Source organism: Ornithorhynchus anatinus, chromosome X1 (genome assembly GCF_004115215.2).
Source record: "Ornithorhynchus anatinus isolate Pmale09 chromosome X1, mOrnAna1.pri.v4, whole genome shotgun sequence".
Classification (NCBI taxonomy): Eukaryota; Metazoa; Chordata; class Mammalia; order Monotremata; family Ornithorhynchidae; genus Ornithorhynchus; species Ornithorhynchus anatinus.
Genome location: NC_041749.1, coordinates 76,177,878 through 76,466,235, shown reverse-complemented (window position 1 = coordinate 76,466,235; position 288,358 = coordinate 76,177,878). Strand labels below are relative to the sequence as shown.

Below are 288,358 nucleotides of genomic sequence, written 5' to 3'. Positions count from 1 at the left end.
TGCTGTGGGCTGAGGGAGGGGTGAAAAAAGGGAGCAAATCCAAGTGCAAGGACGATGCAGAAGGGAGTGGGAGTAGAGGAAATGAAGGCTTAGTCCGGGGAAACCTCTTCAAGGAAAAGAGCCTTCAATGAGGCTTTGAAGGCGGGGAGAGTAATTGTCTGTCGGCTATGAAGAGGGAGAGCATTTCAGGCTAGCGGCAGGACGTGGGTGAGAGGTCGGTGGCAAGATAGATGAGCTCGAGTTACTTGAATAGGTTAGCGTGAGAAGAGTGAAGTGTCCAATCTGGGCTGTAGTGAGAGAGTAGCGAGGCGAGGAGGAGGAGGCAAGATGCTTGAGTGCTTTAAAGCCGATGTTAAGGAGTTTCTGTTTGATGAGGAGGAGGATGGGCAACCACTGGAGTTTCTTGAGGAGTGGGGAAAAATGGACTGAATGTTTTTGTAGAAAAAAAGATGTGGCCAACAGTGTGAAGTTTGAACCATGTGAGCAGACAGTATGAGCAGCCAGTTATCCCATGCCAACCTCTCTTGCTGAATGGGAATCAGAAATAGAGGCAAGTTGATGGCTCCAGTTTGCCTCTGCTGGCAGGCTGTGACTTTCAGATCCAACCCCAAAGCTGGCCATGCCAGTGACCTGGCATGCGCTCCTGGGGCAAGGCAGGGGTTGGGCCTCAAGAGCAGCAACTCTGTCAGCCCCACTGGGTAAGTTTGCATAGCCATTGCATGGCTCCCAAAGCCAATGCCTTGTTTGTAAAGCTGGGGTCAACATTCTCTCCTGCTGTTGCTGTTGCCTGAGTAGTGGTGGCCCTGGCTGTGCTAGGATAGTTGCCATAGCATTGTACTTTCTAAGTGCTTAGTACAGTGCTCTGCACACAGTAAGTGCTCAATAAATACAATTGAATGAATGAATGAATCACCACTACTGCCCAGCTGTTCTTGGTGGCAGCAGAAGAAAGCAGAGGCAACAGAACAGCAGAGAGGAAGTACTCTCTCTTCTTCCCCTTGACCCTCAGTTCCCCACTGGTTCCACCTACTTTAGGCCCTATCCTCATCCCTTATCCCAGCCCCGCCCAGCAGCCTGATGGGATGGCCAGGTACAAGATTTCATTCAGTCCTATTTATTGAGCACTTACTGTGTGTGGAGTGCCCATCTTGAGCCTGGTCAGGACTCCAGTGGTATTCTAGAGGAACCTCTTAACCTCCCCGCTTAGCCCTACCTTAGAGCCCAGTGAGGATGCAGGGGATGAATTGGGGGTGGGGGGAGACTATTCCTCTTTCCTCTGGGGGACTTCAGAACCCAGATAGGGACTCTTTACACATCAATGGGTTCTGGCACTGTCTGGGATCTTTGTGAGTCCCCATTACATTCTGGGGTTGGATCAGAAGCTTTTCTCTCCCCGATCAGACTGTGCGATCAGCTGGGATTTTTTGAGTCCCCCATAAGAGACTAGGGGCATGGCTTCCACTCCTGGAATCCAAGTCCCTTCAATTCTTCTTTCCATCAGCTCTCCCTATGTGCCCCCCTGAGCTCAAAATGAAAAGGTGACTCCCTTGGTGGATAGGAAGAAAGGGTAAGCAGAGGGATGACAGTTCAAATAGCCCAAGATTTAATTGAAAAGAAGCAAGGATGTGCGGGTTCAAATGCCCTTACGTTTGAACTGCCTGACACAGCATTTTTGACATTTCTAAATTCTTTTTCTTCCCATCCCATTTACTTTTAGCTATTTTAGGGTCCTAAAATTTAGGCTGCCATCTTCTTTTAAACAGTGGGGCCATGCAATGGGATAGAGTTCTAGGTATAATGCTCAGTTAATGGGTGTCCATCTTGCGGTCTGGCAAAGATGTCTAAATTGGAAAGATGGAAAAGCCTGCCAAGAAAAGCAAGTCTTTTAACACAAACACACATCCTTTAAGTACATTCAAAGAGGAATCATACTTGGTCCAAGGCAAAAGAACTTATCCACAGTTGCATTAAAGAAGGTTTGGTTTGCCCATTTTGAAGAGTACGTGAGTGGTACTGCGCAAACCAATATCACTGTAATCAATTTCTTTGTGCAGGATCTTGGGAAATGGCAGAGTATAAGGATATGTACATAAGTGTTGTAGGGACAATGTCAAAGTGATTAAACAGTACAGACCCAAATGCATAGGAAGTTGTAGAAGGGAGGGCAAATAAGGTGGGGAAATGAGGGCTTAGTTAGGGAGCACCTCTTGGAGTAGATATGATTTTAGTATGGCTATGAAGTTGGAGAGAGTGGTGGTCTGTTCTATATGAAGGGGGAAGGAGTTCCAGGCAAGGCGGAGGATGTGGGCAAAGGGGTAGGTGTTGAGATGGATGAAATCCCCGTACAGTGAGTAATTTGGTGTTAGAGGAGTGAAACTTGCAGGCTGGGCTGGAATAGGAGATTAGCCAGATAAATTTGGAGCAAGAGATCTGATTGAGTGCTTTAGTAATTTAGGCAGACACACCAGCATCAGGACCTCTGCTGTAATTAAGATTCTGACAGGAAAATAATAATGGTGGTATTTATTAGGTACTTTCAATTGTGCCAAGCACTGTGACATGTGATGTGCTATTTGCAAAATAATCACATTGGACACAGTCCTTGTCCCATTTGGGGCTCACAGTATAAGAAGGAGGGAGTAGAATTTAATCCCCAATTTACAGCTGAAGAAACTGAGGCGCAGAGAAGTTAAATGACTTGCCCACAGTCACATGGCAGGCAAGTAGATAAGAGTCCAGGTGTCCTGACTTCCAGTACCATATTTTACTAAGCATGTCACCTTGTCAAGACTTACAAGTTCACCTGAATCTGCTTTTTTCTGTCCCTTCGTTAAAGATGCCTACTGCTACAAAAAAAAAAAAAAGGCCATCACAAGTGTAGGACTATGTGGTTAAAAACCAGAGCAAGGAAAGCAGGATTCTGGGCAATTGTATCTCTACTAAACTCTAAAGAACATCTTAGCTTGTTTTTTGCTCAAGAACCCCACCAAAATTACACCTCTAGGGAAGAATGATGCAAACATGACTTGCAATTTTGTGCTGACAGCTCCGAATGCTCCTCAATTTACTCTCAACACACTTACATCAAGAAGAATAGCAACCCATATTGTTAGTACAGAATCCCATGGTGAATGTCAGGATTATGTGACTAACCAAATACTCTTCTACATTATTAGGCATTTGTTCCTGGACACTTTTCCTCTATTTTTTCACACCTTTTTTACCCAGTCATGCCTCACCACTCAGAATGATTTTAGAAAAGACAGACTTTGACTGGGAGATCACCCAGGGAATACTTTGTAAATATCAGAAACACACCCGGCATCTAAATGAGACATTGAATTAATGGCAGCCTCCTCTTCGTTAGTGCCTAATTCACATGCCAACCTGGGGTTTAGGGAGCACCGAGCTCTCTTACGTGCATATCTGTGAAGATCCTTTTGCAGCATGCTGGTGTTCTGGCCTGATGCCATACAGTGCCACATCAGACTGGAAGAAGGAGCTTTCATAAGTCCTGGAAGAAACCATACACAGTCAGGGAAGACCTCTTGGAGGAGATATAATTTTAGTAGGTAAATGAAGGCCTTTTATCTCATTACTAGAGGTAAAAGTGTAAGGAAGAGGACAAAATAGCTTGGGAGAATCTCCTAGTGTACTCCACTGATGTGAAAATTTTGGTGACGAGAAACTGTGACCCGAGCACATGTGAGCATGAGCTTTTTTTTAACATTTTAATTTATTTTTAGTTCCTCATTTTTTTCTCTTTTTGTCCCCACACTTCACCCATCCTCTAAACTATCTAGAAAACAGGTAAATTGGGGTCTTAAACTTTAAAGAATCTTTGAATCCTTTGGTATGGGCAAGGGATTAGCCTGGTCTCTCTACACAGATACAGTGTTGAAGAAACTTTTTGTCCAAAACCCAGATAGGGGCTGGACCATCAGGAATGACATCTTTGAACATGAAGGGAATTGTTCTCTTGGGCTTGCTCTCTCACGCCTCACTCTTTCTCTATATGCTAACCAAAAGTTAGCCTGAATACTCTGTGGAAATGTTCTACACAGAAAGAGGGATTTGGGGATAACTTCCTTAAGGTATATATTGATGAGCGGCAGCACTGAACCAAAGTGATGTTCTAGTATTAAAACTTTTAATGAGATGGCCTCACTGGGTGGCATGGAAGGGAAGGAGAGTGAGGAATCATATATTTTTTGTAAAAAAAAACAAAAATCCTTGATTATTAGAAAAACAGTAGGGGGATTCATAAAAGCACAATTTGGAGATGCCCCCTCCATTTCTACTAGTATGCAAATCATTTAGCAATGTAGAAATAAACAGGGTTCTGAGCGCTAATAATTTCCATTTCTGCCCCTTTCTGTACATACATATTTCAAAGGAACTTTGATGAGAGCATATGAATTTCAGTGGGAGCAAGTATAAAGTACAGTTAGTGACAACTCAGGAATGAGATTTTAGATTCCTCGCTGACTGAACATTGGTTCAGTGTGGGAGATGGCCAAAAGGCCAATTAAATTGTTGTGCATAGTGAGGAAGGGTAGCATAAACAGATTCAAAAGAATAGCTTTGCCAATATATAATGCTTTGATACATCTGCACCTGGAATACCATGTGCAAATCTGGTCATCACATGGAAAACTAACATAAAAGTTGAAAAAGTAGAGCTAGGTATTAAAAATGATAAGGGAAATGGAAAGCTCTTTTATTAAGGTGTAGACTAAAATGATTGGATTCTTCAGTATGAAAAGATGCAGGTTGAAAGGGAAATGATTTAAGTTTACAAAATCATAAAGAGTGTGGACAAGGTGAAAAAGAAATTGTTCACCAAATCCTTTTGCAGCTTAAAATGGTAGGTTCAAAACAAGTCAAAATAAATATTTCTTCACACGGCTGGTGGGAAAGACTATGGAATTCAGGAAGATATGGAGATAGAAAATGTTAAGATGTTCAGTAGGGTTTGGATAAATTCATGGATCAACGGTCCATAATGAGTTATTAGAAGGAATATACATAATCAGGAGGATGGACTTAAGGCAGGCAACAAGCATATTGTCCACTAGACTCTAAACTAATGAATTTCCATTAAGTTGTAAGCTCTTTGAGGGAAGGAAATATGTGTTTTCCTTCTGGTGTACACTCCCAAGCATTTAGTGCAATGATCTACTCTTAGTAATTATAGTAATAATAATAATTTTGGTATTTGTTAAGCACTTACTATGTGCCAAGTACTGTTCTAAGCACTGGGGAAGATACAAAGTAAGCAGGTTGTCTCACATGGGGCTCACAGTCTTAATTCCCATTTTACAGATGAGGTAACTGAGGCACAGAGAAGTTAAGTGACTTGCCCAAGGTCACACAGCAGACAAGTGGCAGAGCTGGGATTAGAACCCACGTCCTCTGACTCCAAGCCCGTGCTCTTGCCACTAAGCCACGCAGCTTCTCTATGACATTCAATAAATAATAAATAGTAAATAGTAGACAATAAATACCGCTGATACTTTGATTATTCTTCAAGCAATCTTTGTTGACATGATCAGAGACAGAATACTGCACTAGACAGGCATCAGTCTGACCTGTTCCACAACATTTTGGCACATTTTACTTTAGGTTGATGCCTGCTGGGTGTTTTTAAATATTTTGTCCCAGCCAGTCGACTCCCAACTTGCACAGCTCTCTCTGCGGCTCTTTAAAACTTCTGTCCTGTGGCTTCCCTGCTCCCCGGTCCTCATGTTCCATAACCCGAAAGCCACTCTTCCTCCTTCCCCATGACATCCTCCCTGCACTGGGTTGGCCTCATGCCTGTATCCAATCTGCCCCACTTGACTTTAATAAAACACAAACTTTCTCCACCATTGCTATTCTGCTCCTTCTGTGCAACAGAGTTCCTTTAGCCTGCATTACTCATGATAATCACAGCTGCAGAGATGAGACCAGGTGGACAAGGAGGCTGCTGTCCTCCCTCCACCTATTTTCCCTCTCCCCGCCGCCCCCCACGCTCTTTCTCCCTTCTGCTTCATCTGTGCACTTGGATCTGTGACCTTTGGTCTCTTGATATTTGCCCCACCCTTAACCCCACAGCACTTATGTACATATCTTTAAATTATATATTATAAATTATTTATTTCTATTAATGTCTGTCTGCCCCTCTAGACTGTAAGCTAGCTGTGGGCAGGAAATATGTCTGCTAACTCTGTTGTATTGCATGCTCTCAAGCGCTTAGTACAGTGCTCTACACACAGTAAGCACTCAAAGCACTCAATAAGTACCACTGATGATGATGATCTTTGCAGCTTGTCAGGTGCAAGAGAAAGGTAAAGAAAGAGAATTACATTAAGACCATTATACGGTGTTCCTAGAGCTCACAAAAGTGGACAAGGGCTTTGATAACTACTACTCAAGATGGACTCTCTGAGAAGCTTATCAAAATCCTGAAAGGATTCCACAGTCAGATGGCTTTGTAAGAACTGAAGGGGCCTTATCAGATCCTTTCCCCATTGCCAATGGAGGAAAGAAGAGCAGTGTACTAGATCTAGTCATAATCTATGCAACCATAATAATAATAATTGTGGTGTAAATGCTTACTATGTGCCAGGCACTCTACAAAGCACTGGGGTGGATACAAGTAAATCGGGTTGGACACAGTCCCTCATCACCTGTGGGGCTCACAGTCTTAACCCTCATTTTACAGAAGAGATAACTGAGGCACAGAGAGGTAAAGTGATTTGCCCAAGGTCACACAGCAGACAAGTGGCGGAGCCAGAATTAGAACCCATGACCTTCTGACTCCCTGTCCCGTACTCTATCCACCATGCCATGCTGCTACTCGAGGATGTAACAAGGGACCTGGAAGCTGGTGTCAGAATATAATTCCAGTCTCCTAGGAAATTTTCAACGCATCAGGCTGAGAATATTATTAATTCACTCACATAGAAGCTCCTATATGCTGATGACTGGTTTGGAAGCACTCACACACAAGAAGCTATACAGAGGATAATGAACTTATCAGAATCAGTAAAGCACTATTTTTTTTTTTTGGTATTTGTTAAGCGCTTACTATGTGCAGAGCACTGTTCTAAGCGCTGGGGGGATACAAGGTGATCAGGCTGTCCCTCATGGGGCTCACAGTCTTCATCCCCATTTTACAGATGGGGTAACTGAGGCCCAGAGAAGTGAAGTGACTTGCCCACGGTCACACAGCTGACCAGTGGCAGAGCTGGGATTCGAACTCATGACCTCTGACTCCAAAGCCCGTGCTCTTTCCACTGAGCCATGCTGCTTGTCTAACTGTCACTACCAACTGACAGTTACTCAGAAGATGACCAAGTTCATCCCAGATCTAGCAATCCCTCCACACAACTAAGGACAAACTTTAGCAACAAAGAATTGAATGCTGTTACTGAATTTTGTTACGTTATACAAAAACGTTGAGAAGGAGGTAGAAAAGCCGATTAAGAAGGCTAGCGCATCCTCTGGGAGGCTCAAAGGCAGAGTGTGGCACAGACATGATATCAAGATTCAGACCAAACCTTCAGGTTGGTCTGAATTAGTTCAGTTCAGATCACCATCACTGAAGCAGTGCTTGCCACATCACACCTTCAATGGGAGGGACATGTACAGAGAATGGGTGACAATAAGCTACCCAAACAACTGCTCTATGGTGAACTGAAATAGTTATAGAAAAGGAAGCAGTATGGCTTAGTGGAAAGAGCTTTGGAGTTAGAGGACATGGGTTCTAATCCCCACTCCACTACTTGTCTGCTGTGTGACCTTGGGCAAGCCACTTAACTTCTCTGTGTCTCAATCATTTCATCTGTAAAATGGGGATTAAGACAGTGAGCCCACTGTGGGACAACCTAATTCCCTTGTATCTACCCCAGCACTTAGAACAGTGCTTGGCACACAGTAAGCGCTTAGCCAATACCAATACCATAACTATTAGTGGATAGAGTATGGGCCTGGGAGACAGAAGGATCTGGGTTTTAATCCCAGCTCCACCTTGTCTGCTGTGTGACCTTGGGCAAGTCACTTAACTTCTTCTGTGCCTCAGTTACCTCATCTGCAAAATGAGGATTAAGACAGTGAGCCCCCTGTGGGACAGGGACTGTGTCCAACCTGATTAGCTTGCATCTACTCTAGCACTTAGTACAGTCCCTGGCACATAGTAAATGCCTAACAAATATCATAAAAAAGGGCCTCAAAAATACAGTCATGCAAAATTTCAAAAGCTTTGGTCTAGCAGTATTCAGTAGGAAGACAGCCACAGAAGACAGGCCAGCCTGGCATGCAGCAATTAGAAATGGGGTGACTGTCTTGAAGCAGAGGTTTCAGGAAGAGCAACAAATGACAATCTTTATATGCAGAAAGGTTTGTTGGTTACACATTGGTCTGATCAGCCACCCGCGAAGCTCAAACCTTACTGTCAGTAGCATGTATATATTTCTACATCATTTGATCAAGAATCATTATGTGGTGCAGAGCATTAACCCAAGCATATTTCTTGTGGTAGAACAGAGTAACATATTTGACCCATGAGAACGAATTGAGACAGGAAATTGCACATAAATCTGCAAACAGTCCTGGATTTTACTTTTCAAATTATCTTTATGGCATCTCGTAGTGAGATGGGAACATTGCTTTGTGAAATCAATATTATTTTTCCTGTCTCTGAGCTGCCTGCCTCAGAGGTATTAAAGCCAAATAGAAGAAATGGTAGATACAATAGCACATTTAAAATTTTATAACCATAAACATTTGATCTTTAGTTAAATGGGTTCATTTATAACTCCTGTAGCATTAAACTAAAATATCCTTTTTTTTTTGGCACAGAATGGATTTCACAGACAGATCCTAAGATCTTTAGCAGTTCATTTCTATTGAGAGACAATCAGGAAAGAGGCTTCTCTGAGAAGATCATAATATTAAGAGAAGAAACAGAAAACAGCGCAATACCCGGCAAATAGATTAATCATTATAGCAGGAGACGATTGGTGTGTGTTCCTGGTGTGGGAGGGACTGTCTGCCACACCAGCACGTATGGATAAAATTCATTTTTCAGTGGTGTCATCTTCTTACGTGGACAACCAATTACATGCATATGTACATATGTGTGTGTACATAAACACTACTTTTCACAGGTGTCACACATGCACAGATGCCTGTGGTGACACTGATTTACCACAGAAAGACAGGCCCAAAACGTATCTTCGTAGATGCCACCTCGGGGCATGGAGGAGCACGAAGTGAATTCGGCTCCAAAGCACTGCCAGACAGTGAGGAAGCCTGGAGTAGAGGACTTGAATAAGGAAGAGGGAAAGGGACTTGAGGAGCAAAGGTGTGTGGGAATACAGAAATGGACATGGAGGAAGAGGAAAGGGGGAATAATAACTCCATGGATCAGGAGCAGATGCAAGGAGGAGTTTGGGAAAAGGGCCTCTGAGAAGCCCCCTCTAGTCTGTGAGCTCACTGTCAGCAGGGTACGAGTCTGCCAACTCTGTTGTATTGTACACTCCCAAGCACTTAATACAGTGCTCTGCACACAGTAAGTACTCCATAAATATTACTGACTGATTGGGAAATGGGAGAGGGAGTTTGGATGGGGAATTCCGAGAAACGAAAGAAAGGGGCCTTGCAGGGAGTAGGGAAGGAGGCTATGAAATGCCTCCAAGGGGGGAGAAGGGGAGAAAGGGAGCAGGTGTATCTGCCAGTATTATAACTCTGCATATGAGGATACTGGAGCCCTTTCCCCAGTTTAACTCACTGGAGCCCGGTCGGTCGTGGAGCCTTCCCCACCCCCAGGAGGGCTTGCCCCCCACCACTCTCCCAGCCCAACAGTGATGGATCAATCGATCGCTCACAAGTTGGTCTCCACACTGCCGTCATTAACAGTTGCTTAAGGGACTTTTTGCATGTTTGGCCTCTGGGGGTCAGGGCTTTCTGGGGTTGCAGCTGCCGCAGAATCCACCTGCGGGACCAATAGCGTCTGCCACACCACGCACACTCAAAACCTGCCACCTGTTGTGCTGATGTGCCTGCTATTTGCAGTGCCTAGTTCTATTTTTGATTATGCCACAGTCTTATGACCATCCTGAAGTTCCTGTTTGAAAAGAGCTTCTCCTTTCTCGACTGCAGTGTCCCGGGTTAAACTGCCTGCCTCAGCTTCTCCAGAATGGAAGCAGCTTGGCTTAGTGGAATGAGGACGGTGAGTCAGGAAACCTAGGTTCTAATGTTGGACTTGGCACTTGCCCGCTGGGTGACCCTGGACAAATGACTTTACTTTCTTTGAGCCTCACTTTCATCTAGAAAGATACTTCACTTCTCTGGGCCTCAGTTACCTCATCTGTAAAATGGGGATTGAGACTGTGAGTCCCATGTGGGACAGGGACTGCCTCCAACCCGATTTGCCTATATCCACCCCAGCACTTCATACAATGCCTGACACAGAGTAAGCGCTTAACAAATACCACAATTATTATTGTTATCATAATACCATTTTTATAAAAGATATTTGTTAAGCGCTCACTATGTGCCAGGCACTGTTCTAAGTGCTGCGGTAGATATAAGCTGATCAGGTTGGACACAGTCCATGTCTCAAGTGAGGCTGACGGTCTTATTCTCCATTTTACAGATGAGGTACCTGAGGCACAGAGAAGTTAAGTGATATGCCCAAGGTCACACAGCAGACAAGTGGCAGAGTCGGGATTAAAACCCAGGGCCTCTGACTCCCAGGTCCACACGGGTGCTCTTTCTGACTCCAAGCCTGTGCTCTTTCCAATAGGCCATACTGCTTCTCACCTGTTTTCCTTTCCCCTTAGAATTTGAGCCCTGTGTGGAACAAGGACAGTGTTCCTGGTATAACACTGTTATACAGGTATAACAGGATCTGGTTATACCGCATCTAGTACAGTGCTTGGTCCAGAGTGAACACTTAACAAATACCCTTATTATTAAAGTCAGCTGTCATGCCATATTGTCTGAAGCTGTGCCTCACTGGATCCTTCAAGTGATTCTTCTACTGTCTCAGCTTTGTCATCCCGTTTCAGTTTACAACTCATTCAATAGTATTTATAGCATTTAATTTAGAACTGGAGAAGCAGCACGGCCCAGTGGAAAGAGAACACAAGACGGAGAGTTAGGAGGCCTGATTTATAATTTCAGCTCTGCCTTCTGCCTGCTGTGTGACCTCGGACAAATCAATTAACTTTTCTGTGCTTCCATTTCCTCATCTGTAATGTGGGGATTCGATACCCTTTTCCCTTTCCTCTTAGACTATGAGCTCAGGCAGGACAGGGACTATGTCTAACCTGATTGTATTGGCTCTAGCTCAATGCTTGGCACGTAGAAAGCACAGAAAGCACTCAATTATTATTGAGCTCCTACTGCGTGCAGAGCACCGTATTAAGTACTTGGGGCAAGAGAAGTAAAAAAAAACCATGATCCCAGCTTACAAGGAGCTAACAATCTAGTGAGGAAGACAGGCAGACAGAAATCATATATTCATTCCAGCACAGGAGGAGAATTATATATAGAATTGATTGGAGCAGAAGTCTGGAAAGATGAATAAATGAATATGTAGAGTACATATGGAGTATGGACTATCTCCTCCTCTAGACTGTAAGTTTGCTGTGGACAGGGAACACATCTACCAACTCCGTTGTATTGCACTCTCCCAAGTGCTTAGTACAGTGCTCTGCAGTGCTCAATTAATATCACTCATGATGATAAGAGGTAAGGATGGCTGAATATACATACAACTCTTCAGCAGTTGTTGTGGTATCATACTGTCATTCAATCAAAACACATGCCCTGCCCAGCAAGGTGTATTTAGGTAAGCTTAGATTTGATGATGGTTAATCTATCTTTTTTCTAGGTTCGCAATATTTACGATTCTGTCTTGCCACTTGATGTTGAGTTTGGCTTGTAGCTGACACTGAAGGAATGGATGTGATATATGTTAGGATATGAGAACCATCACCTTCCCTGCCTCACCTCTCTGGATGTTTTCACCTGGACAATCTCTATTGGCTAGTTACTCTAAGTATTGGAAATAATTAGGCAAAATTTGCACTAGGTTATGGTTGGCAATATTGCATGAAGAAATGTCACAGGCCAAAAAGTGACCTAAATACCCAAGATGCAGTACTTAAAGCAGAGAACCTATGACCAAATTGGCAAATGAATCAGGGAAGGGAGACTGGGTCATTATAATCTGCTGAAAGAGAAGAAAACATAGGAGAAAGCACGTAAACAGCCAGTACAGCCACAGGGTGAGACCTTGAAAGAAAGGATGACCTTTGAAATTTCCCCAAAACAATTAGGTTGTGAAATGATTGAGAACCTCCTGGCATTCTGAAATTTTAATTGAAATTCTGCAGAGGAAAGAGGGGCTTTATGAAATCTAGAGAAAATTGAGGAGTTTCCATCACAGAGGTGACTCCCAGCACATTCACTTCATATCAAATAGCATGACAGGACCACTTACAATGAATTCCTGGAACATAGGTATTTTACTTTCTAGACTGTAAACTCATTATGGGCAGGGAATGTGTCTCTTAATTCTATTGCACTGTACTCTCCCAAGTGCTTAGTACAGTGTTCTGCACATAGTAAGCACTCAATAAATACCATTGATTGATTGAGTGACTCTCCAGCATTGAGGGGTGTTCACTGCAACATAACTGGAGGAGAAGTGTGAGGGGAATGGATGATATAGTAGGCTAACTGATCATGTGCTATGAGAAGTTCAACGGTACCATTCGACAGCACCCTTGGGTCCGCGTAGTGCTAACCCCAAATGGCAAAAGACCAGATAAGAAAAGTTGCCCTATAAGAAAAGTTGCCCTACTATATTTTCCATTGGTAGTGTCTGCAAATGATTCCCTCTCAATATCAACTAACTCTCATGGTTACAATCACACTGTCAATACCATTACTGCTGAAGTGAAAGACAACTCTACCCAAGCAACAGCTGTATGGTGAACTGAAGTATATCATACGCAAGCCAAGTGGGCAGGACAGGCATTTTAAAGACACAGGAAAACAGTCTCAAATACTGCATTTGTCCTTGATCCTAAATTATACATATGGGTTACCACCATCTCCCACTGCTAATCCCTGTTCAATGGTAAGAGCACCTGGCTTCTAGTCCTGGTTCTGTCTGCATCTGTCTACTGTGGGTGAAGACTATGCATGGACTTTACAACGTGTTACACCTCTGCCAACCTACTCACCTACCCACTCACATACTACTCACATACCCCAGCGGGAATATAACTGGCAGGGATGTGGGAGTGTAAGTGGCACTATGCAAGCCGAGAAGCAGAGTGGCCTAGTGGATAGAGCATGGGCCTGGGAGTCAGAAGGTCCTGGGTTCTAATCCTGACTCCACCACTCATCTGCTGTGTGACCCTGGGCAAGTCACTTCACTTCTCTGTGCCTCTGTTACCTCATATGTAAAATGGGGATTAAGACTGTGAGCCCCATGTGGGACAGGGACTGTGTCCAACCCAATATCCTTGTATTCACGCCAGAATTTAGTATAGTACCTTGCACATAGTAAGTGCTTAACAAATGCATTATTATTATTGTAATCAGTTCCTCTGCACAGGTTTTCAAACCAGAAGCATCAGGACCAAGGCTCATCTATTGTTCCGGTTTTGAGACTCCATTACTGCCCACCCTCCCCAATTTCCTTAGCAGATCTTTCTTTTTTTAATGATATTTGTTAAGCACTTACCATGTGCCAGGCACTGTACTAAGTACTGGGGTAGAACCCTATGTGGGACAGGGACTGTATCCAAACTGATTAGCTTGTATCTAGCCCAACACTTAGTACAGTGCTTGACACATAGTAAGCACTTAACAAATACTCATTTTATTATTAGATACAAGCTAATCAGGTTGGACACAGTCCGTGTCCGACATAGAGCTCACTATCTAATTCCCCATTTTACAGATGAGGTAACCGAGGCATTGAGAAATTATGTGATTTACCCAAGGTCATCCAGCCAAGTGGCGGACCCAAGATTTGAACCCAGGACCTTCTGACTCCCAGGCTATGCTCTATCCACTAGACCATTCTGCTGATCCTATGTGAGCATGCTGCCCATCGCTCCTTTCCTGGTGATGGTGATGATGATGGTAATTTTTAAGTGCTTACTATGTGTCAAGCTCTGTTCTAAGCACTGGGGTAGATACAAGATAATCAGGTTGGACACTCCCTGTCCCACATAGAGCTGCCAACATTAATCCCCATTTTACAGATGAGGTGACTGAGGCACAGAGAAGTGAAGTGACCTGCCCAAGGTCACACAGCAGACAAGTGGCAGAGCTAGGATTAGAATCCAGGTCCTTCTGACTTCCAGGCCCGGGTTCTATCCACTAAGCCATGGGTAGTTCACCCTGATGACCCTCCACTATTCCCAAACTCCCTTCCCTGTTAGCAGCCTGACTCTGACTGCCTCTCCCCAGAGTTCCAGGATTTCTCCCCACTTCCTTACCCTTCTCCACCTTGCCCAATTCCTCCCCTGTTATTGACTGCTCCACCTGATGGCATCTATGTAAAATGGGTTTCCCGCTGTAAAGGGTCCTAAGGAGTCAGCATGTTTCTTGCTTGAGAAATTTCTAGGCTTTTCCCTCTTTTCTGTGTGAGGGGCCAGCCTGCTGGACTGTCACAGTTATATGTAATCAATTAAATCAACCCATGGTATTTACTGAACACTTACTGTGTGCACAGAGCACTGAACTAAAGGCCTGAAAGCGTATGGGAGAGTTAGTAGACATGATCCCTGGCTTTTAACATCATATAATCCAGCAAGAGAGACAGACAAAATCAATTACAGGTGAGAAAAGCAAATTAGTATAAGGGGGCAGGTTCATAAATACTCTGGGGGTGGGGGGAGTACTTAAGTGCTTAGGAGGCATGGTCACAAAATCATGAGTGATGCAGTAGGAAGGGACAATAGGGTGGGAAAATGAGAGTTTAGTCAAGGAAACCTTTCTGGAGTAGATGTGATTTTAGTAGGGTTTTGAAGATGGGGAGAGTAGTGGTCTGAAGGATGTGAAGCGAGAGGAAGTTCCAGGCGAGAAGGAGAGTGTGAGCAAGGGTTCGATGGTGAGAGCGAGGAGCAGTGAGTAGTTGGGTATTAGAAGCGCAAAGTGTGTGGCTTGGGTCATAGGGGATGAGGGGTGAGGTTAAGTTGGGTGGAGAGGGCTGATTGAGTGTCTTAAAGCCTAGGGTCAGAAGTTCCTGCTGATGCAGAGATGGATGGGCAATCATTGAAGGCACTGGGGAGTCGGGAGATGTGCTCAGAACAGTTTTGAAGAAAAATGATCCAGGCAGCAGTGTGAAATAAGGACTGGAGCAGGGCAAGACTGGGAGCAAGGAGATTAGCAGAAGCCTGATGCAGTAGCCGAGATGAGATATGACAGTTGTGTGGACCGGTGTAGTAGCAGTTTGGATGGAGAAGAAGGGGGAGATTGTGGCGATATTATGAAGATGGAACCAATAGGATTTGGAGACTGACTGAATATATGGGTTGAAGGAGAGAAAAGAGAGTTTGTACTACATCCACAAATCAAAATCAGGAAGACAAGAAAAAATAAAATCTATTAAAGGACATATTTCAATCATCCATTACTAAGTTGATAAGATTAGATTCTGCTCATTTCATCTTCATAAGAAACTAAATAAGGAAAGCAAAATACAGCTGAAAAATTAGCCTTTTAGTATTCTGAAGGATTCTGAAAGCAGGATGGAAGAGCTAAAAATAAACTGGATTGCAGTCCATTCCTCCAAGAAAAAGTTTAAACATCTTTATAATTAACCAGTGGCATGCCAATTAGCAATGGCTTTTTAGAATTTGTTTTTTGTTTTGTTTTTTAATTTAGTGCTTAGTTTTAAGGAGGGAACCTCAAACCCATATTTGCCTGGATGCAGATTGGCTTTGCATCAGTAGTCTTTAAATCTGAAATGATTTCCCATTTGAATGTTGGAAATGTTGTTTGACACAAATGTTAGGGAGCATTTGGGAAATGTGTTGTTTAAGTAGGAAGAGTACTAAATACTCCTTATTTTAGGGTATAAGTTTTAAGATTTCAAAATGAAGGCCAGTATGTTGAGTTAACTATGAAAGCTAGACTTATTTTATATAACTAAAAGTTTCTCTTCCTGTTGGAATTCAGCCTTTTCAAAGAAGATACTCATAATGGCTCTTGCTGGGTGGATGCAACTAAGCTTTAAGAAACTAAATACTTTAGGATCAGTGACAGACTCATTTGTGGAAACAACACATGAAAAACATTAGCATTGGCTTAGAGGAATGAGGACAGAAGGCAATTTTCAAAGTTAAATGAAGGGAAAAAATGTGGGCATCCCAGCTAAATTATTCTAATTAATACAGAGGTTCATACTTTGCCAGGAAAAAAATTGAAATTTAAGTGAAGAGTGTAAAAATTTCAGAAAGATAAGCAAATAAAGGCATCATCAGGGCGTGAACTGTACTGTATCCACCCCAACTTGGAGAACTGGTGGTGTGCTACCAAAACACTAAGAGTAAATTAATAAAACATCTCTGAATCCAGAATGCCATATTGTAATTAAAATGCTTTTAATAATATTTTCGATGCATGTTACCCACACATTTTACATCTGGTGAACTCATTTCAGCTCACAGTCTCCACTCTTGGGATTCTTATGACCCAATCATATCACCCAGTTTCACCCACTGACTTTGTTAATCACAGAGACTTGAATCGGGTGCTGGCAATGGTCCCATAGCACTGCTGCTCTTGGAATTCTGACTGTCAATTAAGTGATGAGCTCTGAGTTCTGGCCCACAAATTAGACTACGTTAGTCATGGTTTGCAGTGAGCATCCGTCAAATCCACAAACACTCAGTTTGCTCTGTCTATTTTTAAAAGTGTTGTGTACTGAAAAATTTCGTGGCAGTTGCACATAGGTAATCAAGAGTGCTGGAGGCTCTGCAGTTCTTATCCGACAGACGTTACATTGAGAAAATCAACCCACAGAAGGGAACTAATGGTTAGGCATTAAAGGCTCATAACATTCAGACTTTGGGCTGTACGATGTTGAGTCGTGTGAAAATATCAGCATGAAGAGAAATGTTGGGAAGGAGACGATACAAAAGGTAAAAGGTCATTGGTGATTATACTGTGGGTGGTGGGAGGAGAAGGAAGGAAAAGGAGAAGTGGGGGGTCAATTGCAGAAAGCTTCAGCTTAAGTTATAGAAATTCCAGCGATGTAAATTGGTTCCTGTTTATACTTGTACTTAGCTGTAGAGAACTAGGCCTTTAGTTAGGGATAACTCTTGAATAAATTCACCACTGAGAAGTTTTTCTTGACATTAAGCATAGATTTGTGTGTGTGTTATTTAAGTTCATCTTTGGAAACATCTGCAACTTTCTTTTGAGTTCCCCCTAGCAGTAAGCAAACCTTTGCTTATTTCTCCTACCAGGTTAGTCATCATCTCCATGGATATTACCCTTTACAGAGCGGAGTTCCAAGTTGAGTAAATACAGCAGGCTCTCCTTGGCTTATCCCCCAAGAGTGGCCAAGGACACCAAGAGAGACTAGGAAGTGGCCAAAGCCAAAGAGATGCTGAGGGCAGACTCTGCCCCCGCCCCACCTTGGTTGATTGTTGGTTTCTGTACATGTCATGGAAAGGGTGGCTACTTCAGCCCAAACAATAAAAACACAATCTCAGAACCCTACTAGGGGCTTAGAAAATACCAGAAAGGCACTCTCCCCAACAACCCAGGGAAAGTTCCAGAATGAATCAATCATATTTATTGAGCTCTTACTATGTGGAGAGCACTGTACTAAGCACTTGGGAGAGTACAATATAACAGTTGGTAGAAACGTTCCCTGCTCACAGTGAGCAAATACAAACTGAACTTGGGGGCCTTAGGTTTCCAGATTTTGACAAGAGCACAGGGGTATTAAGATTGAGAAATTATACATTAAGTAGGTAGGAAATGATTGCTGGAGGTTCGGAAAATGGTCTTGAAGTTGCAGAGATGAAATAGGTCCCTATTCTGCAATATGATTCTTCTGATTTATCTCAGTTACCACTGGTATCTTACCTTGTCTCAGTTTCTGGAAAGTCACATCTCTTGTGAATCTCTGAATTTGCAGTTTATTGGGTTAAATGGAAGTGGTGATTATTAATAGAGTCAAGATGTGAGTTACCTAAATATGGTTCCCTCTAAGTTTGCTCTCAGGGTAATTATTTGGATATTAAGAATATCAGTTTAGAGGCAGCCATGATGCAGTTGGAATACCAGCATGGCCTAGTGGCAAAAGCACGGGCTTGGGAGTCCAAGGACATGGGTTCTAATCCTGGCTCTGCCAATGGCCTGCTGTGTGACCTTAAGCAAATCACTTAATCACTGTGCCTCATTGACCATCTGTAAAATGGAGATTAAGACTGTGAGCCCCATGCGGGCAGAGACTGTGTCTAACCTGATTACCTTGGATCTACCCCAGTGCTCAGAATAGTGCTTGGCACATAGCGCTTAACGAATACTATAATTATTATTATTGATACCTTCATGACACATAAATTCATGCTGTACCCCACTGCTAATGGCAGATGCATTGCCAATCCAATGAGCTTCTCATGGAAGGAGATGGAGCTGGGCTGGGCTCAATTTGTGCCTGAGGTCAGCCTGGAACCTGTGTTGGAGCTGTTGCACCTTTGGTCAGAGTCCCAGGGCCACAGAGATTGAGTTGCTGACTGAAGCCTTGGCCACCAGTGGCATGTTGGGAGACGGAGTTGTCAGCAGATACCCAAGCAGAAACAGGGTGAGAGACTGAGCTGAAAGACAGAGCTAACCTTCCAGGTCCCTCACAGCACTCCTCAGCTCCCCCCCTGCAGCTGAGAGAGATGACAAAGTTCCTCGACTGAGTGCTGTGCTACTTCCAGCACTACCTTACCCACTTCTCACACCCCCTCCTCGGGCGCGGGGGGGGGGGGGGTGGTCCCTCCCTCCATTCTGGCAGAAGTGTTGGCATTCAGCATCCCGGCTCCATTCCCAGTACAAATTAAGTCCTGGAGCCGGAGCGAGACCCCAGTGAATGGTTACTATGCTACCCGAAAAAAAAAAAATCAAATACTTTAAAAATCACCCTTAATTCTGATTGGTTCAAAGCGTGACTTATGAAACATTAATCAATTCACTAGGTGATTTGGTGTGGAAAAGGACTGGAGTTAGGGTAAGCCATTTCTTCCAAGGAATGAACAGGAAATCTTTGTGTTCTTGTGAAGCTTTTTCTGCACTGCTTCAGCATTCGGCTGATCTCCATAACTCCAGTAAATATGGGGTTTGGGAGATCACAGAGACAGAGGAACTTGAGCTCTTCAATATTTTACTGCTATTAGAAGAGATTTAGCAAAAGGCTCTAATGCTAATTACAGAACCTAACTATTTAAAATGAAAGATATGCATTCGTATAATGCAGCTTGCCATGAATCTATTATCCTCCCATGCCTTGACATTGAAGCAAATGAGTTCATTATGACTAATGTTACAACAGAGAATACAAATGAATTAATCATTACCATATTATTATTGCCAAGGATGATATTCTCCCCACCGTGCCCCTCTCTTCCCCTCCCCCTGCCCCTCACCCAATGAATGCTAAAAGGTATATGAGAATCATAATTCTTAGTGCAAATAGTTTAGGACATAATTGCCTGATAAGACAAGGTATTTGAGAGCTTGGGGAAAAAAAACAAATGCTAGTCAAATGAAAAGGCACCTTAAGTCAAGGTAGTTACTGGATCAGAATGGAAATGAGCATTAGAAGTGGGCAGTGCCAATGAAAAACCTGCCTTGCACCAGGCCCCTGAAAACTTACACTGTATTTCACTTCCTTATTTCTGGTCTCAAGCCAAGCCACTGTAATGGAAAAGGCAGAAGAACACGTGACAAAAAACTGTCCACCAATCCTCAAAAAGATGAACAGAAGCACTGAGGAACAGCTCATTTTGTACAAGCAACAGAATACTTTGCAACAATGACCTTTGATAGGGGCAGCAACAGGAAAAGAAAATCAGGATGGGGAAAGATTGGGGATCATAGTTGACCAGAAACTGAATTTGAATCAGTAATGTAGTGCCTTTATTAATGATAACTGTGGTATTTGTTAAGCACTTCCTATGTGCTAAGCACTGGGGTTGATAGACGATAACCAAGTCAGACACCATCCCTAATCCTCATTGGACTCAGAGTCTAAGAGGAAGGGAAAACATGTATTTAATCCCCATCTTTCAGATGGGGACACTGAAGCACGGAGAAGTGAGTTACTGAAGGTCACACAGCAGGAAATTTATAAAGGCCAAAAGTACGGGGAGTTATAGATGGGCCGATGATATAATAATAGGGAACCTAAATTCTCATATACCATGGAGGTTCTATTCTTGACAAGCCTTATGCTTAGGAAAGCTCTCATTAAAGCATGCATGCCCGGGTGAGGGCTTGAACCATATATTTTAAGCCTATTGTACTCTCCCATGAGCTTAGTACTGCGCAAAGAAAGCCCTAAGTAAATACTATTGATTTTGATGCTGGGTACAGAAACTGGGTTGGTTTTTCCCCTTTCAAAGCCCTACTGAGAGCTCACCTTCTCCAAGAGGCCTTCCCAGACTGAGCTTCCCCTTTTCCCTCTGCTCCTTCTGCTGCCTCCCTACCCCTCCTTCATTCATTCATTCATTCATTCATTCATTCATTCAATAGTATTTATTGAGTGCTTACTATGCGCAGAGCACTGTACTAAGCGCTTGGAATGTACAAATCGGTAACAGATAGAGACAGTCCCTGCTCTTTGACAGGCTTACAGTCTAATTGGGGGAGACGGACAGACAAGAACAATAGCAATAAATAGAATCAAGGGTATGAATATCTCATTAAAACAATAGCAAATAAATAGAATCAAGGTGATGTACATCTCATTAACAAAATAAATAGGGTAATGAAAATATATACCGTTGAGCAGACGAGTACAGTGCTGAGGGGAGGGGAAGGGAAAGGGGAAGAAGCAGAGGGAAAGGGGGGAAAAAAGGGCTTAGCTGAGGAGAGGTGAAGGGGGTGGTAGAGGGGGAGCAGAGGGAGCAGAGGGAAAAGGGGAGTTCAGTCTGGGAAGGCCTCTTGGAGGAGGTGAGCTTTAAGTAGGGTTTTGAAGAGGGGAAGAGATCCTCCCCTCAGTTCACCTCCTTCACCTCCCCTCAGTTAAGCCCCCTTTTCTCCCCCTTTCCCTCTCCTCCTCCCCCCTCCCTTCCCCTCCCCTCAGCACTGTGCTCGTCTGCTCATTTGTATATATTTTTATTACCCTATTTATTTTGTTAATGAGATGTACATCCCCTTGATTCTATTTATTGCTATTGCTTTAATGAGAAGTACATCCCCTTGATTCTATTTATTGCTATTGTTTTTGTCTGTCTGTCTCCCCCGATTAGACTGTAAGCCCGTCAATGGGCAGGGACTGTCTCTATCTGTTGCTGATTTGTACATTCCAAGCGCTTAGTACAGTGCTCTGCACATAGTAAGCGCTCGATACTATTGAATGAATGAACAAATGAAATAGAATGCTGTGAGTTAATCTTTGCTTTCCAGTATACCAAAGACTCATATGGGGAAGGGATTGACTAGTTGTTTGTGCTCAGTACATGAAATTGATTGCTATTTTAACTGACTGTACTCTCCCAAGTGCTTAGAACAGTGCTCTACACACAGTAAGTGCTCAATAAATACCCTTGCTGCTGATGATGATCAAAGAAACTGGCTTAAACTGTGGAATCTTCATCCCTGGAGATTTTTAAGGCATTAATTGACAATCATCTTTCATGAATGACAACCGTAGCAGGGGCTGTGAGGGGAGGGGGCATGATGTGATTCAAATGACCTCTGTAAGCCCCTTGTTGCAGTATGATTCTGATGGTATGACTCAGTTTAGGGTTTCATAAGTGGGGATGATCAAATCTCAGCACCCTCCAAAGAGTTAAAATGAATTCTCTTCCTCCTCTACAGATTGCTTACTGAATTAAGTGTAGGTCATGAATTTGCCAGAGGCCAGTCTGGCTAGTTTGAGAGAGTGGCAAATCTCCTAAAACGTACTGCCTAAAGTTCAATCTGTAACAAATTCTTACCCTCAATGTCAAAATCAATCCATCGACAAATTCAATCATCAAAAAAATTTCATTAGCCCTTGGCTTAGAGCAAGCATTAGGATTGAGCCTAAGGTAAGAATTAAGAGTAGGAGTCAATGATTGGATTTTCCATTGACTAGACTGTCAACGACTGAATGCCAGATGATTGGGCTATTGATGTTTGATCATTAGACATTTGATTTTCAATTATTTGTTTCATGGCCACCAGCACAGACAGGTTTAGCTGAAGGAGTTGCCCAGTTAAGGACTGGATAGCCTAGTCCATTTATGCATTGTCTTTTGAAGCCTATTCTTCATAAAACCTCCAGAAAGTATAGTATTAGTTGCTGTGGGGAATTACAGTGGAAGAACAAAAAAGGCCATCCCCCACTGAGCCATTTCCCCTACTCCCTTTCCCTTCTGCATATCCTATGCACCTGGATCTGTACCCTTTAAGCACTTGATATTTACCCACCCTCAGCGGCACAGCACATATGTATATATCCATAATTTATTTATATTGATGTCTGTCGCCCCTTTTAGACTGTACGCTCCCGATGAGCAGGGAATGTGACTACCAACTCTGTTGTGCTGTATACTCCCAAGTGCTTAGTACAGTGCTCTGCACACAGTAAGCACTCAATAAATGCCACTGACTGAGTTTGCAGTCTAATGGAGAAAGGCAGGATATACACAGATGCACGAGAATACAAATACATATAACATATAAGAGGTAGAAGCATAATACACAAAAGGCATACATAAGATACCAGAACAAATTTCTAATTTACTGGAATGATGAATTCACCTAATCTTGGGAAGCTTTTTGAAGGTGACAGGGAAACACCATATTATGGAGTAATGGGTTTCACTTTACCTGTGTAGAAACAACCCTAATGTCTTCTTTTCCACCTTTGTGATAGCTTGTTCTCAGGACATACTTTTTGGATCATGGCCGCATTTGCGCTGCTATTATCTTCCATGTTGGTTTATGATGTTGCTGATGCGGGGGTTATAGTCATGGGTTGTGGGAGCTGCTGAAAAGACTGATGTATGACCATATAAATATTATAATAATGATAATAATAATAGTATTTGTTAAATGCTTAATATTTGCCACGCACTGTTCTAAGCGCTGAGGTAGATACAAGATAATCAGGTAGGACACAGTCCCTGTCCCACATGGGGCTCACAGCCTTAATCCCCCTTTTGCAGATGAAGTAACTGAGACAGAGAGAAGTGAAGCAACTTGCCCAGGATCATATAGCAGACATGTGGTGGAGCCTGGATTAGAATCCACATCCTCTGACTCCCAGGCCTCTGCTCTTTCCACTAGGCAATGTTATGGTTTGGGGCTGCATTTGTGCCTCTATTTGCAAGGAAGGCCTGCCATTATTTTATGACTTCACTTGACCATGTAAAAATGGATTAAGCTAGCCAGTTTTGACTCCGGCCTCAGATTTCCCAATGGCCCTTGTCAAATGAGAGCTTCCTTATTTTTGACTGGGGCTTACCAGGTTAGCTTGTCTGACACTACAGTTTCCCAGCAGTTCACAGCTATTCTTTATTGTTTTAAATAATGCTTCAGGGTATCTTTACAGCATTCTTTCTGCCCGTTGGGTTTGCACATCAATTCTCCATTGAGCAGCTGCTTACCAATCCTGTCTAGGCCATCTTTAGGCATTGCAGGCCCAGGATAAATTGGCTGGTGCAGGGTATTTGGGGAAAGTTTCAGGAGCAGAACTACTTGCCAGTGCAGCTGTTCTGCTCCTTAAACTATGCTTTCTGCCATGGACTGAGTGCTTGAACCATTCATTGGGGGGCTGATTTGATCCCACACAGATTTGGTTCTGCAGTTCCACTTCAAAGTAATCATTCTCACAAGGAGGGTAGGACTCCCTAGAATATAGGGCCCAGAGCAATTGCCCTGCTTTCATTCATTCATTCAATCATATTTATTGAGTGTTTTCTGTGTGCAGAGCACTGTACTAAGAGCTTGGGAGAGCACAATAAGTTGACACATTCCCTCGAACTTGCAGTGCTTTGCTTTACCCTAAGGATGGCCATCAATCACCTTCATGTGTCCACATTTCTGGGATGCCTATACCAGGTCTAGGTCACCTCCTGTAGCAGAAGTTAGATAACACCTAGCCACCTAGCATTGGCACAGATCTCTCCACTTCTCAAAGACCTCAAAAAACTTCCTCTGCATTATACAGAACTACCTTATCACCGGCTTCTAGACTTTCCACCAACTCTCCCTACATTACATACTGGCTCTCTTCATATGCTACTTCCCAACTCATCCTCTTCACTCTTTGCAAGCTTACCATCCAGCTATACCTTGCTTTTGATTATCCCATCTCTCACCCCCCTTTCATGCTGTTCCTTCAGCTTGGAACTCTTCCTCCCCTCCCCCCGCCCCCTGACCTCTCTGCATCATTCATTCATTCATTCATTCATCCAATTGTATTTATTGAGCACTTACTGTGTGCAGGGCACTGTACTAAGCACTTGGAATGTACAATTCGGCAACAGAGACAATCCCTGCCCAACAACGGTCTCACAGTCTAACCCCCAGCTCTCCCCATTCATAAATCAATCATATTTATTGAGTGGTTAGTGTGTGCAGAACACCGTACTAAGTGCTTGGGAGGGTATAATATAGCAGATTTAGTAGACATGTTCCCTGCTCACAACATCTTTAAACCTCTCCTAAAATCTCATCTCCTCCAGGAAGCTTTTCATGTTTCATTCAGGGCAACTCAAGTGCATCAGACCACCAACCCTCCCTTGGCACTAGCGTACTTTGATCTCATCCTCTGGACTCCCAAGTATATATTTATACATATACATTATTTAAATGTGAATCTGAACATTTTATGGTTCAGCTGCTTTGTCCTGTTGTATTTATACCTTTTCCAACTTTACACTCGTTCTTCCTCTGGTTTTCACTATTTGTAAATCATTTTTCTCTGTCTCTCCCATTAAATTGTAAGCTCCCTCAATGTAGGGAATATGTGTCTTGTCTCTGTGTACTCTCCCAAACCCCTGGTACAGCATGCCTACCACTCAGTCGTTGCTCAATAAATGCCACTGATTGTCTGATGACCACAACACCAGTTAATCTTAAGTGAAGCTTCGTGTCATGATGCCCTCACCTTCTAAAGGACATGCTGACCTTCTTGATCTAATTCTCTTCTTTTATGTCCCTTCTTAAATACTTCATTTGGGTAATTAATGCCCCAGATCATTCAAAGGGACACCAGACAATGCAGGCTCAGCTTTTGAAGAGGGAAGGCTGCCGGACTTCATAGAGGCCTAAGTATCAAGTCAAAAGCAGTATTATCATGCTCCCGACTTCACAAGCCTGTAACCTTGGCATTACCCTCAACTCATCTCTCTCATTCAACCCACATGTACAATCTATCACCAGATCCTGTCGGTTCCACCTTCATAACATTTTTCTACAAAAACATTCAGGCTATGTTTCCCCACTTCTCAAGAACCTCCAGTCGTTACCCATCCACCTCCGCATCAAGTAGAAACTCCTCACTGTTGGCTTTTAAGCCCTCCAACCACCTTACCCCCTCCTACCTCACCTCACCACTCTAGACCTACTACTAGCCAGCCCGCACACTTTGGTTCTCTAATACTAACCTTCTCACTGTACCTCGATTTTGTTTATCTCGCTGCCGACCTTTCACCCATGTCTTGCCTCTGGCCTGGAATGCTCTCCCTTCTCATATCCAACAGACAGTTGGGCAGGGAATGTGTCCACTATGCTGTACTCTCAAGCAAAGCAGCATGCCGTCGTGGATAGAGTACGGGCCTGGGAGTTAGGAGGTCATAGGTTCTAATCCTGGCTCTGCCACTTCTCTGCTGTGTGACCTCAGGCAAGTCACTTAACTTTTCTGTGCCTCAGTTACCTCATCTGTAAAATGGAGATTGAGACTGTGAGCCCCATGTGGGACAGGGACTGTGTCCAACCTGATTAGCTTGTATCTATCCCAGTGCTTAGAACAATGCTTGACACATAATAAGTGCTTAACAAATACTATTATAGAGAAGCAGCGTGGCTTAGTGGAAAAAGCATGGGGTTGGGAGTCAGAGGTCACAGGTTCTAATCCTAGCTCCGCCACCTGTCAGCTGTGTGACTTTGGGCAAGTCACTTAACTTCTCTGTGCCTCAGTTACCTCATCTGTAAAATGGGGACTAAGACTGTGAGCCCCACGTGGGACAACCTGATTGTATCTACCCTAGCGCTTAGAACAGTACTTGGTACATCAGTGCTTGGAAGCCGCGTGGCTCAGTGGAAAAGAGCCTGGGCTTTGGAGTCAGAGGTCATGAGTTCGACTCCCGGCTCTGCCACTTGTCAGCTGTGTGACTGTGGGCAAATCACTGAACTTCTCTGTGCCTCAGTTACCTCATCTGTAAAATGGGGATTAACTGTGAGCCTCCCGTGGGACAACCTGATTACCCTGTATTTACCCCAGCGCTGAGAACAGTGCTCTGCACATAGTAAGCGCTTAACAAATGCCAACATTAATTAATTAATTAGAACAGTGCTTGGCACATAGTAAGCACTTAAATACCATAATTATTATTATTATTACAGTGCTCTACGAACAGTAAGTGCTCAAAAAATACGATTGACTAACATTGCTAAAATCCAGCCTTTCTCCTCCATCCAAGCACATAGCCTATCCTTCCTTGACTACTACATTAGCCTCCTTGTGGACTTCCCTGCCTTATGTCTCATCCCCACTCTAATCCATACTTCACTTAGCTCCCTGGATCATTTTTCTGAAAATAAATTCAGTCCATGTTTCCCTACTCCTCAGGAACCTCCAGTGGTTGCCCATCCACCTCTGGATCTCCCAGAAACTCCTTACCATTGGCTTTAAAGCACTTAATCAACTTGCTCCCTCCTACCTTACTTCATTGATTTCCTACTACAACCCAGGACATTCACTTCGCTAATAATAATAATAATGATGGCATTTGTTAAGCGCTTACTATGTGCCAAGCACTGTTCTAAGCACTGGGAGGATACAGGGTAATCAGGTTGTCCCATGTGGGGCTCACAGTCTTAATCCCCATTTTACAGATGAGGTGACTGCGGCACAGAGATGTTAAGTAACTTGCCCAAAGTCACACAGCTGATAAGTGGCAGAATGGGGATTAGAACCCATGAACTCTGACTCCCAAGCCCTTGCTCTTTCCACTGAGCCACGCTGCCAACAATTACCTCTTGGCAATTGTCCCTGTACCTCAACCTCTTCTACTCACTGGTGATCCCTTGGCTTATGTCCTCCCCTTGACCTGGCACTCCCTCCCCCTTCACAGACTACAGACCACCATTCTCCTCATCTTCAAAGCCTTATGAAAATCACATCTCCTCCAAGGGCTCTTCTCCAACTAAGCACTCATTTCCCCTACTCCCTCCTGCATCGCCCTTGCACTTGGTTTTGTACTTTTTATTTAGTCCACGCCTCAGGCCCACAGCATGTATGCACATATCCATTATTTATTTTAATGTCTGTCTCCCCCTCTAGACGGTAAATTCCTTGTGGGCGGGGAACGTGTCTATCAACTCTGTTGTATTGTACCCTCCCAATCACTTAGTACAGTGCTCTGCACACAGCAAATGCTCGATAAGTACGATCGATTGATTGAAATACTCACCCTCAAAATAAATCAAGCTTCCCTTCTAGTGTTCAAGATTAACCATACTATTGTAGGCAGGTAGAAATGCCTGCCGAGCTCTGCTGTTTCCGGCAGGATTTCTGTATTGCTACTTTCTGTTCATGTCTTATAATTTTTTAAAGCCAATATCGTACTTGCTAATTCCTGCCATAATGTTCATCAGTTATCACATTAAGTAGCTTTTTCCTGGGGCTGTGATATTGAGTAGCCAGTTGGTCTGACCTTTTGTCTTTAGCAAGCAAAATTTTGTGAGGTGCCAAACGTAGGGCAAAATTAGATGGGATAAAGAATATTGGGAAATGAAATAAAACAAAGCTTTTTCTAGGATATAGTTGCCTCTAACGAGGGGAATCCCACCCCCTGGCAGTCAGTCATCTTGGCTGGTCATAGATTTAGCATAACATCCCTTTCTCTCTAGTATTTCTTTCCCCAGATCTTGCATCCCGCCCCCTGTTGCTTGATGTTCCTAATGGCTAAGCCATTCAATCAAGAGGCTGGCAAGAAGCCAGGGACAGCTTGTCTGTTGCTGGTGCTTCCCTCTCTTCCCTGTCTCAGCCTTCATATGATAATCTGATTATCTTGCTGAGAGACTAAGTGAACTGTCAAACACTTCCTCACCCTAGCCAGCCCGAAAGGAAAAACACTCAAACTGAATTTTAAAACCTCCAGAGGTTTGTTGCTTTGGGGAAGTTCCAAACCTACCACATCATAAGAACGTAAGAAATGGTATTATTAGGTCACATCAATGGTTCATCCACTTCAGTATTCTGGCTTTGAAAGCAGCAATGGAGGTGCTTGGAGGAATACTGGTACTGTTTAGAGCAAGCCTAGTGTTTAAGGATGTACTCATTTACCTAACTTCCACCCTTCCACATTTATAACTTTCCCTTTAGTAACCTGTTATCAACCCCTTGTCCATGAATTCATCCATGAGCCCTTGTAATTCACCAATTTTGCCATTAGCATAGCTTCTTGTGGTAACACATTCCATTTGTTTCCCCCTGGTTCTTCGGAGCAGCATGGCCTATTGGAACGAGCATGGGCCTGGGAGTCAGAGGACCTGAGTTCTAATCCTGGCTCTTCCAATTGCGGTGTGACCTTGGGCAAGTCACTTCACTTCTCTGTGCCTGTTTTCTCAACTGTAAAATGGGGATTAAATCCTATTCCCTCCTACTAAGACTGTGAGCCCAGTGTGGTATCTATCCCAGTGCTTAAAGCAGGGCTTGACACATAGTAAGAGCTTTACAAATACCATAAGACAGACAAACAAAAACAACAAAAAAACTGTTTAATTTGGATTTCTTTGAACCTATGACCTTCAAGCATCAGTGGGTGTCCTCTGATACTCAGAAATGGGATTTGGGAAGAAAAAGGATTCTCCATCCTTCACAATTTTTAAACTCCAACCCTGTCCCCTCTCAGGTTGTCTTTTCATCCTCAAGAGTCCTAACCTTTCAGTATATCTTCATATGGGAATTTCTCCATGTTGCTGATCCACTTGTTGCTCTTCTCTATATCTTCCTCAGCTCACTTATGTCCTTCCTAAGGTGAAGCAACCAGAAATGCATGCAGTATTTCTGGTGAGGGCATACCACTGATTTATGGTGTCAAAGCTATGCCCTTTGGGCATTTGGTATTAACCCTACGTTAAGCCCCACAGCACTTATGTCCACAGCCATAAATCATCTATAAGCGCATTGTGGGCAGAGAATGTACCTACCAACCCTATTGTACTCTCCCAAATGTTCTGCACACAGTAAGCACTCAATAAATACCAATGATTGATTTTGATTTCCTTCCTGTGCCTTACTTGGTGATGCCCAGCATTTTCTTGGCCTTTTAGGATGCCGATGTTAATGAACTAATAATTTGAGGAACCAGTTAACAGTGACTCCAAGATCTCTTTTCTGAGTCATGACTGATAACTCAGAATCCATCAACATGCAGGTATAGTTTGGCTTTTCCCCCTAAATGAGGAAGCAGCAGCAGCATGGCCTAGGGGAAAGAGCACAAACCTAGGAGTCTGAGAACCTGGGTTCTGTTTCTGGCTCAGCCACTTGCCTGTTGTGTGACCTTGGGCAAGTCACTCAGCTTCTCTGAATCTCAGTTTCCTTGCCTGTAAAAGGGGAATCAACACTTTCCCCATAGACTGTGGGACAGGGACTTTGGCTGACCGGATTATCTCATATCTGCCCCAGCACATAATAAAGAGCTTGGCACATTGTAAGTGCTTAACAAATATTACAATTATTACCTTGCATTTGCCCCATATTGAAGTTCATCTGCCAATTTTGTGCCCACTCATCTTAATGAGGTCTTCCTAAAATTTATCCCCATCTGCATGGCATTTTACCACCTGGAAGAGCATAGTGACATTGACAAAATTGGAGATTTTACTACATACTCCCTCTTTCTGTTTCTTTGTAAAAATGTTAAACAAACTGGTCCTAGCACCAATCCCTTGGGACCTCCTCAATTAGCATGTCTCCATGATGTAAAGTGACCATTTATCCCTACTCTTACTTTCCTATCTGTTAGCCAGTTTCCTAGTCAGGACAAAACAACTCCTCCAATTCCAGAATTACTCAGTTTTTTTTAAGCCTTTGATCTAGATTCTTGTCAAAGATCTTATGAAAACCTAACTAATTTGTGCCTCATTATTACCCTTTAGCCACATATTTATGGACCCCCTTCAAAGAACTCCAATAGTTCAATTTCCCATACAAAACCATATTGCTCCCCCAAGAGGCTAGCACTTTAAAATCTGATGCCAAAAACGATAACTTCTATCTATTTTTATGGTATAGAAATGAGACTTACCAGTCAGCCCATCACCTCTCTGAAAAACTGTCCTGTTCCCCCTTTTAGACTGTGTGCCCGTCTTTTAGACCGTGAGCCCATTGTTGGGCAGAGATTGTCTCTATCTGTTGCCGAATTGTGCATTCCAAGCATTTAGTACAGTGCTCTGCAAACAGTAAGTGCTCAATAAATACGATTGAATGAATATATCTCTGATGTCTCAATCCCCTCTAATTATCCCAAGTCATCATGTCCCACCTGATCTACATACCCAACCTACCTTTCTCTTGATGCACAAATCCAACTTCACCCTCTCCACTAAACTCAATCCCCTTACTCTCCTATCCCTTTGTTGATCTCATAGCCCCAACCCATAGCTTTGGATCACTTCCCCACCCTACTTCCTCCACTCTTATGCTTGAGCTGCAGTGCACTGCTGGCGATAATTCAGACATTGGGCTGACCTCGTTCAACTTTATCCTCACCGGCCTTAACTTTACCCTCTCCTCCTCCCAGCAACAATACTTTTTCATCCTTATTGACTCCTAAGCCCATTGCCCACACTAGCTGTTTCAGACTTTCAATTAAATCCTTGTCCTCCTGCCTCCCCATCTGTTGCCCCTTCTGAACTTACCATTTATTTCATTGGCATCAAGTGTGATCTCCCTGAACTCTCCCCAGCACTTCTCCAGTCCCACCCTCCTCCTGCCCACTCATTGACTCTTCCATACCTCTGAGCAGAATAGTAATAATAATAATCTCATTTATCTCACCATTGACCCCCTTCCCATGTCTTCCTTCTGGCCTGGAACTCCCACCTCTCTATAAATGCCATACCACCACTCTCCCCACATTCACAAACTTATTAAAATCACATCTTCTCCAAGTGCCCTTCCCTAGTTATGTCCTCTTTTTCCTGACTCCCTCTCTTTTTTCACCTTTGCATTTGGATCTGTACCTTTAGGCATTTGATATTCAACCCACCTTCAGCCCCACAGGACTTTCATACATATCCATAATTTCTTTATTTATATTGATGTCTGTCTCCTCCTCCGCCTCCCCCTCCCCCAGACTGTAAATTCCCTGTGAATGGAGAACATGTCTGCTGGCTTTGTTTTACTGTACTCTCCCATTCGCTTAGTACAGTACTGCACACAGTAAATGCTCAATAAATGCCATTGATAATAATTGTTGCATTTGTTAAGCATTTACTATGTGCCAAACACTATATTAGGCACTGCAGTAGAATAAAAGATAAGGAGATAACACGGTCTGAGCGGGAGGGAGAACAGTTATTTAATCCAGATTTTATAGGTGAGGAAACCGAGACCCAGAGAAGTTAAGTGACTTACTCAAGGTCACACACAGAGGGCAAATGGCAGAGCTAGGATTATAACCCAGGTCTCCCAACTGCCAGGCTCATGCTCTTCCCACTAGGCCATGCTACTTCTTAGTATCTCAAGAGATCGCTCACTTCCTTTCAAAATCTTCCCCTCCACCTCCAACCCCATCTCTTTACAGTTTATCAAAACACTTGCCCTCTCTCTTCTTCTGTCTCTGACTACCAGCTTCAACCATTCACTTTCCAATGGCTCCTTCCCCTCTGCCTTCAAATGTGCCCATGTATCCCCTATCCAAAAAACCCTCCCAGGATGCTATTATACCCTCCACTTATTGTCCCAAATTCCTCCTATATTTCCTTTTCAAACACCTGAAATGATAGTGGTAATTGTGGTTTTTAATAAAACCTGGGGTAGATAGAAGATAATCAGATCAGATACAGTCCTGAGCCCATAGTGGGCTCACAGTCTAAGTAGGAGGGAGAATGAGTACTGAATCCTCATTTTACAGATGAGGAAACTGAGGCCCAGAGAAGTTAAGTGCCTTGCCCAATGTCACACAGCAGGCAAGTGGCAAAACTAAGATTACAACCCAGGTCTTCTGACTCCCAGGCTGTGCTCTTTCCACTAGCCCACATTGCTTCTCAATTGCCTACACCTACTGCCTCCTCTTCCTCTCCTTGACCTCCTGAAGTCTGGTTTCCTCCTCTGCCACACCATGAAAACTGCCCTCCCCAAGGTCACCAATGACCCTTTTCCTACTAAATCCAATGGCTTCTATTCATTCTAAACCTCCTCAAGCTCTCAGCTGCCTTCGACACTATGGACCACGCAGTTCTACTGGAAATACTATCTAACCTTGGCTCGACTAACAATGTCCTCTCCCAGTTCTTCTCCTATGTCTCTGGCTGCTTCTTCTCAGTCTCTTTTGCAGGCTCCTTCTCTGACTCCCACCACCTCCTAACTGTGAGGGTTCCTCAAGGTTCAGTCCTAGGTCCTCTTCTCTATCTAAACCCACTTCCACATAGAACTCATCCACTCCCACAGCTTCCACTACCATCTCTACACAGTTGACTCCATAATTTTCCTCTCCAGCCATTACTTCTCTCCTTCTCTGCAGGTTTTCATTTCCTCCTGCCTTCAGGACATCACTATTTGTATGTCCTGCTGACACTTAAAACCGAACATATTGAAAATAGAACTCATCTTCCATCCAAACCCTCTCCTTCCCACCATCATCTCTGTCTCACAAATGCATAACCATGGCAATTTCCTCAACTCATCTCTCTCATTCAACCCACACATTCAGTCTGTCACCAAATCCTGTTGATTTTACCTTCACAACATCTCTAGAGTCTACTTTTTCCTCTCAATCTAAATTGCTATCATGCTGGTCCAAGCACTTGTCATATCCCACCTTGACTTCGGCATCAGCATCCTCACTGACCTGATGGAGGTCACTGACCATGATGGCAGTGTCTCCAGCCTCTCTCCCCTTCCTGTCCATATTTCACTCTGCTGTCCTTATTTTTCTGAAAAAAGTTCTGCATGTCTCCCCAATCCTCAAAAACATCCAATGCAGCAAAAAGAAACTCCTCTCTTTCACTCAATCAGCTCTTCCCACCCTACCTAATGTGCATATCTGTAATTTATTTATAATGTCTGTCTCCCCCTCTAAACTGCAATCTAACAGTGGGCAGGGAATGAATCTGTTATATTGTACTCTCCCAAATGCTTAGTACAGTGGTCTACACACAGTAAGCACTCAATAAATACAATTGACTGACTGACTAATCTCATTCCTCCTCTCACTCCTTTCCCACTATGACCCAGCCGGCATACTTTGATCCTCTAAAACCAACCTACTTTCTATGCCTTGATCTTGTCTTGCCGTTGATCCCTTGTGCACAGTCTCCCTCCTTCCTGAAGCACCTTCCACTTCAAATCTGACAAACCACCCCTCTCTCCATGGTTCTCAATAAAGACTCAACTAAAGTACTCATTGAGCCTTTATACTATCTCCTTTTCACCCCTAAATGTAGCTTTTGAACTAACAATCACAAGTGGCCCCACCTATTCCCAAATTGGCTTTCTGCTTTTGATATGTTTAAATTTGTTGTCTTTGACATTTCTTGCAAGGTGCTCCTCAAATTCTGTTCTGACTTACTTTATTTCTTGTTGCCCCTGACTTGCTTCTCTTTTTGGGCCATCTTTTAATGACTGACTTTCTTCTTCCTATGACCTCCCTTGTTCTGCCAGTCAGCCATGCAAAGTTTCTATTTCATCATCTCTTGTAATTGTTATATGGCATGTATTTTACCTGGATCTATAACGTGGTATTTTATGTTTGGAGTTTCCAGGCTTCTACTAGATTACCTCTTTTTGAGCTAGTTCTTTCAGCTTTTTCCTAAGGTCCACGTTTTATTATAGTTCTCTTGCCTAAAATTTATTATCCCTGTGTTGATATTTTTGGCTTTCCCTCCTCAGCAAGAATGTTAAATTTAATCATGTTATGATCAGTATTCTGGATTGCTTCTCCCACATATACCTCCTGCACCTGGTCCTATTCTCTATTCAAAATTAAATTCAGTATATTATCTTTCCTTGTGGGTTCTAGGACTAGTTGTTCCAGGAAACAGTCATTTATCCTATCCAAAAATCTTTCCTCCACTTCTCATCCTGATGAATTATTCAGCCAATCTAATTTTACGGTTTGCCTAATCTCATATAACATTTCCTGCTCACTTTTCTCATCCTGGTCAGGTCATCTACAGAACACTCCAACTATCATATTTTGCATCTTTAAATTTAGAATAAGTATCCAGAGGGATTCCATGGTTCTCCTCTTATCTAGTAAGGTGTTATGTTCTTACTGCTTATTTTGCCCCTCTCATACAATGTACCGTGATGTGCTTCCTAAAGAGTCTCGAGTCCGGCAACACTGTATCCCATTGGTTTCCTTCCCTCCACCAAGTCTTAGGGTAGCCAGTTGCAGCAAGGTCCTCACTACCTGCCAAGTACAGTCAGTTCTGCCATAACATTTCTTCTCACTGTGCAATTTGGATAGAATGTGATGGCAGAATTAGGGAAAGTTCTTCTGATGACGTGCATCTGTGTAAGATAGAATGCAGCACGGCATCAGAATGAATAGCCTTGTGCATGCATGCATGGAGAGTCAAACACAAGGTGAGTACTAAAATGAGAGCTGAACTTAATATGTGATTCTCCAAGAATATAACCTTCCTGGTCTAGGAGAACTGATTGTATTGCAATTCACCCATTTTGTTTTTTAGGATGTAGGAAGTGTAAGTAAGTAGAGTGGCTTTTCTTTTTTGCCAATTTCCCCATCTGTCAGTCTCCCTGCTTGATGAGCAGTCTAATCTGCCCTCATCGTTTCTGTCCACGGCTCCGTTAGATTCCTCTGGGCTCTGACAGTTCTCCAATGCCCTTGACTCTCCTCCCTAGTCCAGATCTCATGCTTTCCCACCCAGAATGGCTTCTCCCTGGCTTTTTGTGAAAATTTACTCTAACATCTTTTTCAGTGTTAATACAAGGCCCGCTGTTGGTCCAGCTGACAGAGCATGGCTCTGGGAATCAGAAGGCCTGGATGCTAGTGCTGGCTTGGCAAGTAGAGGGATACCTGCTGGGGCTCTGCCATCAGTGGTGAAGACCTTTTTTTTTTTTAAATGGCATTCATTAAGTGCTTATTATGTGCCAGGCACTATACTAAGTGCTGGGGTAGATACAGGCTAATAATAATAATAATGATAATGGCATTTTTAAGTGCTTACTATGTGCCAAGCACTGTTCTAAGCACTGTGGTAAATACAAGGTAATCAGGTTGTCCCACGTGTGGCTCACAGTCTCATTCCCCATTTTACAGATGAGGTAACTGAGGCACAGAGAAGTGAAGTGACTTGCCCAAGGTCGCACAGAAGGCAAGTAGCAGAGCCGGGATAATAACACAGGTCCTTCTGACTTCCAGGCCTGGGCTCTAACTGCTCTTGAGCGCTTACTGTGTGCAGGCCACTGTACTAAGCACTTGGGAGAGTGTGGCACAACAATATAACAGATGTATTCCCTGCCCACAGTGAGTTTACAGTCTAGGGGGAAGATCTAGGGGGAAGAGGATCAAATACTTCAGCAGATATAGGCAGGGTGGACACAGTCCCTGTCCCATAAGGAACTCACAATCTGAGGAGGAGGGAGAACAAGTAACATATCCCCATTTTACAGGTGAGAAAACTGAGGCACAGAGAAGCTCAAGTGACTTGTACAAAGTCACATAGCAAACAAAAATTGGGAACAAACAATGGGGAAGGGAGCAGACTCAAGAAAGCTTTTGGAAAACCCACATTCAGCACTTTCACTATCCACAAAGTTTGTTCATCTCCAACCTACTTTCCTTTCCTCTCCAGAACCCCAAATGCACATGAAACTGCATGGAATCATACAAAAATTTGAGTTTGAAGAAGTTGAGAAGCAGTGTGGCCTAGTGGATAGAGCACGCACCTGGAGTCAGAAGGACCTGGGTTCTAATCCCACCTCTGCCACTTGTCTTCTGTGTGACCTTGGACAAGTCACTTAACTTCTCTGTGCTCAGTTACCTTACCTGTAAAATGGGGATTAAGACTGTGAGCCCCATGGGAGACAGGGACTGTATCCAACCAATTACCTTTTATCTACTCTAGCACTTAGTACAGTGCCTGGCACATAGTAAGCACTTAAATACCATTTTTAAAAAAGGGTGGAGGGTTTGGCTGGGTCCTCTTGCCAGTCCTCCAATGCCACTCCCCCAGTCCCCTTACAGTCCTCCAATGTCAGGGAGTAACTAAGTCATCCAGGAATTGGTTATCTGGGGTTTGGTTGCCTGTTCCTTTTCTTTACGATCTCCAGGGTTTGATAATAATAATAATGATGGCATTGGTTAAGTGCTTACTATGTGCAAGGCACTGTACTAATTGCTGGGGTAGATACAAGGTAATTAGGTTGGGCACAGTCCCTGTCCCACATGGGGCTCCCAGTCTTAATCCCCACTTTACAGATGAGGTAACTGAGGCACAGAGAAGTGAAGTGACTTGCCCAAGGTCACACAGCAGACAAGTGGAAGAGCCAGGATTAGAACCTATGACCTCCTGACTCCCAGGCCCGTGATCTATCCACTAAGCCATGCTGCTTCTCATTTATCTCCCCAATGTAGACAGTTTTCTTGCTTTAAGTCCATTTCTTCAATTGTGATCATGTCACTAGATTTTAAGCTTCTTGCTTGATTGTAAACTTTTTACAGGTAGGGATTAGGTCTACTTACTCTCCCACATGCTTAGTTTACTGCTCCATACAAGTAGGCACTCCATAAATAATATTGATTGATCGACTGATCTATTGATTTCCTCTTGTTCAATTCTCTGGGGAGTTGGTCAGCACATCCATCATTAAAACTCTCCATGCACTTGAAGACAGTTATTAATTTATCCCTTAGCCATCTCTTTCTTCTACAGACCTAACCCTAATTCCTTTAAGGTTTACTCACAGGATCATTTTCCATCCCGTTCATCATTTTTGTCACTTCTCTGGACCTCTTCAGTTTCTCTACAGCCTTTTCAAATGGTGGGGACCAAACTGGACACAACACACTAACAAGAGCAGCTCAGTGCAGAATAAATGTCCTACTATCAATATTTCCAAGAAGTATGTTGACTTTTTAAATAAGGGCATTACACTGCTGACTGACTCTCCGCTCTTTCTCTGCTGTTTTTGTGCTTAGCCAGTCTTTCCATGCCCTGTATTTGTTTCGGGCCTCATCTTCCAGTTCTGTTTGCCTGAAAACAACAGCAACCAGCAAAAGCCAGAGACCAGCTTGGTTCTGATTAACGTGAGCTAGCAACATGGAAAACTGAAAGATAGAGTTTAGTGAGCAGGAGTGGCAGTTGCCCTGAACTAAATCAATAGAAAAAAGGGGCGAAGACCTTGAAAGTTTTACTTTAATATGCGGGTCGTGTTCTGGTAAAACTCACACCACAGAATTCGCTGTGTCTGATGCTGTGCACGAAGGCACAGACTATCTTTCCGACACATCTAGTGCAGTGTCCAAACAGGCGGTATTATCGGAAGAACTTTCTGTGTAACTCCTTAGCAGTGTTCAAGGCAAAACATCTGGTGACAAAATACTTTCTTGTGGAACTGCAGAATTGAGTGTACATTGAAATAATAGTTCTCTGAAAATCTTTTGATTTGAGCTAAGTGAAAATTACTACAATGTTTCCCTGCAGTTCTTACAAAAGACTGTATGCATGAGTCCAAGTTTTATAAATTGATACAAGCTCAGCCACTTTGTTCTGGTCACTTGGGACAATGTTATCTCCTTGGCATTGTGTAGTAGTAACCTACCGTTGAACAAAGGGGGATACTTGACCTTCTCCTGATGTCACCGTGGCTTAGTGGAAAGAGCATGGGCTTGGGAGTCAGATGTTGTGGGTTCTAATCCCAGCTCTGCCACTTGTCAGCTGTGTGACTTTGGGCAAGTCACTTAACTTCTCTGTGCCTCAGTTACCTCATCTGTAAAATGGGGATTAAGACTATGAGCCCCACATGGGACAATCTGATAACCTTGGATCTATCCCAGTGCTTAGAACAGTACTTGGCACATAGTAAGCGCTTAACAAATACCATCATTATTATTATTATGTCCCACATTAAGTGGGATTTAAAAAGCCTCTAGCCGGACTCAATAAGTTCTCCCTTTTGGCCAGGGCAGTGGAAAGGGGACCCAGCAGCTGTGATGGTGGTGATACAAAAGTAGGAGAGTGGATTCTAAACTCCAAGCTCCTGTGGGCAGGGAACCTGTCTACCAACTCTGGTATATTGTACTCTCCCAAGCGCTTAGAATGCTGCTCTGCACCCAGAAAGCACTCAGTAAATACCATAAATCAACTGACTGAAGGGAGTCTGCTCAACCTCATCCGCTGCCTCTCTTCCACAGCACCAGAAGTCACTTCAGCTACACTGGCCACCTCCCTGTGTGTTTTCCACAGCACTTACATACGTATCCTACAGTTTGCTACATCCCCTATCTGCAGTGGCTGTCTCCCCCCACTAGATTGTAAGCTCCTTGAGTGAAAGGATCATGTTTCCTTCCACTGTGGTTATCTTAAGCACATACTACAGTGCTCCCTGCACATAGTATAACCTCAATAAATATGACTGATTACTTGATTGCCTTCCTACTGACATTTCATTCATTCATTCATTCAATTTATTTATTGAATGCTTACTGTGTACAGAACACTGTATTGTACTAAGTGCTTGGGAAAGTTCAACACAACAATGAACAGTGACATTCTCTGCCCACAAAGAGTTTACAGTCAAGAGACGAGCTTACCGTCTATTCAGCTCCACTCCCTGGATTCCCTACTCTATCCCTGCTCTCCTTTAAAATCCCCCAAATATGACCATCGGAAATATATCCCACTCCTTTAGGGCAAGGGCATTGTGTGCCACCATTTTTAATGCACCCAAATTATGTTTTAGGATTCAACAATTAAATCAATCTGTTGCTGAAAACGTCATTTTTTTACCTACCAAATAAGGAGAGATCTGACCAAAAGAAGGAACCTAAGTGTCTGGGATGGGAGTCTCAATATATCACTTATTAAACAGGGTAAGTCTGTGTTAACCTTTCATGCCATACTGGGCATCTGAATGTTGCAGGATGTAGCATCAGGGGACCAATTTGAGGCTCATTCCACTTTGAATGTCTATCAAAAACATCTGGAAATCTCTTCATCCTGGCTATGAATTTCAAAGTAATGGGTTTTCTCTTTAACATTAACATTCCAAAGGGGAATCATACTTACAAGTCAAGAATAGGTAGCTATTCAGCTCAGTGAATAACATCAACCTATAAGGAGTCATACATAATAGTAATAATAATAATGATGGTGTTTGTTAAGTGCTTACTATTTGCCAAGCACTGTTCTAAGCACTGGGGGAGACACAAGGTAATCAGGTTTTCCCATGTGGGGCTCACAGTCTTAATCCCCATTTTACAGATGAGGTAACTGAGGCACAGAGAAGTTAAGTGACTTGCCCTAAGTCACACAGCAGACAAGTGGCAGAGCCGGCACATTTGTTTGTGTCCTCCAATTGCTTATCAGTGTTTCCTTCATCATCATTTTTGTTGTCTGAAGAGCATGAAAGAGGCTTACTGATTTGTCCTTGCTTTTTAACCACTCATACTTTTTCTTGTATTTAACAATGCTTATCTACTTCATAGGACTGAAGAAAAGCTTAATTTAAGTTTATAAATTTTTTTTACATCCTTGGATGAATGGAGCTATGGAAGGGCAAAACATTTTTGGATTAGCATAATAATGTTCATACTGTAGTCCTGAAAAGAAAATAAATTTTTTTGGGGGGATAAAATTGGTCAGACAGAAAAATTCCCTCTTGCTTTTCCCTCCCCCTTTCTCCCTCAGCCTCCAGAGCTCATTTGTAAATATGTCAATTGGCAGTAACTATGATATACCAAAAAAACCCACAAACTGCCAGAATCAAAGTCACAGCAGCCCTGAATGTAATCTGAGCCCCAGTTTTCACTCTACAGATGGAAATACTCTCCTTTCCCACAGTCCTCTTACTCTAGTTCAAGAGGAACAACTAGGTTCTCTCTCATTTTTTCCACCTTGGAGTTGGCAGTGGTTATTCAACAAAAGGAACCCTCAGCTAAGGAGGTCCTCCACTTCGACAAACAGTTGAGTTACTGTAAACCTCCCAGGAACAGCAGTCTATAAATATTCCTTCAAATTAAATGTGATGGGATTAGCTGAATTCACATTTCCCTTCAAGTACCTGAGTTCAATCAATAACTCAGTAGTACTTAAGGAGCACTTCCTCTGTGTAGAGTATTGCACTAAGTGCTTAGGAGAGTACAATAGAGTAAGCGGCCACAATCCCTGCCTTCAAGGAGTTTACAGTTTGGCTGGGGAGACATTAAAATAAATTGCAAAAAGGGGAAGAAATCCCCTCCCCTCATTAAGCGCTTAGTACAGTGCTCTGCACACAGTAAGTACTCAATAAATACGATTGAATGAATCTTAAATCACCAAAATCAACCATTATTACTATTTTTTGACAAATTCCCTAGCCAGCTCTACAATCATCTTTACACACACACATGATGATGATGATGACATTTGTTAAGTGCTTACTATGTGCCAAGTACTGTTCTAAGTGCTGGGGTAGATACCAAATAATCAGGTTGTCCAATGTGGGGCTCACAGTCTTAATCCCCATTTTACAGATGAAGTAACTGAGGCATAGAAAAGTTAAGTGATTTGCCCAAGGTCACACAGCTGATAAGTGGCAGAGCCAGGATTAGAACCCACGACCTCTGATTCCCAAGTCCAGACTCTTTCCACTAAGCCGCGCTGCTTCTAACACACACACCCGCACTAACACATGAGCAAGTATGCAGATTATATGTACATGTAGTTTTCCTTTATTTTTGAAGACCCCACAGCTGCTAATGAGATTGTCTATGTGTGTTGTTTAGAGACAATATGGGGCACTCTGGCCCATGAAAATATAGCACCATTTCTGCCCACTGCATCCTTTAATAGGCCCGCCTGGCTTCCGAAAGGCTATCAATCAGTACTGCTATCTCTTCTTTAGCAAAAGACCAGAATAGGGCTGCTTATATTTCATAGGGTTTTTGTCAGGATTGGATGGAAGAGGATATATAATCCTCAGGGCAGATACTTAAGCCATTATTCAGTAGTGGTGATGACTTGTGCTGAGCCATAATAATAATAATAATAATGGCTTATGTTAAGCACTTACTATGCATCAAGCACTGTGATAGGTATAGAAGAACCAGATCATACACAGTCCCCCTTCCACATGGGGCTCTCGCACTATGTAGGAGGGAGAACAAGTATTGAATCCCCATTTTACAGATGAGGAAACTGAGACACAGAAAAATTAAGCATCTTGCCCAAAGTCCCAAAGCAGAAAAGTGGCAGAGGTGGAATTAGAACCCAAGTCTTCTGTCTCCCAGGCCCCCGACTCTTTCCTCCAGACCACGTTGTTCACATAGTTCCCCTATGCCCAGCAGGATGTATTGCAAGGCTGCTGGCAATCAATCAGTGGTATTTATTTAGGACTTACTGTGTACAGATCACTGTACTAAGCACTTGGGAGAATACAGTACAACTGAGTTGGTAGACATGTTTCCTGCCCACAGGAGTTTACAATATAGAGGGGGAAACAGACAATTAAAGTAAATTATGGGTATGTACATAAGTTCTGTGGGGCCGAGGGGGGGGTGACCATCAAGTGTTTAAAGGATACAATTCCAAGGGCAAGGGTAATGCAGAAGGGAGAGCAAGTCAGGATAAGGGGGTATAATCGGGGAAGGCCTATTGGAGGAGATGTGATTTTAATAATGCTTTGAAGGTGAAGAGAGTAGTAGTCTATTGCATATGAAGGGGGAGGGAGTTTGAAGCCAGCAGGAGGACATGGGCAGTGGGTCGGCAGGGAGATAGGTGAGATCAAGATACAGTGATTAAGTTGGTGTTAGAGAAGCGGAGTGTGCAGGCTGGGTTGTAGTAGGAAATCAGTGAGGTAAGGGAGGAGGGGATGAGCCGATCGAATGCCTGTTTGATGGTGAGTTGAATGGGCAACTTTTTGAGGAGTAGGGAGATAGTGGGTGCTATCTGCCGTTTTAGAACAGAATATTTCTGTGCAGTCTCATCAGCAAGAACATTTCTGTGCCTCATTCCATTTCAAAATCATTGTTTAGGATGACACTAAGGATGGGTTTAGTAAAAGATAGGAGGTGGAGGTCTTTAATTCTTGATAGCCTGCGAACACCTATGTTTGAAGACCAAGACAGGGAAATGTCAGCGTTAGCTAATTTTGTCTCCATGCTGTTACTCTCCTTTTGCAAAATATTGACTCTCCTGGAGTTCTTTGAGCTGGAAGAGACCCCTTCCTGTTTTTGTTTTTTTAAGGAAAACAATCCTTTTGGTGACATTACAGTTAGTTCTGTGTGATCAACCCACTTATGCATGTATTCATACCCATCCCCAACATTTGTGTATATATTCAATTTGACACTCATTTATTCTGCTATCTCTATTTGTACATATTTTTATATCCGTCTCCCCTTGTAGAGTGTAAGCTCCTTGTATTCAGGGATATACATGTCCCTTGCTTCTGTTGTTGAGACAATACATATCTCTCCAAATCCTATAACACTAGGATGAGGGGTTTATAATAATAGTAATAAATAATAGTAATAATAATAATAATAAAAGGTATTTAAGTACTGACTATATGCCAAGCACTGTATTATGCGCTGCAGTGCATACAAGATAATCAGGTTGGACATAGTCCTTGTCCCACATTGGACTCACATCTAAGTAGGAGGAGGAACAGGAATTTAATCTCCATTTTATAGATGAGAAAAAAGAGGCACACAGTAGTGAAGTGACTTACCCAAGGCCACAAACCAGGCAATTGGCAGAGGCATATTAGAACCCAGTTTGAGAGTGGTAGGTCCTAAGCAAATTAAGGAAACTACGTCTTTACCCAGTAGATGGTAAGTGCATGGAATCTGTTACCACAAAAAGATGTTCAGTTAGAAAATATCAATAGAATCAAGAGGGGTTTGGATGAATTCACAATAATAATAATAAATATAATTGTGGCGTATATTAAGTGCTTACCACATGCCAAGTACCATTCTAAATGCTGGGGAAGACACAAGATAATCAGGTCAGACACAGTCCCTGTCCCACAGTGGGTCAGAGTCTAAGTAGGAAGAAGAGGTACTGAATCCCCATTTTGCAGATGAGGTAACTGAGGCACAGAGAAGTTAAGTGACTTGCCCAAGGTCACCCGATAGGCACGTGGTAGAGCTGGGATTAGAACACAGGTCCTCTGACTCCAAGGCCCGTGCTCTTTCCAATAGGCGATGCTGAAGTGATGCATAGTGGGTTACTGAAGGAAAGTTATGGATGTAAAGGATGGATGTAAAGTTATGGATGTAACAACTTTACAGTTGTTACTGTCAGATGGTGCATCCTCAAACACTAAGATCAATGTCAAGGAAGGCAACTAACCCACACTTCCTCCAAACATCCCGTTGTCCCTATCAAAGACAGAACGTTGGTCTGGTTAGGCCAACGGTCTGGCCTACTAATGACCTTGCTTATGTTCTTAATCTTTTGCAGCATAACAATGACATGATTTGGATTTTGTAGACCAAATCTAATATTTTCTTAAACGTATCCAAGTATAACCTTCCGTACAACTACAGTTTCCCCAGGATCAGGTGTCTCTGCACATAGTAAGCCTTTGGTAAATATCACTGATTAATTGATTGATCACCCAGAACCCATCAGGTTCTGCAGACAAACTACAGCACTTTGGGGAATATCAATAGCTTGATGTCTTCTGTCAGGAATTTTTGTTGCACCTGTGAAACTCGTAAAATTGCTAACTTTATAGATGTACCTGATCTTGCACTGCTCTTTCTCCTAGCCTAATACCCCTTCAGACAGTTGCATCACTGCTAATGTGAGAACCATTTCTACCACCCTTGCTTTTTTCCAGGGGAAGCCATGGGGAAGTGGAAAAATCTTGGCCTGCAGATCTGCTTGATTTTTTCCTTAGTTGAGATTTCAGCAACAACACTTTCATTTTCTTTCATCAGGTAGATTGACAGCTTCCATTCTTATTTAAATAGGAACAATACTGAAGGAAGGGATTTGTACCAACAACAAGAAAAAGTTGTTTGACATTGCTCTTGACAGACTGTACCCCAACACAGAATCCCAAAACACTCCATTTTTAAGAGCAATACAATAGACATCATTATTTAGTATTGTTAAGTTCTCCAGTTAAGACAAATAAGGCACAAAAGAGAGACACGCTAAGGTGTCCATGAGTCAGATTCTTGGCAGATTTTTACCTTCTGTGTCTTTAAAGAGGTAATTAGCATCAGTAGGCTTGCAAGGTACGATGCAGAAGTTTTCCCTTGTGGATTCTTTCTGGGAGGCTATTCAAATATTTTTAAATGCTGTTAGAAAGCTGGCTCACTGCTTCAGCCTTATCTGGTATATCCTGAGAGTTTCTTTATTTGTCTCCCAGGTGCTCATTCTCCTAGGTGTGAGGAGAGACCAGTCAGAGGAGTTCTGAATTAAAATAATGGGGCAAAATGTCATCTTCTCTTGCAGTGACACTCACCAGACCTTTCTTTGTTGCTTTCTGAGCTCATGTAATGAACAACCCCAGAAAAGAAACCTCAGGAAAAGGGAAATTTTCCTGGCCTTTTCTGGATTTCTACCTCAGCTAAGCCTAGGATGGACTATTCCACCTGGATAGGGAAGAGATTTTGGACATTACTTTGGGCAATTTTAGAAAAATATCCAAATCCAAGAATTGGGATAATGATAATAAAAAAATAGCAATGGTGATATTTGTGCCCAGAGCATCTCATCTAAACTGGTCAGTTTACCTTGCACCACCCTCCAGCTGCTCTTGCTCTCTTTAAATGCCTAAATATCCACATCTGGACAGAGCTTGCTCAGTCTAGGCCCCGTAGCCTCCAGGGATGGTAGTTCGGACATGTTCAAATGCAGAAGGATTGTCATATTTCCCTCCCCTCCCCATCTCCCATATCTCCTCAGAGAAACAGTGTGGCTTAGTGGAAAGAGCACAGGCTTGGGAGTCAGAGGATGTGGGTTTTAATCCCGCCTCTGCCACTTGTCTGCTGTGTGACTTGGGCAAGTCACTTCTTTGCCTCAGTTCCCTCATCTGTACAATGGAGGTTAAGACTGCAAGCCCTACATGGGCAACCTAATTGCCTTCTATCTACCCCAGCGCTTAGAACAGTGCTTGGCACATAGTAAGCGCCTAACAAATGCCATAATAATTATTATTATTATATCACAGATACCAGGAGGAAAGGTATGGTGCTTCGTTAGAGTTGCTACTGACTGCCCTCCTGAATCCTGAAAGGAAACACACGTGGTATCACATGCACTAGATCAGGCAACGACTGTAACCTGGTGACATAGTCACTATATTGCCAAAATGTGCGAATTTTGCTGGATCTCAGAGATTTCCTCTGGGGGAGGGGATCCCCTGAGTTTCCTACTTGCCCGAGAGTCTTCGCATTCCCCTCCCAGGTCAGCTTGAAGTCTAGTGCATTGTCTGAATTGTGGAACTTAGGGTCAGGAGCTTCGGTGGAGGAAGGTTGGTATCAGAAATAAAACCAACTCATCAATTACTTGAGTTTATTGAGCACCTACTGTGTGCAGAGCCCTATACTAAAAGCATCCAATGAGAGGCAGTGTGGACTAGTGGAAAGAGCACAGTCTTGGTAGTCAGAGGACCAGAGTTCTAATGCTGGCTCCGCCCCTTGTCTGCTGTTTGACTTTGGTCAAGTCACTTAACTTCTCTAGGCCTCTTTTACGTCATCTATTAAGATTAAGTCTTGTGAGCCCCTATGTGGGACAGGGGATGTGCGCAACCCAATTATCTTGTGACTACCTCAGAGCTTTATACAGTAACTGGCACTTAGTAAGCACTTAAGTACCATAAAAAAAATTTGATTCCATTTTGGTACTGGACAGGGGACAGACCAGCATAAAACTGGATGACTGGCCAACCTATGTGTGGTTTCCGTGGATTTCAACAAGTAAATTATTGAAGACCAAACTGGATCCAAAATCAGAGCAAACCTTCAGCCTGGGTCAATTGTCATGTTGTACTCTACCAAGCACTTTGTATTTTTGAACCTATCTGCAAAGCTGGGGTATTTTTACAAGGAGTTCACACCATATGTACATCCCCTTAAACAATTTTTTTTAATCTACTTCATGTGCCATCACATTCCTTAAGGTAATCTAGAGTCTCAAACCACAAGATTTTTTTTAGTTTCTCAACTGATTACATTATCTTGATTTTACTTTCCAAAAACATACTTATCAACTGCTCCAGAGAAGAAAAGTTAGGCTCTGTTATGAATTTTACATACAGCTCTGCACATCTAAATTGATGAAGTAAAGAAAAGAGCACATCTTGGAGACATTAAAGTCTTGTTTAGAAAGAGGAACCTCCAGATTATAGGGTAGGAGGAGGCAGCTGCTCAAATAATATAATTTGATATAATTCTACCTGGAGCTCTGTGCTTGTCTAGCTTTGCCCAATAGAGAGTTTGGATTTAGCTGGAAGAGCCAAGATAAACCAGAAACCCAGGATGCTACCTGCAGGGGATGATTCTAATTCAACAGCTGACATTCTTCCTGTGGAGCTGGCATTAAACCAGGATGCCAGCCTGAGGAGCAGACACCAGACTTTGGAAATGCTAGGAAAAGGAAAATTCTGTACTAGTGGTGGGAATTGTGGCCTTCCTCCCTGGAATTCCAAATTCTGCATTCTAGCCAATTTCCAGGATGGAAAGGGGGCAAAGGGCAGTCCTCCCTAAAAATCTCCTCCAGGAATTCATGTTGGTTCTGTTGTCCTTCACCCAGCATTTAGGAGGATCCCGCTATCTTCATTTTCAGGGTTGAACAAGGCTTGCTATTCTGTACTTCCTGTCAGACATGGCATTGTGCCTGTCCCTGTCCCTCCCACCACTGGTCTTTGGGCTGCCAGGCTTCTCTCTTTAATCTGAAACACTTTGGGGGATCCTTTAGGGCAGAGGCAAGTAATTATTTTGGTGGTAGGGTCAGTTTCAGCAATTCTGAAGCCTATGAAATGTTGTACACACAAGGTTGTGGTGAGAGTGGCAGGGGGTGGGGGAGGAATAACGGGAAGTAGGAGAAGACAGAGGGAAGGCTTACAAGGCCAAAGAAGCTGTAGGTCCTCTCCGCAGTGTTTCCTACCTGGCTCCAAGATAGCTCTGGCTTGATTCAGTAATCTTTTTCATCCATCACCGTTCTCAGGGTCATTGCTTCCGTAGGCTGCCCGTGAGTCTGTTGAGAGCATCCAAAGTTGGCTCATCCGTGGCTGACTCAGGAGCTGTCACGGGCTGAGGTTCCTTCCATGAATAGATTGGCCACCCGGGTCCAGTCCAGTGGCCAGAATTAATTTGATCGGGATGCTGAATCTGGCCTTAGGACTGTATTTTGCCCAAGCTGGTTTTAGGTGGGAGAAAAATGATTCTAGAAAAGCAAGCACTTGAGCAGATTTAGTATTTGTGAATCCACATGGACTGAGAAGCAGCGTGGCTCAGTGGAAAGAGCACGGGCTTTGGAGACAGGGCTCATGAGTTCGAATCCCAGCTCTGCCACTTGTCGGCTGTGTGACTGTGGGCAAGTCACTTCACTTCTCTGCGCCTCAGTTCCCTCATCTGTAAAATGGGGATTAAGACTGTGAGCCCCACGTGGGACAACCTGATTCCCCTATGTCTACCCCAGCACTTAGAACAGTGCTCGGCACATAGTAAGCGCTTAACAAATACCAACATTATTATTATTATTATTATTATTACCTCAAAACGCCTGGTGGCTTGGTCTATTCAACTTGTCGGGTGGCTTAAGGCAGGACTGGAACTTTAGATCCTGTATGATCCTTTGGGAAAGAAGGTACTACACAAAGCCGGTCAACGCTGCTCCAGGGCAGCGTTGGGAGTTGCTGTAGGAGCAGAAAGCCACAGCTTTGGAAGAAGGACTTCAGTCTTGGCCAGAGCGAGGTGCCGCTTTCTACTCCCACATCCTCCTCTCTCCGGTAACGATGTTTGGTGCAGGGCTGATGGGAGGGGAGGGGTTGCTCAGGTTGCCCATCTCCCTTAGTCCTAGTTCTACTACTGGTTTAGAATGGGGAAGGGAAGCAGCAATCTGAATTCCAACTAGGATCAGCTAAGACTGAAACCAAATTGAGGGCAGAGGCTACATGTTAAACACGACACCCGTAATTTATTTATATTAATGTCTGCTTCCCCCTCTAGGCTGTAAATTCACCTTGGGCAGGGAACAAGTCTACCAATCGTGTTACATTATACTGTACTCTCCCAAGCATTTTATACAGTGTTCTGCAAACAGTAAGCACTCAATAAATATGATTGATTGATTTCTTCAGTGAGCCTCCCACTTGTCTTGTCTTATACTGTCAAATCTTCTCCGATCCATAGCGATGCCATGGATGTATTCATTCAATTGTATTTATTGAGCACTTACTGTGTGCAGAGCACTGTACTAAGGGCTTGGAATGTACAATTTGGCAACCGATAGAGACAATTCCTACCCAACAACAGGCTCACATCTCTCCCAGAATGCCTCACCTCTACCTGCAATCGTTCCGTTAATGTATCCATAGAGTTTTCTTGGTAAAAATACGGAAATTGTTTACCATTATCTCCTTCCATTCAGTAAACTTGAGTCTCCACCCTCGACTCTCTCCCATGCAGCTGCTGTCCAGCACAGGTGAGTTTTTACTTGTAGGAGATTGCCTTCCACTAGCTAGCCGCTGGCCAAGCTAGGAATGGAATGGGTATGCCTCTGCTTGACTCTCTCCCCCCCACCCCCCCAGTAGTTGAGACCGGTAGAGTACTGGAAACTCTCCAGGTATGACCCTGAGAGGGGAGAGTCTCCCACTGCAGGTGCTCAATCGTTATTATTGATGATAATGATGTGGTGATGAGGTGGTGGCCAGCAGAGGTCTGGTTCTGGTTTGGGGTCTGCACTCCCCCTGCGTTCCCCACCTTGTCAAGTAATGAGAATACATCAGAATTAGGTGGTAGCACGAGGAGTCTTCACCATTACTTAATAATAATAATAATAATAATGTTGGTATTTGTTAAGCACTTACTATGTGCAGAGCACTGTTCTAAGCACTGGGGTAGATACAGGGTAATCAGGTTGTCCCACATGAGGTTCACAGTTAATCCCCATTTTACAGATGAGGGAACTGAGGCACAGAGAAGTGAAGTGACTTGCCCACAGTCACACGGCTGACAAGTGGCAGAGCCAGGATTCGAACCCATGACCCCTGGCTCCCAAGCCCGGGCTCTTTCCACTTAGGCCCTGGACCCAGGAGGTCAATAGATTGATCATACTTATTGAGTGCTTACTGTGTGCTGAACACTGTAGTAAATGCTCACTGTTACTGTGCAGGGAGACTCTGGGCTGGGGGTCTGTAAACCGCCCACCATTTGTGTCTTGAACCTGAGGCCAATCTGACGTTAGAAACAATCACCATCATCACTGCATTATAGTCGTAACAGTAGTAGTAACAGTGTTAAGTGCTTACCATGTGCAAAGCACTGTACTAAGTGCTGAGAAACAACACACAGGTGAGAAATGGACAGGCTCCCTGGCCCTCAATTGTAATAACAACTTTGGTATTTGTTAAGTGCTTATAATGTGCCAGGCACTTCATTAAGTGCTGGGCTGGATACAAGCCAATCGGGTTGGACATAGTCCCTGTCCCGCATAGGGCGCACAGTCTCAATCTCCATTTTACAGATAACTGTGGCACAGAGAAGTGAGGTGACTTGCTCCAGGCCACACAGCAGACAGGTGGAGGAACTGGGATTAGAACCCATGACCTTCTGACTCCCATGTCCGTGTTCTATCCACTACGCCATGCTACTCCTCAAAGGGCTCACAATTAAGAAAAGACATAAGTCCTGAAACTGGTCATTTAGCTAAATAGAATGGACTGATTGGAGTTGAAAGCAACCCAGCCCTGGGATAGGGGAGTTTGGGCCCCTCACTACTTGGGGCATAGGACTATTTGGTCAAAGGCAAAATTTACCTGAGGCAGGGGAGTTGGAAGCCAACATTACTGACGTCTGCTCCTGTCTGAACCACTAATCCCACAAGTTCTCCAGACCCTTCCCAAACTGTCAAAAACACAGCATCTTCCCCTGCCAGGTTTTTTGTTCCTCCACACTGCTGAAAGGTGGGGGAAAAATGCTGTCCCAGTTACTCCCCAAACTTGTTGCCAGACTTCTTGCCCTTTAAAAAAAGGGGAAACTCTGGGCTGGTTAGAGCAGAACACACAAATTCCCACCGCACTCATACATAGACTTACATGAATACCTATAATGCATTGCACCTTGTTGGAATTCAAAAACTGACCCCCTCTAATCGTTAGCTCCTTGTGGGCAGGGAACATGTCCACCAACTCTGTTGTATTGTACTGTCCCAAGTGCTTAGTACAGTGCTCTGCACCCAGTAAACACTCAATAAATAATAATAATAATAATAAGGTTGGTATTTGTTAAGTGCTTATAATGTGCAGAGCAGTGTTCTAAGTGCTGGGGTAGATACAGGGTAATGAAGTTGCCATATGTGAAGCTCACAGTTAATCCCTATTTTACAGATGAGGTAAGTGAGGCACAGAGAAGTTAAGTGACTTGCCCACAGTCACACAGCTGACAAGGGGCAGAGCCAGGAGTCCAACCCATGGCCTCTGACTCCAAAGCCCAGGCTTTTTCCAGTGAGCCACGCTGCTTCCCGTTGATACCACTGATTGATTGCCATACATGTACATATAGGGGCATGCATACACCTGCCCTTTAACTGTGAGCCCATTGTGGGCAGGGATTGTCTCTATGTGTTGCCAAATTGTACTTTCCAAGCACTTAGTACAGTGCTCTGCACACAGTAAGTGCTCAATAAATAAATGAATGAATGGATTTGAAGAAGACAGTACTGAAGGTGAGATTTTATTGGTATATGCAGGTGTGGCTATAAGACCAGTGTAGGACAGCGGTTTTTCCACATTATGCATACATAAAAGTTGTCTTTTGCTGCACTTGTTACCCACAGTGCCTGGTGCTGTTTTTATTTCTCCCTTTTAATGTCATGATCTTCCTGAACCTCTGCTCCAAGAGAGTCACCCCATTACTGATCGTCAGATCAACCTGTCTTGGTGACTGTACTATGCACCTGGTTCAAGATTTTGCTGTGTCTGTAAAGTATTTCTTCTGTCCACCTTTTCTAGGTTTGTCCATTTCAGCTCAACATAGAGCAGTTGCTCAGGTTTTCTATGTAATCCAGTCTCCTCGTGTGTCACAGCTAGCAAAGGTATGACATGATAAGCAATGTTTCAATGTTGGCGGTCTGAATTGTGCTTGGGAAGCAGTGTGGCCTAGTAGAAAGGGCACAGACCTGGAAGTCAAAGGACCTGGACTAATCCCAGCTCTACCACTTGCCTCCTGTGGAACCTAAGGTTAGGTCACAATTTCTGTGCCTCCATTTCTTCATCTGCAAAATGGAGATTACAAACCTGTCCTCCCTCCCCTTAGGCTGTGAGTCCCATGTGGGGCAGGGACTGTGTCTGAATTGATTAGCTTGTATCTACCCCAGCGCTTAGTACAGTGCCTGGCACATAGTAAGTGCTTAACAAATACCATAAAAAACCCAACAAAACCTGATAACAATGGACTTGTCAGGAAGGATAAATGAGCTTCAGCCCTAACACTTAAGGACTGAGAACCTGCAGAGAAGAATTGAGTATAGTGATCATGGCTTGTGCAGTACTACTCATTCTCTCTTGCCCCCGCTGAGGCAGTGGTTGCAATGAGAGAATTGGCCGAGAAGGGTGTAGCCCTTTGAGATTGTGTGTGCCATTGTGTGTTGGGCAGGAGAGGAGGTGTACCGCTGGAGGCGGGTGTTTTTGGTGGTGGGGTGGGGAATACCCACAACTCTTCTGTCGGGGTCCTCTCACCTGTCCGGGTCCTCTCACCTGTCCAGGTGCACAGTCAAGCAGAAGTGGCTCCACTAGCTAATTAGACCATCGTCCTTCAGGTTACCGGGCAAACCCCAAAGCCTCCCAGTTGTGAGGATTCAGATCTAAATTGGAGGGTAAACTCTCCAGTCTTGTGGGAGGAAGTGGGTTTATTCCAACAAAAGGGGGATGGAACCAGAACCACAGGCCAGTTCTTTGCATCATCTAGTGTTCTACTGGTGAGAGGCCCAATAGCACTGACAGCTGCTTGGTGGGTCAGAACCTGAAGAGTCCACAAGGTCATCAATGTAAGATCTAGACTAAGCTTATTGTGGGCAGAGAATGTGTGTTATATTGTTACAGTGTATTCTCCCAAGCACTTAGTACAGTGCTCTGCACACAGTAAGCGCTCAATAAATACAATTGATTGGTTGAGGAATACCCGTGAAGGTTTTTTACGAGAGGAACCTATTTATGCCCGAAATGACCACAGCATAGTGCAAGTGTTGTGCTGTAGCACTATGACCCTACAGGCAGTTACCTTAGTAGCCACTGGTCATTACTGTTCACATTGGCCAGCTCATTTTCAGGATTCTTTCTGGGCCTGTCCACCTCACAATGACCTACTCAGTTCTTCAATCAGAAACTTCACCACTAATGACGCAGCCCTAGCAGGAAGTAACGGGATGAGAACCTGGGCCTCCTGATTCCCAGAGCCATGCTCTTCCCATTGCTGAATTGTACTTTCCAAATGCTTAGTACAGTGCTCAGCACCCAGTAAGTGCTCAATAAATATGATTGAATGAATGAATAATAGCAGGGCTGTAAAAGATTGAAAGCACAGATGCAAACAATAAAAAGAAAAGTAAGGAGTTGAATCACTAATAAGCAAATGGCTTTACATGTAAATTTCAAGGTATTTGCAGATGACATGATCTAGGAGGTGGAGGATTATCCAAGCAATATTTCCTGGGAGTGTGGATTTTTAGGAGACCTCTGAAGGCAGAGAAGGTCATTGTTCGGCAGATTGAGGGGGAAAAGAGAGTTATTTGCAGAGGGAAAGGCATAAACAATGGCAGGACCAAATTAGTGCTCTCCCAAATGGTTCAGTACAGTGCTCTGCACAGAGTAAACACTCAGTAAATATCACTGATTTAGGGAGTTTCTTGCCATCTGTCATAGCCAAGGTGGTGTTGCAGATTGTGGAAGAGGTGCATATTTGCAGGACTTATTTTAGCCAGAGGAAGCAGTGTGGTCTAGAGACAAGAACCTGGGCCTGAGAGTCAGAGGATCTGGGTTCTAATCTGCTTCTGCTACTTGTCTGCTGTGTGACTGAGTAAGCATTTAACAAATAAACCAATTATTATTATTGAAAATGCCCAATGACATACAAGTGGGAGAGTATGCTGAGCAGAGAATGAACCCCAATACGTATCCATTTTGCCCTTTTTCTGGGCTATTTTGTTTTCCATCTTGCCATCCCCAAATGGCATTTTCATTGAAAGTTGAAGCCCGGGTCTCATGTCGCTTGATGAGACAGCTACCTTGCCTCCTCTGTGTTGGCTTGAGAAGATTGTGAGTCATAGGGAAACTCAGTAACTAGAAACATTGGCCTCGGCAAAGATAAAACTACAAAATCTGCCCATGCAGAAACACAATGCTCACACTGAATCGTTATGCTGACAATCCAGAAATAGAAAACATTCCGTTTTTCACAGTGTTCATAAAGAATACTAGAAAACCCTTTCGGCTCATGTGCTTGTTTTAATGATCACTTTGTAGTACCAGACATTTTCTCCTAACAAATGAGTTATGTTAGTAGGAGACAGGCTCTCACTGTCATTATCACAGTACACGGAACTTTGCGGTAGTTTATCTGAGAGGCATTGAGAGCACGATCCCTTCAAACTGTGTCGGGAAACCTAGACCAACAAAGCCAGTTCTATCTATGCTGTCTCCAAATAGGATTTTTTTTTTCTGCACAATTGTGCCCATAATGATGTTCCCAATGGAAAATCCCATTTGTACTGAGGGAACTCCAGGCTTGGAGCTGCACACTTTTATTCTAGGCAACTTTCCCAGTGGAGTCGTTCCCCCCCCCAGCCCAGGGACAATTCCAGAAAGGAGCACAGGAAACACAATTCTTTTGCAAATGCTAAACGTGATGAAATCAAACTCTCCCAGTGCATACCTGGGGGCATGTTGGCTGTAGAGCCTGCCAGGATTAATCTCTTGTCTCCCCACCTGATTTTCTCCCAAATAATAATGGCATTTGTTAAGTGCTTACTATGTGCCGAGCACTCTTCTAAGCGCTGGGGGGGATACAAGGTAATCAGGTTGTCCCACGTGGGGCTTACAGTCTTAATCCCCATTTTACAGATGAGGTAACTGAGGCACAGAGAAGTTAGTGACTTGCCCAGAGTCACACAGCTGACAAGTGGCAGAGCCAGGATTAGAACTCATGAACTCTGAATCCCAAGCCTGGGCTTTTTCCACTGAGCCACACTGCTTCTCATGCTAATGCTACTTCAGCACTTTTGTGTCACCAAAGCACCCAGAAGACCTGGGTTCTAGTTCCAGTTCTGCCACTTCTCTGCTGTGTGACTTTGGGCAATTCACTTAACTTCTCTGTACCTCAGTTCCCTCACCTGCAAAATGGGGATTCAATACTTGTTTTCCCTCCTACTGAAACTGTGAGCCCCATGTGGGACCTGGATTGTTCTGTATCTACTGCAGGGCTTAGTACACTGCTTGACACTTAGTTGAGTGCTTAATAAATACCATTATCATTATTACTATATTCTCTCACCCTCCATTGTTAGCATTTATGTTCATTGCTTTATGTTCTTTTGCTTCCCTCTACTTGAAATATACCCTCTCAGGGTGACACCCGGCGAGTTTCTAATACTCTACCAGTCTCGACTACTGAAGGGAGAGTCAAGCAGAGGCATATCCATTCCATTCCTAGCTTGGGCAGTGGCTAGCTAGTGGAAGGCAATCTACTACAAGTCAAAACTCACTTGGGAGAGCATCGAGGGCAGAGACTCAAGTTTACTGTGTGGAAGGAAGCAATGGTAAACCACTTCCATACTTTTACCAAGGACACTCTGTGGGTACACTACCAGAATGACTGCAGGTAGAAGTGGGGCATTCTGGGAGAGATGTGTCCATGGCGTTACTGAGGGTCAGATATGACTCAACAGCATAAAACAGGACTTGAGATTTATTATAGTTTCTGTCTCCCTCACTAGGTAGGAAACTCAGGAGGACGAGGCTTGTCCCTACTAACTCTATTGTACTCTCCCAGCACTTAGTACAGTGCTCTGCACGGAGTAAGCACTCAAATATTATTTCTTGATTGGTGTTTCCAAAGTGCTTTCATTCTCAAGGAACTTTCACATAGAATCCAGCTGCTTCCTGCATCACAGAATTTCAAAATTCTATCACCTTTCTCTTTTTACCTCAGCATGCCTTTCATATATTTTCCCCCCAAGAACTTGATGCAGAAGCTGCAAAAGGTGACTTTAGATATTAGTCAGTCAGGTGCAGGAAGGCACTTTTATGATTGTGTGAACACACTAAGCCCCCTCTCCCCAAGAATAGAGGCTCCAGCCCCAAAGGTGTGACTCGCTGTACAGATCAACCAAATCACTCCTCTGAAAATTATGTCAGCTCCGTTTGTAAAGCATTTGCAGAAAAAAGTGTAATAACACTAAATGTGTGTGAAGCAGATGCATTCAGGTTTAAAGAAAGATATGCAGTGTATCAAGAGTCAGATTCAAAAGGACGGCTGCATTATATGCTCAACATTAGCTAGGCTAGAATTATTCATTCAATAGTATTTATTGAGCACTTACTATGTGCAGAGCACTGTACTAAGCGCTTGGAATGTACAAATCGGTAACAGATACAGTCCCTGCTTTGGGAGATGTAGGGTCCTGATACATCCCCCCTATCTCTCTCTCTCTCTCACACATATACACACCCATGTGGATGGCTTCTCTGAATAGCCCTAAAGAGGCTTTCTTAATGGAATGGCTTTACTGACTTTCCCATTGCAGGCAAATAATGGAGGGAACAGAATATCCTCCTCCTCCCCTACCCCCCTACACACACACAGACAAAAAGTGGTACAAGTTGTGCATCATCTTTTATCCTCCTGTAACTTGTTCCTACCCACACTAACCTCTACATACACCCTTTGTCCCCTTGCTTGGGTGCCTGGCCTAGCAGTCTTAATAACCACACTTGCCTCCAGGAAACTCATTGAAGATTTCAAATTTGGAACTAGAAATCCAGGAAAGGTAAATGTTAAAGACCATTTTCTTTCATGGGGGAAGTAGGATGAGTGGGCAATCATTTCTTATTATGGTTTGTTTCTTCCCACACATAAACCTTAGGGCAATAGTAGTTCAACTTCTTCATCCCATAACCCCCTCCCACCATGACTCATCAGCCATCCTCCACCAGAAATAAGCCAGTTACTGTTCATTTCCCTCTTGGCATCACAGCACAATGTAAAGGCGGCATGGAAGGAAGCTCTCACTCTTAACTACTGTGCATTCATCAACTTGCATCTGCTGTCTTCCCCATTAGACGTTGAGTTCATTGAAACAGGGATCACATTTAGTTCCACTGTATGTCATCCACAAGCCTGATGCAGTGCCCTGCATATGGTAAATCCTCAATAATCAATCAACCCTCATCTTTTTAAAGCACCTACTGAAAACAGAGCACTATACGAAGGGCTTGGGAGAATAAATGTTGTCGCTCCGGCTGCTTCTGCTGCTGTTGCTCCTGTTACTGTGAGAATCTAGCAGGTGGAGGAGATCAATTGCATCCATTTATATAACCTACAATCAGCTGCCACCACCAACCAGCTACTTAGAGGTTCTGAGATGCAATCTCCATGACCCTTTGGAAGTCCTATAGGGATCCCAACACCCAGTTGGAGAAATAATGCTTTATAAGCTCTGTATTTGGTAGGATCATTTGGAAGGAAATCCAGAAGGGAAGGCTGGTTTTGGCTTGCAGTCTTCACTAGAGTAGGCATTTGATAAGAAGGCTCTTTGATCTTAATTATCACAGGATGACTCACAGTGTTATTCAGCTGCATGGCAACATTGTCCATTCTAAAGGGATTCAGAACTCAATTTTTTTTTTATCCAGGAGGACTGAGCCACTGTGATACAACTGCTATGGTGGTGTCAGTGCCAAGTCTCAGGGACTTACCAAAACAGCTTTTAAAATAGCCTGCAGATCCTCATTAGGAGCCCTGCTGCTGGCTAGTGAAAAGCCTGGTCTAATAGGTAATAAAGGTAGAAGAGAACCAGTGATCATCAGTAGGAGACAAGGCAATACGTAGGTAACAGTATTTATTGAGCACCCACGGTGTGCAATGTGCTGTACTTGGAAAAGTCCAAGGGAAGTCCAAGATAAGTTCCCTGTCCACAAGGAGTTTACCCCCGTAATGGGAGAGCTGGACATAAAAATATTTACAAATAGAGTCAACAGGATAATTACTACAGTGCTCTGCATACAAGCACTCCATAAATACAATTGATTGTGAAATCATATATATATATATATATATATACATATCACATTGGAATTCCTGGACAGTCAGAGGAACTGCAACATGCTAACTTAATATGCTTTTTTTGTGGTATTTGTTAAGTGCTTACTACGTGGCAGGCACTGTACAAAGCACTGGAGTAGATACAAGCTAATCAGGTTGGATACGGTCCCTGTCCCTTGTGGGACTCAAAGTCTTTATCCCCTTTTTACAGATGAGGTACCTGAGGCACAGGGAAGTTGAGTGAACCATCCAAGGTCACACAGCAGACAAGTGGTGGAGCTGGGATGATAATAGTGAATAATTACAGTACTTGCTAAACACTTACCTATGTTCCAAGCACTGTTGTAAGTGCTGGGATTAGAACCCAGGTCCTCTGACTCCCAAGCCTCTGCTCTTTCCTCTAGGCTGCATTGCTTCGTTAAGATGCTTAGTAACCACTGACTCCCCCTGGAATCTTGTAGAAGCCCAAACTTTAAAGAGGGAGCTTTGGCAGCATGACTGACAAGCATCATCTCTTGCAAAATGAGAGAAAAGTGATGTAAACATCCTCTGGAAAAAATTTAAAAAAAGTGTTATATAATTCAAAGTCTTATGATCACCATCATCCTCAGGCAGCCCACAGAACAAACATCTGATGCCAGAATCGTTAAGTCTCCAGCATCACATTCAGTTTTGGCTTCAACAGCTATGAAATCCCCAGTAACCAAGAGAGATTTGAGGCCTCAGTCCAAGCATGTTACAGGGAGAGGGATGGGAGAGGTGATCTCAGATTTGCACTCACAAGTATCATGCCCTGCCCTCCCAGGAACAGAGGAAAGTCACTCTTTTGAGTTGAAGGTGGACTGGTGGCAGCCACCTCAGGGATTTGGGTTGAACTCCAGGAATTCAGAAGAACCTGCCAGACGTGTTTTTCACTATACCCTTCCCTAAGAGGAGGCAGCAGTTTTAATTCATAACATGAAATGCACATAACTGGCAAGATTCTTCAAAGTGCAGAGATATCAAAAAAAGTGTCTATGCCTAGAATCCTGGAAAATGATGTGGTTGGAGGAGAGGGAGAAAGGCACCTAAATATTCTGAAGTCACAACTGTCCTTTGATGGGCAGCTACTCAATTCTCTCCCATCTGTCAACCTCTCCATTACCTTACCAGAGGAATTCCCAAGTCCTGTCAGGTGGTCAAGGCCCCCACGTTCCAGCAACTGAGGGCAGAGGGTAACGGAAGGTTGTTTAGACCTTTCTTTAGCAAGATCTACCAGATGATGAGGGGACAGTTGGTGGTCACCATAGCAAGCTGGTGCTTCAGCTGCCTCCAGGTCTCCTCTGCCCCTCAGGGCAAGGAAGCAATACTGGAGATCACTCAGTTCAGGAGAAACTGGTTGAGGCCTTATTAACAGTACCCTGGGGATGAAGGAGTCTTCTAGTCTGTTCCCCCCTCTGAGCAATTGATCGGGTTGCAAACTGCTAACATTTGGTGGAAAAATAGCGGAATGTATCCCTACTCCCCCAAACAACAGCCCAGCAACTGATCACTTCCCCTCAGTTCAAAGCAGGCTCAGCAAACACATTCCTGTGGATGAGCCACATATGCAGTCATACATTTGTACACGGGCTGCACTTCAAAGGAGCTGCATTATACTAATAAGCGTTTTGTAAAATTATTAGGCAACCAGGACAAAAGGAAATTATATTGGTGACTAAAACAAGCTATGATTTTCTTTCAGTTTCAGTACTAGTGGGTAGGGTTTCCATGGGAGTGGGGGACAGTAGTCCAAGATTAGAGGGGAGATGGAGGCAGGGAAAAGACAGAGGGAGAGAGAAACAGCCACACCTACCCTTGCTTGAAGAGGGGGATGTTCAGAGGAACAAAGAGAGAAATACACACATCCATTCTTGCTCACACTCATACCCACACTCATCCAGATGATTTTGCCCTCAGGCAGTGACAACAGCAGCAACAGGAAAAAGTGGAGGAGCATAAAGCATAGAGATCCCACTCCCATTACGGCTAAGCAATCTTTCTCCCTGCTCTGAGCTGAAAGAGGATTCTCCTGCCCCTCCTGCTAGTTCACTCATGGGTGTTTGACAGGGGAGTTGCCTGCAGCAGTTCCTCCCCAGAGATTAGCACTTAGTACAGTGTTCCGCACACCGTAAGTGCTCAATAAATACAATTCACTGATTGAGTGATCGGCATCAACAGAGCAGCAGCAGCAATTTCTTTAGCACTGAGCTGGAGCTGAGTGGCTGGAAGTGGAGGATGGGCACTTTAACTGGGTTCCTCCTCCTCCTGTATCCCTGCTGTGGCCAGCTGTCCTGCAGGCTGCACAGAAGGTCACCCGTGGGCCTCAAGTTTGATGTGCTGGGCTTAAAGCCTGGCAAAACAAATGAACCCTGCACTGGGTCCTGGCTGGGGAAAACCTGGTAGTGGGGCAGGTGAAGCAAATCCCAGGAAATAGGGTATTTCCCACTAGTTGGCAGGAATACCAGAGGGCCCCACAATGTTTCTGTTTCCCATTAGGTACTGGGAGGTTTCTCCCACACCTCACCATTCTTCTATCTGGATCACCTGCTTTTCCAAAACCATATAAAGAAGACAGACCAAAGTAAGAGGACAATTTCACCAACTATTCACCCTAGAGACTATTCAATGCCTATTACAGTCACTTCTAAGCCAAATCATGGAAGCACAATGGAGGTAGTAGCTACCACCCTTCCAAATCAGCAGCATCGGGTGGCCCCGTTGCTGCACATGTCTCTCTGCTTCTGAGGGTAGGATCTCCTTTGCCTGAGAAACAGGAAGGCTATTTCTCACTCCTCCCAATCAGCAGGTCTTTTTTCTGATTGTCTTTACAACCACTGACTTCTCTCAGTGGTGACCAACATCTGCTTTCTTCTCAATCCTGCTTTGGCGGTGGGGGGATTATTGTTCCTTTTGTACAAATTCCCTAATTGACAGTGACTCAAACCGTAGTCATTCGTTTGCTTTAAAATGTTTATCACTAGAACTGTAGTTTCATAAAGCACAAAGGAAAGTGTTGGGTCTGAGCCCTAATGAGAACAACCTGGAGGTAGCAGGCCGAGTTGAATGAATTGGTTCATCCTGTCCTACTTTAGCTCTGCCCCAGAAGTTGTCACCCACTCAGTGCAATTCCACATGTTAATTTTCACACCACAAAGATCATTCATGAAAGTGGACCAAGTTGATTCCACTTGGTCCAGAGAGGTAAGAAGAGGCCAGCTACTGACCTAGCACATCAGAAATGTTGGAGAATTATGTGTTGCTAAAATAATGGGCACTCAGGATTCCTTCTCCTTTCCCCTTCTTTCCCTCTCTCCCTTCCTGTTGGTCTGTACAATGATATGCCCTTACCTGGCTAGTTACCTGGCTAGATATGAGAAGCAGCATGGCTCAGTGGAAAAAGCCCGGGCTTGGGAGTCAGAGGTCATGGGTTTGAATCCTGGCTCTGCCACTTGTCAGCTGTGTGACTGTGGGAAAGTCACTTCACTTCTCTTGGCCTCAGTTACCTCATATGTAAAATGGGGATGAAGACTGTGAGCCCCACGTGGGACAACCTGATTACCCTGTATCTACCTCAGCGCTTAGAACAGTGCTCTGCACATAGTAAGCGCTTAACAAATACCAACATTATTAGATACAGACCCGGTCAGCAATTTGTGCCTTTCGACCTGCTAGATTGTAAGGTCCTTGAAGGCCGCGATCAGGCCTACTAACTCAATTCCCCTGCCCCCCTCCCCCAAATAAAGCTTAATTCAGTGTTCTGCAGTGCTCAATAAATACTGTATACTGAATGATTCAACCAGGATGTCACAATCAATCAATCAAACAGTAGTATTTAATGAGTGCTTACTATGTGCAGAGCACTGTACTAAGAGCTTGGGAGAGTACAATACAACAGAGTTAGCAGACATGTTCCTTGCCCATAAAGAGCTTACAGTCTAGAGGGCTCAATAGCCACAATAGCACAGGATTCATAATTTAGTTGCTAGTTACCCTTCGGACAAAGTTTTGGCAATCAGCCCTCTTTTCACTTTTTTGAAGGAGCAAAATAGTAGCCTCAGGTATCAGCAGCAGCATTATCTAGTTTATCATGGGCAGAACTCTGTGCTAGGCCCTTGGGCACAAAGAACTCCTTGGAGAAGCAGCGTGGCTCAGTGGAAAGAGCATGGGCTTTGGAGTCAGGGCTCATGAGTTTGAATCCCAGCTCTGCCACTTGTCGGCTGTGTGACTGTGGGCAAGTCACTTAACTTCTCTGTGCCTCAGTTCCCTCATCTGTAAAATGGGGATGAAGACTGTGAGCCCCACGTGGGACAACCTGATTCCCCTATGTCTACCCCAGCGCTTAGAACAGTGCTCGGCACATAGTAAGCGCTTAACAAATACCAACATTATTATTATTATTATTAAGAACAGAAGTAAAACACAAGGCCCTAACCCTAAAGGAATTTATAGTCTAAAGGGGGAAACCTCAGTCTACATAAAATGAGAATGAAAGGGAAAAGATTGCTGCTACCCCTGGTAGCAACAGTAAAACAACTCAATCAAAATCAGAAGGGACAGACAGGAAGAGAAGTTGGGAGAATGAGTTGGGGTGAGGAGACAGTCTGTAGAGGAACTACAAAGAAAAAATGAAGATGGCAAGATAATCAAGAATTGACATTAAATGCAACAAAGTTACTTGAAGACTATAGCCTACAAAGAGTAGGAATTGAGGAGCAGCATAGCCTAGTAGAAAGAGCCTGGACGTGGGAATCAGACAACCTGTGTCTTAATCCCAGTTTGCCATGTGCCTGCTGTGAGACCCTGAGCAAGTCACTTAACTTCTCTGTGCCTCAGTTCCCTCTCCGGTAAAATGGGAATTCAATGCTTGTTCTCCCCTCAGACTGTGAGTCCCATGTGGGACAGGAACTGTGTCGTACCTGATTAACCTGTATCTACCCTGGTGCTTAGAACACATAGTAAGTGCTTAACAAATGCCATACTACTACTATTATTGATAATAATGATAATAATAATAATAATAGATCTATACAATATACAAATTATCTGGGACCCACTCCCAAATCAAAGTCCTCTCAGTGGTCACTTAGGTCAACCTAGTAGTCACTTCTGTAAAGAGGTTGAGATTCTTTGGGCCTAGGAGAGTAACAGTAGGAAAAGAATCAATTAATCAATTGTATTTACTGAGAACTTTCTGTGTGCAGAGCACCATACTAAACGCTTGGGTGACTACAATATAATGGAATTGATAGACGCAGTTTCTCCTCATAAGGAGCTCTCAGCCAAGAGGGATGCTTACACGGAAGATACAGGTCTGTGGAAGAGAGGTTTGGTCAGTCTTTTACTTGTACTTAGCTTCCACTCAGGGCCTAGACATCCCCAGGGAAGCCTCCAGAAGAGGAGGTCTTTGAGGCTTGAGGCTTCTGGCTACACATACAAATCACCTTCCTGGTGGGAACCCACGATGTGAAGGCTAGTTCATTCATTTCCTTGAAAGGGTTCAGCCAGCCTGCTGGGTTTAAAGCCTAACGTTCCAAAGAGTCACAAAAGGTTAAGAAAACACATGCCCAGTCACTCAGTTAATCCTCTAGGGGAAAACTAAATCAAACCAAAATGCTAGTGATTGGAGACACTGAGTATGAATCAGGTCTTGAAATAACTGGTGGCACCTTTTTAAACAAATCTGTTTGGGCAGCCAAACAAGGCAAAAGAGCACACTGCAATATCTTCCTCTGGAGATGCAATCCTGCAGCCATGACAACAGCATGTAGAAGGGAAGAAGGGAACTAGCAGTAGCTAGATAAATGCCAGCTTTGACCTGTCGAATTAAAAAAAAAAATTCTGCTTCCATGAAAAAGAATTCCAATTATTGTTTTACTTTACTTTTGCACACTAAAAATTGTTGTGGGGAGGGGGTGGGGTGCTATATTTTTGTATCACTCAGTGTGTGAGGCACATGAACCTTATAATTTCCCAGTGATAACTATTGACCAGATAATTGCATGCCACAAATAATAACTTGTAATGACAGGTTAATTGCATGGTTATTTCCGCCTTCCAAGCCAAACTACCATGAGATCCAGAATTAAGTAACCCTAGGTAAAAATAGCATGTAATCTGTAAGACTTTTAGTTACCATGTTATTACAGATGCAGTGCTGGGCCCTATCAAACAGCAAGAGTTATCTCTCTGGGTTTAAGCTCTTTTCGTCCAAACAATCATTATTTTCTGTGCAAAGAGACTCGGTGTTTTGGATCTCTACCCTACTTGCTTCTATCTGTCTAAACTGGCCAAATCTCTCAGTCGTCAGGCTGTGACCTGCAAAGAGACAAAGCAGAACTAACCTCACTTCTAAAGTAGAAGCTGAGGAAAAACTAATTAAGGACAGTACCATACATTCATTCATTCATTCACTCATATTTATTGAGCACTTACTGTATGTAGAGTACTGTACTAAGTGCTTGGGAGAGTACAATACAATAATAATAATGTCTGTGTATGAGACTCCATTGTCATGAAGCATTCATTTTCCAAAGTAAATATGTTATGCACCATTAATGGCATTTATTTTTTTTTTATGTAATGTGCACTGTAGTAAGCACTTGGGAGAGTACAAAAAAGGAATAAGATCATATTTCTGGTGTCAAGGAGCTTAGAGTTTTGTGGAGAAGACAGACATTTAAATAAATTACTGATGGGGGAATAATAGAGTACTGTATATACGATAGGTGGTGCAGAAGTGCCAAGATAGAGTTTGAGGGGATAAAAATTGGGGAGAATAGGAATTAATTGGGAAAGGCCTCTTGGGAAAGATGTGATTTCAGAAGGGCTTTGAAGATAGGGAGAGCTGTGTGATCTGTTGGATATGAGGAGTCAAGGATTCCCAGACAAGTGGGAAGGGCATGAGAGAGAGATCAGTGGCAGGAGAAATGAGAATGAGACACAATGAGTAGGTAAGCTCGAAAGAAATGATGCATCTGGGATAAGTAGGTGGGAGAGCACTGATTGAGTGCTTTAAAGTCAATGGTCAGGGATTTCAGCTTGACGTGGAGCGGAATGGACAATCATTGGAGGTTTTTGGAGGAGTAGGGAGATGTTTGTAGAATGTCATTTTAGGAAAATGATCCAGGCAGCAGTGAAGCGTAGACTCAAGAGGGAAACTGGAGGTGGGGAGGTTGGGGAGGAGGCTGATACACTAGTCAAGGGAGGATAGGATAAGTGGTTGGATCAGTGTGGTGGCTACTTGGACAGAGAGGAAGGGAATTGTTATGGAGGAAAAATCAACAGGATTTAGTGACAAATGGGATGTGGGAGGGTTGAAAGACAGGGAGTAGTCAAGGATAAATGCTAAAGTTTACAGGCTTGAGAGACAGGGAGGATTGGTGATATTGTCAACTAAATTGGGAAACTAAATTGGGAATCTCTTTGTTCAGGTGAATGAAAGGATTTCAGTTTTACATGTAGTGAGCTGAGGTGTAGGTGATTTAATCATGCAGAGATGTCCTGGAGGCAAAAGGAAATGTGAGACTGTGGAGAAGGAGAGAAATCAGGGCTAGGGATTCACATACAGAAGGTAGTGAAAGTTAGGGGAGTGAAATGTTTCTCTAAAGGAGTGAGAAGAAAGGATAGAGAAGAAAAATGGACCCAGAACAGAGCTTTGGGGGAGTCCCACAGATACTGGGTGTGAGGGAGAGAAACAGTCAGCCAAAGAAATGACGATGGATCAGCCAGGGAGCTAAGAAGAAAACCAAGAGATATCTATCAGATAAAGAAAGGTTGGATATTGCTTCCATCAGAAGGGAGTGGTCCAACATGTTGAGGGAAGCCAAGAGGTCAAGGAAGAAAAGGACAGAATAGGATCCGTTTGATGTGGTAAGAAGGACGTCATTTGTGACCTTGGAGACTGTCGTCTCAGTGGAATGAAGGGGGAGGAAACCAGCTGCTAAAGGTTCAAGAAGGGAGTTGGTAGAGATGAAGTGGAGGCAGCAAGTGTACTTACCCATTCAAGGAGTTGAGCGAGGAATGGGAGGAGGGAAGTGGAGCTGGATGGTGTAATGGAGTCCAGAGAGGATTTTTTTTAGAATAGGGGAGATATGAGAAGAAGGAGCCGACTGAGTGGGACTGCTTGAAGATGATGGTCAGAGAGGGAAGAAGAGTGGGTGCATGTATTTTTATAACATATGATGGGACGGGGTCAGAAGCATAGATGGAGGGTGTCAATTTTGAAAGCAGAAGGGAGATCTCTTGAAGAACAGCCAATAAAGATGAGAGAATGAATATGAGGATAGGAGGAATAGCTGGGTGGTGGGGAGATACTGGGGAGCTCACATCTGTTGGTTTCAATATTGTGAACTCTTTTTTAATGTTATTTGTTAAGTGCTTACTATGTGCCAAGGACTGTCCTAAGCGCTAGGATAGATATAAATTAATCAGTCAGGTCGATCACAGTTACAGTACGGTGTGGGGCTCACAGTCTAAGTATTGATTCCCCATTTTACAGTTGAGGAAACTGAGGCAAAGAGAAGTTAAGTGACTTGGCCAAAATCACACAGCAGGAAAGTGGCAAAGCCAGCATTAGAACCCAGGTTTTTTTTTTTTTAGGGTATTTGTTAAGCTCTTATTATGTGTCAAGCACTGATTCAAATGCTGGGGTCAATACAAGTTATTCAGGTCAGACACAGTCCCTGTCCCACATGGGGCTCCTAAAGTAAGAGGGAAAACAGGTATTGAACCCCCATTTTACAATTGAGGAAACTGAGGCACAGAGAAGTTAAGTGACTTGCCTGAGGTCACATAGTAGACAAGTGGTAGAGCTGGGATTAGAACCCAGGTCCTCTGACTCTGAGGTCTGCTCTCTTTTCACTAGGCCATGCTGCTTCCTCTGACTTCCAGGCTCATGTTTTTCCACTAGATCATGCTACTTCAAATTAGTTGGGAAGGTCATTAGGGGCAAGTGAGCAGGGAGGTGGGGGCACTGGAGGGTTCAGTAGAGTTAAAGGTCTGAAATAGGTTGGGGGCAGCGGGCATGGGAATCAGTATGGGAGAATGAGTGTTGCTGACTAGATCAGAATTCAGAGTTACAGCAGGTAGGGATGAAAAACCATTCATCCTTATGTCCTCATTCCTCAAAAACCTTCTTCAGTGGTTGCCTATCCACCTTAGTGGCAAACAGAAACTCCTTACTAGCACCTTTAAGGCATTCGATCATCTCTCTTCCTCGTATCACTCAATCAGTGGTATTTATTGAGCACTTACTGTGTGCAGAGCACTGTACTAAGCATCTGGAAGAGTAAAATCCAATGGAGTTGGTAGACATATTCCCTGCCTGCAAGGAGCTCACAGTCTAGAAGGGAAGTCAGACATTATATCAAGGTGAATATCAAGTGCTTAAAGGGTACAGATCCAAGTGCATAATTGATACAGAAGTGAGAGGGAGTAGAAGCGATGGCATAATTGGGGAAAGCATTTTGGAGGAGATGTGATTTTAGTAAGGCTTTGAAGATGGGGAGAGTCTGTCATAGCCTGTTGGATATGAAGGGGAAGGGAGTTCCAGGTCAGAGGGAGAATGTGGACAAGGGAGTGGGAGCAAGCTAGATGAAGTCAAGGTGCAGTGAGTAGATTGGCGTTAGAGGAGCAAAGTGTGTGGACTGGGTTGTGGTAGAAAATCAGCAAGGTGATTTGTGACCTTGGGCAAGTCACTTAACCTGTCTGTGCCTCAGTTTCCTCAACTGCAAATGGGGATTCAATACCCGCTCTCCCTCCTACTTAGACTGTGACCCCCATGTGAGACAGGGACTGCATCAGGCCTACTTAAGTTGTATCTACCCCATTGCTTAGAACAGGGCTTGGCACATAATAGCACTTAACAAATACCATAAAAAGGGTGAGATAATCAATCAATGGTATTTATTGAGTGCTTACTATGTGCAGACCACTATACTAAGTGCTTGGGAGAGTATGATACAACAGAATTAGTGGACATGTTACCTGCCCATAACAAGCTTACAGTGTCCAGTGCTTAGAACAGTGCTTGGCACATAGTAAGTGCTTAAATACCATCATTATTATTATTATTATTGTTATTAGAGGACTCGAGCTGTTTGAATGCTCTAAAGCCGATGATCTACTACAACCCAACCTGTGCACTCCACTCCTCTATTTCTAACCTACTCTCTGCACCTCAATTTCATCTATCTCGAAGCTCACCCTTTGCCCACCTCTTCTTTTCGTCCTGGAACTCCCTCCCCTTCCATATCTGACAGACCACTGCTATTCCCATCTTCAAAACCCTCCTAAAATCTTATCTCCATCAAGAGGCCTTCCCTAAGCCTTCATTTCCCCTATCCACTCTCCCCTCTATCTTGACTATACACTTTTATGTGTACTCCTTAAGCACTTTGATAATCACCCCAGCCTCATGGCACTTGTGTCCGTATCCTTATCCTCTACTATTTCCCCTCTCCACAATTTGTTTTAATGTTTTTCTTATCCACCCCCATAGAATGTAAACTCTTTGTGGCCAGGGATCATATCTACCTACCAACTCTATTGTACTTTCCCAAGCACTTAGCACAGAGCTTTGCACCCAGTATTCATTCAATTAATACCACTGATTTATTGATTAGTTGGTTGTTTGATTGATGTGGTCAGAGTTGGCCTGATACCTGGATTTTCACTAACGGTGCTCTGCAGCATGAATGAAGGAGCAAAGGCATATTGTGGTGGTGATTCAGGGTTGGGGATTGGCAGAGTGAGATTGATGGAGGGGTAAAGGGGCAAAAAAGTTGAGTTCAGCAGAGAGGGCAGAATTGAGGGTGTAGTTTTGTGCATTATTATTTTTATTCTCAATAATAATTATGGTATTTGTTAAACACTTACTATGTGCCAAGCACTGTGCTAGTCCCTGGGGTTACAAGATATTCAGGTTGGACCCAATCCCTGTCCCACATGGGGCTCACGGTATTAATCCCCATTTTACAGATGAGGAAACTGAGGCACAGAGAAGTGAAGTGACTTGCCCAGACTCACACAACAGACGAGTGGTAGAGCTGGGATTAGAACCCAGGTCCTCTGACTTCCAAGCCTATGTTCTTTCCATTAGGCCATGCTGCTTCCCAAGAGAAAGGAGTTTGGGAAGGGAATCAAAATGGACCATGATGGCCTGTAATAACTGGAGGAGGTCAAGGGATGAGAAGTAGGTTTGTGGATGGGGGAGGATATGAGAATGAAGGCAGATTAGGCTGTGGTCAGAAAGTGGGGTTACAATTACTGGTGATAGTGAGATTCAGGATATGTCCAAATTGGTGAGTCGCTAGTGAGATCCTCCACTGGATAGTAAACTCTTCCACTAGACTCTGTGCTCCTCAAGGGCAGGGATCATGTCTACCAACTCTATTGTATTGTACTCTCCCATGCATTAGTAGAGAGCTCATTAAATGCCACTGATTGATTGTTAGAAGAGGAATGGAGTTTGTTCTTTCCTATGTTGTTGCAGTTGGTTTGGGGTAAAATGAGGGAGAATGATTCTCTCTGAGTCACATCCTTGAGGATTATCCCTTGTCCTGTTTGAACCCCTGGTGTAAAAGTTTTATTAAGTCATGAGCTGGCTATCTTTGCCTTAGGCCACAGGAAATAACAGGGTTTAATCCTGGCTCTGCAATGACTACCTCTGTTCAACCTCTTAGTGTTAGATTACTCATTTGCAAAATGAGGTGAAGTTTGACCTCACAGCTGTGTGGTGGAAATTTGTTCACATTTACAGAGTATCCATAAAACAGCAGCAGCTGTTTAATTATGGCAGCAAACTGCACAGTATTTGCCATCTTACAATTTGCATGTGGTTTATAGCAAGAATGGAAAAAAAACACAAAAAAGCTTTCCAAAATCAGAATATGATCTTTCCCTAATGGATGCTGATTTTCTTCTGATGGCTTTTAGGGCTAATACTCTAGGAAAGGAAACAATAATAGGAATCTTTCTCCCACGTTATAGCCCAAACTATCTGTGTAAGGGTTGAATCCATGCCAACTACATTGAGCAGTACAAACTTAGTAACTAGGAATTAAGTAACTAGGTAATTATCCTCCTTTTAGAAGTTGTCATTTTTACCAGGCAATGGTTAACATAAGACAACGATCTGGCTAGGGTACCTAGTACAGTGAAGAGATCCAAAGTTACGAGCACTACCCCTACCTTCCCAAATCATTCAAAAGTAAACCAAGATAATTGAATCTCTCCCTCCCCTTCCTCCTGTTTGCAGTTTTTAATTTGATTGCCCAGGCTCCCTAAGACTTCTCTTACCTCTCCCAAACTACTCTTTTCTCTTCAATACATCCAGTTGTCCTGTGACGCTGGAGTGATGTTCCAGAGAAACCCAGTGTTCAGGAAAACTCATATTAAGCATTCCATGACCAATGCTACCCATGTACACACAACTGTTTCTTCTGATCCCGCATCACAGTGTAAGTAGAAGCAGCATTGTTGTAGTGGATAGAGCACGGACCTGGGAGTTAGAAAGACCTGGGTTCTAAGCCCGGCTCTGCCATTTGTATGCTATATGACCTTGGCAAGTCACTTCACTTCTCTGGGCCTCAGTTCTCTCATCTGTAAAATGGGGATTACAAGTGTGATTTCAAGTGTGATCCCCATATGGAACAAAGACTGTGTCCAACCTGATAAGCTTGTATCTACCCCAGTGTTTAGAACAGTGCTTGGTACATAGTAAGCAATTAACAAGTACCATATAGTATGCCTGAACCTGGAATACTGGGTACAGTTCTGGTGGCCCAACTTAGAGCTGAAGAAGGTACAGAGAAGGGCAACTAATAATTGAGGGAAGGGAGAAGCTCCCATAAACTCTAATCCATCAAACAATTAATAAAACATATTTATTGAGCACTTACTGTGTGCAGAGCACTGTACTAAATGCTTGGGAGAGTACAATACAGCAGTTGGTAGACACATTCCCTGCCCACAACGAGTTTAGGATTCTTCAGCCCGGAAAGATGACAGTTCATAGGGGACCTGATTGAAATGTACAGAATCATGAAGGGTATGGGCAGCGTGAACATGGAATTGTTCTTCCCCAATTACCAGGACTAAGACACCCACTGAAACTCAGAGATAGGTTTGAAACAAACAAAAGAAAACCAGTTTTGCACAGCAGGTGGTAAGCATATGGGATTGGTTAGCATGGGCAGTCGTGCAAGCCAAAAATATCAGTAGGTTCAGGAAGAGGCTGGATAAATTCTGGGATGAAAGGTCCATGATGGATTGTTAGAGGGCAAGTTGGGGCCATTAGATGGAATATGCATCCATAACCATGAGGATGGAAGTCCAGGAGGGGAGCCATCACCCTGCTCCTCCAGGTGTGCTTTGATGTGCTGCTGTCAGAGACAATATAAGACTGAATGGATCGTTGATCTGACCCAGTCATTGCTCTGACCCAGTATCCCATTTCATATGTTCTTCATGCCACTTGGGCATCAATGAGTGCTTTGGAAGAAGAAATTTGCATACAATAGCACGCAAGTGGTCTGAAAGAGTCAGTGTTTCTCTCTCCCTCCCCAAGAATAACACACCACTCCCTTCTTTCCAGAAGAAGCTCATTCATTAGTTGCAAGTTCACATTAGAGCTAAAATGGGCATTAAGTTGCTCTATAGATTTGCTCTCCTTTATCACGATTAGCCAGCCAAATGGTGTGTATTCAGAAAAGAAAGAAGAGGAAATAGTCCTATTAAGGGGAGCAGAAAAAAAGCAGAACATGTAAAAGGCCTAGGAATAATTCAGTTTTTTTCCCTAAATGGTATTTGTTAAGTGCTTACAATGTGCCAGGCTGTGAACTAAATGCTAGGGTAGATATAAGACAAGTTGAACACAGTCCATGTCTCACATGGGACTCACAGTCTTAATCTCCATTTTACAGGTAAGGTTACTGAGGCACAGAGAAGCTAAGTGACTTGCCCAAGGTCACACTGCAGGCAAGTAGCAGTGCCAGGATTAGAACCTGCATCCTCTGACTCCTGGTCCCATCCTCTTTCCACTTAGGCCACGCTACCTAGTCCCTGACTCACTGAGTACCACTAGCAACTCCGTTGAGGTAAGAGGAGAGCATAATGAAAAATAAATCAGTGCCCCCATTATTTTTTCCTGGGCAGATTTATACCCCAAATGAGTATTATGGTACCTTTATGGTAGCTTTGGTGCTTTCGTATCAGTTGGGTCAACTGGGGTGAAAATGGAGTCTGTCAGGAACGGTGGACGAGCCTTGATCTTGAGACTTCAGAACTCACACATTGGAATTGATGATAGTGCTGGTGGCTTGCTCAGTGGAGTCTCTTGTCCCTGCCAGTCATGTTTCCAATGGGACACAAGGGGCAACCATTGAGCAGAGAGGCAGATGTGCAGCGTATTGTGAAGTGCATGTGCGGTCTTCGCCTGTGTTAGCTACAGACAGAATCTGGACTAGAACCCAGGAAGCCCATTTCCCCTTGAAGCCAAGGCTGAGCGAGTAGGCCCGGTTGGGTCTGTCCCCTGATGGAAGTGAGCCATGGCTATGAACTGTATCATGGAGCCCACTTCCCACTGGCTCCCTTCTAACTCAAAAGGGGTGGGGGGAGTCCAAAAAGTTCTGGGCATGAAGTCATTAGGGACCACAGTCCTACCCCAGTGCTTAATATAGTGCTTGGCACATAGTAAGCACTTAACGAATACAACAATTATTATTATTGAGCACATACTATGAGCAAAGCAGCATACTGAGCTTTTGGAAGTAGTAGAGGTAGTAGTGACATTTATTATTATTAATAATAATAATAATAATGGCATTTGTTAAGTGCTTACTGTGTGCAAAGCACTGTTCTAAGCGCTGGGGGGGATACAAGGTGATCAGGTTGTCCCACATGGGGCTCACAGTCTTAATCCCCATTTTACAGATGAGGTAACTGAGGAGAAGTTAAGTGACTTGCCCAAAGTACCCACTGGGTATAAGGCACTGTAGTAAGTGCTCAGGAAGTCCAAAACAAGCAATACATTCCCTGTCCTCACACTCTAATGGGGGACACAGACATAAAAATATTTGCAAACAGGAACCAAAATAAATAATTGAATGTGTAACTGAATAAATGTATATACTTAAGTGCTAAGCATGGGGAAAGGTGGACTTTCAGAAGGACTTCAAAAGCGGAGAGAGCTGTGGTTGTTGGATTTGGGGCAGGAGGTTGTTGGAAGAAGAGCATGAAGAAGGAGTTGAAGGCAGGAGAGTCAGGAGCCAGTTCAGCTCTAAGGTTGGTTTGGGAGGAAGGGAGCGGGTTGGGGAATAGTGGATGAAGAGAGCAGATGTGTAAGGCAGGGTGAACTGTAGACATCATTCATTTATTCATTCAATCATATTCATTGAGAACTTACTGTGTGCAAAGCACTGTACTAAGTACTTGGTATCTGCCCTTAAGGAGTTAACTATCCAGCAGGATGGACACTACAGTAAGTTACAGATAAGAAGTAAGACAGCATATACTGTATGTATAGAAGTGCTCTGGTTGTGAATACTTACGTGACCTGGAGGTGCTAATGTGGGACTCCAACTTCCTCCAGGAAGTTTGCACTGATTCATTTTTCTTCTTCCAGCCTACATCCTCCCAACTCATAACTCAGAATTTTGCACTCGCAACCTCCTGTTGTACTGTCGTACATATCAACTTACGTACTCTTCTATTTAAGCACATCTTCTTCCTCTTCGTAATTTTTGATGCAACTGTTGGCCCCATTAGATTGTAAGCTCCTTGTGGGCAGGGATAATGACTCCTATATGAATTGTGCTCTTCCAAGTGCTTAGTACAGTGCTCTGTACACAGTAGCCGCTCAATAAACACTACTGATTAACTGATTGAAGGTGAACGATTCCCAGGTCCCAGACATGTGAGGACCATTAGTTTTTCTTCACCTACCAACTCAGTCATATTGTTTTCTCCCAAGTGCTTAGTACAGTAAAGCAGTACGACTTAGAGGAAAGAGCACGGGCCTGACTGTGTCTGCTGTGCAACCTTGGGAAAATGACAACTTCTCTGTGCTTCAGTTGCCTCATCTGTAAAATGAGGATTAAGACTGTGAGCCCCATGTGGGCTGATTACCAACCTAATTACCTTGTATCTACCCAAGCGCTTACAACAATGTTTGACATAGTAAGTGCTGAACAAATACCATAATTATTATTACAGTGTTTTGCACACTAAGTGCTCGATAATCAATTGATCAATCAATGGTATTTGATTGTTAACCATAGAAGCACTTGATTGTCAGGGACTGCTCCCTCCTAGAAATCATTCTGTTGCCGATTTGTACATTCCAAGTGCTTAGTACAGTGCTCTGCACATAGTAAGCGCTCAATAAATAATATTGAATGAATGAATCATACTGCCTGCCAATCTGGAGACCAGTTATTCCCTGACCCATACTACTGAATCAGACAGAACCAGAATCATCTTGCCAAGGGACTAACAGCCCAGAAAGGGGCATTGGTAAAAGCATGAGTGTTGGTGCATCCGTTCAGGTGTTACTTATTTCATAACACAGACACACACTTTTTTTTTCCCTTTCAGTGCCAAATCAATTCACCTGGAATCGTTCTCCAGGATGGTCTGGAGACTGGGCTGCCCATCAGTAGCATGTGTGCCAGGGAGCGGACTTGGCCACAGTGTAGCACCAGCCCCCACCTAAGGCTGTGTCATAGGGTATGAACATCAGATGTGCCAAGCAGCCATTTGGCTACCAGCAGCACTTTGGGCTCCTGCAGCTTGCTGGCCTGGCTCTCAGGGGGTGGGGGAAAGCAGATGAGAGGGTGGGAACAGCTCTAGGGTGGAAATGGAGAGAAAATCAGCCCGTGTTCCTGCTGCTTCAGCTTTCGATAGGCAGGATGCAGCCCATGGCCCAGCCCAGAGGCCTGTGGGGTTCCCATCATCCTCATCCAGCTGCTGGGTGAGCCAGATTATTGCCACTGTAGCTTTAAATATTCTGCTTACTCCCCTTTTGGCCTCACAGGGTCTGACCTTATTGTAATAATAATGTTGGTATTTGTTAAGCACTTACTATGTGCAGAGCACTGTTTTAAGTGCTGGGGTAGACACAAGGGAATCAGGTTGTCCCACGTGGGGCTCACAGTCTTAATCCCCATTTTACAGATGAGGTAACTGAGGCCCAGAGAAGTTAAGTGACTTTCCCACAGTCACACGGCTGACAAGTGGCCGAGCTGGGATTTGAACCCATGACCTCTAACTCCAAAGCCCGTGCTCTTTCCACTGAGCCACGCTGCTTCTCCAATAATGTTGGTATTTGTTAAGCGCTTACTATGTGCAGAGCACTGTTCTAAGCACTGGAGCAGATACAGGGTAATCAGGTTGTCCCACGTAAGGCTCACAGTTAATCCCCATTTTACAGATGAGGTAACTGAGGCACAGAGAAGTTAAGTGACTTGCCCACAGTCACACAGCTGACAAGTGGCAGAGCTGGGAGTCGAACCCATGACCTCTGACTCCGAAGCCCAGGCTCTTTCCACAGGTACAGCAACAGCTTCAAATGTCTTTACCCCCAGTCATCCCTCTTTCCCATAGGAATTGATCATTATTTTCACCCCGATCCCACTTCACTAGAGGATTGAGGGTCACCCCCCAGCGACCCAACACAAGTAAAGCCAATTTTTGCCACAGTCTCTTCATGTTGGTAAAGCGGGAAACCCATCCCGGGATTCTAAAGAAAATTGGTTATTTTAATCCTTCCTCTACCAGGACCAAAGTCGTTAAATACAAATCTTTGGAAGGATTATAGAGCCTGGAAGATTCTCCAAGTATTGGCTCTCTGGAGCTCATTCTTTCCCAGAGAGTTTTTAAAACAGGGATTTGAAAACTGATCTAACATGGGAATTACAGCTAGGGCTGCAAAATTAATTCAAGGACAAGGGACCATATTAGGCCAAGAACTTACTTTTCTTGGGTCTGTGCTTTATGCAACCATTCGACTTTAGGATCCTGTGTGAAACCTGCCTTACCTCCACAACAGGTTTATATGAAACCATCTGGATCTGGGGTTGGGGGTGGGAGCAGAAAGGATATTCATTAAAGTCATTTTTATTGAGTGCTTACTGTGTGCAGAGCACTGTACTAAGAGCTTGGGAAAGTATAATACAAAAATAAACAGTGACATTCCCTGCCCACACCTCACACCTCCCAATCACATAGATGAACAATGAGGTGTTAGAATCATTTCTCAACTTTTTCTTCCTTTATAGATGAAATGGGACCCAGCCCCAGGGCCAGATTAACCCTTCTGTTAATCAAGGGCTACTTACTTTTTTGAAGGCACCCACTAGAGGCCATTATCACCTAGAAAGAGGTGTTTCAGAGTCCATTATGTCACCCAGAGAGAGGTGTTTGAAAGGAGGGTGAAGAGAAAGAGTCCCTGGAAAATAAATCTGACCGTTCTGATTCTCCTTCCCTTCTGTCTTTACCTGATTACTTCTACCTAACTGAGACCAAACAACAGCTTCTTTTCCCCAAATGCTCTACCCAGTTGTATGGCTGCAGAGAGCACAATGACCTGAAGGCTGCTTTGATTCTGCAGTATCTACATGTGTGGAGAAAATCCAAACCAAGAAAAACACCCCTTTCCCTTCCAGTCCCCACTTCTACCCTTAGAAAAAAAAGAATAGCAGCAGGATCCAGAAGCTTCGTCCTTTAGGTCCCAGAGATTTTCCTCTGGTAGACCTAGGAGAAGCCTCTCTTCTCCTGGGCCGCGTGGGTGAGATGGGTGGGGTGCCCCAGAATTTTCCTTCCTGGCAGAGAGTTCTGGGGGTCTGAATGCCCTCAACTCGTTTCTGTGTCCCTCTGCTGTCACAAAGAACCCTCAGAGTGGAGCTGCTAAATTTCTCTGGAGAAAAACTCCAAGGACAGCACTCTCCCTCCCTCCTCTTCTCCGTCCCTCCCTCTCTCCTTCTTGGAGGGTGAAGACTGTGCGCCTCCATTTCTGTGGGATTTGCAGACTACACGATGCCAACATATCCAGACCTAGGCCTTCAGGGCCCAGAAGGGGCAACCAGCAGGCCAGCCCCTGGGAGCTGAGGATGATGGTCCTTCCCTGAGGATCAGTGGTGATGATGCTGCCCTCCATCCCATGAAACACCACCTACTCCACAGCACAGAGTCCATAGTCTCCAGTCCCAGATGTGTCCCAGAGGTGCTCCCGGAGCCCCCTTTACTAGGATAGGAAACGTCTGGCCTTCCCACTATGGATGAAGCAGTAGAGGCAGGGGGCAGCACTAGGGCACCTAGAATCCTCAGTCTGCACCACAGAACTATACTCCCTCCCTGTGGAGCCTGCCTTTACTCCCCCCACTTTCTTCTTGTGGGGTGTTCAGCAGGGCCCCTCCCTTAGCCTGAGACCCTGGTCTGCAGTCCTTAAAGTTTATGCATGAATCTGACTCTCCCCAGCTTTGGCCTAAAGCGCCTTTGGTTGGGGGATAACTTGGCAGACCGCCAGCTTGTCTGGGAAATTTCTCATCCCATGAACCATGAGTAAGGACAAAGATCTTTAGACACAAAGTCCTTTTCCCCCAAAATATTTTTAATTTTGCATGTTTGTCTCCAATAGTGAATAAAAAATGCTTAGAAAGTCATTACAAACAGTGTAGAATGGACAAGCAGCAGCAGAGTGCCTCAAACGCAGAAAGTTAAAAACATTTGCCATCTTCCCCATCTGCCTTGGATCAAAAGAGACTCGGTACTTGGATCAGAACTTCAGCTGGCCTGGGTCAGTCGGGCTTCTCATTTTCAGAATCTAGAAAACAAAACCACCACAAAGATTACAGTCCTGATCATAGGGTTGCCATTGACTTCTTTTTTGAGTGTGCCAATCTGCCATGAGATCTTGAGGCTCCTGGCAGAAACATGAAAAACCAACAACTCACTTGCATGAAGCCCAGTTATGGTGCTAATGACTGACACCAAATTGCATTCATACCAAGGCTCTCATAGATAAGTCCCAGGTTTTATGGACCACAAGAGAATGTGGTCTGTTCATGTTCATGGCCTGGGGACGGTCAGAAAAAAGGTCATTCCTAGGTCCCAAGACCACAAAACCATAATAATAGGAATTTCTTGACTCGCAACATTCTCAAGGGCTCCAGACTTCTCAGTCTAATGGCCAGAAGAGGTGTCTGCCACACAGCCAGAGACCCTTACCACCTTCTCTACTTCTCTTCTACAAGGCTTTATCTTCCTCATCCTTGGTTCCTCCAATTTGAGATATCAGAAACCAGAGCAGGAAGAGAAATACTTTGTTCAATTCTCTGATCCCCAGCCACCTTGCTGCCACATTCTGAGGTGAGCCATAAGCCAGTGTCCTGACAGTGCCACTGTCTCATTTACTGGAGCCGTAGACACTTCCTCTCTGAGGGGATCTTGTTCATTCTACGTCTACCTGGGCAACACCAGACCATCCCAGGAAACTAGTCATTCTACCCTACGCCAACAACAACAAAAATAACCTCAAATGCCTTTCGTAGCCCACTCATCTTTCACACTCCAACAACAGAAATCCAGTGTCTTGAGAATAGTGCCTCTCACATTTAGCAGGTTAAGAAGCACATGGTGACACAGTGGCAGGGGGAAAAGAAAGGTTGACCTGAACCACAGCTTGCACTTTGTCTCCCATCAACCTCTACTCGTGGTTAAAACCTACTAATGTACATCCAACCAAAACTGAGGAAAAAATCCTAGTGAAGGCACTTCTGAGTACAAGCAACATCTCTTGGGTCTGGGCCTTAGAGTATTACATCTCAGGTGGGCTTGCCAGCTTCCCATCAGCGACTGGGGATGTTGCCATAAAAGAATGGGGGTGGGGGTCATAAGCCTCATTTAATCAGTGAAGACTGGTCTCATCCCAGGGCAATACCATAAACCTGTCTCAGGGCAGTTCCCTTGGAAGACTAGAGAGCAAAATTGCACCAGGGGAATGAATGAAATAAGACCTAATCACAATCAGTCCAAGTCATTCCAAGAAGTCACAAGAGACAAGTCCACAGCAATCAGCCAACCATAAGATAAAGGCTCTAATCAAGAACGTTTACACTCTTCGTGACCCATATAAAAGGAGGCTCTCAGTCTGGGGTCGCAGAGGGTCCTAGTCCTCTGTGCTCTCATTAGAGCAATTGGGAACTCTCTACCATTACCACTCCAGCCAAGCAACCTTAAACAGGCATTTAACCAGCTGCCAAAGCCTGGTTCTCACCTACCATTAACTCCTCTCATGATTGCTAACCCAGAAGTCATCTTAGACAACTGACTTCAACGCCCCTCTTCCAGGACAATACCTTCTTTAACGGGACATACAGGACTCGCCAGGTACCAGCAGGCAAACACCAACCACTGCCCTGCACACCCAGTGATGGAGCAGGCCTACAAGACTCCCAATACCAAATTGATGTAGATTTTTGTTTTTTGAAAGAGAGGAGGGCAGATCCATCTCAAAGTGGTCTTCTTGGAGGTCAGAGGGGGTTGGGGATGAGGACAAATGCAAGCCTACCGATTGATTCTTCCCTGCGGCTTCCTGCTGCACTCGTGTTTCATGGACTGACTGGGTCTGTGCCGGATAAAGGATGGCCAAGGCTCTATTTTATTTGGAAAAAAATGCACAAAAGCTCCACAACTTCTAAATAAATTCAGCACCTGAAAAAGGAAACTGGAGGGCTCTGTACAGAAGAGACAAATTGGTGATTCAAAATTTTAAATAACTCTACTCATAGTGCATTTGGTAGGATGTAGGCAGACACACAAACCCTCCCTCCCACCTTCATGTGGCTGAGCTCCATGTCCAGCCTCGGGAGCTGACTGCTGACTGGCCAGAGCTGGAGAGAAAGGGGGATCCTTCAGGAAGGGAGGATTGTCCCAATATCCACCTCAATTCTGACAACTGTTATTCCTTTGCTTCCCTGTCTGAGCTGATGGAAGTATTCAGAATTACCAGCTGGGAGTGAGGGTACTCTTGAAACTTCATGACAATAAGAATGATAATAACAATACTTGTGGCATTTTTTAAGCACTTACTATGTGCTAAGGCATTGTTCTAAGCGCTACGGTGGATGGAAGTAAATCGGGTTGGACATAGTCCCTGTCTCACATGGGGCTCATAGTCTTAATCCCATTTTACAGTTAAGGTAACAGGTACAGAGAAGTGAAGTCACTTGCCCAAGGTCACATAGCAGACATGGATTAGAATCCAGGTCCTTCTGAATCCTAGGCCTGTGCTCTTATCCACCATGTCATGCTATTCTAGACTGTAAGCTTGTCTTTAGACTGTAAGCTCGTTGACAGGTATTGTGTCTGTTTATTGTTGTAATGTATTTTCCCAAGTACAGTGTTCTGCACACAGTAAGCACTCAATAAATACTATTGATTGACTGATTCTGGACTGGAATGCCAGCACTCTTCATAACTGATAGACAATTACTCCCCCCTACCATCCTTCAAAGCCTTATTGAAGGCACATCTCCTCCAAGATTCCTTCCCTTACTAAGCCCTCCTTTCCTTTTCTCCCACTCCTTTCTGCATCACTTTGACTTGCTCCCCTTATTCATCCCCCCTTCCCAGCTCCACAGCACTTATGTACAAATCTGTAATTTTATTTATTTAAATTAATGCCCATCTTCCCCTGTAGACTGTAAGCTTGTTGTGGGCAGGGAATGTGCCTGTTATATTTTATATTGTACTCTTCCAAGCACTTTAGTACAGTACTCTGCATGCAGTAAGCGCTCAAAAAATATGACTCACTGACTGACTAGTTGCTTCTCTAATCCTCACCAGCAACTTCACCAATAGCAATAAGAACACTATAAAGAGGAAAATTTTTTTTTTCAGGGATGATTTATGTCCTTCTTACTGGAATCTATAATTTCTTGGTGTTCTAAAATGAACACAACACCAATAACTTCAACTCTCTCAGACAGAGAGCGTGGCTCAGTGGAAAGAGCCTGGGCTTCGGAGTCAGAAGTCATGGGTTTGACTCCCGGCTCTGCCACTTGTCCGCTGTGTGACTGTGGGAAAGTCACTTAACTTCTCTGGGCCTCAGTTCCCTCATCTGTAAAATGGGGATTAACTGTGAGCCCCACGTGGGACAACCTGATTACGCTGTATCTACCCCAGCGCTTAGAACAGTGCTCTGCACATAGTAAGCACTTAACAAATACCAACATTATTATTATTATTATTATATATGTGTGTGTGTGTATTCACACACACACACACATAAATATAGCTGCAGTTGTTGTGGGTGCTAATATATATGTGTAATATACATTATAATTATATATATATATATATATACACACATACATATCTGTATACATATATTTGAAAGAAAAAGAACTGGGAGTTGAGAATATTTAAAGAAAAATAACCTCTTGTCCTTCCTCCCCTCTAAATAGTTAAGCTGGCCTAAGATTTAGATGGGGTAGGAGAAAGAAAAAGATTTTTTTCACGCTGTTTTCAAGCACAAAATGTTTATTTTTCTCCTTAATAAATACAATCTCTTGGGATCTTGAGCCACTGCTTCATTGTATAAGGATAGAACAGGCAATAGTGACTCAACCGTAGGATCATGAAAGCTAAAGGAGAAATGGTGTGAAAACATTTTTTTTCCCATGTTGGCTCATGAAGCATACAGACATGAATCTAAAAACAAATAAATTAAAGTTACAGGTCACAGAGAACAGAAATCTCTTGCTACAGTACTTTGCACAGGCAGAAGACTCTGCATAATTATCGCTATAAAAGTCAATTCTCTCTGAATTGATGGAATATTATATTCAAAGGGTACAAACGAAATAATTTAGACAGTTGTAATAATGATCTAAAGTACAATAGAACTATACAATTCACATGTTGGCAGCCCAAGACATTCTGCCTTCCAGAGGGAGTATAAAACATTGTCGCAATAAGAGATTAAGAACAATGTGCCTTCGTGACTGACCTTGTAATATTTCTTTATCCTGTGCCCGCAAAGTTTCCCAGGTAGTGCTGCTCTTAGTTAAAATGAAACTTACCAAAAGCAAACAAATCAAGCTTTAATGTTTACCTGGTGGTTTTTAGACTGGAAGGTGAGACGGTGTCTACGTGCCCTAAGATGGATCAAAAGCAACTTCCAAATGAGGGAGAAGAAGAGAGACAATGAAGGGTGTCCACACTCTTTACGGCGCCCATGGATTTAAAAGGAAGAAAAGCCCAGCCATATCACCTAGTCATATTGTTTTGAACTGAGAGGTTGATTGGTCAGGAAGGAAAGCAGAAGTGCCATTTGAAATTCCCTTTCTACATCAATACTGTTGGCCCTGTAGAAACAGAGAAGTATGCACATGTGCCATGCAAGTGTTCAGAGCAATCCAGAGGGACCGCCTTCTCTCAGGGGGCCTCTGGTTGGACTCTTGCCAATGAAACACATGTAGACTCAAAATCAAACTGGGATTATGGACATCCTTTGGTTAAAGCATAATGAGTTTTGTCCCACAGGGAAATCAAAGGTAACTGTTCTTGTTCAGCCCAGGTTTTGTTACTGCCAAAACGTTGTCACCTGCGTTACCAAGAGACCACATCCCAGAAAAGACTCACACGGTGCACTGCGGCTCTCTGTCCTTTTATACACACAATCTCTTTCATACCTCCTGTATATGCTCCTAGGAAGAAGCATTTTATTCACTTAGATCTTATTTATTATGTAAACTCAAGCATTTTTTTTTAGTGTTAAGCATTTTTTTTGCATTTGCCACTCTTAAAATGTTCAAGTTAACCACTGATGGAGATAAAAAGGCATTTACAGCAAAAAAAGGAACGCAAAGGAGATTCTAAATAATTTCAGCTTCAAATGTGTAAACCATCAATCCCTTTGCAACTTAAAAATTAAGACGAGACATTTTAAACTTGCAAGCTGACTATAAATCAAACACACCTTTCAAATATATATTTTTTTACATCTCTTTCCAGTGGTGAACTGAAAAGCTTGAATTCAAGGCACTGAACTTCTGCAAGGTGAATACAATGTTCTAATCATCAATTCACGTACATTAAATTTTTTTTGTTTAAAGACTGCAAGTGTCAAACACTAGAACATAAGTTGAAGAACAAAGTGTCTTTAGCAATGAATTAAGCAAATATTGCCATAAACAAACTACCTTGTGAATCGTCTCACAGTGATTGCTTGATGTAGTGTATGGCTATTAGGTCTGAACGAGAGGTGAGTAGAAGAACCGAACCTATTCAAAAAGATGACATCTTCAGGCTCAAATACTTTTTGCAATTTTTTTTAAAATTTTGATTTATTATCAGAGGACGGACCAAAGTTATATGATTCTCAAGTTGTGGCTAGATGTAGGTGAGTTGCCAGCAGGCTTCTGCAGAGACGCTGGAAACATCTGCAAGCCTGTTTGGCCCATGTTCTGGTCTCCTCCAATCCTAGGCTGGCCCACATAGCCCTGCCACTGGGGGCCAAACCCAGGTGCTGGGAACACACTTCCATATTGACAAAGAGGCATCACATAAGGTGTTACTGGGCCAGAGAAGGTAGTACCTGGCATAGGCACTGGCTGGGCTGGTGACACTCCGGGAGTTAACACCGTTGACCTAGTCGCTGGAACAAAATGCTTTTCCCCCACAGTTATTCTGCCTGATTTAACCTACAAAACACAAATCCACATAAAGAGATTATGCTCAGGTTTGCCTGTCAGGGTGGGAGCAACTGATTTATGGCTCCTAGGGACATTCATGGGATAGGCCATGGGCCTGGGAGACAGAGGACCTGGGTTCTGACCACAGCTCCACCACTTGCCTGCTGTATGACCTTGGTTAAGTTACTTAACTTCTCTTGGCCTTGGTATTCTCCTCTTTAGAATGGGGATTCAATGCCTGTTCTCCCTGCCACACAGACCATGAGCCTCATGTGGAACAGGGACAGGGTCTGATCCGATTATCTTGTATCTGCCCTGGTGCTTAGTACATAGTAAACACTTAACAAATCCCATTATTACCACTTACAGAAGTGTGTGATATCAAGAACACCATTATTCTATTGTACTTGGAGCCCACTGCTCTCTACTGGTTTACCTCCTGGATGGCAGGATCTGATGATAAGTATCACATGATATCCTTCCACCATGACCTCATGTAGCTCTTTTTGCCTCCGTAAAAGTCATTCCAGGCTGATGACCCATTGGAAAACTCACCCCGACAAGCTTTTGGAAGTTTTACCTGGCCTCCCTCTCCCTTGAATTGCCCAGAGAGGAGAGAACAGGGTTCTCATTATCTGGCCTGGGCAAACAAGGCAGTTACAAAGGTGTCATGTTAAAGCCCAATTGTTTGCTGCCAACTGCACTGCAGGACAACTTGTAACTTAAACCTGCCCAACCCTGGCACAAAAATTCTGAGAGTTGAAAACTAAATTGAACACCAGAACCTAATGGCCCAAATGCCCACAGAAGGAATTATATATAAGCAGTTTGGCTTAGTGGAAAGAGCACATGCTGGGCTTGGGAGTCAGAGGTCCTGGGTTCTAATTCCGGCTCCGCCACCGATCAGCTGTGTGACTTTGGGCAAGTCCCTTGACTTCTCTGTGCCTCAGTTACCTCATCTGTAAAATGGGGATTAAGACTGTGAGCCCCACGTGGGACAACCTGATTGCCTTATATCTACCCCAGCACTTAGAACAGTGCTCGGCACATAGTAAGCACTTAAATACCATAATTATTATCAATTATTATTATTATATATATAGTATATGATATGTATATCATATTGAGATTGTCATTTCTAGAGTGTCTCAACTTTCCCTCAATTGTCCTAGCACTTATCCTTGGTTTTAAAATGAATACTGGTGAGCAAGGCAAGGGGAAGAAAGCAGTCAGTCCTGCTCTGTAGGGGCCAGGTGAAGTGCTTCACTTCACAAGGCTTGCCCTAAACTGGAGACTCACTGGCTTAGTGGGAACTGAGAGCTTGACTGGCCGATGAAAAGAGCCTAGCACCGGCTGGGGTTAAGAGGCCACAACTGGATACAGTGTTTCACTCAATTTGGGCTCAGATGCAGGGACTCCACCAGGCTCAAAATCAGTAAAATCCACTGTGGCTATCAGGCCACACAACCAACCAGAGATCCTGTTCAAAAGTGGATAGCAAGTGTCCTCTAGGCATGGAGGGAGAAACCAATGACGTGCACCTGAGCAAATACATGGGCTGTTTTTCTGGATTCACACACACATACACACACACACACAAACCCCACCCCACCCAGGAGGGGGAACCAAGGCCATTTAGGTTTTGAGCAAGAAATAGCCCAGAATGCGGCCAGCAGCCTGCTTCAGGGCAATGCAACTCTGCAAGGCACTTGAGCTAGAGTACACAACACAATGCAAGCTTCTAGGCGACAAGAGACTTAATGCTACCTTCCTGTTCCAGCTATTGAGGCAGTTGAGGTCTGTACAGTGCCAGCTGTGCCATTAGCCAGACATTTAAACTATTCCACTCATTCAAAAGGAGCCGAAGCAGTACGGTCCCTCTGTAATAATAATAATGTTGGTATTTGTTAAGCGCTTACTACATGCAGAGCACTGTTCTAAGCGCTGGGGTAGATACAGGGTCGTCAGGTTGTCCCACGTGAGGCTCACAGTCTTCACCCCATTTTACAGATGAGGGAACTGAGGCACAGAGAAGTGAAGTGACTCGCCCACAGTCACACAGCTGACAAGTGGCAGAGGCGGCATTCAAACCCATGATCTCTGACTCCGAAGCCCAGGCTCTTTCCACTGAGCCACACTGCTTCCCCAGCCACACTGCTTCCCCTGTATAGGCTCCTTCTATTCTTTCTTAACCACAATGACAAGGAACACGCCAAGATGTACTAGAATACTAACAAGAGCTTAGAACGGAAAGCCCACTCAAGGTCACAGTTACTCCTAATCCTTCCATTCTTCTCTCATAAGGCAGTTTCTCCCTTCTGATCACGTTGGTTGCCCTTCTCTAGATCTATTACATCCGTCCTGAAATAGTGGCAGAAAGTTCCATATGTTCCATGGTTTTATATAATGGCATTTTACCCTTTGTTTTCCCTTTGACTTTTTTGGGTGCTGCTGCATGGCACAGATCTTTTTCCTGAGTTGTGATAATCATGCATTATTGATTAGGATTTTTTTCGAGGTATTGTCTTGCATTTGCTCACAGTGATGCTCACCTACCAGTATTTTGGCCAACTCACTCGGATTTATGAGGTCTTCCTGCCATCTGAATGGCACATCACTCTCGCCATTGGATCCTTAGCTCACACCTTCCCTCTTGCTTATAACTCCCTCCCCCTTCATATCTGATTGACCACCACTCTCTTCACCTTCAAAGACCTGTGGGCAGGGAATGTGTCTGTTTATTGCTACATTGTTCTCTCCCATGCATTTAGTATGGTGCTTTGTACATAATAAGCGCTCAATAAATATGATTGAATGAATGAACCTATTAAAATCACATCTCTTCCAGGAAGCCTTACCTGACAATTCCTCAGCTCTCCCTATCTTCCCTCCCTTCTTCATCTATGTACCTCATCCCATACACTCCCAAGCACTTAGGTATTCACATGCCTCTCCCTCCCCATGCAGCACTTATGTACAGAGCCTTATACTTATACTCGCTTTCCCTATATGCAATTCATTTCATATATGCAATGTTTGTTTTCCCCACTAGATTGTAAACTCCTTGAGGGCAGGGATCATGTCTACTTACTCTATTGTATTCTCCCAAGTGCTTGGTACAGTGCTCCACACACAGTAAGTGTTCAATAAATTCCTTTGATTGATTGTTTTAGTACGGAGCCTGGGGGGGTGGGGGGGTGTGCCGCACTATTCACATACTAATACTACTACTATTAATAATAATAATAATAATGATGTTTGTTAAGTGCTTACTATATGCCAAGCACTTTACTAAGCACTGAGATAGATCTAAGATAAGCAGGTCCCACATGAGGCTCACAGTCTCCATAGGAGGGAAAACAGGTACTGAATCCCCATTTTGTAGATGAGGGAACTGAGGCACAGAGAGGTTAAGTGGTTTCCCCAAGGTCACACAGCAGGCAAATGGTAGACCTGTTATTAGAACCCAGGTCCTCTGATTCCCAGGCCCATGCTCTTTCCACATAACCATTTTGCTTCTACTACACTTTTCCTACCTCATTCATCCATACTCTGTTTCCCACCTTCAAGGCCAGCTTTTTATCCTTAAGAGAGCATTCCTTCCAATCTTGTTTTTGTTTTTGTTTTTAGCTTTTCAATTGAATCTGGTCAAAGACCTTTGGAAATCTAATTTGATGATGTGTATTGGCTCTGACTTCTACCCACATGCTTGTTGACCCTTTAGAGATCTGTAGCAGATTAGAAATGGGACATCTTACTCCTTCTACAAACTATGTTATCTTTCCAAGTGTTCAAAGATGCTAAAGTTAATTATCAATTCTACTTATTTCATCTGTGTTATATTGGCAAAGCACCAGACCCTTCTAGGTTCTGTGGCTGTTTGTAATAACAGGTTACACACTCTTGTCAGGAGTTCTGCAACTTCCCCCTTGAGTTTCTTCATTACTCTCTGGTGGATGCCAACTGGTCCCACAGATTTGTTTTCACCTATTTTATGTTGGGTCACCACATTTTGATCCAGTTCCTCTGACTTGTCTGCTTCAAAAGAGAGTTTGCTAATAAGACTATCTTTGCCACCTTCCTCAGTAAATTCATTAATCAATTATATTTATTGAGTGCTTACTGTGTGCAGAGCACTGTAGTAAGTGCTTGGGAGAGTACAGCATAATAGAGTTGGTAGACACATTCCCTGCCCACAACGAGCTTACAGTCTAAGACTGACCTGAAATCACTGAGCTTTTTGTCCTTTTAATCTTTGTGCATCTTTTACCCCACAATGGTCAAGTGCCTTCAATGATCTCCTAGTGGGCTTCCCGCTTTCAATATATTTGAAGAATATATTGCTATTATGTTCAATTGAAAGCAGCAGACACTTGCAGCTGGTCACCCACTTGGCTAAAATCAAGAAAGCCTCCTTCATGTTCTTACAGGGCAGCATATGGCAAGCCAAACAGCTGCTCTTTGTCCCAGGAGGTCACTCAGGAAGCTGTGATGAGTTGCAGTGATAACCTTGTAACAGCTCATGCTGCCTCACACAACTAATCAAACTCCAAATAAATTTGAGGCAAGGCAGGATATTACAAAAATAACTGCTTAAGTAGAGCTGGGAGGAGGGCAACATAAGAAGTGATTGATTTAAACCTCAAATCTACTAGTTCTGAAGAAAACTTCACCAATACAATTTGAAGCTAACCCTGAGAACCTTAATGAAATGAATGTTCATCCACTTTGTTGAATGCATTCTTTATGTTTGTTGAAGCAGAAATCAATACTGTTGAAGCAGAAATCAACACTTGAAGAACTCTCATGCTGACATAAAATCCGTTGGTCACAGATTTTACATCAGCATGAAAATTCTTTAAGTTTTGATTTCTACTGCCTATCTCTTTTGGGTCTCACTGAACTGCTAAGAAACTCCACCTGGAGTTACTCTCAGCCCAGCATTCACTTGTTTTTTGACCTGCATCCAAGAGGGTTGAGGGAAAATGTGGACCATCGGTTCTTAAGGTCTACCTTGGAAAAGGAATGTGGTTGAAGGACTTTCTCTCTCTTTCATGCTACCCACCATTGGAGAACTGGTCTGGGCAATAAAACCCCTGCCAGCTTGCACATCTGTTTCCCCAAGAGCAGGTATCTGACATGTTATGGGGGACTTCCAGTTTGACTGGCTGATATTCAGGATCACAGAAGTGCAAACATTTCACCTGGTAGACTGTTCTTAATATCTTTCTGCCAAAATAATCTGGTTAAATGCCATGGGCACCCTCTCAATGCTTTTCTTTCCAAGTGACCCTCCTTTTATAGGCCCATCTAGTGCTTCTTGACCTTCCCACCATCCCCAGGCTATTACTTGCTACAGGGTCCTCCATTGCTCATCCTACAACTGCTGGTTTAGAGGAAAACCATATGAGCCCGTAAAGATTCCACCTCAGGTAATGATGCACTAGGTGAGCAGGAACTGTGAGAACCACGATTAGATGGCTAGTCACCAAAGTAACAGCTCAGCATTGAAACATTAATCATCTGGCTACTTATGATTCAGATTTCAAAGGTCTCAAATCACCTTCACTTTATGAATGCTAGTCAAAGAAGGCAAAATTACACTTTTTAATTTATATAGTTTTTTTATGTGAGTAGGCAATGTTGTTCCGATTCTCGATAAAACCTGAAATATTTCCATGTACAGTCAGGGGTCCTGGGTTCCAATCCCAGCTCTGCCACATGCCAACTGTATGATCTGGGGCAAGTCAATTCACTTCCTTCTGCCTCAGTTACCTCATCTGTAAAAATGGGTATTCAATACCTGCTCTCCCTCTTACTTAGTCTGTGAGCCCTGTGTGGGACAGGGACTGGATCTGACCTGATTATGTTGCATCTTCCCCAGTGCTTAGAACAGTGCTTGACACAAAGTAAGGGCTTAAAAATACCACAATTATTACCAATGGCATTACATGCCTTATTTATCATCCTAGATTTCTGAGAGCTACTCTGAAGAGTTGATTTGCTGCAAAACTGCCTCTAGAATGACTCAATTCCATGTCTAAAAGCTTCCTGAGGCAACCAGATATCTTGACATACATTATTCCCCAGTTGAGCTTCTAAGATTGAAATGGATTTAAAGGGAGAATTTATGGGGGTAGAAAGACTGCAATGGCAAAGTCACCAGGGAACAGATCTTTTGATGAAAATTTAGCCAGGTTGCCAGGGATTTAGGCCCATAATACAGGGCAGATATTCATTTTCACATCTCATTACAAAAGAACATCCTCAGGTCTTCTCATCAATTCTCTGTACTAGCTTTTAATGTGAACACTAAGTAAATAATTTACTGAGTTTTAAAAATTGAGCCATAGGGTATTATAGGGGTAACCAACTTTCTCCTTTCCTCATTCACATTTAGGTTATCAATCTGCGATTCACATTTATTGAGCTTTTGTGCCAGAGTATGTTCTAAGTGCTAATGGGAGTGGAGTAGATGTGAGGGACATGACCACAAGGAGCTACAAACCTAATGGAAGAGACCAACACACAGTGATTTACAGAAGTGCTTAAATCATACAGAATGCATATTGATATGTATCCAAGTGCAACATAAGTGGTTGTGAATGCAGAGGTTGCTGAGGTGGAGAAAAACTGTTGAGGTGAGAGGATAGTTGGGGAGAAGAAAACTAAATGGGGAGAGCTTCCTGGAGGATGTAGGATTATCAAAAGGAATAGTTTGAAGGTAATCCATTGGAGCAAATTGCACTGCGTGAAGTACTTCAATACTCTACTTGAGTGGGGTCCAGATATGATCTTTTAATGAGGCCAAATGGAAACTATTATATGCTGGGGAAACTCAGTGGTTTATGTTGCATGTAGGCAGTGAACTGAAGCACCTTTATTTTCCCTAAGACACACTGGAATCCCTTATCATAAATGTACCCTCTATTGAGAAAACTTGTCCCAAACATATCAGTCTCTATTTGTCCTTGGGACAGGTTTTAAGAGGATAAAGGAAAATACCTCTTGAATATATGCACTCACACACACACACACACATACAAACACACACACACTTACTCATCCTTACAACATCTACAGAGGTAATGAAGGGGGCATGTATTCTTTTTTTTATGGTATTTGCTGAGCACTTACTATGTGCCAGGCACTGTTCTAAGCACTGGGTATATATAAGACTAACAGATTGGACACATTCCTTGTCTCACATGGGGCTCACAGTTTTAATCCCCATTTTACAGATGAAGTAACAGGCACAGAGAAGTAAAGTGACTTGCCCAAGCTCACACATCAGGCAAGTGGTGGAGCCAGGATTAGAAACCCAGGTCCTTCTGATTTCTAAGGCTGTGCTGTTTCCACTAGGGCACACTGCTTCTTTCTATTCTTGTTTCTATATTTAGTGGGTAAACTGAATTCCAGAGAGGTGCTACGTAGCAATCCCAAGGTTAGTTAAACTATAAAGCAAGGGTTAGATCCCAGGTTCCTGAACATTCAGGCCATGGTGTTTCCCAGGAAAAGGAATTTAGTAGGGCAAGGATGTGATACATGTGTTCCCCCAAATTCCAGAATTTTCCATTGCTAAATTTATCTTGGACTTCTCCCCTCTTAGGTTAGTCATTTCCTTTAAGGTCAAGAAGGTGGCTGCTTTCCTCTATCTATAATTTATACCCACTAGATTGTAAACTCCTTGAAGGCAAGGATCATATCAACTAACTCTTGTTTTCTCCCACATGCTTAGTATGGTTCTCTGTGCATAGTAATCACACAATAAATACTATTGATTGGTTGTGGATGAGCATTCTTTTAAAGTCAAGGGGGATGGTGATGTGAAACAGAAGAGACAGCGGAGTAAGTTGAGTCTGTCAGAAAAGGAGGTGTTGAGCATGGGAATTTGTGCATTAAGTTGGTATTTGTTAAGCGCTTACTATGTGCTCAGCACTGTTCTAAGCGCTGGGGTAGATACAGGGTAATCAGGTTGTCCCATGTAAGGCTCATAGTCTTAATCCCCATTTTACAGATGAGGTAACTGAGGCACTGAGAAGTTAAGTGACTTACCCAAAGTCACACAGCTGACAGGTGGCGGAGCTGGGATTAGAACCCATGACCTCTGACTCCTAAGCCCAGGCTCTTTCCACTATGACACGTTGCTTCTCAGCATGACAGGAGGTTGGACAGGGAGGCCAAATTGGACACCATGGCCTGGGATAAGTGGAAGGGGGTCAAGAGATAGGCTGACTCTGTAGGGGGAAAGGAAGGTTTTGAGGGGATGGGGTATGTTGGAGAGAAGACTAGTTAGCAGGTTGTGTTTGTAGACTGTGTTTCAGAGTTGATGAGGTTAGAGATGGTACAATGACTAGAGATGATGAGATCCAGTGTGTGACCAAGCTGGTGAATAGGTGAGTTGAGGTGGAGCAGGAAGCTGGCAGAATTGAGGAATGAGAGGAGCGAAAGAAATTGTCCTACTTCCAACTTTTGGAGTCAAGAACTGGCATATAACAGCGATCACCAAATCTTTCCTCACTGACTGAGGGAGAAAGAAATCCAATACATTTTTTTAAGTTCAGGCAATACACTGATCAAGATAGCCTAACTGTCCCAATCAATCAATGGAATTTATTGAGCTCTCACTGTGCATAGAGCACTGTACTAAGTACTTGGGAGAGTACAATGCAACGGAGTTGGTAGACACATTCCCTGCCCACAGTGAGCTGACTCCAACATGGGCTGTCTTGTCTTTTCATGAACTTACAGTAAATCTTCTTTCATTGCTTTCAAAGTGACAAGCTATTGGGGTAGGCTGAGCAACACAAGTCTTAACCAGTATACGTTATTTGGGATTAAAGCCAACCTCTGCAGCCAAGATTACTTCCAAGAGACAAACAAAACCACATTCTTGCTCACTGAAAGGCAATGTGGGGCATGCAGTGGGATGGTGCCATTCCCTCAGCTCCATAAACTTTAGCATAGTCTCCCATGGCCTTCAGATCCTTAGTTTCACTAATTCTCCAAAGCAGCAGCACTTACTTGACATGGTTCATTCTGGGTTTGGGTGAGGGTTGCTTTGGCCTCCATGTCTTGCTTCTTTTGGTTTTGTTTCAGTTGGTTTAGAGAAGGCTTCAGTTGTGTAGATCCCACTGTTTTGATTGTCCACTCGTCAACTAGCTTGTGTAGATCATCTGTGAACGTCCCTTTCTTGTTGTTACTGTTATTCAGCTGCCCCTGGACTTTTATGGGTGTTGGAAGTGGCTCTGGGGCTGTGACAAGACTGTTGGTAGATGATCCTAGAAAATTACACACAAAAGTAGGGGAGGGAGGAAGGAAAGGAGGGAGGGGGAGGGTAAGTCACATAGTTAATTCAAAGGCCATTTTGCTGCTTGATACACACTTATTCTCTGATGACTGAAACAGTCTCATTCTGCTCTGGAGAACATTTTTGTTTCAAGAGTTGGTCTTAAGAAATAGGTCTACATTTTCAAGTTTTGAGCTATGTCTTAATTTGGCTCTCTCAGCTAGGGGGAAAAGGAATAAATTTGAACAATTCCTCACCAAACTTTAACCACTTCCCCCTGGTAACAAGTTGAATCTGCTTTGTCTACAATAGGTGTTGAGGGATCCTTAGCAAAATTGATTATGTTCAGAATGTACTGTGAGTTACTGGAATTCTGGTCTCAATGCAATGGACTGTCAGAATCCAATAACACTGGCAGGAACATTCTTTCAGTGTTTTGGTTTTTTTATCGTATTTGTCAAGCACTGTTTCTAAGCGTTGGGGTAGGTACAAGTTTATCAGGTTGGAGACATCCCCTGTCCCACATGGGGTTCACAGTGTTTTTTTTGAAAAGATGAAATACAACTGACCAGATGCTTTGTATCCCAATAGGTCCACATTCCCTAGTGATGTTGCACAACTCTGAACTTAATAAAGACCGTGAGGCAGTAGTTTGCCTTTTCTTGAGTATTAGCTACCACTTGGGAATTTTTGAAGCATATTGGTCCAAGGTATTCATTTGCCAGTATTAATGAACCTGGCATTCTTCCACAAACTATTCAAAGTTTAATACATAAGAAGGTGGAAGAGCACTAACATTTTGTGGGGAAAATCAACACCTGCATATCTAGTGCAACAGGGCTAAAAGAGAAACTGGACAAAGCCTAGGTGATTCCTTCCACATATTTGCTTGAAAGATAAATCAATGCAAGGATAGATACCTAAAGACCATCTCCTCAAGCAAACAGTTCAGAAATGTAATGTGCAATGAGTCTATTTTAGTGACTAGCAATTTACAAGCACAGACACAGATGTCTAGTTCTGTTAATATGAATATTTTAGCCCAGAACAATGTACTGGGCCCAGTCAGCCATTATCCATTAAATCCTGGATAGCTCACATCTTGGGTAGGCATTCCTCTTTATTGCTTCTAGGCAACACTTTTTTCCTGCAATTGGGGGAAAGGAATCAATGAATTATCTGTAATTTGTAGATTTGGGAAAAAAGTCCCTCTTATCAATGATATGACACATTCTGCAGCAGGAATGAGGGGGAAATGATCTAACTTTAGGGCCAGCAGCAAAATGGGAGCTGTACTGAAGCTTGAGATATGGTTCAGGAACAAGCCCAGCAGCTTGTTCTGATAAACACAGCAGAGAAGTCAGTTGGAATTGGAGCATGCAGGCAACCCAAATCATCCCAGGACATGCATTTGTTAAAAATTAAAATATGCCAACTCCTCATTAACATATAGCCTAGCCAGGAGAGGGTATCATGGGTGATCTCACAGGAATTAATACATTCTAGGCAAAAGAGAAAAACAGTCCATGCTACGAAGAAAATACAGAGAAACAAAACCAGATAGTTACTACTACTGTGCTCTTTGCCTAGGCATAGCCGTTTCAAGGTGGACCCTACAAGGTAAAATGATACAAGATAAGCACAGTTAGGCAGGACAGTACATATCTGCCAGACAAGCTACTGTACTTTTAAGCAAGAGTTATCAATATGCAAGGAAGAGCAGACAAAAAGTCAGCAGTTCAGAGAAAAGAGAAAAAAAAAAGCCTCAATTAACTGGGCAGCCAACACCTATGTTAAGAGCACAGGTTAACCAAAACTTTATTGACCGTGTCTGTGTGCCAAGAGTAAGATTCAAAAGCTTCAAGTCTGATTAGAGACATACATTTCAAAAATCTCCTTGGCTTTCACACACAGGATTTTTATTCCTACTCCAGTTAGGCAGGAAAACTGTATTCAATTAGTGACAATGGATTACAAGACCTAATTAAGCCAGCAGGATACGATTTAAAAGTTTGGTTTCACAAGTTCAAAAAGATACATTGTTCTGCAGGTTTCAGGCCAATTTTAAATGTTGCCTAATATGTGAGGATTTTTAAAAGCCTTCAGTATTTTGAATTTGTAAAGTGTAAGGCACAGAAGCATTTGGGAGGAGCTCATCCATGTTGAAAGCAGCAGAAGTTGAGGGGTGAGTGTGGGGGGGTGGGGATTAACAGTGAGAGGAAAAAGTTCTGTTACACAAGAGGAATCATTCAAATGAATGGAGAAGTTAAAGACGACAGGCTGATTTGAGCAGATAGGAATTTTCTGATCCTTCTGGACATGCTATCCTCCATCTGTACCCTACAAACAGAGGTTTCTGGATTAGTTTCCAAGTTTAGGAAAATTATGTGAAATTCTCAGGGTAGAACTGCTATTTTTTATGTGCGTGGACTCCTCAGACCATGGAGAAATGCACATATAAATTCCTATCATGACCAGGGTGGAAGAGAGGGAAAAGGACGAATTCATTCAAAGTGACTTTCTCCAAGGTCACTCAGCAAGGTAGAACAAATCCCAGAATTGAACCCAAGCTTTCTGACTTCCAGCCCATATGACTCTTGGAAAATAAACATTTTAGGTTTAAAGTCATCTCCTAAACAAAGGTCTGCCTGGGAATAAGGGAGATTGATTGTCGCTGCTTAATTTGTCCTGGGAGAGATGTCAGGAGTCTATAAGCCTTTGCTAGCCTAAGAAATGGCTGAGGTCACGAGTAGGGTGTTGGAAGGAAGAGGGGAGGGATATCGTAGAAGACCAGAAGGAGATGGAAGACTGAACTCACCTGGCATTAAGCACCCCATCCTTCCTGCCCTAGGGCTACAGCTGATCGGGCTCTGGCCAAGGTACCAAGGTTGAGCCCTGGCAAGCCCACACGAATTAGACCCTATCCCACAGGACTGCACATGCCCTCTCTCAACTGTCAAGCCAATCCTGCTACTTTCCTCTTCTATACTGCTCTGACTTCAGGGTGGGCTTTGTTTGTAATGGATACATAAGGAAAGAAAGCACCCACCATGCCCATGTAGAGGACTGGGGATCAAATATGTATGGGAGGATGGGGAAGAAGATGGGTTTCCCTTTCTCTCATGTCTGAAGATCCTTCTGAGGGCTGCCCAGGCTTCTAACGCAAGACGGATGTGGGATTTCAATCAGAATGCCTAGACCATAGAGCTCTAAGTGCATAGTACAATGCTCTGCACATAGTCAGGGTCAATAAACACCACTGACTGATTTATTTACTTGGGGATTCTCCCTGAGTTCAAGAATCGCAGGGCTGAAAGGATCTTAAGAATTCATCTGAGTCAGCCTTTTAGGCCGAGGAATGCCTAAACCATTTATGGCATTTGAGAGTCTATTCTTTTGTGTAATAATAACAATAGTAATTATGGTATCTGTTAAGCACTTACTATGTGCCAGGCACTGGGGTGAATAGAAGCAAATCAGAATGGACACTGTCCCTGTCCCACATGGGGCTCACAGTCTCAATCCCCATTTTACAGATGAGGTAACTGAGGCAGAGAGAAGTAAAGTGACTTGCCCAAGATCACATGGCAGACAAGTGGCAGAGACAGTATTAGAACCCATGACCTTCTGAACCCAGGCCCATGTTCTCTCCACTATGGCACGCTGCTTCCCTAGGGATCTCCAGGGATGGATCAGTCAATTAATCAATCAATGGTATTTATTGAGCTCTAATTGTGGGCAGAGCACTGTACTAAGTGTATGAGAGAGTACAATATATCAGAGTTGATAGACAGGTTCCCTGCCCACAGTGAGCTTACAGCCTAGAAGACTGTAAGGATGGATAGAGGATGGATATTCCAAGGCTGTTTTTGGTCCTGTTCCAGTGTTTAATCAACCTGACATGAAGCCTGGGATACTCATCCTTTTGCTCTCTGAGGTAAGGCTGACCTTGATATAGGGAGAAATGCCTTTCCAGCGATTTGTTTTAACAGAATCACTTAAACTAAGTTCCAATCCCCACTTCAGAATTAAGAAATCTATTTTTAACCACGTACTCGGTTTAAATGAACAGGGTAGGAAGGGACACATTTCTTGATGTGATTTCAGAAAGCCACAGCAGGAACTAGGAACAGAGCATACCCTACCTACTAATTTCAAATCTTTTGGTCATCTCTCTGTTTTTTAGCCTAATTAATTGTACACAAAACACATATACGTACACAGAAGAATTTGAAAAGTTGCTGATTTTGGTAGCCTAAATTTGACTGTGAAGAGTCTGATAAGAAATATAAATGCCATTTTTCAGTGTGTAGTAGATGCACACAAATAACAAACATGTTCTCACGAAAATGCAATTATTTTTGGAATCAATTTCTCACTCCAAGAATTAAAGCTAAATTTTTTTAAAATACCCTATTGGAATGGTGCCAAATTTGTCTCATTTGCAGTGCTTATTAATGGTGGAATTCTACAGGCCCTAATCATAGTTTTTGTTGGCAAATAGAGAAAAGCTTGGCATAGAGACATGTAATCCACTCTTTTTCATCTCATTATTAAACAAAGGTGCTATGCACTTCTCTTGAGGGATAGAGACACCTGAAAACAGTGACAGAGTCTGTGAGAAGGCTGAGGTTGCAAACCAGAACACAGATGATGCATATATTCTATATGGAAAGGACCTCATCTAATCAGCTACAAAAATACTTGTACTTACAAAAACACTTTCTTTTCAAATAGAAAGGATAAGACACATCCACATTACCATAAGTAAACATGAAGAGGTAGACTAGGTAGTAAAAACCAACACACTAGAAAGAAAAAAATACAAGACCTTGTGGTTTAGAGACAAACAGAAATACAGTTTAACTTTGAACTTAGACTCCCAACATGTTCTCACAGCAACTCTGCATTTAAGCTGTGATTCCATCCCTACTCTTCCAATATCATTAACTTTAGACTTTTAATATATGTCAAAACACCTGCACGGAGTACCAGCCTGTCCCATGTGAACTGTAAAATCAGAGATGCCTCAGAAAAGGTTGCTATGCTGTGTTTTCTTTCACTTCACTTAATATTTTCATCAGTGAAGAACAAAATATGCAATCCATAACACCACACTTATATATCCCCTCAATTTAAGGCTTCCATAAAGTTCCCGTATTTGACAGCTGGAAAACAAAAGTGCTTAGGCCATGTAAGCAAGAGAAGTTGTGTCTGTTCCTCCCTCATTAATAATGCTGGAAAATGAACTCTCCTACAGAGGATGAAGTAATTATTGTGAGACCTTCTCTATTATTTTGGCTATAATTTTAGAGTTAGGTCCCAGATAATCTCTCCCTCTGTTCAATTTAAAATGCGTCAGTAAATCAAAACACAAAACAGAAACATACCCATCCCACCCACTAAACAAACTGGCATTTTTCTCCCTAACCCTCAAAAGACACTTCCAAATTCTGAACCAGAGTTTTAAAAAGAGCAGAAATATTTAAAAGTGTCAAATGTAGCTGGGAATTTTCTATTAGACATCATGCTTTCACTTCCTTCTCTGCCAGAAAAATAAAGAGGGAAAGTTTTCCATGGGAGACTCAGTGCATTTTCTATTCTACCACCAGCAGAGGGAGCGCCAGTTGATATTTTCAGAGCTGAGCTCATAGCAGTGATGCTGCCTGTGTACGATCACTTTAACCTCCCTAATAAGGGCTTATTTCCATTCCCTCAGGGAGATAGCCAGTATCCTCCAAACGGTGCAGAACACTTAATGAAATCTCTTTTCTATAAGCTTTAGCCAATAGAGCCAATTAGTTCAGATGCAGTAGGCCCTCACCAGGAAGCAGTATTTCAGTCGCCAGGAAAGTAAGTGAGCGATTTAGTCTTAACAAAATGGAGAATAGATATTTCTCACTAATTTCCCCTCCCTGCCAGTAAAGAACGCACAAAACAGCGAGGGGCTGAGTAGTGACAGACTACTTTGGAACATCCGACTACCCCCAAAATCCTAGTAGTCCTGGATTTCCGCTCTTCAGTTTTAAATAACTCAATTTTGGATACTCTGTTCCCACTCAAGCTATCTGAATGACTTTTTACCCCCAAATCCATAAAGTCGTGCATACTTATTTTTAGAAGTAGGGGAGATAGAGAAGAATAAGGAGCTGAGACTGGCAGTTAGCCGAGGAAAGATTGGAAAGATGGAGGGAAAGAAAAAAATCGAAAGGAAAGAGAATGAGAACTGGAAAAGGAAGTTGTATGGCTATTTTAAAAAAAACAACTTTATACAATAACAAAATATATTATGAGAAAGTCAATTTGCAATAGGTAGAAAAGCTAGAAACTAAATTAATTCAGAAAAGCAAGAGATAGAAATAATAAAAGTTGACAGCACAGAATATCAAAGTAGTCACCTTGAAAATGTAATTAATGAACTTGGAATGAGCTTTGGCTACCAGAAGCTGATATTATTCCTGATGCAGATAAAGTCCCATTAAAACCAAGGAATTGCTATAATGACTATTTTCCCTTCACACTCCAAGTGACCACGCTTTTCTATAATATCACTAAACAACAAAATATTTTTGTCAAGTTTCAAAGTTCATTTTACAGTAATGGACTCTATAATACATTTGACTTAGAGGAAATCAGAAGGGACTTTGAAAAGTGCTGGTCTTTTTCATCACTTCCCCTGCCATACCATTTTGCACGTCCCTGGGTGAACTGGGGAAGAGCAAAAACCATCTCCTCCAGGAGACATCGCTAATTAGCTTTTCTAGTCAGACCATCCCCTCAGTATTATTTGGCCCTTCTCTGCTTATTTGTAATGAAATTATTTATCCTCTTGAGTTTATTATTTATATATACTCACAAATTTTTAACTACTGTTTTGCCCATTTATATGGGCTTTCCTTTCCAGATCAACTGTAAACCCCAAGGCAAGGACCGGTTTCACTCCCTGTGTGCAGGCACTTAAGGAATCTGGATCCAACAGATCACTTGTTTTACTTAGAAGCTAGTAGAGTGTTCTGCATATAGTCAACCCTCAAAGAGTACTGTGGTGGACAAGAACGACATACAATTCCAAAGAGAGATAATGTGGCCTAGTGCACAGAGCATATAGGTCTGGGAGTCAGGGCACTAGGTTCTAGTCCTAGCTCTGCCAGTAGCATGCTCTGTGACCTTGGACATGCCACGTAACTATCTCTGCTTTGGCTCCCTCATCGGGAAAATGGCGATGAAATGCCTGTTCTTCCTCCATTTTAGAATGGGAGCCCTGTGATGACAGAAATCATGTCTTATCTTACTATCTTAAACCTACCCCAGAGCTTAGGACTTAGTAAGCATGGAATAAATGCTATTCTTCTTTGTACTGTTATGATAATATAGGGAAACTACCTAACCTGGACCCAGAGATTTTCCCAATCAATCATATTTGAGCACTTACCGTGTGCAAGACACTGTTTTAAGCGCTTGGGAGAGTATAATACAGCAGAGTTGATAGACACATTCCCTGCCTACAACACACTTACAGTCCAGGGGATGTGTGCCTACCCCGCTTCTCCCTCTGACATCCTGCCTGGCTGGAGACAGCTTTCAGGGTCCAGAGGCTTCCCATGCAATCCTGTTTGACCTGAGCCAGAGGTATTTGGTGATAGAAATGGGGAAGCGATATCTGCAGTGCTTAATGAGTGTTGCGGGTGACTGGGGCTCAGTACTGGGACCTGTGCAACCTGTGCAAGTTGCCTTAGCAACTTCAGAACAAGGCACTCACAAAACCCCTGCTATTATTTTCCTCTGTACTTATAAGCTATCTTCAGCAAAAATCTTTCTTGATAGCCTTCAAGTGTTGGTTATCTATAAGCCCAAGGCACTGATTTTGGAGGAGGAAGGGTAAGAGTGGAGGGAGGGCATTTTGCTATTACAAAAGAAACTATTAAAGCACATTCTCATTGGACTCTTCTGAGGGTGACATCCAGAGATATAAATTAGGAAATTCCCAAGCACCTTTACATATGATTCGTATATAATCTGCATATCTTCACACTGACTTGCCTATTCTCTAGTGATTTTCATATTAAAAGCTGATTTGAAGCTCTTTGAAGGTGGTGAGATTTTTTAAAATTCCTATTGAAATATTTTAAAAACTCCTTAAAAGGATATTCTATGCTGATGTCACATATATATGCACACCCATCAAGAACACATAAAAATTAGTTTTTAAGAACACCTCTTTGTTCCCTGGAGATTGTAAAAAAAAAAAATACTGTGTTAGGAAGCAGGTCCTGGTGGGTCTTTTATAGCTATTGATACAATTATTGCATTCTACTTGGGAAGAGTATTTGTAAAGTAGGTCAGGACCTACAGCAATTTATCCGATTGCCACAGAGCATGTCCAAATATTTACTAAATGAAATTTTTGCTGAGTCATACTGCATATAACAGGAAAAATAACCATTATCTTCAGACTCAGCTGACTCCAAGCTCCTCTTGAGTCATGTCCATTTGGGCCTCGATATTATAATTTACCTTCAGCTTGAAAAGAAAATCAAACAGTATCTCTTATGTACACATGATAAAGTATTAAACTGGCAAAAGAATGACAGTATGAAATATTTCCAACCTAACCACTGAAAGCATCTCTATATTAGATATTAGAGAAAAGGAAAACATTTTTACCTTTGTTTTGCACATGGAGAGAAAGCAATGGAGTTAAATAAGAAAGCACTACCTGCACAATTCACTCTTGCTTATCTATGTGTATCTAAAGGGCCCAGGTCTGGGAATCAAGAGACCTGGGTTCTAGTTCCTATTCTGCCTGCTGGGTCTACATCACAATTTAGGGCGTTCCATTGAGTGGACAGGCCAATCAGAATTACTGTAAAATTGCTGGCTAACATGGCAACAAGGGTCTTAACAATTACCAAGGCAAAACAGCCTGCCGGGTCATGGTGCTATAGCTCAGCCTCAGCATTATGCTGCACTTATTTTGGCCATAAGTGGGTTCTGCATGTAAAGAAAACACTTGAGTGCACCTCTGCCATGTCCCGAACCCCTGCCTGCCTATTCACTCAATGCACTCTAAGCCCCAGCAAAAACATGAATGATGGGGAAGAAAGAGTACAAGTAGCAATGTGCAAAACCATGAGCATTATAGTTGATTCCTTCACACAGGTTCTTGATCCTGAAATTTCAGGATGCGGCACCAGCATCTCTATCTATGAGCTATGTATATGTATATAAACATACATATGAATATTCATATACTGAAGTGTTGAAACTGAATTCCCTAGTCTCTAAATAGTTCTACTCGTCAATTCTCCCATCTCAGAATATTTGGGAAAGGACCACTTCTCTATTTAGACTCTACACATTTTAACTCCAGATTCTCTCGCTGGTGATCTTGACTCAAAAGTGTCAGTACATCACACTTAGAACTGCAACAGACCACATAGTCTACAGCCTAAAATTTTAATTAACATTCAACATTGATTCACTTTACCCCTAAATGACAACTTTTTATATTTGCAAATATAGAGTGGGAGTGGTGGTGACAGGCAGAGTTGGGGGCAGTGGTGGTTGGACACTGAAAGAGCAGTTCTCCTCTCCACCTCCAAACCCATCTGTCCTGTGCATTGGCCAGATTTGGGGGGGGGGGTGTCATCATATTTGATTTCACTGCACTTCTCCATCAAATGACAACAGTGTATGTGTTAGAAATAATTAAAATGGAGCATGAAAACTCCATCCATATGTTGGGACAACCTGGTCAGAGAGGAGTGGCACAAGCCGTCTCCCCCTGAATTATTTCAAAGAAGGTTTAGTAATTTAGAGGGAAGAGAACTAGACTAGGAGTTAGTAGACCTGAGTTCACATCCTGATTCACTGAGGTACCTGCTCTGTGCCTCAGTTTCCTCATCTGTAAAATATGACCCACTGGGAGATTTTGAGGTCAAATTGAATATCTGTCAAGAGATTTTAACTTCTTGTTAAAAATTGTTAAATCAATGAAAGGATTAAACAAAACATCACGCAGAGAAAGCCAAGTGCTTGGTACAGTGCTCTGAACACAGTAAGCACTCATCAATACTCCTGATTGAAAACCCTGAGACAGAGCAACAGACACTTCATTCTAGTTGTATCACGTTGCTCTACCCTTTGTACCTTGGAGGAAGTCACAAACTTCTCCTGCCTCAGGTCCACCCCCATTCTGTGACACACACTCTAGAGCTAGCTCAGACTTGATGGGATGCCTGAATTCTAAGTACTGTGGAGTGCATTAATGAAATAAATGCCATTAATCCTATTATTTTAAAGCCATCAGCCCCACTTCTGAGGTATAGCCACAAGCAATAAAAAAATCTTGCATATGCACTACTTTTAAAGAATGGGTTTTAGGAGACAACAAATATTCATACATATTTTTACATTCTATTATTAGGAAGTCTGCTCCATGGACTGCTACACAACTGAACTGAAACTAGTTTCCTGTCTCAGGCAAATTATTTTCCAAAATAGGTAATGGTATTAAGCGGGAGGAAGCAGAAGTCATTTTTCCAAAGTTTTTTTGGGGGAAACTTGTAAGAAAGGGTGTTAAAATATGGCATTTAGAAAACAATTTTACTTTGAAAATATCTGAGTGGTTCTTGTGCCTTTGATCGGTTCCACCTTGGATAACAAGGAACAATACAGAACCCGAAGGGTAGTCGGGGAGGTGTGGAAAGGGAAGAGCATCTGATTCCAATGCAACACTTTACATTAACTGAATGGCTATTTGAGAGGAAAATAGCCTTGGCACATTAAGGGGAAGTGGCCTATAGTACCTGATCAGTACAACATATCTTTATTGCACAAGCAAAAATTCACATGCCCCAAATCAGCATATCTGTCCAATAAAAAAAGCTTACGGAATTTAAAGTAAAATCCCACTTTGATTCAACTGCCAATTGTTTTCAAAGGTTAAAATAAAATTTAAAATAAAATGCACATTTTGATACACTAATGTGGGTGCACAGTTATTTGAAATTAAAAAAATACTGGATATTGAGAATACATTTTAAAGTATCAGAAGAACATCTGAATACAGCTTTTTTTGTTTAGTTGTACTTTGATGAACTGCTAATTGACTTCATCTCTGAGGTCACATAAGGTCATAAGAAAATACACTGAGGTAAGTGCTCCAGCTAGATTTGCTTGAGGGTTAAAAAGGTATTCTCCCTTTAGAGGAATAACCGTTATCTTTCTGTTTTTAATCATCTGCAAAAAGAGCTCAAGGAGCTAATGAAAAGCTCTCTTCTAGGTGAAAAACGCCACCTCGGAATTACTTTGACAGTACTAGCTGGAGCACTGCTTATCGGCATTTCCACATGCAGGGAGCAGGGTAGGGGTTGGGGGTGGAGAAAGTGGATATAAACAATACTGTATATCATTTTAATACAGCCCTTGTACAGAAGTTATACCCTTCAGTGACCTTCTAGAATTGTATCAGCTTGCTACATGCATGTCTTCATAGTCCAAACATGTGTGAAAGAGACCATGCGTCTACAGAAGGTTGGGTTTTTCTTTTTGTTGTCGCTGGAACTGGGGACAGCAGACATGTATATTTGCCACATTGCAACTGAAAAAATTACTTCCAACATAAAAAAAATCACGAAGTACGAAGAGCCTTGGTATGTCCAAGAGAAAACAATTTACCACAAGGCTAGAAGTAAGTGATGAGATCTTCCACACATGCTTTTGGTACCCGAGGCATGAGCCAAAAGCAGTGCACAAAAGCTTTAGATGAACAATGGGAAAAGAAAGATTGTGGATGGCAATCACTCAGAAAGGAAAGGTTTGGGGCTTTTGGAGGGGCTGGCTGTTGAGTGTTGGTGTTTAAAAGAAATAGCATGATTTCAATGGGAAAAAGGCATTCTGCCAAACATATTAAAGATAGAGATGAGCTTGGAAAGGGGTAAAGAAAAAGATACAGATGGTAGTGATAAAATACAAAAGAACAAATACAAACAGATGGACAAAGACACAGGTCCACTGAGGAATCTGGTACGAGGTTTGCTACTAGATTTATAGGTCACTCTCTCAGACGTTTGGTGGAAAACCGTCCAGCCTGCAAATGAATATAAAGGGAAGAAAACAAAGAGACACTTATAAAGTACAAATAGCTGTGATAGATGTCCTATACCATCAGACAAATAAGCTTTGTTAATCCTACCCAGCTCCTATCTTAGCCTAGTCAAAGAGGAGTTGAGTCAACTGACCATATGCAAAGAGGCCACGGCAGTAGAAGAGAAACAGATCTAACTTCCAAGTTGTGCGACAATGGATGGGCACTTTAACAATAACCACCATAGTTATTATAAGTATGTATGGTGAAGTTAAACGAGCCAGGAATCTATGGAGTTGTGTGCTTCTCTACAACTAGTACACCTCTGAACTCAATCAAAGCAGCTAGAGCATCATCAACAGAGCATTTTAAAAATACCTGTGTTCAATATTAGGCAGAAAGGTAACTCTCTCTCAGTACCAGAACCTGTGTTCCCACTGTGCCCCCACCACCCCATTTATTATACTGCAGAGGCACTAAGAGTTACTGCTTATCATTGAGACTTCTAGGCTGGGTTATTTTGAGGTAAGTGGGGAATGAGCGAGAACCACCGACGGAAAACAGAACAGAGATAGAACAGTTGTGATTTGTCTCTGTTCCCTGGAGCTAAGTTTCTCAGTGGTTTCAACAAAGCCAATTCCACAGTGGGTGAAATGGCAAGTCAGAGCTTCTTTCCTGGCCATTCATTTTAATAGATCCTGCTCTAATTTATCTCCTCTGTTAGCTTGACGCAAAGCCTAAATTAAAAAAGAAAGGTGATCAGTTGATTGAAATGCAGCTCATGTTCTTCTAATTGTTACCATTGGAGTCATCTGCAACAACACTGAAGCCTGCAGTTTATTTTTCTAGGTTATGTCGACAAAGTGCTAAGGCACAAATCACCTTGGCCATGAGCTCCAACTCCTTCATTAGCTAACCCCGAGCAGATGTCAGAAGACAGGGAGGCTTTGACAGAGCAGGGCTGTTGAGTCTGCACTGCCTTTCCAAATGTGACCGAAGCAGAAGAAGTTACAGTGGTTTCTGCAGTGGAACCAGTACGAGCTTTAGCCACGTCCTTAGCGGGAGAATTTTTGCAGTCTGTCAGGTTACCTAGGAAAGAAAAAGGGGCAGATGGTGCAGTGAAGAAACTATATCAGGGTAGTTCAACATCTGGACACAATGGCAAAAACCAGGCCTAAACAGAGTCAAGAGATGGAAAGTCTAATTCCACTTCTGCTTTGGGCTACCTGGATGATCCTGGGCAAGCCCCTCAGCCCCTCTGTGCTTCAAGTTCCTTTATTCCATAGATTTATACACCCACCTACCACAAAGACCTATTGTGCAGATGAACAAAAGTGACTACACAGTGCTCAGCAAATATCAAGAGCTCTTTGTATTAATGAGAGGCTCAATCATAGTGTGCTTAAATATTACTACATTAAAGCCCATAATTATCGGTAGCATTTGGAGAGCTAGGCACAAAAAATTAGTCTATGATGCTTCGGCATTTTAGTTTTGCCATTAATACCAAAAATCAGTGTTAAATTGTGGGGAAGATTATGGAGGAAGCAAAGGGAGACATTAAAATGTTACTTTTTCCACAAAGTAATTCAGCTCACTGGTCACAGATCTGCCAGCAGAGAAAACCTCTCACATTGCACTGTAGTTGAGGAGACCAATCACAGATCCCAAGTGTTTTTGGCCAACCCAAATGTGTCTTACTTATGAAGAATCATTAGTAAAGATCCCCCCTCCAAAAAAAATCATAAAATGAGATACATGTGTTTCTGCTAACTGCTTCAGCTAGTCAGTAGAAATTGGGTTGAAAAATTGATCAACAGATCAAAAGCCAGCTTTAGGCACAGACCTACCCACTGAGCATCAGAAGGTTGGTATGTTTGCATCCTGAAAGACAATACTCTTTACAGAAGAACAGCAATGGGCTGGGGCAAAGCATTGAGTGATCCCCTGGGCATTTCCTGTGAATTTTCATCTATTTATTGGATCCAGAATGCCAACTGATCGTTTATCCTCCTACCAACCATAACTTGAGCCTGGGATTCCTGATTACAGGTTTTGGGAATAGAAAGCTATACTCTGATGCTTCCCCTCTCTGTAATTTCAATGTCCTGTCTCCCCCACTAGACTGTACCTCTCCCCCACTAGACTGTACCCTCCTTGTAGGCAGGGATCATGTCTACCAACTCTTTTGTCTTGTAGTCTCCCAAGTGCTTAGCACAGTGCTCTGCACAGAGTGACCACTCAATACCAGTGATTAATTGACTGACTGCAAGGAAGCACAACTCTTGGAAGAAAGGGTATCTGTTTGCCAGCAATTTCCTGGGGTCAATTTCTTGTGTAAGGATGAAATTTCTTTGCATTCCCAGCCTGATTAAAAGCAGTTTTTTTTAAAATTACATGTTTAAAAAACAATGACCTAGAACAAAATTTCCAAACATTCTCCTATCAGACAATCCTATACACACTGTACCAACAATTACCTTTAACCTTTCACTAAATTCTAACCAGTGCATCCCAAGGGAGAGGAAGGCTAAAGAACATACCCCTTGCCCATCCCCTATGTAAAAAATTAGCATCATCCAGCTTGCAAGATGACACAAGCTGTGTGAATGGATTCTGCCTACTTGTGTTAGATGCCACACTTTTTAGCTGCTGCACCAGGGGATTTAACAGCTTCCCAGCTTTTAACTTATTTTTGCTTGTTCTTCTATTCCGGCCACTGGGTGGAGATGAGCGAAGGGTTCCCACATTGGGTGGAAGTGGTTTCCCCAGGCGCTGGTACAATGCTTCTATCTCATTCTTCTGCTGGGTTTGTAGATCGGAGATCTCTTTCAAGTGTCTAATGGAAAAGGGAGGAAAAATGTAAAATTCCCTCTGATCTGCCCCTGGACACCATGGACACAGTGAGGAAGATGCTACCCTCATCTGTTTTCCTGTCTACTCGCCCACCCAAAGAGTCTCAGTTGCAATTATATAGGCTCATATTCTTTAGACTCATTAACAAAAAATTCACAAGAAACATTTGAAAACAGGCTTCCTCTCAGTTTAAAATGCAGGATCAACCAAGGTCAATCAAATGAACTCTACAGCTCTGCCTTTTCTATTTATAACTGCTCTTCATTTTCTGTTTCAGCTATCAAAACCCATTGCACTACATCATAGCAACTCAGAGTGACAGTTTGAAAACATATTTGACATGTTGGAAACTGACTTTTTAGATTATGCTTTTATAAAAAGTGCTGCTTATTCAATTTACTTTTCCCACTTTACTCAATTTGGATGGTTAAAATAAATGAGCCTGTTTCAGACTTAGGGGCTTACACATCAACCGAATGAATGCTATTCTGAATTTCACACAGTGCAGCAGATTACTTCTTATACTTCTCATGGAAAAATAGTAATAATAATAATAATATAAACAAATCCCATTTCTATTGCATTTGGTTCACAAGAAGATTTGGACCAAGTGGGAATAGAATGAACCTAGGAAAATAGATTCATTCTTGAAGCAGTGATGAATACCCTGGAAGAAATAGAATCAGGGTGTTGATAAAAAAATTATAAAAATGGCAAACAAACCCAAAGCAACTGTATTTTATGTCTTTAGGCTGCTGATGCTCATAGCCATCAGATGCCTATCTAAATTACTAAGATGAAATATCATGTAGGAAGGGCTAGTGCAATTTTTTGGGATGCCAGAATTTCACAGCCTATTTGCAAGGCTATGTCTTTGGAGGTCATTATTGAGAAATCAAGGGCAAAACTACTTTTAAAGATTGAATGAAAAAGTCTGCCATAAAAATTGCTTCTAGGGTGAATGAAAATCTGCCTTAAGTTAGAGGAAAGCAAGCTAAGTGATTGGTTGAATGTTACAGTCTGAATAAGCACTAACATCTTGACCTGATGGCAAATGAATAATTTGGGTTAGTCCAAGAAGCCTGTTTTCATTGTTCTCCATTCAAGTTGAGTGGTAGAGTAGGGAAAGTATGTGCATGGAAAGCTGGATGGCTCTGGTTTGGAATCCCTAGCTCACTGCTTCAAATGCAGTCTATGTTGGCATTGACTCAAGAGAGCTCGCCACCTGATCAACTGTGTGGTTTCCAGTGTGTGAGATGAACTGAGGGTAGCCGGAGGGATGGGGTTGGGGGGAGACGGGAGGAGCGGACAGAGAGGAGTCTCAGGCCCATTCCTAGCACACAGGTGTCCACATCACAAATGGCAACTCAGATGCTAAGGATCAGATGTCCATGGAGTACAGAGCTACCCTCTCACCCTACAGGAGCTTCCCTTCCTGGGGGTGGGCTGGTGTTTGTGGAGTGTGCGCAGCTGCTGCTTCCTCTTATGACCTGCTCTGTAGCTAGAGGAGTAGAGGGGGGAATTCAGCCTCCAGTGTGGTCAATCCAGCAGCTTTCATGAGCACTAAGTTAACTTTAAGATAAAAAAAAAAACACAGCAAAGTGAACAAGAAGCATGTCTTTGAAAAAGAAGATGCCCAACTCTGGTTCAATAGAGCTGTCAATGTTGGTGAGGCAAAGTTCATGCCCACAGATTGCATTTACATTGAAAGTGGCATCTCTCTGTGCTTCCTAAAAGAGCAGCTGACTACACAATGGGAAAAACAGGATTCTGCTCCAGGAGGGCAACAGGTAGAGGATCCTTACTTGGCCCTTGCGATGTTGGAGTAACACTGGCCTTGATAATTTCAAAGCAATGGGAAAATACTCTACCTCTTATCTAATATGTACACGGCATCTTCTGCTTCCAAAGTCCTTTACAGTCATCGTCCTTTCAAGGCTCCAAAACCCGGTGTGGGGAGATTTCATTAGGATTAATGAATTAAATTGAATTAAAGATTTAAACTCAGCTCATTTTAGGGTATTAGGGATGGTCACCTTCCGTGAAACTACCTTCTTCATCAAAATGGAAGTGAGTCACCAGAAAGTATCCAATCAACCATGAGTGAAGCTAAAGAATATGGAAGAGTGTGTGTGTGTGTGTGTGTGTGTGTGTGTGTGTGTGTGTTTTGGGTTGGTGGGGGAAGAGGGGAGCTGCAAGAAAAGGAAATAACTTGCTCAACTGACTCCTCAAATATGACCAGTACAACCAAACATGTGTAACCCCCTAACTTTACTCCTTTTGGCTAAATAGCCCCCAGTGACTTAGCAATTTGAAAAAAAAATAAACTAAGAAGGGAAGGCAGTTTTGGTTTCTGTCTACATCCTGAGTCAAAATGACTTTTTCTTCCAAATAAATAGTTTCCCATCTATATATCTTGGCATATTTTGAATAGATTCAAAGGCAGCCGCATTTTTTAGAAAAGAAGATGGCCACCTTCAGTGATATGTCCAGAAATGTTAGTTGTGATGTGACCTATCCAATTGCCCAGCTGAACAAAGTTGAGTTATTTTAAAGAGGAAATGATATATGCAACTCTAGTTTTGGAAGATTTTGTGCAACTGGATCTCTATCGATTCAGCCAACTGTATCATTTGTCTACTTTTTGGTGAAAAGTGAAATGTTTAGTGCCTGAGTTTAAAAACTACAATTATGTCTTCTTGGATTTTAGATATACCTATTAGTAATAAGTGAAGGGAATTTTGTTTTTTGATGATAATAAATTCTGAATCTGAGTTGGAGAAATCCACCTAGAAACTGGGGAATAAGAGCATCATCACCACAAGTCTGCAGCATGGCCTGATATAACACGGGCCTGAGAGTCAGAAGGACCTGGGTTCTAATCCTGCCTCCGGTATTTGTCTGCTATGTGACCTTGGGCAAGTCACTTCACTTCTCTGTGCCTCAGTTACCTCATCTGTAAAATGGGGATTAAGTCTGTGAGTCCCATCAGGGACATGGACTGTGTCCAACCTGATTAGCTTGTTATCTACTCCAGTGCTTAGTACAGTGCCAGGCACATAGTATGTGCTCAACAAATACCATTACAAAAAGTATGTTCTCACTGATTCCAAGTGACTTCAGAAATAACCCAAGAATAAATCTCACAACATGTCCACTCATCTTTTGATATTTTTCGTAGTAAATTATCAGTACCTGACTCTGCTGAAGCCTCTAAAAATAAAAGTTGTGTGTGACTTAGGAGTTAAACTAAATTAGGTCAACAATTTCCCCACACACCCATTGAGGGCAATCAGCTACACAATCCATCACAAAACAAGGGAAACTATCTTAGCACTATTCCACGAAACATACTTCTCTCTCAGAATCTCTAATTCTCTTTTTATGTCGGTGTCTTCAAATTCAGAGTCATTATCGCTGCTCACATAGGATGACTGGGAGTGAAAGTAAGTCACACTAATCATAGGAATTTTCATCTCCTGCAAATTAGGAGAGCTAGGGACCGGCAATACAGCCTTTGTTGATCTGTTGAGAAAAGCTGTCGCCTTCCTCACGAGGTCATTTGCTGGGCGGATGCTTGGTGAGGAAGGTTGCTTCTGGAGAGAGGACATCTTTTTCAGACAGTCATCAGCAGAATCATTGGAAACCGGCTTACCAATGCCAACTTCAATAGAGGATGCCGTCTGCACACGCCGGACAGATACCTTCACATCCGGATCGGAGGGAAACTCATCTAAATAGACATCAGGTGGGGCAGAGTATCTTAAGCTCTGAGAGGATGCTAAAGTGACTTCATCTTGTGCGCTGATAACAGAAAATCTGCCGATAGTCTTGGCTGGTGTTCCACCATCAGACTTCTCAGCTTGTTTTTGGCAGGAACCAGGGTCCTGAGGGCTGTGACGTTGAAGGTGACTTAGATCTCCATCTGCTGCAAAGGACTGCTTTAAACTCTTTGTGGGGTCAGTTGAGACTTTGGACTTGGTTTGGTCAATTATTTTAGTAGCCTCCAGATGTTTACAGCCAGCACCCTTAGGGGGAAATAAACCAGAGACCAGAAAATGTAAACTCAGTGTGTAAAGTGGGGTATTAAAAAATTATTTTATTAAACCTCTCAAAACATGGGATCACTGTTCAGAGTTATCACGTTACCTGAAATTGACTGTGTGCTGCACTTGCAATTTTGTCCCCCTGGTTGTTTGTTGTCGAAGTGATATTTAAAGCAGACTCTGTGGTATAAATTTTAAAAAGTCACTCAGAATCTACAAGTAGAAAATGTTTTTCAATAATGCCTAATCTGATCACTAAAAGTGGAACTGCATGGTAAATCGGTATGCTTTATTCAATTACTCTAGACAGTAAGCTCATTGTGAAGAGGGAATGTGTTTAGCAACTCTGTTGTATTTTACTTTCCCAAGTGCTTAGTATAGCGGTCTACACATAGTAGGAACTCAATAAATACCACTGATTGATTGACTGATTAACTGCAAGAACAAGTGAGAGAGCTATTCAGAAATACTGGACCAGCTTTTAGCATGGCAAAAGCAAATTAGCCATTGCAGAGAAAACCATTTGGGTATCATGTGCTTCTTAAAATCTAAACACACTCTGAAAACCCCCATATTCCCTAGCACAGTGCCATTTAGTTACCATCGATTGCTATTGGAAAGTTAATGCCAGTTTTGTCTCTCACATGGGGGAAGGTCAAAAATACCAGAGTTAAGTAAGCCCACATGAGGGTTTGTCACCGGTCTGGTAGAACTAAATGGGTGATGCCACAAAATTGGTCCATTATTACTGAGTCTCAGATGTAAATGTTCTCAGGTCCTTGGAAGGGAATGGAAGGGTCCTGTGACCAGAGTACAAATCCTCTGTCCTGGAATTTCAGGCTGAGGTTTTTTGGTTTTTTTATAATTCCGGCACTTTTAATCATGACTAACTCAACCACGACATTTAGCATTGAGAATGATCACTACTCTCTATAAGGTAGGCTCACTGAGTATGAAACAGTCATACAATACTCTCTGAAAACAAGTTGCATAAACAGAGAAAAAACATTTCACTAAAGTTTCTCAAATCTGGGAGGTGTGGCAAATCTAGGGTCAATGTTATTGTTTCCAAATGTTTGAAAGGATCGCTTATCACCTAACAATTTCCCTACCTTGATCCCCTACAATCTCAGATAATTTTCACTATTGTTTACGGCAAATTTATGGTCCCACTAATATTCAGAGTTTTAGAATGGTCATTCCCAAGTTGGTAGTTTCTATACCTAATACTAGATGCTAATACAATAGCTGGTTAAAGGATGTTAGCAAAGCCAGGCAGTAAAAGGGTATGCAAGATGATGAGAGAGAACAATATAGTGAAGGCTATCTCAGAAAATATCATTGTACTTTAAGTCACAACACAGAGCTTATGTTTACTTACCTCTTTTTTTCATTGATTCTAGTTCTGGAGGACGGATTCCAGTGCTCTTCACTTCTGATTTTTCAAACTTTTGAAGAAAAAAACCACAATTAGAAATACAAATAAGCTTCATTTCCTAACACCACTAGAAAAATAAAAATATATGAGTACCATTTGTATGTGGAAATTTAGAAGAGAAATATTTCCCATTTATCCCCAAGACGCTCTCCTCAAGGAACACAATCTAACACGGAAATTAGACTTATTCTAAATATAAATGCTTAGTTCCAATTCACTTACAAATCTGACTGTCCATTTATTAAAAAAACCCAAAACTGTATTTTGTACTTATTAATTCACCCTCCAACAAGGAGCCACTTGTAACAGAAGTAGGAGAGTGAGATACTGGAGCGGGAATGGGTCTAAGAGTTATGAATGTGATCCTGAACTACCAGGAAGAGATTTTCTTGACATTGTTTTCCTCATTGGCATATTCCTTCATTCTCTAGATTTCTCCGACCAGAGGTAACAACTGTACACTTTGAATGCAGGGGTGAACGTGGGGCAGAGCTTCGAATCAAATGGATTTTGAGTGGGTGTGGAGTCCAAGTGTGGTTTTGTGGGTCCAGCCCTCCAACAGAGACTTTAAAAAGCTCCTGGCTAGCCCCAGTGCCCGGTGGGTGAGAGAAGAGTCCCAAGGCTAGCAGCAGAGCCCAATGGGGATACGAGTGCCCATATGGGTGGGCTCTGGGGCCTGCAACCTAGTAGCCAGGCAGCAGTGAGAGAAATCTCCCAGACCTCCCTTCAAGCTGCCACCAGTCTGCTGATGCATATAGGAAAGGAGACCAAGGTAAGCCTAGCTCCCACCTGAACCATTACTGGGCAATGGGGCTGGGGCTATGAGGGAAGTCTAGCCAGAGTCAGGGGTGAGAGGGGAAAAGGGAGAGGGAACACCTTCTAGGTGCTTGGACCTGGCTGAGGAGCCACAACCTACCAGCTGGGGGCAAAGTGGGGCTGCCCTCTTGGCCCCCTTGGCAGATCCCATCCAGATCCAATGGGTGGGGCAGGCAGAGCGAGTTACTTACCCACCCCTCCAAACCCCCCGCCACCCACCGGAGGCAAATCCTATAGGGAACAATGGCCTTCCTGCCCCATCCCCAGAGTTAGCACTCCTGCCTCTGACTATTTGAAATTTCAAAAGGTCATTAGGACAATACATGGTAGAGTATTTTGTTTGTTCCTGTACTGACCTGCTTCTCTTGTTTAAGGGACACACTCACCACCTGTCCAGCCAGGGCATGACCTGAAGACGGATCTGTAGGTGTGAAAGAATCACGTGGCTCCTCAGCAGAAGCTCCATGGGCATCAAGGTTTGAAGCCAAAGCAAGAGCAGGAAGCAAGTCTTCATTTAGAGACCCTAAATTAAACTCCCTCCCTTCCTGTTCCAGAGGAGTCCCTGCTGAGGCCGAGGAAGTAGGAACATGCTCCTGGTAGAGCAGATTGCGTAACTTCTCATCTAGACTCTTAATTGTGCTGTCCACGAAGCCGACCCTGGGAGGTGGGCCTTCCCCATCAGACTCAAATACAGGTTGGGGCTGTGGTAGACTGGTACTGACATTGGTGGTGGTGGCTGTCAGCTGGGCCTGGCTCGGCTGGCCTGGTTGCTGGGGTATAGCCATGGAGATTTGAGGGGGGCTCGGCAGCTGAGAGCCTGTCAAGCTAGGGGGCTCGGACACCACAGCCGCTGGAAACTTCTGGCTGTGGACAAGATGCAGCATTCCGCTTGGCTGGCTGGTCTCTGGCCCAGGAGCGGCCTGTGATGCTGGCTGGTGTTCTAAGATGGACTCGGCTAGAGGACCAATTTCTACCGCTAGGCTAGAAAGGGTAAGGGTAGATTCTTGGGAGCCTACTGAGCAGCAGGTGACCTCCCAGGCTGGAACACAGATGTCTTCTTCAGTTTGTTGAGTTGGTTGACCAATGACCCCGGCAGTCAGCTGAGTATCCTGGGGCTCTAATGGCAGAGGGGTGCTGTGGGCGGGAGTGCCAGGCTGGCTGGACTGAACTGGCTGAATCGGTGAACCCCCTAACTGGCCCATATTCTGCACTGAGTCTAAGATACGTGAAGTAGGTTGTGGTGGAACTTTAGCTGCTCCCTCTACCTCACTGGGTAAGACAGCCAAAGGTACAGAGGCGGGTGTTAAGGGAACTGAGGTCTCGCTGGGATCATCGATGACACTAATTTGACTATGAAGCTGTTGACCAGCTTCGAGGTTCGGCTTTTCCATCAATGTTTGCTGGTCCTCATGAGGCTCCGCATCTGGAATGAACAAAAATGCACTTCTATCTATTTTAAAGAAAGAACGTGATCACCCAGAAATTGGCTTTAGATTTGCTCATGAGATTTCAAAACTGAGAAAAGATTCGGAAAGAAAGCCCAAATGAGAAAACATGGTGGGCAGCACATTTCTGATAAAAATCAGTCCGGGGAGCATAACCTGCACTCTGCTGTCTCCTGGCTGTAGTACTTGGAAAAATCATGGCACTCTGCTGCTTTCCCTCCCTCCCTCCTTCCTCCCGCCCCATTTTTTTGGCTACTTGGGCAGGTAGGTGATAGCAAAGACAGAAAGGGAAGGGAGAAGGAAGTGTGAAGGTGAGAGAAGGAGATAAAGGCAAATAAAATCCAACACAAGCTCATTACAACCTATGTCACACAGTCTTTGCAAACCACCTTTGCCTAGGATGGGGAGGAATGGTAAAAAGTTAGGACACTCCTAACTCAAGTTCTTTCTCAGCCTTCGTCAGGGAGGTCTTTCAAAGAAAAGTCTCTCGTGCCCATACCTTGACTTGTTTCAGGCTGCTGGGTGTTCAAAGGAACTGGTGGAGAAAACTCGGGAGCCTCTGTTGTGCGGTTTTCTGCTACTGGACATATTATGAACCACCGCTTTCCAGTATGTAGAACTAGGGGCATCATGTAAAATAAAATGAGTCAGCATGGAGGTAAGATGTTCCAGCCACTGTCATGTTAGAAACAACCCCTGGTTTGGATAGCCCTCTGTAGGGGACCTCTGTCAGACCTGTTCTGAACCTGCCAACACTTGATATTTCAAGGTGGGATTTAGGAAAAACAAAAATGCCTCAAAGATGCCTTTTGCACTCCCCCGCCATTATTGCATCGCCACGCACTTTCTCCACGTAAACTGCCAATGCTCTATACTTCACTCAGACAACAGTGGAACTTCTCAGATATACAAAGAAGTCTAGATTCTAGACTGTAAGCTCATTAGGAGCAGTGAACATGTCTTCTAGTTCTCATGTACTCTCCGAAGCGCTTAGAACAGTGCATAGTAAACCCTAAATATCATTGATTGACTGACTGATAAATATAGCACTAGAAACTACCGTAAGAACTTTTGATAATTTCCCTCCCATTCCCTCTGAAATGAGAACAAGGAACAACGCCAGTGGGCAACTGTGCCCTTGGTGACTCTGAACTCATTGGCTTCAGGAGTGAAGCAAACAAGTCCCCAAAAGGCCAGTGGCCCATAAGTCCTATGAGGCAGGCCCTTTCCTTTCTGAATTTTTACTCAGACACCAACTATTGATGAATCTCACAACTCTGAACTTCAGGCCAGTGCAAGAAGAATGAGGACAGTAGAAGTATAAGTTGCTTTCTGAAAGAGAGACATGCCTACTTTGCCTTTCTGAAAGAGAGAGGGTACAAAGACTGAAAGTTATTTGAGGGCTGGGACCATGTATATTCCTTATTAGGTCTTTCCAAGTGTGTAATATAGTGCTTACTGGCCTTCGAAAATTTCTTCTGGACTGATAGATAAAATAGGCTTACCATTCTGTTGATATACTGGGGCATTTACTTGGGATTGCTGATTCTCCTATTTAGAAGAGCAGAAAACAGGCCAGAAATTTCAATTAGATTCTGTCTATAAAGATGAACTTTCTTAAAATATGCCTGGGTAAAAATCTTCTACTTGTTTATTTATTTTTCCCAGACCCAAAGTATTTCCAGCCCCTGCTTGAAGGAATTATGAAAAATTCATTCATTCATTCATTCAATAGTATTTATTGAGTGCTTACTATGTGCAGAGCACTGTACTAAGCACTTGGAATGTACAAATGGGCAACAGATAGAGACAGTCCCTGCCCTTTGACGGGCTTACAGTCTAATCGGGGGAGAAAGACAGAAAAGAACAATGGCAATAAATAGAGTCAAGGGGAAGAACATCTCATAAAAACAATGGCAAATAAATAGAATCAGGGTGATGTACATCTCATTAAACAAAATAAACAAAATAAATAGGGTGATGAAGATATATACAGTTGAGCGGACGAGTACAGTGCTGAGGGGGTGGGACGGGAGAGGGGGAGAAGGAGAGGGAAAGGGGGGAGAAGAGGGTTTAGCTGCAGAGAGGTGAAGGGGGAGGGTAGAGGGGGCAGAGGGAAAAAGGGGGAGCTCAGTCTGGGAAGGCCTCTTGGAGGAGGTGAGCTTTAAGTAGGGATTTGAAGAGGGGAAGAGAATTAGATTGTCGGAGGTGAGGAGGGAGGGCATTCCAGGACCGCGGGAGGACGTGGCCCAGGGGTCGATGGCGGGATAGGCGAGACCGAGGGACGGTGAGGAGGTGGGCGCAGAGGAGCAGCGCATGCGGGGTGGGCAGTAGAAAGAGAGAAGGGAGGAGAGGTAGGAAGGGGCAAGGTGAGGACTTTTTGTTTGGAGCGGAGGTTGATAGGCAACCACTGGAGGTGTTTAAGAAGGGGAGTGACATGCCCAGATCGTTTCTGCAGGAAGATGAGCCGGGCAGTGGAGTGAAGAATAGACTGGAGCGGGGAGAGAGAGGAGGAAGGGAGATCAGAGAGAAGGCTGACACAGTAGTCTAACCGGGATATAACGAGAGCCTGTAGCAGTAAGGTAGCCGTTTGGGTGGAGAGGAAAGGACGGATCTTGGTGACATTGTAAAGATGAGACCAGCAGGTCTTGGTAACGGATCGGATGTGTGGGGTGAACGAGAGAGATGAGTCAAAGATGACACCGAGGTTGCGGGCCTGAGAGACGGGAGGGATGGTCGTACCATCCACGGTGATAGGGAAGTCTGGGAGAGGACCGGGCTTGGGAGGGAAGATGAGGAGCTCAGTCTTGTTCATGTTGAGTTTTAGGTGGTGGGCAGACATCCAGGTGGAAACGTCCTGGAGGCAGGAGGAGATGCGAGCCTGAAGGGAGGGGGAGAGGACAGGGGCAGAGATGTAGATATGCGTGTCAGCTGCGTAGAGATGGTTGTCGAAGCCGTGAGAGCGAATGAGTTCACCAAGGGAGTGAGTGTAAATGGAGAAAAGAAGAGGGCCAAGAACTGACCCCTGAGGAACTCCAACAGTTAAAGGATGGGAGGGGGAGGAGGTGCCTGCGAAGGAGACCGAGAATGACCAGCCAGAGAGATAAGAGGAGAACCAGGAGAGGACGGAGTCCGTGAAGCCAAGATGAGATAAGTTGTGGAGGAGGAGGTTGACAGGGTCAAAGGCAGCAGAGAGGTCAAGGAGGATTAGAATGGAGTAGGAGCCATTGGATTTGGCAAGAAGGAGGTCATGGATGACCTTAGAGAGAGCAGTCTCGGTAGAGTGGAGGGGACGGAAGCCAGATTGGAGGGGGTCCAGAAGAGAATGGGAGTTAAGGAATTCTAAGCAGCGAGTGTAGACGACTCGTTCTAGGATTTTGGAAACGAAGGGTAGTAGGTAGATAGGGCGATAACTGGAAGGGGAAGTGGGGTTGAGAGAGGGTTTTTTTAGGATGGGGGAGACATGGGCATGTTTGAAGGCAGAGGGGAAGGAGCCATTGGAGATTGAGTGGTTAAAGATCAGCTTTATGCATAGTGAAGACTCGAATAAGAACGCAAACACTGTAGTTCAACATTCCAAGATAGAAACATTTAAGCTTACTTCTTTTGGGTCCAGACCACGGGCATTGTTAGACTGAGGGCTTATTCCTTGATCAGAGTTCCGTTCACCCTCAGTGTCCTCACTGAGCATATCTTCTGCTTTATCAATGATATCTTTCAGCTGCTCAATAAACATCTCCTTCTCAGCCTGCAATATGAATTCATTCTCTACCTGCAAATACAAGGAAGGCAGAGGAATGACTCCTGCCTGAGATTTCTCGCATTGAACCAAACAGCTATTCGTTTGCATTTGTCTTTGGAAATAAAGGGCTGATGAATATTAGAATGCTTTGCTGAAGGCAAAGGAGGATTCTTCTTTGCTGAACATTATTCAGAAGAGCATGCATGTCTATTCATGTGGACCAGTTTAGTGTGGAGTATTGTTTGGAGGGATTAGATTACTTCTGAGTCCCTGTCTAGCTATATCATTTATGCCATTATCAAATATACATATTAAGTGAGTTGGATGGAAAGGCAAAGGCAGAAGGTGGAGAGTTTGGAGGAGAATAAAGTATATTCTCCACCTCAAACCAAACTAAAGATAATGTAAATCCTGACAGAGGTCTTGGAGTCCAATTGAAAATAGCCCCAGAATGGGAATCATGAGAACTAGGTACCACTGATTCTGGGCCTTGATTTTCCTACCCATAAAGGGGGAGTAGTAACAGCCCCCTAACTTACTATTATATATAGTGTAGGCAGTTTATAACTCAAGTATATTCTTGCTGTTTTAGATTTAAGGAGTTTTCCCAAAATGAGAAACTTCATACTGAAAATTATAAATTTTTCATAGTCTTAATATTTCATTACTTCTTAAAGGGAAAGATCGATGTAAAAATCAATTCTTTGCTATGTGGAGTTCAGACTGAAAAGATGAAAGGAAATTTTACCATGTAAGTAGCAATTTCTTCAGGTGCATCACCATCTAAGTCAAATTTGAAGGTCACCATTTTGTGATTGTGTGTTTCCAATTGGCATTCTACCATTTTATCTCCTGTGTTACAGACCTATGAAACATTTACACCAATCAGGATCACTTAGATAGCCCACAGTCATGCAGTTTACATATGCCCCCACATGTTTGCTTGCACAGGCACACAAAGTCTCCTTACATTCAAAATGGTTAATTTGGGTCTGTTGGCCTTTTCTTGGCGTGAGCGAGTGCGTGTCGATTTTCTGTGATGCTTCTTTGAAGACTTTCCTTCCTGTTTCCCACTTCCAAAAGCACCGTCACAGCCATCACTCATTTCTTTCCCTGAAGGAACCTCAGAACCACCATAGCTATGACATAAGCAAAAAGGATTTAAAGAAACAAACAAAAAAAGGAAACAAATACAAATTCTGGTCAATCTGAGAACAGGCAGGTGTAGTTTGTAATTGAAAAACAAGTGTGCGAGCCGAACAATGGCTTTTGCAGAGCATAAAGCTGGCAACTCTTGCGGAAAAGGGAAGAGTCAATCAGATAGGAAATTTAGTCAGTCACTCTTTTCATTGCATAGCTATCATGAAAATTCCCTGGTATAGGGTAACATTGGTTCTAGGAGCCACTTTGCAAGAGTAGCCAATCACATAAAGTTTTAGTCAAAACAGCGAGCAGCAACTGTGATCTATTCTGTAAAGCTGGGCAAGAGCTCTTGAACTACCAAGCTATGTTGTAGAGTAGCAGATGAGCTACAGACTAATAATTGCAAGTTAGACAGGCACTCCAGAAAACTCCCAAGTTATTGTTTTGCTTCCTAGTACATTTTCTGGCACTCAGAGTCTGGAAGGCAATCAATCAATGGTATTTATTGACTACTTAATAATAATGATGGCATTTGTTAAGTGCTTACTATGTGCAGAGCACTGTTCTAAGCACTGGGGTAGATACAGGGTACTCAGGTAGTCCCACGTGGGGCTCACAGTCTTAATCCCCATTTTACAGATGAGGTAACTGAGGCACAGAGAAGTTAAGTGACTTGCCCACAGTCACACAGCTGACCGTGTGCAGAGCCCTGTACTAAGCACTTGGGAGAGTACAATAGTTAGTAGACATGATCCTTTCCCTCAAAAACCTTACAATCTAGTGGAGGAGACAGACATTGAAATAAATCATGGATAAGGGAAGCAACTGAGTAGCATGGCCTAGAGAAGCAGCATGGCCTAATGGATAGAGCATGGGCCTGGGAGTCACAGCCAAAGTCACAGAGACTGGCAGAGCTTCGTCCCTCCTAATGTTCTGCAGTTTGTGGAGGCCTGAATGTGCCAAAATGCACCAATTTGGAAGAGAAAAATCCAACCTTGACCTAATCCTCCTCAATCACTCTGTCACTTTTCACAAGGTTAACCCACTCTCTTACTAGAAACTCTCTGATTTGGGACTTCCACTAGTTTTCACCTTACTTTTCTGACCACTCCTTTGCTAGCCCATCTTCCTCTCCTCACCTTTCAACTTTGGGTATCCCCATGTGCCTAATACAGTGCTCTCTAAACATTGAGTGAAATCTTCACATAGATTATTCAAGCTCGAAGATAGTGCTATTGATGGAAAGATTTTTATCAGTGTACAACGTGGGCAGATGTGGTTGATATAACCAATGTGTGATTGACTATCCCTTCCACTCTGGGGCATTGAAAGACTGTCTCTTGCCACACTGTTGCATTTATTACCCCCTGCACCTGGAGATCATCAAAGTGTTTTGTGGAAGGAACCATTTCTACTATTCAGTGGAGTTGTAGCGGGGTGGATGGGCTTACATTCTTCAGGGATATGTAGAAAGACTGTACTGGTGAATTCAAGCTGGTGTAAGGCTCAGTAGGCACTTTATAAATACTGTTGATTTTGGTCTCGAGAGTCGTTGTCCACTCTCCCACCCATTACTCATTGCTCATGCCCTTCCCTGTATCTAGAACTTCCTCCTCAAAATCTGCCAGACCATAACACTCCCCATCTTCAAAGCTCACCTAAAATACCACCTCCTCAAGGAAGCTTTCCCAGATTGTTTCCACCACCTCAGTCTGCACCATTGACTAAGCCCTCATTTCCTTATCTCCCATTCCCTTCTGTGTCATCCTGGCATTTGGATTTGCATGCTGTAGTCACCCCACCCTCAACCTCACAGCACTTACATACATAGCCACAATTTATTTGTTTACATTAAAGTCTGTCTCCCCGTCTAGATCGTAAGCTCCTAGTGGGCAGAGAACGCATCTACCAACTCTGTTGTACTGTACTCTCCCAAGCATGTAGTACAGCGTTCTGTCTACAGTGAGCACTCAAGAAATATGATTGACTGTGGTATCACAGGCCCAGGCCACAGAGGATTGCAACACTTGCCCTTGCTACTGCTTCCCACCACTCCCCCTACCTTGGTGGGGCCTGCTCATACTATTTCCCACTTCTACTTCCACCCCTTGGAATTCCTGCTCTCCACCCTGGTTAAGGGAGCTTTTTTTTTTTTTTGATTGGCAGCTCTGGGCCACGTTATTCTTTAGGTTGGGGCTTTGGCTTGGCCATGCCTGCCATATACATAGACACACTCATCCTCTTTTGGTGCATTTGTGATTTCTAAAGACAGGCCGTGCAGTATTTTACTATTCAATCACTTCCATTTCGAGTGCAGAGGGGTGATAAACGTATAATAAAAAGGTAGGTTCTATGGGACCAAGTACAAAACACCACATACACATCCATTCTGATTAATTATATTTTAGATAGTGGTACCTTTCACAGCTTGGCAGTAGTGTGTGCTTTTCCTGCATTCCCTGCTCCTAAAAAAAAATGAATTTAGCATGTAATAATATTGCTACATCTATAAAGATCTATAAAGAGCAAAGAAATCCTTCATTTAAAAATGACAAGAGTTCTATAAAAGATTCATTTCTATTTAAAATAATTTAGTCAGTATTATTTTACCTCAATGTATATCCATTAATAGTAAGACACAAGAAGAACTCTGAGTAATCTAACAAATACATACAGATTAAGGAAGAGTAAACTTTATCCAACTATCAAATATTTAGAATATCATTAATTTCTAAAACCTCAAAGAATCTATTAAATGATTTCGAACTGTATAAAAAACTTGAAATCTCCCTATTAACCCCAACTTCCTGTGACTTGAGACTAAATCATAGTCTGTTAAGTAGCCATAGGGAGAGACAAGGACATTCTACCTCTTGGGATGATTCTGCTGTCAGCTGGATAGTTGGACATGGAATTGGTACTGAGGGCCCCAGAAGTTGGGATGGATCTGATGCGATCAGGAGACCAGTGGTCGGAATAGGCAAATTATGTTCTGGCACAGATGTGGTAGCCAGGATGCCAGGATGCTGGGACAGACACTCTTGAGCAACAAGGGGAGGTAACATTTCAGGCTGGAACTGTAAAGGTGGAGACAGGATTGCTGAGGGCTGTACTGGTAAGACAGGTACAGAAGCTCCGATATCCACGGATGCATATGGAGGATGTCCAACAATTACTTGCTAGAGCACAATGAAACAATGGCGTATATTAGTTTTCTGAAGATTCAGCCAAGTTCACTTGAAAAGAACATTATTATTCATGAAAGTAATCTTTAAGAGACAACTATCTTGATAGAACATCTTCCCAGATTGAGAGACTGTATGGGAATTTCTGGTTATGAGCTGGAAGTGACTTCAATTCCATTTCAAATTTTAACAAAAAATCTAAATCAGAACTCTTTATGCACATGGCATGGATTTTTAAGGTTTTATCTGGTTTAACCCAATTTCCATTGCCTGAATCCTTTAAATTAGGACTAAATCTTCCCAAAACTCCCACATATAATTGTTTTAAATGTTACATTTTTCTTCTCACATTCCAAAATGTAGATTGGCTTTTTTTTCCTCCCGGGTTTCCCTTTTTCCCACGGGAGAGTCTGGCATTTCCTGGGGCAACCAGCACTTGAGGTTTTGCTTTATCTGTTTTGAGAGTGCCATCATTCTTCTTGCTCTACTAAGAATCTTCACTTCAAAATCAAGGTTGGATATCACTAAGTTTTGGCCTGATGCTGGAATCTGACAATCTAAAGTAAACAAGGTTGCCTTCACATTCCTAATTATGCCAGCAGACTGATGTGATGTTGAAAAAGGGTTTAGCTCTTTGTGTCATTTGCAGACAGTGAAAGGAGCAAAAATTCTGAAGAAACTTTGGTCCTGTAAATGTTGTGTTTTGAATTTTTTGAAATTTTTGAAATTTAAACAGAATTCTTGCTTATATAAAAATTAGGCTCCCTACCCCATAAAAGCCTAGTTCTAAACCAGAAAAATCCATGCCTTTATAGGTAATATTTTTATATAGGACTATAAAATGAGTTTACAATGGTCCTGAACACTATCCTTCATTTTGTAATTAAGCTCTGAAAAAAAACTCTTTATGAATTTCCCAAGTTGTATTTTAAGGGATAAATTCCTAACTCAGTTCATTTTACATCCAGTTGAACATTAGAAGAGAAATCCACATGCAAACGAAGACACCTCAGGTGGCTTGCTACGGTCTTACAGCACTACATTTTGTAGCCTCAAAGCATGCACCACCATTAGTTCAGTGCTGGCTAATAATGTGTATTACTGTTCTAAAAACAAAGAAAACCAAGCACACACACACACAAGCACAAAGTAAATACTTGCCACCTTGCATAAGAAGATCTTGGGGAGTTGAAAGGGTTTTTCTTTTTTTTGTTCTTTTACGCATATTTAAAGCCAATCATGTTAGAACTATTTAAATGTTATTTAATGCTGGGGAGAAATCAGGGTACAAGAGTCTCATATTATGAAGTGTGTTTAGGAAAGCCTTCTATTAAGAATGGCAGAGGAAGACAAAGTAAGTAACAATTTGAAGGTGCCAAGAATTTCATGAAATTCCTCACTTTCAGAAAGTTGAAAAAATGACTATGCTTTTTCTTTGCAAATGCTTTATCTGGAAGAAAACAGGCTGCCATGATATGGCTACTTATTTAGCTATTTAATTACTTGGCTGGTAAATAACCCTACTCCCAAAGGAAAGCTGAGTCACCACAGGACTAGTGTAGTCTCTCTCAAAATCTGACAGTTCAAGCTAAACTTCATTTCATGTTGTGGTTGCTTTTATAATCATCCTAATGAAATGTTGAATTTGTCCATAGCTATATTGCCAAACTGATGAGAAACATCTCAGAAAGCCTGCTATAGAAACCAAGCCTTTCTTGGAAAAGAAATAGTCTTAAACCAGATACATGGCAAAGGAAAGGCATCAGAAATTTCAACCAAACATTCATGAGGGTTCCAGGATAGGCTGCTAAGAACTAAATGAGCTATATTTGAAAGGTAATGTGCCTTGAATGCTTACTTCTCTCCATTCAATATATTTCCTGCTTGTGCAAGCCTTTCATAATTGCTAAGATCTTCTCTCCAGTCCACTTCACATAAAGCTGTATTTGAAATTTACTCCTTTAGGCAGGAAAGGCAGCTCATTAAATACTGCTGCAACTGCTAATGATGGCCATCTTCTGAGTTCAGGCTAGCAACTTTAACTAAATGCCTTGCAGTGCTCAGGTGGCTCTTTTGCCAATACACTTCAAAACTACATTCTGGAAATGGTCTGCCACCAATATTAACTTTCAGTTGAACCAGACTTTGTTCCAAGTGGGTCAGCTCATACTCCAGAATGAGTTTCTGCAAAAATAGTTTTTTGTACTTTCTTTTTTGCACATATCCCTAAAATGTAGTCCAAAGGCATTCTTAGAATGAAGAAGTTAACTTCACTCATGGAATATCACTGGATGCCCACTCCCACAGTACTATTCTTTGCTTTCTTTCTTCCACGTACTGTCATGTCTGCAGATAACTGTTTTCAATGTGGCAACAATGAGATGGCTTTTGTGGCTCTTTGCTCTTTATTGCTGAAACTTGAAATTTCTTTCGAATCCTTCTATCCAATTTAACAATAAGAACTCAATAAATACAATTGAGTGATTGACTCATTAGTCGACAGAACATTTTTTCCTGTGGCCTTCCCCTATAATAGCCCCCAATCCCGAAAGCAGCTCCAGGTCTTTAACCAAAAATACACTGAAGGTGCCTACTGTTAAATCAAAATGTAGTTACAAAACTTCCTTTGGAGTCAATTTTCAATTATCCACGGGAGGGTAGGGTGGAAGGTAACAGTGCAATCCACAGAAAATCCCATAACTTCATTTCAGTCATTTATTTTGACCTCCTTTCCCCTTTCCTGGAGCTGTTCTCAAGGAGCAAAATGGACTGATTTGAGATTCAGTCTTTCCTTTCCCCTTCTCTCTGGTGCTACTTCTCCCTCCAGACTGTAAACTCACTATGGGCAGGGAACGTGTCTGCTAATTCTATTGTATCATACTCTCCCAAGCGCTTAGTATAGTACTCTGCATGTAGTAAGCGGTCAAGAAATACGATTGATTGATACTGAGTGGTGAAATCACCAAAGGAGGGTAAAGGGGGATAAGAAAGGGCCTGAAAAATCCACAACCGCTAACGATTCCTTGAATAATTGAGCATTGAACAATTGCAAACCCATTAAAGTAGCGTGAGGCTTCCCAAAACAGATGATTCTAAGAACACCTTTAAACAATCAATTCCTGAATTCCACTGCAGACAGAAACCAATGTCAAATTAATTACCTGGTTACCAGCCCCCGATGCAGGAGTAGCCTGTTCTGAAGGATGAATTATGCTTGGCTGAAGGGGCTGAGCAAATGAAGGAAGCTGCGGCAGTGGCTGCACTTGCTGCTGGGAGACTGCTTGCAAATTCTGAATGTGATGGGGAGAGGAGGGCACTTCATTCTGAATGATCTGCTGGAATGCAGTCCGGTATATCGGTTGAGGGGCAAGCTGAGCTACAGCTGGGTGCATCGGCAAGGCTCCTATTCCTTGCGGGGCCATGGCAAGTATAGGGATTGTTGCAGCCGGCATGTTTGGCACTATCGTTTGGCAGGGCATGGCCAAAGGAGCCACTGTAGTATGAGGAAGTTTGACAGCTTGCAAAGGTAGGGAGGGTGAAGCCGATGCCAGAGGTGCGGTGGGGTTCACGGGAAGGCTTGGCAAAATCACAGCTGGAGAAAAATACTGAGAGGGAGCAGGTACGGGGGGTGCATTTGCAGCAGGTAGGTTAGAGAGCTTTGGAGGAAGGCTGTCAATTCCTGCCAGAGGAGTGATTGCAGGAATGACAGGAAACTGAGGAATCTGAAAAAGATAATATCAGATCAATTGCTGGAGCTTTCAGTAACGCTACAAATCAAGTCTTAATCGCCTTATAAATGTCATTTGCGTTCTGCTAATTATGGATCTATTCATCTTCCTACACAGTTTTACAGGATTTTATCGTCACCAAGCCCAAAGATGCTCCACTAGAATCCTGAAAATATCATAGAAGGAGTATATGCAGATTCCACTTGGGGTGGCATTTTCTGTTGGAGGAGCAGAGAAAAAGACTGTTGAGTAGTTTTCCGGATGCAGAAAACACATTTTGACTAGGAAGCTAGACTTCACAAATTTAAACAGAATTTTGATTTGAAAAGCAAATTGAGCATCAGAAGGCTTCAAAAAGTTAAAAAAACATATCAGTCACCATGCAAGCTGCTGCTTATTCTTAGCATTGGACTCTGAGATCTCTCTGGCTATGTGATCTGGAATTTCACTGAAAAACTTTATCTTGCCAATTTGCTGATGAATGGTTCAGAATAATGAAATGGCAGCTCATGGACTGATCAACAGGATACTCATACACTTTAAATGATATGCTTATACATTTGTTTAGATTGCATGGTACTATTTGAGATCACTTAGAGAAAAAAATCACAAAAAAAGTACTCAACATCTTTTTAGCAAATTAAAAATGACATTTAATATTGATTCAATGGAAAATCATTTTGAAAAAAAGTCTTCTGGAAGGCGTGTTTGCATCCCAGACACCCCTGTCCTGGTACTAGTGCAATAGGGTTGGGAGATAAACCTAATAGGGCACAAGAAGCAGTGCGGCCTAGTGGAAAGAGCCTGGAACTACGAGTCAGAGGACCTGGGTTCTAACACTGGTTCTGCCACTTGTCTGTTATATGATCTTGGGCAAGTCACTTCACTTCTTTGTCCCTCAGTTATCTCATCTGTAAAATGGGGATTAAGACTGTGAGCCTCATGTGGGATAAGGGACTGTGTCCAACCTGGTTATCCTGGATCAACCCCAGTGCTTGACACATAGTAAGTGTTGAACAAATACCATAAAAAACCAAACAAACCAAGAAAAAAAAGTAACCCAAAATGTACTAGTCTCCTCATGCCTAAATTGGAGAGAAAGCCAACCATCCAATAGCCTGGATTATTAAAAACTGTTTTCAATCCTTTAAATGTGCAGTGATGGGATGGAAAAAACATGTAACCTTCACAGATTTAAGGTGAACTTTTAAATTTTGGATTTATTTGCCAGGAGAAACAAGAGTCAGTTCTTTAAATTATTGTTTAAAGGAAACAAGACATCCTTGAAAACAATGGATTCACGCTAAAGAGGTATGTTTACCATGAGTAATTTCAAGAAATTGAAAACTAAACATTTTAGAGAAACTCAATTACAGAAGCCTAATTCAAATTACTCAAAGATGGTGTATTCCCCAGTATGAAGGAACAAAAATATTTAAGGTAGAATTAAAAATTGGTAGTTCACTCAGTAAGGCATATTTTATCATAAAACCTCAATGTTAAGGAATAATAATGGTTACTGTGGTATCTGTTAAGTGCTGACTATATTCCAAGCACTGTACTAAGCGCTGGGGTAGATACACGATAATCAGATCCCATGTGGGGCTCACATTCCAAATAGGAGGGAGAACGGGTACTGAATCCCCGTTTTGCAGATGAGGGAACTGAGGCCCAGAGAAGTAAAGTGACTTCCCCAAGGGCACACAGCAGGAACATGGTGGAGCTGGGATTTGAACTCAGGTCTTCTAACTCCCAGGTTTTTTCCACAAGGCAGTGCTGCTTCCCTAAATAATTCAGCAGATGTTATGAAAACAGATGTTTCAGAGATTTGTTGACACTGGAGTTGGAAAATTATCTAAATTTGATATGCTTCAGTGTCATAAGAAGAAACTGGATGCATTCTACCCCTCTCTTAGCTACACTGTTCAGATGCTCAGTGATTTGGATGACACCTTAAGAAAAAAAAATCATTTTCCTTGCCTAGGGTATAGTTATTACATTCCGGCTTGCTACAATGGGGAGAAAACTGAGTGGAAATGAATTTGTGACAAATTTTATGCAGCTGCTTTTATTCAAAGCAAAATGTGTGCAGCATTTCTTCTACAAGGAAAGGGGAAAATTTCAACATTTAGCCCCAAATGAATAATGGCTGACATATGCTTTAATTAATGATGGATGCCATGAAATTTAAACTTTACTTTCTCAAAAAAATTTTCCAAGTGGCTTTTCCAATAAGTAGGCCTTAGGAAAATAGCTCATTTCATGGCCATTTATGATGACAACGCTCTGCACACAGTAAGTGCTCAATAAATACGATTGACTGATGACAAGGGTTACAGTTTTTGTTAATGAATATAGCATTTTACAATTTGACTCCACTGTCTTTTGTGTTAAGCTTTATTTACAAAAATAAATAGAATGTGAGCAGTTCAAAATGTTTCAGCAGAGATGTGCCAAAGAAATCTCGGCTTTTTTAAAAAAGTTAACAGCATGCATTTATTATCAAAATTTCAGCCAATTTTATGGTGCAACTGTACACACAGTCACCTGAGATTACCTGCTGAACTGAAATACTGAAAACCAACCACGGATGCAATTCCCTTACCTCTAACTAGCCATTCTCCACTTTAAAGCACCTAGGTGGTTACTAGTGGGAAAGTTTGAGATGTAGAGGGAGGAAAGTTAAGGGTGTTAGGGTGGATGTCAAGGAGGACAACGATCACACTGCAGCTTCCGGCATCCTACTGTTCTTGTCAAAGTTAGAGTACTGGGCTGGATGGCCCAGTGGCCTGATCCAGTAGTAAATGCCTTTATGTCATTCTTATGATTTAGAGAAGTATCAATCTGGAAAATAGCATTGGTGGAACACTACTGACATTTCTGGCCAAAAAGACACCTGGAAAATACCATTATGGCTGCTCTCGGAGAAAGGAGGGCCTGAGGATGCTCGGAGGAAGGAGAAAGAGCTGTAATTGGAAGGTTTAAAAGAAAGATGGCTCATGTTTGGGTTAAATGGTTAACATTTACTTAGGCTTTTAAGCTTGAAGAAAGGGCAAAGAAGGTCCAGAATGAAAAGGACAAATTAAAAATCACTTCAAGTGAACAGCAACATTAATTTTAGTTACAGCCTTAGAAAAATAGTGATAATCTTCAAGCAACTCAAACAAGCATTTCGTTTCCATTTTATGCTGCATAAAGCAGACTAACTAGGTTCCAACAGCCTCAGAGGATTTTATTTTTGTCACTGCCATTAAAGATTTACATGCATATTTGCAAAGTGAACTGAAAAAAAAAGCTTCATTTCCTGTTATGTTCATCCAAAAGCCCCTAAATAACCCCCTCTCTAGAGCAGATACAGACAGTATATATAGTTTTTACAGACAGTAAATTCTGTGCCCAACATCCCCAGTCAGGGCAAACTTACCTGTGTAGCTGGTATAGGAGGGTGCTGCTGCAGAGCCACTGCCGGCATTTGGAGAGGTTTTAGCTGAGAAGATGTGGTCACCTGAGAAGTTGGGGTTGTATACTGGGGCAAGAGATGGGTAGTCGACTGAAGAGAGCATACAGATTGACTCCCAAGTATCTGCTGCAGTTGAGCTGGCTGAGGCAGGGGTGGTGGCTGCGGAAATACATCAAATAAACCATTTCCAAATGGAGACCCAAACCCCAGTATGGTCACTTCCCAAGTAGGATACAGTCAAATCAAACAGCGATATCATCAACGTATTCTATCAGCTTGAGCCTCCTGGATTTTGAAGGCCTGTTTATTCAGTTCTGTGGAACTGGACAGGACAAAGGTGTCCCTGAATTTACATGTCCTTCAGAATAAAAGATAATTTGATTTCACCACACCATCTGGGATGAATACAGAAAACCTTATCTCCAAAGAACTTAAAGCACTCTGAGATCTAATGCCTCATTTATCCCGAGTTTTTGATTACCATTTAAAAAAAATTACCTGGGCTCAAATAATCCCACAGAGTAGGGATTGCTATCTCCAAGATTCAATTTAACAAAGAATGAAAGAATGAAGGTTAGCCAAAGGGGCTGCTCTTTTCATTCATGTGTGAATAATCTCTACATTGTAAGCTTGTTGTGGACAGGGAATGGGTCTATTTACTGTTATAGTGTACTCTCCCAAATGCTTAATACAGTGTTCTGCACACAGTAAGGGCTCAATAAATACAATGGACTGACTGACCGACCAGTCAGTACAATTATGGGACGCAAACAGGTACTAAGAGAAGACATCAAATAAATACAATTAAAGGGAAAAACTAGGCAGAGGCAGCAACACCTGTTTCATTGTAATTTACTGTGATTGGTGAACTAAGCTGATATTTTTGAGCCCTGGTTCTTCTCAGTTTTTCCAGACAGAAATACAACATAAGAAAGGCTAAATGAGGAGTCTAAGTTGCACAGTAACTCGTGGCCAGTGCTAAGACTAGGTCACAGAATTTCAAATCCTGCTCCAGTGGAGAGATAGAAATACATGAGACTACATGATCTCAGTAGTAAAACTCAAGATGGCATTACCTTTATTAGATACACTGCATATCAGGTACTGGATAGGAGACATCAAAAAACAAATGAAGTAAAAATCCTAAGAAGGAAAAACTGAGTAGGGAAACCCAGCCCAGCCAGGGTCACCCAGAGCAGAAGAATCAGGAATATTTTGGAGAGTTTGCCTGTTATCATCAGACAACTAATCATCTTACTGCACTTCTCTTTCTCTCCTCCTATAGATTTTCCTTTTTGGCCCTGCTGTTGGTCCAGTGGAAAGAGCATGGCTCTGGCAATCAAGACACTTGGTTTCTAGTCCTGGCTCTGCATTTAAAGGAATACCTGCTGGGGCTCGGCAATCAGTGGTGGAGGTTTCCGACCTAAGAACTGCCTAGGGGATTTTGCAAGGTAGGTAGGACTGGCGGGAATCCTGAAAAATATTTGGCTGATATGGGTAGCCTGCGGGAGTTCCCAGGGAATTTACCTTTTGGATTTTAGTGCCACAGCCCAGCATTGGCACTATGCTGTGGTTACTTTGGCTGTAACTGGGTCCTTCACACAAAACGACTGTTCTCAGAGGTGCCACTTCTGAGCAGTAGGCACAGTCCTTCATTGGCCCACAATGAGGTACCCTGAGGTAATTCATTTATGGTATTTGTTAAGTGCTCACTATATGTCAAGCACTTTTCTAAGTGCTGGGGTAGATTCCAGTTAATCAGGTCATATAGAACCCCTGTCCCACATGGGACAATCTAATTAGGAGGGAGAAAAGGTATTGAATCCCCATTGAACAGTTAAGGAAACTAAGGCACAAAGAAGTTAAGTGACTTGCCCAAGGGCCACATGGCAGACAAGTGGCAGAGCTGGGATTAAAACTCAGATCCTCTGACTCCCAGGCCTGTACTTTTTCCAGTAGGCAACACTGCTTCTCAAATGAATCACTTGTTCACCTTCTGAAACCTGCCCTAACTTTAGGAACAGTTACCACACTTAACTTCTTTGCCACATTTTTAGAGTAACATGGTTAATAAAGTCTCCCAAATTATTTGGCCTGTCATGTTATTAGATGGAATATGGCTATTTACTGACAATCATCTTTCTGACAAAAGAGTTCTCTAGAAGCAAGAATCTGTAGATGTTCATTCTTCACCCTTACACCTCAGTGAATTAAAATTTGTTTCTTGACTTGCAAGTGTTGGCCAAGCTTGATAGTGAAATGGATCTATCTCCTTTTGGAGTCAGAACTGAGGTCAAAGGGGAAGTAGAAAATATATCCTTGCAGTACTTGCCATCTAGGAACTATATTTCCCAGAATCTTATCAGAAAGAGGGCCAATCAGTAAGCCAGGTGGAGCCCATATAATTCAGGGATGGAAACCGTGGCAGGTTCTGCCCTTGTTTGCTAGAATACACTCTGTGCTTACCTGAATGTTCTGCCCAATGCACTGATTTGTGGTACTCTTCGTCTATGTATCAAAGGAAGCTTGCTTGTACATTTACAGTAGTTTGTACATATGTTGAAATCATAATTTTACAGATTCATTCATTCAATTGTATTTACTGAGTGCTTACTGTGTGTAGAGCACTGTACTAAGCGCTTGGAATGTACAATTTGGCAACAGATAGACACAATCCCTGCCCAACAATGGGCTCACAGTCTATCCCAGCTAGACTACTGTGTCAGCCTTCTCTCTGATCTCCCCTCCTCGTCTCTCGCCCCGCTCCAGTCTATTCTTCACTCCGCTGCCCGGCTCATCTTCCTGCAGAAACGATCTGGGCATGTCACTCCCCTTCTTAAACACCTCCAGTGGTTGCCTATCAACCTCCACTCCAAACAAAAACTCCTCACTCTGGGCTTCAAGGCTCTCCATCATCTGCCCCTTCCTACCTCTCCTCCCTTCTCTCTTTCTACTGCCCACCCCGCACGCTCTGCTCCTCTGCCGCCCACCTCCTCACCGTCCCTCGGTCTCGCCTATCCCGCCGTCGACCCCTGGGTCATGTCCTCCCGCGGTCCTGGAATGCCCTCCGTCCTCACCTCCGCCAAACTAATTCTCTTCCCCTCTTCAAAACCCTACTTAAAACTCACCTCCTCCAAGAGGCCTTCCCAGACTGAGCTCCCCTTCTCCCTCTACTCCCTCTACTGCCCCCCCTTCACCTCTCCGCAGCTTAACCCTCTTTTCCCCCATTTCCCTCTGCTCCTCCCCCTCTACCTTCCCATCCCCTCAGCACTGTACTCGTCTGCTCAACTGTATATATTTTCATTACCCTATTTATTTTGCTAATGAAATGTACATCGCCTTGATTCTATTTAGTTGCCATTGTTTTTACGAGATGTTCTTCCCTTTGACTCTATTTACTGCCATTGTTCTTGTCTGTCCATCTCCCCCGATTAGACTGTAAGCCCGTCAAAGAGCAGGGACTGTCTCTATCTGTTACCCACTTGTTCATTCCAAGCACTTAGTACAGTGCTCTGCACATAGTAAGCGCTCAATAAATACTATTGAATGAATAAAAGGGGGAGACAGACAGCAAAACAAAACAAGTAGTCAGGCAGATGTAAACACATCTGGATCTGGTTTTGCTGACTCTCTCTTGCTCACCCTATCCATTATATTCGAATTTGGTATCTAAGTTTTGAGTGCTTAAAAAATTTCTGAAGGTATCAATAGTATTTCTCAGGCTCCTCCTCCAAGAACTCTGATACTCTAGCTCTCATATGCTACAAAGATGGTAACTACGATTCTGTGGCTTAGAATCATGATCCAAGACATATTAGAGAACTAATAATAATGTTGGTATTTGTTAAGCGCTTACTATGTGCAGAGCACTGTTCTAAGCGCTGGGGTAGACACAGGGGAATCAGGTTGTCCCACGTGGGGCTCACAGTCTTCATCCCCATTTTACAGATGAGGGAACTGAGGCACAGAGAAGTTAAGTGACTTGCCCACAGTCACACAGCCGACAAGCGGCAGAGCTGGGATTCGAACTCACGAGCCCTGACTCCAAAGCCCGTGCTCTTTCCACTGCGCCACGCTGCTGTTCAACAGTTAGAGATCAAAAGACACTATAACTAAACTCTGCAAGCAAGTACTGCATGCAGGTATTACTGATAAGTATTCCAAAACTGAGGTCAACAGTTCTGAAAGTGATGTGATATTTCCAGTAGTAATAGTAATAATAATGATGACGGCATTTGTTAAGTGCTTACTATGTGCAGTGCACTATGTGAAGGCAGTGGAGAAGCCATTGTTAAGCGAACAGTTGAAAATGCTGGCTAGGGGAGAAAGGAGTGGACAAGTGTTTTGATAAGGTGCAAAGGGATGGGGTTGGTTTTGCAGGTGGAGGAGTAAGATTTTGAGAAAAGGCAGGACATCTCCTCTTGAGATACTGCTGAGAAAGATCGGAGAGTTGAAGAAAGGGCAGGAGGAGGGAGGGTCTGGAGAGGAGTGGTGGAGATTTTAGGGATCTTCCTAAAGTTGCTAACGATCTTTTGTGGGTTTATTTGAGGCTTAAGATAGCACACAGGAGCAGCTTGAATTTACCTGATTGTGTGGTAGAGTAATAAGAATAATAATGATGGTATTTGTTCAGCACTTACTATGTGCCAAACACTGTTCTAAGCACTGGGGGAGTTATAAGGTTATCAGGTTGTCCCAGGTGGGGCTCACAGTCTTAACCCCATTTTACAGATGAGGTAACTGAGGCACAGAGAAGTTAAGTGACATGCCCCAAGTCACACAGATGACAAGTGGCAGAGCTAGGATTAGAACCCACAACCTTTGACTCCCAAGCCCATGCTCTTTCCACTAAGCCACGCTGCTTCTCACAATACTAGAGAAGAAGTATTAGAGAAGCAGCGTGGCTCAGTGGAAAAAGCACTGGCTGGGGAGTAAGAGGTCATGGGTTCAAATCCCGGCTCTGCCACTTGTCAGCTGTGTGACTGTGGGCAAGTCACTTAACTTCTCTGTGCCTCAATTACCTCATCTGTAAAATGGGGATTAAGACTGTGAGCCCCACGTGGGACAACCTGATTCCCCTGTGTCTACCCCAGCGCTTAGAACAGTGCTCTGCACATAGTAAGCGCTTTTAACAAATACCAACATTATTATCCTCTCTGCAGTCTTGCATTTCCTCCTGCCTTCAAGACAGCTCTGAACTGGACGTCCCACTGACACCTCAAACTTAACATGTCCAAAACAGAAACTCCTTTCCTTCCCACCCAAACCCTGTCCTCCCCATGACTTTCCCATAACTCTAGACAGTACCACCATCCTTCCTGTCTCACAAGCCCTAACCTAGGCATTTTCCTTGACTCCTCTCTCTTATTCAACCCACATATTCAATCTATCACAAATTCTGTTGGTTCAACCTTCATAACATGGCTAACATTCACCTTTTCTTTTCCATCCAAATGACTACCATGTTAATCCAAGCATTTATCCTATCCTGCCTTGATTACTGTATCAGCCTCCTTGCTGACCTCCCTGCCTCCTGTCTCTTCCCATTCCAGTTCATACTTCACTCTGCTGCCTGGCTCATATTTTCTACAAAAACATTCAATCCATGTTTCCTCAAGAACCTCCAGTGGTTGCCCATCCATCTCCACATCAAACAGAAACTCCTTACCATCGGCTTTAAAGCATTCAATCACCTTGCCCCTTCCTGCTCTCCTACTACAACCCAGCCCACACACTTTGCTCCTCTAATACCAAAATACTCACTGTACATCAATCTCATCTATCTCATGTCCTGCCTCTGACCTGGGAACGCCCCCCCCCCCATATCGGAAGCACTCTCCCAAGTGCTTAGTACAGTGCTCAGCACACAGTAAGCGCTCAGTAAATACTACTGATTGATTGACTGATTGAATTTCATTATTTCAAAGGTTGCACTGCACACATTTGGCAATAGCCTTCTTAGCAGCCAATCAGTTCACAAGATGCAGCTCTCCAACCCTATACCCTTGTGGAATTGGCAGTGGATTGCCTCACCTTTGGCTTGAGTTCTCCTGGGAGTTTGAACAGTAAGTTAGATTGACATGGATTCCCCTGTTATTTCAATGAGAAGTAGCATGGTCTAGTGGATACGGCATGGGCCTGGGAGTCAGAAGATCCTGGGTTCTAACCCCGGTTCTGCCACTTGTCTGCTGTGTGACCTTATCTAAGTCACAACTTCTCTGTGCCTCATTTACAACATCTATAAAATGGGGATTATGACTACGCTCTCCACGTAGGACAAGGACTGTGTCCAACATGATTAGCCTGTATCTACCCCACTGCTTAGTACAGTGCCTTGGCACATAGTAAGCACTTAAATACCATAAAAAATTTTAAAAATGAAAGTGTCTATTTTAAAATTGATTTTTTTTTTACAGTTTTTGTTAAGATTAGAAAACCGTGGGGCTTATTCAGCTACAGGAAACCCCACCACCATAGATTTCATTCTGAAAACATTTTAATGGAGTTAGAATCACTATTGAGTTGACATAATTGAGTCTGTCCTTTCAATTGCTCTTGATGAACTAAGATTAGACAAAACATATGATGATGCATGTCAGGAATGGGGTCGAGAACAGGTCTGGAATGAAATTTTAATGAACCTGGTAACTTACCTGCTGGCTCGATAACAGAGGTTGTGAAGATACCTTCGGCACTGAAGCAACTGTAGTTGGTTGTACCACTGGAAAAGATATTGCTGGCTCAGGGTAATGTGGTCGTGTAGAAAGGACAACAGATGGCGTATGAACCACAGTCAGTCCAGGCTGAAGGGAACAAACAAAAATCCTCAAATTTCATTCAATTCCTAAAAGCAAAAGTTTTCACAGTAGCTGTTCTTTAAATTTATCTCGATTTCCATTCATAGATGTAATTAAAAATGGAAGGACTACAGGTGAAAGCAAAAAGGGAAGATGTACAAATCTCATGGGCAAGTTGTCTAGTACACTGAGGAGGAAAAAACTCTAAGGCCAATAGAGCTATTGGTAATGCATTGTTTTACTCATGGATGTAAGTAAATATGAATATACAATCAATATAAATGGTGCTATGGACAGAGAGCCTATCTATGCATGCAAGTGTGACTGAAAAGACACCCTCATGACTAGCATTTATTTCCTCATGATATACACCTAAAGATAATTCCTTGCTGCACTTGTCCTATACAGGGCATATCTGTTTCTGAGCATGATTCTTACCCCAGTTGTTGCTAAGGCTTTGCTCAAGGATAATAGCTCTGTTCTAATGGCAGAAGAAAGGACAGCCTGGCGGGCAGCAGTGGTCTCCCAACAGCCCTCTCCATTCCACTCCCTGCTTACTTGTGCTCCTTTTCAAATTGCCATATAGCAATTTCTTAGGTATTGTGCTAAGAATTCTCCATTCTCCTCACTTGTCCTGCCCAGCAAAGCTATCTTGCTGTAAGCACTGTCTCAGTGCTCGTGAGCTGACTGCACTCCAGGACCTTGTTGTTGATGATCTTGTCCTGCCACTGATTTTGGGTACAGGTCATAGATGGTGCCGGTGAAACTCTTCAAGAAGTTGGATATGTCTTCTGTAGTCGGTCCGCGAGTCACTCCATTAGTGTTATAGACCATCAAACCGGCAGCATGTGCCGTGCCCTGTTGTCAATACACTCCATCAATCTTCCAAAAGCCATGCTTTTTTAAAATTCTGTTACTACTTCTATCCAATGTACTGCCCAGTGAAAGCAGAATTTGGTGTCAGCATTAAATTCTGTGCTCTGAAGATCTGTGGTGGTGTGTAGGATTCCCAGTTGTAGATGGGCACATAAGTGGTTTTCTTCATATTTATAGTCAGTACATAGCACTGTGCTGATTCTGCAAAATGACTCATATTCACCTGTGTCCCCACTTGTGTCTCTATCTCAAAAGCAGTTGTCTGCACACAGAATGATTGTCTCAAAGACCTTTGATAATGCTGGGATTTTGGTGAACTGGAAGAGCTTCCTGAGGATCAGAAATGTATTCTGACTAACTTTTCTGGTCAGCTGTTGCATCCTCAAGCTTGGTGGCCAAGACTAGGTTGAATAGGACTAAACCTACCATATATCCCTACTTCACTATGGTCAAATGGTAGGAAAAGTTCCCCAACAATGAGGTCTTGGAACACAGCTCACCAACTTGGAGTTTAAGGTCCTGATGGGTTATTCATTCATATGGCAATACCCTGGAAGCAGGAAGAGATGCGAGATTATAAAGCAAATGAGAGGTCAGGGCTGGTGAGGTGGATATGCGGGGCATCTGCATAAAGGTTGTAGCTGAAAGCACAGAGTACATGAGCCCCCTAAGTGAATGAATTGAGAGAGGAAGGGAGAGGGGAGAGAGAGGAGGAAATAGGGGCAAACAATGTCAAAAGAAGCTGAGAGATCAAAGGGGACAGAACAGAATTCATTTGATTGAATTAGAAAGAGGTCTTGAAGAGTTTCGTGAGCACAGTCTCAATAGAATGAAGTGGATGAAATCCAGATTGCAAGGGTTCAAGGGAATTGCTGGAGAGGAAGTGGTGGAAGACTTTATCCTGCGACCTAACAAAGGAAATGTGTGTACAGACCAAGACCTCTATTCTGCTTTTATAGACCTTAGACTGTTAGCCCCATGTGGGACAGGGCCTGCCCATCCTGAGTATCTTGTATCTACCCCAGTGCTTAGTAGAGTGCTTGGCACAAGGTAAATGCTTAACAAATACCACAATTACCTTTTAAAAGCATCGGACCACTTGGCAACTACTTTTCCAGATTAAATCAGATATATGTATCAGGCAATTCCACATTAAACTTTGTACACATTTTGATGAAGTCACTACTCTGAGGGGCAAGTAGCAAGGTAATTGTCCAGCTTAAAAGAACTGTTGTTAGGTAACTGCAGTATGTTAGGGTTGGGCATTGAATCTCTTATTTTGTTACATGATTTATGTTTTTTGTTCTAATGTTTTTAAGTGGATTTCTTTTCAGCTTGTGATAGAAAAATAAAATGTTAATGTTGAGATGTTGTGCTTTGAATGGCTTCAACAAAAATTAACTAGTGGTTTAGTGGTGTTTGACATTACAGTAGATCACACATAAGGCACTTCATATTATTTTTCTAGAATTTTTTATGGTATATGTTAAGTGCCAGGTACTGTACTAAGCATTGGAGTAGATACAACCTAATTAGGTTGATCAGATTCTGGAATGGAACCTAATTTAAAACATATACACTTATGGGAAAATAGACTCCATGATACATAATTTTCAAGGAATATAACCCTACTGTATCGTGGGGTGTACCTGCACTGGATCAAAGATCCTTTCTTGTTTGCTTCTCATGTCAGTCATAGCTATGAAGAAATGAAGTTACCCCATCACACTGGCAACATTTCGCTGGCAAGACTACTACCTCTGTTTTACATCTGGAATTGCCCTTAAGGAGCCTCGTGTGCTTTTACAAAGTGTCTACCTCACAGCCATAAGAGTAGACACCTGTGGGCAGCTTCAAAGTAACACAGAAGATGCACTGCATTTTCTTGACAATGTCACATGTGAAGAACTGCATAACACTTCATATCATGAAGACAGGTTTAAGTTCCTCCCCAAGACTGGGCCATTGAAGGAAGTCACAGGTGAACCAGATTTGGAATTAAACTAACCTTGAAGTGGTGAGGCACTTTGATAATGGGTATGAAAAGCCCTGAAAATTTAGCCTTTTCCATTTTTGGACCCTTTCCAGAATGCAGCAGATGGGCTACCATGCCTGGCAATCATGCTCAATTATCATCAACCCAGTGGACTTTGCTGACATGTCCAATTTTACCGACTGAGATTTAGTTGCTTCCTCTTCGTTTCCCTGCAATGCTTTCCCTCATTAATACTCCAAGAAGATTTGCTGCTAGTTTTCAGAGCCACTGATGAATACCTTGTAGCTACAGCCATTGCAAATCAGAGAGCTCTGATTAATAATTATAGTAAACTATATATTTCCTGCAGGGTCTAGGAGTCTTAGAGTGACATTTTTATTACAATCAATCAATGATATTTATTGAGAGCCTACTGTATCCTTACTGTGTACTGTGTACTCTATTACTGTGTATTCTATTAAGCACTTGGGAGAATAAGATATGACAGAGTTGGAAGACATATTCCCAGCCCAAAAGGAACATAGAGGGGGAATCAGACATTCAGATTCAGATTTTACTGCTACCACAAGGGGGTTCTTGCTGAATTCTTGAGGATACCATAATAAGGATGGGTTACTGAACTGAGGGTTCCAGAGCCATTTCACCTTTCCTTAACATTAGAGTCAAACATAGAACTAAATAAGTACAACATCCACAAGAAGCAGCATGCCCTAATGGAAGGAGCACAGGCCTGGGAACAGAGGACCTGGGTTCTAACCCCAGTTCCACCTCTTGTCTGCTGTGTGCCCTTGGGCAAGTCACTTAACTTCTCTGTGCCTCTATTACCTCATCTGTAAATTGGGGATTAAACTTTGAGTCCTGTGTGGAACAGGGACTGTGTCCAACCGATTACCTTGTATCTACCCCAGGGCTTAGTACAGTGCATGGCACAGAGTAAGCCCTTAACACATGCCATAAAAAGCTGTGGTACTTGTTAAGTGCTTAAAGACAAAATACTATCCTCAGGCTATGTTTATGGGTGACTTGAAAGGAACATTTGTGACGATTTCAAAAGCATGAGACTTTTCTTTCACTTCTGAATCTGCTTCATCATGTTATCTAAATAGAATGAAGGTGGACAAATAGCACAAAAGAATAAGTTCTGAACAAAGTAAGAACTTGGCACATATGCCTTGTCTAAGCTTCTAAGTCTTCTAATATATCTGACTAGTGCCAGTGTGACATAGCTTAAATCGATTCCCACTTCACTTGTATACCTGTATTTTCAGTTACATACTTAGACAGCAGTAGAGCCATTTTCTGGATAAAGTATGCAGATGTTTACAATATGATGAAAACATATAAACATTACCCCAAAATGACTGAGATAGGAGAAGAAGGAGACTGAGAAAGAAAATTACGAAATGGGAAACAGTCATAACACAGAGAGCTATAAAGCAAATTGAAAGCAGGTCATAGGGTTATGAGGCAACGTTAAATCAATGAGGCAGCATGGCCTAGTAGACAGAATATGAACCTGTAAACTAGAGGACCTAAATTCTAATCCCAACTCTACCAATTGCCTGCTGTGTGACCTTGGGAAAGTCATTTAACTTCTCTGTTCCTTAGTTTCCTCATCTGCCAATACAAATGGGTTTTAAATACCTGTTCTCCCTTCTACTTAGACTGTGAGCCCTATGTGGAATGGGGACTGTGTCCAATCTGATAAACCTATACCTACCCCAGTGTTTAGAACAGTGCTTGACACATAGTAAGCACTTAAATACCATTACTATTATTATGAATACAACCAAGAGTTAGAACTCACGATTGCAGGTTGCTGGTAGTGGCCCAGAGATGGCAGACTTTGTGGTAAGGCCTGCCCATCACTCACAGGTGGGCTGTAGATTTGCTGGATTACAGGAGGTATTGTATCAGGCAAAGAAGGGTAGATCACACCTTGTTGGCTGCTCTGTGAATCTGAATATACAGTAGATCCCTGGCCACTGTCAAATGTGCTGTCCGCTGAAAGAACAAGACAGGTTGCTTTGGAATCGAAGTTTACATTAACACTTTTCACGAAGAGCTATGTCCAAGTTCTACTAAATGGGAATTTCAGCTCACAGACTCCCCATCACACTGTTTGGTTAAAAGTGACTTACTCTGTTTTATCCCAATTAAGTAGCAGTCCACAAAATCTTACCAACCTGCCACATCTTGCAGAGGCTCAGTCCTGAACTGTTGAACTCAGGACATGCTTTAGGGAGGACCATGTGCTCCTTGACCCCTTTTTTGAGCATCTGCAGGCTGGGGTGGACCAGGAGACCTGAGGCTTTCCCAGGTGAACCTACAACCCCCACACTTGCTGGAATGGGCTGTAGAGTCCCTTAACATCACAATAGCCAATGTAATAACCACACATACCAATGCATTCTACATACGTGGCCCCAGTCCCCAAGGATTGAGATGGTAGGCCCAGTCAGATGTCAGGTGAACTAAATTCCCGCATTATTAGGACTCCAATTGTTCAGCACGTGTGAAGCTCTCTTACAAGGTACACAGATAGTGAATCAACATTCATCCTACAGACATAAATTCTTAATTTCCTTGGGTGAGAAACTATTTTTAGAGTTAGATTATATTCCAAGATCCTTCAAAGGAGGGCAACATAGGTAAATGCTAGTAACTAAAATAGAACTTGCTAGTGATGTCCATTATACATATATATCCATTTTTAAGAGATAGAAAAACAACATCCAAGAACAGTGCAATCTCAAAACTTAATTCAAGGTCAGATAGTGAACCAGAAGCAACGTGTGCTATTGGAAAGAGCATAGGTCTGGGAGTCAGGAGATTCTGTCACTTGTCTGCTGTGTGACCTTGGACAAATCACTTCACTTCTCTGGGCCTCAGTTACCTCATCTGTAAAATGGGGATCAATTAAGATTGTGAGCCCCTGTGGGTCATGGACTGTGTCCAAACTGATTGTCTTGTTTCTGCTCCAGGGCTTGGTACAGTGCCTGGCACATAGGAAATGCTTAACAAATACCACTGAAAAAAAATTACGGCTCCTCCATTTGTCTGCTGTGTGATCTTGGGCAAGTCACTTAAATTCTCTATGCCTCTGTTTCCTCATCTGTAAAATGGGGATTAAGACTGGGAGCCCCATGAGGGCCATGGACTGGGTCCAACCTGATTAGCTTGTAGCTACTTCAATGCTCAGAACAGTACTTGACACATAGTACACACTTAACAAATGCCACTAAAAAAAATACCTGTGAACCCCATGTGGGACAGAAATGTCTGATCTGATGACCTTGATTCTACCCCAGAACTTAGTACACTTAGCACTTAACAAATGTTACAATTATTATTAGAAGTAGGATTTCCGATCCTCAATTTAGTGCTTTATTCATCACCAAAAATCATCCTTATTCAATTATTCAGGAGTATAATTCTCAGCTTCATCACTGTTCATACTACAGAACTGGCTGGAATTCAAGTTGGGAAACTGCACAACCATGAAAATAGGATCATCAAGGCATCTTTGTCAAATAGCAGTGAGGATTATAATGGTTTGACTGAATATTGTGGGTGCAAAAGGGGGCTTTTCAAGTTCACCGGAGCTTATATAATATATTTGCACAATTAGCAAACTTGCTTCTCCACAACTATTGTTCCCCTCAGTGGAAAAATTCAAGATGATACCCATGAAAATTGTGCGTTGTACAGCTTTCATTCTAGTAAAAAAGGCAAAACAACTGCTGGTAAACACCACGGACTCCCTCTGCTGACAGATCCTGTAGGCACACAAAATCTGAACCCAGCTTACCTCAGTGTTTCCACTGAATGAATATCAGCCAGTTCTCAAATGTAGCTAAATACAGACACCAGTGATGATAGGACAGCAAACTCTCCACAACATTTGTAACTCAATCTCCTTTGCATAGCTTGAATTTTTTAGATAAAAGAAGGAGATGTTCTCTCGTTCCCCCGCTGCCCCAGATTCCTACAGAAGACTTGCTAAAAATAACCTGTCCTCCACTTGGAGCCTGGAGCTAAAGGAAAGCAAGGAGACACTGGCATGTTGAAAAAGGTAGTTGAAATAGGGACAATTTACCTTTGGCCCAGCAAGAGTTCAATATATTTGGAAAAGTGAGTGTTATTATCTCTTCCTCTCTCTCTCTCTTTAAATAAATGAATAAATGAAGTGAAATTAGTTAAATTAGAGAGACTGCCTCTCTTCCATGTATTTTAAGAAAGTTGTATTGAAGACAATATAGAAGGAAATCCAACTGTTGCTGAGTGTAAGCCTAAGCAATATCAATTCTCTCTGGATTAACTGCCCATCACTCATTCATTCAGATGAGCTTGCTCTTGCCATCTACATTAGAAATTTATCCGGAGAGGGGAAAAAACAGATATGAAATTTCAAGGGTTCCAACCTCTTGATAAATTACTAAAGTGGCAAGGGAGTTTCATCAGTAAGAAGTGCTTTCTCTCTTATTTGAGTTTAAATTCTCAAAGCTTCTTCGATTTATTTTTCCCCTCTGTATTGTCCCAATAGCTAATATGCGTACACGCGATTAACCTAGGAGTGATTAGGAAACTGCATCGGGGCAACGGCAATTATAAACTAAGCCTATGTGTTTAGGATATATCATAATGCACACTGATATTAAATTATTAACTTACAAGTCAAGATTTACTCCATCTCACCAAAGGACAGCTGTTTTCCCTAGGCTGTAGAATCTAAAAGCTCCATAAATCACCATAAGGCAGGGGATACTGGATTATGTGGCAGAGCATCACATGAATAAATTACAACTAGATTAGAAATCAAATTGGACTTTTAGCCCAGATTTATTTATGCTCAGTAAACTGCTTGCGTTAAGTCAAGGAAAGACATTAATATAATTTAGATACCTTCATTTGCTTAGCAAGCAAATGCCATCAGAAATTAGGTTTCTTAAAAGGCATCCAATTGCCTCTAATAAGCCTTTTCTTCGTAGACCCTGAAATCTAAAAGCTTTTTAGAACATCTTAATACATTTGACTTCCTGAACATACATAACGAAAAATCAACATGTTTGTTACTTTTCCAAGTACCTTCCAGAACTAACTTGAATTTTAATTAAATCCTGAAAATAGTAGTTCAGGTAATTTAATAAATGATCAGCTTCCCTCTTCCCCTTCCCTCCTTATCTTGACCAAAGGCAGAACAAGAAAAGCAGTGTGGCCTAAGTGGAAAGATCATGGGCCTGGGAGTCAGAGGGCCTGTGTTCTAATCCTGACCCTGCCACTGGTCTGCTGTGTGACCTTGGGGAAGTCCCTTAACTTCACTTAACTTCTCTGTGCCTCAGTTTCCTCAGCTGAAAAATGGGGATTCAGTTTCTGTTCTCCTTCTTACTGAGACTGTGAGCTCCATGTGGGACAGGGACTGTGTCTGAACTGATTAACTGGGATCTACCCCAATACTTAGAACAGGGCTAGGCACAAAGAAAAGTGCTTCACGAATAATAATAATAATAATAAAATGACCTGACCTGAAATTACAATAGAACATAACTAACCTATTTTCCTAATTGTAAAATCAGTCCCCAAGTTTGAGATGTCTTGCTTCACAATCAAATTTTGGCATTATAAGCAATCCCTCTAGGAGGCCGGGGGACTGAATTAGATGACATTTCAGGATCTCTTCTAACCCTGTGAATCTATACCACTGCATTATTATACATATTTTACCTATGTTTTCATAAATAAAGCACTTGAAGCTCTGAAATTCCTATAGGAAAAAGGCTATTTTTTTAAATGAGTTTGATAGGTGGCACCAAACATCATTTGATCAACAATACAAAACTGGACTCTTTCAGCTACAGCATCGAAAAAAAAAAAGTCTCCCACTGTCCTTCAAAATAAAGACTTGTATATTTGATAATACTAGTCCCAAAATACTATAAGTTGTCTTTCCAGAATGTTGAAAATGCATTTTTAAAATGAAGGGAGAAGGAGACACTGGAAATACTGATGTAATCAGCACTAGGTTTTCATGAAGAAATGCTCAAGCCTCACTTCAAAAACATGAGAAAAGACAAGGTTAGCTCCTTCACTAGAGAGAAGCAGCACGGCCTAGTGGATAGACCAAGGGCCTGGGTTCTAATCCCGGCTCCGCCATGTCTGCTGTGTGACTTTGGGCAAGTCGCTTAACTTCTCTGGGCCTCAGTTACCTCATCTGTAAAATAGGGATTAAGAGTATGAGCCCCGTGTGGGACAGGGACGGTGTTCAACTTGATTAATTTCTATCTACCCCAGTGCTTAGAACAGTGCTTGGCACATAGTAAGCGCTTAACAAGTACCATAATTATTTATTTTTATTAAACCAAACTTACATGCAACAGATGTGACACTTGCAGGCAGATTCTGCTGCAATAGCTTCTGGTCAACTTCTGCTTCCTCGGGCTCTGATTGACTGGGTTGGCCAGCATGGGATGTGTACATAACTTGAACTTGGAGCTGGGCTTGTGGCACCTTAGATTTATCAGAGGACTCAGAGTTCTGGCGTGTCTCTAATTGTGTGAGAGGCCGAATCCTTTCTCTTCTCCATTGGATTAATGCCACTCTGTCCCGTATTGATTTTGCCACTATCTTGACATCACTTTCATGAAAAAACCCAGATTCAATCTGCAAGAAAGTGACTTAAATGGTTATCCAATTACTTGCAATGGTGATAAAACCCCACAAATAGTACCCTAGAACCTATGCCCTTGAACCTCATCAAATGAATGGAGAAAACTTACCACATAATTTTCAATCTTTTGGATAAAAATAGGATGCATCCTTTTCTGGATGACTTAGAGTTTCACATACCTAGAGAGATAGGAGCCTAGACCAGAGAACCTCTTGAGGTTCCTTCCAGGGACAGGTAAAAAATTTACATTATTTTCCCACAACCTAAGAACATAAGCGTCATCATTATTGGGTCACACCAATGGTTTACCTATCCCAATTCTGTCTTCAACAGTGGCAACAAGATGCTTAGAGGAACAATGTGACAAGTTGCCATCCTTGACATCTATCCCAAGGGATAAGGATACGCCAGCTAAAATCCCTAAGAAATTATCCTTAAGAAAGATCTTCTAGACCACAAGCTCCTCCTCTAGACTATAAGCTTCTTGTGGGCAAAGAACATATCTATCAAATCTGTTGTTATTGTACTCTCTCAAGTGCTTAGTACAGTGCTCTGTACACAGTAAGTGCTCAATAAATGCGACTGATTGACAAATCAGCTACCCTGGCCAAATAGAGTTGCTCTTTAAGATGTGCAAACATGAAAGGAGTTTGGCAAAAAAAAAAAAAAATACTCATCATCCAATGCCTGACATCACCTAGCAATCAAATAGCAGAAGAGAAAGTCAAATTTGATTTTGCCTGGACTTGTTCACTCATTCATTTCAATCCGCGGTAATTTCAGGGACAAAACACAAAGGCTTATTAGTTCCCAAGGTGATTAGCAATCATTTCAAGAAGGCCCTTTTAAAGGTTTTCTAAAGAATTGCCCTGTACTTTAGAAGCTTTTCCCCAGTGTAAAATGTGGTTTGCATTGGCCACTGGTATTCAGGCTTTCATTTAGTATTGTTTGTCCATCTGAACAGAGAGTGTCTTCCCTATACGCCCCACCTCCCGCAGACACAAAAATGAAACTGGATTGAGTCATAGGAATTCACTTGGGAGTTTAGAGTCAGGTAGTACACAGGGTTACCAGCAGGGGGTCAAGCAACTATAAGCTGTGCTTAAGCAAGGTGAATAGCAGATGATAAACAAAGGGAGAGGCATTAATAGGTGAACCATGGACTGACATCACTTCTGAGGCTGGGGTTCTGGCAACAGGGGCTGAAATTCCCCATTGGAATGTTAATCGACCCCCTATTCAGGAGTCATGCTCCCCAAACCTGTTAGTCTAGGTTTTAGTGAAATAGTCGACCTCAATTCTGGTTCCTCTACCTCAATTCTGCTTCCTCCTTTTTGGCTGTGTTAGTGGGGCCTAAACCACACTTGGCTTGAGGAAGAAAATGAAGTGGCCATTTTTGTGGCTAGAAAAAGCTGCTATTCTCACAGAACCAGATGAAAAACGTGAGCAGCAGAGGGCTGCCTGATTCTTAAGATTTATAAAACATTGCCTGCCAACTATAGACTGGCTTTCATCCCACACTAGAGCAACATCATGGTGAGAGGCTATCTTCCATCTGTAACATAAGCTATGGAAAATAAAAGAAAGTTGCCAGCAGGATTCTGAAGGCCATCTTGTCCCATAAAGCACATGCTGACAAAGCCAAAATGAGACAGAGTACCAAATCATAGTTGAGAAACACTTTAGGCGAAGAGTGTCTTTGCACCCCAGTAGCTCATGAACCCAGGACTAGAAGAGCGGTTTTGAAAATAAACTGAATTTTAAATAAAATGAATAAAGAACAACTAAATATCTACAACTAGATATTGTTTTAGAAGAAACCAAATATCCGGCTTTGTTTAAAATCAGTTTAATGGGCCATCGATTGCTCCTGGAACCTAAGCATAATATGAAAAATAAAAAAAGTTTCAAAGGTCAGTTCAGTCACTGTCAAAGGTCAGATCAGTCACTGACATTTTAAAATCTACAGATGCGCATGAGTTTTCACAGTACACATGGCTGTGTGCCTATGATCCACTCAACAACAGTGCTGAGTATTAAAACACATTCAGTTAATATCTAGGTTTCCAGGGTTCTGGGCCTTAGATTTGGGTCCCAAACTTTGATGGGGAAAAATGACTTCTATTTGATACACACCAAATTAGAGACAGATTCCATTTTAACTATTTGCATCAAAACACTTTCCAACAAAGAAATAGGGGCTAGATGAAAACCCCCCAAAGAATGAAAAGACAAGTTAATTTTACAGCAAGTTTGAGGAAGGTATTTTTGACCATGGTCTCCTTAGGGATCACAGAGACTGAATTCTGTTGAAGCCCCTTGAAATGAGGCTAGAATAAACTTGACTTTTGACTAGTTTGATTTTAATCACAACCCTTCCATCTTTTTTTAATATACTTATAGATGTGGGTTTTATTGACTGTACCCTTGTCATTTATACAGCCTTGTTCTCCTTTGGCAGGCCTCCAAACACAACCACTTATGAAGTGCTTGCTGTTTCCCTCTGCTTATGTCAAACTGACTAGTCTAACAGTGTGCTCCCTTTACACTTAAAGAGATATCTGATCAAATCTGAGATGAACAAAAAGTAGGGAGTTGTAGATAAACTCCCTTTCCTCAAGGAAGGGAGGTGATTACAGTTTAAAAAAAAAATCTCAGAAAACTTTTCTTGTAGCAGGGGCAAAATCAGAAGTTCAAGTCAGAGTATACACACCTTACAAACAATAAAGCTTATAAGGATGGCACTCACAAACAGTGATTTAAACAGAGACAACTGGAATTAGACCAAATAATAAATTAAGGCTTTCTTAGAAAATATGCTGAAGACCCACCATATGATTTAGGAAAATTGTCAATCAAATCCTACTACAAAAACATATAGACCATTGTAATATGGCTGTTAATTAATAGTTGAATGGCAGGAAATCTCAGTACAGCAATTAAATATGACAGTCACATAAGATAGCATTCACTGAACTTTTGCTACTTTCTATTTTCAAATGTGGGGGGAAGAAGGGGAAGTAAAATCCATTCATCCTATTCAATGATGCCCTGAAGCTTTTAAGTTTAATCTTTATTCTACCCATTATTTTACTCTGTTCTTTGAGACTTCCTTTACTTACTACTTATATACAAATTTTTTTGGGGTCAGGAAAGTTCATTTTACCATTTCTTGTGCAACATCATCAGGAGTTTCCTTCTCCAGATCAAAAGTAAACTCAATGGCTCCATTATCTTTGGGTTTTCCTTTCAGTTTCTTAGGATCTTCAACCCAGAGCCTTAAGGCAATAGAAGATTTCCTACCATGGTCTTCTTCTGCAAGTTCCACTCTTACCCCAGTGTCTTCAGCAAAAAAGGCATGGCTTAATAAGTCTTTAATTTCATATCTGGCAAAGAAAAATAGCAAAAGTTCAAGAATCATACAGCAATTTGCAGAGACAAAATCACAGCCAACACTCCCAATGTTCAAAGAGGGCAGTGCCTTTGTTTCATTGAATTGGGATGACTGAATGAATGACCATATTGGAGAGGAATTTTCACAATAAGAACCACAACTGAAGCATCATTCACACGCGACCACGTACACTGGCATATGCAGGCATATACGTACAAGACCCGGGATTATAATAGGTCTATGCAGAGTGACTATTAAGTGGTTCGTGAAACTCTAACCCCAGAGTCTTGAGAAGAGTGGTCTACCTGGCTACCAAAAGCACAGGTGAAAGTATTGCAAATCATTAATTCATTCCTTGTCTACTCCCAACTACAGAGAAATTGTACATGAAAATAAAAATTAGGAGAACACGCACACATACGTGTGCACACACATTTTTGGGAGGAAAAAACACTTGGAAGCATTTAAGAACATGTACTTATCAAAGTGAGGCACAGAACTATGAGAATACCATGCAGTATTTATGTCTCTTGCATATTTTATAGTTGGTTGAATTTAGTTGGCAAGCACAATTGTATGACAAGATTGCTGCATGCCTATTAAATATTGCTGAATACTCCAGTTAACCTATCTCTACTGCCATTTGACTTGTTTTCCAATGTCACAGTGGCTCCCACACACTAACGAAAAGTCTAATACATCCCTACCACCAATTTCAGAGATTACCATAATCTGTCAGACAAGTGTGTTTCCCTTTGGCAACACATTTATTTGCTGGAAGCCAATTCATTTTTAGAAATCACATATAAAGCATAATTTTGTTTTTAGTTTCAACAAACCTTTCTTCCTTATTTTTGCAGATGCATTCTCCAATGATCTCTTTAATTTCAGGATCATGAACCTTTTCAAAACTTGCTGGCTTGATGCCCTACACAGGGAAAAAACAATTTTAGATATAGGAAAAAAACCCAACCAACCATAATTGGAGTAAATGTCAATTTCTAATCCAGGGAATTACCTGTTTTAAGATGCAATTACAACTCCCAGTCCTTTACCACCTTCTCCAAACTCATACAAAAAGTATTTGGTACAGAATTATATATTTAAAATTTTCTTGGATTTACTGAAATATTAAAATAAACTGATGATTTTCTACATGCCATTGTGCAATTCTCCCAGATCTTTACTACTAATAGTCAGGAGCCTTTTCTCCTTTTGCTTCATGGCAGCTAAATATTCACAAGAAAAAATTTCCTAAATTCTCAAAAATGTTCCCCTACTGTAATCATTTTTTTAAGCTTCAACATAACTTGCATTTGAATTTACTCCATAATTTCACTATTAGTTCTCAGTTTGGGGGGGGGGGGGGGTTCACTTTTTTTTATTACACTTAATGCTCATTTTAACACCTCTGCAAGACCCTTAGATTTGCATCTACTCATCTGGAAATGTGTTATTAAGAGACATGTTCAGTTTAACTCAAAACACAAACACACTTTTAAAGATGCCAAATACAGGAAAAGTTTGTTAAAGTTACCTGAACTTCTACCATGGGCTCAATTCAGTTTTGTGACTTCAATTCAGTCAGTTAGTCATTAGTATTTATTAACCCTGCTGTGTGCCAACTGCTGTAAAAGGGACCTGGGAGCACACAATAAAGGTAGAAGACATGGTCCTTGCTCTCAAGAAGCTAATGCCGAAAGCGTTATATTACTGAAGGCAGCAAAGTGGATATTCAATAGCAAAACAAATAAAAAGAGAATATCCATGATGGGTTTTACTGCTAAGTTGGCTTAAGAGAATAACAGCCTATTTCATGACAGAAAACTACACTATTTTACACATGTGGGAAGCACTGAGAAGCAGTGTGGCAGAGTGGTTAGAGCACAGGCTTGGGAGTCAGAAGGACCTGGGTTCTAATTCTGACCCTGCCACCTGTGTGACATTGGACAAGTTGCTTAACTTCTCTGGGCCTCAATTTCCTCATCTGTAAAATGGCGATTAAGGCTGTGAGCTCTATGAGGGGCATAGATTGTGTTCAACATGATTAGCTTGGATTTACTCCAGCACCTAGTACAGTGGCTGGCACATAGTAAACTCTTAACAAATACCATTAAATTTAAAAAAAACCATTGGTGCTAACTCGGGGGGGGGGGCGCAAAAGGAGCAACTACCCCCATGAGATTGATTCTGAGGAGGTAAAGTCATGAGTCTTGCTCCCATAGGAGTTGGTGACACTGGTGCTATTTGCATAAGAGACATTTGGTTGGTTTACCAAGTTGTCTGGGCGACTTATCAATCCTACCACTCCCGAGGAGAGGAGGTTGAACTACATTCAACATGACACTGCCTATCCCCTGGTCTCATAACAGGGTGTGTACTCTCCAAACTGCCCCTGTCTCCTCAATCCACGTGTTCCCCAACAGTCTCTGCCCTCCCTGCCTTTTCTGGGGGTCAGCTCTGGAGGAAAGTCCTGTCTCTGTCTTTCCCGACACTGGTCCCCCGGTCGGAAGGTCTGACGACTTTGTAATACAAACTATGTAAACACTAGAGCAGGAGGTGCCAAAAAAAACACTCCACTACGGGATCATCTTGAAACATTTCACCTGATTATGCTTCGTAGTGCAAAACATGCCAATTCATCTTGGAACCTCCCATAGTTTTAGGGGCAGGATGGGAAGCTGTAATAAAAATAATAATAATAGTGGTATTTGTTAAGCACTTACTACGTGCCAGGCATTGTAATAAGGGCTGGGATAGATACAAGGTAACTGGGTTGGACAGAGTCCGTCTCAAATAGGGGTCACGACCTTAATCCCCATTTTACAGATGAGGTAACTGAGGCTCAGAGAAGTGAAGCAACTAGCTAACATGTGACAGAGCTGGTATTAGAACCCCTGTCTTTCTGACTCCCTGGCCTGTGCTCTATAGCTAGCCTGCCCTGCCTCTTGGAGCAGAAAATGAGCCAAGAGGCCAGTGCAACACCATCGCTCGGGCCCTGCCAACAGGAGGAGGAAAATGCCACCACCTTTCTGGACCTCACAGAGCATTGCGAGGAAGCGGTTCCTCTCCCTCCCACCCTGCAGCCTGGTGAGAAGGAGTCATCTCGCCACCCTACCACCTTCTCACCTGATTGACCCAGGCAGCACCGGGAGTGGGATGGGGGTTGAGCTCTGGAGCCACTGTGGCAGCAGTCTGTCTACTACAGGGCAAGTCAAGTCCCATGCTATCCCTGGGCCAAGATTCACTGGCTGCTGTCTCCCTGGAAACAATCTAGCTTGTGATGGAGGTAGGCTGCTTAGACTGCCTGTGGATGTGGACTGTCACAGCAAAGGCTTCAGACCTCTAACCTCCATATGTGGAAGATCCCCCAGGCTGCTGGGGGAGAGGGCTTTGCACCCTGTCCTGGTATGGGCCAGAAAGGTGTTGGTGAGAAGTAGCATGATAGCCTAGTGGACAGAGCATGGACCTGGGAGTCAGAGGACCTGGCTTCTAATCCCGACTCTCCATTTTGTCTGCTGGGTGACCTTGGGCAAGTCATTTAACTTCTCTGTGCCTCAGTTTCCTTATCTACAAAATGGGGATAAAACACCTTATACCTTAGACTGTTAACTCTATGTGGAACAGGAGCTATGTCTGACCTGATTATCTTGTATCTTCCCCAGGGTTTAGTAGAGCCCTTGGCATAATGTTGGTATTTGTTAAGTGCTTACTATGTGCCGAGCACTGTTCTAAGCGCTGGGGTAGATACAGGGTAATCAGGTTGTCCCACGTGAGGCTCACAGTTAATCCCCATTTTACAGATGAGATAACTGAGGCACAGAGAAGTTAAGTGACTTGCCCACAGTCACACAGCTGACAAGTGGCAGAGCTGGGATTCGAACCCATGACCTCTGACTCCCAAGCCCATGCTTTAGTAAGAGCTCAACAAATAATAATGTTGGTATTTGTTAAGTGCTTACTATGTGCAGAGCACTGTTCTAAGCGCTGGGGTAGATACAAGGTAATCAGGTTGTCCGACATGGGGCTCCCAGTCTTAATCCCCATTTTACAGATGAGATAACTGAGGCACAGAGAAGTTAAGTGACTTGCCCACAGTCACACAGCTGACAAGTGGCAGAGCTGGGATTCGAATCCATGACCTCTGACTCCCAAGCCCGGGCTCTTTCCATTGAGCCATGCTACTTCCCTAATACTATTACCAAATACTATTATTAATATTATTGCTATTATTATTATTATTGGTCAAGGAGGAACACCTTTTGCTTTATCTTCCTTTCCCTTCCTACATCCCTCTCCTTTCGTCTCCTTCTCCTCCTCCGTTCCCTCTTTTTTTCCCCCCCTCCCTCCTCCCTTCTTCCCTCCGATCCCTTCCTCCCCTGCCCCGTCCAACTCCTGCCTCGAGTTTATGCCTACGCTTGAAAAGAAAAGTGGACACCCCTGGTGACAAGATTGAACAAGTTTCTGAAGCCCCTACTCACTGGGCCTCACTTTTGTCAATTTCTCTGTCAACCTCTTGCCCACATCCTCTCTCCTGCCTGGAACTCCCTCCCCTTCATATCTGACATGTCACCATTCTGCCCACTTTTAATCCTCTAGTAAAATTATATCTACTCCAGGAAGCCTTCCTTGAGTAATCATTCCCCTCTCCCCCCTATTTTCCCTCCCTTCTGCAACACTTATGCACTTGAGTCTGTATCCACTAAGCTCTCAGGTACTCTCCTCCCCTATACTAAGCGCTGGGGTAGGTACACGGTAATCAGGTTGGAAACAGTCCTTGTCCCACTTGGGGCTCACAGTCTTAATTTCCATTTTTGCAGATGAGGGAACTGAGATATAGAGAAGTTAAGTGACTTGCCCAAGGTCACACAGCAGACAGGTGGAGGCTTCAGGATTAGAACGTAGGTCCTTCTGACTCCCAAGCCCATATTCTTTCCTCTAAGCCAAACTGCTTCTCGACTTTCACTGATGTACATGTCCTATTACCTGGTTCCCTACCCTGCTTGTTATTTATTTCAATGGCTGTTCACCAGCCAGACTGTGAGCTCCTTGAGGGCAAGGAGAGTATCTACTTTATTATACTCTCCCAAGTGCTTAATACAGTGCTCCACACACAGTATGCAATCAAAAACTATCAAGCAATCAAACCCCTCAATGTAAAGTTAAATGCAAAGGTTAATGTTCATAAGCTACTGAACACCTAAAATATTAATGACTTCCCACTGTAATCCTCTGTAGGTTGGCATGACCTATACAGACCATTGAGAAAACTCTACTAGATTGAAAAATGTAGCAGACCACTTACCTAAGTCACCATAACACATTTGTTTCCCAGACTTTGCAATTTATTGACTTTACTATAGGGAGGAGAGTCCTGTAGACTTCTTCTGATACCTATGGTAAGTGCAAAACTGGATCTGGGTCCAAGCTCTTTAATGTCAGATGCTCATCAAGTACCTTTCAGAATCCTTTACTGATGATTTTGATTTGTCTCACTGCAAGGCAGACTAGATGACAGAGTGTTCTTAGGCTTGCAAATCATTCAGAAGGAACACACCCCCACTCTGCCTATGAAGAAGGCAGTCCTCAGGAAAACTTCAAATTCCCCCACACTGCTGTACTACACTGCCTCTCGACTGTTTAGATTGTTTGCAGAATCCACTCAGGGAAGGCTACGAGCTCAATCTGGCATTTCCTAGAGAGCAAAGAAATAATGATAGGAAGAGGGTGGCATGAGCTTCAGTCTGAAGAGACTGTCTGTTATGTTGGGAGGGATGCATTTCTATCGAACCATTTAAATGAAAAAAGTGAAATGAAAAATAAATTGTACGGTGAATCCGATGGCCAAGAGATGGTTCGGAATAGAGAAGTGGATTTGGTTTTCCACCCTCCCTCTGGTCTAGACTAAAGAAAGCAGCGTGGCTCAGTGGAAAGAGCACGGGCTTTGGAGTCAGGGCTCATGAGTTCTAATCCCAGCTCTGCCACTTGTCGGCTGTGTGACTGTGGGCAAGTCACTTAACTTCTCCGTGCCTCAGTTCCCTCATCTGTAAAATGGGGATTAAGACTGTGAGCCCCACGTGGGACAACCTGATTCCCCTATGTCTACCCCAGCGCTTAGAACAGTGCTCGGCACATAGTAAGCGCTTAACAAATACCAACATTAATACTGGAATACTGGATCAGTCTTTACCGGTCTCAGTTTCACTAGCTCCCCCTCTGGTGGCAAGAGAAAATTGAAAATGCCACACATGCCACCAAGGTTATAGAGAAGTTCAAAGATGTGGTTATAAATTTACTGGTTTGCAGCCTTGCAGATAAGCAACAGTTATTGTTTTGCCCATTACACATACATGATGCTGTGGAAAACAAATAGACTACGGCATCAATGTCAGCTTACTGCCAGCTCAGGTAACAAATGGCTATCTTCAAGGCTGAGCTAAAGGGGAGGATAAGGGTGAAAAGCGGAAACTATGCCTAAGATCATAGATACTACTTTAAAAAATAGCCAAAGAGATGTGAGGTGTTGATTCTGATAATGCTGGATTACAACCACAAATGCAAGTCCTTTACTTGACTCCATGGATCATTTAAACAGTGTTTGACACAGTGTAGCGAGTGGCTCATGATAATCCAATATCCATCATGCCTTTGGAATCAGAGCTGCTATGTTGATCTTAGGGTTAAATATAGTGGCTGCTGACTTTTAATTCTGCATACCCCTTTGCCCTGAATGTATGACTCAAAAGCAATGCACTTGAAATAAGCTTCAAAACAAGAGCCACATTCAAACACAGAGACTTTTGTTTAAAACCCAAAAGATAAGAGAGCAAAAGATCCAGTTGTAACTGTGCAGTTTCCTATTAAAGTTGCCGTGTGTAGCCTAAGCCAGCTGGTCTCTGAAACCTGCACATCTTCACCCTCTGCTTAACCTTCAAAGCACAACAGAAATAAGATTCGTTTATTTTAGTTTTCCTGCACCATCTTCTCATGAAGGAACTCAAGTCTGGAAAGTCTTCTCCCTGATCTTCCAGAACTGTACTGCAAGAAGAAAATGGAAAATCTGTCTAAAAAGGCACATTTATAATTTCTCAGTGCTAGACACGGCTAACTTGTGAAATCCTTTGGAAATATGTGTGTTAGGAACAGGATATAGGAAAATCTTTTAATACAATCAAGCACTATGCAATAAGGAATTGATTATACAGGAATATAACATTCCAAATGTAGGCATTTGCTACAGCAACACTAAAACAATTTCAAGCATTTCACCAAGCAAATAGAACTTTTAGAAAGAGCAAAGTGCAAAAGAAATGTGGATTTTCCCTACACAAAGCCAAATTCTAAAAGGGTGGCTAAGTACTACACCCAGTCTGGACCAGATATAACTGGCCGTGATATTATAATTAGTAGGAGAAGGGCAATGAAAGTGATTTATTTAAATTATACTGTAAACTAGCTAGAGACAAAGATTGGTCTTATTTCTGCAATCCAAGTAAGGGTCCAAATTGCTACGTGACATTCCAAAATTGCAAACAGCTATAAAATGATTTTTAAGGTTTCTCAAATGGATGCGCCCATAATAAAGCACACCCAGTTTTGCCACAACACATGCTTTGGCTGGAACATCATTAGGGAACTAGGCGATGTTCTTTTCACAACACGAACCTGTTTTGAACTTGGCATGCTGTGCCACTGAAGAAGCCTACTGTGAACATGTGTGCATATTCGAAAGGGGTACTTCAGTGTGGGTTTTCCTTAACGTAAGGCTTTGCAAGAACAACACCTTCATGTAAAGGAGAAGTGGGTGTGCAGAACTCACAACTCTGACTGAAAATTAAGGTCCAGAGTGGCAACTTTACCCGTGTGTACTGACGGTTCAAAATATAAAATCATTCTCTGGCCTTTTTGCGGTATTCATTAGTGCTTCAATTCCTTATTTCAAGTGATGACATACACTCCTGTGGCTCTTTTTTCAATGAAAAGTCCAAAGACGCACATTTTAAAGACTCAGACACAGCCAAGAAAACAAAAGGGCACCAAATTTAAGTACTGAACTGAACCGTATTGGAATATTTTATACCGTTTCTCTCTTTAGAGGCTGTTCAGACAGCAGTGGAAAAAGTGATTATGTTCAAATGAATAGACTGGTTAAGAGAAAGTTAGCAAAAATTTTGGAGCAAGATAAAACATCATAAATACTAAATTGAGAATTATACATGAAATATGCCCGGGATGGACTCTAGTCTAAGAAGGACACGACCAGAGGCAGTGGCATCCATAGCTCCTCTTACTCTCAACCTCCGAGATCCAATTGCGTGGGAGGGATTCCGCCCTCCCCAATGACACCAGGACGCCCATCGGCTTCTGCTCCACCCCAGGGAAAGACTCGACCAACAGCAGAGTGAGGCCTTCTCAAAGTTTAAACTTGGAGAAGGTCACTGCCTTAACTACAGCTGTGACTTCAGTGACAGTTGGTCTATGCTGTGAGGAGCCTGAAATCCCTGCTGGCTGCTCCTTTCATGTTTGTCATCGTCTCTTTTGTGATTTTGTTTGCCTTTTGTTACCTGTCAACATCCTCACCCTCATTCTTAGACTGTGAGCCCCTTAGGGGCCAGGGACCCGGTCTATACCTCATCCGTGTTTTTCTTTCCCAGCATTTAGTACAGTGTTTTGCACATCATAAGCTCTTAATGCTATTACTACTACTCCTAAAAATTAGCCTAGTGTCCAGCTATTAAATGAAATGAACTGAATCCAAAGTTCAGACCTTTTCATTTGTGTCCAATGTCCAAAGAACACTTTGTGGGTTGTAAATTTGTTTAGACAGCATCTGACAAAAGTTAAGTAAAGTGATAGACTATTACAAAAAGGTCTGAGAGTGGGTGGTCTGCACCAAGGTTTGCTAACCTAAGGACTGGATAGCGAGGCATAGATTCAGGAATAGGGAAGATAGTGGAAATGAAGTTTACGTGTCCAGCTCATGAACTGTGAATACCCCTCCACAGAAAACAGCCAGTCAAAGCAAAGTTTAAAAAATAGACAGCTATATCCCAACTGTCCTACTGTCCTCCCAACCAAAATACAATGCTTATATCTGAAAATTGTCCTTTAAAAATTCAAAATTTACTGTCCCCTATACTTTGCTTCTTTTTGCATGACTGGGAGAAATTACAGAAGACTAAAGCAGCACAAAGGAATTGAACCATTAACATCCAAACAGTCTCTCAAGGCCCTTATTTGCAAGCCTTAAATTGATTATATCTTCGCCTCATTTTAATACAGAAATATAAAAAAAATTGGTGAAATCCTCTAAACCTGCCACAAAGAAACAGAATATTAATATTCTTAGATCTACCATGCTCTGGAAACTGCTCCAACACTGCCAATTGCTCTTGTAGAAAGAGAAGGGATCTCCTTTAAAAAGAATCTCTGCCCTTTCTGTTGCTTATGGAAGAGATGCAGATATTGGTAGACACTGACTCTAAAAGACTGTGGAACAGACTTACGCAGGTGACCTTCCGGTAAATTTGAGCAGCATTCTGACATTCTGAATAAGGATATTCTGAGGTAGCCATCTCCAACATACACATTCCAAAGGCATAGACATCAACCGATTCATCATAGTGTTCTTCGTACATTTCAGGAGCCATGAACTCTGGGGTCCCTGAGCAAAAAAGATGAAAAGCAAAAATATTAATTCAGATCCGTACGAGAAGCCTGCCTTGAGTCAACCTATTGACAGATTTCAGGAGAAGGTGAAAAAACTCTTGGAATGCCAAAATTTGTCTTTGAAGGCCTAAAGGATAAGCTAATGTCAACTGATAGATTTATATCTTTCAGCTCTAGGCCAAGTGGCCACTTAATGGTTTCAAAATTCCCTGTAGCTGCAGTATAAAAGCAGATGTGCTGGAGTTTGGTGCCTTTGCCCAGCCTTACTGTTTCACCTGAGCATGATGACCACAACCCATTGCTCAGAGAATATCCAGAAAACAGGATACTACCTTATCTGGGCATACATATTGCTTTCCTGATGTTAGTTACCAGTGGTCATAGTTTCTAGCTATTTTCTTTGTAAAATACCCCACTGTCAGGCCCACAGTATCTAGCCATAATTTATTCATTTTAATGTCTGTCTCTTCCTCTAGACTGTATGCTTTTTGTGGGCCGAGAACATATCTACCATCTCTGTTGTACTGTAGTCTCCCAAGAGCTTAGTACAGTGCTCTGCACACAGTAAGCACTCACTAAATACCATTGATTTATAAGAATTGACTTGCTTTCATGAGAAGAGACCTACAAAGGCAGAGAAAGGGAGATTCACTTTACTACCACTTTGGGATGGTTGAGGGAGAAGATAATGAAGTAATGGGCAAATTAGAATTAATTCTGATTAAACTCAATGAGGCAAGTCACTGAAGAGAGATTACAAAATGTCTGCTTTCTTCCATCTGTAAGTATCTTACTAAAAAAAAAAGCAAGGTCTTAGAAAGTATCATTTCTTAAAACTCTTCTATCAATATCTGGATTTCATTTTAAAATGTGTCACCACACTAGGAGATACAGGTTATGATGTCTGTGAAGCTCTCTCTGAACTTTCATGTAAAAAGGACTCATCTCTGATTGACATCTTAGCTGAATCTAGCTGCCTTCTCCTTAATGATAATTGTGGCATTTGTTAAATGCTTACTATGTAACAAGAACTGTATTAAGTGCTGGGGTCGATACAGCATATGCAGATCGGATACAGACCTTTTCCCATATGGGGCTCACAGTCCAGGTAAGAGGGGAACAGGCATTTAATCTCCATTTTACATATGAGGAAACTGAGGCACAGAGAAGTTAAATGCCTTGCCCGAGATCACATACAGGAAAGTGGCAGAGCCAGGATTAGAACCCAGATCCTCTGACTCCCAGACCCATGCTCTTTTACTAGGTCAAACTGACTGATGAATGTTCTGATGTGGTGAGGCAAGTAATAACAATTTGATCCCTTCAGTTGATCAGATGAGACATATTGGAGAACCAGAAAGTCTCTAGGAAAGTTCTTCCCAGGTAGAGTGATGTAATATCCTTAAAAATATCTATTCTCTATCATTTCATGAAAAATGAATCATGTCTACTAAATCTATTGTACTGTCCCAAGCACTTAGAACAGTGCTCTGAAACAAGTGCTTGCACAGTACGCAAGTAAGCATTCATCAAGCAAAACTCAGCACAAATCCTGATATATAATTTTAATAAACAGATTTCCTACACATTCTGCCTGCAGAGTTCAGTTCTTGTTGCTCATATCCTTACTTTATTACCCTTGCAAAACACATTTATCAGTCTAACACTAACTCTTATCAAAGTTATCTGCTCATAAGTCTTTAATGAGGTGTAAGAATGGTGGCTTTGGGAGAGAACTGCAGTATGAAAATTACAAAGTTTCTGTTGAGGGACATCTTCATTAATAGATACCATATCATACCATGATTAATCTTCTATTACAACAAATTGGATTGGCTTCCCTAACATCTTAGCAGCATCTTGTTTGATGTGCTACTTAAAAGCCTGGATATCAAGCCTGTTCTTCATTGGGCAAAGTTAAAAATCCCTGGATAGGACCAGCTTAATTCTTTCTCAGGTGCCGCTATCTCAGGGTGTAACCTGAATATGCCCAAATAACCAGTGCCCAGTAATGTATTATTCATTAAAAAAGAAACTAACAAATGATAAATATATATACATATACATGTATACATATATATATTCTTTACTATATTTTTCTTTCCCAGTGCTCAGTACTGTGTCCTGCACACAGTAAACACACATAATACTATTACTTGGATCGCTAATAAATATTTCAACTATCATTTATATGATATATTGAGTGGCAGCAAATTAGAGAGCTGAACAGTGTGGATGTCTCATATGTACACTGCATTTACTGCCCCACCAATTCCAGAAGGGGCAGTTCCAAAATACATCTAAAATTCACACCCAGATCTTGAGAAGGAAAATAAATTGAAATCTGATGCTTGAAGCACACAAAAAGGTAATGAATGCTTAAGTATCCAGTCGCAAGCAGCACCGGATGTGCGCACACAATTTCAACAGCTGACTACATCGCAGGGAAAGATTCTTTCTTGGGAACAGTGATTATGACAGGAATCATGTGATTGCGGCTGTTCTTTCGGCACTTCCATCGTGAACTGCACTTCATAAGCCTGCCACTTGAACATAGTGGAGGGCTAAATTTAAATCTCTAAAGGATGAATATCAATCCACCAGAGATGAATAGGATTCTAACTCAAAATCAATCTTGACCTAAATAGGACGTCTCTCCTAAACTTGAAGGGCTATAAATTAGTCAACAGGCTATTTATGTCCTCACAAAATATGTGGTTTCTAGTTGCCCATGTGATACTTATGAAGCAGCATGTCAAAAGGTTCTTGTCCACATGGGCATGCAAACTGAGAAACTTAACCATATAAACACCAGGTATTGCTTCTCACAAAAAATAAGGGACTACACCAAAAGGCTATGAATTAATGATCTAAGGGACACATGAATAAAAAGTAGATTGGTAGTTCATTGCGTTGGGACAAGGAGAGAAGTCCTGGAATACTCAACAAATGAAGGCCCTTACTTTTCCCTCTACTACTTCACAGGAATACTGGATTTTATTTTTGAAATGGCCCTAAAGAATGAGCCCAGAGAATATGTGTTGACTGAGAAAAAGTGAGTGCAAAGATTAACAGTGGAGCAAACTTTGTTGCTTATTGTCATGTTTCTGCTAAAGGAGTACTGCATTCTGTTGAGTATTTGTAAACTTCGGAGGATTCAGGATCAAGATCAGGGGAGGGAGAGAGGCACATACTGGATGACATTTGTCAGTAGGTGTTGACATTTTAAAGATGACTGGATTGGTTTTCATGGAAGAGACTTGCTCTTACCTCTTCTTACAATTTTGCTTTGATTTGGCCTGCTGATAATGTTCTCAGTTACATGGAGATACTTTTAAATTTTGGAAAGGAGGCTATTGCACACAAAATAATTTTACTAGAAAGCACTACATGAGAAAAATGACAAACAAATGTGATAAAGAGAAGAAAATATATGCAAAGAAATGTGGTTTTGTATCCACATAGCAAGTTGATTGGTTGATCTAAAAGAATACTGAAATATTATAAAAGCCTGGGTCACATGATGAAAATTACAGAAATCTGGAATAAAAATGTAGAACCAAGCAAAATGATCATTAACTTTCTTGTCCCAATATTTCTAATCAGCTTATATCAGAAATTTGGAATGGGGTAAAGATAGAAAAAGGCAAAAACACACACCCTTTAAAGTTGTTTCTATAGCTATGCTCAATAAATTAGCCAATTCACTTCTTTATTAACAAAAATGGAATGTGGGGAACATGACACTAGGGAAGAATTAGTGACCTCTATGTGATTTTAGTTACTCGGGTACTACCCAGGGCAAACAACTGGCAAAAGTGAAAATAGAGAACAGCAGGATGATTTTCTAGTCACATAGGGTTTTTTTTTCCTATGGTATTTGTTAAGCGCTTACTATGTGCCAGGTGCTAGGGTAGATACAAGCTAATCAGGTTGGACACAGTCCATGTCTCACATGGGACTCCCAGTCTTAATCCCCATTTTACAGGTGAGGTAACGGAGGCACAGAGAAGTTAAGTGACTTGCCCAAGGACACACTGCAGTTAAGTGGCAGAGCTGGGACTAGAACCCAGATCTTGACACCCAGGCCCAGGCTCTATCCACTAAACTACACTGCTTCTGTTCTTGTAAATTCTCAACTCTAATAGAAATCTCTTTTAACATTATTTAGACAATTTTTTCCCAACATATATTCTTTAGATTGAGACTTATGTGTCACCTAGAATTCTAATGCCAGAACAGGGACCTGGATCCTGGTTTAGGGACCTGGATCCTGGTTTAGGGACCAGAGATGTCAACTCCATGGGGGAGACTGCTCCCACAGCCTTTGGGGCAGATTCCAGTTCTTTGACAATACCCGAGAGTTTCTGATCAGGGCCTCAAAGACCCAAAATGGTGGATTTTCTGGCCTGTTCTTTGAAGACTGTCCCCTCCCAAGCTCCATCCATCTTAAAATGCTTGTCCCCTTTTTGCCCACATGCAAATTGTAAAGTTGGGATCCCATCCTCAGCTCCTGTAAAGGGGCAGAAACTGGAAGGGATATACTGACAAATCCTCTGATGAGACACTCACCTCCTTTTCACTTGCTGCCTCTTTAGAAACCCAAGGGGTCTAAATGCAGCCTAAAGATTAGTATGTAACCATGTGGCCCATAATCCCCATTGCCACCATGGTGCTAATAGAATTCTAGGAAGGCAATGGCAACTTGTTACCAAGGACTGGAGTGGTGAGGTGCCCAAAGATTGCACCTTCCAAATACTGTTTAACTTCTCATTTGCTTCTAAGTACGATATCTTGAACTTTGATTGCCCACTACTAAGCACCTAGCACAGTGCTTTGTGCACGATAGGCACTCAAATACTATTGGATGAATATTGTACCAATGAAAGTTTTGACTGCTGAATTTTCACTTGCTTTCAATGTTCAAAATGTGTTCTTGCTAGATTTGTCTGTCCTCTCCTCCTTATATTGAGTCCCATGAGCCTAGTACCATGTCTTAGTTAATTTGTTTATAATTATCCCATTGCCTACTACAGTGCTTAGCACAAGGTAAGCCCTTAATAAATGCTAATAATAATAATATTGAGTCCCTAATGGTCTCCAAAGCAGCCTGAAGGTATGTGTACATCTTCCTCCAAACTGGGTAATTGCTCATTTCCACGCTCACAAAGAGGAGAGAAGTAACAGAGAGTCACAAAGGCCACATTCAGAGAATTTGAAATTAAAGCTGGGAAAACCAGGAAAACCAGGATTTCTATAGCCCTCTGCATCAATTACTAGAGAAGTAGCATGGCCTAGTGGAAAGAGGGAGTCAGAAGTGGACTCCTAGTGGCCTGGGAGTCAGAAGACTTGGGTTCTAATTCCAACTCTACCAATTGCTTGCTTTGTGACATTGGGCAAGTCACTTAACTTCTCTGTGCCTCAGTTCCCTCAACTGTGAAATGGGAATTAAATTCCTGCCCTCCATTCTACTTAGACTGTGAGCTTCATGTGGGACAAGGACTGTGTCCAACATATTTAACTTGTACCTACCCCTACTGCTTTGAACAGTGTTTGACACATGGCAAGCACTTAAATACCATTAAAAAATTTACACTATATCATTTTCTAGTTATAGTCTGAAAACACTCCTTCTCACAGATGGAGACTGGAAAGAACATTCCACATTTTGATCTCGAAATGTGAAGGGAAGAGGAACTCATGTGATACAAGCTTATATCGAATTAAAAGAAAATGTATTCATAGAGTTACTGTGATGACCTGGTGACAAGTGAGTTATAAAATACCAAAATCCCTTCTGACTAGTGAGCTATAAAATACCAAAACCCCTTCTGAAAGACAATGAATTTCATCTAACCTGAAACACATTATCTGGATGCTGAAACACTGATATTCAGATTTTTAAAGCCTTCCCCATAAATTCTCATTCCTCTATGCACATAGCTAGTGAATGACAAACACATGTTTACCTATTACACTTTTGGCAAATGAAGCCCTCTTGAGGGTAGCCAGACCTAAATCTCCTATTTTCACAGATCCAGTTGGTCCAGTAATGAAAATATTATCACATTTCAAGTCTCTGTGAATGATAGGTGGAGTTCTTGTATGCAAAAAAAGCAGGCCTTTCAGAATTTGTCGGCACCAGCTGCGAAGAACCTTTGGTTTCATCACTTTAAATCGCTTCAGATATCTACAGAGAGGGGAAAAATACAAAGGAGCAGTTTTACTAAATTAATTTATTTCCACAGTTTTTTCAAAAGAAGTGCAGAAGATTGTTCAAGCTCAATTTGCATAAAGGAAATAACTAAATAAGTTAGATAAATCAAGTATGTGCTACTAAATTTGGTAGAAGAGCGTGAACCATAGACTCATGATATTTAAAAAGGTTTGGGAGCTGAGGCTGTTTAGAATAGGCTTAGAAGTTTTCTATCAGTTTTGCAGGATATGTATTGGCTAGTACAGTGCTTGGCACACGGTAAGCACTCAGTAAATACCACTGATTGACGGACTGATAGACTGACATTATGATAGACTTTTAAACAGCAACAGGTGGGACACAGGGACTTTTTTTATACGGAGGCTCCCAATCCAATATTCATTTACTTTTAGGACATCGTTATCAATACCATTTATTGAGTGCCTAACTTGGGAAGGTCCTTTGGGAAACAGATGCCATAAAGTTGAAGACTGTAAAGTGGCAGTAAACAACTTGGAAGAATGCACTGACAAATGCAGAGCATCATAAAACTGAATGGGAGTAACTTTTACTGAAGCCTTAAGAGGCCACCTATTGTAGTAGAAAGGCAGCAATCCAAAGATTGGTGTTCCAAGTTGCCAGGCTATTGGAATCTATTGGATATTAGAATAACTGAATAAAATTGGGCATGCAAATGCTTTGATTATCTGAACTAGCAAGCACACACACCAATTGGTTTGGATAATTGGCTTTCCACTCTTAATCAGTAAATACCTTCGGGGAGACAGTCAAGTTAAGAATTTGATGCTTCCAGTGCTAACTCAGAGCTCCATCCACACCATTTAGGGGGTTGGTCTACAACACTACCTCGCTAAACATTTAATGTCTATCGAACCATATGGGGATGAGATGGATGTATGCCACCCACAGGATTTCCAAAACAATGTTAACACCATATTAATACAACTCACTTTCTAAAACCATTAAATGTGGCATGGCTGAGACCCAAGATAAACACATTCTTTTCCTGTGACCAACTATCCAGACACAAAAAAGAAACTGAGAAAATAAAATTGATAACTTGCAAACTCTGTCGTGCACAGATCGAAATGCAGATGTTATGTGTTGGGAGTGACATGACAAGGAGGGAAAAGATTGACCTAATTTTTTTCTTCAATCAGCCTTGGGTATATTTTTGTGTGTGTGGACTTCATCTTTTCAGCAGGAAATCAGTTCAGAAAACTTACGTTTTGAGTGTTCCAGAAGTCATTAATTCAGTAACCAACACAATGCACCTCTTTCCCTTTGCACAAGATTCCCAGAAGTCATAAAATCGAACAATGTTTGGATGTTGCAAGCCTTTCAACATTTCGGCTTCCTCTTTAAATCTCTGTCTCTCCACCTTTGTCAGTTTTCTGTCCTATAATTACAAAGTAAACAAAAATTTACTGAATAGGAAACCACTTTTATGGTCAAGCAAGTTAACATGGCTTATAGCAAATCATGTTTCAGGTTCTTAATTCATGCAGCATACTTACTCTCTCCCATTAGAGTGTAAGCCCTTTATGGGCAGGGAACGTGTCACTTCTTTATTCTGTAAATCCCAAGAGCCTGGTACAGCGCAATGCACTAAATAAATGCCGCTACTCTGGCCACTGCTACTACTACTACCACCACCACCAGGGATGTTAGTGAGGTATTTTAAAGTTTAATTAGTTCCAGTTAGCAATATAACTCCATTCCCATCCTCAGAGAATTGCCTGTATCAGAAGAACAGAGAGTTCCCATCGATCCCTTGAGTAGAAATTTCAAGGAAGGGGGATAAAAAGGGAGGGTGGGTAGGACAGAAACAGCAGCATTTCAACATAATTTAATGACTATATTAAGGATAGTAACAATAATTTTGGTATCTCTTAGGCATTTGCTAAGTGCCTAGCACTGTACTAAGCACTGGCAGATACACTGTACTAAGCAGATACAGGATAATCAGGTCAGACACAGTCACTGATCCATGTGGGGCTCACAGTCTAAGTAAGAGGAAGAACAGGTATTCAATCCCCACTTTAGAGGTGAGAAAACTGAGGCATGGATAAGTTAAATGACTTGTTCAGAGGCCAGGGGTCGAGTCAGGATTAGAACCCATGTCCTCTGATTCCTGTGATCTAGTGGAAGGAGCACAGGCCATCTTCGAACAGAAAGACAACTCTACTATTAATGGGTCAGCTCTCTCCAATCATAGACTATGCCTGGACAAAAGAAGACTAAAGCACATAGAAGTAATTGAAATCAAATCTGGTTTCCCTTACATGACTGTAACTTGAAATCTCAATTCCTCTACAGAAATCTTAAGAGTTCTGGAACTTATTATTTCCATTTATCCACATAGTACTTGCTTAGCATTTGTTAAATGCTTTGCCGGGTCTTGAATCAATTTGCCTAATTTCTCTTCCAGTGGAGAAGGGAACGAAAAACTTCTCATCGTCTGTAAAGACAGACTCTTTTAAAGGAAAGTTGTGTTATTTGTGAGAGTTTAAAGGAAAAATGATACACCTACCCACCTACGAAACTCAGGCAAATTACTTCACATGGAAAAAAAGCCACAGGCTTGTTTATACAATGAAAGAGAAGCTGTGCCAAACATCTTTTATCCTGGGATCAAACCCCAGGTTTGCCCTATTTTTAACATGTTAAGGCAAAAAAAAAAACCAAGAAAAGAAACTCCTACAGGTTATTATTAAAAAATAAAACTGTCAGAGTTGATCAGGCTACAAAATATGTTCCCAAATGATGGTATTTAGTATCAAATGAACAATATGGTACTTTACTTATGGATGCAGAAGCAATGGCCTAGAAAATTGAAGTAAATATTCTTTGCTCATCCTTTAAACATGTTGAAACAACATGCTGATTTGGGCAACACACACACACAAAAACCACACATCTACTGAATGTTCATAGTTGAACTGAACACTACTTAATACAAGTAGGGAAGAGAATGTTCCTAAACCAGGTCAGCAGGCTAAAACAACAGTGTACTGAACTAATAGGTAAACCTCTCCCATGGAACTTTAAAAGGCGATGTCTTGTGTCACACTAGAGTTTACTGCACATCCTCCAAACCATTTCCAACATGTTTATCTCTAAGTCATTAGTCTCTCTGTAACAAGTTGAAAAGTAGTCATTTTCCTAAACGGTGAGAATTTTTTAGTTTCAAAGATGCCTAAATACAACACATCCCCATTGAACAAGCATCTCCTTTAAGCATCTTTACAATGAGCCTTAAAAGGTGATTGTGTTTCAGTGCAGAAAGTACATTTCCTTTCTGCTGTTCAGGGGAGGAGACAAGCTGTCCAATCGAAAACTAATTATTTAAAGATCAGGAGGTAGCCAAAATGTTAAAGTAATAAAATCACATAAGATTCAAAGTTGGAGAAGCCTAAAACAAAAGAGGCAATTTAAGAGATTTCCCATGAGAAGGATATTGCACAGTTGGCAAGATTTGGAGCTGTTTTTCTTACAAAAGAAATTTCCCTGTAAATAGCAGAGTTTAGGCTTGTGAGCTGTGCGGCATCAGCACTGTTCTGGGACATGTTAGCCTATTTCTGTCACAGGAGCCCTCTTAAGCTAGGGATGAATGGGATAAGGGAGAAGAGGGAGGATGCATTAGGACATAGGGAGATGTATGTACATATAAAAGACTACTGTATGTACATATAAAAGATTATAACATACATGCATGTATCCACATACAAACACGCGCACGCACCCACACCCCCCTAACAAATGTATCCTAAAGTTTAAAAAACTACTATGCCCAAAAGAGCACCACCTAGATATTAAAATATACCAGCACAAAGTAAACTGTTCCCCTAGGAGCCCTAACTCATTCTTTGGGGCTTCTGCAATCATGTTTGGCTCTGCTCTCTTTAATGCCCAAGCAAATTATTCATTAGCAAGTGTGAGACCAAAGGGTGTCAACACTATCCAGATGGTTGAGAGGGCACCCAAACTGCTATCCTTGGATGATTTCCCTGATATAGACATGGGCTGGAGTACCTTGAAGATTGTATGGCTTCACACTTCAGTTAGAACCTAAACATAACAAACAGGGATCCTTCCTTTACAAGTCAAAGAAATATTAGGAGGTGGGTTTAGGGATCTGAGAAGCTTGGAACCATTAGCATTTAATTTCAAACTGCTCCAGAGAGTCGCAGCTGATGGCCCTCTACAACCGTCTTTCTGAAAGGCTAATTGTTTCAGTACTGTATGTTTCGATCCCAGGGGCTAACTTTGAAATCACCTTCTAGGTTGGAAAGTTAGTACAGTGTTGCCTTGAATTCCTCCACAGGTATGAAGGTTGCCCAAGGCTTCTTGAAGGCTGTGGGACTATGAATCATTCATTCATTCAATAGTATTTATTGAGCGCTTACTATGTGCAGAGCACTGTACTAAGCGCTTGGGATGAACAAGTCGGCAACAGATAGAGACAGTCCCTGCCGTTTGACGGGCTTACAGTCTAATCGGGGGAGACGGACAGACAAGAACAATGGCACTAAACAGCGTCAAGGGGAAGAACATCTCATAAAAACAATGGCAACTAAATAGAATCAAGGCGATGTACAATTCATTAACAAAATAAATAGGGTAACGAAAATATATACAGTTGAGCGGACGGGTACAGTGCTGTGGGGATGGGAAGGGAGAGGTGGAGGAGCAGAGGGAAAAGGGGAAAATGAGGCTTTAGCTGCGGAGAGGTAAAGGGGGGATGGCAGAGGGAGTAGAGGGCGAAGAGGAGCTCAGTCTGGGAAGGCCTCTTGGAGGAGGTGATTTTTAAGTAAGGTTTTGAAGAGGGAAAGAGAATCAGTTTGGCGGAGGTGAGGAAGGAGGGCGTTCCAGGACCACGGGAGGACGTGACCCAGGGGTCGACGGCGGGATAGGCGAGACCGAGGGACGGCGAGGAGGTGGGCGGCAGAGGAGCGGAGCGTGCGGGGTGGGCGGTAGAAAGAGAGAAGGGAGGAGAGGTAGGAAGGGGCAAGGTGATGGAGAGCCTTGAAGCCTAGAGTGAGGAGTTTTTGTTTGGAGCGGAGGTTGATAGGCAACCACTGGAGTTGTTTAAGAAGGGGAGTGACATGCCCAGATCGTTTCTGCAGGAAGATGAGCCGGGCAGCGGAGTGAAGAATAGACCGGAGCGGGGCGAGAGAGGAGGAAGGGAGGTCAGAGAGAAGGCTGACACAGTAGTCTAGCCGGGATATAACGAGAGCCCGTAATAGTAAGGTAGCCGTTTGGGTGGAGAGGAAAGGGCGGATCTTGGCGATATTGTAGAGGTGAAACCGGCAGGTCTTGGTAACGGATAGGATGTGTGGGGTGAACGAGAGGGACGAGTCAAGGATGACACCGAGATTGCGGGCCTGCGGGACGGGAAGGATGGTCGTGCCATCCACGGTGATGGAGAAGTCTGGGAGCGGACCGGGCTTGGGAGGGAAGATGAGGAGCTCAGTCTTGCTCATGTTGAGTTTTAGGTGGCGGGCCGACATCCAGGTGGAGACGTCCCGGAGGCAGGAGGAGATGCGAGCCTGAAGGGAGGGGGAGAGGACAGGGGCGGAGATGTAGATCTGCGTGTCATCTGCGTAGAGATGGTAGTCAAAGCCGTGAGAGCGGATGAGTTCACCGAGGGAGTGAGTGTAAATGGAGAACAGAAGAGGGCCAAGAACTGACCCTTGAGGAACTCCAACAGTTAAAGGATGGGAGGGGGAGGAGGCTCCAGCGTAGGAGACCGAGAATGATCGGCCAGAGAAGTAAGAGGAGAACCAGGAGAGGACAGAGTCCGTGAAGCCAAGGTGAGATAAGGTATGGAGGAGGAGGGGATGGTCGACAGTGTCAAAGGCAGCAGAGAGGTCAAGGAGGATCAGAATGGAGTAGGAGCCATTGGATTTGGCAAGAAGGAGGTCATGGGTGACCTTAGAGAGAGCAGTCTCGGTAGAGTGGAGGGGACGGAAGCCAGATTGGAGGGGGTCTAGGAGAGAATGGGAGTTAAGGAATTCTAGGCATCGATTGTAGACGACTCGTTCTAAGATTTTGGAAAGGAAGGGTAGTAGGGAGATAGGACGATAACTGGAGGGGGAAGTGGGGTCAAGAGCGGGTTTTTTTAGGATGGGGGAGACGTGGGCGTGTTTGAAGGCAGAGGGGAAGGAGCCCTTGGAGATTGAGTGGTTAAAAATAGAAGTTAAGGAAGGGAGGAGGGCAGGGGCGATGGTTTTAAGAAGGTGAGAGGGAATGGGGTCCGAGGCGCAGGTGGAGGGGGTGGCACTTGCGAGGAGGGAGGAGATCTCCTCTGAGGATACTGCAGGGAAGGATGGGAAAGTAGGGGAGGGGGTTGTTGGGGGGGAGGGGAGAGGCGGAGGGGTGACTTTGGGGAGCTCAGACCTGATCGTGTTGATTTTCGTGAGGAAATAGGTGGCCAGATCATTAGGGGTGAGAGATGGGGGAGGGGGAGGAACAGGGGGCCTAAGGAGAGAGTTAAAGGTCCGGAACAATCGGCGGGGGTGACGGGCATGGGTGTCGATGAGGGAGGAGAAGAAGCTTTGCCTGGCGGAGGAGAGGGCAGAGTTAAGGCAGGAAAGGATAAATTTGAAGTGTGTGAGGTCGGCTTGGTGCTTGGACTTTCGCCAGCAGCGCTCAGCAGCTCGAGCATAGGAGCGTAGGAGGAGGACGGAGGAGGTGATCCAGGGCTGTGGGTTAGTGGAGCGAGAGCGGCGGAGGGAAAGGGGGGCGAGAGAGTCGAGATGAGTAGAGAGGGTGGAGTTGAGAGCGGAGACCTGATCGTCGAGAGTGGGAAGAGAGGACAGGGCGGCAAGGTGAGGCGAGATGCTATTGGAAAGACGGATGGGATCGAGAGAGCGGAGGTCTCTGTGGGGCAGTAGCGAAGATTTGCAGGGGGAGGGAGTGTGAGAGATGAGGCAGGTGAGAAGGTTATGGTCAGAGAGAGGGATTTCAGAGTTGGTGAGTGAGGAGATAGTGCAGCGGTAGGAGATGACGAGATCGAGGGTGTGACCGAGTCGGTGAGTGGGCGCGGTATGGTGGAGGAGGAGGTCGGCAGAGTCGAGGAGGGATAGCAGGCGGGCGGCAGAGGAGTCGTCGGGTACATCCGTATGGATGTTGAAGTCTCCAAGGATCAGAGTGGGCAGAGAGAAGGAGAGGAGGAAGGTGAGAAAGGGGTCAAGGTGGTTGAAGAAGTCGGAGGTGGGACCGGGAGGGCGGTAGATGACGGCGACAAGTAACTGGAGTGGGTGGTAGAGGCGAATGATATGGGCTTCGAAGGAGGGGAAGGAGAGGGAGGGGGGAGGAGGGATAGTGCGGAAGCGGCATCGGGGCGAGAGGAGGAAGCCGACGCCTCCTCCCTTACCGGTGAGTCTGGGGGAGTGGGAGAAGGAGAGGCCTCCCTCCCCCATTCCCCACCACTAACCTCAGCCACCCTTGGAAGGGTCAGACATAACAAAAAGCAACAGTTCACCTAGCCTTTGCAAGTGGGGGTGGGGAGTAAGGCGTGAGAGCAGAATATTTACATTCGGGGTGAATCCGGGTGAGCACATTTAGATGATATGGATTTTCTGGCATTAGATACTCTGAATCATTAGTCGATAAGAGAGTGGGTGGTTTCTTCCCCCCCCCCCTTTTGAAAATAGCCCCAAGTTGTTTAAAATTTCATAAGGCTGAAACTTGACATGGAAGAGAATAAACACGGTCCCGGAGCGTCAGTAAACTAAGCTACTTTCCTAGGGGACAGAGGAGGGAGGAGGAAGGTCCAGGGGTTTAAGAGATAAATGACATGCTCCAAAATAGATATTTTAAAAATAACTTGTGCCAGTACACCATGTGGCCTGTTTCGTTGGGACTTACCATGGGGAAGCCTCAAAATGTCTGCTTAATATCACTCTGCACAGTCCATATGCTTTACCTGGAGTTTTGGAGCTCAAATGAAAATGTTTAACATCGAAGCAGTAAACACTACTTTCTATCAAGTCAGGCCCGCTTGACCTTTATACTCTATATTAGAATCTGTCTTCACCGGGGGAGTGGAACACAAGCCTTCATAAAGGCACTGTGCATCACCCAGGGATGCGAGTGTTACTTCAGAAAGTATGTCACTATGATTTGCCACCTTACCAAGATGACATAAAAGGCAGAGAACATACTAGTGGAAAGGGTCCTATCAGGAAAATCTGGTCCGGTTCAATTAATTAATGGTATTTATTAAGCTCTTACTGTGTGCAGAGCACTGTACTAAGCACTTGGGAGAGAGTACAATATAGAAGTGTTGACAGACGTTCTCTGCCCACAAGAAGCACAAAGTCTAGAGGGAGGAGCATCCACACTGGAGGGGCAGAGATCACTTCTTTTTGAATTTATAGCAAATGAAATCTTTGCCTTATTGAGTTTGACTGGGAAGTACCCCCTCCCCATCCTCCTTGGCCCAGCCATCTTTAATCCTGAAGGTTTTACACTAATGTCTGTCTCCCCATCTAGACTGTAAGCTCAGTGTGGGCAGGGAATGTGTCTACCAACTGTTATAATGTGTTTTCCTAAGTGCTTAGTACAGTGCTCTTCACACAGTAAGAGCTCAATAAATACCACACTGATTTCATCGGCTGTCCACAAAGGAGGGGGTACTTTGAGGAAGAGGGAACTTGGAGGAAGGTTCCCTCCACCTGTTCCCATCCCACCCTGCCCCAACCCACTGACATTTTTGCCCCAGGGGACAGGATGGCAGGAAGATCTGGAGCAGGGGGTTCTACAGCAGCACCTGAGTTTGTTGCTATGGATGTGGAAATACGGTGGATTTGGAGTGGGTGAGATTATTGGGGTGAAAAAAGCAAGAGTTTTTCTGGGGAAGGAGCAGGGGACAGGGGTGGTGGTAATAAGTATGTCTGGGCTAGTTGGAAAAGGTATTTGTAAATAACCACTCCTTTTGGGCAGGGAATGTGTCTGCTAATTCTGGTGTATTGTACTCTCCCAAACAATTAGTACAGTGCTCTGCATTTAGTCTGTGCTTAATAAATACGACTGATACCACAAGAAATTCCTGAAGCAGCAAAAGTCAATCCTTTAGAGGGAAATTTCTACTAATAAAAAGTATTTATTGTCTGCTTGCAGAACACTACTAAACACTTGGAGAGTACAATGCAACAGAATTAGTACTTATGATCCCTGCCTCCAAGGAGCTTGTAGTCCAGCAAGGAAGACAGAACCGAAAATAATTCACAACAGATTGGAAGAAGGACGAAACGGTGATATGTACACGAGTTAATTCTTAAGTAATAGCATATATAATATCTGTTCCTGAGTGCTATGGGAGTTGTGAATACTTAAGTGCTTAGATGGTGCAGAAGTCCTGAACAAGCAGTAGGGAGGATATAAACAGGGAGTATTAGAAATTAATTGGGGAAAGTCTGCAGGAGGAAATGTGATTTCAGAAGGGCTTGGAAAATAAGGAGAGCTGTGGTCTGTTGAATTTGAATGGGGAGGATATGTGGAAAACGCCAGTGGTGAGAGATGAGAATGAGGCACAGTGAGTAGGTTACCATGAGAAGAACAAAGATTGTAAGCTGGGGTATAGTGGAAGAAGAGAGTAGATATGTAGCTAGGGAAAAGAGATGATCAAATGCCTTGAAAACAATGGCTAGGACTTCATGAGGAGTGGAGTGGGCAACCATTGAGGAGTGGGGAGATGTATGCAAGACAATGTTCTAGAAAAATGATTTGGGCAGAGGGAAGTACAGACTGGAAAGGGGAGAGACAAGAGGCAAGGGTATCAGTCAGGAGGCTGATGCAGTAATCAAGCCAGGAAAGGACAAGTGCCTAGAGTCGAGTGGTGGTCGTTTGGATGGAGAGGAAGGGGCGGGTGCTGGAAAAACCTAGAGGATTTGGTGTCAGACTGAAGAGAGGAAGAAGTCAAGGGTAAAGCCACAGTCATGGGCTGCACAGACCGGACGAATGGTGGTCCTGTGAACTATGATGGGAAAGTTCAGGGGAGGGGATGATTTTGGAAGGGAAGATGAGAAGTTCAGTTTTGGACATACTGACGTATTTTGGACATATTCTAGTTCCAGTTCTGGTTCCTTTACTCTTTGATGTTTGACTTTGGGCTAATAGTTTAACCTTTCTGTGTTTCAACTCCTTTTAAATAAGACTACTGCCCTCTCACTGTCTCATGGTAATTTTGTAAAGGCAACTGAGACGTCCTCCATAAAGCACTGTACACACTTGGAACTGCCGAGAAGAATCCAAATCACTTCCTTTTCTTCTTGTCCTTTCTACTTCCATTCTTATAAGGCTTTATGCTTTCATTACCCCAGAACAAAGGTGAGAACCAGAGAGTACGGCCAAGCAGACACTGTTAATGCAACTATTAATCATACTTTTCCATTTGGATTTGCATGGTAAACTGGCCATGTTTTAATTTGCAATTTTTTTTTTTTTGGAACCACCAGTACTTTGCAACATAGTTCATGTTGTGACTTACCTGAGAAGCCTGATTTTGGAGTCGGAGGAAGCTGTCTTGGGGAAACTTATGTGAACATTTATGGAATGGAGGCAAGGTGCTAGGTAGAGTTAACAACAGTCGTATCAAAATCCAAATGATACGAAAGGACAGGGAGAAGGATGAGGGTAGGAGGGGAGAACAAATGAGGCAACTGTACTAGACTTCATGCCAACCAAGACCCCATGCTAGCAGAGGAGACTATGGTAACCCAGGGCCCAGGATCCAAAGCAGCATTGCCCCTTCAGACAGTCTAATAATAGTAATAATTATAATTATGGCATTTGTTAAGCGCTTACTATTTGCCAAGCACTGTTCTAAGCACTGGGGTAGATACAAAGTAATCAGGTTGTCCCATTTGGGGCTCACAATCTTAATCCCCCTTTTACAGATGAGGTAACTGAGGCACAGAGAAGTCAAGTGACTTGCCCAAAGTCACACAGTGGATCAGTGGCAGAGCCGGGATTAGAACCCACGACCTCTGACTCCCAAGCCCGGGCTCTTTCCACTAAGCCATGCTGCTTCTTCAGACAGGGGTTACCAATAATAACTGTGGTATTTGTTAAGCACTTACTATGTGCCAAGCACTGTTCAAAGAACTGGGGTGGATACAAGTAAATCGGGTTGGACACAGTCCCTGTCCCAAATGGGGCTCAGAATCTTAATTCCCATTTTACAGATAAGGCAACTGAGGCACAGAAAAGTGAAGTAACTTTCCTTAGGTCACACAGCAGACAAGCGGTGGAGCTGAGATTAGAATCCAGATCCTTCTGACTCCCAAGCCAGTGCTTTATCCACTATGCCATGCTGCTTACCAGTGGAAAGGATAACTGTGCTGGAGCATGAGGAGGTGGGCCGTGATGTTGGAAGCCTCCGCCCAGACTGGAGTAGTCTGGCGAGGAAGCATCTCCCCCTGTTTGTTGGCTGGAACCTGGGCCAGCCTGGAACACTATCTGATCAGCAGCAATGCTGTGCTAGATTTGGATGAGTTTCCACATGGCCTCCGCAGACTACCGCAGCCCACCAGGGTCGGGGGGTGGGGTTCATCTGGGCTGCTTGGCTTCCCCAGCCCCAGGGCAGTGCTGACTCCACATGGGAATCCCTAGGGGCAAATGCACAAGATTTGAGGCTGATTTCCCTGCAAGGAATATCGAGGTGTCTGGAGGTAACCACTGAACTCCAACCAAACAATGGGACTTAATGAGTGGCTGACAGCACAGCACTGTAGTAACCACTTGAGAGTGCTCCAGGAACAGAACACAAAATCCCTGCCCTCGAGGGGCTTACAGTTTAATGTAGGAGACAGGCAGACATAAATAACTGACAAGTAGAGGGAAGAGGAGTGAAGGGGATAGGAAGGGAGGGGGGAGGAGGAGGACGAACAAGGATAACTGGTATGGCATTCATTGAGCAATTACTATATGCAGATCACTGTACTAAGCATTTGGGAGTGTACAATAATAATGATGATGATGGTACTCGTTAAGCATTTACTATGCATCAAGCACTGCTGTAAGTGCTGGGGTAGATACAATTGATCACATTGGACACTGTTCCTGTCCCACATGGGGCTCATAGTCTAAGTAGGAGGGAGGGTAGGTGTAGAATCCTAAATTTACAGATGAGGAAACTAAGGCACAGAGAAGTTCAATGACTCGTCCAAGGTCACATAGCAGGCAATTCGCAGAGCCGGGATCAGAACCCAGTTGCTACGACTTCCAGGCCCGAGCTCTTTCCACTAGGTCAAGCTGCTTCTCAATAAAGTTGGTAGATGCAGTCCCTACCCCTGAGTTTATAACTTAATGGAACCACCCAACAGCAGATTAAAATGCTACTGTGCATGAATTTCTGATTGTAAATCCAGCAATCCTTTTTTTTTTTAATCTGTATCTTGTTAAACCAAAAGGGGACTAATTAAATCCTCTCTGTGGGGTAAGAGGGTTGGAGATTGATTTTAATTTAACCTATGTAGGTTTACTGGAAGAGAAATGGTGCCCACTGGGAAGAACTAATTTATGAAACTCTGGAGAAGTTGCCTCTGCCAGTTAACCAGAAAAAGGAATAAAATGGAACTCAAGCATTGTGATGCTCATCTTTTTCAAATAAAGTTTCTTTCCTACATGTTTACACTTGGTTGAAAACCTCTGACCTACAAATACCTGTCAGGGCACTGCACCGTATCATAAAGGCCTCTGCCATTCCTGCGCCTCTTGACGAAGCAAGAGCTCTCAGAAGTGCAGTGAGAAGCTGAGCAGCATTAGCGAGAGCACAAGAGAAGAGAAATTGCTCCTGCTGCTGGCAGCTTCCAGCAGCAGGTGCCTCTGCTGAGTACATCACAACAAGCACTCCCACAGCCACAAGTTCTGGGAAGCCAACAGTGATACAAGCAGTTTCTTGTCTCTTTCTTGTCCCTCGTGTTCCGGCTACTTCATGCAATTAGGCTGTCAGACTTCTTCTGCATTACTTGTGCAGTAGAACCATATTAAGGCTTTTCTGATCCCAGAGCAGATGAAGCCCAAGGGATTCCCTAGGTTGAAGTTTGCTCTCCCCTGAGCATCTTGAGCACTCACAAGCTCCTGCCTCTGGGCACACATCCTCTCCCTCCCTGACATGACTAGGGCTTTTTTTTTTTTAGCCAGGAGCAGTGTTAATAGAGTCAGAGGGATGGAGAAAGAGAGAGAGGGAGGGAGGGAGGAAGAAAGGAAGAGAGGGAGAAAGGGTTGAAATATCCCTGTCAGTTTGGCTGGAGTAGGTTCCCTTGACAACTGTGGGGGTTTCCATTTGAAGATGGGGTCCAGAACAGCCTGCCCTTTCTGCACAATGTTTAAACTGGAAGAGGGAAGAAATGCAGCCAAGAAAATTTCAAGGCCTATTGGAAAACCATTTTATTTTCTATTTCACTCCTTTTGAGAACCTGGATCCACTGCTTTGGCTATAAACATGCATATATCTATATCCATATCTGTATCTATCTGGCATTTGTTAAGTGTTTACTATGTGCCAAGCACTGTACTAAGCACTGGGGTAGATACAATATAAGCATATCAGACACAGTTCCTGTCCTGCATGGAGTTCGCAGTCTAAGAAGGAGAGAGAACAGGCTATATACCTGTCATTTTAAACTGTTGCACTGGGTGTTCTGAAAAGGACAAATCACATACTCATTTCCTAAAGAAAAACCCAAATTCTTGTATTTCTTTGCAGCACAATAATGTCCTGTTCTGCTTTCATTGACTCAAATAGGGGTTTGGGAAACTAATGTATTGTAATCATGCTGAATCAATTCAAACTTGTCTCTTTAACTCATGTAAACAGATTTTGGGCCATCTGTCTGGGCTGCCTGGGAGTGTTATGGGCTTTATGCTTCTCACCTCACTCTATTTGCCTAGATTTGGGGATTGGTAGCAGGGTGAAGTCCAAAATGAAGTCTATCAATTGCACAGAGTCGGGAACAAGGCACTGTGAGAGGTGGGCTTAAATCAATCAATCAATCATATTCACTGAGTGCTGTGTGCAGAGCACTATACTAAGCGATTGGAAGAGTACAATATAACAGAATTTGTAGACACATTCCCTGCCCATAACGAGCTCACAATCTAGAGGGCTTGGGAGGAATGCAGAGTGTGAGCTGGGTTGTAATGGAAGAGAGTGGATAGGTGAGAAGAAAAGAGCTGATAAAGTGCTTTAAACCAACAGTTAGAAATTTCTGCTTGATGTGAAGGTCACCATTGTATGTTTTTGAGGAATGAAATGAAGTGGGCAGAACCATGTTTTAGAAAAATGACCAGGGCAGAATGAAGTACGGACAGGGAGAAAAGAGTAGCTAGAGATGGGGAGACCAGCAGGGAGGTTGATACAGTAGTATAACCAGGATATGACAAGGACCTGGGCCAGGTGGCTATTTGGATGGAGAGTAAGAGGTAGATCTGAGAAATGTTGCAGAGAAAAAATAAGCAGAATTTAGTAACAGAATGTGAGTGGAGTCTGAGGGTGAGGAGTCAGGATAATCAATCAATCATGTTTATTGAGTGCTTGAGGATAATACCCAGGTCACAGGCCTTGGGGACGGGGAGGCACTGTTGACTTCCCCAATTGTCTTCTTTTTCTCAACTCCCTCACTCTTCTGCATCATCTATGCCCTTGGATCTGTGACCTTTGGGCATTTGATATTTGCCCACCCTCAGCCCCACATCACTAATGTACATATATATAAATTATTCATTTATATTGATGTCTGTCTCCCCCCTCTAGACTGTAAGCTTGTTGTGGGTTGGGAATTTGTCTTCCAACTCTGTTGAACTGTACCCTCCCAAGCTCTTAGTACAGTGTTCTGTACACAGTAAGCACTCAATAAACACCACTGATGATGATTATGACTGTGATGGGAAACAATGGAGAAGTGGATTTAGGATGGAAGATGATCTCTATTTTCATATATATTGAGTTTGAGGTGATGATGCTCTATCCACATGGAGCTGTCCTGGTGGTAAGAGAAACTGCAATACTACAGAGGCGATGAGAGGTTGGGACTAGAGAGATGGGTTGGGGATCCTACCATTTAACAAACTCCTCTACATTAGAATTCACTGGCCCGAATGCTGAGAACAAGCCACAGAGGCACTTCTCCCTGAAGGTCACAGGCTTTGTTACTCAAAAATCATGTTATAACGTCAACCTTCATGCTAATATTTATCATATTAGACATCAATGCAGAAACTGAGTTTAGGGCATAGTGACTAAGAATATGCATTTTAAGCTATAAAATATTTTCTGAGCAAAAACCATAAAAAATGCTGGCCTTAGGAGATTCAAACATCACCACTGACTGGATAGTCCTTTATTCAAGGAGCAAAATTAAAAGGTTTCTTTTTTAAAAAAACCAAATAAACAAAACCAAACTTGATTGTAATTTGGAGTGTGTATACACACTCTGCCCAAATACCAGACTAGAGTAAATGGATTTATATTTTAGATTCAAAGTACCAATGAACCTGGAAAATCTGAAAAACTTTAAATGCAGGTCATCGGGACTTTTATCACAAAAATAATTTGCTCATGAGGTACATGCATATCATTCCCATAGGTGTTCTACTTTTCAAAGCAGCAGCGTGAAGCAGCGTGGCTTAGTAGCAAGAGCTCGGCCTTGGGAGTCAGAGGACGTGGGTTCTAATCCCGGCTCCATTACTTGCCCACTGTGTGACCTTGGGCAAGCCACTTAATTTCTCTGTGCCTCAGTTACCTCATCTGTAAAACGGGGATTAAGACTGTGAACCCCACATGGGACAACCTGATTACCCCAGCGCTTGTATCTACACAGCACTTAGAACAGTGCTTGGCACATAGTAAGCACTTAATAATAATGATGGTATTTGTTAAGCACTTACTATGTGCCAAGCACTGTTCTAAGCACTGGACAAATACTATGATCATTATTATTATTATTATTAATAATAATAATAATAAAAGTAAAATAAGTCTGCCGATAGCATGCTTTGAATTGTGAAATATATTTGTAGTTAAAAAAAATGCAAGATTACAAACTCAGGTCAGTCAACTAAAAGTTGGGGAAATGACTTTTTCCACCCACAAATTCTCCATGCACAGAGCATTCTGGAAGTGAAGAGGTCTTCAGTCAACTAAATGAACAACACTGAGCAAAGAGTGTGTCAAACACCCTTTGGCCCATCCTTGAAATTCTGCTTTAAAATAAGATGGATTTGCATTGGGCAGGCTCCAGCACTATGCTATTAAGTTTCTAAAAGTAAAAAACTTTCCTTTCAAGTTTGTACCTGGAGTGTTAAGCAACTGTGTTGGAAGGCTTTAAATTATTTGAAAATAAGTGACCATAAATACAATGCTTAGAGCCTAGATTTCATGTTCCAGTGAAGCAACATGTATGAAAGAAAAGAAATCCAAAGGAACAGCCTTATAAAAAAAGGACAGGGAACATTAGTGTGTTGGAAACAGAACCACCACATCTCTTCTCATATCCTTGAAACCAGAGTTGAGGCCATTTCCTTATACTTCAGTACCTTATTGAATATCAAGCTACAGTATCCAAGTCCTCAGATGAACAGATGTCAAGCAGATACCAAGTACGGAGAATCCCTGTGGGCGAGGTACTTTTCTTTCTTCCTCTCCCCTGGGAAAAGGAAGAGAGAAACTCTCTGCTGGGACAACAATTATCTTGCTGTTAGATCCATATATCTCTGACCTGGGAAGTTGTTTACTATCGTATCCATCAGAAACAATGAGGCAAGGCCCTGGTCTGAAGGTCTACCTGTGATTTTTGCAGTTTTCCAAAGACTGAGATCTAGGTCATCTAAGGTGGCAGGGGGGAAATAGGAAGTGCAATAGAGAATGATAATGATAGTAATACAGGAAGTCTTTCGTCTTACAGCACAATTGAAACCCCTAGCCCTAAGTCTGAACTAATTTTCCCACAGGAACAACGTTTTAAATGGGGGATTGTTTCCTGAATTAAGGTCAGATACATCTATTATTGCCAAAATTATACAGAATCATATACCCCATCAGAGACGAGGAATCTAGCTACATTAACACATTTAAATAATAAATAGCAATCATATGGATCTAAGGATCACATAAAAGTTTACAAATAAAACACAGCAACAGATTACAGTAGTCCCTTGGTAGTCATAGTGGATTGATTAGAGAAACCCAGCAAAAGAGGGGAAACCATGAATACCATCTGTGCCCAATGGCCAAAGTTATTCAGCAACTCGAGGCCATCCGGGCTTTCCTGGGCTGGCGAGTGAGAGGGAAGTGGCCGGCCAGCCAGCCACTGAAGAGGCAGACCTGCGACTGTTGGAAAACCAAAGTCGAGAGACTGAAGGGGCTGGGGGCAGGACCAGGGTTCAGATGCAGCGAACCGAGGATAGGCAAAAACCACAAACGAAAAAAAAAATCCACGGATGCCAAGGGACTACTGAACTGAACAGTAAGTACAGTGTGCATTACTCCTACTTAAAAATGACTTAAAAAGCACAGGAATATTTCAAACAACAGATACATGTCATTTGTAGATGTGACCAGCAATTGCTTGTTGATGAAACCCCTATTGTAGCTGTTGAAAAACGTCCAGATTTCCAGGGTTTATCTGTCCCTTTAAGACAAGTAGATCAGCAGGCAGGTAAAAGGGTGAAACACCTGCCTAATGATGCAAAGTGGTTTCTTTGTGAAATCCCCTCAGATTCAGATCAGCGGAGACCGAAGGAAAAAATGGGGGAAAGCCCAGAAGAGCGGCAAGGAGCCGGATGCAGAGTGATATAAGAAGAGGGAGAGGAAGTGAGAGAGAAGAGAGAGATGGACTTAACACTTGCTGGCGTTTGCTATGGAGGTGACACTGAGGCATGAGTGCAGCCAGCAGGTCCAGAGAGTTGGGTGGAGAGCCTAGGCCAGGCTGAGCTGGAGCAGACTTCAGGACTGCCTGAATTCCCACGGCTCCTGGCCCTCAAGGATTCCCTCCCCAGACTGGAGTGGTCCCCTAAGGTGGTGACCCGACAGAGTTAGGTGGCTCCGCTTTTTTCCCCTCCAGTTCCTCCCACTGCCGACCTGTCCACGGCCGCAAAGCATGGAGATTGGGGCTGGGGGTGCTGCACAGATTCCCACAGTGGCTATTACCACTGCTGTCACCGTCACTGGTGGTTGGGAGAGAAAATTGGGGGGACTTGCTAGCAACTCCTGCAGCAGCTGCTACCTCCACTGCTGTCACCGCTAACAGCAGTGGGGGAGGAGCATTGCCACTGCCAGCCCCCTCCCCTGTCCCGCCCAAGCCCCCCAGTTTTGTGGCCCCATAGGAAGGGAGCCAAGGGGGGGAGGTTGCAGGAGCAACATCGAGCAGAGGGAGGGGGCAGAGGGTACAGGAAAGCCGCGAGGAAGAAGGGGCAGGGTTATGTGATACTTACCTCATGGGCCCGATGTCCTTAAGTTGGATCCGATGTCATAAACCTGAAACAGGGTGTAAATTCAGAGATGTCGGAAGTGTCGTTCATCAGAACTCGGACAGTCGTATGTCGATGACTTCCTGTAGAGGATAAGAGGTGGGGCAGGCAGAAGAGCTAGTGGCTATGAAAGGACAGCATTGGGGTTTGAGTGAAGGGAATACGTTGAGCTAATGAATCATGCTCTTTGTAGCTCCAGTCTCCATGATGCCACCCATAATTTGGGAAATAGAGTGAAAGCTGAAGAAAAATTAGAGTGCCTGGAGAAATAGGCCACTCCGAAGACCTCTGGGGAAAAAACAAAAACAAAAACAAAAACAGTGTCTCCCAAACACTCTGGATCTCCTGCTCTCTTTTCCTATCCCCAAAGGAAAATGTAGTCACAAATAAATGGGGATCTTCTCTAAGACTCTTGGAGAGGATAATCAGGGATTAGGCCAAGATAGGCCAAGATCTCAAATGGTTTCACCCAAAAGATGACTGGCCCAAATGGACATCTCTAAGTCTGTCTCACAAATTCTTAAAAGAAATCTGCACCCATTACTACTGCCTAGGGTGTGTCCATTATTGGGAGGAAAATATAGCTGCTTTTTTCTAACTGGCTAGTTTGGAAGGTCTCCTGTCAGTGACAGACTTATAAGTCATATATTAACAACACTGATAGGACTCCCAAATCTATGGTGACCAAAGGTAGCCATTGGTCATAAGGGACTGAGGAGTGCAAGGAGTGAAACCATTTGTCTTATTTTGGGGCAGAGCGGGCAGTTCCCTGGAGACCGATGGGGACTCTGAGGACAAGCCAGGAGCTCCTCTGGCCTCCAGTGGATTTAAAAGTCCAGGTGGGAATTCTATGCCTCACTGGGGTCTTGTGCTGATCAGAATCTTTTTGGTTCCCCCAAAGGCTCCTGGGATGGGACTGGACCTTTCCTCACCTGCACCAGGCCCCTGGACCAGTTTGCGGGGGGTGGAGGTGCTTCTAACACTGGATGCCACACCTCCTCACTCCACCCTCTCCAACGTTTCACCCCAAGTTCTCCTAATTTAAAATGAAGAGTTAGTAACGCTGCCGATTTACTATGGAAAATGTACATAATGATGCAAGTCCTCCTAATTGTCTCATGTGACATCTTACCATGCATGCTACAGTGTCACCTGAATGGGCTAGTTTAGACAAGGCACTTATCTGGACAAGCAAAGAAGGTCATTAAAAACATTAGCACACCTGGATAAATTTCCCCAAGTGAATCCCCACCTCTTTTCCCTGAAGTCTCTTCAATCCGTATTGAACTCTTTTATCCTGTAAGAACCCTTGTACCTACTTGATGAGCCAGGAGTTTTACACTTCTCAGACATTTCAGGGATTTCCACAGCATGGCTACCAAATACATTTGGATCCATCTATACTATGGGGCTGTACACTTCCACTGGGGAAGAAGTGAAAAAGGGTTTGCATGCTTTTTTTTTGGTGGGGAGGAGGGGGAAAGAGTGGGGCAAGGGGTAAAGATGGACACTTTTAAAATGAGGTCCAGGACAGACCTGCATGATATTCTGGGTGACCCAGTGGAAAAAAACCCCAGGAAAATAAATGGCCCAAAGCAAACTAGACAAAGGAATATGTACAAAAATATTTATAAGCACTTTGAGGCTTCCAGCCCGAGGAATCTAATCTACCCCTTAATTTCATCCAGGACCATGTCTAAATCATCCTACGCAGATGAGAATCCATGGGGACTCTAATGTTCATGTACAACATATGTGACTTATCATGGCATCCAGTTGACAAGTCATGTGCTTGTTCTGTTCTGCTCTATTTGGACTTAATAAACCAACTTTGTAAATAGACACCCCAAATTTAAAACATATAACATACAAAATTCCATTACTGGGTCAGTTTAGGTCCATACAACGAATATCTCATGTCCACCAATAGCAAAAGGATGTTGGGAGTAACAGTAAGATAGTTGCCCTCCTTTACACCCACACCAATTCCATACAACAACCTGAACTGTCCCCTTTACATTCATAACTTTCTCAAGTAACCCATTAAGGACCACCTTCCCATGAATTTGTCCAAACCCTTCTTGTCCCTGCTGCTCTTTTCAGACTGCATAATTTCCTGGGGTAAAGAACTTCACTGGTTTCAAAGAGCTGGTAGTAAGGCTATTAATAGGGTTTACTGAATGCCTATATATACACATACTAAATCTGTCCATTTTTGACAATGACCCTGCTGATGGTAAGATCCTATCCAGATGGCTGAAAAGGCCAATGCATGACTAATACACGCTGCTGCATTTTGATTGCCCTTAAGGATAGACTGTGGCTGCATTCCACGCAGGGCCCCTACTCTGGTGGCGAGCCTGCCTCTTGGTATCCCAGTCTTTGCAAGGCCTTTCTTTGGGCTATGAGAGGCTGATCAGTCCACTTCCAGTTCACCAAGCAATATATCCTTAGGCAACCTACTGTCATTCATTCGTTTCATACATCCTGCCCAGCGGAGCTGCGATGCTCTGAGTATCGCTTCACTGCTAGTAAGCAGTCTGCATTCCAGGACTCATGGAGGGTGACCTTGTCTTGTCACTGGAGGCTGCATATCATTTGTAGATGGTGCTGGTGAAACTGCTCTACGAGCTGACTGTGTCTTCTATAATACGGGTCTCACAGCAACATAGGAAGTTGGGCACACAGCAGCCTTGTAGACCTTCAACTTTGTATAGAGTCTCAAGTCCTGTTGTCGTCACAAAATTTTGCGGCTTTTTTTAATGGTATCTGTTAAGGGCTTACTACGTGCCATGCACTGTACTGAGCTCTGAGGTAGATACAAGATAATTAGGTGGTACACAGTCCATGTCCCACATGTAGCTCACAGTCTTAAGCCCCATTTTACAGATGAGGTAACAGGCACAGAGAAGTGAAGTGTCTTGCCCAAAGTCACACAGCAGACAAGTGGCAGAGCTGGGATTGGAACGTAGGTCCTCTGACTCCCAGGTCCGTGCTCTTTCCACTAGGCCTCACTGCTGTCTTCTGAAGGTTAAGACCTTTGATGAAGCACTACATTTTTCCTATCTGCCTTTCCCCGGCATCAAAAATGAACCCTTAAGCATTTGATACTCACTCCAGCCCCACAATACTTAAGTAAATATTCTTATACTCTATTTCCCCTATCCCTAATTTTCTTTAATGTCTGTCTCTCCCAATAGACCGTAATTTATGTACATATCCATAATTTGTGTACATACATTTATGCACATATCCATAATTAATTTACTTATATTAATGTCTGTCTCCCACTCTGGACACTATCTCTGTGGGTAGTGAACATGTCTCCCAACTCTGTTATACTGTACTCTCTCAAGCATTTAGTATAGTGCTCTGCACACAGTAAGCTCTCAATAAGTATGGCTGATTGATTGTAAGCTCCATGTGGGCAGGGATCGCGTCTACCAACTCTGTTGTACTTTCCTAAACTCTTAGAAGAATTATCTGTACACAGTACCTGCTCATTAAATACCACAGACTGATTAATTGATTATGCTGGCCTTGTAAATTCTGTTCATTATCTCTTTTTATGTCCGTGCATTATTGAACAGTGCAATGACTACATGGCTGAACTAGCTGACAATTTTAAATTCTGTGTTTTTTTGATACAAACCCTACACCCTAGTGGTGTGTAGGATTGCTTGGGTGCGTGCTGGTACATAGCTACCTTTTTCTTTTTTTTGGACTTAGTTCATAGCACAGTGCTGCATCTACTGGTATTTGTGGTTTTGTTAAGCATTTACTGTGTGCCAAGCACTGTACTAAGAGCTGGGGTAGATATAAGGTAATCAGGTCCCATGTGGGGCTCACAGTTTAAGTTGGTTGCGAGCCCAGGTTTGAATTCCTATTTTGCAGATGAGGCAACTGAGGCACAGAGAAGTTAGGTGACTTGCCCAAGGTCATACAGCAGGTATATGATGGAGCTAGGATTGGAAGCCAGGTTTTCCTGACTCCTCAGACCTTGCTCTTTTCACTAAGCCATGATGGTTCTCATCTCCAAAGCAATTCATAATTATTTGCATGTCTTGGGAATGTGCACCTCTAAAACACAGTTATCTGCATAGAGCATTTCCTGAACCACTGTTTCAAAGATTTTTAATGATGCTTGTAGCCTGTTGGGCTGGAAGTGTTTCCCACTGGATCGGTAGCATATTTTGACTCCAGCTTATGGATCCTTGGTTTCATCTTCAAGCATGGCAGCATAGAATAGACTGAACAGGATCCAATCACACAGGCCTGGTTCACTCTGGCCAAGATGGGGAAAAGGCCCACACAGGGAACCTTCAGATATAACTTTACCAACCATTCCATCATCCTTTAGTCTGAGGAACCTGGTGGATTTCTCAATCACCAGTGTTGCGTGGCGATAGCACTCAGGCCCTGGCCTGTTAGCATCAAATAATTCTGTAAAGTCAAATGAACACACTGGCTTTATTTCCTCTTTCTGATGATGGCCAGCATCATGTTTGTGAAAGCAGCTCAGAAGGTACATATTGAAATGAATGAAAGAAACCATTTTCATTACTTGTCCAGCATAATTATTACTCACTCTGGCTGGTGGCTATTTGCAAACAGAAACAATACACTCTTTTGTTCTGAGGGCTTAAACTGTGGGGATGGGTTATCAAAGAGAAGTTGGGGAACCTATTTCATGAATCCAACTGAAAACATGCCCATCTGGGTGAGGCAACTTAAGTGTGGTCTGACCTGAAGGCAGGGAGATGGCCTAGACGTCCTCTCAGGGTCCCTTTCAACCCATGGATTTGGATTCTCTTATTTTAGCCCAATACTACTTTAAAGTCATTGATGTAGTCACAGACCAAGTCATGAATTGATTACCTTTATAAAGATGCTTTTAGGAAAAAAAACAAACCTCAGACTTTGCATTCAGGTGAAGTTGAGGTCAGAACTAGGCCAACTAGTTAAGCCAAAAATAAAAACTTCTGCAAAGGATGCTACTGTGTAATACTTAGAGTCAATTTAGCAGCTGATCTAGGCCGAAAGAAAAAATGAAGATGACAATTGCCAGTAAAGCTTCCTTCTGTTCCTATAAGCTCTGGTTAGCAAGACCTCGTCCAAGCACTATCAGCTAACACTCCTTAGTGCCTCCACAATGCTCTGAATGTCGTGGACCATCAGTTCATTCTATCATTCAATCAATGGTATTTGTTGAACATTTACTGCCTGCAGACCACTGTAGAGGGAGAGTAAAATACAACTTGGGAGAGTAAAATACAACAGAGTTGGTAGTGATTTTCCTGGCCCAAGATACCTTACAGTCTAGAGGGGGAGACAGACCTTAATAAGGTACGGATATGCTGACCATGTGCAGTGCATTGTACTAAGCACTCAGGAGAGTAAACTGTAACAGAGTTGAGAGACACATTCTGATGGTGGATCTGTAGTTCCAAGGAAGGCACTCTACAGAAAAAAGCTTTTTAAAGATTACATATTTGACTTCTTACTCAATTACAGCCATTTATCCAAATCAAACAGGGTTGGTTTGGACTCAGAGAGCCCAACACAGAGGGGCTGTCTAAACACTTTTCCAAGAAAATAGTCACCCTACTCCTCCCTTTTGTTGGCCACATTTGGGAAGTTTCCAGATCTAGAATTTCATGGAAAGGAAGTCAAGGGACTCAGTCTGGCACAACACAAGCCTATCCACCTGTAGAAGCAGGTCTCAGGTCAGTGTGGCTATGGTAGTTAAACCATTAACAACTCCAGTGAGGTTGACTGCATCATGCTCTAACTCTAACCACATCGGTAGAGTATGACTCAAAATTTCCTCCAAATGCTTCAGTAAATCAGCAAGTTGATCACATGACTTGGGTTGGCATCCAACAAGGTTACTATTTCAAAGTTAAGCACCAAATGTTACATAAGCAGTTGCCTAGCCAGTACTTAAGTGTGGAGAGCTCATCACTCGGCTCACTGAGACATTTCTATAAGTTGATATTTATGAAAAATTCACCATGTTGATGAAGAATTTACCTAAACAAGAATTTCCTATCTCCACATCCCCTTATGCTTCTAAAGGAAGACTAACTTTAAGTACATTTTTTTAAATTCTAAAGAGGGATCATTTTATAGACACTCTCTTCAAACTCACGTAACAGTTATCCAGCCAAAAAGGCATCTAAATACACATTACTCTTGACTCTTTGTTCTGACAATGAAAGATCACATTCTTTTCCAAGATGATTATTTCCCTAGGAGTTCAGAGAGCTGTTACCGACAGGGAATCTATCCTAAGTTGAACATTCCCTTTTCAAAATTGATAAGCACATAAGACCATGAGCAGTGCCATCACTGGGTCAGACCAATGGTTCATCCATCCCAGTAGTTTGTTTCTGACAGTGCTAACTGGATGCCTAGTGGACTGCTGCAATGGTTGTGCTCTGTGACATCCATGTTCACACGGAGGGAGCCATGGTTACAAACAGCCAAAAAATGTAAATCACATTAGTAGTGGCTCGTTTTGGGCCTGGAATGTGTTAGTTTACTGTTACATTGTACTCCCCCAAGCACTAAGTACAGTGCTCTGCACTCAGTATGTGCTCAATAAATACAATTGAATGAATGAATAGTGCTAAGCACTTCATACAGCGCTCTGCACATATTGATGATGGTGCTGTTCACGAGCCTACTTATCATACACCTCTTCTTGTCTTAATCTTTATCCCCTTAACCCCAACTGTTCTTCAACTTAACACCTTGACTGGGGTACTCAAAAAAAGTCAACTTGCCAAGAGGTACTTCTGTTTCTGAAAATTATTCTGCACAGCCCAAACATCAACATGGATCAGGGCAAAAACCAGAGTCTCTTCCTCCCTCTCCATTCTCAAAGGATACCATGGGATGCTGGTTTAATCCACTGACATCTAAAATTGGGGTTAACTGAGTACGCAAAGAACTCAAAATGGTTTTGTCAAATCCACACAGTAACAAATTTTGATTTTTGTCAATGCAGGTAATTTTATCTGAGCACCTAGGTTAATTGGGTACTCAGATTCACAGTTCCCCTATGTCATATTTGATGCTAAAGCAGGACATTAAGATACAATCTATTTACAAATAATCTATGACACTGAGTGGACAGAGACACCTTAAAGGCATTCTTCTGCTCACCCATGGACCTCTCAGCCTATTAAAATCCTAATCTAAATGGTGCATGTGCCTGAAATGTTATTGACTTCTCAAAGAAAATGAATCCCATTGTGAATTTTCTGAGAGTGCACTAGCCTAGGACTGACTGCCAGGGTTTCAGGGTGGCCTTGGGGGTCACTGACTGCAAATAACAGGTTTGAGTCAGGACAGGAGGGGCCAAGGATGCCTGCAGAGCTGAAACAATTCTCAGATCCCCAGGAATTCCTAAGAGCCTTGGGATAGGGAGGAGGAAGAGGGGAAGGAAAGGCAAGGGTTTTAATCAATCTGAATTCTTCCAAGTGCATTGAAGTCTTGCAGAATGGAATGAAGAGGGGCCCAGAACCTCCCCAGCTCCCTTCTCAGGGATAGCTAAACATGGGACCTGGTCCAGTATAGCTCAGCTCTCACAGTCAGAGGTATTAATTTGGGAGGAGAATATTCACCCTACGAGATTCTGTGTGACGAATTCGTTCACTTTTGCACAGTGTTTTGGGCTGGGTTCCAGGCTCCGCTCACCTTGAGTCTCTGTCAAGACTGGAGAGCCTCAAAATAGAAGTCCAAAAGGCCAGAAACTGGATCTTCCATCCTGACTCAATAAATCAGCTTTACTAAGAGCCGAGTCTGCCGTTTTTGCTCACTCTTCCTTGGGCCTAAGGCCAGAGGCCTCCCTTTCCATCTTCTTTCAGCTATTTCTTTCTAGGTAGGATTTTGGGTGAGAGATGGAGAAGTGTTTGGGAGATGGAGAAGTGTCCCTTGGCTACATTTGCTATCCTTTCATCACCACCCAACCATCTCATCTTCTTTTTCTCTACCATTAAGACTGCCATTAGGCACCACTAGGGTTCAGCTTGGATGCCCAGAACCAAAACTACCAGGATAAATGCCTCTAAGATGTTGATAAAGTTAAAGTTATAAAATGTTCTGAAACACTGGGTTAATAATTTTCACTACGACAGTACCTTCATCAGGATTTCAAAATTCTCATGGGGTTTCTGCCAGAAAAGCAAGACTTTTCACATCTAGCTCTTTGGAGGATTCAATTTCATTGGGTAATAGAGCACAGGACTGGGATTCAGGAGACCTGGGTTCTAGTCCCATTTCTACCATTGGCTTGCAGTGTGACCTTGGGCAAGTTGCATGACCTCTCTGACCCTCAGTTTTCTCTCCTGTAAAATAGGGATAAGGCAGCTTGTGAGCCCCAAGTGGAACAGGGACTGTGTCTGATATAATCTTGTATCTACCCCAGCACTTACCACATAGTATGTGCTCAATAAATACCATAATAGTAATAACAACACTAAGAGTATAGGTGGGAATTCCCCTTACTCCTCCTTTGCTGCAATCATTATATAATAATGACTGAGAAAAAAAATTCAGGTATTCTATTTCTTGGATAAAGGATGCCTCATGTTGCCAGTAGATGACAACAGACTATTGATACCCAAATAATGAAATGGGACATTTGGTAGCAGGGAGGGCAGAACAAGAGTTTTAGAGACACAGTGAAATATATTCTCAAACATTTGTCTAACAACATACTGTTCGGAGGCCACTGCAGATGACAAATCAAGCTTTAGACTGTAAGCTCCTTGTGGGCAGGGAACATGTCTACCAATTCTGTTATACTGTACTCTCCCAAGCGCTTAGTAGAGTGCTCTGCACACAGTGAGCTCTCAATGAATGGGGAATCAGTGGGGAAGCAGCGTGGCTCAGTGGAAAGAGCACGGGCTTGGGAGTCAGAGGTCATGGGTTCAAATCCCGGCTCCGCCACTTGTCAGCTATGTGACTGTGCGCAAGTCACTTCACTTCTCTGGGCCTCAGTTCCCTCATCTGTAAAATGGGGATGAAAGACTGTGAGCCTCATGTGGGACAATCTGATTACCCTGTATCTACCCCAGTGCTTTGAACAGTGCTCTGCACATAGTAAGCGCTTAACAAATACCAACATTATTATTATTATTATTATTGTTATTAATGAATACCATTGGTTGGTGTGGGACAATTATCCTCCAGGAGCAGAGACTTCTGGAAGATCTGGATACCAAAAGGCAAATTCAAAAACAAAAGGTATGTGATACAGCAGGTAAATGAATCGGTATGAGAGAATCTTCACATGTACCTAGCCACGTTTATATATGCACCTGAGAAGCAGCATACCCTAGGGGAAAGAGCACACATCTGGTGTGTGACCTTGGTCAAGTCACTTTTTTGTGACTCAATTCCCTTGCTTGTAAAATGAGGCTTCAACACCTGCTTACCAGTCAGTCCACCAGGATCAAAGTAATGTTTATGGCATCACACTTCGGCTGGAAGGTACATATGAGGAGAATAGGTGGTAGAAGAGTAATCAAACTGCTCTATGGCGAACTGAAATGGGGAAATTGTACACTGGAAGGCAGAAATACGCTCTAATAACATAATGAAACAATTTCCGAAATGACGTGACATAACTGGGAACTACTGAGAAACAACAGCAGAAGACAGTTCAGCCTAGCACACTGCACATAGTAATCGGGTGACAATCTTGTAGCGAAGGCTTTTGGGAGATCATCCCACAAGTGAAACTGTATCAAGAGGCAATCTTGCTCTGCATACAATATGGAAGGGATTTTCAGTGACATATTGGGCTCATCAGCCATACATACACAGGTCGATAAAGACCACGCCATCAGCAGCAGCATCTCCGAACAAAAGAGATTGCATTTACAAACCACATATACAATATATACACCAGCAACAACAAACATTTCTGTAACTACCTCCATTTACCTGGAAGTTGGTATTCAGATTGTGTTTTCAGGATATCAGCAGGGTAGACAAAACAACCAAAGGGCTCTTAAAGCACCTAAGCATTCACACATCAACAGTGCAAATAATGGTACTTTCCCACTTCCTCTAAAGAATGCCTTCACAGTCCTGATTCAGTGCCCTTGCAAATAGCCCTGTGGTGGTAAAGGTCGAACTGACATCTTTCAACATCTTTCCTTCTGAAAACTGATTTAAAACTTGGCGCTACAGTAACCTCATTAAAAATATCTAGCATGTTCAAACCAAATGAAATGTTGACTGACAATGAAAACATTAAATCCATATTGGGTAACAACCTTGGAGGACACCAGTCTTGATGTTGATGAAGTGATACACTGGAAAACATGCACCTCTTGGTTTACATTTCACCTTTTGATTTTTCATTTTTAGCTAAACATAACTGATGAGCCAAGCATGGTCATTTAGATAATGTCTTGATTCAATCAGATACAGTCCAGTGTCATGAGATGACCTTATCTATCGCCACTTTTAAATACCTGGAACCCCAAGTTCTAATGAATTTTTTAAAGTTTAAAGTCTTTCTGATTAGAGTCAGTCATTATAGCGCTTTTAGAAAAAAAAGATAACATCTCAGCCACCTGGAATGAGTTAGGAAACGTACATCAATTAGTAATAGTAGAAACAGTAGTGATAGTAGCAGTAATAATGTTGGTATTTGCTAAGCACTTACTATGTTCAAAGCACTATTCTAGGGGGGATACAAGGTGATCAGGTTGTCCCAGGTGGAGCTAACAGTCTTCATCCCCATTTTACACATGAGGTAACTGAGGCCCAGAGAAGTTAAGTGGCTTGCCCAAAGTCACCCAGCTGACAAGTGGCAGAGTCGGGATTAGAACCCATGACCTCTGACTCCCAAGTCCGGGTTCTTTCCACTGAGCCACGCTGCTTCTCTACTAGCAGTAGTAGTAATAGGATTTATTGAGCACCCAGGAGGTGCAATGCCCCCTTCTAAGTACTTGGGAAGTGTAAAGCAGAGAAACAACACATTCCCTGCCCACAAGCGGCTTACATTCTAGTGGAGGAGACAGCATAAAAATATTTACAAATAGAATGACCAAAGGTAATTGATTGTAAAACTGAATGACATATATGCAAAATATCCCAAAAGGGTAAATAAGTGCACAACTGCTGTAGAAGACTGGTGGATTTATATGACTTGGGGTGCTGAGGACTGAACAAGGCAGGCTTGTTGGAGGTAAGATTTTAGGATGGCACTGAATGTGGGAAGTGCTGTGATCTGTCAGATTTTGGAGGGAGATCTAGGCCAGGGGAATAGCATGGGTGCAGGGATGAAGGTGGGAGAGGTGTGGTACAACTAAAAGGTTAGCATGTGAGGAGAGGGGAAAAAAAGAGAGTGCCAATATGTAAAATAAGGGAAGTTAATAGTCTTGAAGATGAGTTTGAGGAGTTTTGGCTTGATGTGGAGGGATATGGAAAGCCAGTGAAGGGTTTTGAGGAGGGGAGACGTGTGTGCCAAACTACTCTCCAAGAAGATGATACTTGTAGCACTGTGAATTACAGCCTGGAGTTGTGAAGTGGGGGTGGGGAGGTGTGAGGAGAGAGGCAGGGAGAACAGAAAGGAGGTTGATGCAATAGTCTGGCCACGCTATGACCAGACCTTGGACCAGGGGGGAGGCAGCTGCTTGGGTGGAGAGGAAGGACCAGAGCCCGGAGATGGAATGCAGGAAGAACCAGCAGGATTTGGCAGCAGATTGAATGTGAGAATTAAAGACAGCGAGGAGTCCAGAATAACACTGAGGATGTGACAGGGAATATGGTACTGGGAAGATGGTAGTGTTATTGGCAAAGATGGGAAATTCAGTAGGAGTGTGTTTAGAGGGATAAGATGAATAGTTCTGTTTTAGACATATTGAGTTGGAGGTGCTAACAGGATATTCAGGTGGAGATGTCCTGGAGGCAAGAGATGCAAGACTGTAAATTGCATGAGAGGTAACTACAGAGGTAGACTTGGGAGTCATCTGCATAGAGATGGTGGCTGAAGTGATGTGAGTGAATGAGCTTCCTGAGAGAAGCACTGTAGAGCAAAAAGAGTAGGGGATCCAGAGAGAACCTTCTGGAACGTTCACAGTAAAATAATAGTAATAATTACAATTATTATTATTATTTGTGGGTTTTGTTAATGGCTTACTATGTGCCATGCACCATGCTAAGCACTGGGGCAGACACATGATCATCAGGTCCCACCATATGTAGTTCACAGTCTAAGTAGGAGGGAGAACAGGTATTGAATCCCCATTCCGCAGATGAGGAAACTGAGGCAAAGAGAAGTTAAGTGATTTACCCAAAGTCACACAGTAGACAAGTGGTGGAACTGAGATTAGAACCCAGGTCCTCCGACTCCCAGGCCCATGCTCTTTCCACTAGGACATGCTGCTTCACAAAAGCATCACCAGCTGAAGAGCCAGTGAGCGAAATTGAGAAGGAGCAGTCAGAGAGTTAAGAGGAGAACGAGGTTAGAATTACATCAGTAAGATCGAGGACTTTTGGGGTTCTGAAGAGGAGGAAGTGGTCCACGGTATCAGAAGCAGGTGAGAGGTCGAGAAGGATTAGGGCACCATTCCCCCTTCCAGCTTGGCTACAAGGAAACCATAGGTCACCTTAGAGTGGAATGAAGGGATCAAAAGCCTGACTGGAGGGGGTTGAGTAGAGAATTGGTGGAGTGGTAAGGAAGGTGGCTGTAGCAGTATGATCCTTTCCAGAAGTTTGGATAAAAATGGGAACAGGGGATGGGGCAATAGCTGAAGGGGGCTATGGGTTCAAGAGATGGCTTTTTAAATAATGAGCACATTTGAAGGCAGAAGGGAAGAAGCCAACAGAGTGAAAGTGAGGGCGAGGGTGAGGAGGGGAGTAGGAGCTAGTGATTTGAGAAGGTGAAAGGGGTTAGGGTCAGAGGCACAGGTAGAGGAGGTGGATTTGGAGAGTGGATGGGAGATCTTTTGGAAAAACTGCTAAGAAACCAGAGAAAGATAGCAGTGAAGTAGTGAGGGGTGATGGGGAGAGTGCTGGTAAACTTGAAACCATCAGGCATGAACTCCCCAAAGTAGTTGGTGAGGTTGTCAGACGATAGGGTGGGAGAAGGTGGATGGACTGGGGACTTCAGGAGAGTTGAAAGAAGGGAGATGAAGGTTTGGAAAAGCTGAAGGGAGTTTGGGGCATGAGAATCAATGAGAGAGGAATGGTTGAGTTGTTGAATGGAAAAGAGCTGTTTTATAGCAAGACAAAGTGAATTCCATGATTAGCCTCACAAAAATATCCCTGGAAATTAACCAAAGGTTACCAGACATCGCATTTAATTAAATACAACAATTTGAAACCAGTTCAGGCAACAGTATAACAAGCACTCCCTTTACCTCCTAAAGCCATTTATGATAAAAAATCCCAAACTTGGAAAGTGCTTAATTTTTAAGTGGCAGTGCCAGATAAATCATGAGTCTTCCATTCCAGAAATCTAAATAACTAATTTTAGATATTTGAATGGTGATTCATCATCTTTTACATCCAAATTTAGTTGCTCTTTCATTCCAATACCTTGTTCCTAACATTAGCCATATTTCTCCACAACCAAGCCTATCCATCTGGGGTTGACACCTCAATTTAATTAAAAAGGAAAGGATTTGGTTTAAATAAAAATCTGCTTCAAACAGATGTACCTGAAAATATCTTTTCCACACTTACCAGTATTACAGTGAAAATGTACCTGTTCACAATAGCCTGAAAACACTGGTCATCCCAATGATGCGAATTATATTTTGAATGTTCAAATATTTACCAATTTCTTTTAAGTCTCACCCAATTTCTCTCAGAACCTTGATTTTGGCTGATTTGAAGAGTTGGTTCAAATTACTTTGAGGGAAGGGATCGTTTCTGCCTACTCTAATGTACTCTCCCAAGCACTTAGTATAGTGCTCTGCACTGACTAAGCACTTAATAAATACCAGCGATTGACTGATTCCTCCTCACAGGATTCATTCATTCATTCAACCGTAGTTACTGAGTGCTTACTGTGTGCAGAGCACCGTACTAAGCACTTGGAAAGTACAATTCAGCAATAAAAAGAGACAATCCCTGCCCACACCAGGCTTACAGTCTAGATCAGTCTACATCAAAACAAGTAAAAAGGCATCAATATAAATAGAATTATAGATGTATACACATCAAATACACATACACACATATATCATATACACATCAGGATGATGGCAGAGCCTCAGTAAGTGTGGCCCAGTGAATAGAGCCCAGGACTTGGGGTTAGAAGGACATTTGTTCTAATCCTGACTCCTCCACTTGTCTGCTGTGTGACCTTGGGCAAGTCACAACTTCTCTGTGCCTCAGTTATCTCATCTGTACAATGGGGATGAAGACTGTGAGTTCTACGTGGAACAGGGACCGTGTCCAACCTGAGTAACTTGTTCCCACCCCAGTGTTTAGTACAGTACCTGACACAAATACCATTAAAAAAAAAGCAATTGGAGAAAGGATAGGAAACTTATTCTGGAAGTACTCTGCTTGTGGAAACTGCATTTTCCCCAGTGTCCTCTGTACCTCATCTTCCTCCTAGAAAATTCCTACTTCCCAATCAACAAGGTGGGTAGAATTTTGAAATTAATGGAGTGAGGCTCTGGCCATCTTTCTGACCTGGCTGACATCACTCACTCACCTAGCTGCTCTGAAGGGCTGTCTCCAGCTCCCTTCACAAGGTGAACCATTGCCATCCTGCCCAGGCCACCAAAAGCTTATATATTTAGATAGACTTGGCTTTGTACTTATTTTTTGATGATACCTGCTAAGCATTTACTATGTTCCAAGCACTAAGTGCTGAAGTAGATACAAGATAATCAAGTTGGACACAGTCTCTGTCACAGTCTACATAAGATGGAGTAAGGTTTAATTCCCATTTTACAGATGAGGAAATTGAGGCACAGAGAAGTTAAATGACTTGCCCAAATTCACACCGCAGACAAGTGGCAGAGCTAAAATTAGAACCCAGATCCTCTGACTCCCAGGTCCATGCCCTTTCCACTAGGCCATGCTGCTTGTATTAAAGCTTGCATACTTATAAAAGTGAAGGCATAGAGAGCTGGTCTATCTTTCCCTTTTTTCAAGATTCATATTTTCATATATTTCAATATATTCATATATCTTTCAATATTCAATATTTCATATTTTAGTCCCATCTCAAAAGGCAGTTAGCATTGAAGCTCAATCAACTCTATGTTATAATCAATCCACGATATGTATTGTGCTCTTACTATGTGCAGAGCACTGTACTAAGTGCTTGGGAGAGTACAGTACAATAGAGTTGGTTGACACGATCACTACCCTCATGGAGCTTACACTATAGTACTTTAACTTACAAAAAGAATTTGTGGTACTTGATCCTAATCACCATCACCACGATCTGCAAATACCGGACTAACAAGTACTGGTGCCAGGATTCACAAAACAGCACTCAAGAGAAAAGGGATAAAATTTCAACCCCCGAACTGACAAGCTCTTGTTAATTAATGGTAGTATTCCACTGGAAGTTGATTTTCATACTGGCTAAATTTTTTCATGGTACTTATTAAGTGTTCACTATGTGCTAGGCACTTTAGTAAATGCAAGGGTAGAATCAAGTGAATCAGGTGGGTCACAGTCCATGTCCTACCCATGTAGGCTCACAGTCTTAAACCCCGGTTTACAAATGAGGTAACTGAAGCCTAGAGAAATAAAGTGACTTGCCCAAGGTCACAGCAGACAAGCGGCAGAGCCGGGATTAAGGCATAGTTCCTTTTGACTCCCAGGCCCGGGCTCTACCCGCTAGGCCATGCTGCTTCTCACTAGGTCACGCTGCTTCTCGGTATCCCCTTGCATCCTTCCACCCAGAGATAGGAGTGATATGGAGGCAAATGATCAGCCTGCTGTAGTGGTCTCCCAACAGCAATCTGCTGAATGCCTTTTTATCAAATCAATCAATGATATTTATTGAGCTCTTACTGTGTGCAAAGCACTGTATTAAGTCTTGGGAGAGTAATAATAATAATAATAATAATGATAGTATTTGTTAAGCACTTAATATGTGCCAAGCACTGTTCTAAGCGCTGAGGTAGATACAAGGTAATCAGATTAATAATGTTGGTATTTGTTAAGCGCTTACTATGTGCCGAGCACTGTTCTAAGCGCTGGGGTAGACACAGGGGAATCAGGTTGTCCCACGTGGGGCTCACAGTCTTCATCCCCATTTTACAGATGAGGGAACTGAGGCCCAGAGAAGTTAAGTGACTTGCCCACAGTCACACAGCTGACAAGTGGCAGAGCTGGGATTCGAACTCATGAGCCCTGACTCCAAAGCCCGTGCTCTTTCCACTGAGCCATGCTGCGGGCTCATAGTCTTAATCCCCATCTTACAGTTGAGGTAACTGAGGCACAAAGAAATCACATGACTTGCCCAAAGTCACACAGCTGACAAGTGGCGGAGCCGGGATTAGAACCCATGATCTCTGACTCCCAAACCCAGGCTCTTTCCACTAAACCACACTGCTTCTCACACATTAGTACACTTCTCACCTGGAGCACAATATAACAGTGTTGGTAGAGAGGTTCCCTGCCTAAAACAAGGTGGATACAAGCAAATCAGGTTGGACACAGTCCATTTCCCACAAGGGGCTCACAGTCTTAATCTCCATTTTGCAGATGAGGTAACTGAGGCATAAGGAAATTCATTTAATCAATCAATCAATCGTATTTATTGGGTGCTTACTGTGTGCAGAGCACTGTACTAAAGCGCTTGGAAAGAACAATTCAGCAATAGAGACAATCCCTGCCCACAATGGACTTACAGTCAAGAAGGGGTAAGACAATCATCGAAACAAGTAAACAGGCATCAATATAAATAGAATTATAGATATATAGATATATACATAAGTGCCGTGGGGTGGGGGTAAGAGCAAAAGGGAGTGAGTCAAGGTGATGCGGAAGGGAGGGGGAGCTGAGGAAAAGGGGGTCTTAGTCTGGGAAGGCCTCTTGAAGGAGGTGAGCCTTCAGTAGGGCTTTGAAGGGGGGAAGAGTGATTGGCAGATTTGAGGAGGGAGGGTGCTCCAGGCCAGAGGTAGGATGTGGGCCAGGGGTCAACAGTGGGACAAGCAAAACTGAGGCACTGTGAGAAGGTTAGCACCAGAGGAGCAGAGTGTGCGGGCTGAGATGTAGGACAGAAGGGAGGTGAGGTAAGAAGGGGCAAGGTGATGGAGAGCTTTGAAGCCATTAGTGAGGAAGTAAGTGACTTGCCCAAGGCCACACAGCAGACAAGTGGGGGAGCTGGGATCAGAACCCATCACCTTTTGACTTCCAGGGCCAGGCTCTATTCCACTATGCGAAGCAGCATGCTGGTGAGCTGTGTTCCAGGATCTTATTATTAGTAATCTTTTCCTGTCAAGTGAACTGGTGAAGCTTGGCTGTAGAAGTAGATCCAGTCCTATTCAATCTGCTCTTTGCAACCATTCTTAAGGACATATTGAGAGATCTGGAACCTGGACACAGAATACACTTCTGATCCGCTGGGAAACCATTCTGACTCCATAAACTTTGAGCATCAGTCATGCAGAAACTGTGCTCTTGGGGGACATGCAAATGATTAAGAACTGCTTTGTAGATTCAGCACAGTGCTATGTAGAGACAATAAAACTGAAGAAAACTGAAATTAGGTACTAGCCCACTCCCTAGGGAAGTCTACACCCAATCAAAGATTTCACTTAGCAATGCAACAACGTTGTTACAATTAGGTAGTGTTGTTTAGGTAGTACGCTACTCAACAATGTACAGATAGTCAAAAATGATCAAAAAGGCCAGCATGGCTTTCAGCAGACTGCAAGACTGTTGCAACAGGACATCGTTTCATACTAATCAGTAGGACTAAAGCGCTGTTCTGCTGCCTATTACAGTGCTTACAGTTTGTGGTTTCTAGCACTGTTGGGCTGCTTTTCACAGTTGAGGGGCCTGAGCCTACTAGAAAAAACTGCAAGCTTGCTGTGGGCAGGGAACGTGTCTACCAATTTGTTTTTTAAATGGTATTTGTTAAGCTCTATGTGCCAGGCACTGTTCTAATCATTGGGGTAGATACAAGCTAATCAGGTTGGACACAGTCGATGTCCCACATGAGGCTCACAGTCTTAATCCCCATTTTACAGATGAGGGAACTGAGGCACAGAGAAGTGAAGTGACTTGCCCAAGGTCACACAACAGACAAGTGGTCGAGTCAGGACTAGAACTCAGGTCCTTCTGACTCTCAGGCCTGTGCTTGATCCACTAGGCCACACTGCTTCTGTAAAAAACAACTCTGTTGTATTATAATCCCCCAAATGCTTAGTATAGTTCTCTCCTCACAGTACTCAATAAATGTAATTGATTGATTGGTAAGACACATCTGAAAAGATCCATCAATATTACCAGTGAACCATAATCAACGCACATACAGGTACTATGTGACCAGGCTCCAGACCCATTGCTTTCTCCCAGCCTTGGCCTCAATGGGGAACTGTTCTTATTCTGGCTGGTGAATGGGCTTTCTGCCAAGCCTTTCCCCCTCTGTTTTACTAGTCCCACGTATGCATGCTTGTCCACATCCCTGGGCCTTTGTGTGGATCTTTCATGTTCAGCTTCCTAGCCACGTGTGTGTCTGTGTATGCCTTGGTGTGCACCTCATGTCTGGTTGTCGACTCAGTGGAAGGAGCCCAGCTCTGAGAATCTTGAAACCTCTGTTCTAGTACCAGCTGGAGACAGTGGCTGGTGCTGCATAACCATTATCACTATAACCAATCTTTCTGCACAGGTTCTCAGTCTTGAAGTCTTAGGCCCGAAGCCCATCTGTTGTTTGACGGGCAACGCCTTCATCACTGAGTTACTATGATATTTCTCTAGTGCCTCCCACCCCTAAATCTAAACCTGAGGCTAAACTATTGGCTTTGGTCACCCAAACTTTTACGGCAAGGCAGGTCGCTGCAGCTCACCTGTTCCCACCCCTTGGGAAGTTGCCAAGATGAGAGCTCCAGTTTTTCAGATGTCTCCCTGCCAGTATGCCACTGCTCTCCTGACAGGCCTTGAAACCTACTTAGCAGGGGCTCCAAGACTAGCGGCTCCTCCTGCCCTTTGCCAAGCCCTGGCTCAACCTGGGCTTTGTGCCTGTCCCCTATCCCCTGGCTTTTGTCTCCCCTGCCAGACTCCAGAACAGAAGATGACATATGCTCCCTCTGGGTGCAGGGGTCAAGTTGGGTTGTGTGTTTTATTTAACCCCTCACTGTGAGTCAGGAGAAACACCTATGTCTGTGCCCGCTGAGCTGGAAATTTGGAGTCCTACTTGGTCGCTGTCCAGGCCTGGCCTAGTCCTGGCCACTGGGCCAAGGTGGAAGTGAGATGGCCCAGGCCAAGACAGAGCGAGTGTGTGTGTGTGTGTGTGTGTGACAGTGAGGGAGATTTTGCTTCTGGAAATTGCTGCGGCACATGCAAGAATGCTCCAGGGATAAAGGAAACTTGGTCATGGGATGCTTTGCACATACTGAAGCCCACCTCCAAACAAATTTCTAGCAAGTTCCTGCTTGGGAGCTTCAGGACCCTCTCCTGAAATAAGGCAGTAAGGCAGTCTGATCATGGAGAAGCAGTGTTTCCTAGTGGAAAGAGCACAGGACTGGGAATGAGAGCACCTGGGTTCTAATCCTGGATCTTCCCACTTACCTGCTGGGTGACCGTGGTCAAGTCACTTCTCTGTGCCACAGCTCCCTCATCTGCAAAATGGAATTTCAAGACCTGTTCTTCCTCCTAAGACTGTGAGCCCCATGTGAGACCTGATTCTCGTGTATCTACCCCAGAGCTTGGTAGAGTGCTTGGCACACAGTAAGCACTTAAATGCCACAATTAGTATTATTACTATTATAATGGATGGGTTCAACTTTGGAACATAATGACATGGCCCTAGAAACTCTGATTCCATGAGCTTTCCTGAGCTTTCTCAGAGTTCTAATCAATATGCTCACTCTGCTAGCAGTCAAAGGCAATAAAAAAAAACTTACTGCACACCTGTGTGCACAGCACTGCTCTAGGCACTATGTTAAGTTTGTTTTTTTCAGAACTGTTTAGAGCAATGCCAATTTAATTTTAAAAAGGACAGGTTACCATGGGGTTTAATTTCCTCAAGTGCATCTTCAGCTTCTGTTCTATAAATGTCTTTGGGGCTCGCACCAGCCTCCTCTCACATTAAGAGCAAGACAAAATTATAAATTATGTAGGATGCACAACTGCTAAAACTGTGTTTGTACATTTCATTGGGTTCTTTATTTTCTTTTCTTGTTCCTAAGAGGGAAAAGTAGGAGGTATTTAGGGAGTACTGAAGTGAGGAAGGGAGGAGAAATAGTCCTATGCCTGCAATTTAACTGGAGTCCTCATGCCACTGACTCTACCACCCCTAATTCAAAGTAACTTGTCCTCAGCCATTGAGAAACAGATTCCTGACAGGCCTCCAAGAACTAAGCCAGACCTTTTCAGCTAGCTATTTTTAAAGATTATTCAAACCCCTTCATACTAGAAGGCTTGAAAAATCACTACTTAGCCACTCATTCTGGGAGAGGAACCATTTCCCCCCAGATGAATAGTAAAGCATTCTGACTTAATTCATTTTGATTTCCTAGTGAAACATATGTGGAAATACTTATTTACCAGACTAGTTTGGAAAGGACAATTAGGAATACATACATTTCATAAATATCCTCTTTCAGTCATTCAAGTGAAAGGTTTGTTAAACCAAAACATCTCAGCTTTCATCATTTACTTTCTCCTTAAATCCACTCAAAGAGCCCATAATTGTTTATTTGTAAATCCATGTTAATACCACTTTACCTGAGAAATCCTTCATCCATCTCATTTCTAGGAAACAAATTAGGATCTGGGCTTAAGTCCCTGACTTTCCATTATTAATATCAAGATTTGATGCCATGGTGAAAGCACACCTGTCAGCCTCTATTCAGAAATTAAAATGAGTTTGATAATAGGCAGTATCAACAGTAACAAAAAAAATTAAAGATTTGCTAGGATGTAGTTTAACATGGTGTAATTTGTTTCTTACATGCTCAACCTATGTAAGGTCATTTCTAATGTGGCTTTTTGTCTTTTAAAATTTGTCAGGTATTTTAACAGCTAAAATGTCTCTGTACACAAAAAAATCCACTTCCAAATATATATTCTTCAGTGATTAAGCCAATAGAGCATCCCTGCTTTCCTGCAATAGCAACTGTTGCTACGAACATACAAGTTCACAGGCAACAAAAGAGGCCAGTTAGGGGAGGAAGGGAGGGAGAGAGGGAAGGAGGAAGGAAGGAACAGTGAAAGAGGGGAAAGGGAGGAGGAAAGGATGGAATAAAGAAGGGGGGGAGAACGAGGGGGGGGGGGGTAGCAGTGGCCATACCTTCAGCAACAACTGTTTCTGTGATTTAAGTCCAAATGAAGAGAAAAATAATACTGGAGTGTGAGGGGGTTCCACTAGATTATAAACTCATGGACAGGGATTGTGTCTACCACCTCTACTGTACTCTTTAGCATGCTGAGTATAGTGCTCTCTACACAGAAAGTCATCAGTAAATACCATTTAGTGATTGTTATGGGGAGACAGAGGAGGAGAGGTAGAGTTTAGGGTGTGAGGAGGTTTGGGTTGAGGGGAGGCAGGGGCAGGAAAGCTGCTGGGAAAATAGGTGTGGAATGGGAAGGTTATTGACTTACCAGCAGTGCTTGGACATAACATCGCTGAGATGATTCAATAAATAGTTCAGGATATATCTTTGGTTTTCATATATTATGGGGTGGTTGTAGCCTGGTATATGCCTGTGCTTACTAAATTAGAACAATGACAAAGGGGGGAAAAAACCCACCTAATTGGGAAACCCCATCTAGACAGAAAGCTAGAGAGAGAGGAAGGAATGCTTAGGACAGAGCAATTGGCTTATGTGCTCATTCCCCTTTTGGTCCTGGTGCATAACCTTAGCTATGACCAAGGTTTAGGGCAAGTCCTCTTAATGTCCAAGAGTTCATTAAGAAAAATCAGACTTTTTTTTTAACAGCGATATTTTTACCTTTCTATAAGCAATTTCAAAACACTTCTGTACTTTTCCCCCCACCCCTCCCAAGGAGAACAGACTGCAACTAGAAAAGGCTCTGTACAAACCCTGAAGACACTAATTCAATTTTGCCATGTCCACTTCAACAGCTGACTACCTCCCTCAGCTTATTTATGAATCAGAAAAAAAAGTATAAGCATGGTGAATCTGATTATTTGCATCAGAGACTAACAATGGAAATAAGGCTTTTCCACATAGATCTTGGTTGTGTGTTCAAGTAAACTGTTACTGTTCAGTTTATTCTTCTGAAGGGCCTCCACTCCTTATATGCAATGATTTCTTTCCCTCTATTTTAAATTACAAACTACTGGAGATAGAGTGTATATCAGCCTCTTATTTTACAACAGAGGTAACATCTAAGTCATTATCCAAAGCAGAGTGGATCATTTTCTTTAGTTTTTGCTCACATACCACTACCTAAAATCCTGGTCACCCTATTTATAACTAATAGAACTAATAATAATAATAATGTTGGCATTTGTTAAGTGCTTACTATGTGCAGAGCACTGTTCTAAGCGCTGGGGTAGACACAGGGGAATCAGGTTGTCCCACGTGGGGCTCACAGTCTTAATCCCCATTTTACAGATGAGGGAACTGAGGCACAGAGAAGTGAAGTGACTTGCCCACAGTCACACAGCTGACAAGCGGCAGAGCCAGGGTTTGAACCCATGACCTCTGACTCCAAAGCCCGTGCTCTTTCCACTGAGCCACGCTGCTTCTCTAGCCTTCTCCCTGACCAAAATGAAATTATCACCTTGGGAAATCACTTGAACTACCAACTTACTTTATGTCCCCAGTGGTGTTTAATATCATAGACATTACATTTATTTTCTGTATTAAATGGGTAGAATTTTGCTGTTGTTTTTGTTTAGTGAGGAGTTGGGTGGTGGTGGGCAAAAGATATCAGTCATCTTCATCCCACAGAAGATCTCTAGTGTGTCATGAAAGCTATCACATGTAAGCTAAGTAAGCTTATTAGGTCTGGGTCATTCATCTGAAGATTCTTGGAAAGGCTCAGTACATAAATGCTGCCCACAGCTTAAGGAGGAAAGGGAGAGGAAAGAGGAGGAAAATATAATGGGATCCTTCTACAAAACAGTATTAGAAGGGCAGAGCTTAGAAACTGATGTTGTCTGACAAGACTACTACTATCGTATCAATTTCCACAAGGTTAAAAAGGCTTTCCCAATTAGGTGGGTTTTTCCCCCCTTTCTCATTGTTCTAATTTAGTAAGCACAGGCATATACCAGGCTACAACCACCCCATAATATATGAAAACCAAAGATATATCCTGAACTATTTATTGAATCATCTCAGCGATGTTATGTCCAAGCACTGCTGGTAAGTCAATAACCTTCCCATTCCACACCTATTTTCCCAGCAGCTTTCCTGCCCCTGCCTCCCCTCAACCCAAACCTCCTCACACCCCAAACTCTGCCTCTCCTCCTCTGTCTCCCCATAACAATCACTAAATGGTATTTACTGATGACTTTCTGTGTAGAGAGCACTATACTCAGCATGCTAAAGAGTACAATAGAGGTGGTAGACACAATCCCTGTCCATGAGTTTATAATCTAGTGGAACCCCCTCACACTCCAGTATTATTTTTCTCTTCATTTGGACTTAAATCACAGAAACAGTTGTTGCTGAAGGTATGGCCACTGCTACCACCCCATCCTTCTCCTATCTTTGTATCGATCTCCAAACACCTATTTCTGCATTATGTAAAATGAAGGACCCCCCCTCTAGACCATAAACTATCCGTGGGCAGGGAATGTACCTACCAACTCTGTTACAATGTACACTCCCAATCACTTAGTACAGTGCTCTGCAGACAATAAACGCTTAATACCATTGATTGAAGATTCAACAAATATTTTTGATAATGCTGGGTTATGTGTTATACTAACAGCCCCCTTCTCAAAAGGTCAACATCTAACAACTGCCTTCTGCTGTTATTCGATATTATTGGAAATTTTGCTTCACTGTGTCCTTTAATCATTTCCTCTGAACATCATGTTTTTGATTACCCCAGTTCAACTCACTGTAGAGTGGGTGTTTGGTTCTCCTGTTTTCATTCCTCCTTCTCACTCGTACTTCCCAACAAAGAGGTGATGCAGTGACTATTGCTTCAGTGCCAGTGTACTCACTGTAGGTTCCACAATTGACTGGTAAATTTACCCTTGAGAAGCGAGTTTCGTACGACATTCGGACAAGCTAGGGAAAGGGGCTGTAGTGGTGGTGGTGGTTGCCAAGCTAAGCTAAAAAGGAAAAAAGTATATAGTAAAAAATGCTTCAGCGGGTGAGTGGGAAAATCTGCAGAGACTAGGTGAGTGGCGAGACTATATCCTGACAGCAAAGTGCAAGGAGTAGAGGGACTATCTTGTCTCTACCTCCTGATCCTTTGTGGCTCCAAGGGACAGGGCGAGTTAGCTACAGCCACCCTTCCTGCTCCAAAACCTGTGGGGGTGAAGTTAATGGCATCACCCCACAAGGCTAAGTCCAAGGGGCCATCAACCTCAACGGTCCACTGGAAAGAACATTGCCCTGAGAATCGGGAGACCTGGGCTCTAGTCTTGGTTCTTCCTGTTGGGGCTATATCATTGGTGGTAAAAGCTGCTGACCAAACAACTATCTAGGAAGCTTCATGAAGTGGACAGATCCTTCTGAGATCCTGACAGATACCTGGCAAACATGGATGATGAAGACCACAGCGACTATCAAGGCCATTGCCTTCGGGATCATGGTAACAAGGCACAGCATTAGCATTATGCTGTGATCACTTTGGTTGCAAATGGGTCCTGCAAACAAACCTGTGCACTAGAAGCAGTAGCAGCGTGGCTTAGTGGAAGGAGCACGGGCTTGGGAGTCAGAGGGTGTGGGTTCTAATCCTGACTCTGCCACTTGTCTGCTGTGTGACCTTGGGCAAGCCACTAAACTTCTCTTTGCCTCAGATACCTCATCTGTAAAATGAGGATTAAGACTGTGAGTCCCATGTGGGACAATTTGATTACCTTGTATCTACCCCAGCACTTAGAACAGTGCTTGGCACATAGTAAACCCTTAAATACCATCATCATCAGGTATGGAGCCCCCACTTGGTGCAGTGCACTGTACTAAGTGCTTGGGAGGTACAGGATAATGAAATGACCCGCTCCCTTCCAACAAGGAGCTTTCACTCTCAATGGGGGACACCTTCATAAAAATATTTACACTCCTGTCCAAATACACTGTGAACTTCTCCATGTGCTACACCCCTGCCTGCCTACTCACTCGTTGCACTCCATGCCCCAGTGGGAAAATGACTGGCAAGGACCAGAGAGTGTGACTAGTGCTGTATACATCATAAGCACAAGTTTCAGGAGGCAGCTCTCCTTCCTTTCTTCTTGGAAATGGTGATTATGGGACTATCTCTACAACTCTGAGGCATTTCTTCAATGTCCCAAAGCTCAGGGAAGAGCCATTGCCTCCTAATTATAGGCTGACTCCTGAAAATCTAGTGGCTTCTCACTATTTTCTATTGCTGGTAAAAAAAAAAAGCCTTGCCAGAGTCCTCCTCCACTAACTACAGAAGGGCAACCCTCACCATTTGTTCAGAGAATCACAGCGTGGCTGCAAACTACAGAGGACATGATATTTTGCAGGTTGTCAGATGCAGGAGAAATGCTTATAGATCTCAATCGGTATGCCAGATCTGAGGGCTTACCCCTGTTCCAAGTCAAGATTGTTCCAAGAGAAAGGTGACAATTACCTTCTCTCTCCCTATAGTGGAAGTTAAATAGAAGTGTTTATTTCTTATTTGGGTAAAATTCATTGCTATACCAGCTTTAAGGAAAAAAAAAACTTGTGAAAATACAGTAAACTGAAACTGGTTTAAAAACCTGTAGAGTCTTTTCAATTGGTTCTCCTAAATCATTTAGAGTAACTACAAAGGACTTCTCAGTAGAGAAGCCTAAATATAGCAGTCAAGCAGATAAAACACATGAATAATGCTAATTAAAGTGGAATATTACTTTGTTTCCATGCCAGTCAGTAGCCCCAATTAAGGACTGATTACCTCTCATTATATTGTTAGATGAGCTTTGTTGCTGCCCAATACTAGAAGTCCCAGTTACCTGTCCTTATTTCAAGTCTCAGAGACCCTCTACTGAACCACCTGCAGTCTCCTTCCCAAATGATTCCAGCTACGAGTTTAGACAAGCTCATTTTGTTTTTGGACTGACTGCTGTTCTTCTCGAGAACATTTTTTTTTCCAGTGCAAGGGAAAATATTCTCAAGGCCCAGGAGTGCTATGTTGTTACCACCCTGTCACACAAATGCCAAGCTCCTTTCCCAGGTACTTAAGAAAAGCCCCTTCAAAAAGGCAGGTCGTGGTTAAGAATTTATACAGCTTCTGCCCTCAAGGACTTACAATATAATAGAGGGGGAGAAAAGATACATACATAAAATGTTAATATGTTCACATAAACTATCAATCAATCACATTTATTGAGCACTTACTGTATGCAGGGCACTGTATTAAGTACTTAGGAGAGTATGACACAAAAACATAACAGGCATACTCCCTAATTGCTGGAACTAATTTAAGAGGAAGGAATAGATCACAGATTGGAGAATGGGTAGGATTGAGAGGGGAAATTATACCTGATAAAAGGGGTCTTGAGCTATGAAAATAAGAGAAGAGGATATGGCAGATAGGAGCAGTGAAGCTGCTCTATGCACAAAAGACATCTTGAGCACTGGAACCCAGACAGGAGAATGGAGTGCAAATGAATACAAAAAAGTATTGAAGCTTAGCTGGAATGAAGACTGGGGCATTAGAAAATATGAATTTATATTCAAGGTAAGGTGAATTGCTATTTAAACTTTCCTATTTCTATCCAAGAGGTAGTTCTGCTTTTGTGCCATTTTTTTGAAGACATGGATAACCAACATTGATCCTAGATACAGACTCCTACCAGGGAACTCAAGATGAAGCAGAGGCAGCAGGTATATGCAACTCATTTGAGAAGACTGGACAGGAATGATATGATTCTATTTTTTATCTTGATGGTATTGATGCCTGACTACTTGTTTTGTTTCGTTGTCTGTCTCCCCCGTTTAAACTGTGAGTCCGTTGTTGGGCAGGGATTGTCTCTATTGCCAAATTGTACATTCCAAGTGCTTAGTACAGTGCTCTGCACATAGTAAGTGCTCAATGAATACGACTGAATGAATGAATGAGGGATATGGGGCAATAGCTGGATGATGTAGGGTTTGTTTTTTTTTTGTTTGTTTTTTTTTGGAATATAGGAGAGGTGGGTGAGTTTGAAAGAAGACAGGTAGGAGCCATCAGAGAGTGGTTGAAAATGGTGGTCAGAAAAAAGAAGAATAGGCACAGGTATTTCTGGAAGGTGAGAAGGGCTAATAATAATAATGGCATTTAAGTGCTTACTATGTGCCAAGCATTGTTCTTAGCGCTGGGGTATATACAAGGTAATCAGATTGTCCCACGTAGGGTTCACAGATATGTCCATTATAAAGAAGAATTAACTGAGGCATAGATAAGTGAAGTGTCTTGCCCAAGGTCACACAGCAGACAAGTGGTGGAGTCAGAATTAGCACCCATGTCCTCTGACTCCCAAGCCCATGCTCTTTCCACTAAGCCATGCTGGATAGCAGTGAGCAGCAGGACTGGAGACATTTCAGAAGGAAGCTAAAAGAGTTAAAGGTCTGGAACAGTTGGTGGAGGCAATCCCCCTCTAGATTGTATGCTCACTATGGGCAGGGAATGTGCCTGTTATATTGTACTCTCCCAAGTGCTCAGTACAGTGCTCTGCACAGAGTAAGCACTCAATAAATAGGACCGAGTGACTGAGTCTGAGGGAAAAGAAGTAGTGTTGTGAAAGGAAGAGAGAGCAGAATTATAGCAGGTAAAGATGATTTTAAAGTGAGGAAATCTATTGAGCACTTACTGTATGCAGAGAACTGTACTAAGCACTTGGGGGATTACAATACAGAGTTGGCAAAGTTAGCCTGGTGACTGAAATTCCACCAGCAGCACTCTATAACACAAGCCCAGGAACTACACCATAGAGGTGATCCAGATCTGTGGAAGGAAGGAGTTAAATGGACTGAGGGACAGGAATGTGAATTATTGAGAAAACAAACCTAACGCTACCTTGTAGTACGTGGACCTGAACGCCATGGTATTGGGCACTAAAGAGATTAATGACAATTGACTAAATGGTTGGACCGTTCTCTATAAGATGTGCAATCATTCTGAGACTATCAGGACTGATTTCAGAGTTTAACATTCTAAACTCATTCTCTCAGGGAACTCAATTTTTCATCCACCACTTCTATGTAGATGATTCCCAAGCCTATATCTCCAACCCTGACCGCTCTCCTACTTGACAATCTTGTATTTCTTCTGGCAGCTTGGACATCTTCACCTAGAGGGCCTGCTGTTACCTTAAACTCAATGTGACCAAAAACAAACTCATCTTTATCCTAAACCTTCTTCTCAACCTAACTTTCTCATCACTGTGGACAGTACTACCTACTCCCTTTCTTATCCTGGAAGCCTGCAACCTCGGTGCCAGCTTTGGAGCTCTTGAGTTTGTCATTGTCCTTGCTTTCCATGTTGCTCTGTCTTTATGCATCTGATCTTTCCTTGTGTGCCCACTGCCAACCTCCCAGTCCCATGCTTGTAACTCTTACTGTATATTTGCCGATGTGTTAGTTTGGCTCCCTCATGTGATCGAGAGTGCCTTGAAGGCAGGGAACTTCTCTCTTTTAGCGGTTACATGTTGCCAAGTGCCTAATGCAAGTCCTCTGGACACAGCTGATGCTCAATAAATACTTTTGTTGATCAATTAATCAATCAGTGGTATTTATTGAGCTCTTACTGTGTGCCGAATACTACCTTAGGAGGCACACTCACATTTGGGTGAGGTACTCAGAACACTTGGGAGAGAATAATATAACAGAATTGGTAGATATGTCCCCTGTCCACAACAAGTTTACAGTCTAGAGGCACAGACAGGCATTAAAAAATTTATGATATGTAATTTATAGGTATATACAAAAGTGCTATGGGGGTGAGGGTGGGGCAAATACCAAATGCCCAGAAGTCACAGATCCAAGTGCATAAAAGACACAAAAGGGAGAGAGAGCCGGGGAAAAGAGGGCATAATCAGAGCAGGCCTCTTGAAAGAGAGGTGACCTTAATACTGTTTTACAAGTGGGTAAATTAAAATTGGTTTGTTCCAATGAGTTTGTTGTGAATTAATTTCAACTATTATTGTTCCACACCCTTTTCATGTTTCTGATACAGCAGAAAATGCTGGCAAAGCAAGTTAAACAAAAAAAGTCAAGGTTCTTTTCATCTACCACACAGTGTTTGTTACATAACTGCAATGAAGTGATTTGGGGGATTACATAATGTTGCCCTGGCTCAACATTCTGACAATTCTTTATTCTGTACTTCGCAAACACCTAGTACAGTGCCCTGCACCATATGGGCACTTAACTAATCAATCAATGGTAATCATTGAGCACTTGGGAGAGTGCATTACAACAGAGTTGGTGCACACATTCCCTGCCCACAACAAGCTCACAGTCTGGAGGGGGATACAAATATTACTACTAACTAGAATGCCTTTAATCCCTGAACAATTTGGGGAAAATTTGCCTTCTGATGTCTTGATTGTGAATTACAATTCGTTCTTCTGTAACTAGGGGGTTGTGTTCCTGCAGAAGCTCACATTTCAAAAAACTCCTGCCTTGATTGACATTGCGCACTTGCAAAACCCTTCCTTCTGACAGATGTGCACCGTCATGGGATCAATGTTCCCTAATTCCTCAATAGCATTCTGTACAAGATGTGTAATAAAAACATGCATTATAGGAAGAATTGAGTAAATTTGGTTAGTGTGGCAGTCAGATTTAAAGTATGTAGCCCCAGGCATACAAAAAAGCAAAAGAAAGGTGCCTGAGTCAGATCCATGTTTTGATAGTGTTCTCAACCCAGGAGACCTATCTCCTCTCCTTCACTCCCATTCTCAACTCCCCACAGACACACTGGGAAATATGAATTATTGACACATAGCTCTGACAATTAATTTCAATCCTTCAAAATCTAAATTTAGTTATTATCCACAGCATACTGGAAAAACACAGGGACCTATAAACTGTTAACTAATTTGTAATTTCTTTGGGCAAGGAACACACCAAAGTAAAAGCTGAAAGCAGACATTAAGTTTATTAAATTTAAAAACAGAAAGTGAGATCATATTTTGTCTTTCAAATGGAATGTAAAGAGTGGAATCTTTCAATGTTTTAACTGGGATTAACAACCTAAGTAGTAAAGTCAACATTCATTATTTGCTCTGGTTATATTTGTAAACCAAATCAAATATAATCTGAAAGTACTTTGGAAATAAAAATGCTATATAAAAAAACCTCAAGGTATAAAAATGTAAAGACATTGAAGAGGCATCAATTCCATATACACAAAAAGCTTTTAAACTCAAATTATGGGAAATATTCAACTCAGCCACTTCCTATAACTACAAGTCAAAAGCACTTCCAAGTCAACTGTGTACGAGAAAACACACCCACATTAACAAGAGTACTGAGGGCAGGGAAAAGGGACCGTGTCTACCAACTCTCCCAAGCACTTAATACAGTGCTCTGTGCCAGGTAAGCACTCAAATACCATTGATTGACTGGCTTCTTATGTGCAACACACGGTGCTAAACACCGTGGTGGTTACAAGTTAATCAGGTGTAGCCTCTGTTCAACATAGGGTTTGAGACGTATACCCAAGAAAGCTGGCAGATAACTGTGAAATGCTTCAATGAGTTAGCTAGCACAGCTGACTAGGGACTGACAGCATGTATTTTAAAGACATTATGATAGTGCAAACAGTGTGATAGAGCAGGGAGACAACAGCAGCATGAAGATCAGTCTGGCATGTGGCAGTTGGGAAATGGGTTGCTGAGGCAAATAGAAAACAGTGTCAAGGGACAACCCACACTGTCTATCGGATTGTCAGTCAAACATGGGTCTTCTCGTTAACGCCCACAGCCATCAATAGGTAGCTATCCATAATTTCTAATCCGAAGTATAGCTCTTTGCTCTCTCCAAATATTAAAAGAGAGCAAAGAGCTGCACTTTGTAGAAGACTGTATGTACTGACTGTTCCAAATTTAAAAGGAAAAAAAAAACCACTATAAGAGGGGACACTGCCAAGGTGATCCAAGGACGCAACTCCTGTTTTCAAGTGCATATATTCCTGTACTTGGAAAAAACCCAGAACACAGCTTTTACCATTAAGCAGGCCAAAGTTTCTTGCCAAGAAAGCTAAAATTGCTTTATCTTTCATGACGACTGTAATGTACTTTAGAATTAAAATATTGAGCACAAATTTCCCACTGCCAAAATTACTCCCTGGGAGAAGCATCAACTCTGAAAGAGTGCATTGTTGCCTGCCACAAGCATACACTGAAGTAATGTCCTAATGCCTTAAAAGAGTTCATGCCCCTCCAGAAGTGCCTTACTACCAGGCAGTAACTGTAAGAACTAAATAAAATAAAGATGAAGTTTATAATATGGAGATCGTGCCAGCTACAGTTGAGCTTCCCCAGATTATCATCATCCCAAATTAAGTTTGCCCATGAACCCACTTTAAATGACCACTGATGGTAATACATTGAATTCCCACAAAAAAGATTTTACAAAATGGCTTTCTTACCTTTTTTTTTTTTTTGCAATTTACAGGGCTATTTTGGCAGCACCATTTTCTAGCTACACATTCTGTGACTTTCAATTCATATTCTCAGCTCTACATGTGCCCTTTCTTTTGGTATTTTTTTTTAAATCACTCCACTGTGCAGATCAGCAGTGCACAAGAAAAACCAAAATAAGCAAACCTAAACAACCATGTTAGGGAGAGTAGATGTAATAAGGCAAGGGGGTTCACAACACTATTTACATCAGCACCTTCTCCCACTTCCTCCCCTTCACAATCCTGCCTGAAGACGAGGCTTAGGCATCCAATTTTCTAGTCCAAAAATTCAAAAGAAATAATTGCACCATCAAGAATATTAACGGGGCTTATATAATGACAATAAAGGGGAAGTACTTAAAAGGAGTGGCAGAATGAGATTTCACCATTAACTATCCTACTTACTGTATTGATTTCTCTCAATGTACCCTTTTGCACTATGTAATATTCTCCCCTTCTCCCTTCCTAGAAAAGTGTAAAGAGAGATTTTATTATATTTACCTAATAATCAAACCCATTCCTGGAATTGGGGTATCTTAAGGAGACTACTGGTAATGTGAGGGGAATGCAGGATTAAAGAATACTAAATTCTCTCAGTTAATAAGTATATGACAAGCACTCAATTGCTTTGCAAGTTTAGTCACTATAAAGGGTCATAGAATAAATAGGAAAAAAATCAATTAGCACATGCAGAATTTTAAATTTGTTTCCATCAGAGAATATCGTTATCTAAAATTATTTTTTTCATTTCCACATTAAGCATACCACCCAAGACAGGGAGAAAATGTATTCATTCAGAACCCCCTCCCCATGCCCCTATTCACAAGGGGCTGAAATGGGGAAACAGTCAAAAAATATTTTACTGATAGGAAGAAGTGCCAAAATGGTAGAGGGTATAAATTCATACCTACAAAAGTGCAATGAGAAGTTGTGGGTGCAAAAGTGTTGAGATAATAGTTGAGAGGATGTTATTCTGAGAAAAGAAAAAGCAAATCAATCAAGGAAGGTGGAGGTAGAGAGTGCAGTGATCGTCAGTTTAGAAGGGAGAGGGAGTTGTCAGGTAGGAGGAAGTCATGACCCAGGGGTGAGAAGTGGGAGAGTTGAGAATGAGGCACAGCGAGATGGGCTGGGTTGTAGTAGAAGAGAGTGGATAGGTAACGTAGAGTGAATTGAATGTGTGCCTTAAAGTCAATGGTCAGAAGTTTGTCTGATGTGGAGAGGAACAAGTAACCATTGGAGACTTTTGGGGAATGGAGAGATTTGTGAAGAATGTTTTGGAAAGATAATTCAAATAATGGAGTGAAGTACTGACTGGAGAGGGTGAAGGCAAGGAGATCAGTGGGGAGGCTGGTAACAGTAGTCAAGGCAGGATAGCGGGGTGGTGACTGGTCAAAGAGAGAGGAAGGGGCAGATCTGAGAAATGATATGGAGGAAAAAGCAACAGGACTTAGCAAGAGACTGAACATGAAAGATAAAAAAGCAAGGTTATAGCTTTGGAAACAGAGAAAATGGTGGTGGTGTTACCTGTGATAGGAGAGGATTTGGGAGGGAGGATGAAAGTTCCGCAGCTTTATCACTCTTCATTTAGCACTTTGGTGAAAGCCCTCTAGAATTTTAATGCTATTTTGTACAAAGTTCCCTTCAAGCATGCAAACTTCATCTTGGCTTAAGCATCTCCCTCTTTTCCCTATTTCTTTTCCCACCCCTTCTACCTTTAAACTACTTTGACTTGAATTCAAGAAATTAAAAGTCAATTTTCTTAGACTGTAAAATCCTTGAGGGGCAGAGATCGTGTGTTTAGTCTCAGCTGTGCTCTCCCAAGATCTTAGTATTGCTCTTTGCACACAGTAGGTTTTCAATAAATATTACTGTTTAACAGCTATTTGTTTTTTATTTACAATATAAAATGGTTGCTCTTTATTGTGCTCACCAAGTGTCTGATAAAAAGATGTTAAAGATAATATTTGGAAAATTAAATATTTACCAAGACCAAAAATTTATCATTCACCATCTTTTATTACTGGTACATATGCTATTTTTAATCACTTAACATTTATAGGGTTTTGGTCATTTTTTTGATTTTCAAAATACATTTTAAATTCATTTGTCAAAATTTCCTATGGAAAATTTTACTCTGTAGCACTCTTTTCATGAAACCTATTTAGAGCACTATACAGAGACTCCCTCTATCCTGAATGCATGCTCAACACTGTTACACAGTTGCTATCAATTTTATCAAGTAATCTGTTCAGGAATACATTGTCCTCTTCATTCCATCTTCATGTTTGCTTAACCTTCAATTATTTGTTACATAGAGAGTTAGTTCAGCCATGGAAAGTATAGAAAATAGAATTTTCACTGATAGGGAGGTAGTGAGGAGCGTACAATACAATGGAATTGGTAGACATGTTTCCTGCCTACAAAGAAAACCCCAAGGTAACATGAGGGAACACCTCCTCTTAGCAAGTGAGGAGTTGGTAGAGGGGGAATTTTCAGTCAGGATAGGGAGCAGCAGAAAGGAGTCGTCAAGGGACATTGGGTTCTAATCCCAGCTCTGCCACCTGCTTGCTGTGTGACTTTGGACAAGTTGCTTAACTTCTCTGGGCCTCCATTTCCTCATCTCTAAAATGGGTATTAAATTCCTGTTCTCCTTTCCACTTAGACTGTGAGCCCTATGTGGGACAGGGACTGGGTCTAACTGATTAGTTTGTATGAATTCCACGGTTAGAAAAGTGCTTAACAAATACCACAATCGCTATAATTATGAGCAATGAAGAGGAGGCAGCGTGCATGCTCGAACAAAGCCCAATGATGACAGGTGTTTCTTCCACTGAGGTTCATCAATTCAGTTACCCCAGAAATCACCAAATCCCTAAAGACTGTGAGACCTACTGCAGCTAAATAATTCCAATCCTATGACGGGCACTCCTGTCCTCAGATGACACCAATTCAGTTATGGGAGCCTTAATGATGGTGGACCAAAGGGAGTGCAGCACAGGTATGAAGGAGCAGGAGTACAAGTTGCTGTTCCTGTGAACACTCCCTTAGCATGGTGACTGTTTTCATGCAGCTACAAAGTGAAAGATTAGCAGTTTTTTTAAAAAAATAAAAATCAATCCATGGCATTTGAACACAGTGTGTACAGAGCATTGCTCTAAGCACTTGGGAAAGTATAATACAGTGGAGTTGGTAGACATGTTTCCTGCCTACTAAGAAAACACCAAGATAACATGAGGGAGCATGGGAACCATGTTGCAGCTTCCAAAGTGGCCCATTTGAAGAAGACAGAAGGGATCACTGAAATCACAAAACCTTGTTTTACCGATCCTTTTCATCTGATCTAGTAAATCTACAGACATCAGAAGTGGCTGAGTTTCACTCTTCTCCCTGCTGTCTACTCATTTACATAGCTGTTTGTGTTTTGGAAGATGATGCTTCCAACTGTAAGATCCTATCCCTGAAGCAAGATAAATGTTCACCAGGCAGAGCCTTCTGGTGAGCTAGGCAATGATTAGGGCATCTTTTCTAACCCTGCCTCATTTGGGGAGAGAAATGCATCCTTAAATAGGGCTGCTCAAATAAATGCTCAGGGTGTTACTAAGCAAAACTGCTGCCACACCAGTTATCAAATGACCAAGAAACTGAACCACCTTCTTGCACAGGACTTTTATGTAGAAGGGTACGGGGTAACCCACCCCAAATAGGGCATGAATGGAGTTGTTTTTTCACTACAGGTGAGCCATCCACAATCTCTCGCCCAATGCTCGTGATCAGCAGCAGTCACTGTGAAACAGCTGATCAGCATTTGGGGTGCAGTCTGTGACCATAGGATAGAATATCTCTTTGCACCCTATGCAATAACAGGCACTGTAATGACCTTGTCTGCTTTTTAAAGCAGTTGAGTGTGGAACTCACATCCGCTAGGTGAAACCTTGGAACCTCTACCTATTGATTCTACCATTTAGCAACTTACCTGAAAGCCCCGGCAGTACGGAAAGGTGGAGGGCCTGTTAAAATCACAGGCAGATACGGATGGTGGAAGAGTTGCAGGCATAAAGGGAAAGGAGAAAGGGGCTGCAACATGGAAATTTAGAGATCTTCGACAACATCTTTTGAAGATTCTCACACAAAATCTCACATGGAAATACACAGGTCACCTTTACAATATCGCCAAGATCCGCCCTTTCCTCTCCACCCAAACGGCTACCTTACTGCTACAGGCTCTTGTTATATCCCGGCTAGATTACTGTGTCAGCCTTCTCTCTGATCTCCCTTCCTCCTCTCTCATCCCGCTCCAGTCTATTCTTCACTCCGCTGCCCGGCTCATCTTCCTGCAGAAACGATCTGGGCATGTCACTCCCCTTCTTAAACACCTCCAGTGGTTGCCTATCAACTTCCGCTCCAAACAAAAACTTCTCACTCTAGGCTTCAAGGCTCTCCATCACCTTGCCCCTTCCTACCTCTCCTCCCTTCTCTCTTTCTACCGCCCACCCCGCACGCTCCGCTCCTCTGCCGCCCACCTCCTCACCGTCCCTCGGTCTCGCCTATCCCGCCGTCGACCCCTGGGCCACGTCCTCCCGCGGTCCTGGAACGCCCTCCCTCCTCACCTCCGCCAAACTGATTCTCTTCCCCTCTTCAAAACCCTACTTAAAACTCACCTCCTCCAAGAGGCCTTCCCAGACTGAGCTCCCCTTCTCCCTCTACCACCCCCCCTTCACCTCTCCGCAGCTTAACCCTCTTTTCCCCCCATTTCCCTCTGCTCCTCCCCCTCTCCCTTCCCATCCCCTCAGCACTGTACTCGTCTGCTCAACTGTATATATTTTCATCACCCTATTTATTTTGTTAATGAAATGTACATCGCCTCGATTCTATTTAGTTGCCATAGTCTTTACGAGATGTTCTTCCCCTTGACTCTATTTATTGCCATTGTTCTCGTCTGTCCGTCTCGCCCGATTAGACTGTAAGCCCGTCAAAGGGCAGGGACTGTCTCTATCTGTTGCCGACTTGTTCATTCCAAGCGCTTAGTACAGTGCTCTGCACATAGTAAGCGCTCAATAAATACTATTGAATGAATATTAAAGGTAACAGGAATGAAAAGAAGGCCTGGATGATCAGAGATTGGTTATACATTTTTAAAAATTATTTAATGGCATGTAACAGGGACTGCCTTGTCTGATACAAGGAAATTCATTCAATCGTATTTACTGAGCACTAACTATGTGCAGAGCACTGTACTAACTGCTTGGTATGTACAAGTTGGAGCAGTTGGAGAAGCAGCGTGGCTCAGTGGAAAGAGCACGGGCTTTGGAGTCAGGGCTCATGAGTTCGAATCCCAGCTCTGCCACTTGTCGGCTGTGTGACTGTGCTTAAGTTAACAGACTTAACTTCTCTGTGCCTCAGTTCCCTCATCTGTAAAATGGGGATGAAAACTGTGAGCCCCACGTGGGACAACCTGATTCCCCTATGTCTACCCCAGCGCTTAGAACAGTGCTCGGCACATAGTAAGCGCTTAACAAATACCAACATTATTATTATTATTATTACAATCTCAACAGCAAAGCCCCTTCTCACATGGGAACAGTGCATCGGCTCCTTTCTATCCTCAGGAAAATGGCAGCCAGTCCCATCAAACAGACTTTAAGTTGCCATGGGTTAATACAGCCTGTGATTCTAAACACTACTTCACTCAACAGGCCCCAGTAGAGAAGAAGACATTAAAGGTGGCAGGAGGATGGAGGGGGTTCCAGGTTTGGAAAGTGTAAGGGATAAACCTGAGAGTATGTGGACTCAATTCTGCCATAACATGTTTTCCCAAAGGGAAAGTTCATCCTACTACATGAGCCCATTTGCCTACAGTGTCCATGTAATGGAAGAAATGGTCTGTGCGCTTGTCCACGGCATTGGGGCAAGTTTTCCTCACCATGGGGTTTTTGGAAGAATATAACCCCCATGTCACAGAAAAACTGGGACTACTTAAACAGATTGAGGAGTGAGTGGAAGAGCTGGTAATAGGGGTACCAGAAGGGTGGAGTTGTACCAAAGGATAATAAGGAGGGCGTGGGACACACAGGTGTATGTGTAGGAGCTGCTACCAGTCCTGTTCCAACATAAGCTTCCTTCTTGGTAATCTGTAAATTTATTCATATGTATTTATTGGGGGAAGTTAGGAGCTGAAAACATTGACATCATTTATCAAGGAAAAGCATCATTTGGAGAAACAGCATGGCACAGTAGCTAAAACATGGGGGATGGAGCATGGGACTAGGAGACAGAAGGTCATGGGTTCTAATACCAGCTCTGACACTTATCTGCTATGTGACCTTGGGCAAATCACTTCACTTCTCTGTGCTTCAGTTACCTCATCTGTAAAGTGGGGATTGAGACTGTGAGATCCATACGGGACAGAGACTGTGTCCAACCTGATTTACTGTATTCAGCCCAGCGGTAAGTACAGTGCCTGGCACACAGTAAGTGCTTAATACCATAATTATTATTATTATCCTATGCATATCCAGTCAAGAAGTCAGAGGAGAGGAGAAAGCAAGATTTCAAGTGGAACTCTACTGAATCTTTGGAAAAGCTATACTTGAAGAAAATTGAATAAAATGCATGCATTATAAAGATCTGTCAAGGTTAAGGTTGAAAGGTTAAGAAAATCTGATCCACTAATATGTGAGAAAGGCTGTATTTCCAACACAGAAACATAAAAGCAAGGTTGATATTTATGAAGCTAATCAGACTTCATTGACTAAAACATCTAATAATTAACTTTCAAATGAAAAAAATTTCGCCTTTAAAATTTGAGTACAGTCTTCCAAGAACACCCACCCAACAAGCCTAAATTACATCCAATCCATGTATAGAAGGAATAAAAAAAAGTATTTGATCTACTTTGGTTTCTCTCACCTATCTGACCTTCATTTGCAAAACACTGAAGATCAGGTAGGTAATTTTGGATTGTAGAAATGTTTTGAAATTCAGTTTCAAATTTTAGTTAAAATGAGAGGTGATGATACCTGCAGCAACTGCCTTCTCATCAAGCAGCTGGAAGGCACTTTGAGAGATCATCCAGTCCATCTCTCTCTGTCTAAAACTGTTTGGATGTAGGCCTACCCAAAGTGTTATCTGCCCTATTCTTCAACATCTCTAAAGTTTCACAAGCCTGACAGTATGTAAGTTCTCCCTGATACTTAGCCTAAATGCCACTGCTGCAATAAAAGCCAAATGCCCTTGCCTCCGTTCTATAAATTCATCCATCCACTTGAGTTGAATGGTAGACTATTATGTAAAAAGGCATACAATTACCAGGTTATCAGAAATTACTACCAGTAAACAGGTCCAAACTCTTCTAAAAAACCTCTCTAATTTCTGCCTGAATTCTCCTAAACCTGACTTCTCACTCACTTTCCTGCCCAAACACTGACAATGGTCACTCAGCTGCTTGTCACTTGTGCCTCTCCTCCACACTGCTGCAGCCTTCCTGACTCTTTTTTTTTTTTAACCTTGCCCACCTCCCAGGTTGCTGGCTCTGCAGCATACCTAAACTCAACATTAGACAGCAGCTAAGGTGGTATGGATGGTGCTGTTGTTTCTCTCCATGACACATACATATAATTTCATTGAGCCATGCTTAAAAAGCCAAAAATTTAGTCAGAAAGAGGGAGGGATCATTGGGAGAACTTTTTATTCCCAGAGAGAGGGAAAGTGGGGGAAGGGGGTGGTAAGAGGGTGACAGAGAGAGAGGAAGAGAAGGAGAATAACCACAAAGTCAACATCCATCATAAGGCAGAATATCCCTAACATCCAGGGCCAATTCAGGAATGTACCTAGATAAAATGGTGATTGGTGCAGTACATATGAATCATATTTTTAATGCCAAAAGCATAGTCTGCAGTGCTCTTAAAGGCTAGGGAGTCACTCAATCTGGGGCTCCACGGACTATGCCTTTCCCGAGTATTGCATCAGAACCAGTATGCAACTTTCCATCGTGCCCGTGTCTCTTTGGGTCCACGGTCTGATTAAACAGTGGCTTACAGAAATCCTAAATGTAATTAGACCTTATAAAAGTCCAGATTGATAGACTGTAGCAGCTCCCTCCTATCAGGGACCCATAAAATATGGATTAAGACAATAGACCCTATTTCAAAAGCAGCCACTGAAGTATATCATGTTGCAGTTCTTATAATCCTGTAGCATACTGAACAGGCTCAGCCAATGTGTGGCAAACTTATGAAAAATTCATGGCTAGGATGGGTACTGCTAAAAAATTCACATCTTGCATGCTTTTGTTTCAAGACTCCTAACCCCCGACCCCATTCCAAATTTATAAACCAGTGACCTCTCTACAGCCAAGTACTTCGCTGTCTGAGTTTTGAATATTTCAAAGTGGGGTTGGGTAGGGGGAAGGAAAGGAAAAGGGGAGGGGGCGGAGATTAAGCTCATTCAGACTCCAGCTTTTATTTCCTGTCACACCAAGAAGCAGCAGGGATCAGAATCTACATTTGGTGCCTGGATTCCAAATTCCAACCTTGAGTTTTTAATTCTGAGTCCTGGCATTCATTATGGAATCAACTAAACCTTTCAAAGCAGTCTCAAAGCCCCAATTATAGGAAGTAGTTACTTAGGCCAAAGAGCACCTGCGTCCTCTAGACTGTAAACTCTTTGTGGGGAGGGAATGTGTCCGTTATATTGGTATATTGTACTCTTCCAAGCACTTAGCACAGTGCTCTGCACACAGTAAGCACTCAATAAATACAATTGATTAATCGATCTCTCCCTCTAAAATGTTCAGGTTGCTAATTTACAACAGCCTAGAAATTTCTAATTGGCTCTGGGGTGGTACCTTACTTCAAGTAGGAGAGATCAGTCACACTGACTTGTCCCCACATCTCTTCCTACACAACCACCCAAACCCAATTTCTAACGGAGAAATATCCTGCCACTGGCTACTACCTTGGAGCTGTGCAGCTGAAATCCACTGCCTTTGGTGCCCACAGCTACAAAATGAGAGATTTGAGAGGAGACTCATCATAGAGCTATAAGATTGATTGCCTCCCGCCAATCTGGGGGCCCCCAACAAGAGGCAAGCTTTGGAACGAAAGAAAGGTAAAAAGAGGAGAGGAGGGAGAGGACCTCAGACATACCTGGCCTGGTCCTAAACTAGGAAGAACCAGGGGTGAAGGGAGAGAGGGGCACGGGGATTGGCGGGAGACGATGGGTGACAAAATCTTGCCAGCCAAACGCCTTTCGTCCTTCTTACCTGAAGTTCGCACCACGCCACTTCCACCCAAGTTTCAGTGTCGAGTCCCTTGTACACGGTTTTGAACGAGCCCCTACCCAGTTCGATATCAAACTTGAGAAACCTGCCGTCGAGCGAAGTGGCCACCGCCTTCAAGTCGTCTTCTTCTTCCTCCTCCTCAGGCGCCTCTTTCCTGCTCCGGCCGGGGTCCCCTTTGGCTTCGGTGGTGGCCGCCCCCTTCCTCCCCGCATCGCGACTGCTCTCCTTGGCGGCCGCCGCCGCTTCCCCGCTCCCCTGGCCGGCCGGGCCGGGGGGGCTCTCGGCGGCGGTCGCGGGCCCGGGGGGCTGGGCCACGGCGGCGGGGCCCTCCGCAGTCCCGGCCGACTTGGGCGCTCCACCCTTGGCCCGCTCGGCGATGAGCCGGCGCGTCTTGGACAGCAACAGGACCTTGCGCTGCGGTTGCTGCGGCGGCGGCGGCGGGCGCGGAGGCGATGAGGTCTCGGGCCCGGCCGGCTCCAAGCCCGGTGGCTCTTCTTGGTCCGAATCGACCACGCTGCGCCGTAGGAAGCGCTGGTGCACCAGCTTGGGGTCCCTGGCGGGCGGCGCAGGCCCCCGATCACCCTTCGACACTGCACAGGCCGCGGCCGGGTCCGCCTCCCTCTGGCCCCGACCCGGCCCGTCTGGCTCGATGCTGGGCTCGGCTACTTCGGCTCGCCCAGGGCCAGCAGGCTCCGCTGCATCCGAGGGCTCGCCGCCGCAACCTGCTCCCCTTCCTCCTTCTTCGCCCCGCCGCCCCGCGCCGTCGACATCGCTTCTGGTCTCCATCGACGAAGGAGCTCCGGTTCCCCGGGGGGGTTCACGGTCCATCTCTGTTCCGAGAAAAGAGGACAAGGAGGGGGGGGACTTATTAGCGAGGCGGTTACCTGCGGTGGAGCGGGGAGCGCAGCGCGCGCCTTGACGCAGCCCTTTGCGCCCGAGCGCAGGTAGTTGAGAAGCTGCCGCCCCCCGCCCGCGCCAATCCATCCATCCACCCCGGGGGCAGAGGTGAATAGAACACCGAGACCGACCACATTCCCTCCCCCCTGTCGGGATTTTCCGCCGTTAGTTGGACGCTGCTGCCGGGAGCGCCCCCGGTGAGGAACAAGCCGGCGGCTGCCGAACGAGACGCAAATGATGGGAGACTCACACAAAGCTGAGACTCTGGACCCTGCGGAGAGCGGCCAGAGTCGGAGGATGAAGGCGGAAACGGAGCTCCAGCTCCGGGCCAGAGGCAGGAAAGTCAAAGGAGCAGGGAAGTTAAGGGTGCGCCCCCCCAACCGCTCGGGCGCGCCCCATCGCCCAGCTAAGAACGATGCCTCTGCTGCAGCCCAGGCCTAAGAGGGGAGCCCCCTGGGCAGGCGGTTCGGACCCACTGATGTCATAGGAAGGAAGGGTGAGGAGTCACCGATCGGACTCAGGTGCTGCCGCACAGCGCTGCGTTGACGTGCGGGGCCCGTTGGTGGGGAGGGGGCTGCAGCAGAAGCCACACAAAGGCCGGGGGGCGGGGAAGAGGGGGAAGTAAGACCGAGAAAGGGAGATGGGCGAAGGCCGAGCAGGGAAGCGTACTTACACGGCGAGAGGACGCCTTCCATCTCCGCGCCCCCCGAAGTCAGGCGGGGTAGGAGATACCCGACTGCCGCTCGGCTGGGTGGGCCCTGCGCGATCCTCTCCGAAATCTCCCCTCTGCAGGGGCCGGTCCGTCCGCTTCTCTAACCCCGCGATGCTGTCCGGGCCCGCTAGTCCTTGGTCTCCCACTTGGAGCTGTCTCCTCCCCGCCCCTGACCTTCCCCTTATTCCGAAGCCGCAGCGGCGGCCGGCAGCGCTCAGCTAATGAGCGCTCCGCTCCACACCCGACTCCGCTGCACTGCCGGGCGGGGAGGGCGGGGCCGCCGCTCGCCCCGCCTCGAGTGGTGGGGACGGCAGCCCGGCTAGCGGGCGTGGAGGCCGGCAGGTTACCTCCCTCGCTCCTTCGTTTACCTTAGAGGAGGACCGGCGACCTGGTTCGCCACCCTTCGCTCATCTGCTTCCACCCATCTCCACCGACCTCACCCGCCCGGTTCCTCTCCCCGGCTTCTCTTCCCCAATCTTTTGTCCGCAGATTCTCCTCCCCTTGGGTTGCCGCGGCGGCCTCTCCCCGACTCCTGCAAAGAGATGGGGGCAGGGGAAGCGGGGCGGCGGAGAAGGAGCACCGCAGAGGAGCTGTCCGCGCCCTGAGCCCAAGGGGGAGGGACGGGACGGGGGAGGCACGGGGCGGGCTGGAGAGCTTCCTTGGGAAGTGGTGGAAGCCACGTGTCCATCCACTTAGCTTGGATGTCTCTCACACGCCTCGGAGTTTTAGTCTCGACGGGATGGGGAAAGAGATCTTCCAGGCCAGTCTTGGCCAAATAAAATAATAAACTCCGAATCGTACAGGAGAAGGGATGTCACGTTTTGAATTTCTTTAAAATAGGCTGTTCTACACATGTATGTCCAGGTCTGTGGAATGCTTATGCCCATGCTCTTTCTTACTGGGAATCTTAAACCGCACCAGAGAGCACGAGGAGGGGTAAGGGGGCAGGGCAAGACTCTCTCCTTCTCCCCCGTCCTCGAGCTTGACTTGCTGGCCCTCACTTTCCGCCCCCCCCCCCCCGCCCCCAACATCTAAGAAAGTGAAAAGGAGAAAGCTACGGACTCATCGTTTGGTTTAGATTATCGGCTAGTCAGGGCAGGCCGTCTACATGTTTCTGGGGCCTCTCTTAACTGTCTACGGACAGCATCTTGTGCATCTTGCATCCTGAATCAACCACAGCAGCTAGCGCAGTGTTTGGCACCTGCACATTTAATAAAGACCATGAAAAAATTAACATGCAATTTATCACCTTGCCTTATCCACGGTTCTCAGTAAAATTTTATCCAACTGTCTTGTCCTGCTACAGATGGGGACATGTGGACATAGAGATGTTAAGTTTACTGTGGTCATTCATTGAACCGTATTCATTCAATAGTATTTATTGAGCGCTTACTATGTGCAGAGCACTGTACTAAGTGCTTGGAATGTACAATTCGGCAACAGATAGAGACAATCCCTGCCCAATGACGGGCTCACAGTCTAAACGGGGGATACAGACAGCAAGGCAAAACAGAGCAAAACAAAAACAAGACAACATCAAGATAAATAGAATCAAGGAGATATACACCTTAGTAACAAAATAAATAGGGTAATGAGTGCTTACTGTGTAGAGAGCACTGTACTAAGAACTTGGAAAGTACATTTAGGCAATAAAGAGAGACAATCCCTAACCACATGGGGCTTATAGTCTAGAAGGGGAGAGACAGACATCAAAACAAGTAAACAGGCATCAATAGCATCAAGATAAATAGAATTAGAGAGATATACACATCAAAACAAGTAAACAGGCATTAACATAAATACATAGAATTATAGAAATGTACATATACACACAAGTGCTGTGGGGTGGGGAGGGGGTAGAGCTAAGGGAGCAAGTCGGGACTATGGGGAGGGGGAGCTGAGGAAAAGGGTCATGTAGAGATTATTGAAAAACGGGTGTTAGTGCAGAAGTAGGTGAGTAAAATCTATCCTACCAAAAAATAAACCTTCAGGGAATTTCCTGACCTTAGACTGATGAGATACTGGAAGGTCTTAGGGAGGGAGGTTGTATTGTGTTTGGGATCATTTAGGAGCAACAAAAATGATCAGACCCATTAGCCCTGCCTGCCTGATTGACACAGTATTGACACAGGCTTTCTCACTCCCTCTTCTTTCTCTCCCCACTCCAAACAAACCAGAGCTTGGGTAGGGATGGGAGGTCAGGGTTGCCCACATCCTAGGCATCAGCTGTCAATTGTAAATAAGTGCTCCCAGCCCAGGCAGGAGGCATAAACTAGGAAGCTGAACCACAGTCCTGATCCATCAACCTAATCTGATTTAGTTAAAACAGAAAACTCCAGTTACCAAGTCCACATTTATTGGACTGGAAGCGAGGCTGGAAACATTATGGACATTAAGCTGTAGGAAGGCATCCACAAAGTTGTTTTTTTTTAAAAAACTACCCTGCAGTTTTGTCTGTTGTGGATATAATAATCACACTTCAATCTAATAGGGGAGAAAAACACAAAATATTTACAAATAGTAGGAACAGTAGGAAGAAAAAGCAAAATAAAAAGAGAGTAGAAGGAATATGCCAGAATGAAGTATCAGAATAATTGAATGAACAATTAAATATGCACATACACTTAAGTGCTAAGAATGGGAATAATTACACAAGTCCTAGGGGTAGCTGTTCGGTTGATACAACTTGGGATGTTGGAAATTAATTGGGGAAGGCTTGCTTAAGGAGATGGAATTTTAGGAGGATTTGAAATTTTGAACTGTTATAAAAATAATTGACTGGCTTTTTAATTGTATTTGTTAATAATGTATGTAATATGTAATGTATGTACCAGGGACTCTACTAAGCACTGGAGTAGATACAAGATAAGTTGGAAACAGATCATGTCCCACTTGGGGTTTCCAGTCTTTTTCCTCATTTTACAGATGAGGGAACTGAGGCACAGAGAAGTGAAGTGACTTGCCCAAGGTCACAGAAGCAGATAAGTGTCAGAGCCAGAATTAGAACTCAAGTCCTCTGACTCCCAGGCATATACTCTTTCCGCTAGGCCCCACTGTTACCAGTAGGTCACACTACTTCCCTCACTGAATGGAGAGGCAACACTGCTGAGTGTTTTTCATAGGGAAAATGGAGACAGGTATCGGGAATTCTAGTCCCGATTCTTTTCCCACTCATATTTTCTGTGTTTCTCTGTGCCTGAGTTAGCTTAAATTGGGAATGGTCACATGTCACTCACTAGAGATTATATCAGTTTTAAGATGTCCCTTTTCAGAGGCATGCTCAGAACTTTTGGGGACAGTTACATACACAAGATGGATAAACAGTAGAAAGCAGAGTCCCAGTTTTTGATAGAGTTGAGTGCTTTTTAAATAAAATGTTTCAGACTTCTTTCTTTCAGTGCCAGTTCTATGTGCATTTCCTCAGCCCTTTTTCTCCCCTTACCTGCTGAAAACATGTTCCAAGTTTATCATCCAGTGGAAATGATGATTTCAACCCTCTATAATATTTTCTCCATTGGGATACATTTAAGAGCACTTTTGGAAAAGTGTTGGTTTTAAAAGGGAGAAAATTGCCACCATATTCAACATTGACCACAAGAATATGATATTTCAGTAAAGGTATCTCTGCCTTAATGAAATGGAGTTTTGGAGTAGAGCAAAGGAGGCTTTTTGAAGACTAATAATAATGGTATTTGTTAAGTGCTTACTATGTGCCAAACACTGTTCTAACCGCTGGATAGTGAATGCTATCTGCATCAGTTGGACTTATTTGGTGGGACATAATTCCCTTTATGTTTCACTCTTGTGAAAATTACCAGGGTCTCATTTTTTCCAACTAAACACTGTATGAACCAGTCTTGATTTTTAAAATGAGTATGAATTTCATTTATTCCTTAAGAGAAGCAGAATGACATAGCGGATAGAGCACAGGCCTGAGAGTCAGAAGGTCATGGGTTCTAATCCCAACTCTGCCACTTGTCTGTTGTGTGATCTCGGGCAAGTCACTTCACTTCTTTGTGCCTCGGTTACCACATCTGTAAAATGGGGATTGAGATGTGAGCCCCACGTGGGACAAGGGATTGTATCCAACCCGATTTGCTTGTATTATAATGATGGTATTTGTTAAGCACTTACTGTTCTCAGCGCTGGGGTGGGGGTGGGGGGGCATATAAAGTAATCAGGTTGTCCAATGTGGAGCTCACAGTCTTAATCCCCCAGCACTTAGTACAGTGCCTGGCACATAATAAGCGCTTAACAAATACCATAATTTTGTATGTAGTTCATTTATTCTCCCAAAATGTTACAGGAAATTCATTTTTTAAATATTAAAACCCATTAATTTCAGTGGGTTTCATAATTTTATGAATCCTTGGATTCTTTTCCTTGATATTCACCTAAGTGTTGAGAGCAACAACCACATAGTATAGTGGTAATAATAATACCAACTGTTACTACAAAAAATGATACTGCTGACCACTGATTTTCAACATTTCATCGTGACAGTTTTTGGTTTGTTTTTTTGGGGGGGGAGGGGGGAGAGAGGCGGGGCTTACAATTGAATTCTGAAACCTAAACCTAAATCATCACAGAAGCAGCATGGCCTAGTGGAAAGAGCATGGGCCTGGAAGTCAGAGGACCTGAGTTCTTATATTGGTTCTACCAAATCTTTGCTTTGTGACCTTGGGCAAATTGCCTAACTTCTCTGTGCCTCACTTCTCCTGTTCTCCCCCTACTTAGACGATTAGCCCCATGCAGGACAGGGACTGTGTCCAACCTAATTAACTTGTATCTACCCTTGCACTTAGAACAGTCTTTGACACATAGTAAGTGCCTAACAAATATTAAAAAATTGGCAAATAGGAGGCTTTTATGAAGACTAACAAAAGTAACCAGTAAAATGTAACCTCAAACTTTCCATTACTCTAATATTTTATTTTAAGCAGAATATTTTTTCCTGGAAATGCAGCATATGTAGAACAGGGGAATTCAATTGCTGGACCCAGGCTCCAATCAATCAACTTTTTGTTGACATAAAATGTGTAAAGAACTTAAAAGTGGAATAGATTAAATAGTGTTTTGCCTTCTCAAGGTTGAATGGTGCTTTTTACCTTTTCATCTTTGGCCCAACGACTTACTTATACCGGTTAATATTCATCCCTTACTCAATACATATTTTTTTCTTGCCTTACTGTTTAGTTTGCTTTCCTCTGATTGAGATACAACATTTCGGTTAGGTATACTTCTATACTTGAGAAGCAGCGTGGCTCACTGGAAAGAGCACGGGCTTTGGAGTCAGAGGTCATGGGTTCAAACCCCGGCTCTGCCACTTGCCAGCTGTGTGACTTTGGGCAAGTCACTTAACTTCTCGGTGCCTCAGTTCCCTCATCTGTAAAATGGGGATTAAGACTGTGAGCCCCACGTGGGACAACCTGATTCCCCTGTGTCTACCCCAGCGCTTAGAACAGTGCTCGGCACATAGTAAGCGCTTAACAAATACCAACATTATTAGTATACTTTAAAGTCAAAAATTTGACATGAAAAGTTACAGCACACTGCCTTCTGTCCAAATCACTTTCTGTTTATAAAGTGCTTTTGTTTCTCCAAAGCACTTTCACATCAATTATCTCATTTTCTCCTCACAATATCCTTATGAAACAGGGAAAGGCAATACCATTATCCCCATTTAACAGGTGAGGAAACTGAGGCATAAAGAAGTTAAATAACTTTCCCAAGGTCACACATCAGGCTAGTGGCAGAACTGGGACTAGACCTCAGGTCTCAATCAACCAATCAATCAGTGTACTTACTGAGCACTTACTGTGTACAGAACTCTTGTATTAAGCTCTTGGAAAATACAATAGCCTAGTTCCATGCTCTTTCCATTAGACACACTGTTATGTAACTGTTATCGCCAAGATCCGCCCTTTCCTCTCCACCCAAACGGCTACCTTACTATTACGGGCTCTCGTTATATCCCGGCTAGACTACTGTGTCAGCCTTCTCTCTGACCTCCCTTCCTCCTCTCTCGCCCCGCTCCGGTCTATTCTTCACTCCGCTGCCCGGCTCATCTTCCCGCAGAAACGATCTGGGCATGTCACTCCCCTTCTTAAACAACTCCAGTGGTTGCCTATCGACCTCCGCTCCAAACAAAAACTCCTCACTCTAGGCTTCAAGGCTCTCCATCACCTTGCCCCTTCCTACCTCTCCTCCCTTCTCTCTTTCTACCGCCCACCCCGCACGCTCCGCTCCTCTGCCGCCCACCTCCTCGCCGTCCCTCGGTCTCGCCTATCCCGCCGTCGACCCCTGGGTCACGTCCTCCCGCGGTCCTGGAACGCCCTCCCTCCTCACCTCCGCCAAACTGATTCTCTTTCCCTCTTCAAAACCTTACTTAAAAATCACCTCCTCCAAGAGGCCTTCCCAGACTGAGCTCCTCTTCCCCCTCTACTCCCTCTGCCATCCCCCCTTTACCTCTCCGCAGCTAAAGCCTCATTTTCCCCTTTTCCCTCTGCTCCTCCACCTCTCCCTTCCCATCCCCACAGCACTGTACCCGTCCGCTCAACTGTATATATTTTCGTTACCCTATTTATTTTGTTAATGAATTGTACATCGCCTTGATTCTATTTAGTTGCCATTGTTTTTATGAGATGTTCTTCCCCTTGACGCTGTTTAGTGCCATTGTTCTTGTCTGTCCGTCTCCCCCGATTAGACTGTAAGCCCGTCAAACGGCAGGGACTGTCTCTATCTGTTGCCGACTTGTTCATCCCAAGCGCTTAGTACAGTGCTCTGCACATAGTAAGCGCTCAATAAATACTATTGAATGAATGAATGAATATTACAGCTAATCCTGAATCAATCAGTAATATTTAATAATAATTAATAATAATTGTGGTACTTGCTAAGCACTAAGTGCCAAGCACTGTACTAAGCTGTGGGGTAGATACAAGATAATCAGATGCCACATGGGGTTCACAGTCTAAGTGGGAGGGAGAAGAGTTACCTCATCTGTAAAATGGGGATTAAGAGTGTGAGCCCCATGTTGGACATAGACCGTCCAACCTGATTATCTTGTATCTACCCCAGAACTTAATACAGTGCCTGGCACTTAGTAAGCACAAAACAAAGACTGTTCAAAAAAAAGGTATTGAATACCCATTTTGCAGGTGAGGGAACTGAGGTGCAGAAAAGTGAAGTGACACCCAGCATCACTCAGTAGGTTTAGAACTCCCAGGCCCATCCTCTTTCCACTAGTCCATGCCACTTCTCAACCAGTCAACCAATTTATTGAACACCTACTATGTGCACAGCTTAGGAGAATGCAGTGGAATTCGTAGACATGAATTCTGCCCTCAAAATGCTTATAATTCAGTGGTGGAGATGAGGCAGTAAAATAAATTATAGGTAGGAGGAAACAGTGGAGTCTTAAGATGTGTAACATCATACATTTGACTGTGAGCCCATCATTGGGCAGGGATTGTCTCTATCTGTTGCCAAATTTTACATTCCAAGCGCTTAGTATGATGCTCTGCACATAGTAAGCACTCAATAAATACTATTGAATGAACATTCCAGGCATGATGGCCCACAGGATAGGTGGAGGGGAAGTAGAGAGTGGAGGTCTTGAACTTTTCTTCAAAAGCCTTTCTCCAAGTCAATACAACAGGGAGACAAAACTGTTACTATTCAGAGAGAAGCTAAACTAAGACAAAAATAGATTTTTACCATAGGTAGAGTTTGAAATAGTCTATTTGGTGGCTGCATACCTAAGAGACTAAGTATGAGAAGGAGCGTGGCTTAGTGGAAAAAGCACGGGCTTGGGAGTCAGAGGTTGTGGGTTCTAATCCCAGCTCTGACACTTGTCAGCCGTGTGACTTTGGGAAGTCACTTGACTTCTCTGTGCCTCAGTTACCGCATCTGTAAAATGGGGATTAAGACTGTCAGCCCCATGTGGGACAACCTGATTACCTGGCACTTAGAACAGTACTTGGCACATAATAAGTGTTTAACAAATTCCATCATTATTATCATTATGTTATCTTCATGTCTGCTAAAGATGTAAAGAGGAAAGAGATCAAGTCAATGACATTTTGTTCCCTGAGTCTGGGACAACAAGAAAAGGTTAGACATGATGAAAAGGACTTATTTGTGAATATTTCCAACTTGAATAGAATAAAGGAGTTTAGTATTTTTTTTATCATATTTGTTAAACATTTACTATGTCCCAGGCACTGTACTAAGCACTGGAGAAAATACAAGCTAATCAGGTTGGACACAGTCCATGTACCATATGGGGCTCGAAGTCTTAATCCCCATTTTACAGATGAAGAAACTGAGACAAAGAGGAGTTAAATGACCTGCCCAAGGTCACACAGCAGGCAAGTAGTAGAGGTGGGATTAGAACCCAGGTCCTTTTGACTCCCAGGCCTCTGCTCTACTCACTAGGCCATGCTGCTTTTCAATAATTAATACACGCTTTCCAACTTGTCTCATTCTTCTCATATTCTTTAGTAACTGGAAAAGGGGCCATGTTTAGTGGTAGTAAATTTATGTTATTTAGCACTTAGTACAGTGCTCTGCACACAATATGTGCAGAGCACACAATATGTGCTCAATCAATATTACTAAGTAATTGATTGAGTGATTGATTATATATGTAAAAGGTTCTTGAGTGGAATATCTACTATCTGAGGGGTGGTCAGGACAGGTATGACTCAAGGGAAAGCCCTGTTAGCGCTGTTTCGGGTACGATCATCTCCAGGATGGTGAATGTACAACTCCAAGGGTCAAAAAATTTTCCATCTCTATTAGCATTCATCTAATAGTGTGAATTATTTATTGATTTCTCCCCAATACTATGTTAGGTAGGAATTACAAATTAGTCCGCATTCCTTGTTGGTTGATGCAAAAGACAATTTAGGTCAGGGCCCTGCTTGAGACTAATCTTATACAGCAGCTGAGTTTATGGTCAGCCCAGAACATTCTCAGCTTCATTGTTTCAGAGTTGATTGTAGCCAACAGACTTGTTTGTGACTTTTGTCTTTAAGGGTGAACAAAAGACTTGCTATTGAGAAAATATAACCCACAGGGAAAATTGCAGGAGAGTTTCATTTACACAATAGTGTCACATGGAAAATTCCATTATGCTGAAAATTAGAAAGCAAAGGTTTCATTGGCAGCTGGGATTTGGCTTTAAAAGGATTCAAAATCTGATACCCAACTAAATGTCAAATAATAAATCAAAATCCTTTTGAAGTAAGCTCTGTATATTTATTTCTTTTTGCATTCTGCAGAAAGTCAAATCCAATAAGTGAGCATTTTTAATTCTGACTTATCTACTTAAGAATTTGGTTAATGGAGTGAATTTCTGTAGGGTTCTTACTTTTCAGGATGTAAGAAACAGTATGTTCTCTTTTCTGAAGTTCCAGACTCTACCCCTTCCTTTGATAGATAATGTACATTATAACTTAAATCTCTAAGCTCCACCAAGTGGCATAGCTGAGAATAAGTAAATTTGGAAGTCAGATGCCTGGGCTTAGAAATGCTTCATAGGTGAGTCTTTGTATTCCTAGATTTCACAATGAGCTATTTGTGGTTTTTTTGTTTTTTTTAATTAAATCATCTTTCTTCAGAGCTAGTGATTTTGCAAAACGAATAGCATCAGGAACTGTAAGATTTATATGGATCCCTGAAATAAATTCCCAGAAAATAAATTCTTGGTTAAATAATAAATATACAATAGTGTGATGAGAGAGATGGCTTGGTGGGGAAGGGGCTGTTGCTTTTTTTCAGAAGTCTCAATTTGATGGATTACATCTTTATTCCAGATAAAGTACTTCCAAAAATGAAATTAAGAAATTATTTCTCATTCTTTTCATGGAAAATTTGGAATTTTCAAAGAATTGCAATTTCTTTTTTTAAGTTTTATTATTCCCAATACACTGTGAATTAACACTTGAGAAAAAAGTAAGCACTCAGTAAATATGATTGAATGAAGAGAAAAAGGAAAAGTGATTCAGTACAAACTACTGGCCTTTCAACAAAGCATAGGCCTGAGAGTCAGAAGACCTGGGTCCTAATCCCAGCTCTACCACCTGTCTGCTGTGTGATCTTGAGCAATTCATTTAACTTCTTTGGACCTCAGTTTCCTCATCTGTAAAATTCAAAACCTGTTCTCCCTTCTAGTTGGACTGTGTCCAAACTGATCATCCTTTATCTATCCCAGTAGATACAGTGCCTGGCACATGGTAAGCACTTAACAAACATTATTATTATTATTATTATTGAAAAAGAAAATGTTAACAAAATGGGCATATGGGGAAAACTGCATTAGAATTACATAATTTTGTTTTAACTATTGGCTTTCTTTAGAAGCCCAATTGAGGATTTCTTAAAACTAAGATACTAACATTGCTATTCTGTAGGTTGCCTGGGGATGTTGGAATTCAGAGATATGTTCCTAAATTCATTTTTCCAAGGGCCCTTTTGGTAGCTAGCTAAACCTCACAAGTGCCCCTGAGGCATCTTCCTCAATTTGAGGGGCCTTCTTTCAGAGTCTATATCATGTTTGCTTTGGGGCCTCTCAGACACTGCTTCTTTTTCTTCACTGCTTCTTTGTTTGTTTGTTTGTTTGTTTATTTAATGGTACTTAAGGGCTTACTACCGGTCAAACACTGTTCTAAATTGGGGTAGGTTCAAGTTAGGACACAGTCCCTGTCCCACATGGGGGGGTCACAGTCTTAAGTAGGAGGGAGAACAGGTATTGAATCCCCATTTTACAGTTGAGGAAACTGAGGTACAGAGTCAGTCAGTTGTATTTGTTGAGCGTTTACTGTGTGCAGAGCACTGTACTAAGCACTTGGGAGAATGAAATACAACAATAAACAGACACAATCCCTACCCACAATGAGCTCACAGTCTAGAGGGGGAGACAGACATTAACATTAATAATTACACAGAAGTTAAGTGACTTGACCAAGGTGACACAACAAGCAATTTGGCAGAGCTGGAATTAGAACGCAGGTCCTCTGACTCCCATGCCCATGCTCTTTCCCCTAGGCTATGCTGCTTCTCACTGCATCTTTGGCCCATCATTCTCTCCATCTCCCCACTCAATAAGTAGAGTTCAGGTCAGGAAGGAGCAAATCTCTATATGTTGTGAAATATTACAGCATCAAAAACTCATCTTAGTCACTCTCAGTTGTAGGTTTTCATTATACATAATGAAATGGATGTGAATACTAAAGTGAAAGATCTATTGCAAGCCACTGGAGCCCCATTTAATGTGCTGGAGAGGTAATTCATTGAATAGCAGAATTTGCTAAATTGACCTAGGAGCCCAAAAAAAAAGAAAGCACAATTTACTACTTTCACCTTCCCAAGATAAAGCCAAATAAATGACCTTGCTCCCAGGAATTTCAATGTATTTCACACATTATCCCATGCATTTGTACTGCTCTCTGTAAGGTAGTAGGGATAGTTTTGTTAAGTGCTTTTAAACCATTTTTTTTTTAGATTACTGCTCAGGGGGTACTTGATTCCCATCCTGTTCATCAGGAGGTGGGATGGAGGAACAGCTGATACCAGATTGGAGAACTAAAAACCACACCTATAGGGACATAACACATTTCAATGATCAACAACCACTTTACCTGAAAGAATCATGCACTCTTTTAATCATATTTACTGAGCATTTACTGTGTGTAGAGCACTGTACTAGGCACTTGGGAGAGTACAATACAACAAAAAAAAGACACATTCCCTGCCCACAGTGAGTTTACAGTCTAGGGGAAGGGGGAGACAGACAATATAAAAAAAATTAATAATAATAATTATGGTATTTGTTAAGCACTTACTATGTGCCAAGCACTGTTCTAAGCGCTGGGGTAGATATCACATAAGCAGGTTGTTTCACATGGGGCTCACAGTCTTAATCCCCATTTTACACATGAGGTAACTGAGGCACAGGAAAGCTAAATGACTCACCCAAAGTCACACAGCTGACAAGTGGTGCAGTAGGGATTAGACCTCTTACTCCCAAGCCCATGCTCTTTCCACTAAGCACGTATATAAGTGTTGTGGGGTTGTGAGGGGGAAAGAACAGAGGGAATAAGTCAGGGTGATGCAGAAGCGAGTGTGAGAAGAGAAAAGTGGGGCTTAATCAGGGAAGGCCTCCTGGAGGAGATTTGCCTTCAATAAGGTTTTGAAGCGGGGGAGAGAATCTGTCAGATTCAAGGAGGAAGGGCATTCCTGGCCAGAGGCAGGATGTGGGTGAGGGGACGGCAGTGAAACGGGAGATCCAGGCACAGTGAGAGGGCTAGCATTAGAAGAGTGAAATGTGCAGGCTGGGTTGTAGTAGGAGAGTAGCAAGGTGAGGTAGAAGGGGGAAAGGTGATATAGTATTTGAAAGTCAATGGTGAATAGTTTTTGTTTGATGCCAAGGTGGATGGGCAACCACTGGAGTTTTTTGAGGAGCAGGGTGATATGTCCTGGACGTTTTTGTAAAAAAATGATCCGTGCAGCAGAGTGAAGTATCGACTAGAGTGGGGAGAGGCAAGAGGCTGGGAGGTCAGCAAGGAGGTTGATGCAGTAATCCAGGCAGGATAGGATGAGTGATTGTTTTAATGTGGTAGCAGTTTGGATGGAGATGAAAGGGTGGATTTTAGTGATGTTGTGAAGGTGGGACTGACAGAATTTAGTGACAGATTGAATATGTGCATTGAAGGAGAGAGAGAGGAGTCAAGGATAACGCCAAGGTTATGGGCTTGTGAGACAGGAAGGATAGTGGTGCCGTCTACAGTTGATGGGAAGGTAAGGGGGAGGACAGGGTTTGGGTGGGAAGATAGAGTTCTCTTGTGGATGTGTTAACCTTGAGGTGAAGGGAGGATATCCAAGTACAGATGTCATGAAGGCCCGAGGAAAGGCGAGACTGCAGAGAGGGAGAGAGATCAGATAATCCCCATATTATCTAAAGTAAAGAAAAAACAAATAGCCTTCTTTCTCCACTAGCAAAACAAAATAGAGTGATTTACTTAAACCTTAGATTGAGTACTTAATTTGCTGTAAAGTACCACAGGTTGTAAAGCACTGGTAAAATTGATCCCCATTTCACAAATAAGAAAACTGAGCTCCAGAGAGATCCCTGTGGTAGTCAGTCTAATAGTTCCCAAGCCAGTGCTCCTTCCACTAAACTGCTGCTTTCTTCCCTTTCCTCCCAAAAGACACGAAATTTTAAGAGGAGATACTGAAGAATACAGTTATCATGCATTTTGTAGAGTATGTTGAAGAAATCTCAAGACTTCCTGAGAACACATAATAAATACCTTATGATATAATGAAAAAAAGTTTCTCTGTTTCTCAATAAGCGCTCAAAGCTACTTTACTTGGCTGTCAAGATGACAGTTGGCGATAAGCCGCATAAACCAGACTTGGCTTCAACCTCTAAATAAATATGGAATAAAAACAACTCAGGAAACAGTTTATTATCCTCAGTCAGAGGGTGTGATGGCTTAGAAAGAATCTTATAGTATCCTTTTGGGCTTTGAAATTAATATCTCTGTCCTTAGGGTTTGAAGATGATGGTACTGGCAGTGAAGCCCTGCTTTTGGGCCAGCGGAAAGAGCACAGCTCTGGGACTCAGGACTCCTTAGTGGCTGGCAAGAGTCCTTCGGGGGTCCGGGCAGGGGAGGAGGGGGGATCATTGCATGGTACTCTCGCAAGCACTTAGTACAGTGCTCTGCACACAATAAGCACTCAAAAAATACCATTGATTGAATTCTAGGCCCACCTCTACAAGTAGGGGAATGCCTGCTGGGACTATGCCATTGTTGGGGAAGGGTTCTAACCAAAGATGTTCTTCAAAGAAGATGACGTGGGCATTGAAGACCACAGAAGATACCCAGGCAGCTGTCTGCTGGGTTAGGGGGCTGTGGCACAGTAACGGAACTACAGTATGCTCACTTTGGCTGTAAATGGACCCAGCATGTAAAAAGTCTTTGCCTGCACTTTGCAGTGTGCACCCCTGAACACCTACTTGCTCACTGTACTCTGTGTCCCAATGAGAGCACAACTGGTGACTATAATCACCGACCCCTCACTCACATCCTCCTTCTGGCCTGGAATGCCTGGAATGCCCTCCCTTCTCAAATCTGACAATTAATCTCCCCTGCTTCAAAGCCTTATTGAAAGCACATCTCCTCCAAGAGGCCTTCCCTAAGCTCCCCTTTCCTCTTCTCCCACACCCTTCTGAATCACCCTGACTTGCTCCTTTTATTCATCCCCCCTCCCAGCACCACAGCACCTATGAACAGTCTTTTAGACTGTGAGCCCGTTGTTGGGCAGGGATCGTGTCTATCTGCTACCGAATTGTACATTCCAAGCACTTAGTACAGTGCTCTGCACACAGTAAGCATTCAGTACGATTGAATGAATGAATGTACAGATCTGTAATTTATTTACATCATGTCTGTCTTCCCTCTAGAATGTAAGCTTGTTGTGTGCAAGGAATGTGTCTATTGTTATATTGTACTCTCCCAAGTGCTTAATACAGTATTCTGCACACAGTAAGCACTGAATAAGTATAATTGAATTAATTAGTAATCAATTCCTTCACAGAGTCTTGGTCCTGAAGTCTCAGGACCAAGGTCTGTCTGTCATTATTGATGAGAGACTTCATCATCATCACCATTACCAGCAGTGAGATTTTATCAGTGTGTGTAGTTGTGGTTGATGAGAATATATGACTCACAATCCCCTCTAATTTATGTACACATTAATATGGTCTTTTATTGCCCCCAGCCCCCAGCACTGATTTTTTTAACTCCCTCTTGGTGCCATGATTTTCCTAAAGCCTCCCCTCTAAGCTACCCCATTTCTGACTGCTGCACACCAGGCTGACCTGTCTTCTGTTGCTGTCTCCCCACTATCCCTGGTTTATCCCATTGAGAAGCAGCATGTCCTAGTGGAAAGAGACCAGCTCCACCAACATGCCTGTTGTGTGACCTTGGGCAAATCACTTAACTTTGTGTTTCAGTTCCCTCATCTGCAAAAGGGGGATTCGATACCTGTTCTCCCTCCTACTTGGACTCTGAGTCCCGTGTAAGACCTGATTATTTTGTATCTACCCCAGAGTTTAGTACAGTGCTTGGCATAGAGTAAGCACTTAAATACCACAGTTACTATTATTATTGTTGTTGTTTGAGATTTTATTTCACTGTATCTTTAAAGTTCTTCTTTGATTTACTCTTTCAGTGGTTTTGCCTTACAGTCCACCAAAGAGCAGTGGTTTGGTGCCCTGTTGATGTCCATTCTCTTCATGTGTCCTGTCCAGTAAAGATGTGATGTGATGAGCATTGCTTTGATATTGGTGGGCAGGGAACACTTTTACCAACTTCGTTATAGTGTACTCTCCCAAGTGCTTAGGACAGTGCTCTGCACTGATTGATCCGTCTGGTTGCATCACATGACCTCATTGTTTGAGACCCTTCCTTGCCACTTGATGTTCATTCATTCAATAGTATTTATTGAGCACTTACTATGTGCAGAGTACTGTACTAAACATTTGGAATGTATAATTCGGTTAATTCTGCACTTAGGTTGTCTTGGAGGAGCAGCTCCAGAAGTATATGTGGCTCCTGTGGCAGGTCAGAGTCTTACAGCAATAAAGAAGGGTGGACACTTCAATTACTCAATAGACCTTAGATTTGGTCTGAACCTCAATACCATTTTGGCACCATACTCAGCATTTGAGTTTCTTGATGCAGTTTTCCATTTGTCTATCCTTGCATCACTGGACAGTGGAGTTCCAAGATAGCAATCAATCAGTCAAAGGTATTTGAGTGCTTACTGTGTGCAGAGCACTGAACTAAGCACTTGGGAGAGTACAATGCAGTAAAGTTGGTAGACACGTTCCCTCCCACAAGGAGCTTACAGTCTAGAGGGGGAGACAGACATTAAGAGAGTTCATTGACAGCATTCAGCTGTTTTTGAGGTTGATTCTTGGTAGTGAGGAGTGTTTGCCAGGTGTGGGCTGGTACATAATCTCAGTCTTCTTTGGATTATCAATTCTTCCTGATTGGCTGATCCCTAGAATTGCTTAGTACAAGTACTTAATAGAGGGCACAAGGAAGAGCTTAATACAGTGCTTTACACACAGTAAAGTGCTTAATAAATGCCATCAATTCAGTAGACATGGTTCATAATCATCTAGATGTTTCCTTGTTGTGAACTTTCAAACCACAGTCATCGGCATAGAGGAGTGCCTTCCTTTATGAGTGACTCAAAGACTTTAGGTGATGCCCTCAGTCTGAGTTGAAAATAGTTACCAGAGCCCAGGTCTGCTGCTCAATTAATCAATCAGTAGTATTTATTGAGCACCCATTGCATGCTGAGCACTGTACTAGACACTGAGAGACTACAATATAAGTAAATGACATAGTCTCTGCCTTCAAGGAGCTGACCATCTCATTGTAAGGTCTACCAATACCGTATAGAGATCTTGATGTAGCTTCCTGCATTTCTTCTGCAATTGACATATGACAAAGTTTGTGTCTGTGGTGTCCTGCTGAGGTCTGAAGCCACAGTGCAATCTTGGGGGAGGGGAGGTATTCTTAACAATATTCTCCAATAGTTGGTCCTAGATGACTCTTGCTAGGGTATTACCAGTGATGGACAGCAGTGAGATGCCATGATAGATTTTGCAGTCAGCTCTCTCCTTTCTTCCAGAAGAAGGGGATAATAATGGTGGTATTCTTGAAATCCTGTGGCAGTTCCCTGGTGCTCCATATGTTGAGGAAGAGACTGTGAAAGCAACCGAGCAGCACGTCCTGTCCTCTCCTTGCTTGTAGATCTCAGCTGGCATACCATCTGATCCTGGAGCTTTGTTATGACTGCAAAGTATTGAAGCAAGAGCCACGTCTTCACGTATCGGCAGGCAAACTATTCTTTGAAGGGATTCATCCTCAGTGGCTAAAGGAACATTTAGGGGTCCATTGAAGTATTTTTGCTATCTCTTGCAGATTCCTTCTTTGTGATGAGGGTGGAGACATATCTGTTCTTCAGCATGCTGTGATAGTGTCGGTGATCAATCAGTCAATCCTATTTATTGAGTGCTTATTGTGTGCAGAGTACTGTATTGAGTACTTGGGGATGTACAACATAACAGAATTGATAGACATGTACTCTGCTTACAAGAAATTTACAATCTAGACGGGGTGATGTGTATGAACACTCTTTAGGAGGTGTTGAAGTACTGGATTGGGTTTCAGACAACACTGTCTGAAACCTCTCCAGTGTTTGCAGTGTCCCACCACTTTAATAATAATAATAATAATGTTGGTATTTGTTAAGCACTTACTATGTGCAGAGCACTGTTCTAAGTGCTGGGGGAGATACAGGGGAATCAGGTTGTCCCACGTGAGGCTCACAGTCTTCATCCCCATTTTACAGATGAGGGAACTGAGGCACAGAGAAGTGACTTGCCCACAGTCACACAGCTGATAAGTGGCAGAGTCAGGATTCAAACCCATGACCTCTGACTCCCAAGCCCGGGCTCTTTCCACTGAGCCACGCTGCTTCTCTAAGCATCTCTATTGTCAGGGCCCAGTTGGTTTGTTTGCAAACTTATTGTATTATTGCTCAGAGTCATTTTTTGTGGTTAGGTTGGTGAATTTTGTCAAGGTTCAACTCAGAGGTTTGATCATGTTGACTGAACAGAGCCAGAACCCATCATTTCAATTGTAGTCTATGATTCCAAGAGCAATATAAACATATGTATTAACTTATATTTGGAAATTTGTTAGTGAGGCAGTAAAGAGGGGCACAGCCCAATGTAGGGAAGTTATTTTGTTTCAGAATAATACCACCTAAAGAGTAATTATACCATGAATCGGGGATGAGATTTACAGCATTTTGGGGAGAGGACGTAATGCTGCCATCACTTAAAGGCTGGTCCCAAATAATTGGAAAGGGTTTGCTCTCTTACTAATCCATAAGAATATATTCTCTCACCAATCTGTAAGACTATACCTTGCAAGTCAGCCAGCCTAGACATAGTGCCTTATAATAATAATGATAATATTCATTCAATTGTATTTGAGTGCTTACTGTGTGCACAGCATTGTACTAAACACTTGGAAAGTACAATTCAGAAATAAATACAGACAATCCCTGCCCACAACAGGCTCACAGTCTAGAAGTAGCACACAAGATAATCGTGTCAGACACAGTCCCTATCCCATTTGGGACTCACGGTCTAAGTAGAAGGGTGAAAAGGTATTGAATCCCCATTTAACTGATAAGAAACTGAGACACAGAGAAGTTGAATGCCTTGCATAAGGTCACACAGCAAGCAAGTGACAGAGCTGGGATTAGAACCCAGGTCATCTGATTCCCAGGCCCATGCTCTTTCCAGTAGGTCATGCCGCAGCATCTCAAAATCTGACAAAGCCTGTGAGAGGAAATAGTTTTGACTCTACAGACAGTCCAAAAAAAACTATTTTCAATTTTTCCCCAGCATGTCACCTACCTTTAGTTAGGAGATTGAATCCAACAGATGTATTAGAAATGCCAGAGGAGCCAAATCATTTTGTTTCTCAAGGCAGTTGTTTCTGATTTTATAAACTGAATCACTTTTTTTCCAGTAGCATTATTCTAAATTATCCTTATTGACACCCATACCCACTGCCGTCTTTCAGGTGTTTAACTCCCTCCTCAAACTCCTGTCCCTCCACCATCTCTTGACCCTAATGACCAGGTCACATAGTGTGACACAGTGGAAAGAGCATGGGTTTAGGAGTCGGAGGATGAGGGTTCTAATTCTGGCTTTACCACATGTCTGCTGTGTGACCTTGGGCAAGCCACTTAACTTCTCTGTACCTCAGTCACCTCATCTGTAAAATAGAGATTAAGACTGTGAGCCCCACATGGGACAATCTGATTACCCTCTATCTACCACAGCACTTAGGACAGTGCTTGGCACATAGTAAGTGCTTAACAAATACCATTATTATCATACTTATTGAGAAAAATGAAGCTATCAAACATGATCTCCCTAAAATCTCCCTTGCTCCTCTCGTCCCACCCTCCTCCTGCCAAGAGGTATCTCAAAAGGAAATCTCCTGCCTCCTCTTAAAATCCACCACCTCCACCTGTGCCTCCCACCCCATCCCTTTACACCTTCTCAAATCACTTGCCCCTTCCCTTCTTCCATCCTTGACTGCCATCTTCAGGTGTTTGCTCTTTTTCCCCACTGCTTTCAAATATGCTCATGTCTCCCCTATCTAAAGAAACACTTCCTTGACCCCACAGTTCTCTCCAGTTATCACCCCAACTCCCTCACTTCAAATTCTCTCCAATCTGGCATCCACCTCTTTCACTCCACAGAAAACGCCCTCTCAAAGGTCATCACCAATGATCTCCTGCTTGTCAAATTCAGCAGCCTCTATTCCATCCTAATCCTCCTCGACCTCTCAGCTGCCTTCAACACTGTTGATCATCCCCTTCAGCTGGAAACATTATCCAACCTTGGCTTTACTGACACTGTCCTCTCCTGGTTTTTCTCCTATCTCTCTGGCACTCACTCTCAGCTCCTCCTCTCTCTCCTACCCCCTAATTATGGGGATCCCCCAAGGCTCAGTTCTGCATCCCCTTCTATTCTCCATCTACACCCACTCCCTTGGAGAACTCATTCACTCCCATAGCTTCAACTACCACCTCGATGCAGATGATTCCCCAATCTATATCTCCAGCCCTGATCTCTCTCTCCTTCTCTACAGTCTTGTTTTTCCTCCTGCCTTCACGGCATCTCTATTTGGATGTCCCACTAACACCTCAAACTTAACATGTCCAAAACAGAACTCATCTTCCCACCCAAACCTTGTCTTCCCCATCACTGGACACAGCATCTCCATTCTTCCTATCTTGCAATCTCATAACCTTGGTATTATCTTTGACTCATCTCTTTCATTCAACTCACATATTCAGTGTCACCAAATCCTGTCAGTTCAACCTTCACATATTGCTAAAATCTGCCCTTCCCTCTCTATCCATACTGCTATCACATTAATCCAAGCAGCACTAATCCTATCCCACCTTGATTACTGCATCAGCCTCCTTACTGACCTCCCTGCCTCCTGTCTTTCCCCACTCCAGCCCATACTTCACTCTGCTGCCTGTATCAGTTTTCTTCATAATCATTCATTCCATCTATCCCCACTCCTCAAGAACTTCCAGGGATAGTCGATCCACCTCTGTATCAAGCAGAAACTCCTTACCAATGGCTTTTCCTTACCTCCTACCTTACCTCCCTGATTTCCTACTACAACTCAGCCGACACATTTCGTTACTCTAATGCCAACCTACTAACTGTACCTCAATCTTGAGCTCATCTATCTCGCCCACATCATGCCTCTGGCCTGGAACGCGCTCCCTCTTCATATCTGACAGACGATCACTCTGCCCACCTTCAAAACCTTATTAAAAGCACATCTCCTGAAAGAGGCCTTCCCCGAGTATGCCCCCTCATTTCCTCCTCTCCCACGCCCTTCTGCGTCAGTCTTGCATGTGGATTTGCACCCTTTATTTACCCCTCCCCCAACCCTACAGCACTTATGTACATATCTGTAGATTATTTATACTGATGTCTGTCGCTCCCTCTAGACTGTAAACTCATTGTGGACAGGGAACATGCTTACCAACTCTTTTATATTGTACTCTCCCAAGTGCTTAATCAATCAATCATATTTACTGAGCACTTACTCTGTGCAGAGCACTGTGCTAAGCACTTGAGAGAGTACATACAATATAACAGCAAACAGACACAACCCCTGCTCACAATGAGCTTACATACTAGAAGATACAGTCTACAGTCCTGCACAGCCAATAGACAGGGCTTGCTAAAGTGCTTGGCACATAGTAAGTACTCAATAAATACGATTGATTGATTGATTTATATAAGCATGGAAAGTCAGGTAATAGACTAAAAAATGGGTATCAGTCAACTTTGTTCAAACTTGAAAATATTAAACCTTACTCCTCACTACTTTTTGATTTCTAAGGCAACTTTTTTTTCTCATGATGTGAGTTTTTGATTCTGTTGGTACCTTCAGACTGTTATGGAGATATTTTTGAATAGTCAGGATTTTGCCCTGGTATTCTTTCTTACTTAATACAACTATTCCCCCAAGTTGAAAGGTCACTTAGGAATTTTACAAAGTTTCCAACTAGTTTCCAAATACATTGGCCAAGTACACTGCTACAAACAAGACCTCGGTCCTTTTAGTCCTCTCTACTTCAAGTTCTCATTTGTCATCCCTTTTTATGATATAATGATGATGATGATAATAATAATAATATATCATTAAGCACGTACTATGCACCAAGCACTGGGATAGATACAATCCCTGCCTCACATGGGGCCTCCATTCTAGGAGGGAGGAAGAGCAGGTATCTCACCCCCATTTTACTGATGGGGAAGCAGGGGCACAGAGAGATTAAGTGACTTACTCAAGGTCACACAGCAGACCAGAGGAAGAGCTTGGACCAGAATTCAGTTATCCCAACTCCCAGCCCCCTGTTCTTCTCACTTTTATAATTGTGGTATTTGTTAGATGCTTACTATGTGCGAAGTATTGTACTAAGCACTGGGGTCAATACAAGAGAATCAGGTCCCACATGGAACTTACAGTCTAAGTAGGAGGGAGAACAAATATTAAATCCCCATTTTGCAGATGGGGGAACTGAGACACAGAAAAATAAAGTGACTTGCCCAAGGTCACACAGCTGGTTCATGACAGAGCCAGGATTAGAACACAGGTCCTCTGACTCCCAGGCCCATGCTCTTTCAACTAGGCCATGTTCCTTCTGTTCTTAACAATTGACCATGCTGCTCCTTTATATATTGTCTGGAACTTAACATGGCATAATTAAGAAACAAGCATGGCATTTGATCCTTTAAAACTATTTTGTAAATTGTAACCCAAATTCTTCAAACTGGAATAGAAAAGTAAAATGAAATTATTTCCTTATTTTGAATAGTTTTCTAAACCCCAAAGGGCATGAGCATGTTTAAATACATATCCACTTTATTATGCATCCATTGGTTTACTGGCTGCAATGTCTAGGAACTCAGAGAGAGATGCGGATAAGGGTTATCATTTTGTAAAAAGATTGGTCACTAGGTTATATGCTCATGGGAGAGATGACTATATTTTCATTATTGCCTTTACTTGCTTAGAACAGGAATTAGACATATGCCTTTCTGCAGGCAGGATGGGAAAGTCAACAAAAAGGAACTTGTAAAGTGAACAGGAAGCATGGCCACCGAGTACAGTGATTAATCTCCAGTGAAGACACATTTTCATTTCATCCCTTTGGACTGCAATTTCATGACAGGTGTTGAGAAGCTACATTCCTGGGTGGAGTTATGCAAACCTATGTCACCTGTCTGTCTCCCCAAACGGTATGGTGATGATAACCCATTGCCTGGCCCCAGAGAAAGGGTACAAAGGGAAAAGGAAGCTTTACATACCTGACTCTGCTACATTATTGATAAAACCGGGAAGGTTCCTTTATCAGTATGCAGAATCACTGTCTTTAAGGTAAACCCTATTCTTAGAATAGATTCTTAGTTCAACATTTATAATCATTATGATTATATTTTTTGATGAGTCCACCATGCAAGTCAGACTTTCAACCTAACTTTTCTGGAAAAAAATTGTAATTTACTGTGTGTGGGGATACATGAGGTGGGAGGACTGAGTGTATGATCTCTAAAACCTGCCTTTTTTTGGAAAGAAGATAGCCTTTTGTTCATCAGTCTATTTTCATGAATATGTCTCTTTCTAGCCAATGAGCTTAAAGAGTACTCAAATTCATGAATTACAAAATATTTCACAATTTGCTTCCTATGTACATCATTTATAACAAATGACACATCTCAACATACAGTTCAACAATGCTCAATTTTCACTCATAAAAGTCAGGCAATTTAGGTACATGATCTTATTTTGCAGTTAAAAAATCAGAATATCTTCAGAAACCCAAATTCAGTTTCCTTCAGAGTAATCCCTTCTACAATGTAATCTTTCTATTCAATTTTTTTCTGAATTCATGCACAAAGCATAACGCATGCAAATAAGATTATTCTATTTTAAAAATAAGCACATTATAAAATTAATCATGTATTAGCTTCTAATACCTCAGTTTCCTCCAGCCCTGTGGAATTTTTTGAAAGAACAGAGCAGAAGTGACCACCTCAGGGAGAATAGAATATAAAAGAGAAATGAAGGGTCTGGATCTTCCATCTAAATGGTTAATTTCCTCTTTACTACTTTCCCAGCCCTTATACCCATTTAGATTTTTTTTATATTACTTAGGGTTTCTTTTTGAACCATATTTTTTTCACCCCCCAAGCTTCACAGGGCTTGAAGGTCTCAAGATCATCAAACTGAGGTCAGAATGAAATCGACTAAAGTTTGCATTCTCATTCTTACAGGCTTTTCTGCTAGAGCCATTAATGCTGTGTCATTTTCTGCTCTAGTTACTATCCTGGCAGCAGAACCACAATGGAAGTCTTAAAGCTTAATATAGTCCTTACATTTTGGCTGAATAAAGAAATTCTTTAATAATCTCAATATCTCATTTTCATTTACTCCTCCTGCTTTTATTGCTCGTCTCCACAGCCTAGTAAACCAGAGAAAAGTGCAGGTAGAAACCAGTTTCAGATAGAATATAAAAAAGGTCAAATTTAGCATTGTGCCAAAATGAGATGAATGCTAGATAACTGAAATCCAGGTAACTGATTTCTGGGACAAAGATAATACTAAAATAGAAAGTAGCAGGCATGGATCTATTTTTGTTATGATGAATGTTGAGAAAGGGGACTAGAAAAAAATTAAATCAGAGGGAGGGCTAAAAATAATACCATCCTCAGAAGAAATCCTAAAATAAATATTGTCCTTGAATCACAATTGTTACATGCATTTGGACATTTTTTTCTTAATATTTTAGCAGTTTGGTTTAGCCTCTCTAAGGGAATAAAGGAGTAACAGCAAAATGGAATAAAATTTAAAATACCTAGAAAATGATGGTCCTATAGCTAAAAACAATGGGAGTCCATGGAGAGGACTTTATATTCCACATATTCCACTTCTAGTGCACTATCCCAAGTACTTAGTACAGTGTTCTGCACATGGCAGAAGCTCTATTATAGTTATAGAGTGTAAACTTATAAGGGATGAAATTACATCAAAGGATGTCAACAGATAACAAGGAGATAAACACTGAAGACAGAATAAGTCTATATCCTTCCCAAATTAATTCATAATGGGTCCACTAGTAGAAGGATCGATCAATCAGTGGTATTTATTGTCTATTGTGTTCAGAGCCTAGTACCATGCACTTGGGAGATAAGGTAAGTATAGGAGACTTGATCCCTGCTCACAAGGACCTTACAATCTAACAGGAGGGTCAGGTGCATAATGATATACAGATAGGTGAAAGAAGTACTTAAATGGTAGAGTATATAAATTGTCAAGTACAAAAGAATGACAGTAGGTACTGTGTGCAGGACACTGTACTAAGCATTTGAGAGAATACGATATAACAGAGTTGGGTAGACATGTTCCCTGCACTGAATGAGTTTATAGATTAGATGATAATTGGAAGGATGCAGCATAGGGAGAAGAAAAATTCATCAGGGAAAACTTCCTGGAGGGGGTGGGATTTCAGAAGGGTTTTGAAGATGGGGGAGAGCTGAGGACAAGGAGCTCTGAAGGTGGAGGGAGTTCCAGGCAAGAGCAGGAAGGTATGAGTCAGGAGTCAGGGGGAGAATAGAGAACAAGTCACAGTGAAAAGATGAATCGAGAGTGGGAGCTGGGGAGAGTGGATAGGTGAGGGAATGTGAGCTGATGGAGTTTCTGTTTGGATCAGAGAAGAATGATTAAGCTCTAGACTGTAAGCTTGTTACGGGCAGGGGACATGTCTGCTTATTTTCTTGTATTGTACTCTCCCAAGTGCCTTCTCCCTTCTGTGTCATCCTTGTACTCCCTTCTGTGTCATCCTTGCATTTTGATTTGCACCTTTTATTCACTTCACCCTCAGGATATGTCAATATATTAATATCTGTCTCCCCTTCTAGACTCTAAGCTCATTGTGGGCAGTGAACATATCTACCAACTCTATTATATTGCACTCACCCAAGCGCTTAGTACAGTGCTCTGCACACAATCAGCATTCAGTCAATACGATTGATTGATTCAACCTCAGCCTCATAGCACTTATGTACATATCTGTAAGTTATTTATTTATATTAATGTCTGTCCCCCCCCTGGACTGTAACCTCGTTGTGGACAGGGAATGTGTCTACCAACTCTGATATACTGTTATATTGTACTCTCTCAAGGACTTAGTACAGAGCTCTGCATACAGTAAGTGCTCAATAAATATGGTTGACTGATTGGTTGACTGAGGGGTTAATCTTCCTTGCCCTCAACACAAAGTTCTCACTGACTTTTGCTTAGAAGCCATGATTAAATGCAAAAATACAAAAATCACAATGAAATCAGGAGAAAAATGTGAAATACTAGGCTTGGCTCTAAACAGTGTGAAGCCCAGCACAAGACTGAACATGAGGAGTGTATAGACCCCACACATCTATCTGATTCTTGCACTGGGAGCGCCCCAGGCGGTGAGCAAGAGCTGAGACGATGTGAACTGCCAGGTGGCAGGCTGATGCATGACGACGGAAATTGTGGTTGCTCAAAACCATATACCATGGAAACCAAAATAGTCCATAGAGTATTAAGCATGGACACGCAAAACCTTGCTTGGTACGGGAAGCCTCCTGGGGCTGGGGAATGTTGCCAACGCGACCAACCCTCTTGGCTATTTAAAAGGGCCGAACCCCTTTCGCTGTCAGCCCTGCTGTTTGAAAACCTTTTGAAAATTCTGAATTCGGGTGGGGTGGGCCCCTTATTTTTCCATGCTTGTCGATCTCAGGGCAGGTCGGGTTGGACCCCAACTATCCAAACCAAGGCAAAGCTCCAGTGAGGCTGCCTCTTTAGAGCTAAAGGGATGAGCACTGACATTCAAATCAGCAGGGGCCGGGCTTAAAAGAAATCAGGCTGCAAGCAAACAAGCATTTTAATGAGAAAAATATTAATGAACCTCAGCATGGCTTTTGGACTTGTTCAGGCTGATTTCTTATCCTCAGGACCGGCAAGGAGAGGTAGGGATAGTGAATATTTCATGGGTGACTGATTTTTAGTTATCCTGCAAGGCTTTGATTAGATCACAGATTAAAAGTTTCATTCACTCAGTTCCTCCCAGAGTGAAAGACTAGACATAGTAGAAGAATGTACAGACAATTAAGGGAATTGAAGAGCATCTCCCCGAAGTGGTGTGGAAGACTTATACCTTCTGGGGCATGCCAGCTATTTTCAGTGCGTTGTTCTGACTCAATGAACTGAAGGAAGGAACTGCACAATGTTTTGGAAACAGAGAATTGATGGGACAGTCAAGATGAAGGAAGAGGAAGAGAAAAATAAAATTCACTATCGTTTGGATGCAATGGCAGCATCAAAGGGGCCAATCAAATTGGCTTTATGAGGTTAAGGGTTTAAGGAGAAAAACAACCCAAAGAAAGAGTCACATAATAATCATAGCCTATAAAATTCAAATCCGGGAAAGGCTTTTGGTACTGGAATCAGAACTCAATGACACAGGAAATTTATATAATATAAAGTCAATTATCTATATGTAGGTTATCTGAACTTCCACTACAAACCAAAGCTAATTTGGAAAAATCCAAAGAAAGATCAGAATAACCAAATACAGTTGGCCATCTACTTGTCTAAGGTAAAACAAAATAGGGTTTTACTATCTGAACTTTTGATTATCTAATAAAAATAATAATAATAATAACTGTGGTATTTGTTAAGCACTTACTAAATTCCAAGCACTGTTCTAAGCACTGGGGTAGATACAAATTAATCAGTTTGGACACAGTCCCTGTCCCTCACGGGGCTCGCAGTCTTAATCCCTATTTTACAGATGAGGTAACTGAGGCACAGAGAAGTTAAATGACTTGCCCAAAGTCACACAGCAGACATGGGATTAGGACCTACATCCTCTGACTCCCAGGCCCTGGATCTTTCCACTAGGCCTTGCTGCTTCTTTTTTCAATTTGTATAATCAGCTACCACATAGTGTGTGTGTGTGTGTGTGTGAGTATGTGTGTTGTCTTTTGCATTATAAGGTCTTCCTCTAAATTGTAAACTTGAGGTGAGCAGGGAACGCATCTGTTTATTGTACTCTACCAAGCACTTAATACAGTTCTCTGCACACAGTAAGCGCTCAATAAATACAATTGAATGAATGAATTTTACCCTACTGATTGTTTAGCTGAGTGTATCTGACATGATCAATGTCTGATTAGCAGTGAAAACTGCCTTTTATTTTGTTACTTTACTCTATCAAGGGCTTAGCCGAGAGCTCTGCATAGAGTAAACACTTAAAAAAATCTACTGATGGATTGATTGACTTTATGTACTGCTTGTTGGATGGGTGGCCACAGCCACCACTGTGTTTTTCACCTTCACCAGGTAGGGCAGGGTTGCAATTCCAGGGCTTTGACCCCTACTGTGACCCTGGAAGATTACCTCAGGCTGTTTGGGCAGACTCACCCTCATGGTGCCCTAGACCCTGGTGGGTAGGTTGGTAAGTGACAGAACTGCAAAAAACTGGCCACTGAAATGCCCATGATACAAGCAAGCCAGCAGGCAGCAGGACTGATATATGTCATAGGTACGCCATTTTGTGGAAGTCCACTCAATTCAGCCTAAAGCTAGAGCATATTTCCAGGATACCTGGATCGTCCCAACTGCTCCAAAGCCACTGCATTCCCCTCTCAGGTCTGTGTGAAGTCTGGCACAGAATCTGAGCCATGGAACCTGGCAGCAGGAGCTGCAGGAGAGGGAGGCTTGGAGCAAAAATTTAAAAATGGGCATAAAAGCATTTGGTACCATATCACAACTAGACATCAAACAGGCCAGCCGAAAACCAGTCTGGGCAGTATAATTCTGGAATTCTGGCCAGCCTACTGGTGAGGGTGAGAAAAATGGCAGTGACAGCAACAGTGAGTATCTTGACCTTTCTCCTTCCCCATTTTACCCCTTCTCTTCCTCCCTCTTCATCTTTCTTTAACTCTTTCCCTCCCAACACTCACGCACACACCTTTTGGCCTCCTTTCCTTTTTTAAAAAATCACTGTCTCTCCTCCCTCTCACCCTCTTTTCTTTCCCAGTTTCCTCAGAGCTCAGAGGGATGTTCTGTCCCAAAATTCCCCACGCCCCTGTGCTCCACCCACAATGTCCCACCGCTAGTTCAAGGACTTTGCTATTTAATCTTAAATCTGACTTTGTTTTGCACTGATGAAACTGTTCAAGAAATCAAATGGGAGATGTGGCATAATAGGTGGATAATCAGCCCTTTAGAAGTCTGGGCTCGACCTCTACTTTGCACAGCTTCATTTTGTTTATAGCCAGATGCATTATTGACAACTCATTCTAGTGAGAGACTCACAAAACTTTCTAGTCTACTGTCTTCCTGATTTCGTTTTCTACTTCTTTGTCAACTGGCACACAATTGGACAATGTACTAAGGGGCAGAATTCAGTAACAGTTTATAGTGGCTTATTATTGTTGCCAATCTTAGGCTATGTGTCAGTTTTCTCTAGTTCTGGGTGGTACATGATTTTCATCCTCAGGCTTATATTCGATTAATAATTCTGATTCTACCCACTACCTCTGAAGTGTTGCTGCCTCTGGCCCTTGCCTCTGGCCCTGAGATTGGAGCTCTATACTACATTATGTATACTCCTGAAAGAGGAACCTGGATCTCCTGGGATCAGGGATGGCAGTCTGTTACCATTGCTTTACCCCAAAAGAGAACTGGGGTTGGGAAGAGAAAAAGCTACTGGGAAGGTGCCCTGGAGCCCTCATTGTGTCAGTGAAGTTAAGTATGAGCAAGAAAGTCACAGTCAGGCACCAATGGAGCATTTAACCTTCACAGCTCCAAGGCCAAGTATACTAAGTCTTCTTAGTACTACTAAGAGCAGCAGCATGGCCTAGTGGAAAGAGCACAGGCCTGGGAGTCAGAGGACCTGGGTTCTAATTCTGACTCTGTAATGTGACCTGGCCAAATCACTTAACCTCTCTGTGCCCCAGTTTCCAAATCTGTAAAATGGGGGTTCAATACCTGCTCTCCCTCCTACTTAGAATGTGAGTCCTAGTTGGGGCAGGGACTGTGTCCCACCTGAATATCTTATATCTACCCTAGTGCTTCCCCTCTAAGGATTTTACCTAGAGAGTTTCTAGTACTCTACCAGCCTCAACTATGGGAGGGAGAGTCAAGCAGAGGCATAACCATTCCATTCTTAGCTTGGGCAGTGGCTAGAGAATGGAAGGCAATCTGCTACAAGTCAAAACTCACCTGTGCTGGGCAGCAGTAGCACGGGAGAGTCAAGGGAGGAGACTCAAGTTTATTGCACAGAAGGAGGCAACGGTAAGCCACTTCCATATTTTTACCAAGAAAACTCTATGGATACACTACCAGAATGATTGCAGATGGAGGTGGGGCATTCTGGGAGAGATGTGTCTATGGCGTCGCTATGGGTCAGAGACGACTCAACAGCATAGTACAGTGCTTAGTACAGTGTACTAAGCACATAGTAAACACTTAAATACTATTATCGTTATTACTCCTACTCAACCCTAGTTCTTTACCATGAGTTTAAAATAAAATCCAATCAAGGAGAAGAAAATGAAGTATCTATCCTTCAACCCAAAAGTTTTGTAACATTGTTTTCTTTAGGTTTCCTTAAAAATGTCTTTGAATCAATTTATCAAGAATATTCAACTTGAGAAGTTATTGCTTTATTTTGCAGCAAATTGCTTCAACTCTATCACTGTCTGCCTCAGCAGACCAGTTGGCCCTTTCCCTTTGATTTATAGTGTATCACTGGCCCTTTGCACCCAATGCCTAGAGTCTTGAAGAAGTTTAAGTAGGCATTCGCTTTTCTTGTGCAAACTTTCTGTTTCTCTACATCAGACAAGATAGTTTTTTGAGAAATTAGAAAAGCTTTAGAGAAAACAGGACAATGATCCTATAAGGAGTGACACGATGGAGCTAGGCAACAAATAAAGGGAAGCACACAGTTTTCACAGTTTTGGGGGTTTTTTTTGGAATGTTTTTTCATTGTCTCAAAATGTCTGTAGAGTATTGAGAAGACAGGAGAAAGCAGAAAAGGTAGTTTCCTTTCTAACAGTCCCTCAAAAAGAGGTCTCCCTCTTCTACCTTCTCTTTGACCCCATTCCCTCTCACCTCTTATATACACTTCCGCCCAAACTGCTCCCTACTTTACTGCCTACCTTACCCTCTCACTCTTCGTTGACTTCTCTCTGCCTTCAAATACACCCAAGTCTCTCCTGTACTAAAAAAGCCTTCTCTGGATTCTACAGCCCCTTTCAACTGCCCTATATTCCTGTCCAAGCTCCCTCCTCCAACAGGTTGCATATTCCCACTGCCTTTATTTCCTCTCCATCAGCTCTCTTCTTTTCCCACTTTAATCAGGTTTTCACCCTCTCCACTCTACTGAAACCATATTCTCCAAGGTCACCAATGACTTCCTCATAGCCAAATTCAATAGGCTCTAGTCTGTCCTAATCCTCTTTGACCTCTCATCCAATCATCCATCTTCAACACTCTGGTCCACTCCCTACTCCTGAAAGAGTTTTTTTACTTTGGCTGTTCTCACTTGGTTCTCTTTGACCTACCTCACTCTCAGTCCTATTCATTGGCTCTTCTTCCACCTCTAACCCCCTAATTGATAGTGTCTCACAAGCTGTCCTTTATTTTTCTCATTCTACACACTCTTGGGGATCTCATCCACTTGCACAGCTTCAGCTCTTTTGTGGATAGGCTTAGTCTTTCATGCTATACAAACTCAAATTTCGTCTTGCCTCTAAGACATTGCTACATGAATGTTTCACTAGCATTTCAAGCTTAACATATCTAAAACTGGATTTCTCATTTTCCATCCTCAACCCACCCCTCCTCCTAACTTTCCCATCTCTGTTGACAACACCACCACCTTCACTGTCTTAGAAGTCCACAACCATAGTGTCATCTTCTATTCCTTGGTGTCGTTTTGCTCTCACATTCAGTTTGTCACTAAATCCTGCCAGGTTTTCCTCCTCCGTATCTCCCTTAGCCACCCTTTCCTCTCCATCCAAACATCCACCATCTTGGTTCAAGTGCTTTTCATTTAATGATTAATCAGTATCAGTTCATCAATGGATGGTATTTAGTGAGCTCTTAACGTGTACAGAGAACTGTACTAAGAGCTTGGGAGAGTACAGTATACTAAGAGCTTGGGAGAGTACAGTACCAAAGAGTTGGTAAATATAATGCCTCCCCACAAGGAGCACATAGCCTAGAAGGGAAGACATTCATTCAATAGGATTTATTGAACGCTTACTATGTGCAGAGCTCTTGGAATATACAATTCGGCAACAGAAAGAGACAATCCCTGCCCAATAACGGGCTCACAGTCTCCAACAGTCTCCTCACTGGCACATCAACCCAACTGCCTCCCTTAGCACTTAAGTAACTACAACTATCCTCAGCAGTTATATATGAAATAAATTTTTAGATCACTGATTATAAATCAATCTACATATTCTACTTATTTATTTACGTAACCATTTATTTCTTTGTACTATACTCTTGCTACTAATGGGTGTATCTTTGTCTTTATCCTGCTCCCACTATTTGTAAATAATTTATGTCTTCCTTTCTCCCCAATTAGACTGTAAAGTCTTTGAAGGCAGGAAACATATCTTTTGCTGCTGTTGCACTCTTCCAAACACTTAGTCTAGTGCTCTGCACCCAGTAAGGGTTCAAAAAATACCACTGATTAATTGATTTGCTGTCCTAGAAATACTTTGGAAAACATATTAGACTAATAGTGAGGTGGGGACAAACATGAATGGAAACAAGGAATGCAACTAATTTATAGTTCCAATGCAACATACCTATTCTACTATAGTCATTTCAAACTCAGGTAAGTAAACAAAGTCATTATTCATAAATCTGTATTCAGGATGTGCCGTCTGAGTTGGTGAACAGTATAGTGAAGCAGCATGGCTCAGTGGAAAGACCCCGGGCTTGGAAGTCAGAGGTCATGGGTTTGAATCCCAGCTCTGCCACTTGTCAGCTGTGTGACTTTGGGCAAGTCACTTAACTTCTCTTTGCCTCACTTACCTCATCTGCAAATTGGGGATTAACTGTGAGCCTCACATGGGACAACCTGATTACCCTGTATCTACCCCAGTGCTTAGAACAGTGCTCTGCACATAGTAAGCGCTTTACAAATACCAACATTATTATTATTATTATAGTGACATTTTATTGTTCCTGGTATGGTACCCAAAGATTCCATACTAATTTGTGTGTGTTTGGCACTCTTACCTATTTGCTCTCCTAACAGATGCTTTAGCACTGAGTTTTAGAATTCCAGGCTAAAGTTTAAGATGAAAATAAAATTAATGTTTATTGATTACTTGCTAAATAATGTATGGTGGATTTATCGTTTCCATATTTTACAATGAACAGGCAGAATAAATGAATATTTTTTCCAGCACGTTGCTCTAAACTACCGGAATGAGCGAGTACAGGGATATATACCAGGAAGAGGGAGGTTATCCAACTCCGACTCTATTTTTGGCAGTGGGGTTGGTGGGAGGGTGAAAGGCAAATCCTGCTCTTTCACCACCTTTATTGGACATTTGGGAAAGCTGTATATATATATTTTTAGTCGATCCCATTTAAACCAGAATGATCCCAAAATAATTTATAGATTAGGAAATTGAAGATTGTTGAAAAAAATCCTTCACTCACCTCCCCCCTTCCTCCCACCCCCTGCGGAATCACAGGGGAAAATAAATTAATAATTCTAATTAGTTTACCTTTCTGCATTTCACTGTGTCTTTAGTTTGTTTAGGGCCCAATCATGTAGTAATTAACAACAGATTTCTGTAGGCATTTCATCCCAATGGAACATTTATCTCTGCTACAAGATGAATCCTCATAAATGCTCGGATTGGGACGTAATCCAAACTAAAGAAAATGAAACTAACATAATAGTAATCTTGAGCATTTGCCCAAAGATTGAATCACATCTCCTGAAGCCATTTCTTTCAGCTCTTTGTTTAGCTACCTGTGCTTCTTAACTTTACTCAGAATGAGAATCAAAGGTTCTGATATACCGTAGCAAAGATCATTTGCACAGATTTATAGAATTTATATCATTTATCTGATCCAGCATTTGATTCTTGGTAAAATTCCAAAGAGAGTGGAACGCTAACAATGCTGGTTTTCTGCTGAAATTTTCACCCTGATTTGTTGCTAATAAATGTTATTTTAAAACTTCCCCTTGTAAGTCTTTAACATTCCAGGGGGAAAAAAAAACCCCACAAATAAGAATTGTGTGGGGATCTTACGCAAGTTTGACTAGGGAAATGGTTCAGAATAGGAAAGAATGGAGAGAGGGGAAGTGCACTCTGTATTACTTATCCACCCCCAGGAAACGACATGTTTTATGTAAAATGAATCATGCACCTTTAAATGTAGCACAGGTTGGGAATATTTTAAAAGCAAGTGACTCATCTGAAACAGACCATTTGTACTCAGTTTTGTAATGTAAATGAATAAGTGGTAGAGATAGTTACAGTTTTGATATGCTGTCTGAGGATTAGGGCCTGGGCAGGTTTTCTCCACCCTTATCTCACCCTGAATATCTTTCATTTTGGCAAATTTTCAATACTTCTGTTTTTATCAACATTGGAGAGACTATGTTCACCAAATTAATGTAATGTGCTGTGGGGTTTTAACATTCCAGTGATAGAGTGTTTTTTTAATAGCAGTAATGGAAGACCTAAGGCTTTGGGTCCCCTTCCACTGGGGAAAAAATAAGGGGTCAGGGATGGCTAAGGGGGTGGCAGAAGAGTTTGCCAGTACTATGGGCCACAAGGGAGCATTCAGGGATAGTCCCAACAAGACCAGATTCCAATGGTAAGCAAGATAAGAGATTTCCTTGGGGCAACACACATCAAGAGGTGGCTGGGTGAACTCTTCTCAAAGATGGTCACCACTCAGCTTCTCTCAAAGATGGTCACAGCCTCTGCCTTTTTCAAGGATGACTGATGCCACTCTTCCTCCTCAAAGTTGGCTGCTGCCCAGCTTTTCTCAAGATGGCCACTACCACTACCCTTCTCAAAGATGGCCACTGTACAGTTTTTCTCAAAGTTGGACACAGACACTGCTTTCCTCAAAGATGTTGGTGTCAAGATGGAAATGATCTACTTGGTGGGTATAAGTGTGGTTCTGAGAACCCCAGGATTCTCAGTGAAGGATCAGTCACTAACACTCCCATCATGCCTTTGCACCATGGGATGACACTTCTAGCTCAGCCCTCACAGCTTTTTGGGGCAGGGTGGCAGCCTTCGGGAGACTGCGCAACCCCTTGGAGTTGGGAAGAGACAAGGCATGAGGAAGAAGATAATGAGGACATTTCAGCTGTGTTTCTGGTCCTTACAGTAGGGTCAGTAGGGTCTAAGCATGGAGTGGGTTCCTCTAACTCTCATTCTGGGACCACACACTGAAAAATTCAAAAATTGCTATCATAGCACAGGCAATTAATAACAGTTAGAAGGGCAACAGTGTCAGACATCTTATTAGAAGTCCAATTGCTATGTGCCTTTCTTGTTAAAGAGGAGTTTGGACTCACCACACTTGATTCTCTTGAAGTAGAGTCATATTCAGGGCTTGTATATAGAGTCATTACAAAGCAAGATAAAACAGCAATTTGACCAGCATTGGGAATTGCAGCTCTGGACTGCTGTTTCTTGGGTCACAGTGATTTCTTATACGTAGAGTTAACTTGAAATCTTACTTTGAGAGAAAACACGAAAACATCTAAGGCCCATGTAGTCACTAGAAGGAACAATTCCCATTGCAAGATGGAATCCTACAACAAGCCTTTGGAAAAGGAACTCTGAGCACACCGTTGAATGTCCTATCATCCTGCATGCTGGGTTTGATTTTGGTTAGAAAAATGTCCACTCAGCCTCATGCTACACTCATTACATTGTTACTCACTGTTCAGAGCAGAAACCTTTTATAGACCCCAGGGACAGGAAATTAGTTGGTCCATCTTTCATCTGTTTGATGCTTCAGAGATAACTATATCCCCATTTCATGAAGCAGGGTAATTAAAATTTGCCCACAAAGGAAATGTTTGTGTATCTGACATCCGCAACGTGAATAGGTATAATGATATCACATTTAGTATCGTTCTGTTATTAGAGAAATGTTGGTTTACCACATATTGTTCTGTTACTACAATGTTCTTACCATTTGCTGCCATAGCTTTCTGGTCCACCTTTTCTTGTTTGTTTTCTCATTGCCTACATAGGACATCCATTAAGACCCAAGGGGCAATGCATATTTAGGAGTACTTGAGTATGGTGCTGTGGGCTTTTTTTTTTACTAAGTTTAGCTTTTAATAGTTTTTCTATTCTTAGTCATGAAGTTACCCAGAGGAAAGCAACCATCACATTTATTAAGCTCTTGCTGTGTGTTGAGCACTGTGCTAAGCACTTGGAGAGTACAATATAACAGAATTGGTAGACATGTACCCTGCCCACAAGGAGCTTACAGTCCAGAGGGGGAGAGACATTAAAATAAATTATGGATATGTGTGTAAGTGCTGTGGGTCTGTCTGTCTCCCCCGTTTAGACTGTGAGCCCATCGTTGGGCAGGGATTGTCTCTATCTGTTGCTGAATTGTTCATTCCAAGCGGTTAGTACAGTGCTCTGCACATTGTAAGTGCTCAGTTAATACTATTGAATGAATGAATGAATAAAGGGTACAGATTCATGTGTAAGGGTAAAGCAGAAGGGAGAGGGAGGAGCCAGGGGGCTTATTCCGGGAAGGCCTTTTGGAAGAGATGTGATTTTAATAGCACTTTGAAAGTGGGGAGACTGATCATCTGTCATATATGGAGGGGCAGAGAGTTCCAGGATGTGGGTAAGGGGTCAGCGTGGCAAGATAGATGAAATCAAGGTACAGTGAGCAGTTTGATGTTAGAGGAGTAAAGTAAGGGTGCTAGGCTGTAGAATGAAAGTTTCTGTTTTTCCTTACTTGATTTGTTTCAGTAACTACCACCCATCAATTAATCAATTAATGGTATTTACTGGGAGTTTACATTATGCAGAGCATGGGACTAAGCACTTGGCAAGTACAATAGAGTCAGTAAACTTGATCCTTGGCCTCAAGGAGCTTAATAAAAGCTTATGAGACATTGAACTGAATTATCTTATATCATGAAAAATATTATTCTATATCTTAACCATGGTTGTATCAACTGTATTAAGTTTCTTAAATGTAAATCATTGTGTTAGTTTACAAAGTCTTGGCTTTTACCTTACGCATAGCAATATATGTAATATGACTTTTCATGATCTAGATCACTGACTCTCAAGCAGCCATTTCAAAGTGGTTCCAATGATTTTTCAATGTAGGCCCATCCCCATCTCTGGTTTGGGGGCTAGAGATCTTAAAGTTTGAACCTCATGCCTTGATTGGCCCTGGTTGACATCTCAGGTCTTCAAATGGCCCCTCATGAATGCTCTAGAAGTAGAATATAGAATTTCAAGAATTGTGTTGAAACAGTTCTAGAATCATTTTAGCTGTAGAATGTTTCCATCCATCAGCAATAAGGGAGCTACCAGACCTTATCCTGACTGGGGAGAGATCTTGCATTTACATTTTAATATGATAAGACAAATCTTAGGTTTTTAACCATCTACAATTTCTCTGTGTTGAGTCTAAAATGGTAAAGTGCACAATAATTCTTCAAGCTGCTCTCTATTTTAGGAACATCTATTATAAAGAAGAGTTCATATGCATGGGGAAAATGTAAATAAATTTCCTATCTGATCACAGTAAATTCAGCCTCCTTGTATTCACCAGTGTTTTAAAATACAACCACTTTAGAGATTGCTCCAGGCTTTTTAGATCAATACAGCAGACTGATCGCATTCCCCATCCCACCTGCACATATGGAAAAAAAGGCTGCCTGGTTTAGAGTTGTGGAAATGCACCAAGATAAAGCAAAGGATAAATAAGTATCCCTTCCCAAACATCAAAAGACCAATCAAAGTAAATACAGGGAAAGTTTCCACTAGCCCCCCAACTAAAGTGCACTAATGGGATTGAAGATATAGCCGGGAAGTTTGTTTTCCTCATTGCAAATTCAAAATGCACACTACAGGGCAATGAACTAACAGAGTGAAGCACATTTATATATCAAAACAAAAATGATATGTAATGGAGACAATTCTTGGCTGGAAAATTCATTCAATTTATCAATGCTAGCAGGTGGAGAAGTGATGTATCTTGATATAGTAGCTGTGCCATATGTTCTCACTGGATGTTTTACCATCAGTTGTGTCATCTTTGAAAACCAAGGACTGCTAAATATATATATTGCTGAGGGATTGTGCACAAATCCTGGGCACATTCTGGGGCAGTTAAGATACAAGTGTTACTCTATTTTCTTCAAAATGCTTTCAATATTCTAAGGACACAAAGTCTTCCATTCCAACCTGGCTTCTCATGAACAGAGAGGTTTTTAAGTTCATTCATTCATTCAATCGTATTTATTGAGCACTTACTGTGTGCAGAGTACTGTACCGAGTGCTTGGAAAGTACAAATCGGCAACAGATAGAGACAATCCCTACCCTACAACGGGCTTACAGTCTAGAAGCGGAGAAACAGACAACAAAACAAAACAAGAAGACAGGCATCAATAGCATAAATTCTACTAGAAAGGGGGAGAAGGGGAATCAATCAATCCACCATATTTATTGAGTGCAGAGGACTGTACTAAGCACTTGGGAGAATAAAATATAACAGAGTTGGTAGACATGTTCCCTGCCTACAAGGAGCTTACAACCTAGGGAAGGAAAGGAGAATTTACAGTTTGGAAAAAAAAATCTATTTTAATCCAACTTTGCCCCTGCTCTCCTAGCATTCGCTTGAGGACAGTTCACTGTGCCTTTCCCATGACTATAGATAATGCCACTATTCTCCCTGTCTCACAATCCTGTAAACTTGGCATTGGCTTCAACTCATCTCTCTTTTATGACCCTTCAAAACATTGCTAAATCCACCCTTTCCTTTCCAACCAAACTACTACCACGTTAATCCAAGCACTTATTCTATCCCACCTTAATTTCTGCATCAAACTCCTCACTGATCTTCCTGCCTCCTTTCTTTCAGGATAACAAATTCTTTCAATTTGTTATTCTTTCAGTATAACAAATCTGTATTTAGGGATCTTTATCCGTTATGCAGTATATTTCCCTTTCTCATCAATTTATCATTTGTAGCATTTGGTAATATTTCCCATTCTCTCCCCATTCCCAAATTAATAATATTCCCATTTGGTCTGAGTAATACAATATCAATATATTATAGCTCCAGTTTCTATTTGAACATACTTACACTTAGTAGAGGATCAGATCTTGTAAATGGAATACTTCAAAGTGCACTTCCATTAGGAATATGAATAATTAATGGTTGTATATGCTATGCTACAGCTTTCCTGAATTGGGATGGGAAGTTTAAAAGGGAGGGCAATCAATCAATCAATGGTATTTATTGAGCACTTACTGTGTGCAGTGCACTGGACTAAGCACTTGGGAGAATACAATACAATAGAGTCAGTAGACACGTTCCCTGCTCACAAGCAGTAGGTGTCTTTTTTCTCAGTGTGTCATCAGTGTCCAGAGAATCTCACAATCAATGCTAGAACTGGTTACCCATATATATATACCAAAAAAACACAAAGAAACTTTATTATGCTAACCCCCACAAAACATTCCAAGAAACATATTAGAAACCACTGGAAAGACTTTTCTCTGTATCATCAGTGTTAAACAATTTTCATTGCCTGTACTCCCCATTATCACCTTGGGTTTGTCACTTAACTTCTCTGTGCCTCACTTACCTCATCTGTAAAGTGGGGATAAAATATAATTCTTCCACTCTTACAGAGAGTGAGCCCTATGTGGAGAGGGACTATGTCTAATCTACTCATACTGTACCTACCCCAGTACTTAATATAGTGCATTTTGAACAATCCAACAATTGTAATTATTACTATTGATAAATCAATCTGTAGTGCTTATTAAGTAGAGCAGCACACTGGGAGGCAGTGTGGCCTAGTGGAAAGAGCACGAGCCTAGGAGTCAGAAGACCTGGGTCCTAATCCCATATCTGCCATTTGCCTTCTGTGTGACCTTGTACAAGTCACTTATCTTCTCTGTACCTCAGTTTGCTCATCTGCAAAAATGGGATTCAATATCTGTGCTCTTTCTCACTTAGAATGTGAGTCCCATGTGGGACCTGATGATCTTTTATCTACCTCAGCACTTAGTTCAGTGCTTGGCACATAGTAAGTGCTTAACAAATACCACAATTATTATTGCAGAGCTCTGTACTAAATGCTTGAGAGAATACAATAGAGTTAGTAGACATGATCCTGCCCTCAAGGAAGTTACATTTAGCATGAGAGACAAACACTGAAATAATTTCCAGATAGGAGGAAAGTGAACATGTATACAAGTTGATCATCATCAACATCAATTGTATTTATTGAGCACTCATGGTGTGCAGAGCACTGTACTGAGTACTTGGGAGAGTACAGTACAACAGTTGATGCTTAAATAGTAGAGTATATAAACTGATACATACAGAAGTGCTACCTATCAATAATAGATAGGTTGTGAGCCATTAATCAGTGGAATTTATTAGGCACTTACTGTGTGTAGAGCACTGTGCTCAGTACTTGGGAAAGTACAATACAAAAGAGATGGTAGATGTGATCCCTATCCACAAAGAGCTTATGGCCTACTACTATTACTAAAAATAATTGTGGTATTTGTTAAGTGTTTACTATGTGCCAGGCATTGTACTAAGCCCTGGGGTGGATATAAGCAAATCGGGTTGGACACAGTCCCTGTCCCTCGTGGGGCTCACAGATGAGGTAACTGAGGCACAGAGAAGTGAAGTGACTTGTCCAAGGTCACACAGCAGACAAGTGGCAGAGCTGGTATTAGAATCCATGGAACCTTCTGACTCCTGGGCCTGTCCTCTACCTACTACACCATGTAGTGAGTATGTAAGTGGATAGTTGGTGCAGAAATGCTGAATTATTTGTGGGAGAAGAGGTGGGTTCAGAAGGATGGTCTGTCAGATTTGAAGGGGGAGGGAATACCAAGCTCTGGGAGAGAGAATGAGTAAGATGTTGGAGGCAGGAAATGAAAGTTCCTACTTGGGATAGTACTATAGAATAGTAGACACATTCTCTTATAATCTGATGGGGGAGACAAGAACTCACAAAGCTATTTGTCATGGATACAGCCCATTAAAGGGCCCACTTTGGGCCTCAGTGCAAGAAGCAGAGCACAGGACCAGGAGTCAGGACACCATGGTTCTAATCCCAGCCCCACGACTCACCTGTGAAACCTTGGGCAACTCACATCATTTCTCTGGGCCTCAGTTTCCTCATCTGTAAAATGGGGATCTGCTTAGCCCAGTGCTTGACACCTTATAAGAATTTAAAGGCCCTCAGCTACTGTGGCAATGTAAGCAGCAATAACAGGTGCTTCTGCCACTGCCATATGCCCTCCAACTGAACTGGACCTTCTGGGCTGTTGTTAGGAGTTTCTGGCATGACCGAAAACACGTTATTCAGCCATGGTGGAAATTCCGCCATGGGACTTAGAAGACTCAGTTCAGGGGCAGCCTGGTAGCTTCATTTGCTTCTGTCTGCCACCGTTCATTGCGATAGAGCACAGACCTGGGGGTCAGAAGGACCTGGGTTCACAGAAGGACCTGGGTTCTAACCCTGATTCTGCCACTTGTCTGCTTTGTGACCTTGAGCAAGTCATTTGACTTCTCTGGGCATCAGTGACCTCATCTGTAAAATGGGGATTTAAGACTGTGAACCCCACGTGGGGCAGGGACTGTGTCCTGATTAGCTTGTGTCTATCCCAGTGCTTAGAACAATGCTTGACAACTATTAAGTGCTTAACAAATACCATCACTATTATTATTATTGCTGCCTGGACTATCCAGGCAGAAGTCTTAATCCCTCTTTTTGTTCTCCTTTATCCTCTTATGTCTCTCGTTGCCTTCTTATCATCACCTCCTATCCCCTTTGTCCCCTCTCTCTGTTCCTCACCTGCCTTCTTTTTGCACCCTCCTTTCTCTGCCTCCACTCTCACTTCCCTCCACCTTTCTTCTTTATCTCTGTCCCTCTCTGGATTTCTCTTACTCTATTCCAATCGATCAATCAATCAATATAGTACTGATTGGAATACAGCAAGAGAGATCCAGAGAGGGACAGAGATAAAGAAATGGTATTGATTAATTGATTGATTTCCTGCTTTTTCAGCTCCACCCTACTGTCCTACTCTGAGCTACCAAAGCTATGAACTAGCAGAGAGATGGTCCCCTTAATATATATGATGTGGTGATAGGCTCTTTTCAAAACAAAGAAAAGACATCTGCTCAAGGTGTTTACAGTCTGTTATGAACAGTACAACTGGTCTCCACATCCAAAGCAATATTGATTTGGTCATTTATAATAATCGTGGTATCTATTAAATGCTTATGTGCCAAGTACTGTACTAAACACACAAGATAATCAGGTCTGACACAGTCCCTCTCCCACATGGGGCTCACAGTCTAAGTAGGAGGGAGAACAGATATTGAATGCCCATTTTCCACCTGAGGGAACTGAGGCATAGAAGGTAAGTGACTTGTCCAAGGTCATGCAGTAGGCAAATGGCTGAGATGTGATTAGAACCCAGGTCCCCTGACTACCAGACTAGTGCTCTTCCCATTAGGAAACTGCATTTTTACAATCCCCTTCATCACTGAGGCCCTCCCAGGCAGAAAAATGTAGGCTTGTTGGGATCACCAAAATTCTAACACAGGCCCTGAACACATGGGAATCTTTATACCTACTGCTTAACTCAGTAATCATCCACAGGCCTCCTGGCCCACTTAGCCCAGATCTAACCTCAGCAATAACTCCAGTACTTTCAGCCCAGGGACTTCCAGCCCAGCTCAGGCAGCTCTTTCAATCAATCACTTGTATTTATTGAGCACTTACTGTGCACAGAGCACTTTACTAAGCACTTGGGAGAGTACAATATAACAGACACATTCCCAGTCCACAAAGAGCTTACAGTCTAGAGAGAGAGAAATTAATATAAATGAATATTTATTCAATAAGGCTTTGAAGGGAAGGAGAGTAATTGTCTGCCGCATATGAAGAAGGAGGGCTGGAATGACAGAGACAGGACGCGGGTGAGAGGTTGGTGGTGAGATAGACGAGATCAAGATGTACAGTAAGCAGGTTGGCATTAGAGAAGTAAAGTGTGTAGGCTGAGTTGCCTTAGGAGACTAGCGAGGTGAGGCAGGAGGGGGCAAGGTATCTGAATGCTTTATAGCCGACGGTAAGGAGTTTCTGTTCGAGGTGGAGGTGGATGGGCAACCACTGGAAGTTCTTGAGTGGGAAAACATGGACTGAACAGTTTTGTAGAAAAATGACCTGGGCAACAGAATGAAGTGTGGACTGGAGTGGGGAGAGATAGGAGGCAGGGAGGACAGCAAGGAAGCTGATAAAGTAATCAAGCCATATAGGATAAATGCTTGAATTAACGTGGTAGCAGTTTGGAAGGAAAGGCCAAATCAATCAATCAACCAACCAATCAGCTGTATTTATTGAGCACTTTGAGTGCGGAACAGTGTATTAAGCGCTTGAAAGAGTACAATGCAATAGAGTTGGTAGACATGATCCCTGCACTCAAGGAGTTTACACTTTAGTGGAGGTGATAGACATTAAAATAAATTACAGAGAGGGGAAGCAACAGAGTATAAACCCTACTTTCTAAATCTAACCCTCACTTCTGCTGGCCTGGGAAAAGGAGAAAGGAGCAGCAATCCCTTTCCCCATTTAGCTCCCTGGGGGATTAAAAAAAAAACACCCTACTAAACACCATCTCAGTCAACATTAGCCCCATCTGCTCCAACATCAGACACAAAGTGCTGATGCTAGACCTGCAAATATTATTTTTAAATGTTCTCCGTTGAATCACTTCACGTATTTAAAATCTCCCAACCCCAGCCCAAAGCCTTCCTGGACTCTAGTTTTTGACAGTGGTCATATTCAGGCCTACTCAGCTTGGATGAGTCTTTGACACACTCAGAAAGACACAGAAAGAGGGGCTGGTAGTGATCTATGAAGGTGTTTGACATATAGAAGCAGCGTGTCCTAGTGATTAGAGCATGGCCCTGGGAGCTAGAAGGACCTGGGTTCTAATCCCTGCTCCAATACCTGTCCGCTGTGTGACCTTGGGCAAGTCTCTTAACTACTCTGTGTCTCAGTTACCTAATTTGTAAAATGGGAATTAAGACTGAGTCCCATGTAATAATAATAATAATGTTGGTATTTAAGTGCTTACTATGTGCAGACCACTGTTCTAAGCGCTGGGGTAGATACAGGGTTATCAGGTTGTCCCACGTGAGGCTCACAGCCTTAATCCCCATTTTACAGATGAGAGAACTGAGGCACAGAGAAGTTAAGTGACTTGCCCACAGTCACACAATTGACAAGTGGCAGAGCTGGGATTTGAACCCATGACCTCTGACTCCCAAGCCCGGGTTCTTTACACTGAGCCACGCTGCTTCTCTATAGAGCATGGACTGTGTCCAACCTGATTAAAGTCATTATGAGCAGAGATAGCTGTCTGCTAATTCTGCTGTTCTGTATGCTCCCACGTGCTTAGTACAGTGCTTTGCACATAGTAAGTGCTCAATAAATACAATTGGTTAGCTTGTCTCTACCTTGGTGCTTAATACAGTGCCTGGCACATAGTAAGAACTAACAAATACTATATACATTTAGTACATATACATATATCCTCCTCATATATATATGTATATATATGGATTGGTTTAGAAACCCAAAGTTAATTCCACTTTGTTAGTTGCTAAAAGACCCAAGTGAATACACAGCTGGTTTGGGAGCACAATCAATCAGTGTTACTTTTTGAATGTTTACTGTGTGCAGAGCACTGTATTAAGTGCTTGGGATAGTAGAGCCCGGGCTTGGGAGTCAGAGGTCATGGGTTCAAATCCCGGCTCTGCCACTTGTCAGCTGTGTGACTGTGGGCAAGTCACTTAACTTCTCTGTGCCTCAGTTACAGAGAACCTGATCTGTAAAATGGGGATTAAGACTGTGAGCCTCATGTGGGACAACCTGATTACCCTGTATCTCCCCCAGTGCTTAGAACAGTGCTCTGCACATAGTAAGTGCTTAACAAATACCAACATTATTACTATTATTATTATTATTACAATATAACAGAGTTGGTAGACATGTTCCCTGCTCACACTGAGCTTACAGTCTAGAGCACCTAATCTGATGTGGAACTAACAGGCCATAGCAGAACCTGGACAGTTGCTGACCAAGACCCTCCAAAGTGCATGAGGCCCCTAGGCTATGACTTCAGGATACCTTGCCAGTATCCTCAGAACTCTGCAGTCTTCTATCTCTGCCCTGGAGTCCCAGTGAAGCTGGGGAATTCTACCTTTTTCTCCTTACTGCAACTTCACCTGGCTTGGGGCTGATGTAGAGTCCCACATAAACACCTCCGGTCCTCAAAGTATTATGAAAATGTTAAAATAAAAATGGCCACCACTTATCCTAAACTGAGTTGTGTACACTCAACAAGCCTAGGGGTTAACATATCTAGATGATCCTAGATCAGCCCTTATAATAATCTCATTCCCCCTTCCCCAAACCAGAAATAGCAAATTTCCCAACATTCTCAATATTTTGAAAAGCTACTCCAAACTTCACCCAACCTTCAGGCCTGCTCAGCCATGTCCTGATGAAGGAGCAGTGGTGTTTGTGTGTGTGTTTTGGGGGGTTGTGGGGCAGGGGGGGTTGAGGGAAGAGGGGGAGTAAAAGCCATTACACTCCAGCCTGGCCCTCTCTACCAGAGATAGCAGCAGCACAAGAGCTGCACTTGCTCACAACATGATTTTTTTTTTAATGCCACTTCTGGCCAAAACCTGAGGGACCGTTTTGATTTAGCCTGACTGCAATATAATAATGTTGGTATTTGTTAAGCGCTTACTATGTGCCAAGCACTGTTCTAAGCGCTGGGGTAGACATAGGGGAATCAGGTTGTCCCACGTGGGGCTCAGTCTTAATCCCCATTTTCCAGATGAGGGAACTGAGGCACAGAGAAGTTAAGTGACTTGCCCACAGTCACACAGCCAATAAGTGGCAGAGCTGGGATTCGAACTCATGAGCCCTGACTCCAAAGCCCATGCTCTTTCCACTGAGCCAAGCTGCTTCTCCATCTGAATGTGTATGTAGGGAATACTAGGGCTTGCTCTTGTTCATCCTGCAAGCAGTCAGAGGGTGGGTAAGAATTATGGGAAGCATTGTCCAGGCTTACACATTCATGTAAAAACAAGGACTTCTGGGGTTGGCTTGTTTGTGGTTTTAATCAAAAAGGAATCTAAAGGTTTCTGAATGTACCTAATGACCAAGACTGTTGAGACAGTGCAGCAGGGAAGACTCCAGGCTCTCCAGAGAAGGAAAAAAAATGTTGCTCTGGCCAAACACACACCATTAAATGCAGGCTTTCTCCAGAATTACATCAGGCTGGAGTGTTTATTTGGATCCAATCTTGGTCTTTTACAGTTTGTCTCAAATATTGATGTTTGAATAAACAAAATTGATAAGGTTACATTAGTTTCTGTGGGTAGAGAACAGTTTTCATAACTACAGCACTGGACTAGAAAGGTACTTAAATTAAAATGATTATTTTTACAGGCAGTGCAAGAAGAAACCTTTTTCTGTTATTGAAACTCAGTGACATATACTTCAAATCCAGGCCCCTCCAAAGAAGCCCCCAAAAGGGGCTCTTATGTTAACACTATCCTTCCTTCCCCAAGCTGAGATGTGGTGATGCCTACTTTGGGAAAAGAGAGGAATGTGCAGAGCCGGGGTGCATATGCCCAGGGGCAAGGGTGGCTTCAGATGGGAAGCAAGGTAAGCGATGCCTTAGGGTGATTCATGCCTGGAGTGGCATCATACTTCCTGACTCAGTCAAGCTGGTGTTCAATCCAGAGCTCTCATCAAGTTGCCAGCCATCCATGCACACCCCTCAGCCATGTTGCATGTGTGACAGCCATCTTTGACTTTTTTTTTCCTCCTGAAATACAAGGTTTGTTTTACAGTTTATCACTTAGGCCACCAGATCGGAGCAGGTGGTAGGGGGTTAAATTGTGTTGGGTTGTGGAGGTGACCAGGAGGCAGAGGCGACGAGGGGGCAGCGAAGGGAAGGGGTGGGGAGGGCAGATGGGTGGGCGACAGAGAAAACGGGGGCACCAGCAGAGAAGGAGTGTGGGGAGTCAAATGTCCCCCTCAGCCTGGGTTGGAGTTGTGAGGCGGGTGGAGCCCAGGCCCCAGATTTCTAAGCCCATAGGAACCCGCAGCCGTTATTCTGGGGATGCCCTGGGGAGGAGCCAGGGGCCACGGGCACTCGATGTACCCTGCTGGCATGGGCAGCCAGAGTGGCCCTCTGCCCCAGAGTGAGTTGCGGCATTGGGCTGGGGGTTTCAGAGCAAAGTGGCCGGGTACTGGCGACCCCGTTCCCTGGCACCACCATTGTCATGACCTGTCAAGTACCCATCCCCCTGGGCCTGGCACCTGACATGGTGGGTGGCCGGGGGCTGCCTGGGACTGGAATGAGTTACCCCAGAGATTTCTTTCCACTTTGTCAGGCAGGCAGCACAGAGTGATGTTGTCACATGGCACATGCCACCTGATCTCTCATGGGGGTCGTACGAAGGGGTGCCCAATCAGGGTCTTATCTCCTGGTGCATGCCATTCTGAAGCCACTATGGTACAGGAGAGGAATGAAAAGGCTACTTGGCATTCACTTCTTTGTTCCTCTCCTTTCCCGACTCTCCCCCTCACAGTGTAGCATCTGGTTGGGCAAAACCTGTACTGCTAGTGCAGCTCTTCCAAACAAACTCCAAGAGTGCTGGTCTGGGCCTACATATCTTATTGCCCACGGTTTGGTTTGGATTATGTTTTATTTTATTCATTCATTCAATCGTATTTGACCGCTTACTGTGTGCAGAGCACTATGCTAAGTGCTTGGAAGAATACAATATAACAGTAAATAGACACATTCCCTGCCTACAATGCGTTTTAATGATTCACTGGTTAGGCTGATGGCGTGCTTAGTGCAGATGGGCTGGGGGATGTGTTGGGTGCTACCCTCCATCTCCACAGGAGCAACAGGGAGTACCCTTTCATATCCTGAGGACATCACCACTATTGCCAATGCTGTAATTGCCGTTCTCTTGGGGAAGCTCTGCAAGAATATCTTTTCACTTATCCTCTCCTTTCATTTTTCAGTCTGCAAGCCAAAGGGGCACACAATACTATAATCCTATTTGAGTGCCAGTGCTTAAACACAGACTAACTGGGGTATCTGAAGATAATTTAATTAAAATGTTTCAGGGAACATGATTTCCATGTTTTCCTTTGTCCTGTTACAAATTAAAGCATGCGTTGCAACCAGAAGCTTGTTTGTTTACTCTGTTCAGGACCCAACAATCTGACAGCTGTATAACTAATGATCTAACTGGTCATAATGCAGAGAAATTCTATGAACATAAGGTTGCTGAAATAGGATGCAGCCTCAGAAGTGCCAGGAAAATTTTTTATGGCATTTGTTACGCTCTTACTATGAGCCAGACACTGTACTAAGTACTGAGGTAGGTAACAAGCTAATCAGGTCAAACGCAGTCCATGTCCCACATGGGACTCACAGTCTTAATCCCCATTTTACAGATGAAGGTAACTGAGGCACAGAGAAATTAAGTAACCTGTCTAAGATCACACAGCAGACAAGTGGGGGGTGGTCAGGATTAGAACTCAGGTCCTTCTGACTCCATTAGGCCACACAGCTTCTCATGTAGAGTGTACAGAGATGCAGAGTCAGGCCCTTATGTAGTCAGATGGGTTTTCATCTGCGGTCTGAAGATGGAGACAATGGATGTATTACATTTGTTAAATGCTTACTTTGTATAAAGCACCACATTAAGTGCTGGGGAAGGGTACAAGGAAAATAATTCAGACAACCTTCTCAACATTCTTAAAATTGGGACATAAGCTTTTTGCCCACCCTGCTCCTATGGGATGGGACTTGACCCTGACAATGGCTAGCAGAGGAGGGCTATGCTACTTAGTGGACCCCAAGTCTCTGATGGAAGAGGCAGGGTTGACTGCCTCAGGATTCAGGATTCAGGATTCAGCTGTCCTGAGGCAGGAAAAAATTCACCGCCCTCTCCCATTCCATTCAACATCATTATGTTACATTTCATGTGCATGCAGGATAAATGAAAAGTTACTGTCACAGAGTTTCCCCAAGAGAACAGCAATTATAGCATTAAGAGTAGCGCTGATGCCCCCTGGATATATGCTCTTGTGGAGTTGGGGGGCTGCCCTCAAACAAAGACCTGCATTAGCAGCATAGGTTTTGCCCAACCATTCATTCATTCATTCAATCTTACTTATTAAGCACTTACTGTGTGCAGAGCACTTTACTAAGTGCTTGAGGAAAATACAACAATAAACAGTGACAATCCCTGCCCACAACAAGCTCACAGTCTAGAGGGACACCACATCGTGAAAGGAAGGGTATGGAAAGAAGGGGAATGAACAGAGGGAAGTCTTTTTGAATAGCCTAGTCCCTGAGTATTTTTCCCTTGTCCCAGACCCCTTTCATTTCCTTCAAGGTACCTGTTCCCAAGAGGGCTGCTACTGATTTGAGCTGGGTGCTTTCAAACTTTAACCAATCAGAGGGATGGGACTGTCAGATCCTTACCGGTTTGGGGCGCACTATCCCTCCCCCGCCTTCCCTCTCCTTCCCCTCCTCTGAAGCCCATATAATTCGCTTCTACCACCCCCTCCATATACTTGTAGCCATCATCTACTGCCTTCCTGGTCCCACCACTGACTTCTTCAACCACCTTGACCCCTTTCTCACCTTCCTTCTCTCCTTCTCTCTGCCCACTCTGATCCTCGGAAACTTCAACATCCACATGGATGTACCCAGTGACTCCTCTGCCACCCGCCTGCTATTGCTCCTTGACTCTGCCAACCTCCTGCTCCACCACACTTCACCCACTCACCAACTTGGTCACACCCTCGATCTCGTCATCTCCTACCGCTGCACTATCTCCTCCCTCACCAACTCTGAAATCCCTCTCTCAGACCATAACCTTCTCACCTGCCTCCTCTCTCACACTCTCTCCCCCTGCAAATCTGTACTACTCCTCCACAGAGACCTCCGCTCTTTTGATCCCATCCATCTCTCCAAAAGCATCTCTCCCCACCTTGCCCCAGTCGTCTCTTCCCACTCTCGATGATCAGGTTACCGCTCTCAACTCCACCCTCTCTACTCATCTCAACTCACTCGCCCCCCTTTCCCTCTGCCGCTCTCACTCCACTAACCCACAGCCCTGGGTCACTGCCTCTGTCCGCCTCCTATGCTCTTATGCTCGAGCTGCTGAGCGCTGCTGGCAAAGGTCCAAGCACCATGCCAACCTTATCCATTTCAAACTTATACTTTCCTGCCTTAACTCTGCCCTCTCCTCCTCCAGGCAAAACTACTTTTCTTCCCTCATTGACACCCATGCCCATCACCCCCGCCAATTGTTCTGGACCTTTAATTCTCTCCTCCGGTCCCCTGTTCCTCCCCCTCCCCCATCCCTCACCCCCAGTAATCTGGCCACCTACTTCATTACGAAAATTAACACAATCAGGTCTGAGCTCTCCAAAGTCACCCCTCTCCCTTCTGCCTCCCCCCTCCAACACTCTCCCCTACTTTCCCATCTTTCCCTGCAGTATCCTCAGAGGAGATCTTCTCCCTCCTCGAAAGTGCCACCCCCTCCACCTGTGCTTCAGACCCCATTCCCGCTCACCTTATAAAAACCATTGCCCCTTCCCTCCTCCCGTCCTTAACTTCTATCTTTAACTGCTCACTCTCCAATGGCTTCTTCCCCTCTGCCTTCAAACATGCCCATGTCTACCCCATCCTAAAAAAACCCTCTCTCGACTCCCCTTCCCCTTCCAGTTATTGCCCTATCTCCCTACTACCCTTCTTTTCCAAGCTCCTAGAACGAGTCGTCTACACTCGCTGCCTAGAATTCCTTAACTCCCATTCTCTCCTGGACTCCCTCCAAACTGGCTTCCGTCCCCTCCACTCTACCGAGACTGCTCTCTCACAGGTCACCCATGACCTCCTTCTTGCCAAATCCAATGGCTCCTACTCTATCCTCATCCTCCTTGACCTCTCAGCTGCCTTTGACACTGTAGACCATCCCCTTCTCCTCCACACCTTATCTCACCTTGGCTTCACGGACTCCGTCCTCTCCTGGTTCTCCTCTTATCTTTCTGGCTGTTCATTCTTGGTCTCCTTCGCAGGCTCCTCCTCCCCCTCCCATCCTCTAACTGTAGGAGTTCCTCAAGGGTCAGTTCTTGGCCCTCTTCTGTTCTCCATCTACACTCACTCCCTTGGTGAACTCATTCGCTCTCACGGCTTCAACTATCATCTCTATGCAGATGACACACAAATCTACATCTCTGCCCCTGTCTTCTCCCCCTCTCTTCAGGCTCGTATCTCCTCCTGCCTCCAGGACGTCTCTACCTGGATGTCTGCCCGCCACCTAAAACTCAACATGTCCAAAACTGAGCTTCTTATCTTCCTTCCCAAGCCCTGTCCTCTTCCTGACTTCCCTCTCACTGTGGATGGTACGACCATCCTTCCCGTCTCTCAAGCCGGCAACCTTGGTGTCATCCTTGACTCAGCTCTCTCATTCACCCCACACATCCAATCCGTCACCAAGACCTGCCGGTCTCACCTTTATAATATCGCCAAAATCCTCCCTTTCCTCTCCACCCAAACGGCTATCTTACTGGTACAGGTTCTCATAATATCCTGGCTGGACTATTGTGTCAGTCTTCTCTCTGATCTCCTTTCCTCCTGTCTCTCCCCTCTCCAGTCTATTCTTCATTCCGCTGCCTGGCTCATCTTCCTGCAGAAACACTCTGGGCATGTCACGCCCCTTCTTAAAAACCTCCAGTGGTTGCCTATCAACCTCCGCACGAAACAAAAACTTCTCACTCTAGGCTTCAAGGCTCTCCATCACCTTGCCCACTCCTACCTCTCCTCCCATCTCTCTTTCTACTGCCCACCCCGTAGGCTCCGCTACTCTGCCGCCCACCTCCTCACCGTCCCCCATTCTCACCTATCCTGGCGTCGATCCCTGGGCCACATCCTCCCGCTGTCCTGGAATGCCCTCCCTCCTCACCTCTGCCAAATTAATTCTCTTCCCCTCTTCAAAGCCCTAATGAGAGCTCACCTCCTCTCACCTCTCCTTCCCAGACTGAGCTTCCCCTCTTCCCTCTGCTCCCTCTGCTGCCGCTCTGACCCCCCCTTCACCTCCCCTCAGCTAAGCCCCTTTTCCCCCCCTTTCCCTCTGCTCCGCCCCCTCTCCTTTCCCCTCCCCTCAGCACTGTGCTCGTCCACTCATTTGTATATATTTTTATTACCCTCTTTATTTTAATGAGATGTACATCCCCTTGATTCTATTTATTGCTATTGTTTTCGTTTGTCTCCCCCGATTAGACTGTAAGCCCGTCAATGGACAGGGATTGTCTCTATCTGTTGCCGAATTGTACATTCCAAGCGCTTAGTACAGTGCTCTGCACATAGTAAGAGCTCAATAAATACTACTGAATGAATGAATAAATCATTAACAGACATAGAAAATGTTTTGTGTATCACAATGTTAACACCAGTTTCCATATGCTCGATTCAAATGGGAAACCAGGAAGAGAAATAAAGAGATCCAGTTACTTCAGTAAGCGCTCAATAAATAGAATTGAATAAATGAATGAATGCATGGCAATGCAACCTTTGGAAGGTGGACTTCTCTTCCCCAAAGATATGGAGCATACTTAACCCAAATAGCTCTAAGTGATGTTGTATGAAACTGCCTCATTCCAAAAAGAAAAAAAAGGGTCTGGGGAAAGTACAGTTATTGCCACTCACTTCTGAGGGCATTTTTTTCTTCCCGGTAACTTTTATCTTCAGAGGCTTTGATATCTCTTCCCTATCAAAAAGCAAGAAGGATTTTGAGGGATAAATCACAGAGGTTTTTTTCTTTTTATGCTTTGGCAACATTACTTTGTCAGGTTGTTTGGAGGTACTCTCATCTCCTTCATCTCAAGTTAATCTTTTTGTAAACAGAAGAAGTATTTGACAAATAAAATTGGTCCGACCACCGAATCATAGTCTTCCAGGACTGAAAGGAAGCATAGCAATCGAGTCCATCCCCTGCCTGTAGGCTAGACTGAATTTCACCCCTTCTAGACAGATGAGGATGGATTGGCAACAGCTGTGAAAGCTGTGGTTTAATTAGCATATTCACCAAATTTCTCTTTTTGTTAAAATTCAGCCAAAAAGTAGCAGGTTCTTTGAACCCTGACTTCTGTTTAAAGAAATTTGCCACAAAGACTATCCACATTTTATTATCAAATTACACACCAGAAAAGTCATGTGAAATCACAAATGACTTTTTAAGCCACTTGTTAACCACTCCTTTCACCTCTCTCTTTATACTTTTCTTGCCTTTATTAATTTTCATTTAAAATATTAGGTGTTCCAAGAAAAAGATAGCAATCATTATCTGAATTATATAAAGTTCAGCAGTTCCTGGCTAGTGACTAGAAAAAGAAAGGACTGATGAGAAATGATGCTACGTTTGTTTGAATAGGCAATTTAATGAATCTTATAAATAACAGCCCGATTCAGAGAACACCACCCTGTTGCAACCCAAGTTGAAAATAGGTAATTTCTGCTCCAGCTAAAAGCCAATTTCCAAATGAAAAAAAGCATTTAAATACTTCTTTTGTATTTTGGATGGTTTATTCTCAAATTCATAGATCTACAAAGACTGACTACGTCACCTGAAAATTACAAAGCTAATGTGTGCCTTCGCCTAGCAACAAGCCTCCTGAGGCTTAATACCAGACATAGTGACAATCTTTCATTAACAACAGGCATCATGGAAAGTGGTTCCCCGTGTCATGATTAGGCCTCTGCTGTTGCTATGAGGTCTGGGAAAGGGAGTCTGTCAACTCTTCTGGGAAAGCTGAGGCAAGCAATTACCATAGCTGCTGCTGGTTTGCCCAGAGGAGACTATGGAACCTCTGAATATCTTTCTTGATGTAGGAAATATTACAGTGGCTTAACACTCGAGGATCTAAAACACTCTTCCGTTTACTCCTTTACCTCTTTCTAGAGAGTGTCTTCTGCTATACTTCTGGGGAAAGGGTAGCCACTCTCTGTGAAAAATCTGGCTTTAGTCTGACTAAACATGGTGCAAACCTAATGTTAACTGCCAATTTAATGTGAGTGGGGGTTGTGCCATGCACACAAGATTAATGTTTTTGAAGCCACTGCTGTTAGTCCTACTTCTGAGCCTACCCTGGGCACCTGGATGTCACTGAATCCACCTAATGGATAGAGAACATTTTAGGCTTTTTCACCCTCCCCTCCACCAGCTTTGTTCCCTCACTCTGTGGTAATCTTGGGCAGGAATGGCTTAGTGGAAAGAGAACATGGACCTGGGAGTCATAGGACGGGGCTCTAATCCTGGCTTCACCACTTGCCAGCTATGTAACCTTGGGCCTAACACTTAACTTCTCTGGGCTTCAGTTTCCTTATATGTAAAATGGGGATCAAATACCTGTTCTCCTTCCTAGACTGTGAGCCCAATGTGAGACAAGAATTGCATCCACTTTGATTAACTCGCATCTACTCCAGCACTTAGAATCAATCAATTGTATTTATTGAGTGTTTACTGTGTGCAGAGCACTGTACTAAGCTCTTGGGAGAGTACAGTATAACAGAGTTGGTAGACATGTTCCCCTGCCCACAGCGAGCTTACAGCCTAGAGGGGGAGGCAGACATTAATATGAATAAATTATGGATATGTACATAATAATAATAATAATGTTGGTATTTGTTAAGCACTTACTATGTGCCGAGCACTGTTCTAAGCGCTGGGGTAGACATAGGGGAATCAGGTTGTCCCACGTGGGGGCTCACAGTCTTAATCCCCATTTTACAGATGAGGGAACTGAGGCATGGAGAAGTTAAGTGACTTGCCCACAGTCACACAGCCGACAAGTGGCAGAGCTGGGATTCGAACTCATGAGCCCTGACTCCAAAGCCCGTGCTCTTTCCACTGAGCCACGCTGCTTCTCCTGAAGGGCTGTGGGGCTGATGGAGTGGTGAATAAACGGTGCAAATCCTAGTGCAAGGGTGGCTGTAAGCCCGTCAAACGGCAGGGACTGTCTCTATCTGTTGCCAACTTGTTCATCCCAAGCGCTTAGTACAGTGCTCTGCACATAGTAAGCGCTCAATAAATACTATTGAATGAATGAACAGAAGGGAGTTGGAGAAAAGGAAATGAGGTCATAGTTGGGGAAGGCCCCTTGGAGGCATTGTGATTTTAATAAGGCTTTGAAAGTGGGGAGAATGATTGGCTGTTGGGTATGAAGAAGGAGGGCGTTCCAGGCCAGAGTAGGATGTGGGTGAAGGGTCAGCGGTGAGATAGATGAGATCGAGGTACAGTAAGAGGGTTGGCATTACAGTGAAATGTGTGGGCTGGGTTGTAATAGGATATCAGGGAGGTAAGATAGGAGAGGGCAAGGTGATTGAGTTCTTTAAAACCGATGGTAAGGAGTTTCTGTTTGATGTGGAGGTAGATGGGCAACCACTGGAGGTTCTTGAGGAGTGGGAAACATGGACTGAATAGTATTATAGAAAAGTGATCCGGGCAGTAGAGTGAAGTATGGACTGGAGTGGAGAGAGACAGGAGGCAGGGAGATCAAGAAGAAGGCAGATGCAGTAATCAAAGTGGGATAGAATAAGTGTTTGGATTAAAGTGGTAGCAGTTTGGAAGGAGAGGAATGAGTGTATCAAGCACACGTTGTGAAGGTTGAATGGATAAGATTTGGTGATTGAATATGTGTATGGAATGAGAAAGATAAGTCAAGGGCAATGCCAAGGTTACGGGCTTGTGAAATAGGGAGGATAGTGGTATTGTCTACAGTGATGGGAGAAGGAGTGTGGCTTAGTGAAAGAGCATGGGCTTAGAAGTCAGAGGTTGTGTGTTCAAATCCCAACTCTGCCACTTGTCTGCAGTGTGACCTTGGGCAAGTCACTTAACTTATCTGTGCCTTAGTTCCCTCATCTGTAAAATGGGGATTGAGAATGTGAGCCCCACATGGGACAACTTGATTATCTTTGTCTACCCCAGCACTCAGAACAGTGCTTGGCACATAGTAAGCACTTAACAAATACCAGCATCATCATGGAAAAGACAGGGGAGGATAGGATCTGGGTGGGAATACAAGGAATTCTGTTTTGGACCTGATTAGTTTGAGGTGTTGGCGAGATAGCCAGATAGAGATGTCCTGAAGGCAGGAGGAAATGTGAAATTTCAGAGGAGAAAAATGTGAGAACAATGCTTGACATTTAAAATACATGGTTAAAAAAAATTAGAAACAAAATATTGGTTAAGCTTTCTTCTACCACTAAAGCCCCCGATTCAAATTCCCCTTAGATGGATTTGAAGCACAAACCCTTGGTTAATAGCCAAACACCCCAGCTGGATGTTCCACAAAGATGGCAGCTAGAATGTCCTTTCCTGCTCCATTTGTGTTCCATTTCCCATCCCTCCACCGTGGTCTTACAAAGGATTAGTGTCATTTTGAGCTACGACCCTTTTATCAGACAAAGTCCTTCACAATGCCCGGACAATTGGTTTCCTTATCTCAGTGCCTCCTCTGTTGTCTTAGTGGTTTAAACTACGTAGTCACCAGCCTAGCAACAAGGGTAGAGAGCTGGAGAAGAGGGAGGGTGGATCATTCCATGATTTCCGCTGCTGCCTGCAGCAACTCAGTCTTTGCCTCCCCACCCCCACCGAACCTTCTCTTTGTCCTCCTAAGAGGTAGAGGCCATGCGGGTCGTGGGTTATAGTGGCACACATGACACTCCTGAGGAGTTGGGATGCAGCACTGTGACTTGTTGGGGGGTGTGAGGCTTATGAGGATGACATTTCCTCCCATTCCTGTTGAGGATCCAGGACTCAGTGTTGTAAGGATTGCTGGAGGTTTTGAAGGTAGGGGGTCAACCCCCAACCTCCAAGGAGCAGGACATAGTTTTCAAGGTTCACAGGGGTGTGTGGGGCCCCCTGGGGAAATTGCCCAGATCCCCCACACCCCATCTCTGTAACAGATTGCACTGACAGAATGACAGATTGACAATCTACTAAACCAATCAGATCCCATCTGCAGGAAACAATGAGAGAATATGGGTCAATAGCAGGTCATAAATCAACCCCTTCACCTGGGTGGAAGATGATAGAGGCATCCAGGCATGCCTGTAATCCAATCAAATGGACCTTAAGCAATTTGCACCTTCTGAGATTCCAGGTCCAGGGACCTAGTCAGCCCAGCATTTGGAGACCAAAAAAATTCAACCCCTTCTACGGTCCCCAGAGTTCAGGTGGGTGACATCAGGAATGCAGAAAGGACATTAGGGCCTCCAGCAACCCTGGGCAGCAGTGGTCTCCTGAAGCCAATCGGGAGGTGAGCTTGAAAACATGATTTCATGGCAAAAATGACCTCTAGAACAATCCCAATTTGAGTTGAGTAACAAAAAAAGTACTAGTCACAAAACCCTCTTGCAAACAGATGAATCAAATATCAATAGCAAATAACTATTATTAAGATTCAGGAGGAATCAATCTCTCTACTTCAAAATGATTTACCTAGTGCTGAATTGGTCAATGTGTGTTCCCACTGATTTTCGTAGTCAAGCAACCAATCAATAACAACATCTGTAAACACTTACAATGTGAAAAGCATTACACTAAGTGCATGGAAAAATTCACGAACAATGATTCAGACCTATGAATGGTCCCATTGGGAGCTCACAATACTGAAGGTGACATACGCTAAATGCTTACAATGTGCCAAGCACTGTTCTGAGCACTCGAATAGATACAAGATAATCAGGTCAGATACCCTCCCTGCCCCACATGGGGCTACAAGTCTAAGTAGGAGGGAGAGCAGGTATCAAATCTCCATTTTACAGATGAAGAAACCGAGGCCCAGAGAAGTAACTGCTCAAGGTCACACAGCAGGCAAGTGGCAGAGGAAAGATTAGAAGCCAGGTCTTCTGATTCTCAGGTTTATGCCCTTTCCAATCTAAAGTGGGGGGCATATAGACACAAATGGAAATAAAGGAAAATTGATTACTGTGTTAGCTTCCTTGCTGACCACCCTGTTTTCTGTCTTTTCCCCACTCCAGTCCATATTTCATTCTGCTGCCTGGATCATTTTTCTACAAAAAAATTCAGTCCATGTTTCCTCGTTCCTCAAGAACTTCCTGTGGATGCCCATTCACCTCTGCATCAAACAGAAACTCCTTACCATAGGCTTTTAGAGCACTCAATCGTCTTGCCCCCTCCTACCTCACCTCACTGATTTCCTACTACAAAACAAATGGCACACTTTGCTCCTCTAATACCAACCTACTCACTGTACCTTAATTTCTTCTACATCACCACCGACCTCTTGTCCATGTCCTGCCTCCCTCCTGCCACTTCCTGGAACTCCCTCTTTTTTCATATCCAACAGACGGTCACTCTCCCCCCTTTCAGAGCCTTATCAAAAGCACATCTCCTCCAAGAGGCCTTCCTCGATTAAGCCCTCCTTTCCTCTTCTCCCACTCCTTTCTACTCTACCCTTGCACTTGGATTTGCACCCTTTATTCACCCCTCCTTCTGCCCTACAGCACATCGGTACATATCTGTAATTAATTTATTTCTATTAATACCTTTAGCCCCCTTTACACCATAAGCTCAGTGTGGGCAAGGAACGTACCTACCAACTCTGTTATATTATATTCTCCCAAGCACTTAGTACCGTGTTCTGCACATAGGAAGCACTCAATAAATATTATTGATTAGAAAACAAGCGGAGGTCAGCCCAACAATAACAACAATAGGAAAAACGTCAGTTGGTTACTGGTTATAGGAGATAAATTTGGGATCTTTGTGGCTCCTCACTGCTTCAGTTCTGGCTGCCCCAGTCCAAACTGCCATGAGTTTCCAGTGTTCTATCTAAATAGGCTGGAGACTTCTGCTTGCTCTCTACTCCTTCAGGGAGAGGGATTCATGCCCTGGGCCCTGGAGCCCGGGAGGCTTACAGGCTCTAAATTGCATGGGTCTCTACTGAGCCTGGTATAGACAAAACCAACAAGAACACTGGTGGTCTGGATCTGTGCTGTCACTTTTTATCACTGCTGCTTTATGTACTCTTTGTCCAGGCCTGGATGTCATCTCTCATTATGGAACTGGGAGCTTTGATGTGGTTCCCTGTAGCTTTGTACTTTTGCTGCCTCTCCTATTCCTCAGTCGGTGCCCAGGATTATTGTTTTCAGAAATGGAGAAATGGCCTACTTAACCAATCTTCACACCCCTACACTATAGCTAGCTTTATAAACGAAGGTTCAGACCACAAAAGAATACCAGGATTGTACTGTAGAAAAATAGACTCTGAAATTGGTGAAGCAGGAGGTGGGGGAGGAGAGAGGAAATTGAAACAGACAGGCACTTCCTGAGCTGGCTGCATTCAAAAAGAAAGAAAGATATGAGGAACAATTATTTCCCAAATTACCTGAAAGAATTAGAGATTTGAAAAGATGATAATAAATTGGGAAACATTCTCGCAAAACGTGACAGCCTCTCGCCCAAGCTGAAATAATCAGTAACAAGATACAAGGACATAGGATATATTTGGGTCCTGGCTACTCATGCTCAGTGGATTAATTCTTTTAACTTTCACATTGCTTATATTCCTCGTCATGCCAACAAAGTTAATTATTGAAATGAAACTGTACTCTGAATACCTTAGTGTGTTATTAAGAGGAATGATCATGAGTAGCTTCATGTGAGCGTTGCAAATTTAGGTGCCATTGCCTTTGAGTTTCTTCAGGCCTCTCTATTTTTAGCCAATAGATCAATATGGCATGTTATGCCCTCCTTTCTCATAGGAATATTTAAGTTCATTTGCCCTAGATTAAGTGGGCTGCGGAGAAACTACTTTAAGCAGGTTGGCTGCAGTACTGCCATTTCCCTATTTTAGGACCTATAGTATTTTTCTTCATCTCAAAACACACAACCCATTTGGGGTCAGCTTGTCCATAATTAACAAATTAGTGTTAATTGGCTGGGGAGCAGAACATGACTACCAACTCTGATTCCCAAGCATTTAGAACAGTGCTCTGCACACAATAAGCACTCACTGATAGTCAGTAGGAGCTTAGGCAGACTGTCATTATAGGTCATTTGAATGCAAATGCATTATTTCCATGGCAGTCATTAAGGTCATAAGTGTGGTAAGTAGCTTCATGTTTTTATGTTCCCAGTATGCAATTTACTTTGATTAGGGAACAAAATAATGATGAAAGCAAACATTCACATTCTGCCAGAAAAAAAGGGGCATTTTCATTCTGCATGATTCAGAGCTGTTGAATATACTCTGAAGTAGCTAACACACAGGGGACAAAAGGGAGAATTGGAGACATATCAGAGTAAGACAACGTAACCTACTGAAATAGGTTGAGGCAGAGAAGCTAAAAATATGAGCCTTGCATATAGTCAGCCCATGGAAAAAGACAGATGGTATAACCCAGAATTTGGACCATTTCTCTTAAAGAAGCTATAATGGTCTCAGAGACATAAGCCTTCAGAGGTTGCACTTTGGGAAGAGAGAGCCTAATTGCTTTAAACTTGTATTTCTTCTCAAAGGATGGACCCTACATA

The 288,358-nt window shown here is 43.0% G+C and overlaps 1 protein-coding gene and 1 non-coding gene across 8 annotated transcripts; one reads left to right on the top strand and one right to left on the bottom strand.

The window, feature by feature from the left end:
• Positions 1–77,898: 77,898 nt before the first annotated feature.
• Positions 77,899–228,413, bottom strand: WNK2 (WNK lysine deficient protein kinase 2). 7 transcript variants are annotated; one of them, XM_029050706.1, is made up of 29 exons: positions 228,128–228,413; positions 226,540–227,387; positions 168,086–168,258; positions 166,612–166,832; positions 160,480–160,637; positions 151,813–151,901; positions 150,746–150,965; positions 147,281–147,572; positions 142,720–142,916; positions 137,897–138,046; positions 131,208–131,402; positions 127,217–127,777; positions 123,741–124,049; positions 123,289–123,335; positions 120,698–120,866; positions 120,476–120,592; positions 119,587–119,757; positions 117,491–117,536; positions 116,485–116,604; positions 114,897–115,963; positions 113,668–113,734; positions 112,390–112,466; positions 111,595–112,268; positions 108,009–108,223; positions 106,267–106,473; positions 105,289–105,387; positions 94,865–94,909; positions 93,032–93,288; positions 77,899–78,132 (listed from the first exon to the last, which is right to left on the bottom strand). In XM_029050706.1, the coding sequence occupies exons 2-29, from the start codon at positions 227,383–227,385 to the stop codon at positions 78,085–78,087; spliced, it is 6,837 nt and encodes a 2,278-aa protein (XP_028906539.1). In that variant the 5' UTR covers positions 227,386–227,387; positions 228,128–228,413; the 3' UTR covers positions 77,899–78,084. The 7 variants fall into 7 exon arrangements, with proteins under 7 accessions (XP_028906539.1, XP_028906535.1, XP_007653608.1 ...); XM_029050702.2 differs by lacking the exon at positions 77,899–78,132 and adding an exon at positions 81,834–84,016 and having other exon boundaries at positions 228,128–228,412; XM_007655418.4 differs by lacking the exon at positions 77,899–78,132 and adding an exon at positions 81,834–84,016 and having other exon boundaries at positions 114,927–115,963; positions 228,128–228,412.
• Positions 228,414–257,498: 29,085 nt separating this feature from the next.
• Positions 257,499–257,636, top strand: LOC114806950. Its single transcript, XR_003755002.1, has one exon. It is a non-coding gene; the product is annotated as a small nucleolar RNA SNORA7 (small nucleolar RNA).
• Positions 257,637–288,358: the final 30,722 nt, after the last annotated feature.

Coding starts and splice junctions, on each gene's coding strand:
- WNK2 (XM_029050702.2), bottom strand. CDS start 227,385: ATGGACCGTGAACCCCCCCGGGGAACCGGAGCTCCTTCGTCGATGGAG. Junction 113,735..114,896: donor CCCTTAAACAAGAGAAGCAG/GTCAGTACAGGA, acceptor TTTCTTCAAAAG/TTTGAAAAATCAGAAGTGAA. Junction 84,017..93,031: donor CCCAGAATGAACCATGTCAA/GTAAGTGCTGCT, acceptor TGTGTTTTGTAG/GTTAAATCAGGCAGAATAAC.